This window comes from Scatophagus argus, chromosome 19 (assembly GCF_020382885.2).
Source record: "Scatophagus argus isolate fScaArg1 chromosome 19, fScaArg1.pri, whole genome shotgun sequence".
NCBI classification, from domain to species: domain Eukaryota; kingdom Metazoa; phylum Chordata; class Actinopteri; family Scatophagidae; genus Scatophagus; species Scatophagus argus.
In genome coordinates this window covers 15,972,362-16,226,770 of record NC_058511.1, presented here as the reverse complement: position 1 = coordinate 16,226,770, position 254,409 = coordinate 15,972,362, and the positions used below count along the sequence as shown (strand labels likewise).

Genomic DNA, 254,409 nt, shown 5'->3' with positions numbered 1-254,409 from the left:
CCTTCCTACCTGTAAATCTTTTCCCATTAAAAAAGAGGCCCAAGGCTTTGACCAGCAAAATGGAAACTACTGCAACGGCAAGTGCTTCCAAATGCAACAGCATACTTTTTTTTATTCAGTTACAACTTTCCCAGCTCCTCCCTGTGCTTTGATGCAAGTTCAACAAAACCTATTTCAGGTTTGAAAATCATAAGCACCAGTCTGTAAATGTTAGGAATCCCCTATTAAAAAGTAAGGTTCTTATACACCAGTAGTAAGGCAAACCTTATGTTTTTTCCTTCTCATGCCTCCACTTAAATGGTAAGACCAGAGGTGATCGCAGCCCACACATGCCAGCATACAAAGCCCGGCATTCATACATTCGTCCACCATCCTCAACGCCCACTGCTCTGACAGCATACAGAAAGCAGCAGCCAGCAGGATGGAGAGGAACCTTGAGCTGATATTTCATGGAAAGGAAAAACATGTATAGCACTGAATGAATAGTCCCCTCAACACACCCACAGTTTTTAGCATTGAATTCTGAAGGGGTAGTGTTTGAGGACAACACCTCAGTGTTTTGAGCTCAACCACTTTTAATTATCAAGAAAAGCAAAGGTGTAACCTTTACTACAGTATATGGAGGAAAAGGTAGTTTATACTGTAGAGAAGACTGTCCGTGGATCTTGGTATCATTTACTTATATCAGTTATTTATGTTGCAGTTTTTAGTTCCCATTTCCAGAGCTTAGAGGAGTGGGGAGCCACTTAAAGGATGTATATTCCATACATCAAATGTAAGGAGGAATCTGCTCTCTTACACAAAGCCCACTTTTAAACCATGACCTCTTCAGCTTCTCAATTGAGTGCTTTATCTCAAGTCACTCAGCTCAGAGAAGCTTGAAGGTGAAAACTCCTGCTAACTTTGTGCGATGAGCTATGCAGGAAATGCAACAACACTACAAGAGAATTTATATCAGAGCAAGCAGCGTGAGCTTCCTAAATTTTCTGACATAAACATAAATAACATGAAACGTGCCTCTTATTCAAAATGAAGGTAAATACAGAAAGCAGTCAGGATTAGTTACATCAATGACAATTTCACTTTCACTTTACACTGTGATGGTCAAATTTGAACTGTTGTACAGACAAGGAGTTAATCAGATGGAAAAAGAAAGTCATAGGATGGAGGGAGAGGCTCAAGACTGTGGTGGTCTTCTAGTGGTCACAGATCACCACATCTGACTTCATGAGCAAAACTGCACAGTCTTGCTGATGATGCTGACTTGGAACATCCAGACCTGTTCATGAATCATACTTCCGTTTGGTCAGAAATTAAATATAAAGTTTACTTTTATTTGGAAATCTATAAGAGGCTGGCATTGTCTTACAAAGTATTGCTGGTCATCTCTCTGTGCTTGGTGGCAAAGGGACTATTTGCAGAGCTAGTTGGCAAATTACTGCAGCTGCTGAGCTGACTGCTAACAACAGTCCAGAACGTTTTAGCCACAAGAGCTTTCCAGGCTTCTATTTTTCTGTGCTAGTGTTTTGTATTTATACATAATTTAATTGAATAAAAAAATGTGTTTAAAAGGGAGATAAAATTCTCCAAGCTAGCGAGCCTATTAGTGCAGTGTTCACACCTAGAAGCAGCAGCACAGCTAAAAAAGTTACAATAGCGTCCACCATTTTGGACTCCTCAGCTCTCTGTTTCCTCAAAGGGCCTCACTAACAAGGCTGTTTGCTGTTGTACACCAGTGCTAATTGATTGGCACATTTCAGTGATTATATTGGGATTAACTAATTTTGACATGAAATTCTGTCATTTTGAATGCTAACATAACCTTAAGACCCAAACTGGAAAAGTACCAGAATGTTTCTTCAATGAGTTTACTAGGAAATTTTTCCAGTCCAGAGCACTGTGTGTGTGTGTGTGTGTGTGTGGGAGCCCACCACCTTGACCTCAGCAACAAGCCAGAAATAGGCAGGGCTCACAGATCTGTGTACAAGATTTCCTTTTATCTCTGAGAACTGGCAGGCAGTGCGGTTTAACTTATCAAGGGCTGTTCTCAAGCCCTCCCATGACATCAGCACACACAGGACACGTTTCAAATATATTCATCTGATGAGGTTCAAGTAAAAGAATAATAATTGTAAATTGTACTTCAGATGATTTATTAAGGCAGTGCAATATTTCCCGTTTAGCTCCTATGCCTTCATTTGTCCACCATTCAGGCTGTTCCATTATCTTTATGCTTCACTGGATTGTGGGAAATATACACACTGAGTCAGCACCTCCTTCCACAGGCCTAATGTTATGGTAAAACATTCCTTTGACATTACCGTATTTCTTCTTTCTAATTTCACACCACGCTTTGGGAATCTCCCCTTTCGCCTTCAGCAGCACAGGGACCAGTGCCAGATCTTAATGTGTCTAAGGTGTATAAAACGGTGAGTGTGTTGGAGAAATGTTGCTTTACAAACATTTGGGAAACATATTTGTGTAACTAATTTATTACCAAAGATGAATTTTGAATAAATAATGAAAAGCATGGTTAACAGGTATGTGTATGGTGTACAGTACAACACAATTTTTTGTAAGTAGGCCTGGGTAAGTCTGAAATAAATATTTTTCTGCATATATATGTAGTATCAGTGACAGAAACTATTATGGTTCCAGAGGTCCAGTAGCCAAGCAAAGATTAGCAGCAGGTGGCCACCGACTAACTGCTAGGGGAACCGAAGGAATCCAGATCACTTGTTTATTTGACCTTGGCCTGCCATCAATTGCTCGTGGCCTACAGTGAGACTGTTTACAGAGAAATTTAATCTGTTAGTGAGCTTTATTGCCACCATCACTGTTTCTAAGACTCATTCTAGGTCATAAGAAAGCATGCAGTAAAGTTTGGAGAGAGAAATCACTGTATCTTCTGCTGTTCCTTAGCTGCCTATTAACTGCTAAAAAAAAAACAAAAAAAAAAAACAGTCAAGTCACCTTTTTTCTTTTATTTATATTTCCAAGGTCAAGAATGTTTGGACACTAACCCTGCAAAGGTCAGTGGCTGGTTGTTATTTTTTGATAAACTCTTAACATCACTCTTAACCATCATCCTTATCCATCACTTAGGGCCATTATAAACTACTGTAACAGCTGATGTAAATTATATAAGATTATTTTGCAAGTCATGGTCAGACACTTGGCATGAAGTGGTATAGTGTAGGTGGTATTTTGTACATGGTGGCAGCACAACAAGATGCAAATTCAAAGCTAACATTTACTTATCACCTTAAAATTGATATGGCAACGATGTAAGCAAGCAGTGGCAAATTTAAACATAACTTTAACAATTCAGTCAGAGTTGTATTTGTGTCCAGTTGATGAATTTAAGATCAATAGTTACTTTTAAGACTGAACCAAAACAATAAAGTCACAGGCTGTAAAATCAAAACAGAAAAGAGCTCTGTAGAGCTGAGGGGGGAACTGCCGAGTGTTAACACTTGGTTCATCAGTCACGCGCAGACTCACTCGATCCACTGTTTATAAGAATATGTAAACAGCTATAAGTTCTACATTCTGTTTTTTTACATGTATTTTAAAATCAATTACTTGATGCTGTTCATTTTTCACAAACCATATAGCAGCTAGCTGTCATCCCCGATGTCCACATCTGAATGTCACTACGGCTTGTGTCAAAAATTTGAAGTGTCCCTCTACCTGTTCGCATGCACACACCTGCAGACATGACCACAGAGAGCCAGCCATCACTAAGGACGCCTCATGCTGTTTGGTTTCTTTGTGGGTCACCATGTTATGTCTACATTTTGTCTTCATAACATGTCTGTGATGCTACAGCTGTGGGTAATTATAACCATCTCATGGACTTCAGAGTCTGAGTTTATCATAACTCTGTAGAGGCTAATTTTGAAACTGACTGTACTGTTTAACATCCATTTTCACTACAACACTCAGACTGTTTGTTATCATGCTGTCGTGAGGGGGTTGGGAGTTGGTCAAGGGAATTCCAGCTTGGTTTTCATCCAGTCCTTCTGCTGCTGTGAAGAGTTCCATTGACTCACATCATGGTCACAGCCAGGAAGTTGTGCAAGAGAATAAATGGAGACAGTGTCTCAGGTGATGGCTGAGCAAGATAAGACTGGTGGTAACAGTGAAGTAGGCTATGTTAGGGAAGGTAGATGTGAAAGAAACAAAGGGGAAACTATCACTAAATGAACCTCAGACATTTTAATTGAAATACAAAAGTGATCAGTTGCATTCATTTTTGTTTACTGTTCCTCTTTCAGTTAGCTGCTAATGGCTACTAGCTGACTTTTAAATCTCCTGTCCTGATTATGGATCACTTCTGCTGCCAGCTCAGAGCCTGAACAGCAATGACACCTCCATTGTGTCCTCATACCTATCATACAGAACAATGAATCGGAATAAAGTTACAACACTGCCACTTTGAACAGACAGTGGAAAAGGGTCCGATGCAATGCTTAGATAAGATATTTGCTTTAATTTCCATATTAAAACCTCCTATGATGGCTTTTGCTGGTCTGAATGACAGATAGTGTCAGACAGTGTGAAACTTAAACTTTAAAAGTTAAAGTGATAACACTTCTGTCTGGCCTTTAAAGTGTGTGACTGCAGCCTCAGTAGCTGCTTCTCCCTGCTGCGCTGAGAAGAGGAGTCCTGCTGGCTCTGCAGTCAGAAGCTGGAGGCTGTTGGCTGTGAAGGTCAGCAGCTACAGGGAAGGGCTGTCATGTACGTTCAGCCCTAGGACTAAAATGGAAGGAGACAGAAGTTAATTTACCACACACACCATTATTAACAGCCCCAACAAAGCATAGCTTCTGCAGAACTGAAGTAAAAGACCTCACAGAGACTCTAACACACACTTATATACATGCATCAAATAAATGTACACACTGCAACACGTTCCACACACTCTCCTCCTAGGCCTTTCGCCAATAAAATACCCCAGTAGTTGAAGTACACTCCCTGTAGTGCAGTTTAATCATTCCACACTTCCTCTGAGATGCCATGGAGACAGAAAGAAAAACAGCCATATTAATGTTTTTTTGGGCAGTGGTCACTTGATAGTTATGGCTGCTGTCAGGTGAAGACCTTCAATCACCAATAAGTCGCTTGTTCTGGTTCTAACAACAGTAGTGTTGACTTTCTAGCTGTGAGGTGCCAGATAGTTTGGCTTTATGGGATAAAATTCAAATAGAGTTTAAGTTAATTTTCACTGAAGTACCACAGAAATCATTATAATGGTCATTTTTCGGTGTAGGTAGCCTAATTGTCTGGCAACCTTTTGCTGCTGTCTGTTTGTTCTGATGTTTCCTGCCTCTCTGTGCACTAAATAAAGGCAAAAACAACAAAAATATGTTAAGAAAAAATGTTAATTTCTTGTCATTTAGTCTTATCATGATGAATTCATCAGTAAATGGTGTACAATTAGAAGTATTGAGTCTTGATGAGACTTCCTGGTGGTGTGTGGCAGCTTATTCAGAACTTAATTAAAGTTAAAGTTAACACTTATAGGTGTTTTATATCCAAACAAGCACGTTAAGTTGCAAAAATATAACCAGAATTCAAAGGTAGCTCCAAAAATATAACCAGGGTCCTCCTGTAGTTATTTTTGCCTGTAGTTATAGCTACTGATAGTTCACCCAGCTGTGGAGCTAGTAGCCCTATAAGGTGATTGCACTGCACCTGGAAGCTGGCCTCAGAACACAGGTGGAGTCAACACAGGCTCAGCTCAACAGACTTCCAGTGAACGCAGCTGGACACCAGACTGGGGTCAGGCACTGCCTCTGAGACTGCATCAAGTATAAATCCAGCTTTAGTTTAGCGCATTAGCTTGCTGACTTTTACTGATGATGCTTTGATTGATTTTATTAATAGCAGTAAGAGGATCTGCCGACATGAACTACCTTGTCTGAAAACCATGAACATTTATAAACATTTTTTCACCAATGCGTTAAGCAAATACTTGATGTCATATTATGATTTGTATTTGACCTGTTTGTGGCAGTAAATGAAAAGGAGAGGAAAAAGAGGAGCACCAATGCCACAACAGTACATGTTCTGGAGACCTTTATGTATGCAATGTAAAGCAATCCATCAAAAAGTACATAAAATGAAAATGTAAATATATATTGTTGAGATGAGATAATATTAACTGAGGTTAGGTTGCACCTTGTACAAAATATCTGCAGTGGTGTTTCATGTCTGTACACTCATCTGTCTCTCACATCATACCAGGTGTCTGAGCTTTCTGTAATGCTTCATTCTTAGCATGCACACCCGCACTTACTGTCGTGTCTGAAGGGCTGCTTCTGTCCTGACTGATTGCCTTTTTTTGAATTCAATTGCCTGGTGAAAACAGGCAGCAAGCGAAAATGAAATTATCAGCTTTTCAAAACAGAAGCAGCGAGGCAGACGTGATAAGCCTCTGTGATGTTTGCAGAACAAGCAGTGCTGTATTTTTGAAGATAATTCAAAGCAGACCTGGGCCAATCAGCTTTTGCCAATAACTCTGAGCATTTTTCTTGCTCTTCACGGACAACCCGATGGAAATGTTTGTCAGAACAATTATAGATTTTATCTGCTTGAATTATCACATTAATTTCAGTGCTTTCCAAAGACTTGCAAACATTTCAGGAATTTGTTGCACTGATATCTGGCTCCTAATTAGGAATGAACTATCTGCACTACCTAGCCTATAATTAAAAATAATATTATGTCTAAGAGCCTTTAAAAACGGCATGTATCTCTACTGAAACTCCAGCAATGTAGTTGAGGCACTATCTGAAGGAGGATCAGGAAACAGGCTCCCTCACGTTTGCCCTTTTCAACCTGCATGTGTGTGAGTGAGAATGGGCTGATGTTAGTTCAGGGTATCCATCCATTCATCCCTCATCCATTTATTCATCTATATCTGTCCTGTGTCAGCTTCCAGCAGCCTTCCCGCACTGAGCAGCACTGTCACAGTCTTTCATGCATGTCAGAGCTGTGGTATTTTATGTTCCCCTCTGCCCCCTGCAGGTCCTGCTGCTGTGATTTAGAGCAGGAGGAGAAAGAGGCAAGATCAGGGGGCCCTGGATGGAGGCCTTCCTCCATCCTTCCTGCTTTAAACAGTACCGCTGGGGAAACACCAGGTAAAATGCGAGATGTTGAGAGACACACATGAGGGATTTCACTGAAGAAAGTGGGGTCATCCATCCACACTTAACGTTCATGTCGAATGTTGTTCACTTTGTTGTGATGAAGCTTCAAATGTATATTTAGATTTAGAAAAAATTCAACAGAATTACACTCGTGAAAGTAAGAAGACTGAATGAAAAATTACTGGTAATTCTTTTGCTTGGTGACAGCACAAGAAGCTGTAAAAATACAATATTATTCAGGTTTTTAAATTTTAGCAAAATTTCCAGGAAATCCAAAAATGAAAATTCAGATGAATACATATTAGAAGTTGGTTTGACAAGATGAACAGCTGCTGTCAGTCAGATGTCATTAAACCACAACAGAAGAAGAGGGAGCAATCATATAATTAACAGAGTACAGTGAGGAGAACGCAGGAAACATGATGGAAATTTGTGAAGAAGTTTACAGTCATGTAATCCCTCCACACAGATTCCATGTTTCCATCTCTCCAGTGGACACTGACTAATAAGTCAGACGCTTCATGTATGTCATGGCTTGCTTGCACAGTCTGTTTCTGAAGTTAGCCATAGCCAGATTTCAGCATATCTCAACTCAATTTTCCAGCATTTCCACTAAATAATTAACTTTTTCATATTCATATTTGGCACACTGTTGTGTTCCAGCACGGATAAAAGCAGGCTTCCCCATTCTCTGTAGGAAGTCTCTATGGACTAGAATGGAACCTTCTTTCTCAAAGCTACTTGTTTGTAGTGCAGGGCTTTAGTGTTGGTGAAGGAATGCTAGGAAATACAAATACTGTGATGCAACACATGAGGAATGCAGCGGATCATCAGATCTCAGAGCGGCCCTTTAAAGCTGTGATAAATGTGAAGCACTTCTTCAAGGTGTAAGGTGATCAAAGGCGTGGCAGAGGTCTGGCCTTGGTTTATGAGAGTGTGGTGGTCAGCTGAAAGACCCCGGGATCAGAGGGGAGAATTCACTTTTCTACAAGCATACATCTGTGTTTGGCCCCTGTGAATGAGCTGAACTAATGCAGAATGGTCTGTTCAGACTTCTTCACCCAGTTCACAAGAATAAGGGAGGCTTATGATCGTCTAAAGGCTTTCTGTTATCACTGACACAGTTAATTGTTTTTCCTGTCCTCATATAATATCACTACTGTCCCAAAGGAACCTTCTTTATGAAAGAAGCCAACATTTCTAAGCAGGTTTGGCTTTGTGCTTTTGCCAGGAAATGATTTCGACTCAAGGAGGGTCAGCCAGACATGACAGTATGAACCCATATTTAATTTATAAAGCACAAGTCTGTCTACTGTTTTACATCTGCACTGCATCTGTATTTTCTCACAGAAACCAAATTTAGAAAATCAAATAAAACATGAAACAATACCTGATTTGTTTGTGTACCCCACGTTTGCAGGTTGACATGTTCCATTTAGCCACAGGCTATAGAAGCATGGTAATTCAAACCACATGGTGAACCTGAAACGAAATCGTTCGGTCCATGCATGAAAAGCAGTGTGAGTGGATATTGGCACACACAGTATGAGACAGATTTGGTTAATTGATGGAAATATGATTCCATCTAAAAATGAAATACAGACTCCTATCTGACAGAGGCGCTGTGAGGGGTCAGGGGGATCTGAGATTAAGTTTATTGTTGGGCAGATAACTAAAAGAGGCCTAGACAATAGAACTGCTTATATTGTGGATTCAAATTCCCAGAATTTACTGATGGACCACTGGAGAATACAATATTTTTAGAGGAGACATGATGAATAAAAGGAGGAGGGAAACAGACACAGAGGAATTTCTTGGTTTCTTTTGTTCTTTTGTGTTGCTCTTTTTTACTATTACACTTAATTCCAATTCTCTGCAACATTTTTAACTTCATCCAAAAAACCAAAAGTATTAGTAAAAAACCAAGTATTAAAACTTCTTCAAAACTATTTCTGTTCATTGCCATTGCCGCACAGACTAACACTGGTACAGTATATTTGATTTAGTGCATACACATTTGTGATGTCTCAGACACACTTAGCAGCAGAGCAAAACAAGTTTCTAACAAAACACTTATATTTTGGAATGACTGACATGTATAAAGATGGAAGATACGTCTTCTCTTTTCCCCATTGTATAAAAATGAAGCCCAAATATCACAGATACAAGGTCTGCCATTTTGTACTGGTGATGTCATTTGGAGCCAGAGGTTGCGCAGTAGTGACTGAGCAATGGAATTCCTGTTCATACACCCGCCTGCCCCAACTGCAAGCAGCACTCAGCTGTCAGTTGTTATGTTTCCACCCCTTTTTTATAGCATCAAATAACTAGTTAAAACCAAACTTAGCAGAAAAATAACAACCCCTGAACATACATCAGTGTGATAAGAACTACCTAAAAGGACAGAAACCATATTTGGGAAAAATGTATTTGACGTGTTCTTTGAATTTTTAGTTTGGCCCATGGCCCCTCTGCTAACATGGAGGCGGAGGACGTTATGACCTGTACTGCAGTCAGCCACAAAGGGGGCATTTGATTTGTTTTGGCTTCACTTTAGGGGAGCTCTCATTTCATCCATCATTAAATACAGTCAGCGATTGCAACATGTAATCTTTTCAAGTGGACATGGCAAGCATTTTGCACTTCTGCTTTCAACTAGCCATTTATTCTGGTTTCAGTAGAATCAAATTAGAACTCCCACAGCAACATTAGTATTTATTTGGTGTCATGTTTTTGTACACCTAAAAATCAAAGTTTAACATGTATTCTACTGTTAGCTGTGTTTTAATCTTCACCAACATGTAGAGAAAATGTCTTGGGCTTGTGCTGCTAACTCTTCCACTGTGTTCACACTTTGTCTGCCATTTGATGCTTGGCAGATTGTGTACTGAGGATTTGTAGAGTTTTTTCTCTGAGAACAGATTCCTGCTGCTACTGCTAGAAACTATACTGATAAGAGATTAAGAGTGAATCGAAACAATAATGTTGCAAATGGAAAATCCAACACCAAAAAAAAACTCTGTAGAACAGAGGGAAACTGCAGAGTCTGGTAATAATTCTCTGTGAGATCATCACTTTCACATAACATATAGTCATAGTTGATCTAAAAATATTGATGAATTCAGCTTTAACATACATTGATTGGTGCAGCATTAATACCTTTTAACACATAACAATAAAGTCCTGCAGTAATAAAAGCCATCGTTACTGACTCGCTGACTTTGTTATACATCCCCAAATTTCCTCTCCTCTCAGTTCACTGTTAATGTTTAGAAGTTCAGCACAGTTCACAGCTAAGGTTCAGCACCATTATTCCCTCACAGCCACTTGCAAAGAGGTTAACAGTAGCTGTAAATAGAGGGTAGATTTTGTGAAATGGGCCTTGGCAACAGCACCTAAAACACATGCTCAGTCTCAAGAAGAAAAGACCTTGTGCATCCCCTGGAGAAAATGTTAAGCCTATTTGCCAGAAGGGTCAAAGGTCAGCCCAGTGTGACCCCACCTTTTTGTTTGTTCAGTGGGTCGCCACCTGGACCTGTTTCTAATTATGGACGCTGACCTAAAATATGCTTTTGTTATAGCTACATGGGGAAGTCGTTTATTAAACAGGTGGGTGGGGTGGAAGTTGACAGGCCAGTTGGGTGTATTTGATAGTCAGTGCTGGGCTGGAGGAGAGTGTGTATGTATAAACTTGTGCGTAGAGGTTTTAATATCACTCATGTGGCTTCCGTTTAACTTTCAGTCTCCCGTTGTTTCTTAATCTGCTTCTCTATCTCTGTCTTTTAACTAGCTGTCTTTCTTTGTCTGTCTTTTTGTCTTTCTTTCTTCCTCTGTCTTTTTGTCTTACACCCCTGCTGCTCAGAGATTCCTCATCCTGGTCAGCTGTCTTTTGGTGGAATAGCAGAGAACAAAGATAAGTGTTGCAGACTCAGTGGGGAGGTGTCCGTCCGTTAGCCTTTCATCATTCTACTCGCTGTGCGTCTTTTAAAACGTCACAAACCTCTCGAATCACTCATCGGACATGGAAAAACACACTGAAGTCTTATTCTCCTGCTAACTGATTGGCTTCATTGATTAGCCTACAATACATATGTTGTTATCCCCTCACATTTAGAGTGAAAGGCGGATCGTTAAGGCACCAGGATTTTTAAAGACCAATTATATTGTTTGTTATGTTATTAAGGCTGGTCACTTGTTGGATGTTTCTGTCAACAATCGATGAAGAAGTTATGTTTAATGTGAGCAGAGTCACTCATATAGTAATGAGACAAAAGACAATTGTCGTCCGACTTTGCAGTTCTTCTCAGCTCTATGGATGGTTTTACAGTCATTCAGCTCATTGTTTTGGTTTTACGGCTTGTAACTTTATTGTTTTGGTTCTGCATTGTTTTCAGCTTTAAAGCCGCAATAAATCCACTGTACACCACCCTCCCACCACAAAACAGCAAACAAAGTCAGCGACCAGCTGAGTGAACATAGCATTACATTGTTTTAGCACCTCTGTTTAAAATTTAGCCCAGTTTTTGAGTTAGAATGTGGTCACAGCTTTGTTTCTTAAACCATATAATTTACAGCGCATCTGGAAAGTATTCACACCGCTCCACTTTGTTCACATTTTATCTCATTCCAAAATGGATTAAATTCATTTTCCCCCTCAAAATACTACACAAAATACCCCATAAAAACAAAGTGAAACTAGTCTGCTTGAAGTTTTTGCAAATTTATTAAAATTTAAAATGATCCTGTAAGCTTGGCACACTTATTTTTGGACAGTTTCTCCCACTCTTCAATGCAGAACCTCTCAAGCTCCATCAGGTTGGATGGGGAACGTTGGTGCAAAGCCATTTTCAAATCTCTCCAGAGATCTGAAAATCCCTTTGTTGTCCTGTTGGAAGATAAACCTTCACCCCAGTCTGAGGCCCAGTGCACTCTCTGTACATTGCTGCAGTCATCTTTCCCTCAACCCTTACTAGCCTCCCAGTTCCTGCTGCCTCAAAACATCCCCACAGTATGATGCTACCACCACCATGCTTCACAGTAGGAATGGTACTGGCCAGGTGTTGAGCAGTGCCTGGTTTCCTCCACACATGATGTTTGTGGATTATGGAGGCCACTGTGCTCTTTAGGACCTTTAATGCAACAGAAACCTTTCTGTACCCTTCCCCACATCTGTGCCTTGACACAATCCTGTCTTTGAGATCTACAGATAATTCTTTGACTTCATAGCTTAGTTTGTGCTCTGACATGCACTGTCAATTGTGAGGGCTTATATAGACTGGTGTGTGCCTTTCCAAATCATGCCCAATCAACTGAATTTACCACAGGTGGACTCAACTCAAGTTGTAGAAACCTCTGAAGGATGATCAGTGGAAACAGAAGGCACCTGAGCTCAGTTCTGAGTGTCATGGCAAAGAGTGTGAATACTTATGTGCATGTTACATTTTCTGTTTTTCTTTTTCAATAAATTTGCAAAAAATTAAAGCAAACTTGTTTCACTTTGTCATTATGAGGTATTTTGTGTAGCATTTTGAGGGAGAAGTTTAATTTAATCCATTTTGGAATGAGACTGTAACATAACAAAATGTGGAAAAAGCAAAGAAGTGTGAATACTTTCTGGATGCACTGTAAACCGCATAATTTCCAAGTTAGTGGAAGTTTGCTGTGGAACAGGCTGGAGTAGATTAAATATGGGCAACTCATGCTTCAATTAAGTAAACTGATTCAAGCAATATAAAAATGCAGGAAGCACTACTTTTGAATAAATTAACATTAATTAAAGTGCTGTTGATGCACAATACTGTCTTCAAAATGGGCAATGAAACCACAAATTTTAAGTCAATTAAAAGCTTTTTTACATTACAAATGGATATATTAGGGCTATCACAATTCAAGGGTTACAATTCAATATCGTGGTCGGTATTGTAGGCATGACAATGTATTGTTTCAAGGACTTAGTTTTTGTGCTAGCCATGTGTGCTTACTTCTTGCTGTCTCAGTTGATGCTGTTTTGTTGGAATGGAAATGTCAAAAGACTGCCATTCAGCTGTTTGAGGTTTACACACAACACCACTTTATGTGTTTTAACTATAAGCAATACAATGTTTTTGAAAATTGAAACAGTATCACAAAGCATAATATTGTAATATTCAAGTGTAACATTTTTTTCTTACACCTGTGGCACATATATTAGATATCATCACCGTGTTCTTTGGTACTCTGCACTAGGTGCCCCTCTGAACTCGATTGGCAGTGAGAGGCCACGTCCCACAGTGACAGTGAGGAAAGTGAAATTCAATTCAATTCAGTTTTATTTAATGTGCCAATTCATAACACGGTTATCTCAAGACACATTTACAGGTGTGTAAACAACACATTCAAAACAGGTCCCAGGGCAAAACCCCACACTGAGTAAGCATTTGGCAACAGCAGCAAGGAAAAACCAACTTTTAACAGGCAGAAACCTCGAGCAGAACCAGACTCAGTGTAGACGGCCTTCTGCTGTGACCGCCTGGGAGGGAGAGGAGGAGAGGAGAGACAGGGAGATGGAGAGAGAAAGGAGAGGGGGAGATAGAGAGAAAAAGGAGAGGGAAAGAGGAGAGACAGGGAGATGGAGAGAGACAGGAGAGGGGGGAGAGGAGAGACAGAAGCAGCCAGAGACTCCATATGCTGTCACTTGTGTGGTTTTAAGTCGTAAATACATACACCATATTTTGCTTATTTGAACTGACCAGCTCATTCCATCTGTTGTCTTCTTATCAGTTTCTCTTGTAAGAACATATTTTCACATGGTGCATTTTTACATACTTGGGTATAGAAGGAGAATACATCTGGTAAGGTATATAAGTATATCTGACCTGCTCTGCTCCTCTGGCCCACAAAGAGTATTATATTTGATGTATTTGTGAATGCATCATGTCTGAATCCGTATGGTGTCCATATGGATTTAATGTTTAAATGATGGTGCGGTACAAGGTAAGTGGGTCAGCTCTCTCATATGCTATGCTATCCACAACAATCTTAAATTGAAAACAGCTCTCCAACAGGGTGGCCATCAATCTTTTTATGTGGATGCAACTTTTAGCCACACCAAAGTGAAGACCAGTTAGTTTGATTTAATTTAGCAAGTCATGTTGGATTTGATTATTTTTACATTTCTCTTTAGATGGATCAAAAGCACTTGGATAATTAGATTTTTTTATATTCTATGATTAAACACACAAGGACAGCACAGCTAAAAATGGATACATTTAAACACAATTTGTTCTCAGCTACACATAATAAAATTTTGTGCCTCTGGCTGGAAACATTTTCATAGTTTTCATTGAATTCAAAACAGTCCATGATTAAGGTTGATACAAGATTAGGCATAAGACCAGAGGTAAACACAATCTTAATCCTTACGCCTCAGGAGCTTTATTCTCGCTGCACATTACAACACGTTGCTATATCACTGAACTGTAATATTCTCACACTGGTTTACGGTAGACAACACAACTATACTTACAGAGAAGTTTGTTACTGTATGGGTTGACTTCATTTGAGACAAATTCCAGCTTAAAATGTCCAGGATCTCTGTAATGACGCCATCATTGTGGGTAATCACTATGACATCCTGCAGTAGATGCTGTAACTGCAGTTCAGGTCATCTATAATGAAGTAAGCTATGGCTGGTGGTAAATGGAGACATCCATTTTACAGGCACAAGAGGGTGACAGAGCGCTGCAGTCAGAAGACTTCAGTTTAGTTCAGGAAGACAAGCGGATGCAGTACAAGACTGTTGTTGTTGTTGTTGCTTTTCACATTATGCAACAGTTAATTAAAGAAAAATAAACTGATATTTACCTCAAATGTACTCAGCTTAATGTTATGGTACCCCAAAGAGATCAACATTACATAAATAAATTATGAAATGATTGATTGAATTGTGTAAAATATATGAATGAATCAATAAATTGTGAAAAAATTCTCAAAACTGAGCTCACTATTTTATCATTCTTGTTTTGATACTAGCAGAGTTTTATTGGGATTTATTTAATTGTAGACATTTTAAGTTTTAGGACCTGTTTTCAAAAATCAATTTCACAGGGTACACTTTTATTTCATGTCACTTTTATTTTATAATCATGGTCTGTTTTCATGGGCCACCATATAAATTTTGTTTACTTGTTGACAGTAAAATAAAAAGTTATGTTTTCCAAGCACTGAAAACGAAGCAAACAAGATAATTCATTCCTTTTTTTTTCATTCTTCATGTCTCTCCTCCTCCACCAAGGCAGACGCATGTCACCTGTGTTAGTCACGCTGCAGGAATTTACCGTGAAACCTCTTCTTCCTCTCCACATGATCAGAATTTGCAGTAGCAACATTAGTCAGACTTCGGCGATAGCTGCCGATTATTCTGTTCAATAAAAACCACAAAATGAACGTTATCTTACTGTCGTAGTTTGCTTCACGATCAGACAGTCCCGGTCAGTGACGAGCAGTGTTCACAGAAAAGCATTAAATCAACATGTCTTTGAGGAATGCATCATCCTCGCTGACCCATACATCACGTCCATCACACAGGAGAGTCATAACTGTCATACCGCCCCCATCACGGGAAAGCTCATGTTTTACACCTCTGACCCCTGCTGCACAGGGACGTGTGTCTTCATATGCTCATGGACACAGATTCACACACACACACAGTCTTGTTTCCATCACTTACGTAGACATTACACAGACTTACATTCATTTCCTGGATGCGTAACCACCACCTAACCATAACAATAAACATTACTTTTCTAACTCTAACTCTTACCTCAACCAAACCTTAAAGCAAGTCTTCACCCTAATATTTAATGATTTATGCTGTGGGGACTCCACATAAGTATGGTGGGTCCTCACAATGTGACTGTGTAAACAGACTACAGGAATACATACACACACACACACACACACACACACACACACACATACTCTTTCTCTCTCTCTCTCTCTCTCTCTCTCACACACACACACACACACACACACATTAGAAAATATACCCAGACATCTCTCTGTTGACCTCAAGATCCTCTGCACTCAGATGATTTTGAGGGTACTGCTGGTTAGTAGACAAAGTGATAACTAAAGAAATGTGAGATATATTCAAACTGTGCAGGAAATCATCACCTTTGTAAAGGACAACTGGAACTACTTTATGATCTCATCTTAAAATGCTCAGCATTACAGTATGCACTGCACCTATAGATTATGCCTAAAGACACATGACAGGGATTGGCCAGAAGATGGCACTACCACTAGAGAAAGAGAGGAGAGAAATCATATCATTCTTCTCTCATACATCACAGACTGCAAGACATGAATTCCCCACTGAACAAGTGGGTTTTGTCTCAGTGAATTTTCTTGTTTATTTGAGGGTGGTACTGTCTATGTTTCAGTATCTTAACAGTGTCTATGTCATTTTAATAAATAGCTTTGCTGGGATGTTGGAATCAGATGAAAAAAATCGCAGCAGCTCATGGCTTACCATAATATAGTCACGTCCCTGTGCAGAAACATGTCGGACTGCACAGAGAGCAAGCTGAATTATGTTGCCCCATTAGCAGGCTTTGTTTCTTGGAAAAATAACCCTTAAAGTTTGAATATGAGACTGGCTTGCTTTTTACAGGAGACCAATAAAAGATTTTTATGGGGCTTCTGTTTTTTGCTGTTCGATTGGTGTTTGCATCTGTAAGGCAAACTTGTAGGTAAGGTATTTGTCCTGCATAATGAGCCTTCACTTCAAAACTTTATACACTATACACGCTATAAGTCATGAACTGAGTTAGTCAGTTGTACCTTATTTGTCTCAACACGTAAACAAACGTATTAGGTGTAAGACCAAGCATTTTGAGCATATTTGAGGGGAACATCGTCCATGACCTGTGAGCTGCCTCTTTAGATCAAGCATGCAAATGTACAAAATGTTTTCCACCATCATATCACACACACTGAAATGCAGAAACACTCTCTTCCTTGTGTTCGGTGATTTCTCCTCTCTGAACTTGACAGTTTCTTTTTCCCATGGTAACAGACTGTGCCAGACAGACTGTCCTTTGAAAAGAGTAACATGCAGAAGCTGAAGTCTGCACAGACAAAGGAGATTAAGACGACTTTATATTACTGGTGCAATGGCTGTGGCACTAGTTATTTATTTTTGACATGGTTCTTATGGATTCTGATCAAATTGTGCTAAATCTCCATGAGTTAAGCATAGTGATTATGTCCTTTGTCTTGTGACGGCAGTAGATGTAGCACAATGCAGACTGAATTTTGCAAGTGTAATGTACCTGCTTCGAGGTCTTCCAAAGTGAACAACTCAGGGTTGGTACTTGCTTTGTTTCCCCTTGATACCTTCCATGTCAAAATCAATGCTAGTAAAAGCCCTTCAACATCAATTAGATCACTCTGCAGAGTATTTTACCCATAATCTAATTGTCTTAGAGTGGCCACCTGCACGAACACAGACGTGTACACACTGAGTCCGTTCACTCACAGGTTCAAGAAACTTATTCACAATCTGTTTTGTACACACACACACACACACACACAAGTAGAGTGAGTAAGGCTTGTAGTTAGATGGAATGATCTCATCCTGAGACACTGAGAGATGATGTCAGACTTTAGATCAGGCCTGCCACTAAGCTACTGTAACTGTTTATGTTTTTATAGGCCACAAAGGCTCATAGTGCAGGAGAGTAGAGACAGTGTGTGTGTGTGTACACTTAAGTGCTTTAAGGATATGACTGTTCATTGAGCATGCTAAAGAGCATTGTAAGCGTTATCTGCATCTGCCATCATCCAGCTACAACATGCATCATATAAATATATTTCTTTTCCTCAGTTTTAGGCGTCTGCAGAGGGAATTTTAGATGCACTTGAGTTGTCCATTTCTCTTCTCCATCACTCTGCTCAACTACTTCCATATTCTGTAAAATGTTTGATTCTTCATCATCCATCTCCAGAGTTCTTCGTTTTTGTTGTTTTTGTTGTTTTTTGTTTTTTTGGCCCATCCCAAACTCTCCTATGGGTATTCCCAGTATAACTCCCCCCAGTTTCTCTTAGTCTTCCCTCAGTTTCCACCTCTCATCTTTACTCTCCCAGAATCACTGAAATAATCTGTTTGATCTTATTTCCTCCTCCTTATTTTCCTCATCCCCCCCCTTCCTCTCACTCTTCTTTTCTTCTTTTTTTCCCTTTCTCCCTGGTGATCTCATTTCCAGGATGTGGGCGATGTCTAATGTCACACGTCTTTACCGTCAGCAGTGGCTGGTGAGAGGAGAGGAGAGGAGAGGAGAGGAGAGGAGAGGAGAGGAGAGGAGAGGAGAGGAGAGGAGACAGCGACAACAGGACACACCCTGATGTGACCTCGTGCATATCCCTCTCCCTCCTCCAGTGTTGTAAGCTCTTTCATCTCTCGTGCCTGAGAGCTGTGTGGTGACATCATGTTAGTTGTGTGAGCTGAATGCTGGATCAAAGGGCGGCAGCAGCAGATGCATCAGTTTCAGTGTTTGTCCTCCAACCGTCTTTTTTCTCTTTCTTTTTTATATTTTAGCATTTTATATTGTTATTAGAATGTAATATATTTAGGAATAGGATTGGGATAGATGTTTAGTTCATGGTGGTGTTGCTATCATTATCAGCATCAAGAGTGATAGCAGTACTATCTGCTATCATACATCTACTAATGAAAGAAAAAAAACAGTGAGCATCAGCAGGGGTGTGCACAGATTCTCCAAGGGGCAGGGGCAAAAATGAAAAAGGCCACCTGTATCCATGATTAAGGTTGCATTAGGCTAGCTAAATAAAATGAGCAGCTTCCTTTCCTATGGCAACTTGTGATACCTGCAGACACAGGTTATTAAAAGTCACATTTCATTCGTTTCAGGACTTGCAGGCACAATGCTGAATTTTGTTTTAATGCTAAATATTAATCGAATTAGTCTAATGTTCATGCTTCTCTTTCAGCTCTGTTTTGGTTTCCACCAACTCCTAAAGGAAATATTAGGCTCATTGACAGCGCAAACCTTGAACCCTGAGCAGTATGCAGTCGTGTTTTTAGAGTTCGTTGAGGACCTCCTGCTGTGGTCCTGTTTGACACCAGCTGCTATTATTAACATTTAGTCACAGTTATACCAGCATATACCAGCATAGACATTATTATTATTACTACTACTAATATTATTATTGTTTTTAATTTTTCCAGTGTTATTATTACTGCTACTGTTGCTGTGACTACGCATCTCTGTCTGCTTCTGTGTGCCCTTTCTCTCTCTCTCTCTCTCTCTGAGTGCTCCATAAAGCCAAAACAATCAACTGTAAAACAATACAATGGTCTGTTGAGCCCAATGGACCTTAAGTCTGGTAAAAAGATGCCACACCAAGCGGCATCTTTTGTGTTCTAAGTAATTATGTAATCCATTGTCAGTGCACTGTAAAAATATTTCTAAAAGAAACACATATTCACCAAAACTTCAGACTTCTCGAACAACCCAATCATGATGATATGAGCAGTCTGGAGCAGCAGGAAACAGCCCAAAAGCCCCAAATTCACCATGTGTTAACTGTGGTGTGTGGTCTGCAGTGATGGTATTATTGTAACTTTGGGAATATGCACCAATTAGCACAAAGACAACTGGCACAATAAGGGCCTTGAAGTGGACCCTTTGTCAGATCTATCAATATGAATTTAGGCTTACACTATGAATATTCCTACATTCATTAGCATTCAATCAAATTATCACACAGCAAACCTAATATTCCAGAATTAGTGTACCCAATGTAGTCAGGATGTACACAATAACAAAATATATTGATAAATATGAATAGAAGGTTTTTAATTGAGGTACTACCATAAAAGTAGTAGGAGGAAAAGTAGCTGTGAAAAGTTACAGTACCAGTATTTATATTCCTAACTGCAGTAATAAATATACAATATGATGAATTGCATCCACTTCACACTGCAAAAGATTTTCAACTTGTTCTTGAATTTACAGTTAGGACCTAAATTATTTAGTGTCCTGCGTGTTTCTTAGCTGGCCCCCCTGCTGAGATGCACACACAGGCACACACACCCATATACACAGGCACACCTATACACAGACTACCAATCTAATCACTACTCCACTCAACTCTCCACTATACATAATACACACACACTCAAACACACATATAATCCCATTCTCCTGCACCATATCATGAAACACTGATTCTACCACACATCCTGCAGTACAACACAAAGAGCTGACGGCCCTCCCCCCCCATCGTTCCTCTAAACTCTCATTGGCTGGGAGACTTGGATGCTGGCAGTGTCTCAGACCAATAAGATGTCTTCAAGGTGATGTCATGGAGGCAGCATTGATGCTGTTGCTGATGCTGTTGCCCGGCGCCTGTATCTGTGCAGCCAGACGAGTGAAACCGACCGGTCCACCATCAGCAGCAGAGAAGACGGGGACAGAGGGGGGTAAGTCTGCATCTCAAAACACACAGCTGCACACATCTGTATTTCAAACGTGTCACTTTGGGTTCTCATGGTTTATCATATAAATGAAGAATGCCTCCGTGTGTGTGTGTTTGTGTGGGAGTGTATTGGCTGGGTGTAATGGGGTGAGGGTGAGGATAGTGATGATGCAGTGTTTCCTGCTGGCAGGAAAGGGAGGAAAAACGAGAACTCGGTGTACAACAAACTGTATGGTGTGTAACTCGTGTCATTTATTATTGATCCTCCACATGTGCAGATGCAGCTTTGTGCCTGCTATTATGAAGGAGAGAAAGAGAGAGGATGAGAGAGGAAAATGAGGGGGAGTGTACAGGGTTATGTTGCAAAAATGTATGTGTGTGTGTGCGTGTGAATGCGCAGAGTGTGTGGTAGACAGAGGAGGAAGAAAGGAAGACAGAGAAAGGTACGACAAAATGAAAAAACTGCAACAAATACTTTACAAACGTTCCTGTTTGTTCTATATTTTCGGCTTGTTTTTGAACCTGTAAACTATCTTGTCTTTTGCATGAATTTCACCTTTAGCTGTGCTATGTTCCAGGCTAACTATTGTGTGTGTGTATATACTGTGTTTAGTGCAGGTATTAGGTAAGAAAAGAAGGGAAAAGAACAGATTATAAAAGTCTGTAAAACCTGTAAAAACAAACCAATGAACCAACAAACCAGTCAAAATGGTGCACAAAAATGTCAGATATACATGGATGTGATGGGCTAAATTTGACAAATGTTGATGTTCTCTTGATGCATAGAGCAAACTGCACAGGACGTTTGGTGTAAAGTTGGACTTTGTCATACCTGCTCCTCCCATAACAAATCAACTGTGCATTAACTTTCAGAAAACTCAAAACGTGAGACAAATTTTAATGAGATGAGATGTTGTCTGTTTGTGGTAATTTCTACAAAAAACATGGGCAAAAATGACAATTTTTGGGTTAACATAATTTGTGAGCTTCAGAGGTGTTGATACACAGATTTTGTTACCTTTGGACAGAGCCTGATGAGTTCCTTCCCCCAGCTTTCAGTCAAACTAATCAGTTCATGTATCTTTATGTTTTTTGTGAAAACATGACAGTGATACGTTCTTTTCTGTTCATAAAGAAAAGCTAGAGTGATCTCAGTTCTCACAACTGACTCTCTACAAGAATACAAATAAGCAAATGTTGAACTTTTGCCAGAAGATTCAGCATTTAAAGAGTAGTAAATAAGCATGAGTATGGACGGTAAGACAAATCATTCATGATGCTTTTTATCATTTTAATATGGAAACTCACGCACTAACTCCCTGCTCTTAACAACATTATATATTATTATGTAACCATAAAGGGGAGATATTACCCTCAGCAGACATGGAGGATGGTGATTTTCTGGCACACAAAATTCTATGAAGATCATAAAATAGTGTAATTAAAAAAAAATCGCTATGATATAACTGTGAGCAAACTTCAGCATGACATGACCCAAATGTTCCCTGTGTGTACCAAGCACCCTCCTCTTCACACCGAATGAAGCACTCTTACTCCTGCAGGAAGCAGTGCATTGATCCTCAACCAGGGTGGTTTCATGAGAAGCTGCTGTGTGTGTGTGTGTGTGTGTGTGTGTGTGTGTGTGCATTCCATCACAGTAGCAAACAGTACATTGCATACAACTGCATATTTCAAAGTGTCTGTAGACTACATGAATGCTGCTTGTGTTTATATGTGCACCAGTGTGTGACCTTGTGCGTGTGCGTCCCAGTGGGAAGCGTGTCAGGTGAGTGTGTATGCTGCGTTGTAATGAGATGTCTCTCTTTCTCTGTTTGATAGGTTGTCTCATTAGTACATTTCTCTTTCTCCCTGGAGCTCACATCTCCTCAGGCATTTCTCATGCGGATATGTATATATATATATATATATATATATATATAGATAGATAGATAGATAGATCAGCTACTTACAAAGTCATGTAACATTTCCAGTAGTGAGCTTTTATTTTGTCAGGTGAGTAGCAGTTTTGCACTATGGATGGGGGGGGCGGCGGGCAGTTAGCTTAGCTTAGCATAAAGACTTGAAGTCGGGACAAATAATTGCTCTTTTCAAACAAATAAGTACCAACACATCTACAATTCACCAATTTATCCATTTAATTTCATGTCTGTTCAATCTGTGCAAAAGCAAAAATGCCAATTTGAGGTTTTTTGAGGAATTACATGCTGTAACATCTTGGAAAACAACAGCTAAGATCACTTACCAAAATGCCCAATTGTTCCGTTAGTTCAGCTGCTGCAGTCTTTAGCTGTCTGGATAGCACATTTAGTCCACTGACCTTGCAGCACAATAAATTGATCATGAGTGGGAATTTGTTGTACAACAGATAAAACGAACAATAAGCCCACAAAAAGTGTAATGTTTAATTTTTGTAAATGTAGTGCATTCTAACTTTGAGATTTAGGCAGGATGATTGCCATGCAGTATTCACCAGTATATGTCCCTGTATGACTGCTGCATGTGCTGCTTAGATGATCCTCTATGGAGAACCCGATCTTAGAAGATGAAAGGGAAGCAGTTTACAGCAGGCGAGACATTTGGACATTTCTGGCAGACATGTCCCATCACAGATGTCTAATTAAATTAGGCCCACATCAGACACCACTGGCATGTCTCACCCTGTAGTGGAGATCTGTTTGACAAAGTTTAAGTCTTTGTTTAGTCCCTAATGTTCAGCCTGTTTTCGTTAAATCCTGATTATTGTTGGTGTCCACATTAAGGGAGTTAAAGTAAAACTTAATTAGTGTGTGCATTCAGCTGTGAAAAGGTCAATGAAGTGTGCAGGGCACTTCTGGATTCTCACATGATAAAATTATCCAATTAGTTGACTACATGTATTAAAGTATTCAAGAGCTTTAGTCTTTCTTGATGTGATTAATCCTGAGCAGCAATAATGCAAAAAGTTCTGGCCATCTTTTATTAACTTCATCAAGTTGCATACTTATTCTCTATAATGGTAAAAGTCGTACACATTGAACTGTGTAGAAATAGGAAAATTTACCTACCTCTAACTATAAGCATCTATTTCACAAGCTCCCTTGCATTATTATTGAATGTTTTCAACACACAGCACAAGAGTGACCAGCATACAGCAGGTGTACATCAATTCAGTGTTAGTGAGATCATCAGACAGACAGGGGACAGGCAGAGAGACAGTGACAGCAGGTGGTGGAAGGTCTGGTGAGACAGTTTGTTACTTTGCTGCCTCTTAGCGTAATTCAGTTTGATTCAATTGCTGTATGAATTCAATGATGAATTCAATTGAATTATTCTTAAAATTCACTCCCTCCCCCATCCAATAGCACTGAGTATTATTTGATGTGATTAACAGACCACAGTTAGTATCACAGAGACATATTTGCTTTAATCTCATCTCATATTGTTTAACACTGTTTAAAGGTTTCACATTTTCAGCAGGTGGTGGAACAAGCCGGTGTCAGGGTTGATGTTTCGTTTACGCCTCTTCTTTTCTTGCGTCTTCTCAAAAACTTACGGCTGCTTCTCCCACTTGTGTCACGACTGCGACTCATTGCGGCAAAACAAAAATTCCCCCTTTGCTCAACATTTGTTTTGCTTCTTGTTACTTCACCTGGGTGTTGGAGCTTCACTGTGCAGAACTGTGCATGTAAAGAGTTTGACACTAGAGATCAGTTTTCATATTCATCATCTATAGGGAGAACTTCTCACCTAAAATCTGAGTTTAAGCTGTATCTGTATGAGTGGGATTTTGTGGCACTGAGGAAGTTTGATCCTATCATAGTCTACAAAATGCATTTTGCACAAGTGTGACAGAATGACAATGATATTTTTCATCCATTTGTTTTTACTGCCTGTAAATTCAATTAGTGCATTAAAAAAACTTGAGTAGAAGGACCAGCAACAAGAAAAAAGCTCAAATATTCCAAAAAAGTTTGTCTAGCCCACAGAAGCTCCATTGGTGGGACTAAAATTGCAGTAGACAAAAAATATCCACAAATGAGACAAATGTAAATGTCCTTTTTATCATGTCCTCTACATGATTTTCCACTGCTTTTGGTGCTCCTTTAATTACATCTTATTATAGCATCACCAACCGATTATCGAATGAACCAAATTACAGTCATCAGCATTTTTTTGGAAACCAAGTTAAAATTTGTGCTAATATTGAATGGAAACTTGGCTGAAGTAATAGACATCTTTTGTTTGTTGTAGTTAAAGTAAAGTTGTAAGTATTTGCATTTTCATGAATAAAAACAAGGAGGAGATGTAAGTTTAAGATGTTTTTACAATTTAATTTAACCTTTTTGTGGAAAAAAAACATATCACAAATTTGTGTTTTTATATTCCTTAAAACAAGAAACACAAGAAATCAGTATTCCAGGTGAAAAATGATCATTGGGAAAAGTTCTGTTCTGTATTTTATTGCTTTAACACAGAGCTGTCCTCTGATTGGTTGAACTAAACCTTAGTGGGAGGTGTTTATACAAGTGCTCTGCGGCTTGTTAATTCTCTCCTTAGCCACTGCCTCTCACAGCCATTATGTGACTGTTGAAGCTGCTTCAGTCAGTCCGTCCCCTCTGTCTCTGCATGTCTCTCCCTGACAGACTGAGAAGGATCTTCAGCATCCCTGGAGAGTTACATACGCAGTTAGAAGATGACTCTGGCAGGTAAATGCAGCCACAGCAGAAAGTCACACTCCTCACAGCTCCCCTTCCCTTTACTGTATCCACTGCTTAGGATTCAGTTGACAGAATAATAACAAATAGTGCAGTTTTATTAAATAAACCATGTATCTTGTCATCACTGTGACTGTTATCATAACACAACATGAGTGACTGTTCAGTGCAGCTGAAAAGGAGAATTACATCAGCAGCCCCTGAATGCTTGTTCATCATTTAGTTTGAGTCAACGCAATGTCAAACATCACAGCACAACTGAGGGAGTGTCTGTTTGTGTGTGTGTGTGTGTCTGTGTGTGTGTCCTCAGCCTACAAGGAGAAGGTCAAAGAGCTCCCCCTGGTGTCTCTATTCTGTGCCTGCCTGAACCCACAGACTGCAGACAAACCTACATACAAGGCAGAAGGTAACAATAAACCACTCACACACACATATTAACAATTACTCAGGGTGTAATATATGCAATATTACAGCCAATAGGCATTTAACTGTAGAGACATGTAGAAGAAATGAGTCATATATGATTATGATGATGATGATGATGTGCAACAATTTAATTCCATGTATTATCGATTCGTTGTAAATAAATAAACATAAACATGGCCACAGATGCAGTGGACCTGGGCTGGTGCGTCATCAAAGATGTGGAGGTGATCGAGCTAAACAAGCGGGCATCAGGCCAGGCCTTCGAGGTTATCCTCAAGCCCCCATCGTTTGACGGCGTGCCAGACCTCAACACCTCCATGCCGCAGCGCCGTGACCCATCACTGGAAGAGATCCAGAAGAAGCTGGAGGCTGCCGAAGAGAGACGGAAAGTGAGGGGACAAGGAGTGGGGGTCGAGTTTTTGTATCAACACAACACATCCAACTGGACAGGCCCTCCCCCTAAAACTGTAACCCTAATCCTGACTATTTGTAGCTCATTCAGGCATTGTCAAACATCTGACAACACTCTTTGTGGGCAGCATGATTTATCAACTCAGGAGAAAAAGGGAGGAAATGGATAAAAGGAAAGAGGGAGGGAGCTTTGGAGCTGATGGAAAAGAAGGGAGGAAACATGAGCAGAGGGAGGGCGGGAAGATGAAAAGAGGGACATGAAAGTCCAAGGGCAATCATGCAAGGACACACTCACAATGGCTCATATTCATCAAGCAAACAGGATGGTGGAGAGGGGGAAGAAGGGAAAGGTGAGAGGAGATAAATTATATAGCTGGCAACAGAGATAGTGTCTGCAGCAGAATGGCCAAAAGACATCTGCAACAACAGATGTTTCCATCAATAATTGTTTGTTTATTACGCGCTTTAAAGGCCCTGAAAACTATCTCAGTCATCTTCTTACTGCAAGTAACAGAGTTCTACACAAAAACTATTTTCTGCTAAAGTTCTTTCACATTAGAGAGTTTTTTTCCCCTTTGCACCATTTTCACTGATTTCAAGAAGGTTATGTTATGTACTTTAATGCAATAATCAGGATTTCAAAGCATTTAAATCAAATTGTGATGACAGCTGGTGTTGGCACAGTTCATCACTCTCACTCATTGGGCAGTTAGATCAGACTGGCACATACAGCTACTTTGCAAAATGCTAGGCCCCGCCTCTTTTTGGGGGAATGGAAAACCAAAGACTCCATATCAAAAACATCAAAGCACTGTGAATTTACAATTCAGTTCCAATTTTGACAAGTTTGTTTGCATTCTTTTCCTACTAAACAAAACTTTTGTATTATGGACATACGTGAGTGACAGTGAATACTCCTGTTTCTTATCTGTCACTAATTTCAATATGAAAGCTTTGGCCATTAATATGTTTCTAGATTCTAATTTCCTATTTAAATTACACAAGCCAAGCATCTTTGAAATCTGCCATTTGTTCACTCTTTTCAGTTTGATGCTTATATAGCAAAAATTATTGGATGGAAACAGGAAATAGATGATATTTCACTCATAATTCATATTCATTGTATTGTATTTATTGCATATTCCTGTTTCCTTGCCACAAGGACATCTTCAACTAATCATGACTCATAGTAGTATTTCATATTATCTGAAAACGAGACTCTTACCCCCACGGAGAAGGCGTGGAGATGGTTCCAGTGGTGGAAAGTGGAACCTTGAAAGTTATTCAAGGACTTAACATAAGCACATAACATAAGTTTTCTGTTTTCTGCTACCTCCTACTTCCACTTCACTACATTTCAGAGGTAAATAGTCACTTCAGATACTAGTCAATTTTAAGTTAAAGATATTACACAAAAGATAATAAAAAAAACTTTTTCAAATAAAAGCACACTCATAAAGATAAAGCTAATGGTTTGCAGCAGTTTTGAGTCTTACAAAAAGCAAGATTTATCCCTTTAAACATTTCACACAGTTTCTTTTCAATAAATGTTCAACCGACCAGTACTTTTACTTAAAGATGAATTTAAAATATTAATTTTGACTGTGTTTATATTTGTTGAGGGAAATCTTTAAGATATGAAGCCATGTTACCATCATTGCTGCATACGTTGTGTGGTAATTTGGCTGTGGAGAACGTTCAGCAGTATTGTAAATTACTTACTATTTCCTGAGGCGGCGGTCATAACGACTGCATCTCATACAAATGGCACACACCCAAAAGACAAGTAAACAAAAACATAACTTTACACGTACACACACACATACACAAACCGTTTCCCCTGTGCTTTTCAGAGAAGGAGCATTGGGTTTCATAGTAATAAAGACTGTACCCTTAACCCTACACACAACCCTCTGTTAATGGTGCATGTCAGGTGTTCAGCTACAGGTGTCCTCTACTGCATATTTTACCACTTTCTACCAAGATCTCAAAGATTGTAGCTCGTTTATTATATGCAGTTTAACAGAGGTAAAGACTGCCTGTTGGTTAACCTTAAGTGCTTTCTATCTCCCTCTAGTGTCAAGAGGCTGAGCTGCTGAAGCACCTGGCAGAGAAAAGGGAGCACGAGCGTGAGGTGATCCAGAAGGCCTTCGAAGAGAACAACAACTTCATCAAGCATGCCAAGGAAAAACTTGAGCAGAAGATGGAGGCCAACAAGGAGAACCGGGAGGCCCTGCTGGCTGCCATGCTGGAGAGGCTTCAGGAGAAGGTACTGTGCAGTAGATATGATTACACAAAAGATTTATAGAGCTTTTAAGGGACTTTTAAAGGAACTCTAAAGTGTTCTTAAACCGAGGGTCTCACACTTTAAGAAAAATCCATTCTAATGCATTTAAAACTATTATAAATCCAAAGCTTTTTATAAAACCTCTTACCAGCACATCTATAAACTTCACAAATTAAAAAGTTATATCTTGTTTATCCAATCTTTTACACAATTGTCAGTTTTACAAAAAAAAAAAAAAACCCAAAAAACAAGTGACAATTTGATGTTATGCATGTTCTATTTGTCAGGCAACCAGCAGAAACTCCAGGAGGTTCCTGGTTCCAGTCAAGAAATAGTCCAGCACATAAAACAGCAAATTGTCAAAATTGACCATCTTACAGCTGCAGCTACATATTTACTGTGCGGTAGTATCGATGAATGAGGCATTTTTCCTTTAACCAGCAGTGGTTTTATAAAGAACTCAAATATTTTTTTTTTCCGAGTGCAAATGAGGCAAGCCTTCATAAACTGGGCTTGCAATTCTATTTCAACATTGTTGAAAAGTTTGATCAAAAATCATGAATATTAGATGAGGTGGAAAAGAGTATGTATCAGAGCTGTATCATCCCCCTGTTCAAATCCTTGTGAACTGTTGCTGAGCTGTAGCCTTGTTCTGCTGGCATCTCCCTTGTTAAAACTAATATATTCATGAATATTAAAGACTCTGATGTTTGCCGTATCTCTGTGTTTGTTTGGCAGGACAAACATGCAGAAGAAGTGAGGAAGAACAAGGAGATGAAGGAGGAAGCATGTCGGTAGATGAAGAAGAGAGAGAGAAAGAGTAAGATGGGGAGTTTTTCGAGTCAATTAAAAAAGTAAATCAAAACAGTGCAGAAAAGAGAAAAAAAAGAACTCAAAAGCATTCAAACTAAGAGAAATTGCAAATTTTCATATTTGATGTTTGCTCTAATGATTATGAGCAACCTGTACAAAGTTTAGCCAGCTCTTGATGTTGAAATTCAATCTTGCTCTTTTTTTCTAAAGGAAAGTGTGTGTGTGTGGGAGGGGGGGTGGCAACAACAGGAAAATTCTTAGTTTTTAAAGCAACAGTGGTTGTCGGGAAATAAAGCTGCATCAGGGCAGGACGAGGTAAAAAATTAGAATCACAGCTCTCTCATTTTTTGGAGTTTTAGTAGCCTTAACTGAGCTGTGTTGTTCCTGCTATTGGTTGCATCAGAAATTGTCACTGAATTCTACCAATTGGGCAGCAACACAGTCAACTACACCAATTCTCTCCAGCTTAACTGTTACTATGGAGTAGGGAGTTGTAATCTAAATTGTTACCTCGGAAAACATGAAAGAGGGTTTGATGTGCTTGGAAGAAAGTGGACAAAGATGTACCTTAGGGGCCCTAGTCAGGCGCGAGCAATACAAGTTAAAGCTAACAGTTGCAACCTTCTCCTCGTCTTTGATTTACAGGACCAGACAATACACATAAACAAGATTCAAACCAACAAGATTCTGCTGTTTCCAAATTAAAAATAAAAACTGGTTTCCCTGAGTCCACAGCTCTCATGCTAATTCTTCGCTGCGCCGTTTTTGGGATTGTTCGGCCTATCTGGGGACGTCTGTGTGTGCTAAACTTTCTGAATATAAAATGAAGCATCAGCCTTTTGTTTCTACAGTGCTCTGGGGGAGTAAAAGAAAAAAAGCTTGAAACAGCAGGACGCTCTGCTGTATTCTGCCATTTTCAGGCTTTGTGTGAAACTTTAATTGTAGTGTAGTTGTAGATCAGTGACATGCATTTGAGTCGCTTAGATTTAGAGCACTGATTGCACTCTTATTTCATCAAGCACAACTCAAAAGCACATATGCATACATGAAGGATGGTGAATATATACCGTATAAACAACAATAACATCACAAGGGGCAAAGTCAGTGGGTGTCAAGTTAGAATTTGGACATTTTTGAAAGGATGAGTCTTGGGAGTGTCTGTCTAAGCAGCAGTCTCCCTTTGCTTTGGCATGTGTTGCTGTGCTCTGATTGTCAGTTTCTGATTTTCAAAGGAATTTAAACCTGAAAGAATAAAAAGAAAGATGAATTTTGCTTGCGTTGTTGAGTCATACTGACTTTATTGAAATGTCTCAAATATTTGCACTGTAACAGGAGAGTCGTAATGGGGTTTGTACTTGCTGTAACTGTGTGTCACTGTATATCTTCAAGGCTGGATTGATTGTATCTATTTGGCATGGTCAGTAAAAACAGCTTGACTGAACTCACAACTTTGCTCTTGTTTTCTCACTTCTCATAAGGCATAATTTCCACTGGGGATGGTTGCTGAGGATATGTTCAGTAACTCATAAGGAGAAACACATGATGCCTCTCTTCAGCAGTAGTAATAGAAAACAAGCTATAACCTTATTTTCATGGAAACAAGCTGCCCTCCAGGCTGGACAAATAACAGCAGTCTGTGTGTGTAATGCATAGGGGCACTCTACTAAGTGCAGTACTGAACGCTAAAGAAATATTCAAATTCACTCTTATACGGTGATTTTTTTTCAGTCTTATTTGCTGGTAATTTAATTAAATTCATAAAGTTTTTCACAGTACAATTACAAATCAAAGTTTATAGTAACATAAGAACAGGACCATTATAAGACATAAAAAAATAACCATCAAACATAGAAACATAAAAACATACACACCCCTATAAAATAATATCACCATAGTATATAAGAAGCGGAAGAAGATGGATGGATGGATGGTATATAAGAATATACTGTATATTTATAATAAAATCTCTTTCATCACTCAGTTGTCCTGAGAAAATACATACATTAACATGATAATAATAACTATTATAATAATAATAATAATGTACTATACACGCATTTACTATACATTTTCCTGGGTTGAAGCTGAATTAAGCAATTTTTCACCACTAGGGGGCAGAAAAAACCACAATAGCTCTTTGATCCTATGAGTGGATCAAGATATTATTTTATTTACTTTGTGACATTGGGACTATCTGCATGCTAACAGCTTAAGCTGGTGAGCTAATGGCTAACATGTTAGCATTCCAGGAACACGCTAACATTAACTAATATTCGCATTACACAGAGTTGTTTGATCCAGTGATGACGAAAAAGCATTGCTTAATACAAGTTTAATTTAAGAAGCGGTAAAAACAAACAGTACGCTGAAAAAGATGCTAACATCAGAATTCCCCTGTGTGTTACAGCTGTGGTATGACACTGGGTCTCACACAGGTGCAGCCCACTGTGATCACCTCCGTCCCCAGTCGGAAGTCATACTTTTTCCTTGCCTTCCTCCCTTTTTTGTTATTGCGCCTTTGCCTTTGGACTCTGGTATGGGATGGGAAAATTAGTAAGAACTGAACATACACAGATGATTATAGTAGAGTAAAGGTAATTACATTAATGTAGGCTTTAGTGGGTGTGACTGGAATGGGTGAAGAAACAAGCAAAATGCAACAAAAGTTCTCCGTTCTCAAAATCCTGGTTCCTCCTGGAAACCGCCGAACCCACTGGATCTCTGCCTCATTTTTAATTAGCAGGTATATGTAAAAAATGTGGAGCTAAAAACTAATCAAATCAATCAATCAAATCAACTCAAACAACTCCGTGCCTCTGCCTCTTCCACTGAATTTAACTGCCTTTGTTTCTGTAACTGACTCACAATTGGTTTAGACTGCGTGCTCTTGTTATGTCCCACCCTAGCAGTTTGTTTCAACAGGAAATGCATCAGATGAAGAGAGATAAATGCTCTCCAAGTTACTTAACATGTTCATTATACCTTGACGCAAGGTTGTCGCGCTGCTGCTTCTACCAGAAACAAACGCAGAGGCAAAAACTGCATTGTTAGCTGCTTAAGCCTGAACTGGCTCACCTGTGCAGGACCAGGATCTGGTATTTGATAGGTTCAGCCACAAGGGCTGCATCCTCTCCTCCCCCCTGCAGGCTCAGACAGCCGGAGGTCAGGCACTGAGCATTAGAAATCCGTGCAGGCAACCTAGATGCCTCATAGGATTCTCTTGGAAAGGGAGAGAGCGGGAAAACACATTTATAATCAGAATTCCATACTATAAAAGTTTGGTGAAAATTGCTGGGTTTCGCCATCTGTGGGGGCCCTCGTGCGTCAGCGATGCCTCACCTGTACATCCAAGGTGACAGAGACATGTTGGCGATGGCTGAGACAGATCTGCCGGTGATCTGAGGTTGCAACAAGGGATTCAGAATCAGTCTCACCGTCCTGCCTTTCATTTCTCTTCCCTTTTTCGACATCACAGAGACATCCGGGCTTTTCCTGGCGCCGTGCAACAGCGTGGCCAGGCCCAGCACCAGCAGAACTCCCAACACCTAAACAGGAGAACGCCAGGCAAACCAGAGGCAAATCCAAACAAACAAACAAATAACGAGAGAGAAATAAAATGAAGAGAAATCCAAAGGAGAACAAAAGAAAATGAGTCTTTTACTTTTAGCCCTTTTTGTCTCATTTTCCGGTTCATATTTGGCTGAAAGTATAGGAAAATGATGGGGCATGTAGAACAAAAGTACAAGCAAAAGTAAACTAAAATATATTTCATGCATGTGTATACTGTATACTAGCTGTAAAAAAAAATGTTCAGCCTGGAGTATCAGCAGATCCAATATTCAGCGCTTTTCGGATTATTGAAATCATTGCCTTTGTTGCAGATAAAATAAATGAATTAAAAAAATGTATTACTTTGGCTCTGATGCAGCATGCCATCTGCAAAGTAACAAGTAAGTGACAAAAGTTATCCAATGAATGGAGTGGAGTACAAAGTACAGTATATGCCACCAAATGTAGTGGAGTGAAGGTATAAAAACACAGTATTCCAGTAAATCAAATGAAAACTGTACAGCACTTGAGCAAATGTACTTAGTTGCATTTCATCACTGTTAACGTGCATAATGGTTTGTTGGTATTATTGTTTTGTTTTTTTTAACCCTCACATTCTGAGAAAATCTTTCACGTCTTTTATTTGCCTCTTAATTGCAAGACATACAAGAAGAAATCTGTAGTGAAAAATTCAAGCGATACATGTTGCATTAACATTTAATGACATCAATAAGAGTTTAAGTTAAGACTTACCAGCTGCATGATTGTTTCGTCTCACCCTCAGACTCTGAAGTGCTGCTCTGCTGTTATGGAAAGTCTACAGCCTGACTGTGTTTATATACAGGCACACTGTGTTTGTGTGTTGGTTGGCAAGATCTGCAGTATGTTTCCGCTATGACTGACACTGATTTTAAAGATACACACGGTGGCCTGTAAACAACATAACATTTGTCTTTTTGTTGTCAGCATTTCTTTCTTTGTCCACGCCCATTTACATCTACCTTTGTACGCATAGTTCTCATTTTCTTGGATGCTGTCATTACAACAAATGACAAAATACGTTTCAAACATACAAAAAGAAGAAAAAGATGTGGAAAAACCCCTCATACACTCAAATATGAAGGACAACTGCTCATGCTGACCTTTTGTACTTTCTCTCTTGTGTTTTCTGTAAAGCATTTCATTTTTTACGTGACCTAATCAGAATCACATGGAAAAACGCAATAGGCCCCTGTGTGATAGGTCAGGTGACGCCTTCATATGCATGAGCTGTCGAAAGGTGTGAAAAGCAGGACCCATTTCAGAAAGCAGAATAACATCTTTATATTATACTGTATATTCAAGCCACAGATGACAGATCCAAAGGAGTAGACTAATCATTGTGAACTGCCTCAAATTAGTTTCTTTTATTTATCTATTTATTTATTTTAATCCGAGTCATATAAAACAAGTTCCAAGCAACACCACCATCATGCTGCCATCCCACGCTAAATGTTAACCTACATTATAGGTCGAGGAAATGCCTGACCTGAAATTCTTGGGTTCCGGTTATAAATCAGCATACTCATCGAAGACAAGCTGTGCATTATATGAGTAAGGAGCCTTCAAACTGGCATACAGCAGTAGTGGATTTAGAGTAAAGAGAAATGGGTTTACAACAAATTCAAGCAGACTAACGTCATTAAGATTGTACCATAATCTGTTCCTCACAACCTGAATAGAATAGAATCTTAATGATGTTGAGTGACCAAGATGGCTGATCGTGAATTTAGACATTTGATGACTTGAGTTATAATGAAGTGGTGTTTAAATTGTCTGCAGCTCATAACAATCACAGTAATTCACAGCAGCCTCACTGTGAAATAAAAGGTAAAATATTTCAGTTTTGCACATTGCAGCCTATGGTGCCAATAGCCATGTATAAAACATTCACATAGGATCTGCAGGTCTCTGAACTGCCATTGTGAGGCTGATTTTTCAGCCCCAGAGGGTGCCACTACAGAGTACCTCCACACTTAACAATTTTAAAGGGTCATTCCACTGATTTTACACAGGATCAATTTACTCATCACAAGGGGTAGTACAATGTCTGTGAAAACATTTGCATTAGCCTTCAGTGGTTCTGAAAAGAGCTTTATAAAGTCTAAAAAATAACTTTGATCACAACTCTCAAGGGAGGTATGCCTCTCTAACCTACATTCACTAGCCACTAAGTTGCTAACTTTGTGTGCTGAGCAGGTACAGTGGGTTTATTAAAGCTCTGAGAGCAGCTGTCTCTACACTCTGGAAGTACAGAAAGATCGGCGACTGAAAAAGAGTAAGAATGCAAGGCGTAAAGCTAAAACACTGTGCAGAAATGCTCGACAGGCTTGGAGAAGCTACAGAGTTGGATGATGATTCTCTGTGGCTTGATGCTATGAGCGACCACTTTCACATTATTTGTTATTTGATCCATGTACAATATAGTAATATTGACTTGTGCAGCTTTAAAAAGGATGTCTTCAGCTGCAGCAGGCTTAGCATTCAGCAGGAATTGGCTAAATCGTTTGAACAAGGCCTGTTTTTAGTTTTTCTGTGAATTCATCATGAATTTAGCAGAGCTACATTAGTTAATTCCCTCCTTATATATCGTGTCTACATTCTTTTGCCAAATAGCACCTCCTATGTTCTCATTTATTCCCAGTGAAATGCTCCAAAAAGCCAGTTGATTTTAGGTCTCAGTCAGCTCTACAATCTGTTAGAATAACAGTGAGCAGCCTTATTTCCCAAAGGTGAAGTTTGACTCCCTACCAAGTGAATTATACCAATAGTCAGATGCAAGATCATTTATTTATACTGCTGTGAACTGTTCTCCAGTTTATTCCACTAAGTCACTTTCACACTCTCTTTCACTGTAACAGTGGAATATGAGTTAGAACATAGTGCAGGTGTATTTTTCCCTCTTGCCCAAGTTATACAACTTCTGCGAAACTGCAAAATGAAAGGAATTTTTGCATAAAGTGGGAGTTCAGGGACAGCATTTGACAATTTTATAGATTTTTTTTTGTCCTAATTAATAGCTGTGTGACATAGCAACCGTTTGGGTCAGACAGTTTCTGATTGGCCTATTTGCCTTTTTGTCAGGAGTTGAGATGTGAAATGCAATTTGAAGCTATGTCAGCAGCAAGTTAGCTTAGCTTAGCATAAAGACTGGAAACAAGGGAAAACAATCAACCTGCCTCTGCAGTTTTATAGGTGCTGACAGAGCTAGGCCAGTTAATTTCACATTTCAGTCTTTGTGCTAAGTTAAGCTAACCAACCTAAGACAACCAGCTGCTTCCTGCATATTACATGCACTGTGTGTGTATATATACAGTATATATATATTTGCAGAGCTTACTATCAATATTCTTATCAATGCAGGAAAGGAAATGTGTATTTTTGAAAAAAAATATAGCTTTAAGACAAAGGGAAAAAACAAACTGACCTAAAATACAAGCTTCTCAATCTTCCTGAAATTTAATACAAACGCCAACAAGTGATTACAACTAATCTGCCTGCTGTTTTTTCGGTGACAGGGTAATAGTAACAGGTTTTGAATTTTGTATTTATATAAAATAGTTTCTGTTAGCATCCTAGACCTGAGCTTTGAAAGAGAAAAACCAAGATTACACTTGGTCTCGGCTGAGGTGAAAGACACGGTGAACGCACAGGCTGCGGCCTTTGATTCTATATGTGATATGAGTCAGCCGTGGGTGTAGAGCGCCGACATCGTCTTGCGCCCTGGATGATGAGTTTCTAGCTCCTCATGTGGGGTTGCTCCCTTGGTCTTATCTTCACACTGATCAGAACCATCGTTAAGTTACATCATGGGGCTCAGTGTGGGAGCAAAGAACCACATGCTCTTATCACCTTAAGTTTATCCGACTCAGGGTAAGCTTGTTCATCCGTTTACTGGGGTAAAGAAATGTGAGAAGAAAGGTGAAAACTGAGCAGTGATTTTCTTACCAGTGAAGTGGTTTAAGAACTTTGTGGGACCTGCCGCCCACACACGGCAACATCCGCATTCATTTGGGGGTTTCTAATAAAATGCTTCTTGTTAACAGTGTTAGAGAAGCGGGAAGAGGTTTAACCATTTGAGAATTGCTCTTCTAGGAAATTGAAGTTTCCCAGCAGCACCCAGCATATTTTTCCTATCAAATTATGACAAAAATACATCAGCCTGCTTAACAAATTTTAAGCATCCCTTACGTAGATAGTGTAAATATGAAGTAAAGGGTATTGAGCAACAATGCACAGCAAGATCATTAATACAGAAAAAAAAAAAAGAATGCAGACAGGTTGACGCCAACCCCAATGCAAAGGAAAGTGTACGGCAGAGTCACTTCATTTAAGAACACAAGTCATTTCCCAAACATATTTTATTTTTTTTAATACATGGCTACAGTTAATTAACAATTTCAAAACTTGTCTTCAGCTATATACAAACTCAGAAAACAGAGGTGTTGGTAAGATGATGGTGATTTATGATGGCGTAGTAATGCACGGTTGGTTTCACTGCACAGGTGTGAACATGTGAACAGGGATGTGCATCAGTCTGCTGATACACAGTAATTAGGATATTATAAAGCAACATTACCATTAATAAACCTGTGAATCAAGGATTTAGACTTACTTTCACACCAAACTCCACCATAAGAGTGAACTGTTTCAGATAATTATTGGTGCTTTATGTGTGGGAACACAGTTTACAGGTCAGGGTCCACCTCCCCCCTTTTGAGTGCAACTCTAGACTGCATTTTAAGAAAACGAAAAAGCAGAAAATGCATGAATATAAATGTGGTTTCCAATATGTACATTAGAATATAACACCACTGCTTCTGTCAGAGTCCATATCATAATTACAAAATAAACGTCCCTCAGATGAGAAAGATGATGTCATCAGCAACCATGACTTGGTTGTCATCCTGCATGCGAGCCAAAGCAGATCGCACCTCAGGCTCTGTGAAGCGATTCTGGCGCTCTTTGTTGATGTCGTCCATCAGGGTCTTCATCTTGACTGACTGAGCATGAGCAGACTGGAAGACCGCGAACAGGGACGACTTGAACTCCTTCAGCCTGGTGGAGAAAACATGGGGAGATTTGATTACATTTCACAGCCCGTTGTAGCTTCTGTCAGGAGCTTACAGACATGACGTGTTTGTCAAAACATCTCTTGAAGTCTGAAGTCTTCTCTCAGGTAAAACAGTGAGCCGAGTTCCAACCCCTGCAATCTGTTCTAATGCATAGCGCTGATCATGAAAACCACTTTGCAGCTCTGACTGGAGCTGGTCCACTCCATCACTCACCTCTCTGCTGAGAGCTCCTCGTCTTCGGCCTGTGATGTGGCATCCATGGCCTCCTCCTCCTGTCGTGGCTTGGCTGGTTTTGGGGTGCCGGCTTGAACTAAAAATGAAATAAAGAGTAATGTGAGAACTCGGATACATACAGAGCACATCTGGGGACCTCCGTGCTCTCAAAACAATAGAGGTACAGGACTGTAAAGCCCCTGGAAATGGTTTCAAACCAGAAAATGAAGTTTGTTGAAGTACCATAGACTTTTTTTTTTTTGCTCCGTTAGTACACGTCTTGCTCATGTATTCATTACTTTCAGCACAGCTGGAAGAAGCAGTTAGATTAGAGGTCCAAGAAATGGTCCGTGGGAAACAAGTTTTCAACTGTGTCTGAAATGAGTCACGAGTCGATGTGAAAGCACACTACAGTGGCATAGGAGCGTAATAAAAGCGATGCTTACTCTCTGGCACGTCCTGCTCTTCACTGAAGTCATACGGGCTGTAGGGCTCGCTGCCTTGAGAGCCACGTCGCCCCCTGCAGGACAAACAGATTAGTCTTATTAATAACTGCCAATCAACAGAAATAAAGGCATTTTTGAACATCTTTATTTTACATTTACTTTCAATTGCAGTGACTCATTACTCTGTATCGTAGGAGAAGAAAGCGTGTATGGGGGTGTGTGCACGTGTTTCAGCACCTCTTCCTTGCTGTTCTCTGTGAACGCTGAGTGGACGAGTCCTCATCCTCTTCCTCCTCCGAACCAGAGTCGCGCTCCTTTCTGGAGCGTTTCTTCTCTTTCTCCAGAACCTACATAGGAAACCAAACACCCCAGACTCATTCACATGTTTCTCCAGAAGTCTTTGCTGCTATTTTACCACAGTCTTTGGGTAGGTGGGGGGAGGGGCAGACATCATTGTTCCATTATTCAGCAAACTGACCTTTTTAAAGTAGGCAAACTGGACGAGCTCCACGGCCACCTCTGAGTCCTCCAGCTCCACAGCTTTGCTCATTCGGGCCTTGGCATGTGCTGTGGACAGACGGATCAGAGTCTCCAGCGTACGGGCCGTCACTGGAGAGGTCTGAGGAGGAGAGGGAACGAGGTCAGGTAGCCCCAACACGAGGTAGTATCAGCTGTACATCAGCAAAACGTTTCTTCCCTCTAAAACTGAGAGATACATTTCTTTTTTTCTTTCAGGAGATATCTGCTGATCTGCAGTTTGATTACACATTTTTACATGTGAACAGCTCCTCCATTTGTCCATCGACTGAAATCATTAGCAGAGGACAATGTCAAACACAAAAGAGCACAGTGATGACGCTTGGGAGGCAGGAGGTTATAAATTTAATAGAAGAAGACTCCATCAGTGCTCTCGGCTTGAAAACCTGACGGACTGTCACGAGACTACCACAGTGACCAAGCCAAGAAACCGACCGCACTTAAATAGCGCTTTTCAGTAAGAGAGCGTGGGACATTTGAACAAAGCAGAACCAGTACTCGGTCTCAAGTCTGATCGGTACAGTGCATCTGGCTGCGTGTGCTCCCGCTCACCCTGGCGATATCAGCACCCATCTGCTCCTGGCTCCTCAGCCTCGAGTACTCTTCTGCAATGTGATTGGCTGCCTCCTCTGTCAGCACCGGTGTCACAGACTTGGCAATGTGGATGTACTTCCTCATGAACTCCTTACTTAGAATCTTATCCCTGATTCAGAGGAAACATCACTTTAGCCTTTAGTTATTCCCTCAAGCGAGTCATCCTGATGTGTTTGTGCTTTTCACAGACATTAATCAAAAGTGAAAGTTTGGTGTGTTCATACTGCACGCGTACTTCTTTCTCTTGCTTCCATGCAGCAGGTTGTTGTGTTTCTCATAGATCTGCAGCTCCTCATGCTCTTCTGCGATGGCATCTGGGTCTTCTGTGGCCAGGATGTCAACTGTCCCACCCAGAGTCATGGCTGAGAAACACAAAGGAAATGCCCAATTTTAGATGCATGTAAACACACTACCTTACTGCTACACTGAACACACTTTGCAGAAGTGCTGATGTGTGGTACCTGCTCCCTCCAGCTCACGGGGGTCACGGTAGCGGTGCATCCTGAGCACGTGGTCCGAGATCTCGCGGTCCTGCTCGGGGTCCATCTGATCCAAGACGATGAACAGGAGGTCAAAACGTGACAGCAGGGAGTCCTGGAGGCCGATGTTCTCCATGGGGGTTTTATACTGGTCGTACTGCAAAGGCAGAGAGGATTAAAAATGTAGAGATGGTCTGAGAGTTGAGCACATGTATAAGGTCAGATAAGTAAGGGTGAGATTAGTAGCTCACCCTGCCGTAGACGGGGTTGGCAGCCGCCAGCACAGAGCAGCGGGCGTTGAGGCGGGCGTGGATGCCAGCCTTGGCGATGGTGACGCGGCCCTGCTCCATCACCTCGTGGATGGCCGTGCGGTCCATGTCGGACATTTTGTCAAACTCGTCGATGCACACCACGCCGCGGTCAGCCAGCACCATGGCACCCGCCTCCAGGCGACGCTCACCTTGTAATTGAGCAAAAGGTGATGAGTACAACACAAAAACTGACAGCGTTAGCTACAATTAATGCCAGAAATGTGAGACTGATGCATGGAGTTCGTGCGTGTCGTACCGGTCTCCTGGTCTGTGGTGACAGCAGCAGTCAGACCCACACCAGAGGAGCCTCGCCCAGTGGTGGGGATGGCCCTGGGCGCTGTGTGGAGTACGTAACGCAGCAACTGGGACTTTGCTACAGACGGATCACCTGGTAAAGAGGAACACATGGTGAGATACTGCACATCAATGACTTCCTACCAAACAAGCTTTCTGAATGAGTACATTTAAAAAAGAAAAAAAAGAAAAGAAAATAAAAGACTAATACCGATGAGCAGGATGTTGATGTCTCCTCTGATGCGCGATCCATTTTCCAGCACCTTCTCCACGCCGCCCAGCAACATGCAAAGGATGGCCTTCTTGATGTACTCGTGGCCATGGATACTGGGAGCTAGAGAACGAGCCAGCTGATCAAACACATCCTAAGCAAAACACAGAAAAGAAGAGAAGTGACTTTCTCTTCAAGTTAAAATGAGAACATTTTCATAAGCTTGAACATGCATCAAGACTGAAGCCTCACTTTGGACCGAGTCCGGCTGAAGTTCCTGATTTTGGCTACATCATCTGCTGAGAAGTAGGGGGACACCTCCTTGCTCATCTGCTTGATGTGGCAGGCTATCATGATGGTTCTGAGTGGGGGGAAGGATAATCAGTAATAAAGAACTAGTGTGAACTCAGCAGCACCAGTACACACTTCATCCCATCTCACCGGAACGTGCCAGATGTGAATCCTCCCTTCTTCCCAGGCAGGCAGCGGTACGTTCCGATGACCTGCACTCGGTCTCCGGGTTTGACCATGTCCACCAGGTCATTGTCCAGGATGATGTCCACGGAGCGAGGCAGCTGACCAGCGGGGGCTTTCTCTGGCATCTCCTGCACCGTGATGGTCTGATGGTCCTTGTAGATGGAGAGGCCAAACTCTGTCTCCAGAGGGTTGTTCTCCTCATCCTGTTGAGACAGATGGGGAAGAAAGAAAAAGAGGTAATGAAGTGAGGACCATCACCGTTAATAGCATCACTATCTGAAATGAAACATCTGGGCTCTTCCTGTTACCTTGGTCGGGTAGATAGCACTGGAGGGGAAGGCATCCAGGGAGGTCATGTCAGTATATTTCCTTTCCATTGTCTTCTTGGTGGCTGGGCAGTAGTGGACACTGCGCACTACTTTAGGACGCACAAGAGAACCTGAGGAAAAATGAGAAGGGGTAAATGAACAACAAGTTGATGTTGTGCATTTTGAAAGCCTGCTTACATCAAGTACAAAGCAGTCAAACAGACAAGTCATGAAAAAGGCTCCAGAGGGGGAAAATAAACTCACACTTGGTGATGATGCCCTCTACACACACCATGCTGCCCAGCAGGCGAGAGGTCAGGGTTCGTGGTGTAACGTGTTTGGAGCCAAAGCTGCCCTCCAGACCAATGTAGAACTCCTCATACTGCTTGGCATAGGTGGCGTCCACCGAGGCCACCAGGTCCTTCAGTGCCCGCTGAAATGCCAGCAGCTCCTCAAAGGCACTGTTCATCAGCCTGGCAGAGGCAAGAAAACGTTTGGGTCATGGACATAATTATGGCTTTTATTTTCTGTTGTTATACAGGGGAATGTCAAGATACAAAAACAATGAAAGTCACAATCAGTTGGTTCCACTGGTCAAGACAAGTATTGAGGACAACATGCAACAAACCACTACTTACTTCAGGTATGACCTGTTACAGCTAAGTTTAAAGTCAACCTCCTGTAGCTGTATATTTTGTCTAAAAGCAGCTGTGATTTAATCTCTTAAATGTTACACTTAGTCACATATCAGACGGTTTCCCTGCACAGACATGTTGTTCCGTCCCTTACTTTGCAGCCCGGGCCTCGTTACGTCTCCTCAGGTCGTTGATGTTGACGATGAGTCGAGCTTTATTCTCGCTGATCATGTCCCGGACTTTGCTCTGATAAATCCCCTGGTCTTGCTGCAGAAAGTGAGCAGAAGTTCGATGCCATTTTATTTAACCCCAAACAGCTGGGTAATGATTTTACGGGGCTTCAGAAAGACAGATGCATCAGCTTACGCCAGACTAAACACAGTAAGATAAACAGACCTAACTGCTGCACCAAGCCTTATATTAACATGTGCCATTTGCAAACTAATGCAATCTAACTTGCAGTCTCGATATTCTTCGTAAACGAATCAAATGAAGGGCAGTTCTTTTGTTGCGACCGCATGGTTTGTCATTTCATCCCACAACAGACTGTTTAACCTGACAAAAATCAGACTTACATCGTCGTCCAGAAAGTCCAGGTAGTCCCTCTGAGCCTCTCTCATCTCCCGGTCATCTACGACGTCAGTTGCCATTATAAACGATTATCTATCACACTTTCAAAACTTAAAATATTCTGCAGAGCTCTGTATGGCGTGCACCCTACCGCCGTCAAACCACACAACTGGAGAGTTTTCGCGCCACTGCGCGAGGGGTAGAAGTAGAACGTAAGACGCGATTGGTCAACTCGGCACGTATACTCTCCATAGTCGGCGGGTAAACTTACAGCTGTCCAATAAAATCCACCGTGGCAGCACCTGACCCCGCCTCCTCCAAGAACTCGCGCGAAAATGCAGCAGGAAGGGGCGGGCTGTTATAAAGGAGGAAATGCCTTGCTTTATTGCTGTACCTTATTACATCGTATACAAAACATACATAAAGGCGCACTAAATACAGCAATAACGGCGTCCAAGGGTACAGACAGAGAGGGGACAAACCAGGCTATTTCTTCAACAGCCTTTAAGTCATAGCACCATCTTCATATGTTTCAGTATCAGTACTGCGAGGCATATAATTAGAAAAAAGCCTACAATACCCAGCAGCACCGACACTTCCCGATACGCAGTCTTTTAGTTTACGTAGTTCCCAATAGTTCCAAACCAGTCCGTATTTTCAACTTGTTTGAATGGCTTCAAACGGACCATCTGAAGGAGCGACGATATTTGCTGCCATTTTCGGCAAATATCAACGCATAATATGCGTGATTAATACGCTGGATAGAGACGTATTCTCTCCCTTTGTCACACAGTGGAGCAGTTAGAAAGAATCATTTTCCTCCGGAGTTAGATCTCACCTAACCAGTTCGTACAGGAGATTGCGATATAACAGTCACTTTACATGGGATGTTAGTTGTCCATCTATTACAGGCGTTTTATACATATTAGGTGATGATAAAGTTCCAAGCTTTTCCCATGTTAAATTGTATAGATTAATGCAGATGGACTCACAGGGTTCAGTATTGTCATTTAGGGTTTTATCTACTGTTGACCTGTTCACCAGGTAAAGACAGAGCATTAATGGTTTAGGGATACATACATGAGATACATGATGGGATCTGCAGTCATAACTGAGTGAGAGACAAAATTGTTTGACAATGACTGCATAACAATTTCTTTTTCGTTTGCAGTAACATTATATGCATAGAAACTTACTTTTGCATGTGATATAATAGTTATAGGAGTAAAATAAAAGTATAGATCTGTTTATGACAGTATAATTTTACGACAGCCACCTAAGGCCACTACAGCAAGAAGTTTTAATCACATTACTACTTAAAGATAAGAGCAACTTACCTTACTAAAGAATTTGTTAGCCTATTAATATTAGGCTAATAATATGATTAAATGGGCTTAACCTTGTGTGGTTTATTCTTTCCATATGAAATTGAATAAGATTTTGTTTACCTGCAAAGTAATGGAGGAAAACAGATGAGCTGCTCTAAGTAATCCATCAGTGTTTTTAACTTTTTATCAACCTCCAGTTATGTTGTTTTGTTATGATTAAGTATAAACGTAGAGAGGTTCTGGCACGATTTGGAGAGAGAGAGAGAGAGAGAGAGAGAGAGAGAGAGAGAGAGAGAGAGAGATATATAGATAGATAGAATTTGTTTGTGGGTATGTAATGACTGCAATTAAAACAGCAAGACCAGTGTTAGTAGTGAATCTGAATGCAGTGTATAGCACCAAACAGTAGATGGAGACATAGATGCAAAATCAAAAATGCATCTCCACCCCGTTATTTTGTTTGTTTTTTGTTGTTGTTGTTGTTCTTTGTTTTTTGGGGGGCGTTTTACCAAAATGAACTGCATAGTCATAATCCTTATGATCATTATAAACAATCTAGCCATTATAAAAAGGATTCATTTTTCTAAGTTTCTGTTGGGAAATTATTGGTAAACTGAAACATCATTTGAATATTTTGGCGTAAGGATATACAAATTTCTGTTATAAGAATACTGTTTGTAGATATTGATTTGAAAAAAAAGGAAAAAAATGCACTTAGGGGCGTTTCCGGTCATTTTAACCCCACCCACATTCTGCACGCTCCGGGCAGTCGGGTCAGCTGTGTTTCCCCCCGTATTTTCCTCCCTGAAACCTCCAAAATATCTCTGTTCCTCAGCATGTCATCGTTAAGCAGGTCTTCCCAGCTTCTGCAGGAGGACTGCCTGCAGTATATTTAGCCTGTGTTGTTCTGTGACTCCAGAGGAGCAACAGGTGTTATCGATACAAGCAGGTGAGGTGGTGTTTCATCTTCTTAGATACTAGCAGCAAAATCCCTCAGCTATATGCATGCAAGATGTTATTTCTGACAAGTCAAGGATGTTAATCATTTCTACGTTTTCTGCAAATTAAAATGTTTATCGTCGACTTTTTATTCTGTTTTGACAAATAGGTAGGATCGGATATGCGGAACGTGTTTTTTTTCCCCCGCATAGGACCGATTCTGCATGTATTCACTCTGTTTGACGTAAAATGAAGATGGATTAAAGGAAAAGCAGCGTTTTGTTTCTCGTTTCTTTACGTGCACATGTGACAGTTTTAATACACTCCACAGGTGAATACCTCACCTGGTTTTATATCAACTTTGTTCGAAACTAACCTGGAAGATTTAAATAGGCCAAAGGTGCAGGTGTTCAGGGTCAGAGGGTTCATGTTTTTGTGACAATAGAGGGGGAAATGGTCAGGGTGCACCGTCTGTGAGGGGATACAGTAGCTGTTTTCGCTCGCAGTGTTTGCTCAGATGGGTTGTTTGTCTTGTTGTCTCCATAGGTGCTCAATTTCTACCTGGTGACAAAGTAGTTTACATTCTTCTCTGTGTGTTCATAAGAGCGGAGTGTAGGTCACAGGTTTGGCTACATACCTGCTTCCCCACTGACATGATTCATATGGAGAAGAATGTCTTTCATGCATGCTGTCGTGCTGTGTGCACTTGTTTCATTAGTGTCTGAACTGTACAGTTTTAACTGTAATGTAGAGACTGCAGGTGAAAATTAGCTAAAATAGATGTCCTGCTGTATTAATGTTTACACTGAAATTTCACAGCATGTGCTGCTGGTTGGTTTTGTTAACGTTTTGTCCTCAGATTGCATTAAACTTACACTCATTCTTACATTCCCCGCTTCATATCTCTTATTCAAGGAGCAGACTGAGGCATTCTTTATGATCCAAGACAACACTTATTGGCATCACATCAATACACACTGTGGGTTCCTCTTATGTTATGAACCATTATAAGGTCTCACTTAAATAATCTTGAGGTTTTTAAATATTTATTCAAATACGTGTTGCCTTTTCTTCTATAAAATGAACTTCTGCAATAATTTACTGTGTTTTGTTTAAGTTTTGTCTCCCGCTGGGTGTTCTGTCCCGCAGTGTTCCTCTGTCTGTAGTCCACCTCCTCCTCCTCTCTTCCACCCATCAGCCAACAATGTCGGGTGACATTCTGCACCGGCTCAGCACTTTGACCCTAAGCATCAAGCACCTTGGCCGCCTTCCTCTGTTTTCAGACCTCATCTGTTCTTCCATTCCGTCACCCAGACCCACCGTCACGGCCTCCCAGGTCCCCATCCTATTCCGAGAGCCCTACATCCTGTCAGGCTACCGTCCCGTCCATCAGGACTGGCGTTGCTACCTCCTCAGCCTCTTCCAGAGACACAATGAAACTCTGAACGTGTGGACTCACCTGTTGGCAGGTCCTGTCCTGCTGCTCCGCTGGTGGGCAAACACAGGCACCCTGGGGTACACCCTGGATGCAGCCTCTCTACCTCTGAGCGTCTTCCTGGTGTCTTCCCTCACCTACCTGTTCTTCAGTGTGGCGGCTCACCTCTTTCAGTCTCACTCTGAGCATGCACACTACTTCGTCTTCTTCATGGACTATGTTGGTGTAGCTGTGTATCAGTATGGTTGCTCTCTTGGACATTACTTTTACACGTCAGAGCCTGCATGGAGAGAAAGTTACATCGGTCTGCTGTTTCTGCCTGGAGCTGCCTTCTTCGGGTGGCTCTCCTGTGCTGGTTGCTGTTTCGCTAAGTGCAGGTACCGAAGGCCCTATCCACTGCAGCGTAAAATCTGCCAACTGATTCCTACGACCCTAGCGTACCTGCTGGACATCAGCCCCGTAGCCCACCGCCTGTTGACCGTCTCCTGGACTCAAGAGCCATCGCTGCCCTTCCACGCCCTCCAGATTATCTCTTTCCTGCTGTCGGCCCTTTTCTTCTCCTGTCCCATCCCTGAGCGCTTCTTCCCAGGCCACTGTGACTTTGTGGGTCAGGGTCACCAGATCTTCCATCTGTTTTTGTCTCTGTGCACTGTGTTCCAGCTGGAGGCTCTGTTCCTGGACTATGCCAGGCGTAGGGATACAGTGGTGGAGGTATTTGGAGAGAGGCAGCTGTGGTGGGCTTGTGTATCCTTCCTGGCCTTATTCCTGCTTTGCATCCTGACAGCAGTCATCACAATGAGACACTTGAAAAGGCAACTGCAGAGTAAACAAGTGAGAGACAAGTGACAAGTGTGTGTCTGTGTGTCTATAAGAGAGAGAGGGTTGGGGGTAAATCTACCAAGTTGAATTAGTAATAGTAATAAAATAAAGCAATATTCATATGTTTTTGTTTAAAATAAATCCGTTCATCTGTGAAAAATGTGATTACTTACAGTATCTGACCAATAAAATAATGTGAAAGAGCATCTTGTCTGGTACAGTTAACAAATCGTCTGAAATCTCTGAGGGTTTAAATGCTTATTCTACAAAGCAATGGATGGCTCAGTAATGTTTTCCACAGTGAATCATCCTCCCATTTAATTGCAGCTGATGACAGAGTCTGTTCTAAGAAGAATGCTGATGAAGGATACTGGGCTGAAACATACCTAATAATGTTTGTTTTCTGCACAGTTCTGCACACACTACTGCTCCAAACCTGCTTCTCAAGTTTTACATTGGACATTCCTGTTTGCCACAAAAGCTCTCTGAGGCGAGCGGCAGTGTCAACGGGGAAAGACGGAGTGAAAGAGCAAATCTGGATTATGGTGTTCACCGCAGTGGACCGGCCAGATAGCGGGATTTGGGAGAACAAAGAGGCTAGTTTAATACTGAGGCAGGGGGATAGACTGCATGGAGGGAAGTTGGCAGAATGGTCCTCCACATGGGTAAAATCCTTCAGCAGGTCTAGTTACTGTGAAGTGTGTGTGTGTGCGGTGAGTTGGAAATGATGACAAGGGCAAAAGCCAACAGCTGTGTGGTTTTTGTTACTTTCTCTGCCTATATGACTTATATAACTCTCAAGCTCAAGTGAAGGGTTAACCCATTAATGGTTGTTCTATTTCCCCCACTATACTTTTGTTCCTAAACTGAAGGATATTGATTGGCAGAATGGGAGCAGATGAAAGAGTGGTTTATCTTAACATAATAATATTTAGTCAACTGCACATCAGCCAGATACCCAACAAGGCCAAGCACTGTGTAACAAATTGACATGGAAAGGATGTGATATCATAAACAGAATCTGGACTAAAGTGGAAACAAAATCCTTGGCAAATACTTAATATTTATAGCAGACTGAAATAAGTCAGGCATGTTTAGCCACTATGTTAACACATATATCTTGTCAACTCGGTTCACATGGAGGAAAGCTTTATCTGATGTGTGTGCCTCTGTGGTTTTGCTTGTTCTTTTTTTCGGTGACACACATTATGTTTCAGTCATGTAAAGCTGTTAGCCACACCCTTTGTCTCAAATATGCAAAATAAATTCCCTCAGGATGAGTTTCAGAACAGCTCATTATAAATGTGTTAGACAGAGCTCAGGCCACATACTAAGGGAATCGTTTCATATTGTGGGAAATGCTGAGAATTGAATGAGAAGGTTAATGCCACTCTTATATCAGCCTGTTAGCTTAGCATAAAAACCAAAAGCAGAAGGAAAAGGCTAGCCAACGTGCGCCTACCACCTTGAACTTGTTTAATCTGTGCAAAAAACAGAAATGTAATAACTAAATAGGGGTTACATGCAATTTCTTGGCCGACTGCAGTGATGTTCTGAGTCTTGTGTTGAGGTAGCCATGCAGCTAGTGTTAGATTGTATGGTGAGTTCAGAAAAAAGCAAAGCAAATTTTCACCTTGTGTTATTTATGTTAACTTTACTGCTATCTGTTTTTACAGTCTGTCTGATATGTGTTTTTATCAGTTATGCCATGGGCTGAACCCTTAGTTAGTGAACCCTGTGGAAGCATTTATAGATTCGTATAGCACAATAGGCCCACTGATCAGGCCCACTTTCCTGTGCGGGGCTGAACTCAGTGAGCATCAGGAAGCTTATTATTTTTTTCAATTTTCCAGCAAACAGAGATAATTTGTTAGGTGGGCCCATTCCTATATGAACAAATCGTGCTTTCGGGATTATGTTGCAAATATTTGAAATTGGCCATGATTCCTGCAGGCTTCCTTTCCCCCTGCTGCCCAAATGTGGCTATTGATTTTTCTTTGTGCCTCTGAGCAAATCTCATACAGATCTGAGAAAGGGAACAAATGAAATTTGAGAGTTATAGATTTGCTGTTCTGCAGGGCTTCAGAAGATGATTATGACAGAATGGGACTGTTAAACAAGTAATGGGTGTGGGTGTTCTCTGTGTCATCACTGACAAGGAAATGTGTGTGTGAGTGTGATTGTGTGTGTCAGGGTAAATCAGTGTTATTTCATAGCAGTTATGTTATCAAATGAATAGTTACATTTCGGAAATTAGACTTATTCACCTTTTTGCAGAGAGTTAGATTAGAAGATCCCATTTTTATATATGAGACTAAAGCCAAAGTAAAAAGACTCAAAGCCAGGGCAAACAGCTAGTTTAGCTAGTTTTGCTATCTAGCTTTTTTCAAATTTAATGGTTTTCATAAGGATTAAACAAAGGAGATATAACTTTATGTTGACTCTTTAATCAAGATACAAGTTCATTTTTTTGTCTGGTTACCTGTGGCTAAGCTAATGGTCTCCTGGCTAGCTTCATATTTAACAAAGAGAAATGAGGATAGTCTGTGATTCAACATATTTCCCAAAATATCTAATTATTCTTATTACATTCTCAACATGCCATTTTATAAATAAGCCTTTGCTTGAGTGAAAACCTTCACTAAAAATGTAAAGATGTTGTTTCTTTGGGAGAAAAGTATATGGGACATGTTTAATTACTAAAATACAGCATGAATGCAGAATTACATAAATGGCCTGCTGCTTTGTCACTTTGGAGTTATTCCTCTGACCAAGCAGTCACTGTGCAGGTGTGACTAGAAAAAATGCACACGAGTGACATTAACACACACTTTGTTTTCTGTGCCGTCCTGTGGTGCCCAGAATGCAGCATGGAGACATGCTGGTATTTCTTCTTGTTTTGGTTTTCCAGGTTGCTACATTAATTTTTATACATAACCATTCATCCTAGAACTCACCGCCACATGACTTGACCCCTGGCCTTTCACAGCAATCAGCTGAAGTGTTCTCACGTCCGTGTGCAAAACTCAAACGACACCTCTGACACTCAGCAGTTCATTTACACAGATCTGAGTCTGCATCCAAGCCCTGCTTTGCATTACAACAATGATCCTTTTTTTCTGTAATACTTTCCTTGTGAGTGTGATTTCAGTAGTTTCAGGCAATCAGGTTGCAGTACAGAGACCAAGAAGGAGAAACTAATTTGTATTACAACAGCTGTGTATTTTCTAGTGTAATTTACTGGTTATTTAGTGTGTGTCTACCTTCTAGCCAATAAGGAACTACAAATGTAAATATGACTGACTGGACCACAGAGTCCTATTGTTAGTGGAAATATAAACAGTGTGTTTGAGACAATGTGATAAATACTATAAAAGTCATAGTTCAGGAATACAACACAACAAAAATGACTGCATATTTAAAATGATTAAAGGCTGGAGTATGATATTGTCCTTGGCCTGTAATGAACTGTCAGTAATGTAAACTGCCATAATGGGTGTGTGTGTGTACCTAACCAGCTTTTCCCAGGCAGTTATCTACAGTACACACATAAATTAACATGAGTGGTTGATTCAGCTCTCAGGTCTCCCCCACAGAAGTATTTTCAATATGAGCTGATATATTTTTTATATATTTTTTTCTTCTTTTTTTTTGGCTACAACACACATTCCAACATTCCTGGAAGCCACAGGCATTCAGGTGTAATTCGACAATGATGACACACAAAAGACTGTTTATGAGCTTAAGTCACCACCTCCTTCATAACAGACAGGACAACAATGAGTCCCTCCCTAAGTTGCCTTCCTGCTATGAGCCACATAAAGTAAAGGCACCTGAATGACAGACAGCAGTTTTTCAGTGCTTCAGCAGAGTCGAGCAGCATAAGACGTAAGTTGTTAACCCTAAGCTTTTTTTTTGCTGGATTGTGTATTATTTTTTTTCAGGAAAATATATATTCACCTGCACTGGACTTTAACATGAGAGATGGAATGGAAAAATTGACTATAAATTTCACATATCCTTTTCTCGCAACCCACTTTAGTTACTGGTGAACAATGTGTGCCAACTCTTGACACTTTTGACGCGGTTTTGCCATTCTTTACAGAGCACTAGGACTATGGCTCCAGTTGGGATGGTTGACATGTTGGGTTGGTTTTCATCCCCAGAGGTGGGCATCATCTCCCTCATCGTCTTCCTCATTCTCAGCATCACTCTTGTTGGCCTTTGCGCCAGGTGTCACAGGTGAGGGAAACAAGATGTTGTGTATATGTCATATTTGTTATCATTCAGTATATTATAAAATATAACCTGCTTTTGACCATTTGCATTCATGAAAGCTGTCATTCGAAGGGAATTATAGGTACTAAGAACTGTGTCACTTAATGGATGAGTAATGGTGATCAACTGTGCCACCCATTATAAACAAGTCTTGGCCTGTTGCTGCTCACAGTACTTTGGCTGATTCATTTTCATGTCACCAGACTTGCAAGGCTTTAATTGCTATTTGTCACTTTTCAGAACCACAGAACAGAGACTTGTTAGACTTGATAGGTGGTTTTCGTAGAAGGGTGTTGCCTGTTTGAAGAGAAGGAGGCAGAGAAGTCTAATCATAAAACATCGTTTTAAGGCTGAGGTATTTGAGCCAACTGGGCTGGGCTTGGAGCATAAATCTTTGATAGCTTGTTGGTCACAATGAGATCTTTGTGCTTGTGTGTATAGGTTTATATGTAGGGTGTTTTCACACACATCTATGCACACACATGTGTGTTTGCACGCCCATGACTGTGGTTATCACACCAAACATACCAGTAATAGTGACAGGGAGAGGGACGGTGAGGTAAAACAATAGTCTTATCTTCTGCTGTCTGTATCTGTACATTCCAGGGCTTTTTTGTCACTCATCGGAATGAAACTAGAACGGGACTGTAGTGATAGATAGGATAGATGGGAATCATAGCCCAATACCTAAAAGACTGTTTGCATATTCAAAGGAGGGGTGCACACCTGTGCCATTGTGTGTTGATGACAACTAAAACAGATGTTGCAAGGAGTACTTCAATGAATCATACATGGAAGACTTTGAGGCTACAGTAGTTTGATTTGTGATCTTGCAAGTTCAACTGACAAGTGCTGAATACTGTGCATGTTTTAGTTAGTTTTCAATTGCTGAGAGAGCTGCATTATTGTAAATGTATATAAATTTATTGGATGTCCAGAACTGTTTTTAAGTCATTTCAGTTGGTCTAAATCAAGTCCCCACCTAGATAAGCCCTGGTCAAGTCAAATGTCTTGTCAAAGCAAGCTCAAGTTCAGTTTCAAATCACGTCAAAGAAAATTCAAGTTTAGAATCAAGTGTTTCTGTGGGAATTTTTGCCCACTCATGCAGTAGAGCATTTGTGAGGTCAGACACTGATGTTGGACAAAAAGGCTTCACTCACAATCTCTGTTCCAGTTCATCCCAAACCACAACTTTAAAAGCCTGAAAATAATTATATTTTGCTAATGACATGCTCACCTACCAAACCATGAGCAGCTGAATCAGAAATTTGTGGGCTCAGCTGAGTCTAATCAAGTCCAACTAAATTTAGATATAAACAGGGATTTACCGAACTGGCAGAACAGGAGATTGCTGAGGGCAGCATGATGACCATTAGAGACACGAAGCCATTTTGGAGGGAGAGCAGTGGATTGTGACCGAAGAGTCTGGTGTATCTGTGTGTGCATGAACCAGGATGTTAAAGACACTACAAACTCATAAAAGAGTCAGAGACAAAACAGGAGACAGCTGGATAAAATTGAAAAGGTCATAAATCAAATCTAAATGTAAATAGGACCTTATGCACCTTGGACCCTGTACACGCTGAATACACACCATTATGGGTTGCTGTCTTAACACTTTCTAGACTAATTTATCTAATGTAAGCCTAATTTTCCTTGTTGTCATCCTCAGGAACAGCGGCAACGCATATGATGTCAGTGGCACAATGGTATGAACTGCCTTACCTTCTTCCTCATTGTCTGTTTCCTTCTTGCTCTTGCACATTCCCTTTCCATCAGTCTGTCATTTAAGACCTCTCTCCATTCATGAAACATAACCTTAAATCTAAGATATCTAAATGTAACCTCTAGTATTTATTGCACTTCCAGTTAGGAGCAATACATGACTGATTAGGGCTCCGCAAACACTTTGCCTCCTTTAGTGGTAATTCTAGGATCCTAAACTGTAAAACAAGCCTGCAGTGCTTTGAAACTGAGCCCTGAAATTAAGTGTCATAACAGTGTAAGGACACACCAATGAAATTATTGAGATTGTTTTCTACCAAATAAAGGGAGTGAAAGGTATCCAACTGGCAGCCGGAAATAAAGACAGACATTTGGCAGAAACAGGTGCAGTCATACTTATACCAGCCGAACAAAATAGAAGAGCTTTTAAAAGTCAGCAACAAGTAAGAGATTTGATTTCAGATAATGTGTAAAGCTAACAGATCTGCATTGCGCTAATCAGCATTCAGAAATAATCAAAATTGTCGTTGACATGCTTGCTACCCGCAAATATCTGATGGAATTAAGATGTTAAAAATACAATGTAAAATGCTGTAATGCACTTGCACAATGTATTTGATGTTATTTTGTTATCTTTAAGACTCAGAGTGCAGTTTGAGTAAAGCACTGATTTATTCAGTTGACAGATAAAGTGAAGATGGACTCACAAGCAATAAGACAGAAAGGGCTAAAACAACAAGTCAGTTTCCAATTAATATCACAAGACACCAACTTAAAGCTACAAATTGTAGCACTGCACCTTCATGCAGGAAGCAGTGCTAGTGCCAACTCTTGAAGGGTTAAGGTAACATCCACAATAACACCACAGGTATGGAAGGAGGAAACTAACTGAAGCCACCCTGCAATGAAAAAACCCCAGTGTTGGTTATGCAAAGTTGTTTTGTTCAACTCCAGTTGCTGTTGCTTTCCTGAATTTTGGCCAACAGCCTCACTCTGAAAGTTTGATGGGGCATTACCACGTACCCTGCATAAAGCAAGCTCCAAAACATCTGACAAGCTTCTTTCATCATTTGCTTAAGTGTAATATAACATATCCCAACTTTAAACTCAAAAGCTTTTTGAGTTTTATACATTTTTCCAGTGGATCTAAAAGCAAAACTCTTATCAGATGGGGGACCCTGGTGCAGAATCTTATTAAATGGGGGTCCAGGGTCTCGTTTTTTCAGGTTAGGCATCTTTGACGTGAAATATTTTGACATAGAGTCATAAGGATAGGGCTGAAATATTTAAGGAAAATATCTTGTTGCAATATTTCTGATTGTGATTTTGATGGCAGATGAAGCATATTGATTAGCTTTGGGTTAGCTTTGGAGAGGTTGGTAGGTGGACTTTATTACCTTTGGCCAGAGCCAGGTTAGCCTTTTTCCTCCTGTCTTTATGCTAAGCTAAGCAGCTGCAGGCTGTAGCTTCATACTGACCGTGCGATATACTGTGTATACATTACATATTGTCCTTATATCCCTTTCTGCATTTCTCTATGACAGACTGATGGAGCAGGAGGAGCCAATGGGACTGCAGGCACAAAGTCAGGAGGAGCCACTGGTGAGTTCTCTGTAAATGAAAGCACATTTTCAATCAACCGTTTGCATGTCACTTACATTTTCTCATCTTAATTGCCAGACTCGACGACTGTAAGTTGGAGGAGCCACAATGACATGCCTGCTAGCACGCTAGAGAGAACTCGTGCGGTAACCAACTAAACAGCCAGTTACAGTCCTGAACACTAACCCCACAGACACACAACAAATACATCACAGAAAACAGTTCCCAATTTCTAAGGCAAGAAGCAAGAACAAGGACTTATCACGCTCAGCATCCCATTGCACAGAACCCCAGTTTTTCTCGGTTTACAATATTCCAAAAGGACAGATGGATGAAAAAGAAGGGAAGGGTAGGAGGGAAAGTTGGCCCTGTCCTCTGCCAGCCTGAGCTGCTATCTACACCTTGCCCTCCTGACAGGCTTCACTTATCTGGATAAAGGAAGAACCTTGTATGTCCTTTTATTTATCACATCTGAATTCTCGTGACAAGACATTTTCATCTAATTACTTTGTTTCATCTATAGCTATCAACTCATCTCAGTACATCACATTATGTTTTTCAAGAGTTTAGATACTGTGTGTTTCTACCATTCTTTTCTGTCATTACCTGCACAGGAATAATGCTGATCCTTAATTGTCATGAAGTAATAGGGTCATTATTTGTGGAAATAAGACATTGCTGTTAAGTTTTTCAAATGTATTTTTAGTGCTTTGAGCACCATTTAGTTATGTTATATTGGAAGAAAGGCAGACATCTCTACAGCAGATATCTCAGATATCAGATATCTATGGCAACTCATACCAAAACAATCTAGATGAATAAATCACACTACAAGAGGAAAACATGTGTTTTTGATTTTGGGTTGAACTGTACCTTTAATACATAGCACAAATTGGCATTTTTATTTTTCTGTTTTGGTACAAATTAAACTACTGACATCCAGTGTGTTCATTTGTCAGCATTAGAGGTGTTGGTAGGCAGATATTTTAACCCCTGATTACTCCTGGCTAGCCATTTCCAGTCTTTGTGCCAAGCTAAGCTAGCTGGCTGCTAGCTGTAGCTCAGAGTGATAAGCGTGATTGAGTGTACTTCCCAAAAGGTCACTATTCCTGAGATGTTCTTGCCAGCCATTTTCAAACTACAGAACATGGTTAGGTTTAATATTATCTGCCATTCATGCCTATGAAAGTAAATGAGCAGATTCTTGAAACTGGCTTGAATTTATGATTTTTCTCTTGAACCCAAAATTTCAAGAGTATGCTAGTTGACTTTCATACTGTACTGAATATAAATGTAAACCAAGGGCTGGAACAGTAACAAGAATGCCTCCAAATCTCTAAAATACAAGAGCAGGTTTAGTAAAAACAGTTTGCTAAAAATGTTAAGTATGTGTGATTTGTGATATGGGGGATAAAACGTGCAAAACAATTTAACTACAGTGTTCCCTTTGTTGGTATGCTGGATGGTATAATGGAAGAAGTGACTTTTGGATGTGTACTGTATGATCTGACTCTGATTAATTGTGATACGAGTGGATTTTTCCAACCTTTGGTTTGGCACTTTTCATTATCAATGAAGGGATCAACTTTCTATTTGTATTTGTTCTTTTGTTTTCCTGCATTTTTGTTTCAGTGTTTCTCAGTCTGCTGCTTGCACGCAAAAAGTCTATGCTGTAGAATTACTTTTATTATAAACATTTATGACATAAAATGATATTTGTTGGTCTGGTTGTTGTGGAATGAAAGCCAATTTAAAAGCCATTCTTCCACCCCATCCTTGATGATTGTGAGGATGTGGGAGTGGCACCTGGTGTGACTGAAAATTCAAAGTGAACCAAAGGTCACAAAACCTCAGCACAGGGTGGAGTTGTCATTCCTGCAGTGCTAGTTGTCATACCATTCATTGCATTATTAACCCACTGAACTATTCAAATAAAGCACGCCCAAGCGTCAGAGACATTATCTCTTTCACCACATGAAAGGCGCCGAAAGTCTTAGTATCAGCACTGTGGTCTGAACACAACAGCTTCTGCTTAACTTTAGATAATTTAGATCATTTCACACGAGAGAAATGTTTGTGTTTTTTGTCTGATTCTCACTGGTTTGAAATGGGTGGGAAAATATATCACATAGAGCAATGAAGATTCACTGGAATCAAAGCTAGAGGTTAGCTGGTCAGTCTAATCAAACCACACCTGAACATTCCTGCAGATAAGCTGAGATTTTGAGTGTTAAACCCAAAATTAAAAAAAATTATTAAGGACTTTCACCCCAAAACTTTAACTTTTATTACTTATTTCGTCATTAATATTTTATGTATGGCCAAATACAAAGATTTGAAATCAAGATTTAAGCTGTCTTGCCCAAAGAGGTTAAATTTCAAACAAACAAAACATACAAAAGTGTTTGGGGCCTTAAAAATGGATTTAGTGCAAAATGCTAATAAAATATCCTAACTATTCACCACTCAGTATCACCTTCATTAAATTAGCTGGTAGATGCACAGACATTTCTGTTTTCAGGAAATTTGGGAGTTCAGTAGTGAACCTTAACAAGTACACTGCTCAAAAAAATAAAGGGAACACTAAAATAACACATCCTAGATCTGAATGTATGAAATATTCTTATTAAATACTTTGTTCTTTACATAGTTGAATGCGCTCACAACAAAATCACACAAAAATTATCAATGGGAATCAAATTTATTAACCCATGGAGGTCTGGATGTAGTGTGTGGAAAAACACACTACAGGCTGATCCAACTTTGATGTAATGTCCTTAAAACAAGTCAAAATGAGGCTCTGTAGTGTGTGTGGCCTCCACGTGCCTGTATGACCTCCCTACAACACCTGGGCATGCTCCTGATGAGGTGGCGGATGGTCTCCTGAGGAATCTCCTCCCAGACCTGGACTAAAGCATCCGCCAACTCCTGGACAGTCTGTGGTGCAACGTGGCGTTGGTGGATGGAGCGAGACATGATGTCCCAGATGTGCTCAATTGGATTCAGGTCTGGGGAACGGGCGGGCCAGGCCATAGCATCATTGCCTTCGTCTTACAGGAACTGCTGACACACTCCAGTCACATGAGGCCTAGCATTGTCTTGCAATAGGAGGAACTCAGGGCCAACTGCACCAGCATATGGTCTCACAAGGAGTCTGAGGATCTCATCTCGGTACCTAATGGCAGTCAGGCTACCTCTGGCGAGCACATGGAGGGCTGTTACACCATTACTGATCCACTGCCAAACCGATCACGCTGGAGGATGTTGCAGGCAGCAGAACGTTCTCCACGGCGTCTCCAGACTCTGTCACATCTGTCACATGTGCTCAGTGTGAACCTGCTTTCATCTGTGAAGAGCACAGGGCGCCAGTGGCGAATTTGCCAATCTTGGTGTTCTCTGGCAAATGCCAAACGTCCTGCACGGTGTTGGGCTGTAAGCACAACCCCCACCTGTGGATGTCAGGCCCTCATACGACCCTCATGGAGTCTGTTTCTGACCGTTTGAGCAGACACATGCACATTTGTGACCTGCTGGAGGTCATTTTGCAGGGCTCTGGCAGTGCTCTTCCTGTTCCTCCTTGCACAAAGACGGAGGTAGCGGTCCTGCTGCTGGGTTGGTGCCCTCCTACGGCCTCCTCCACATCTCCTGATGTACTGGCCTGTCTCCTGGTAGCGCCTCCATGCTCTGGACACTACGCTGACAGACACAGCAAACCTTCTTGCCACAGCTTGCATTGATGTGCCATCCTGGATGAGCTGCACTACCTGAGCCACTTGTGTGGGTTGTAGACTCCGTCTCGTGCTACCACTAGAGCGAAAGCACCGCCAGCATTCAAAAGTGATCAAAACATCAGCCAGAAAGCATAGGAACTGAGAAGTGGTCTGTGGTCGCCACCTGCAGAACCACTTCTTTATTGGGGGTGTCTTGCTAATTGCCTATAATTTCCACCTGTTGTCTATTCAATTTGCACAACAGCATGTGAAATTGATTGTCAATCAGTGTTGCTTCCTAAGGGGACATTTCACAGAAGTGTGATTGACTTGGAGCTACATTGTGTTGTTTAAGCGTTCCCTTTATTTTTTTTTGAGCAGTGTATTTTTAGCCAACCTAGTGGCATGGCTCAAAGACTGGCGGTTTCAGTGAGACTGAAATATCTCAGCAACTGTTGGACGGATTGCTGTGAGTCTCGCTGACTTTGCTGAACCCCTGGTTTTTCCTCTGGCACCACCATGAGGTTGACAGAACTGTTTTTAGTGAAATGACACAGTAATTATAGGATGGATTGTCATGACATTTGGTACGCATGTTCAAGCTTTCCAGATAATAAATACAGCACTGATTTTGGTGAACCCCTGACCTTTCCTCTAGTGCCACCAAGAGGATGGCAAAGTGAAGTTAAAATCTAGTTTTGATGGAATTCTGGACGGATTGTCATGAAATTTGGTGCAAATGTCATGTCACCATCAGGATGAATTGTAATCACTTTGGCTATCATCTGACTTAATTTTTCATTAGTCCAATGACTAAATACATTCAGCACTAATGACATTCCTCTCAGCCTCAGCTGTACATGTCTCTTTGCTGCTAATTAGCAGACGTTAGCAAGCTAACTCAAAGGGTGAACATGGAAAAACATTTCACCTGCTGTGCATAAGCATGTTGGCATGTGTTGTTTTAGAGTGTAGGCTCCATTATTAATAATGGAGGATATTTTATTTTGTAATGACCTAAGTTTGAATTTCAGCCAATTTCCAGGGTCCACCCAAACTGTAGGCAACACAACTCACCTACATGTAAACTGGCTTCAGCATTTTTGCCCAGTTACCACTACCCTTAAAAACCCTTCGTATAAAAGATAATAGATGATGAATAAAATATACTGTCTCGGTTCTGTAAATGTTTACTTGGTGCATCCTACTATGTGAATTCATTATCTGTTCATGATATAAATATCGGTCTGTCTGTCTAACCAGTCGAGGCAGCTGCCAGAAGGCCTGTCAAGCTTACATGGTGTCATTAATGAATGAAATTTAAAGAGAAGGAATTCTGTCAGGTTTGGGAGTCAGATTGGGACTAGGATTGGGTTTCTCGCTCTCTTTTTCTCTGTCAGTGCTCAGACCCTAAAATCCCTGCTGACTGGATGTCTGGTGGAGAGGGTGCAGACAGCCGACACTAATCCGGTCTCACAAACACACACACACACACACACACATACTGAAAGCACACATGGAAGTCGTGTTTGATCTCTATGCGGGGAATTTATCATGTGATGTGGGGGGTTGATATGCTGTGTGCATGGTGTCAGCAGTTTTATTAGTTTTTAGATACTAAAAAGTGTTAATGGTTCTTGAAGGGGTCGCATCATTAATGTGTGTTTTCTTCAATAAAATTTAAACAGTTCTTTCTTTGTAACAGATGCACTAAATAACATATTTTAGCAATATCCCTCAATAAATATCACTATACTGATAAATTTATTGGCACCTCTCAGTGGATAGTGATGCTTCAGTGACCTCGTGGTAGTTTGTGGTACATTTTATCCTTTTATTTCATTATATCTATGATGTGTATTTTAATTTGCTTGCATTGATATTAGTGCAGAAGTTTTGTCACAATAATACCTAATCTGTCACTTCATTTTAGTGCAAAAAAAAAAAAAAAAATCAAATAAGGTGTTATTTATTAGGGACAGAATTGAAACCATCAAAAAAAATAAATAAAAATCCAACGGTCGTGTGAGATTGAACACACAGATTCGTGCTTGAGACAGACAAGCAGGCAGACGGAGTGAGGATGCTGCTGCTGCTCTGGTAACCCCTCACCTAGATCATCCCTTTGTGCACAGCGCGCTGCAAGGTTGGTATCTCAGCGCTCTGTCCAGCTGTCACCGCCTGCATTGGTTCCCCAAGCAGACGCACGTAGGCGCGTATCCGACCGACCAACCCCCTCTTCCCCCGGCAGACTGGAGAGCCGGCTAGCGGCGGGACAGCCAGGCAGCGACGATCCGTTGCTGCAGCCCCGACGGGACGAACGGGACAGAGGTCTATACCAACCGAGTAAGTGCAACTAAATGTGTTGTTTTTCTGAGCGGATTGCTTTTCGTGTTGCAGTGAGTACAGTGGAAATATTGTTTTCCTTCAGCGGTGTGAGCTGGGGGAGGGAGGGGGTGTTTCTCCCTGATCTCAATCTGCGTTGCCGGGTGGAGATCAGTGATGTATAGTTGACAAACTATGACTTCTAGTCGATCAATATCCTAAAACGTACCATAACCACCACCACGTTAACGTTTTATTTGTTGGGAAAGTGTAAATTCTTTCCTTTAAAGCTCTATCATCGTGTGCAACTTGCACTAAATTTGCGGCAGCCTACTTAGAAAAACTCCCACGGATTTACTGCCTTACGTGCGAGTGTGTGTGAGCTGTTATTTGTCTATAATTATGAGTTTAATTGCGTTTAACTCTACAGTGGGGGTGACGTTATATTTATTTATTTATTTATTTATGGTTAATTTTATCAACACTCTTTACACATACTTCATTTTAATGAAATGTTAATTGCTTTATTGCGTGTTATATGTCGAATTTTGACTTTTTTAGTGCGTTTTTCTTTTCCTTTGCGTTCAGTATCAGGTTATTTTCAGCAGTAGGCCTATTCCTTCTTCCAGCTCAGTCCCTCCCGGCGAAACTCGTGTCTGAACACGTTGTCAGAAAGGAGGTGTGTATCTGGAAACCAGAGCCTGGCCAATGAGCGGTGGCTCCCCACCTACACTGTGGCGCTTGTTTACTACTGAGGCTGGGCGCTGATTGGTGGAAAGATGGGGGAAAATCGGGCTTTGTGCTGCGTTTGGGTGCATAGAAAAGAATGGGAGAGTTAAATGTTTGTAGTCGGTGAGGCGATACACAACTTGACACTGGTACGCCAGACTTCCACGTCTATGCGAAAATCAGTGATGATAATAATAATAATAATAATAATGATAATAGATGCCTATGAAAAGTAACTGTTTGTATTTTCTGATATTGATCACCGGATACAGCCACAAATCATACAATATAAAGCATTACAGGCACTGACCGATTCTTTTTGTGCGTTGTTGTACTGTTAAGATATTGATTTGCAATCACGTGAAATTGATATAGGCCTCACTTTTAAGAATCTGAATACAGGAAATATGTGGCATTTTTGTCGCATGATTCTACAAGGTCATTTGTTTGTTTGTTTGTTCATAGCTCAGATTTGCTCTCCAGGAAACTCCAGTCTCTGAGTTTGACAACCTAAAAATCCCATAATGCTTGAACCATAGTAAATCATGGCTGGTTAATGATTTATTCAGCTCTTTTCCCGTGTGCCCTGAATGCGGCATTGCCCCCATTTTATGCACCCAAACGTCAGATTACGTCTCTGGAACGAGTTATCAGTCACTTACTTTATTGAAGTAGACAACAAAACTACAAGATTTTAGTTCAGCCACAATCTAAATCCACACAAGTGTGCGTTCACTTCAGATTCTGCAATCATTTTTGCTCTGCACTGGTAGGCAGAGAGATGCAGGATGGATGGAGCACGAGTGTTTGCCAACACTCACTAGTCGGCCTTCTGTTTAGAACATATTTGTGCATCAAAGAAAGCATAATATTTATCATTTGATGCCGTGGTTCATTATGAGCACTCGAAGAACCTTTAATCCAAATCTTTTAATTCTTGTAAGAAGGAAGCGGTTCAAAAAACTTTTTCTTAACTAAACTCTACTTACTCTTGTGGGGAATATTATATGATGTAAAGGTGATTAGAGTGTGTGGTTTAAAGTGGTAGTTCACCAGTTTTACACATGAAGTTCACTTTGCTTGTCAGGATGAGTACCTGTGGAGATGGTGTGGAGATTGAAGTTTGGGGGCGTAGGGGAGTGTTAAATGTACTGTTGACAGTGCATTATGGGAAATGCAGGATGCAGTGTTTCTGACACTAGACTCTTACTAGAGGCTCATAGTTGGGATACCCCAACCGCTGCTGCTTTGATTTTGATCATCCTGTTATTTTAATCTCTTTCTCGTGAGTTCCTTAACTTTATAGAAGTACAATACTAAATTGCTGCAACATTCCTTTAATAAGCATGTTTATGAATATTGCATTCATGTAGAAACAGTTTAAAATGCAGTCAGATATTGTGATTTGTTCAAATCTCATGCTGTCCCTCGTGTCTTGACTGCAGGGAAGTGTGACACTGTGCCGAGTCCCCTCACTGTGTGCAGCAGCACCATGGCAGCTATGGGACCTGGGGACAGAGCTGGAGCAGGGCCAGGGAGCACGGCTGTCTGCCCGATGGGACCAGAGGCCCGCGTCTCTACGACGACACAAAACAGCAACGAGCCAGACATTCAGCAGAGTCTGGTGAGTAGACGGAGAGGGACGAGACTGTCATCCAGGTTAATTTATAACGATAAATGTGCTATTTTTTTCATGTTATTTTGTTTTGTCAGCCACCCAACTCCTTATCTACCCTGTCATCATCTGTGTATTCATGAAGTTGTTCAGGCAGGTTGAGTAAACACAAATATAGCTGTCACAGGTCACGAGATGCAGTATTCACGCTTGCATCGCATTGTGGGTGCATTGTGATGGTGGTATGAACATTACAGTATGCAACAACTCATACCACCCAACGTTTAAAGTTTAATAAAGAGAAAGGATGAACTCCCTCATAATGGATTCTTATTTTTCTCCACTGAGGCTGGCACCCACATCCTTTTCACACTGTCATCCTGGCATGTCGTGCTGTCTGCAGGCAGGACGCCACAGATGGACAGGAAATATTCTCATAACTGCTTTATTCATGGTGCAAACGGGACTCAGTTTCAGGGTATCAAAGACTCATGTAAACAGCTTAACCCAAGTAGAACCTCAACAGAGTAAGGATTGCTCTGTCCATGACAGTTTCCAGTTATTTACTGACTGGAAATGTTGTATTTGTTGCATTCATTTGACTAGGAGATCATTATTCCATTGCTTCTGTCAAAAGGCGTATACACAGGGCTGTGTCCAGGCTGAGAAAGCATTTGTGAAGACTGGGCGCCAGAAGAGTCTGCTGCCAAGGGAGGCTGAGCGAGGCTGGAGTAACCTGCCTGGTCCCTTGCAAACTGTGGGACCCACAGTGCACCTCAGCAGTGGGTCCACTACTGGAGATGCACCATACAGGTAAAGGATAGTATAAGAGTACGTGGCAAGGCAGTAAGTCTAATATATATGCCCCCCTAACATTCAAATATGTTCAAAATGCTCCACCCCATAGATTGATATAAAGATATAAGTTTAAATAATGCTTTCCTATAAGAGGCAACCACGCATCACCTTGCAAAAAGACTTGGTCCCCTCGGTGTTGACTCCATGGGTACGACCTTGGTGTGTGACAGTGGATTTTTTTCTTTATGTTATCTCCAGTTTCCGCAGTCCAGAATCAGTGGAGATGGATGAGATCATGGCAGCCATGGTTCTGACCAGTCTTTCCTGCAGCCCCATGGTCCAGAATCCTCCACAAACAGATCCTGGACCAGGTCTGTCACGTTTCAAGAAAACACCTCACCAGTGTCCCTGCTACTTTCAATGCCACCTTGTGGTGATCTAATCACTCAAACCAACCTGGCAACCCAAAAGTTATTCTTAGAAATAGCTTATAACTAGATGCAACTTGTAAATCTTTTGTAAAAGAAGACTAATTTGTCAAAGGTGGTATGTATACGACAACAGGAGAAAGCGGGCGAAACAGGATGGGATGGGACACAGAAAGTGGCACAGAGTCAGAAAGTGGTACCTTATTTTAAGTTGACTGCGAGACTTGCAAAGCCCAAAATAACTATATGCATTTACATCTCTAAAGTATTGAGAAAAAAAAAGATCATTTGGTAGGATATAACGGACAAGAGCTTGTTTTTGAAAAATGACTTTGAATCTTCCAGCTGGCTCATCGTCACCGGCTGACATGGAGTGTGGTGGCGGCGAGCTCTCCGACAGCGGCAGCAGCGGCTACTGGAGCTGGGATCACGGCAATGTGAGTCCCGCTCCCTCGCCGTCCGTCACTGAGATGGACAGCAGCCCTGATGAAGGCTTACATATGGAACTGGAGCAGGGAGAGGAGCTTAATGCCAAAAAGCCAAAGGTACATGGATGTTCCTTTAAAAGTTTTCGTGCTAAAGGTTTAGCACTGCATGGTGGACATTGCTCTATAATCAGCTCTGTCTCTCTCTGTGAGTTTATCTGTGTGAATGTATACTCTCCGTTCCACACTCTGCCCTGTAACTTGAACTGTGTCGTGCTCTCTCTCTCTCACAGAGCTCTTTCAGAGGTGTCTACAAGTGTCTGTGGCCCAGCTGTGGCAAGGTGCTAACGTCTTCGGTGGGAATAAAAAGACATATTCGTGTGCTGCATCTGGGGTGAGTTGGAATACTTCTGATTTACATGTACAGTTAGTTGAATGTCAATGCTGTTGCTTATGAAATATCTGAGTTTAGATTTACAGATACCAAAATGAAATAAGCTTAGTTAAACACTACGCCAATGAAAGACAAAGTTCTCAAATGTTAAATGGAGCCATACAAGCCTTCATAAATAATCTAAAACAGACAAACTTGGATTGAACAGGAACTGCGTGCTTAAAAAACAAGTCAAAAAGAGCATTTTATTCTGTACCAAAAAAGTCATGAGGTTCTATCTATATACATTTTGTAAAATTCCTACTTGTTGTTGATGTAGTTTCTGGAATGTGAATTCACAAGGTGTACCTATTATTATAGATGTGAGAATATCAGGGAATTTTCAACAATTGGACATTGCCTGTTCTCAGCTTTGGAGACGCTCCTCCGTTATAGTCTGAGGTGGATTGAAAACCAGCCCTGTTGAACATTTCTGAGCTGAAAAACAACATTAAAAAAACAAGAGGGAATAAAATTTTCAGGTCATGGCAGAGCTCTGACTTTGTTATGGGAAGTGATGAAATGATTTTTGCCATTTTATATCTGGGCCACAGTGAGTGCTGCATTCTGTAACAGTCCAAACAAACAAGTCGCTCTTTTTCCTCTGTTTGTCCACTGGTCTGACTCTCCATCTGCCAAACACAACCACAAATACATTAACACACTCTTACCGCACACAGCAGTGGATCAGATCAGTCTCAGAGGGAAGAGGACTTCTACTACACCAAGATCTCCTGTGAGACTGTGGACACCAGCTCCGCTCCAGCTCCCTCCCAGCAGGTTCTGGCCCAGGCCTCGTCCTCTCATCTCAGCTGGGCTTCCTGTGGTTCTCCTCCTGCCTTGGGGCTCCAGATCCCCCCAGCTCACAGGCCCAGGTCCAACTCCAGCTCCGGGCCTGTCCCTAGCAGGCCCAGTCCACTCAGCCAGTCTGCCCCCAGCAGCTTCTGGCAGATCCACTCAGAGCATCTCTATCAGGTGGGTGCAGCAGTGTTCCTCTCAGCCTCTGGAGAGTTTTAGCCTTCTGACTGTGATCGCTGTCAAGTACTGGCTGGAAGTGTCTTTCACAGAATTGCGAAAGATTGCATTTTATAACATCTTGAAATGTGTCACATAATATGACAGTAGTAATACAGTAGGTTCCTCCCAGACCATAACTAGTAATATATTTTTATTATCACTTTCCTTTTTAATTTGACTGACCAGATGATTAATTGGTGCAGTGTAGGTGGATGTAGATGTGCTTAACTGACTATAAAACCTACAGTAACAGTCACACTGATAAAATAATTTAATTAGTTCCAATTTGAAAGGATATTTTATTTTTTGTGATTTGTATTGTTTAATGCTGTTTGCATTGCATTCTGAGAAGATGCTCAACATGTCTCTGTTATCATCATATGTTATTCGGAATCTGTATATCAGTGATTTGATGAAGTCACAAAATTATTTTGTTGGCACAAAATACCTGCCTTAGGTAGAATCTGGATCTGTCTAGGACCTGTCTTACCCGTAATTTCAGTAAATATTTGTTTGCTTCCCAGCAGATGGCTTCTCTGAAAGTAGGCAGCGTTTTGGGAGGTGAAATTGTTTCAGAGCAATGGAAGGAGACAGCATGGCCCTTGTTGGCATGAATTATTAAATGTCAGGCGTAGATTTTAATGTGTGAATACAGGATTTTACCTTTCAAACATCACAGTTTCCTTTAGCCCAAATCATATCAAATCATATTTCCCATTAAACCAGATTGTGAATGAAAACAGAAATTAATGTATCAAGATTATTTTTATTACCAAATATCTCAGTGCACATTATATTCATTTTACTGGAGGTCCTGTGCAGTGCTTTCATGCTACGTGGCTATGGTGTTGTTTCAGAGGTTCTCCTTTGCCAGCGCCCCCACACTGATAGCCCTCTAACGAGCCAATGAGCTACAACTTTGTTTATGCATCACAAAGCAGCACATTTCACTGGTGACCTGCATTTACCCTGTACCTCTGAGCCTGTAAATGAATGCTTTGTGACAGTGAGGGAGAAAGCCGTCGGCTTGCTCGCTCCCTCAAGGAGACTAGACTCACACCAGCCTGTAAAAGGCAGAAAAACACTACAAGAATTCTTCCAGTGTAGTTGTACAGCACTTAGGACTCGATGCATGCACATCCATGACCAATTTGAACTGACTCATCTTCAAACATTTTGAAAAATGTGCCTGTTAAATAAAAAAAACAAAAAAAAGAAATTATGACTCACATGGAATATTTTTCTCACAATGCAGATGTTATAAAATCTGTCCATTTTGTACCATATTTGTCTTATTTCCTCATGGACACAGAAATTTATAGGAGTCCTGCCTAAACGACAGCGTGGGTTGAATTGTGGGTCACTGCTGCTGGTAGGGCAGTGTTGACTGCATGTGTCATGGCTGCTGGTGGCTTGTGGCTTGAAATGCTTGACCATCAAACTCACCCTGGCACCTTTTTTTTTCTGAAGTAGACACATTCAGTATAACCCAAGTAGTGAATTAGTGAATACTCACCATTGTCAAGTTTTGTTTTGTGGATATTAGTGCATTTTTATTGATTTCTCCCTGTCTGCTTATGTCTACATTGTGGGCTGGGGTTGGTAGGAATGCAGTATAATGGGCTTTCACGGCCCAAGTTCACGGCCGCACTGGGAGAAGAAATAAGACCGAATCAGATAATTGGCCATAATATGTTGTGATCTGTTAATGCTGGTTACAGTTGAGGCAGTAGGCTTCTGTGCTAATTTGAGCTGTAAACTTTCAACATTAAAAATTTGAGTAAATGTGGATTTAGTCTCTTTTAAATAAATAGCTTTCTTGTTAAAATAAAAAAGCTTGTGTACATTTTGCTTATCTGATATCATTTTGCAATGTCATTTTTTAGCGCATCACCATATAGTCTGTCATGCAGAAAATGGAAACCTGGCAAGATAAAAGTGACCAGAACCCAGAATTCAGTTCTTCCTCAGCTCTACAAAGCATTTTTTGTGTTTCAGCTCATCTTTATTTATGGTCTGCAACATTACTCAAAAAAACCTCTAAAATCCCTTAAAAATCACTGTAAGCTCCCTGTCCAGCACCAAACAGAGGATAGACAGAGCTAACTACAAGCTTGTGAAAATAGTGAAGGATTTTTTGGTTTTTCTCAGAGTTGGTGGAGACCAAAACAGAGCTAAATATAAAGTGAATATTCAGCAAAATTCACCAGGCAGTCAGAAACATGATTCCAAATGATTGCTAACATTGCTCCAGGATGTGTAAGTTAGAGTCATCTGTTAGCAAACATGTTCACCATATTCAAGTTGCATATATTAGCTTGGCTCTGCTGTAACCATTGCTAAGAAAATAAGTTAAAGTAGATTTAAATGTTTGTAGTCCAGTACCAAAAATGAAACTTAGTAATCTTTCGTATGAAACAGGCTGTTAATCAGCTTAATATCCTTCATATATGATGAATCATGGGTTGTCTTCTCTCTCCTGCTCCTTCCAGGCCTGTAGCCCCGTCCAGGTATCTGTGGCCTCCAGAGGACCCAACTGCCAGGGTTGGACACCTTCCTCTTCCATCTCTGGCCAAAGTAACACTCCGGTGGGTCTGGGTTCTGTCTGTTTATTTACCTGCATCACAGCCTGACTGTGACTTAGTCTCTCTCACCTTTTAACATTAGAACCTGCTAAGGTAAAGAAGCTCTGATAAACTATTGGGTCACAAATTCTGTCCTGGCCAGGGAACAGTAGACCAGTTCTTTACCCTTTCATGGTTGATGGAGAGTTTATGGGAATTTGACCATCCAGTCTACACGTGTTTTCCCGACTTAAGGCTTGAAATCATGTCCTTCAGGAATCCTGTGGGGGTTACTGAGTAAGTATGGGGTATTGGTGCTGTTGTTCTGAGCCATCCTGTGGTTATATAACCGAAGAGAGAGTTGTGTTTGTATTCTTGACACAAAGTTAAACATGTTCTCAGTGGGTATTGGACTCCACCAAGGATGCCCCTTGTCGCTGGCTCTGTTTGGGATAGTCATGGACAGATCTCAGAGCACAGGCCAGAGTGAGGAGAAAGTCCAATTACTAATTGATCTATGTTCCAACTCTCACCTATGATCATCTCTGGGAAGGTGTGAATAGTGATCTAAAAAATAGGAGCCAGAATACTTGACTGGTGAGAGGGACGTCTGTTATACCCTGTTCAGTCTACTGCCACCATAACCCAATCCTGGATGGATGGATGTTGTACTTGTTGTACTTAGTCTGTGGTTGTGTCTCTTCAGATGGTGAAACCTCGCTGCCGGTCAGTCAGTGTTGGGGAACAGTGGCTCCAGCAGAGCAAGCTGCAGCCTATGAGTGCATCGCCTTCTCGCACCCACTGCTCCTTCAGGTGAGGCATAATATAGAAAACGTTTAGAGTTGCATCATAGCATTAACAATTGTTGTTATCATATATATTTTTAATTAGCATTTTTGTGTTCCTCAACCAATTGAAGTCTGAGAATATGCCAGTGTTACTCTTGGACACAAATTTCACACCTTTGGAAAACAAGACAACCTTCACTTTAGTTTCTCTATTTAGGTCTGTGTATCGAGACAATTCTTTTCATTATTTCCAAATATTTCTACAATTAATCCATCAATCATGTAAGTCAGCTGATGTGTAATGTCATGACATGTAATAACAGAAAATCATAACTTAATTTAGGAACCGCATCACGATTCCTAAATTAAAAGGTAATGTCATCATATTTCTTGTTTGGTCTCTCAAAAATCTGAAGATATTCAATTTGTTATTTCTTAAGACAGAGAAAAGCAGCAAATCCTCACAACTGAAAAGTGGGAAAAAGGGAATAATTGTCATTTTTGCTTGAAAATTGCTTTAAACTATTAGTAGATTGTCAAAACAGTGGCCTATTCCTTAGTTTTCACGTTCAGTGGTGAGATGATGCTGTTAAAATGTACATTGGACCTTGTGTGTAAAGACAGAACATTAACCTTTAAAAATAAAGCTGTCTTTATCTCTGTCTACGCATGTTTACTGCTTACTTTTTTGATTTCAGTACCTTTCTGCTGTCTTTTTCCTTTTTTATTGTCCACTTTGTTGATTGTTTTGCTGTCTGTAAAGTCAAATCTTGACCAGGAGGGATAAAATTGATTCAGTCACCTCTTCATTTGTTATCTATTTTCCCTCAGTCTCGTTTTTATAAAGACTGATATCAAGCATGTGAGGCAAATCCCTTTCCTGTCCTGCCCTCTTGCATGGCTTCTCATCCACATGATTTGTGTCTTTACATCTACAGGAAGGGTCGCGGGGAGGCCAAAAAATGTCGCAAAGTGTACGGAGTGGAGCGCAAGGATCAGTGGTGCACCGCCTGCCGCTGGAAAAAAGCCTGCCAACGCTTCCCCGACTAAAAACGGCTGCGGGATGGGAAGAGTGTGAGAGTCAAAGAGCTGGATGGATGAATGAGTGATAAAATAAACTTTTAGTAAAAGGAGGATAGAAATCAGGGCCTGAGAGCCATAACAAAAAAACAACTGTTCTTTTACTACATGTGTTTTTTACTTTAAAACTGTTTTGTTTCTTTCCTAAAGAAATGCAAATGGAATTTTCTGTATCTTTGTAACTTGATCCTGAAAGCTGAAGTCTGCGATGGTGCTAACTGTCTGACTGACTTTGACCATGTGATGTGCTAAGCCTACAATACTCTCCTACTTTATCCAAAGGTAATAGTACTGCCCCTGTAGCTCCACTGTATTAGATGGCTATTTGGCTGTTTTCTTTACTCCAATCCTCTCTTCCAGTGGTTATACAGTGGTTATGATGTACATTATATTGTGTGCTTTGAGTTATGTACGAGTATTTTATACCTTTTTTTATTGTCTTGTTCAGCCCGTGTATTTGGGCAGGTTATTTTTTTTCTTTCTTTTTTTGGAATTTTCATGTTTTTTGGCACTTTGTTGGAATATAAACTCACAAGAATAAGCTACATTTGGTTCAATTCAACCAAGTTCCTATTTCCTTCCTGCCCATGTGTTGGCATACAACCAGTGTTAATGGTTTTATCCGTGAAGCTATGGAGTCATGGCGATGGGATTAGCATTAGGGAAATGAGTTTGTAATAGCAATAAAAAAAGAGGAAATATATTGTCAAACACAAATTAAAAAGCACTGAGAATTTGAAACAGTTGTTGTTATCATTTTCCCCTCTGCATCACAGTCCACAAAAGAAATAGCAAACTATTTTATTGTATTTTTTTTCTATACACATTTTGTATGAAGACTCATAACAATGGTATAATGTTAGAAATGCGGTCTGAAAGGTACACTGTATTCACAAATTCCATTTTTTGTATTGAATTGACAGGGAAACGCACGCACACACACATGCACGTGCACAGTCACACCCACACGCTGCAATCACCCACACACTCAAATGCATACATTATTACATCTTGTAAAACACGTAAACACTATTAAGATGCAAAAGACTGGATGTGGCCTGCTAGTGGAGGAAAATATCTTGATGTCAAAACAAATGAACATATTTCCACAGCTGACATGCACAATCCATTTCGTCCCTCTGCTCTCAAATGGTACATTAAGATGGTGCTGTTCAGGGCTGGGGCTGGTGTCATTTACTCTCTCATCCTACAATGTGATACACACCCAATGGCCCTGCCAGTTTTCAGCTTCCTTCTCTGAAGTACAATTGGACTAAAGTGACAGGAGCAGCTCTGCAATAAGCTCTGGGTGGAGTAATGTTTGAGAACTGGCTGGGGATTTGTTTCTCTTTACCCCTGAGTTCTGTCTTAGCAAAGCTTTAAATTATTGCCTCATCATTACCGTAGTTGCAGGCTAAGTTAGGGACTGTACGAAAATTATTAGAGGGAAAATTATTTTATGTTACATTTTTGATATTTGGAAACCATGTGTTTGGAGAAAATATGGTGCTTAGATGTGCAGCACTCAGTTCATTCATTCAGTAACAGTAATTTCTTGAAAGTGTTTTGTGTAAAAATTGAGTGGCAGTAAAATTCAATATTGTCTTGTTTGTCAAACAATTGGAATTTAATCATTTTAATGTGCATAATTTTCACTATAGTAAAACAACTGGTATTCAGTATGCATTTTGCGGTTGAAATATTGGTATACCCAGTTATCTCCCTTGACTTTTCCTTTGTTTCACTTTTAATGGTGAAACGAGTTGCACTTGCAGAGGAGGGTGTTGCAATTTTTTTTCTAAGTTGGAAGGGGCCAAAGAAAATATTAATTAATATGTGGAGGGCTATAAGGATCAGTTCCCCTCCCTGATACTTTTTACACCATCCCTTAAAATGTTGGCAAATCTCATGAATCATAACTACTAATATTATGAGAAAGAGGGATAATAGACAGTTTTTTTTTCTTCTGATATTTTAGTTTGATTGTGAAAGACAGGGAAGTATAAGCCATAAATTACACATATTTGTCGTCTTTAATTTATGACTCCTCTTTACATGCAGAGAAAGGGAGCCAATTCAGAGAACAACATGTCATTCAGGGCATTGCATTAATCCCAAATCAGTATGCAAGGGTAACATGTTTTTTCTTCAACCACTAGAGGGCAGTTTTGTTCCACTGAAAGGACCCCATGAAGCTGCAGCTGACTTCCTCAAGAGGAACTCCCCGTTTGCAAGGTTTACACTGTTAACTGCACCTTAATGGTCAAAATTAGAATGCAATAGCAAGCAAAGAGACATTGTTTGTCAATAGAGTGAAATTATGGAAGCAAGGCTTTTTTGGAGGAGAGATGCAAAGTTTTGGTGAGTTTGAAAATTCAGAAAACCAATTTTACTTCCATTGTGTTTCATTAATTAAGTTATTTAGGCAGAAAATTAGATTTGTATACCAGTAATTAACATTTTGTGCTTCAGCACTCTGACAGCCTGATCATATTTACATCTGGCTGAACCATCTTAAAAGTTGCACAGTGCTGGACTGTGTCCACTTCCAATTCAATTCTACTACATGTTTCTGCTGTGACGTGGGAAGATTAGCAGTTATGGTCCAGTTGCGTGCAAACATTTGTATACGACCTGTTGAGTCCCACATCTACAAATGCCATTCATTTTAAAAGGGGGAAACCTATGGAGAGACACATAAGTTCTTTTTATGAGAGCTAGACATTAGTAACAGTTCTCATAAGACAAACTATTGAGTGCAAAACAATGGCTGAAGCCATCCACACATGCATGAAAGTCACGGCCTCGCATCTCATCTTGCAGTGAACCAGTTTTCCAGTCTCATTTGGCCTCTTTTCTTATATCAACACACAAAAATATATTCAATTGCACTTCTCTAATTCTTTTATTTCACAGAGTGGCATGTAAATATGCTTAATAAGAAGGACATCACGGGCAAAACATTCCTTGTTACTTAGAGACACAAAGAGGTGTGGCAAGATGGGGGGAATCTGTTCTTCTGATGATAATGGTGACGTCAAATTGGAGTGAGCTGCTGAAAACATGATTGGTTGAGGTAAGTGGGGCAGGATTCTGTGAGAGCAACAGAAATACATTACAGTTTGTTTTGCCTCCAAACCCGAGTTACAGGGATGTTGTTGAACCTGCCGCTGCGGCTGCTCCTCATGCCCAGGTACTGCCTGAGCAGCTGGTTCACCCGTTTTTGACTGTTCCATTTGCGGGCAGATTTCCGGACACCTATGAACCCACCATAGCGCTTTTGTAAGGGCCTCATGGGTGAGCCAATAAGCTTTCTGTATCCATGACGCCCCCTCTGAAAGCCACCAAAGCGTTTGGATAAGATGATGGCTTCTGAGGTGTCATGCTCATCCCCTTGTAGCTGGACATCACTCTCCATATTCCTCTCCTCCCTTGACTTTCTCTCTTCATCTGCTAGACTGAGATCCAGACCCCTCAAGCCCTCCCCCTCCTCAGAGGATTCCAGCAGTGATGAGTCATACTGGACGCTGCGCTGCTCAAAGGGTGTCTCATCCTGATCCCCCTCCTGGAAGCGCTCTGCGGCTGCAGACTGCAGCAGTTCACTGTCTGAGTTCAGATCAAGTGAGGTCAGCTCCATCTCCTCTCCTGCTCTCTTGAACAGAGTGCCTCCCTCAGAAAGTGCAGGATGGTGTGATAGCTTCACGGCACGTTTACAAACCTCCCATGTGAGTGAAGAGGAGACATGACCCTCACACTCCAACAAACACACCTGCAGAAGGACAAAAAAAGAGTAATGAGTTAGTGCTTGTTTGTGTTTACTTACTACTTACTATTTGGTGATGATGAGGTAGTTTCGGGGCATGACATGGTTAAAAAGAACTCAGTGTGAGCGAATGCCTCATTTGTCAAGAATCAATCAAACACCATTTGTGATTCTTCAGAAACATAAATCCAAACCAGAATCTCAAAATGATTCATAATACAGGAGACTGGATAGAGAGTACACAGGCTCCCGACAGTGAGATTTTGAAAGAATGTATATTCACATGCTGTTTCTGATTGGAAACTGAAATATCCCCACTGGCATCTTAATTGTATTGTTTTATACTTCATAGATTAAAAGATACTGCTTAATGGGCCATAGCAGTATCACAATATGTGATCAGTTAATTGTTCATCAGATTCAATCTCTAGTTCTTGTGATTTTCTCACTAAAATATTGATACTTAAAGTTGCATCAGTTGCATGTGTGGAGTCGCATTAACATTATCAACATTATTGTTCTCTCAGTTAAATGTAGATGCTTAAAACTACATTATCAGCCATTTATGGCCACTTGGGGGCATAATCTAACAACAACAAGCGTGTGGCATTATTGTTTGATATTACAGCTTTATAGAGTTGATATGGTTAACGTATTAGCAAGTTAGTCAGAGTTTTTACACAACCAGCAGACAGAGAAATGACAGCATTCATTCATGTCTTTTTTCTGTCCACCTGCTGAATAGAAGTTCATTATCTATCTATTCATTAACAACTTTTAGCTCTTGTTGGGTCTTTTTCACCAATTCTTGAAAATATACAAACTGGCTTTTTATTTGTTAAATGAGATGCTCATTTCACTTGGTGGTCCTTAGATTGTTTCTTCATTGGTGGTGGGCAGATAGCTTACAGTAAGTTTTTCAGAAGTTTTTTTTCTGAAAACAACTTCCCATTGTAGGTGGAAACGAGGTTGATGACTAAGAACTACTGAACAAAGTTTGAGGGGCCAGAAACCAAAACAATAAGCTGAAAGATGTTGAGGCTGAGGGGAAACTGACAGATGGTTATTAACTCTCAGTGGGTTTGTCATGACGAGCGACCCCTTTCACATGGGACACGGTGGTTATAGCTGTTTGTCATAGAAAAGTGCAGTGTACAGTATATATGCAGCTCATGGTCACTTTGTGTGTAGGCTGCCTTATCAGTAATCAGTTAATCAGTGAGAATAGGAGACGTTAAAAGCACTTTAAAACATTAGCAATAAAAAAAAATCATAGTATCATTTATTAAAATTATTGCTAAAGTAAAAAAAAAGATAATAGAATTGCTGTAGTTCCAGATGCGGAAATGTACTTATTCATATTAGTACATGCCACAGATCACACTAATAAACGATCTTTGCATCAACTTGAGTGCCTGTCCAAAAATATATTGCCCATGATCAGCATCTCATTTATGGCATACAGTCACACTTTTGGGGGTGCTATTTTCTGTACAAGCAGCACCAGGTGGAGGAAAAAGCAGTCTATTGACCTGGATAGTTTATGTGCTGAGCTAAGTTCAGTGGGCCTTGTTCCTGCTGTCTTCAGCGTATATAGAAAGTTATGTGCCAATATGAGATGTCCATCATTTGATAAATGTGACATCTACTTCTACAGAATGACTGACAGCACAAAATTGGGGGAAATTACAAATCAGTTTGAAGGACAGCAGGTTAATTATGTCCATTTTCTCCGATTGGCTCTTCAACCTCTGGTAATGATATTTTTTCTCTGAAAATGATATATATAGTGCTTTCCAGTTGAATTTTTTCATATATAGAATGACGCTGTCAGTGCTGACTCATTGACTCTTTACAGTTTTAATAACCCTCCTGTCTTATTATCGTCACACCTTCGAGTTTGGCTTCATGCCTGAACACTGCTGATAGAACCACAACTTTTACTAGTGGGAAGGTGAGGACATATGAAGAACATCTGAAGTGCAGTTGGTACCTGTTTTGTTTTTGTTTTTGTTTTGTTTTTTTTCTTTGTTTCTTTGGCAGAAACACTTCAACTGCAGCTCGGGATGTTATTTTAGGTTATCTGGAAATAATTTTGCCCCAATATTTAACTTCAATATCAGATCAAATATATGATTTATAGCCTTAATGGTAGAAAACCACAGTGCATTAGTTTTTCTTCAGAGTAAATATATTTGAAAATAGGCCCCAGCTGCCGTGCTACAGAGAGATTTATGCATACACATCTCTCCTTTCTACCCTTTCTTAAATTCCCCCTCGAGTTAAATTTCAGCTTGAGGTAAGAAGCAAATCCCATTTACTCGTCAAATCTCGCTGAAACGAGATAAATTGCATTGTTATCGGAAAACCTGCTCACATCAAAGGAATGGGAGAAGAGGGAGTTCCGCTGTGAATCTATCAACGGAAATTAATTATCCATCGTAAATGAAATGAGCACACCAGGGGATTCTCCACGTCAGATCAATGGAGCAATCTAAAGGAGTTTATGAGTGAGAGGAGATGTGTGTCTGTGTGTGCACGCACAGTCAAGTATTTATATACTGGTGAGGGCAACAGGCTAAGGGTTATGAGAGTCTTCCATAGAAAGATGCTTTAAAGCTTTATATTGTCATTAAAGGATTTTTTGGGGTTGGCACTCACATCAACCCTGGTTCAGTGTTGGTCGAGGACCTCCTCCAATCAGTGAACTAAAGTCATTAAAATGCAAAATTAATTATGATTGGCTTGATGTTAGCTTAAGGTGAAGAAACTCCCCCTTTACATGGGTGTATCTAGTGGGTGGCCAGAACAGGGGCGGTGAGGGTCACCCTTTAAATCTTAACTGGCCACCCTTTGCATGCTGTCATACTGTCAGTATGTTAATCCAGCTTGTAAAGTTGGCACAGCTAAAGCACAGCTAAAGCCTGGGCTTGAGGGGGGTTAAATATAATGTAGATATTTTCTACAGAGCTCCATTACATTTTGTATATTGCTTTGTTTATTTTGTATATAACAGGGTTACATCTTCTTCCTGTCACTTCTGCACTGGTTTGTGCTTCGACTTACTGTGTGTAATGACAATAAAGTTGAATCTAAAGTAGTCTCATTAGTCTCTAAGGTGTGTTTTGATAACAAACTGAACTATAGAATTCCCTTTCCACTGACCTCCGTAACATCAGCTCACTCCCACACTTTAAATCCCAACTCGAAACTCATCTGTTCAGGCTTTCCTATTCTCTGTGAGTGGGGGAGCCTGAACAGATGTCTGTACAGATGACACAGGTGGTTGATATTGCCACTACTGTCCATGTTTTTGTCTTTTATTTGTTTTTTATTGTATTTTATTATATTTTACTGTATTTTATTGTGGAGCTTTTATCTGTGCGGTAACCTCGAGTGTCAAGAAAGGCACCCATAAATAAAATGCATTATTCTTATTATTACTGTTATTATTATACAGACTTGTGCAAAGCCAAGTAGCTTCTATAGCAATAATACCTGCAGCACAGATAATCAGCACAAATTTAAACAAAAGCTGGCATTTACCTTCAAGACTGGCATAATGTGATTAATGCAGTCAGTGGAAAGGATATCATGAAAAACTTGATGTGTGTGTATGTCTAGGTGCATGTATGGATGCATTCAGAGTGTGTAGGTGTCTGCGCTAATAAATCAGTGGGCCCTGACATTATAACAAACACAGACGGCTTCACACACACTCTTTCAGTCTGGAGTGGGAAACAATGGAATTGCTCAGCGGATTCCATCTGTGGCTCAATGGGAAAGCGGCTAACACAATGAGGAACTGATAAAATGTGTCAGTCACCAGTGTAAGCCCCGGCTGATGATACTGAGCAGCGGTCAATTACAGAGTTCTATTACAACTCCCAAAAAGGTCCCAGCTGCCTTTCTCTGCATCATTATCAGTTAAATTAAGCATTCTCCTGCTATTCATGGATGGCCGCGGAGTGTTTTTACCCGCTGACGTATCTAACACTGTTTGGAAAGGAGACTGCGTGCTGCACTGAAGTTTTTGTTCGGATTCTCTCGATAAAGACGTTGGTATCTTTGTGTCGCATACTTGCCGCAAGCAAATGCAGTCTTTTCTTACACATGCAAATAATTTCTTTCCACTATGAGACGACGCCATTTTTGGCTATTACAAGGTTACAACTTTGCCAGCTGTTGAGCAACCTGGCAGATTCATTTAATGCTCTTTTGTCTCATTTTCTGTCATTACTGCATGGAATTAGTGTATTCATAATGGTGTGCGACTGCACTCCTAAACACACGTAGCGATTTCTTATATAATATACAAACATCCATAAAACATTACAGCTGTGAATGTCAATTAGAAGTTCAACTGCTTTGTGGATGCTCAGGGCTACTTATAAACTATTGGTTGATGGGGCTCACAACACCTATAGTAAACAATACTCCTAAGCAATCACCTGTAGTAAGAACTCATAATGTGTTATATCAGTCCATGCAGTATCATATGCATGGACTATTATAGCATTGTTGAAGTGTAGCATTATATGTGTTTATGAGTGTCATAAAGCTTTATGAATGCATTATAATACACTATGAATGTTGCCATAACACACTATCGATGTGGTCTTCATAGAGAGTGTTACAAAATGAATTCTATTAAATGAGAAAAATTTGACCGCTTTGAAAAATAATGTGTCACTGCATGAGAAACACGCTGATCACCCTGCTCTCCATATTAACTTCCATATACACATAAGGTTTAGCTACTTACATCCAATTAAATTACAAAATAAAAGTAACTAATCTGTCAGAGAATATATTATTTTTGATTAAAAAAAAAAAGTTCATATGGAGAATATAATATTCATTCTGTTTCTTTGCATCTTTTCACTTCTTTATTCAGCGCAGGTCAGCAAAGAATCAGTGGGAGAATGGCTTACAAGGAGCTGTTCATAAAAGAGGTTCACTGGGCAGTATGCACTCAAATCTGGGTTGTTATTTTTGATTGGCTCCTTTCAAAAAAGAATTTAGCTCTAGCTCAACTAATAGTCTGTAACCTACTGCTTTTCAAAAGTATCCTTTCCCACACTGTATATACACAGGCAAGCAAGGTGTACACAGCGTTATTAAACTGTACACAACACATTACACAAAGGCTTTTATCGTGATTGAAAATAACTCATTCAGAAAATCACAAGCACAAACACACCTCTATCAAGGTGTTGAAGGCTTGGTGCAGCTGTACTCACACTGACACACACACGACAGGGTTGACATGGCATTTAGTGGATGGTCTTATCAACACTGACTCACAATGATTAACAGTGATACACACACACACACACACACACTCACCATGGTGTTGAAGGCTTGCTGTAGCTCCTGCTGCTGCAGGAGCAGACCGCAGGCCATACACTCCCCCTGGCAGTCACTGCGACCAGGGGTGAAGAGACATGCCAGCAGCACCACCAGGTACCACAGAGGGATCTTCATTGCTCAGCACAGCTAGGCAGGCGGGGGGCAAACAGGGGCGCAGCAGGTAGAGGAGAAGTGTCTAAAACAAGGCTCAAAAGCTGGAGAAACAAGGAGATGAAGACTACAGGATCCCAGTCCAGCCTACAGGGAGGAAGCAGACAGAGTGACATGTACACTGCGTCAGTGCCAATTTATAGGGCTCATTAGCTGGATTTGGGCAGTCAGTCAAAGCGTTAGTGGTGGGAGAGTGTTCAGCCAGCGCCAAGAGATGGACATTGCGAGTGGGATGGACAGAGTGCACAATCTGAGGCAATAAATGAGAAAATGGGTATTTTCCAGTGGGCAGGAAACAACCACTGCAGGCTGGATGGGTGGATGATTGATGGAAATCACAGGCTGCAGCAGAAGTTGGAGGTTTGTATGAGTGGATCTGTACATGGAGAGATCAGGGTCATCATGTATCCAAAAAAGCCACATGGCAGAGGGATGGAACACATTTTGTTCAGTCAGATGGGAGATGAAGGGAGGGAGATCATGTGTGTCTGTGTCAGTGAAGACATACCAGTTCCAAATGAATAATATGCTTAAGGTGAAAAAATGTTTTTACGCCCAACATTAAAAGCAATATATCAAAGAAGATGTGTATGTAAACTGGTGCAGGATGACTGGAGGGGTGAATAAACTCCAGAGGATCCCGATGTCTCTGGCTCCAGCTACAAATATGTGAACCAGGTGCACCATGTTTGTTGCTTCATCTCCACACCCTGAAACCCATCTATCCTGTCACACACTAATATATCATCCAATAACACAAAGATAACAAAGAAAAAACACCCGATGGGAGCATCATAGATTGCTTCTGCCCACAGACTGCTGCCTCACCAGAAACATCAGGCCTCTGCAAGCTCATGAACCAGGTCTGCAGCTAGGATGAACTTCTCAGTTACAAGTGTTTTGTATTTTGATCAACAGGTGGTGGTAACACACAAAGATATGTTGAAAGGTGACAGCAAAGGCAACAAAAAAAGAAAACTGCAAGCTGTTAAACATGGCTGTAAACAGTATTGTATTAAAAATACTTGAGAAGTTAAGGCAACGAATTCAACAAATTTCAACAACTGACTGTATATAAAGACAGACGACATGAGAGCTCCCTAACAAGTGAAGCAAAAACATCAGGATTTCACCCTGGTGGCTGGCTGCAGTAAAGGTCATAAAGAAGATGTCAAATAAATGTTTCCCAAAGATGGTTCCTGTCATTTCAGGTCATCCTTATCACACCTTATCACTTATCACACACTTAAAATGAATGACGTGATATTATCATCTTTAAAGTTGATATGACAAACATGTCAGCAAACAGTTGCTAATTTACAAATCTGGCAGATACCGAGCAACATTATTATTCATTTGGAGTTGTCTGTATCCACCTGGTGAATGTAATGCACATATTCACTCTTTTAGTGGTTTAATGTCTCTTTAGAGGCTTCACTGTGTTCACCAGCTATTTGCTTACTTTGTCTCTGTGCTATGCAAGGCTATGAAAGAAAAAAAAACAGAAAAAAAAATCTAAAATTCTCCATATAGCTGAGGGTAATTCACAGTGGGTTTGTAACCATGATAGACATTTTATGCACGCATACATGAAAATTGATTAACTGCTAAGATAAAAAATATTGATTATAGATGCTTTCAAATGCTACGGTTGAATTTTCACGTAATATGTCTACAATTACCTTGTTCTTCAATGAGGTAACAGGCTCATACATGACCATTATCTTTAACTGGGGAGTAAAAGGGAAATCCAACCAAATTCATTTCATGAGCAGAAATGGTCTCTTGGCAAAGCTTCAGCCTGGTTTAGGATCTCTTTATTGCTCTTCTTGCTGTAAATGACTTTCAGAAGCTGCTGCTGCAAAAAAATGCTTTAGTTGTAATAAATCCCGGTGCCCTGGAGGTCAGCAACACATTATCTCTAACAAATGTTGTGGAAAGAACTGTGCCATTTGTTCCTAATTACAACAAATGAAACAGTTTGCTAAAAACAGTGTTCAGCTGGTCAGTCTTTCAGTCAGTTCACAGCTGCTCTGCTGAACATGAAAACATGAAATTTGCCTCACTTCAACCTACAGTATGTTTAAGAGAGTTTCCCATAATAATAATTGCTGAATATTTGGATTTAAATGGAGAAACTATATCAGGATTTTTGCTTTTATTTTCCCTTTGATAAGTGCCAAATTCTTTTACAACAAATTTTCAAAGAAATACATGACCCATAAAGTAATACGAGTCATTACACTGTGTATGCAGCCTGAGACCATATAATTATGTCTTTCTGTTGGGTAAGGCCTGCTGAACACTGTGTAAATTCAACTGAAGCAGTGCAAAAGCATTTGATTCCTTTTTGTCTGCAAGCATGTTAATGTAGTTGTGCAGTAGATGATTAATATATTAAAGAATGCTAATAATACAAGTACTAACTACTTGGGCATTACTGTATTCAAAATAATTATGATAATTGCAATTCAAAGTAGGCTTTGAAAATTTTGGTTTTCATTAAAAACAACAAGAAAAGAAAAATGAATACAGGATAAAAGATAGCAAGATTAAAAAAGAAATAAAGGCCTATTTTGAAAAGAGAAGAATTGCTGTATACAGTATTATGTAATGTTAAAAATGAAAACGCTCTGTGTCATGTTGACCCACACAAGCCTCCGTCTGGTGAAATGGAATCCACACTCAGAATGTTTTCATAGGTTCAATGACGAGGAGTGGCAGAAGTCACAGCCGGTGACAGCAACACAATCCCACAGTAAAGACATCATACTGATGAGAATGAATGAAGTCTTTGACAGTACACAGAGTGGTATTGATGGGCGCATTCAAGTAAAAAAATATATAAATAAGTAAAAACTAGCACACCGTGACCATTTACCACATTACCACTCGTAGTCAATAGCATGTGAAACAGGCCGTGTGTGACTGCAGTCCATTTACAACTATATAAATGGCTTTATGGGAAATCATTAGCGGGTCCTGTTTGTTTTCCTTGCTGAGATGTTTTGTGCAATGATCATTTGCTAGCCTGCTGACTAAGCCCATTTGATATTGTTATGTTCTCCTTTAAGTGGCCCTTACTAAGTAAGTTGAACAAATGAATAAACCAGCACAGTGGGAGTGATGGTGTGGGCTCTGGATACATTCCAAAATGTGGCTTTCACATATTAATAATATTGTACTCGTGTATTAATATGAACAGGCATGTGTGGTCCTTTTGAGCTTTTTGTCAATATTATTATTAATGAAAAGTGGTGCAGTGTCTGCAATAAGCCTAATAATTAGACAATGGATGTCCATTTGTTTGCCTTAACACATTCAGAGGTTTGTGTTAGAATATTGTGATTTAGGCTTATAGCTGAACAATATGGGGAGAGTGGATCAGGATATTGTCAGTGTGCTACAAACAACTAATATGTCAACATTAATCTTTAGAGTTTTTATTTAATAAGACAACAACAGTGTATGTTTCTTGGTTGATTAATGGCACTACAGCCAAAAGATGCATGTATAATATAAAACTTTCAAATGGGTTGCATTTGAGTGCAAACGTACTTTTACTTTAAAAGCTAGGAATCTTGGATTGGTTCATCCAAGAAATTCTGACGGTTTTTACCAATTTTCCATAATGACGTGTTGAATTTATTCATTCATTCAAACACCACCTGCTGATATTCCTCTCTTGAATGGAAGCCACTGTTGTTAGTGAAAAACAGTAGACAGGGATATTAAGTGTTATTTGGCTACAATGTCATCCATCTGTGATGTTTATAGTGGGTGTAATAGAGAGTTGATTGTAGCGATTAGTATTGGTCAGCTTGTTGACACAGGATGGGTTAAAGTGACTGCACTTGCTCGATGTTTATTTATTATGCACTCATGTCTGTTTGCACACCTTTTGTCCCCACACAGCGCAGCACACTTAACCCTTTACTACCCAATAATACATCCCATTAACAGGAGAATGCCCTGCTCTGACGTTGTGACTCTGAACATGCTTTATGTGGATTAATATTCCCATCAGGATGGCCACTTACAAGCTGTGTATTTCTAGGCTCCAGCTGCAATCATAGCTGAGGAATGATGATATATGATGATATGATGATATATATATATATATGAGAATGAATGCATCGAGCGCGTAGTGAATCCCTGCGTTTATAACAATGCAACTTTTGCTTAATGTTTTATACACATGCATGAGCAGTGAAGGCCTATCTCCAGATAAGCATATGCTATACTGAAGACCTTCAAATTAAGTCCAAATCATCAATGGACTATATGGGAGTTTTTGTTTGTTTGTTTTTTTTAAATTCTGTATACCTTTTACAACCAAAATATTTCCTTAAAGAGACACTTCACTTCCAAAAAGAACCGTATAACATCCTCAGTGGCTCACTAAACACAAAAAAAAACAACAACAAAACATCCCAATGATGTTATTGCAGCTTGGGCTCGACATCTAAGAAGGAAAGTCATCATTACAATCTAAAGATGTGAAGTGTAGGATTTAGCATTTAACAGGATATCTTGGCTTCCCCTGCATGTGAGTTTCTTTTTGCTCTGTATTTTGTAAGTCCCCCATTTTATGGGAGATGGAAGCTGGAGTGCACCTTTAACTGACCGATTTTTCCTCCCTAAAGAGCAGGGAAGATGTATTAACTTTGACAGTATCAAAGGTAGAAGTATTTAAGTCAACTGGTGAGTTTGGTTCTTGAAAATAAATTAAGACCACATAGCCATCACTGTAAATGTTTCTTATCTTTTACTCAGGACCCGGTGTGAGTCATGCTCAGTTCAGTCATGCTCAGTATGCCTGACAATGAAAATTAACATTGTGGCTCGAGGGATAGCAATATCAGTCTGCCATTTGGTCCACCACTTTGATCCAGACTGACATATTTCATATGTATAGCCACAGCTCCAAGATAATGGATCCTAATGACTTTGGTAATCCTCTAATTTATCCTCTAGTGCAACCTACCAGTTGATATTTGGAGTTTTAAATGAAATGTCTCAACAACCATTGGAGGGATTGTTATAAACTTAAGCAACCACATTTGGGGCTGAAAAATTACCAAAAGTACCAAAAACTGCAGTTCAATTTCCATAGATGCGTACACGTGTCATATAATGTTGTTTAATTCAAAGAAAGAAGACTTGACTAACACTCTAGGATCATAAGAAAGTTGAAAGGATCAGATAATGTTATAGGACTGCCAAAACATTAGTGTAGAAAAGTCATTAAGTAATACAAAATGCCTTTAAATGCCTATAAATTTTACTGGGAACATATACAACAAGAAAGGGTTATGTACCACTGGAGCAGTCAATAATTTAACTAAACATTTGTATTCATTAGTGCATGCATTACCAAATGGGCCTGTCATTGTTCCCAGGAGCTCCTGACGAGAAGGTGCCAGTAAGAGTCACAACTTTTCCATCTCAGTAACTTCAATCTTAACTGTGACGCTGTGAGCTATGAAGCTGCACACTCCTCTCTCTGCCCTATTTCAGTGATGACATAATTCTTGGTTTTGATATTGCCACTGGTCCATTTTAGCCACCCTTGCCTATAAATTTGCATACTATTTCATTATATATCCTGAATATTTCTTATCATTTGCATAATCTATCTGACAGAGTAGGCAGCTGACTGGGTGCATGTTGCCGATATATGATGTACTGTACATGGATAAAGCAGTGATCATTGGGAAAGGCTTTACCCCCAGAGCATCAAGACAGTGTAGTCCAAGAGTCTGAAAACCCATTACAGTACAGACGTTTCATTTGAAAAAAATCTAGCAACAACCTTGCCCTTCTAAATCAACGGTGGCATGAAAGCAAAAAGAAAATGGAATATAGCAAAGGGCCTGATGTCCTTCTCCATTTAGATGAGTCTTTCTATCTTGCACAAATGAATGCTTTTATCCATTTTTTTCCATAACAAATATACTGGTTTGTGGTTCCATTAGAGTTAACTAAGACCCTGAAAATATTATGTGTTTTCATGACAAAATGTTTTTTCCTTTGAGTTAAACAGGAAGTAGTCAGAGCATTAATAAAAGGACCGCTGGTCTCATGCATTTGGTTTTATTTTCTGAGTACATTTTTTTCCACTGAGCCTAAAATACTTAAGAGCAGGAAAATCTGGAGTAATGGGCAGACGCCTGTCCCTTAGGGGGCTGTATGCAAATTATTAGTGGGGTGGGTGATTCTCCCGATGCAACAATTTTCATTGAAAAACAAATCGATCCATACACATGCAAACTTCATGCAGAAGAGCATGGACTAGGATTTGAACCGGGAACCCTCTTACTGCGAGGCAACAGTGCTAACTGCTGCACCACCATGCCACCCTAAAAGCAAACCAAAAAGTTAAAACAGACATCGAAAGTGTATGTTTGTTTAATTTGTTTCATTTAGAGGTTGTTGTCGTTGCTGTATTAGGGCATTATTTTAATTTTTTCCTGCTTTTTTTGTATCACAATGTTCTTACATTTACCATAAATATCTCTTATATCAAGTCAAAGTGAGGATAATATATATATGACACAAAGGATAGTCTTAAAATTAAATATAGCAGGCATATTTTTGATCCACATGAATTCAATACTTTTTGTACAGTCCCTAAATAAAAACCTTTTAGTCAACAAGTGAATGAATGAGCAACCTGAACACTATGTACAAAGTTGCAAAATGAAGTGTATTAATAAAGCCAACAGAGGCGCAAATTAGCATTCGCAGCTTTAATGAAGGTTGGAGAGGGGGGCAAAGTGTCATGAATGTGAGTGGGGAGAAGAAAAGCTCTGTGCTCGTCTCTGACAAAGCTCTGACTCACTCCATCTCATCCATTAGTTGTCTGCATGAAGCTGAACAACACAAAGCAGTCTGCTAATGCATAGATAACCTAAAGGTCGCTCTCCCTCTGTTTCTTTCTTGCTCCTGCTTCACATCCACTTTGTGGTTCTTTTTGCCCTGTTTTCGCCTCAACATTCTCTTTCTCATCCACTCATCTCCGAGTGTTTCTCCATCTCCATTTCCCCATCTGTGAATTATGACTGAGATCTTTTATCTTCAATGACATATTGCAGAGGTTTCCAGTCTCTCCCAGTGGTGTGTAGATCTTAACTCCCTTTCATTAAGGCCAAGCTGGAACCAGAAGCCACCAAAAGATGGATGGCATGAAGATGTGGTCACTTTGTAGGAGGGAAAATGATTTAAATTCCTGCTCTACCTATTACATCTCACGGGCCATTAATGGTACTAAATTAATTCTTTATAACCTGAGGAGATTCATGAGTGTTTTATCACCTTACCCTCTGTAATCGCCTGTTGAAAATGTGTTGATCTGATATAATGAACCAGTAAAGTGCGGCTTAGTGTGTGAATGGAGAGAGGAGAAAGAGAAAGCCAGTCCTCATAATATTGATTCAAAATTCATACTTTTTTCAATCTGGTTCTGCTTTTGCTTGTCCAGATTTCAGACAGAAATCTCTGAAATTTCTCTCTCCATTCTAATACTGTGGAGGAAAGTTTGTTTGTGGAGCTCATAAGGAAGAAAAGCTTTTCAAGAAGTCAACAATGTCTCATAGACCACTCTCATTAGTGCTTATGAAGTACTTATGAAAACTGTTGACACCAAGGTCTGCAGATTATCCAGTGTAATGTTACATTGTTTCTTGGAAGTGATGCTGGTGAAAATTTAGAGACTGACATCTCAAAACCTGAGCAAATAAAATCATAACTATCAGCATGGCTACATGCACACCAGCAGTGAATGAAAAATATGTGACTTGAAACACAACATACATACGTAAATCAACATTTACCTGAGACTGTAATCCTTCCCTAACCTAACCTGAACCAAAGTACTTCCGTTGCCTAAAGCTAAGCACAGAGGACATTGCAAATTCTAGACTCTGGTGTATTACCCTTTGTATACTCACCGTCCAGCAACCACTTTGTTATGACTTGCGCATGGTACAAAAAGTACTTCCATTGCTCTAAAAATGTTGTCTGTAAATATAGTTCTGGCAGCAATTATATTTTCCAGCAAAACATAACCAGTGCAAACATAATGTATAGAAGGCAGACAGGGTTAGGATTTATAGGGACTAATTCTTTGATAAAAATAGTTCCAGTGAAAACTGTTTTGTGAATTATGATGAACAGGTGTTCTGCCAAGGCATGTTGCTGTTGAACTTCTGAATGAAGATGAGTCGGAAATCTCAGAAACTGACCAAGCAAAAACCAACACTGTCTGCATGGGTATATACCACGAGAATGTTGAGAAAAAAATGATAAAATTATAATTTTGGATGAACTGAACTGATTAATAGGAGTTAGCTAAAAACAATGTTCAAGGTGGTTCTTTTATGTGAGACTGCATTTGCATGCTGGAGGTATGATACGATTCTTCCTAAGACAACTGGGAAAACTCTTTGTGGAGGACTGCAGCATGTAGTTGAAAGCTAAGGAAAAAGTGGAATAAATGGATCTTTTGATAAGATTTATAGCTTTTCACCACATTACTGAAACACTTCTTTTAGTCTGTGACTATACAGTCATATAGGTGGTGACAACACAGCTGCCAGTTACATACAGAAATAAGAATTGAAACCACCTCTACTCCAATTTTTACTGCAGTTTTAACTCAAATCAGCATTACAGAGTGCTGTTAAATGCTTTAATGTTGAAGTGTCCATGCTAGATCTTAAACCATTCAGTCTGCTAAACCAGGCTTCCTGCAACATATTGGTGCTCATTGTGTGGTGACAGCAGGCAAACATCTTGGCATACTCATAGGTCACTGATTGCCTGCAATCAGTCTGTATTCAATTAACACAAATTTCAACCCTAACTAAATTATTTTGAGATTGTGTTTTGTTTTTTCTGTTTTGTTTTTTGTTGTTTTTTTTATTATTTTGCTTCCAAAATGTATGGGGAACACTTACTGTAATGCAAATAATCAAGGTGTAATTTCCACTGGGAATACCAAGAGCAGTAGAGTAGAGTTCATTTTCCAAAACTCTATTTTTGTCCTCCTCACTTTTATCGTTTCAGGCTAATTTTCAAACTAAAATCCCTCTGAACATTGCTCTCTGACTGCCAAAGTCCAGATATGAGAAACTCTCAGTTGCCTTCACTCATTATCACACACCAGTGGAGGAATATTACAAATTACATGTACCGGTACTTAAGTACACAGTATTGTACTTAAGTACAAATTTAAAGTACCATCACTTAAGTGGGTGTTTTCATCTCATGCTATTTTCTACTTGTACTCCTCCACATTTCAAAAGGGAAATATTGTGCTTCTTACTTCACTACTCTTACTTAACAAATGAAGATTTTTGTGCAGGTGAAACAATTCTTGAACATTTATTTGTGTTATTAACTACTCTGATAATCACTCCGGTCATCTTTAATGTAAACACATGGCTTCAGCTTCTCAAATATGAAGACTTTTAATTATCTCATTTCCTTTTCAACAAAGGAGGTTAGTGCTTTTAATCCATAATCCATAATGAAAAAATAAAAATATTTAGTTGCAATCCTATACAAAATAGCTGAAAAATGAGTTACTGCTCAATCAACCAAAACAGTAAAATCCTTCTTTCACATTAATGCAGATGAGATTAATAAATGAGATTCAATTGTTATTATATATATTATTATAACAGCCTTGAGACCTTTAACATTTTATACTTTAAATACATTTTCCTGATCATACTTGCATACTAACATTTTCAATGCTGGACCTTAATTTATAACAGAGTATTTTTACAGTCTGGTGCTAGTACCTTTACTTAAGTAAAGGATCTGAGTACTGCCACACATCAGGGCAATGAGCTTGATGCAGCGAGTGTTTGCAGACTCTCGTGCTCTTTACAGGCAGCCCTATCTTATTGGTGAAGGTTGTTGGGGTTACATAAAACCTGAGAGATATGCTTCTCGCTCCTCAGGGCTGAAAAAGTCAATGACTACATTGTTTTTCCTGTAATATTTTTAACTGCACTTAATATTGTCCTAAAAAGCCACTAATAGTAAGTAACAGTAACAGTATCAGTAACAGACCAAAGCAAAAAATCTGGCCAGTGAATAAGCGAATGTTTGGCATTTTTGCTTGAGAAATTTGAGTCATTGTTTGTTTATCAAAACCGATGCTCCCCTTTTATTATTTTGTCGCTCCACTGCCCCGCACCAATTCGAAACTCCTACAGGAGCCCAAAGGAAGGAACTGTATAATACCACTGAAATCTACATCAAATATGATCGCTGCTGTCCTCTCAATACACCAAAACCAAATAACTTTTCCAAAAACCTTCAGTTTGAGGAGGATTTGCATGCATGGACACAAGATCATCTCTCACACAGCAATGTAAATCCAGTCTGTGCGGCCACAGGGAAACAGTGTGTGACTCAGTGGAAAGAAGAGAGGACCAGGAGCAGGAGAAGGTGCACTTGCAGTTGTGCCCCTCAGTTGCAGGAAAGATCCTGAAATGACTAATCTGAGAGAATGCACTTAATCCCATTTGCCACAGCTGCACCAGATTTTGAGATGGTACCTATTACCTGCCTTGTTGGAGCATTCAAGTCTGGCTATTGTCACACAGAAACAGAATTGACAGATTATGAGGATCGTAAAGAAGAAGAGGTAAAGAGTTAAGGGCACTGAGGTCATGATCATGCTGCATATGCAGCTAAATTCAAGCATATAAAGAGATTTAAGATAATGTGCAATTAGATGCAGTAGAAACACTTTTTTATCTCTCTGATCGCTCAAATTTTCTATGTCTTATCAGAATTCCCGCTCCTGCCTTTAGAAAATCTTATCTTATGTAGACTGCAGAGCACACAAATTGAGTCAAAATATGATAAACTGCACCATTTTTCCCCCTGATATCCCGCATAGGCTATAACACTCACATACACAAAAGTGCAAATATTAAGTGGAGATATGATACTTTTTATCCCCTCCTTCCAAGGCACCATCAGATCAATTGAGCATATGATTAGTATTGTTTCCATCAGTTGTATTCGCAGGGTTTCTTTTAATTGCTCACACATTTGCGTCTAAGGGCAGATGCTCAACTGGGTGACATCTCCTCTGCAATCATTCTCAGCATCATATATGCCCTTCATAGGAAATCACACCAACAATCATCTCATTTAGTCCCCACGAAGCTGTGTTAATGGCCTCAAAATAATATTCTCTCAGTGCAGTTCAACTTGGATGATCGCACACTGAGAGAGAGCAGAGTGCAATGCAGACACGTCGGCTTTCACTTTGGCTGATAAACTGTCACACAGGCTGAAGCAGATGCAGGATTAGATGTGTGGGAGTCTGTGGGCGATGGGTGCTTTTAAAGAAAACAGCTGGACTCTGAGATTGCAGAGATGTGCATTCACATGAAACTTGAAACTTCATTCCTATTTCATCACTCCCCAAAGTTATAGAAAGAACGTGACTTGCAATAACAAAGGGGAATATACACAGGGGACCTGAAATCAAGCCAAAACATATGGAATAAAATGCATAAAGTTAACTAAAAATGTCAAAAAAAATATATCAGTTGTCAGCTAAATATCAGCTAAATCAGCTGCTAACTTTTAGATAACAAAGGTTTAAAAACAACAGGGACATTACGTCCTTAATAATGCATTCAGTCCTGTTGTGTTACTGACAGAATTCTGCAGAGTGTTAGGCAGCTGACATGGTGTCATCATTGATCTGGTTGCTGTTAAGCTGCGTTGACACCTGCAATAATCCATTGGACATGGAGCCGAAGGGAAGCAATCTAGCACAGCCAGATGAGCTCCCTAGTCTTATCAAGGTGAGGACAGCGAGGCTGGAAAAAGTGACTTCCTGAAAAAATACTTGCGCATGGGAGGGCAACAGATATGTTGATATGCTGTCAACTTTGCTGTTCTAATTCCTCATTACGTCGTTCTCTAATCGCAAGGAGGATTTGTGTACGTAAAACACTACGAGGGGTCTCCATGAATATTGACAGACTAAAAATCCTGTTACGAGTATAATCAGTTCAATCTTACCATAAGCAGAAGAAACCTTAAAAGGTTTATTTGCTGATTAGAGAGAAGATGTAATGCTCAAGATGTACTGGCAAAGCAGCCAATTTTTATACAAGATGAAAAAAAAAAAACAAACGGCAGATGAAATCGAGACATTCTTTGCCAAATACTTGATGCATGGCTGGATGAGAGCAATTTAAAATTTATAAGATGTGAAGCTGGATTTTCAAAAACTGAAATGAGTTTAACCATGTTGGGAGGCCTCTTGATCATTTGTAGATTATAGACTACTTTAAGTAGAAAAGGTCTTCAGACCAAGGTGCATGAGCACTAAAACATTTACTTTTTATGACAAGACATGTTCATTTCTTATATATACTTATATATATATATATATACATTTTTTTCAAAAAATTAAAACAAAGAAAAAAATACTCAACTAAAATTAGGTGACTCTGACCACTTGACTCATGTAACTACTTTAGTGCCGTTAGTCAGACATACCTCTAATTCAGTATATTTGACTTTGTCCTGTAAACGTGTTTCATTCTTCATAAAACATTTCTACAGTGTTGACTCATTTATCTGTGAATGGCACATTAACCACCCATTTTCTCCCCTGTCTGCGCAAGTATCGTCTTCACTGATAATGGGAAAAGATTATGCACATTCATTACCATTATCATTAAAATCATCATTATCGTACGCTTAGCATAATAACAGCGTTCAAGTGATTCACTTCTCCAGCTTTTCTCCTACTTGTACGGGTTAACACTGGAGCTGTTTCAAGATGAATAAAATAGCTTTAATCAATGTTTCTTTGAAGCTCCAATGTGATGTATTAAATCTGACATATAATATTCCATGATCAATCAAAAGGGCAAGCCATAAATAAGCTGCTTTTGCAGTGGCATTCACTGTCCTCCGCCAGTGCTGTTCTGATAAATTCAGGTTAAATATTCGGGGAAACTGAGGATTGGAGGAATGTTTCAAAAATGCATTTTTTTTATATTTGCTCTTTCTATATCGTCACAGTCTAAATATTAATATGATTCTTTCATTTATTTTGATATTATATTTAATTGTTATCTATTTAATATTAAAGTCAGGTACATCTTAGCCAAATGCAAAGTATATCTGAATGACTACCTGCTTTCTCAGCATGATCTGGGACTTTCTCTCTCTGTTAATTAAGTAGTAATCAGGTGCAACGTGGGTAACGCTGACGGTGACTGTGGTGTCTTTAAAGCCGTAGGGAGACAGAGTAATGGAAAAAAAAAAAAGATTAGCCCAGGTGAGGCAGGTTATTTACAGAATCACCTTCGAGGTCAAAATCCAAAATCAAGGAGCGAGAGAAGGAAAAAGCAGAAACGACAGAATAGAAATAAAAAGAAAAGTAATAAAAGAGGGAGAATACTAACAGTGATTGTCCTTAAGCAATAGTATTCCCCCAGGATCTATTAGCCAATGGTTTGTGCATACAATAGACAACAAGTCCTTTCCTAATTAACTGTTTTCTCATCTCTAAACAAGTGTCCTGTTTTCTTCTCTTCTTCATTTAACTGTACAATCTCTCCACACAGGTAGGCTTACACTCACATGAAACAAAGTCACATTTGAACACCTCCTTACCTGTGTCTGTGATGTGTAGATATTCTTCCTTCTGTGGCTGCAGGAGAGTTTGGTGGCTCAGCTCGTATCCTTAGGCTAAGGGTTTCAACAACTGATCGCATGCCTCCTCTGAGGCTTCTTATAATGGCACACCCCTTCCCTCCTGGCTCAACCCTCCAGTTCTCTCCCCCCTCCCTTCCCCTGTATATCACCATTCACATCACCATAGAGGATAGAGAGGGGTGGATTCCCCCATTCTGTTACGCACAAACCTCGGACAGACACACAAGCCGTGGCCCGCGCTGACGTAAGAGGCATTGCCTACGCCATCGGTTTCGTCTTCATTGAGCCAATTAATGGGGCTCTAAAAATATGCATCATCCTTGGTGAGATTGATCCAGAATTCCTATGTCTAAGGTGTCCACTAAACCCACAACCTCAACACCAAGCTACTGCCAAGGTCAGGGGAAACAATACCACTTTAAATAGGATGTTTACTCCAGAAATGCAAGTCAAATACAAGCTAGAAAAGCAGTGCCATGGAGATGATCATGGATCGATAAGGTTGTTTGTGCCGGGACAGAGAAAAAAACAAGCCTTTTCTTGTTGACAGTGATGGCACACCTAAATAGGAGACTTTATTCTACTTGTGAATGAAAGAATGAACAACGTAAAGCAGGGCAGTGAATGGACAAAGCCAGCACCCAGTCTGGGTCTGCAGACGAGAGGTTAATATGAGTCATGCAGGAGATTTGGGGTTGGGAAACAAGAGCTGCCCCAAGGTTCTGAGAGTTTCTGTGGCCTGTGGTCTGTAATACATGTTGAGTGTTCAGTTAAGGTGGTGTTGATGGTGTTAACCAGAAGAACAACAATGGAGGTGAAGCTAATAAGGAAGACAGAAACAAGTGGAAGAAATGAGGCTGACAAGGAGCAGGAGAAGCAGAATGAATATCACAATTATAAGACTTAAAGTCTACAGTCATGCAAGAAGCTCCGTCTACAATTGACATAAGACCAATGTATTTAACTGACAATGGGAAAAATGAATCTCTTTTTGAGATGAACTTACACAGATTTATCACCTGAATCTGGAACTCCCCTTGGCTTTATGGACCTTCAGAACGAGTTTCAGCTCAATGTTTAATTGTCTGGCCCACAACTTTACTGACACAGTGACTAGGTGGTGAACACAGTCTATCATTTAGCATGAAAAAGTTCCATCAGGAGTTTACTGGACATGAAAAACTGAGCTAAAAGTGGGTAAATATTAGACTTAGATTGATCAGATAACCAGAACCACAGTGCTAAGTGAGTAACAAATAACTTGATGTGCAAATAAGCAGCCATTTTCTGACCAATTCACTAGGTGATGATATGTCAGTGTTATGTTCACAACTTGTTCACAACTGCCCCAAAGTGGTTAAAATCAAATATTCCATGTTTAAGCCAAGGGTCAACCTTCAGAGCTGAAAATTGTGGGCAGTTGAAGCTGGCTCCAGAAATGACCTCATCGATGGTTTTCGTCTCTATAGCTAATATCCTTTACCCTTTAAATTATATTAACTCTTTAAGTTGTGTTTAGTTATGGGTGTGGCCGCTTTGAATGACAGCTAGCTGCTAGATGTCCAATAGCTTTCACCTCAGCTAATTTGAGTCACTGCACTTGACCTCTGAACCGCATTTGTATTGAGGATGCCTTTAGAAGAATTTTTCCTACAAATATCGTGATAATAATAATAATAATATTGTTAGGTTATTTTTACTAACTGGACCATTCAAGAAGTCTGTGCTCCACCTCTTTGCCCGTTTTTGGATTATCTGGGAGTCAGGACAGACAGGCAGTGCCCATTATGCTGACACCCGAAGCCACCAAATTGAGTTTCACAATGTCTTTTCAGAAACCTGCGACACCATAGAGTCTACGTCCATGTTTTATATTCTATGGGTTAAACACAATGGTGCTAATAGGTAAATACAAATATCAGAATGACATTCAACTGGAGTGATTAACATCCATCCTCTGGAGAACATGTATATCTGCACCAGTGTTCATACAATCTATCCAATAGCTGTCAAGACTTTTCTCTACAAATCATCTTGGCGCCACAGGAAAACTCAGAGGATCATTAAAGTCAGTAAGACTCATCCTCTGGGGACCATGAATGTGTAGAAAAAAATCATGGAAATTCCTTTAATAATTGCTGAAATATTTCAGTTTAAACCAAAGTTTTGGACCAACTGACCATATGACTGACTTCCTAGAGTCATACTGCAACTGTGGTGAATCAGCAGAAATAGATTGTTAGTGCATATAATCGAAATAACTAGGATTGTATCTGTTAAAAAAAAAAATAACAATACCCACAGCATAGACCTTTTCGCTGTGGGTGTTGCTGCGTTTTTGGTCTTGAAGTTACACCTCAAATTCAACTTCCTTCTCATCATGAGCTGACAGTAGCTTTAGCTCCCTGTGAAAGTGTGAATGCTGGCCCTGGACCTGTGTGAGGTCTGATAGTGATGGATGAATTGGGTACATAGACAGAACCCTCAGTGCTGCTGAGATAAGGAGCCCAGAAGAACAAGCAGCCGTTGAGAGGCCTGTCTGTCATTGATACCACAGGCTGTTATCCACAGGCTGTCCAGTGTCCACAAATGCTTCCTCTGGTGGCCAAGAGGCAGTGATTACCCTGATGACAGAGAAGGGCATGCTTAACTTGGCACCACATCAGTGCAGTTTTGGAATGGGTCATTTGTAATTTTTTTTTCTAGACATCAGAGTATGAAGCCAGTAAAATTCAGCTGACACCTGTTTTGAAAATAGAGGTTCTTCCCAGTTAATAAAAAGCTGTGAGGCTTTCATCACACACACTAGCCAGTGTGTTTTTTGCTGGGTTTTTTTCTCACGTACTCCCTGAAGCTCTGTCACAAGTTGCTCTTTTCATTGCCATTGTTCATGTTTTTGTCATTTGCCTGATTTGTAAACTGAACTCAAGTATGAATTTGAGGAACAAAATTATTATTTCCATGGATACGGTAATCTATTAAAAATACCCATTTCTGACACGGAGTAGAGCCCAGCCTGTTCCTTTGGTGAAAAAACTGTGTTGTCTAAAACTGAACCTTTCATCGTTTAGTAATTCTCCACAAGGATTAGAAGCACAAATAACCCTCTACAGAAATATATAATTGGTTTCCAGACAGCCCCATCACAACATTAAGGCTGCAGAGGGTTCATTTATTCTGTTGTGATATAATAAAAATGTATTGATTTGTATCAATGGAGACATGATAAAAAATCATTCTTATCAGCACTTTAATCAGTCATTCCTTTATCATGAATCAGAGAATGATGAATAAAATCCTTTAACAAGAAAGAAATAACACCTTTTATTTGGTATTGTTAGATGATTTATATACACCATTTTAAAAAATCTGAGAGAATGATAGCTGACATAAAAGCAAAAGTTGTTATGCAGTCAGTGTAAGTGTATTATCTGTCCCAAGACAGTTCCCTGTAATGAACTCTCCATTCTATTTTCTTTATAAAGAGACATAAGCTCTTGGCAATATTTCTCTAAATTTTCATTTACATAAATTTGCATATATAGTACATTCCACTTTACTGGTTTAATGGCTGTGACACCAAGTTGTACTTTTACTTCCAACATTAACAAGTAGATTTAGAAGATTTTTTTTAGAGCCTAAAGTGGTTGTAAGGATGAAAAAATGCTGACTGATGGCTGGTGGGCTCCCTGCCAAAAGAGTTTGGAGAACTCAGCTGTAACCACTACTGACCAGTATAGTTTGGCTTCTTCTTCCACTGTTCATTTCGATTTGAACTCCTCGCCTCCACTCAGTCTCATCCAGCTGAGGTGTTTTACCGTCCTCCTCCACAATTAAACTCAATGATGTGAAACCAGAAGGGGGGAGGGGGGATCTTTGCGAGGTTTATGGCGGCTCAGAGCTTTCACCTGTCAAGACATAATTGAGTGTTATTAACAGCAGGGCTGAAAAATTGAAGAATTACATTTCCAGCCCAAAAGTTGCCTTAATTTTGCATGGAAAAAGAATTACACCTCTGCTCAGAAAATATGCAGTGTCAACCTCCAGCAAACTTTAGGAGCGTAAGCCTTCGGTGAGACACGCAGCAGTTTTTCATGTGTTTGTATATATCGATCAAATTTCTTTTCATTGCCAGCTGCAGAGCCCAGTGGGCACCGCAAACCAGAAAAGCCCTGTATTTCCCATAACAACTGTAAAGATGCTGGGTTAACACAACAGAAACATGACGATGTTACTGATACAGAAAACCATTATTTGTTAAAGAGCGACTGCTGTGAAACTGAGTATGGGATGCTGAGAAGTTGTTTACTGATGACTTCTCTTTGTGTGTGAGGAGTGCAGGATAGACCTCAGGATTAATGCAAGGGTTTTGACCTCAATCAAGGAAATAATTACTGTTGCCCCTCCTCTTGGTGGGCTCCATAATTAGCAAGCAAACCCCCCACAGAAACACAATTAGTCTGAAAACAGAGGTGATTAAAACTATAATTCTTATTGGACTCGTTAACATCTTTTTGGGATGCCTGGAATACTTCATTGAATTTGTGGGGAAATTCAATTCTAGCTCCTTTGTGTGGTTCCCCCAAAATATTTCCTAATAAATTCTCCAGCCAGAATGCACTATACATTATGCCCAGTCTCTGCACCCAGATATCTGTCAAAGCAAATGAGATATGATAATAGAATAGAGGGCATTTGCTTCAAGATAAAAATAAGCCAAGTGTGACTGACTCCATCTTCCTCAAGTAATGAAGAGTATTCATGATTGGCATCACTGATAAAAGCTATGGATCACATAAGCGCGCGTGCACACACACACACACACACGCATATCAAAAGCACATATACTGCAAAGCTGCTCTTTTCTTTCACAGTGTGCTTCAGTGCAATGAATCACCATGTTTCCTATTATATTCTCTCAGAAGAACAAACCCGCACAAATACACTCACACACACACACCAGTGCTGTTATCTGTCATCACTGCTGTTGCCGCTTCAGTCGATACTGATGCAGCACCCACTCATTGTGTGTGTGTGTGTGTATAGGTGTGTGTTTTGTTCAGGAGGTCTTTTGTGATTAAATGGGACTGCAGCAATGAGGGAAGTTTGGTGTTTTTGCATTTTCAGTGCTTTTTAGTCAAAGGAAATGGCTCAATTACAAAACCGCTGAAGCTTATAATAGAGTACTGATTCAGATTCACCACTTTAGAGAGCATTCTCAGCACACAACATGTTTTATACAAAACACTTGTCAGAAGGCTGCTGAAAACTGAGGTCCACTGAAGCATACATTTTGGTCCAATGTGTGAACGTACCAAAACTGTCCAAAATGCTTCCAGCCAGATACTACTTTTTCCATAAAATGTTTCCATTTTACTATATGAGAAACTTAACTTGACTATTTGCAAGTACAGTGCATACAGAATTGTTTTGGTTTAACAATATAACAACTTCCATAGTGATTATGACACAAACGTTAACATAGACTAACTTCCTGATACACACATCTGACAAACTTTTCAGCGTGGGATTTGAGCCAATATGAGCTTTATTGACAGTTTTCATTACTTCTGAAATAAAGAAACCGTTTAATACCTTTAAAAACCATTAGCCCAGCTGACAGTACGTGACAATTCCTTAGCACTTGCAACCTGTTGTGGCTTGGACAATTCGAATTATAGTTCAGTCTACGACTCTGCTATCAACCAATCACAACACACAGCTGGATTTCCGTAGCCAATTACGATGCACGTACACACAGAGCGGGACGCTCCGAATTTAGACACGGAAGTCAGTTGCATTTGTTCAGTGCTACTAAGTCCATTTTCTGTGAATATGGTGCAGAGCGGCTTGTCATTGAGGTAGATTGCAGATTCAAGTGGAGTCATTGCTGGTAATGTAAGCCGAAGACTTGTTTGTAAGTCTGAAATCACAATAACAAGAGCTGGAGGTAAGTTCTGTGTTATTGTGTGTGTGTGTGTGTGTGTGTGTGTGTGTGTGTTCTTCCGTTTTAAACTACTACGGCTACAGACATCATCATGTTACATTTATTCGACTTCATAACTTCATACAGTCTGGAAGTCACTTTGAAAAGTTATGTTAATGTTTGCATAACGTTATTAGTTTTGTTCTATGTGTCGTTAACTTCAAACAGGAAAAAACTGGTAGAGGTGGGGACTAAGTAGCTGCTAACGTAAGCGCTAGCACGTAACGATAACGTCAACGTCACAGCAGTTAAGTCTAACGTTAGCTTTAAAAATCTCAGCTGAGTTTAATGAAGCATCGCTGCTTTATTTTTGGGGCTGCTGTTATAAAGTTACTCAGGCTTAAAAATCTGAGGGACAGTCTGGCTAAATGTAGCTAAACCTTTGCATAATGTTTACTAATTCTGTACTTCAACGTTTTTAAATCATGCTAACTTTAGTTATTTTATTTTGTTAGCCTCACATCAGGCTGCAGCTCCCGTGACAGATGGAAGAACTCTACACTTTGGAGAGGGAAGTAGGAAGAGGCAGCTATGGTGTGGTCTTTGAAGGCCATATGGCCAAAACAGGACAGAGGGTGGCTGTTAAGCGGCTTCCTTGCAGCAATCCTGAATGCATTGAACTCTACCTGCAAGAACTTTGGGCCATGAGATCCACAGCAAGGAACCACGTCAATGTTATTGCACTCCACAGCTGCCTCCTACAGACAGGACCAAGGAGCCTGAAGCCCCTAAAAGCAGGGAAACTGCCACTACGTTTAGTTGAGAGTGTGCTGAAGGGCAGTGTCAGTGCACCACAAAGTGAGGAGGGGAGTAACTCACAGTTTAAGACCCAGAGGAAGACTAACTCTGTCTCTAGACTTCAGGATAGGACCAACACCGTTCAGGTCAGGGCTAAGCTTCAGAACAAGACTGAATCAAATGCATCTGATTCTACAACTCCACAAAGGCCTCATAACAGAGCCAGGAAGAGACCGGCACAGGGGCAGGAGGAGCAGATGGGACACCTACGCTGCTTGGCCCTGTGGCTCGTGATGGAGTACTGCGATGGGGGCGACTTAAATCAGTACCTGCTCTCCAGGCCCCCGGACACACAACGTAACCACAGCGTGGTTCAACAGCTCTGTAGTGCTGTGGCCTTCCTACATAGCCTGGGTATCACCCACCGAGACCTGAAGCCTGATAATGTGCTAGTCTGTGTAACACCGAAGGGCCCTGTGGTGAAGGTAGGAAGATTGTTGTGACAGTGTTCACATCAGATCAAGTGGCATCATCCCAGAGTCGGTATACAACTTAAAAACTAACAGTGTTCAAATTTGACAGCGAGATGTTTATCACATGATAAGCCCATTTTTGTTTCTTTTTCTTCTCCAAATACCGTTTTGATAAGAGTACACATTAAGGCTGCTGAATGTCAAAAACTCAATCTCCCAGAGCCCAAAATGACATTTTCAGGTTGCTTCTTTTGTCCAGCCAACATTCCAAAACCGAAAGACTCTTCATTTACATCAACAACAACATTTACATTATTCATCATAAATGACAAAGAAAAGCACCAAATTCTTACATTTAAGAATCTGGAACAAATGAGCAAATGTTTGACACTTTTGTTTGACTGAATGACTGAAAGTATCAATTGATAATCAGTAGTTTGCAGTTATTTGAATTTCGATCAAGTTACCAATTGGCTCTAGTACACATAAAAATGATGCTCTTCTCTGTGTTGAGCAGTACATTTCTCAGATAATCATTTGGTCCTGCAAATATTCATATATGAGAAGCTGACATCAAAAAGGATTTCGGTGATTTAAGAAACTTTTACATAAGGCATTGGCCTAAAGAAAAATGTCTAAAGTCACACATTTGTAGAAAAATTTTATGCCAATTTAAAGCATACTGTTTTTTTTTTTATTTCCCAATAAATCTTCCTGTCCGTCCTCTAGGTGGCAGACTTTGGACTGAGCAAAATGAGTGATTGTGTGCTAGACGGTGATGTGACCAGGCAACACTTCTCCTCCACCTGTGGCTCTGACTTCTACATGGCTCCAGAGGTGTGGGGTGGACTGACCTACACAGCCCAGGCAGACATCTTCTCACTGGGTGTGATGTTCTGGGCTGTCCTGGAGAGAATCACCTTTGTGGAAGAAGGGACCACGCAGGAACAACTGGGTAAGTCTCCAGAGGAGCGTCAGTAGAGTACTCTAGAGAAAATAGCTGGTGCTTCCCTTCCTAAAAAAGAAAAAAAAAAAAAACCACAGACGATTAACCAAAGCACCAGGCCAGCTGGACTCGTGCAGTGCAGATACAGTCCAACGATACACGTTAATCTGCTGGTATGTGAACAAAGTCAGTGTCTTTGTGCATGTCAGGCAGCGTTGACATGTTGGACAACGCGTCGGCAAAGGCCTGCCGTGTTGAATCCTGCTCACACAAAGCCTGAGTGTGTGCGGTCAGGTGGGTTGATGACGCATCGCACTGAATCGAGTTTGACTGAATTAACTGGCACATATTAAAAAACGTCACATGCTATGTATCATGCATTCATCAACTGTGGATGGTCAGTCGTAAATCTAAATGGCTAAGAGATTAATGATTTATGGTATGCACATTTTGATATGGATTAGTGTAACTCTGTCTCTTATAATGCAAGCTGATGGGATGTAATTCAACTGTTGCTGGCAGCATGTGAGATATCGTTTTTTTTTTTTAATAATCTGGCATTGTTATTATTAGTTGTTTTATTACTATTTTTTTCTCCTCTTCTTCCTCACATTCAGTTCCTTACTCTTTGCTTTTAACAAGATAAGCCTACATTCATGATGATCAGTTACACTGTGATGGTAATGCAGAAATGCAGATGTGTGGGTATTCAGGGTTTTCCTGAGGTTTCTGGGGCGCTTTAGGTGTTGTGCTTGGGTTGGGCGGCGGGATCCTTTCCATCCTTGTTGCACTGTGTGCCAGAACAAATTAAATCACACAATAACATCATTTAAACAAGGCTTACAGTGAAGGGATTTGAACTGCGATTTTTTTTTTCATCCTCCCAAAGTCAGAGTGAAGCCAATAAGCGGTTGAAGGATTTTATCTTCATCTTACCCACAGAATTATCAGCTTCCTTCTTTATCAGTACTGTAACATTTGAAGAGTTCTTTTAAATGTTTTTTTTTTTAAAGATTAAATTCAGAACAGGATTCAAAATGATTTATACTGTACAACTCAGTATTGTTTCTAGAGCAGCAATAGTAAAACTTTCCAACAGCACATTTTCTGTGTAGATGCAGTAATATGTTTGTCTCAACCAGCAGCTACTTTTACAATAATTTGCCAAATGTAAAGATTTGTGGCAAACTAAGAAACAGTTATGCTACAAACGGGCAGTTTTCAATTTAGCTTTGTAACAATTCACTGTTAGCTCAGCAAGCGTGCTGTGGCTGTTTAAAACAACAAGTGTGGACAATGCAGGTGAAAATATACTACTTTTCATTATTTGTCTTTGTTGTAAATTTCTTGTAATTGTATACAACTTTGACGTAGTCACTTGGACCCATAAAGTCTGCAAAGCTGGTCATTTCAATATGAGCAAGTAGAAGCACTTTGTAAAGCATTCCAGTATAGCTCTGCAGAACTGCAGACGCATTTAGATTTTAATCTCTCTTTTTTTTTTTTTAATGTCCTATTTCCTGTCAGAAACCCCATGTGGCCACAGGATGAGAAAGCATCTTAATGGACACAGGACTCGGTTCTGCTCTGCACTGCACTGTCAGAGAGTAATGAAGTGGCTGTAATACAGATGTCTCATTTTATTCACCAAAAAAATGGGTCCGGCCAGAGCCGACCTGGAGGCAGGGGGATATGAGCCATTATCCCCAAGTTTAGTCCCCGAGAACCTCCCTGAGTCACTGATACTCCATTAGGCTGAATGAAATGGTTATGATTGGAGGGAGAGAGGAGTTCCAGTGGATTCAAATAAAAAAAAAAAGGCAAAATGGAATTTAGCAGCCCTGATCACAATCCTCTTTGTCAGTGAGAAAATGGGGAGAGGCAGCTGGAGGCTTTTCACAGAAAGAAAAAAAAAAAAAGGTCCATTATTTGACTTTATCCACTCTCAAGACTCACACTCACACAGTTACTTGACTGGGCAGGGGAGCGAGCATAGAGAATATACTCCGGGTCCTTGCTGAAGCCCAGTGCTGGAAGAGACACTGGCTTCTGCTGAGTCTGGTTAGACAGCAGGCCAGTCTTACACTTGACTGTTCACCTCAAGGGTTTAAGTCAGGTTTCGGTGTTAGTCATGAGTAAAAGACTTGATTTGCATGATAGATGTGCTACTAAGAGTCCTCCATTAAACTTCATCTAAAATCCGTAAAAAGCTTGTGATTAAGTTACCATTGATGCATTTTAATTACTTTTCATAGATAATCCTCATTTCATTTTTTGGGGTGGTTGTACATTTTAGGGATGCAATTTAGGATTTTTTTCTCATTTTTTCTTATTAATCTACTAATTTCATTCAATTCATCATTTGGTTTAGAAAATGTCAAATAAAGACAGAAGTTTTATCTTTATCTTTATCTTTAATTTATTTCTATCTTAATTATTCAGATCAGCAGCCAAAACCCCCAAGGATGAATTCCTTAATGGATTGAAAGGTAGAAGAGGAAGCTCATCTTGGTACTTCAACTTTGCCCCAACTTTGTATCACATACTATCACCTTTACAGTTTACGTACTGTTTGCAGCTTATTAACATCAGTCTGATTAGTATGATGTGACGGCAACATACGTGGGGTTAGAAAATTACTGGGTTTAGTAATTAAATTACAATGTTACAGCAGCAAACAGGACAGGAAATATCAACGGTGAGCTACTACAGAGTAAGTCACATTCTGTTCAGGTCAATGTGATGCCTTCACTTTCGATACAGGACGCTTAAGTGCATGTCCACTTGTAATCAGGCAAGTGTCCCTGTTATGGAAAATGTCAACATGCAGAACTCTTAAGTACACACTTTATACTGCTTTACAGCAGCGTTCAGTGCCAACGGTGTCCCACAAATCAGACCCGCCACATAAGACATGTCCGGTTTTGGCTTTAATGTAAATATAAATAGGTTAACTGTCTGACATTCATCAAGAAATGCACGTAAACTTTGTGTTTTTTTTGGTTTACATACAGTTTTGGCCAAATTGAAGATGTTTAGTACAAAATAATGAAAATGTCTCCTTTAAGTCGATGTTTATAATTGAGTAATGTCCCAAACTGTCAACATAATAATTACCACATTTAAGTGGGGTTCTCTCTTTCATTTATTTAAACAACACAGTGTATTGACTTTTATTTGTAGGATACAGCCTCAGCTTCATACTGAGTGTTGGATAGATAGATAGCTACTTTGTTGATCCCGAGGGAAATTCAAGAGTGTTGTGTTATTTATTGTTAGATTGTTATTGTTAGATAACAGTACAGTTGCATTTTAACAACAATGCATTCTGACTCAGGGTGTCCCAGTGTGTTCTCAAAATCTTCCACACGCTTTTGATCTTAAGTGCACTTGGGCTCTGTTAGCGATTACTAGAAATATGTCACACCAGTAGGCAGTCGACTGTTTGCAAATACATGTGTGACCCACAATCACTGAGATCAAGTGGCTCCCTGCAGTGTCAGTGCTGCTGCAGTCAGTCAGGAACCTTCCGCAGGATGACTCAGTTGTGTTTTCCCCTGTGTTTCCTCTTTAGGTGCCTATGTGTGTAAGGGTCGCTCAGGTTGGTTGATGCCACTGGGGGAAGCTTTGTGGGAGAACGCCGAGCTCCAGCTCTGCATCCCTATGAAGTTTAAGAGGGCGCCCCCGCTGCCACCCCCTCCCGGTCCAGCCATGTGCTCCCTGCTTTTAGACATGCTTGCCTCAAACCCGGATGCCCGTCCTCCGGCAGACCAGCTGGAGGCCAGAGTGCACTCTGCTCTGAAAGAGGACTCCCACTGACAGCAAGTGGGCTAAAGAGACCGTAATGGCTATAACCACTATTGCCAATACATGGATATACGAGTGTGGACCTCCTGACTGCAGTGCTCCCTACATGTGTAAGCAATAGCCACTTTAATGCCACAGGGAAGTGGGGAAAAGAAATATGTATGATTATCTGGGATTACAGGTGCTATTTTCGTCACAGAAACAGAAGCTCAGTTCATAAACTGTGTAGGAAACCACATCAAGGGAAAATGAATGATATGGGGGAGTCCATATAGAGATCTAGTGGGACTTACTCAGGCTGTATTATAATGTAAGCACCATGCTGTTGCCTAGACCTTGAATGCTTGACATAGAAAATCAATTTTAGTGTGTGTGTATATATGATTGAAATGAAATGCAGGGGCTCACTGCTGCTGCTTCCTGTTTAAGTCTGGAGTGTTCCTGGTGATTCCCTGTGTTCGTGGCTTTATTTTGGGTATTAATGTTTTACTTTTTACTTGTTGAAAAATGTAGCTAGAATTTTAATATTTTATGCTTATTATATTCTTCAAATATTTCCACCACAGATCAAGGGTAACATGGATCTGTCAGGTCACTGGGCCTTAAATATGTCTTAAATATGTAAAATGGCCCATAAATAGAAACATTTGGCCATAGTAATGCAATCCAGTGCAGTAGTCATGTAATAAATAAATAAATTAAAAAAAATAATAATGTCACCATTAAGTAAGTGTTGTATTGACTCTATCAGCCACAGGCATCTATTCAGTGCTGTGGTAATGATGTTGTAATTTGTGGTGTGTTTTTTTTTTCTCTCCAAATAAATGGACCACCACAAAGTACAGCTTCACATATGTACAACAGAGCTAATATACAAACAGCTAAATCATAAGCTTCTTAAACTAAAAAAATGTAAATATACTAGAATTTATTTCAGGGCTAACATTGTACAAGTTTGTATCTTCCTGCTTTTTGTGTATTTAAATTTTTAATACTTCTTCAGAGAAACTGCTCTATGACATATTTGCTTTTCACATGAAATATAACTTGACCTGAGAATGTATATTTGTTATTCTGAAAAAACAAAAAAAAAATGATTTGCTCAGGTCACCAGAGTCAGCAATGTTTTAGGATGTTGCTTCTTTTTTCTTTCTTTCTTTTTTTTTTTTTTAAGTTTAGAAGTTTTTGAAAGTTAAGTCAAACTTTTGTCACTGTGAGCATTTTTGTGATGTCTGCACTGAAAACTGAAAGATCTGGCAGCATGTGGCTCACAGTGACTAACGATCACTAATATACCATCCTCTCATGAACAGGAAATTAAAGCCAGGCATTAGGAATGTAGCTGATCATATCCATGCTGAGTCCACAGTATTTATTACGGGTCATCAGTCTTAGTCATTGACAATATATATTAGATGACTGACTTATTTCAGAAGTTCACATTCCTGGAAAAAAAATGGGTATGTATCATAACATGAACTGTGTCCAGAAACACTCTTTAAATTTAATAAAGATCAAATTGTAACATGACTGAATGTAAAATTCATTGCAGTTTTGCTGAAGTGGATCGTTATAATGATAAAAAAAAAAAAAAAAAGGCGACCATCCCGAGTGCAGCAGCGTGTGATGCAGACATCAGAGGGACAGGTGGAGATTTAAACTAGTCTCACCTAATCTCTCTCTGCTCCCAGCTTGGTGAGGCCATCTCTGACAGATCTGGGTCCTTTACTGGGGTGAGCGACTCCTCACGCTCTGCTGACCGGCCAATAGCTCGCTCACATGACCTTTGACCTCCCCACTTCTCAAGGGAGTTGAGAGAATTTGATTATACAGTTTTAGGGTTGGAACAAATATAGAGGGAAAATGTCTGTCCAAATCATGATTGGCATATTTGGGTATTGAGACATTTGGGAGATTACATAGGTTGAGAGTCCATAATGTAGTACTTGTATACCCACACACACATTTGTCAGTCCTGACCATGAGGTGATACTCTCTTAGCACAACTTCATTGTTTGGTCCTTAAGTGCATACATAAGTAGAAAACCCCTTGCCAGGCCATGACACGGTCTGGAATTGTCTTGTGTAGGCACTGATTTGGATATTTAGAATATGTTCATAAAAATCCACCTCTAAAGTTGTGTGAAATACATTACTAATTTAAAATCTACCACTGCGCTCTGTGAAACATCACTATTGACATTGGTGTATGCAGCTAGTTGGTGGTGGGAATGTTTAATGAGTGAGTAAAGTTAACAAGTGCTGGCAGTTTGTTAATCCGCAAAAACGCTTGTGAAGTGCGTGTTTAATAATGTATGGTTTCTGAATGACAAATATAATACATAGCTCAAGAGAGTGGCAGGCCGTAATTGTACTGGGTGTAGGCTCTGCACCAAAGCGTTTGACATTAGTAACATGGAGAAGTGTCTCTGGTCAGCTATGCTAAAGAGAAAAAGCCTCAAGACGACCAAAAGGCCGCTTAACAGTCTGCCAGTGGAAATGCCTTGTGGCAACAGTTTGTTGAAGGCCCTTTTCTGTTACAGCATGTCTGTGTCCCAGTGCACAAAGCAAAGTCCATAAAGACATGGTTGGACCTCCACCCCATCAAACACCTTTAGGATGAACTGGAATGGAGACTGCGAACCAGGTCTGTTGGTCCTACATCAGTGCCTGACCCATTCTGTTGCCACATCCAATAATCTACTAACATCAGAAGTAACGTGGACACTGAAGACAATGTACCTGTGTGCTAATACAGGTGAGCTTTTTAGAGCAGTGTTTCTTGAGAGTGGAATAGCAGCTAAATTGAATTGTGGGAAATTGAAAGGTGTGTATCTCTCCACATGGAATTGTATCCTACATCAAATTGTTTGCTGTCAGAGAGGTATCCATGCCATTCAGTGATGTTCAAGAAAAGCTCTCCAACTCAAAGGGATGGACCTGCACATCCTCACTTGGAATGGACAGAATGGTTTGGAATAAGAGTGTTGTGCCCTAGTTATGTCATTTCAGCAAGATGGAAAGGTCATGGAAATGCTTTGAAAATGCATTGGTAAAAATGTGAGAACCCTGTACGTGAAGCAATCATAACATTTAAAGTCCTAAAAGATTTATGTGTTGCCAACTTGATTTGCTAACTTTCCTGCTGATCCTCTTGTTCTCCTCTAGCTGAACTGTAGAATGCATTTTACGCAGAATGAGTGCCGTGGATCCGCTCCCCCATTTCTCACAATTGGATTCACATTTGGAAGGGATCAATTTACAGTCTGTATGGACAGGAGGAGTGATTACAGTGACTAGTAACTCTTTCAGTGTACATATGTGAGAACTGTATTGAGACAGACCTGACCATTTTTGATCTCATGACAGTGCTTAGTGTGACATGATGATTTCCCAAAAATTAAAAGGGACCATTCCCCTCAAAATCAAAAATATAAACTCAAACCTCTCTTGGCGTCCATTAATACATGCACATTTCCTTCTGTGCAGTGCTACAGTGTAGTTGGGTAGAAAGTTGTTCGTACATAAGATAAGATAATCCTTTATTAGTCCCATAACTGGGAAATTACATGAAACTGTTCACAGCAGGGTCTGTTGATTATCTTGTGTCAGGCTACATTTAAAGCCTGGTGGTAGCTACTTTGAGCTAAATGCTAACATGCTAATGCTCAGCAGATAGTGTATGTTGTGTCCATGTACACTGCTTAAGTTAAGTGTGCTAGTATCCTAACATTCCCTAATTTGCATTAAACACAAAGTACAGCTCAGACTGATGGGAATGTTACTAGAAGTAGTTGTGCATGCGTTTGGCACATTCAAATTTTGATTGGATGATGGTGCTAGCTGTCGGAGGATCAATAACGTCAGTTAGATCCATCCTTTGGGTATCATGAGTGTTTGCGTAAAATTTCATGGCAAGCCTTTAAAGTGTTATTGAGATAATCTGACTGACTTTGCTAAATGTTGACATAAGTAATTCCAAGCAGTGTTATAAACAAACACGATGAACTTAATCTTTGATACACGATTTGTGTACATTACACACTGGCCGTGATGCACAGGGTCCAGAACTAATATGGATATTATGAGCAATTATTTCATTGTAACACTACTATTTGGAGTCTGCACCTCTAGGAATATTAATATGTATGTATTTTTTTTACTGCATGTATAATTAATTACATAAAACTGGTGACTACTACTTCAAGTATCTATTCCAGTCTTTATAAACTTCTGCAAACTAGGGCTGATGATCCATTATTTACAACAATGGACTGAAATCAGATAATATATGCACTTGTGGAGGAGTAGAAAATGTGCAACATCAACACACCTACATCCTTTTTCTCTTATTCTACTCAGATAACTGTTGTAGACGGCTCCTGTAACCTTCAGTTCAGCAGTGTTTAACTGAACTTGCTACACTTCTGCTCATGTTGCACTGACGATTAGACCAGCCTCTGCCTCCTCTATGGCACAAATCAGCTCAGCACAGACTCAGCGAGTCCGAGCGGAGGGAAAAGTCCTTTCAGATTTCACAACTGATAGCAGGAGTGAGCGAGCGTGGAGAGAAAGCCTGAGTGTGTCCCATTACTCAATGCGTCAGAACTGCAACACCAACACACAGCACAGCGCAGTCACGACACAGGGGCGGCATCCAGGAAATTACGCATGGCCGTTCAGCTTCAATCGCCCCTTGCAGTTGGAATCTATATGAGACATAGGTCGCCACATGAGCCTTTGGCACTTTATTGCTAGCTATTTCTCAAATGACAAACCCTTTCCAGTAACAGTGTGGCTGAACGCAGCATTTGGTCAGTGTTCAATAGACAGGTAACTGATGGAGATGTAATTGGAAAGGCTGCATCAAATGAGCCAGTAAAACACTCTCATAGGGCAATTATCAGGGGTCTCCAGCTAGGGCTGGCACCCTTGACACCAGGGAATACATTACAGGAGCCACTCTTGAGATGTGACCTTTCTTTGAAGACTAAAACCTTTTTGCCTATTCTGTCATTTAGGTTTAATTACTGAAAAGTGTTGCAGAGATTTCTGCAGCAGCAAGAACTTCCCTCACAAAGCAGGACACAAATAGAAACAGAAATACACTTTATTCCTTGAGAACTCATCACGTGATGTATGCAACATCTGTAATTTACCAGAAAACATGAAGCCCAAGAATGCATGACAGAAAAACACGAAATAGGATTAACTGTGTGGTTTTAAAAAAGCAATTTATGTAACTAATATTCAATTTCCTGCCCTACAAATTAAAATCAAGCAATTACACAACAGCTGCCCAGCAAGGACACTTTCCACTGTTCATTCATCCACTGCCAACCATTAATGAACGCTTGACTCATAATGGGTTTTTCCATTTAATTGCAACATAAATATGATTAACTCAAACCGTGATGCTAAACTGGTTTCTCATCCCAGACGGACACACAAACATTATTTAGGGGATACCTCGATATTCAGACAACATTTGGGTAGAATTAAAAACGTATCCTTATCGGTCCTCGTCAGACTGGATGAGGCTGCTTGCTGAAACAGTTCACCGGCAAGGCACTGGTGGCACCCCATTTTTATTATAGTGAAAAACTAAAAATACCAACATGCTTTTGTTTGTTTGTTTATGTTTATGTTTAGGGAAAGTGGCAGACTAAAATTTTTTAAAAATAATTCTTTTATGCTAGCAGTACAGAAGAGTTTTATCTAAAAGCCTCATTCACAAGATGCTCTGGCCTCATCCCAAATAACTTTATTCCTTTCATCCTCTCGCACCGTCTCCTTATCTGCATAACGAGGAGCAGATGCAACAGCAATGCCCGGAGTGCAGATAAAAAGCAGGGACCGACAGAAAACCCCAACCATTATCTCCTCTGATGTTACAAACACAAAAAAGATTCTCCAAGCAAACTCCAGAAACTGTGTCCAGAGAACATTGTCCTGATAAATAAGATAAGGTGTGTGTGTGTGTGTGTGTGTGTAGCCACTGTGAAGATAAAAACATTATCCAGGTTCAGTCCATTCCAGGTCCATACAGGTTCTTCACCATATATGGTCCCTCCAACTCATAGCCCATCTTCCTGTAGTAGTTCCTTGTTCCTACGCCTGCAACACACACACACACACACACCAGAGAAGGTGCTCAGTGAAGGAGAAGGAGGGGAATAAAACAAACACTGGTGGAAAAACTCCTAACACTGCTGCTTTACATCTTGTTGATCCTTGTGGTGACTTCTTGTCACATGCAGTGATGATGATGTTAGCAGCCAATAGTAGCTGCCTATATAGACTGTCTGTATTTGTGTATACATCAGTTGATAAGTGGCAAGTAATTGTGTTTGTGTTTGAGTCACCACTACATAGTTTGTTCACCACAGAGCTCTGACAAGTTTATTTTTGCACTTGTAAATGACATAATGGTTCTTTAGTAACCAAATTTAAAGATGCCCTCCAGACTTGTACTAAGGCACATATAAACTTCTCTAATGTGTGTCTGAGATGGTTTTTGCTGGAAAAAAAATAGAATTACCACATTAAAACGCCACCTACTTCTTTTCCCTCCTTAGAAAATCCAGAATATATGAATATGAAAATAAAACACAGTTTTGACTGAAGGGGAACCTCAGGGGATCAATACCAAAAATGTTTATGCATTAGGCCTTATATTCTGACAGCACAATAACCAGTTGAAGTATTTCTTTTAAATGCAACTCCTTTACATTTATACAAATTATGACTGAAATATCATTATACTGATGTAATTACATGAAGTGCTCAACCAAACCTTTTTATTTTCATTTGCTTCACTATTATGCACTGACAAATGCATGAAAATAAAGTTTCCTAATGCTTAGTGCACACATGTGATACGATTCTGATGTGTGATTTTGTTTTGTGTCTCACCTGAGATAACAGCCAATTTGCTGGAGCCGTGTTCATCTCTGGCAATTCTCTCTGCCTCCTCCATCAGCATCATACCAAAGCCCTGAACAAGGAGAGAAGCGAGCAGATACACAGAGTTACTTTGTGAAGTTATTTTTTAAACACTCAAGAAACAATTAATCTCGTTCTTAAAACTTTTCTAGTGTTATGTGGGCCAAAGAAAATACAGGCCAGGAGTGATGTCACACAGAGTCAAAGAAAACCAATCAAATTCACAGCTGGAGAAGGAATCTGGGTATGGGTTTTGGGTATGTACTTTATATGTAGTGTCTGTGCATGTGCGTGTGAAAGATAACCACCTGATGCTGGAACTTGCTGGGATCTCGGCTGCTGACGGGAACGACGCTGCCATAAACGTGCAGCTCGCGGACAATGGACGTGCCTCCTTTCAGCTCTGGACGGAAGGACTGTGGGGAGCAACGACGCAGACGCAGCAGGCCAATCAGGATGTCCTGCTCTGGGTCTTCGTAGGACAGGAAGGTCTCCCAGCCTCCGTTAGCCACATAGTCCCTCCGCACCAGCTCCACCTGAGCACATGCCCATCTTTGTTAGTGAGTGGTTGTACAAAAAACACACACTATTTAGTAAATGATCCTATTAAGGTGAATGTACATCTCCACAACTCTGTCCGTTACCTGGTAAGGTCGGACTTTGTGGTGGATCTCCTGGATGCCCACTTCTCTGGTTCTCACATCTCGACACTGTACACGGAGAAACATCCAGATACCGGAACAGTTTAGTTTAGAACCTCAAAATGAAGAATCTAATGTTTCTATCAACTTAAAGGCTAAAACGAGCGTATATAAAGCTAAATTCCAGTACTTTTAATGGTTGCCATTTCTCAGCAATTGGTAAATACTTCTCAATGAAGTCATTTTCATTGTTAGCGGCAGAGTCCGCCAATCCTGCACTAGATACAAATTTCCATTTCCATTTGCATGCACAAGGATTCATAGAAAATGATGCAGCATGTAATCCAGTGTTATAGTTACTGTAATTTTATCAGTTTGAAATCTGTCAGGGAGTAACAGAGCAGTCAGGAGAAGCCGCACTGATTGGTGAAGACCCCCGAAAGCTTACTGTATTGAGTCAACCCAATCTACTGTGACTTGATGTTGTGTGGAAAAATACTTGCAGCAATACTTGTGCAGCACGAATTCAGACTGTGGTTGCTCATGGCATGGCAGATAAGTAACTGACTTTTGTTGTTAAAACCAATGACATGGACTACAGTACGGGGAGCTGACTTGTAGTCGTTCTTTTACAGTCAGTGATTAAAGCTTTGCAGGTTTGTTTGGCTGCACTGTAATGTAGCTGCTCAAGGAATCTTTGCCGCTCCAAGAATTCTGGGATCTGTAGTATTAAACTGTACTTGCTGTTACATCAATAACCCCGGGTGCTGCATTAGCGGGAGGCCAGTCTGAAAAAGTTCTGAAAAGAGTTGGGAAACTAGACTGAATAATTCAAACTCAGCACAAGATACAGTCTGGTGGAAATGAAGTGCAATATGGGGCACAAAATGCAACACATCTATGAGATGGCTGTCTGTGCTAAAAACAAAGGATCAGACTATAAAAAGAGATTTTGTAAGTTGTCATGAATGTTAATAATAAATGATGCAAGAAAAATGTACTGAGTAAACAGAAGGTTGTTCTCACAGCAGTGGAGGAATAAAGAGCAAAGTTGCCACTGATTTTAATGTGATGTTATTTCAGCCTGACGGTCAATAAACACCTTGATTGTTTCTAACTGGAGGCTTTTTACCCCATAGGTGTTTTCTGATGAACAGTCAGTCTGAGTCGTTTAATCCTGAGGCTTTTCTGATGGAAGTTAGTAAGGGGTCTTCTGCTCCATGTGTTGTCCTGGTGAACCTGGTGCACCCTGGCCTGGTGCTTTCAGGCTGCATGAACTCGTCTTCATTGACTTTCTTCATAAATTCTGTAAATGTTGGGAGGTGTGTGGAAGGGGCGGTTCTCCAATGCTACACTCCAACAGTTCTAAACTATACACAGCAGATTCTTTAACATGTCATCTTAATCTGTCTGAGCAATCTATGCAAATGATTCAGTCAGCATTTGCCTGTTGGCAGTTGTTGTTGGAATTGTACAGTACTCCTTTGGATCGCATCCCAGCTGGAAAAGTCTGTTAGCTTCCATGCTTGAAATAGGCTGACGTGGTGTTTTTTAATGTATTATGAGAGGCCTTTGAGTCTCACCTCAGTGCCCATATCCTTCATCCTGGCCAGTGCCAGCTCTCTGAGGTTTCCATGCTCTACTCCAGAGCTCACCAGCGGCATGGGGATGTCCCTGATGGGTGGTACACGAGCAGGAAGGAGGGAAAACACACATTATATATAAAAGAATGGAAAAATAGCTTTAAAATGGGATGGGATGCAACCACATGAATATAAATGTATAACTTGATCTATACATCCTAATTTAATTCAATTTAATTTGTTACATATTGGTGAATATTTCATATCGCATTCAGGACTTTTTGGCATCTGTTTTATTGAGATAGTGACAGCTGGAGAGAGAGACAAGATGACAAGCAGCAAAGGGCCCAGGTCTTTTTTTCAGATAACCTGCTGCTAATTGTATTTAATTGCATTTTAAAGCCTTCTTACGTGAAGAACTAAGTTAAAACCTTTAAATCATTTTGATGGCTTGGTCATATATAGGACATTTCTGTTGTAAGGCTTTCAATCTGTTCTAGATTTAGTGATTGAACAGGTTTAGTTTCCAAGCTTAAAGCTGCATCATAAGCGTTTTGACCACTAGATGGCAGCAAGACTGTCCGATGTTTTTCTCAGAATTCCTTTATTAATCCCTGGAGGGAAATTCTTGAAATCCCTGGAGGGAAATTCTTGAAACACAGCGCTCATCAGGCTTAGTAATTTTAACACTACCAGCAGCTGTTTGTGAGAGGCACAAACTGGAGCTCAGGTCATATGCCAACAAGAATGTGTTTTTGTGTGCAGTGTGGAGTTCCTCTTCAGAAGCTTTAATCTACTGTTACCTGTGTCCAACTATCACCACCGGAACCATTAACTGTCTCACCTCTGTACCCGGTAGACTCGTGTCCAGGGTGGTACCAGCGCCAGGATTCTGGCCACCAGGTCCACGAGGTCACTGGGCGTGTAGCTCTTGTACCGGCCGGTCTTCCACAGCTCGTACAGACCCGTGCCTCGTATCACCAGCGTTGGGTATAGTTTCAAACCATCAGGCCTGAATGCCGGATTCTCAAAAAACTCCTGTAAGAAACACACAGATCCATGTTAGACCTTCAAGTGAGAATCAGACTTCTCATTCGTCTTCTAAAATGCCATTTCTGACACTAATTTAACACATTTAAGTATTTCAGCATGAAGAGCAACACTGAATGAATTTATTCGATATTATCTGATTTACCATATTTTATGATGGACTGAAGGGTTATTTCACGCTTCCGTATCTGCAGTATTAAATCAGACTTTAATGCGATCAGATAGTTAGCTTCTGTAAACTGAGAAAAAGGTGGGAAAAGTATAAAAAGAAAGGGAATAAAAAGTGGTTTTAAAGAAATACCGGCTGAGTTTATTTCATTCATAAGGTATTTCTTATACGACCAGAACAGTGTCAGCAGTGACTCTATAAAAGCAGACATTCATTGAGATATCAAGGAGACAGCACAACAGTGCTCAAGTTATTCAATTGAAGGAAACATATTTTGGGGTCTGGTTTAGTGCAAGTGAAGGGAATCAGTGAGATTTCCAGTCAGCCCCCCCCCCAACCCGGCCCCATTTTGACTGTCATGATCCGAACCGTGAAGATCTGGAATTGAGGCACATTCTCCCAAACAGGCCGCATTATCAGTATCTCATAATCTTTCTCTCGTCACAGCTCAAAGTCACACGAGAACATGTCCCACATTGCCCTGCACTAAACCTAAAAGGGGGGTGGTGGAGATAGGGAGCCAATCTGACAAATAACAATGCTTCCATACCAAAAATAAGGGACTAGACAGTATTTTGCACCTGCAGCCATTTTGGATCACATATCAGAGCTCCTGGTGACTGGTGGAGAGGAACCCTATTAAGGATGCCTCCCCCGGGACAGGGAGCATCTGTACAGGAGAGATAAAGTGAGAGAGGATCTCAGGCTGGGAGGAAGTTGTAATCGAATTTCATTATCAGGACAACCACGATAGACACAAGAAGGATGCTGTTTTTCTACTGCAGCTCCTAAACTGGTCTGTCATCCAGGCTGACTGGGACATTATGCAACAGATTATGGATGAAAAAGATGGCAAACAGAAAAGAAAATCAAGAGATTCTTGTTTCCTTGAGCTGGCAACTAGTACCAACAAGCTCTGTACCAAGACAGACTGAATGGAATTATTGTTACCAATTTTTATGGAGGATGTTTTATATTTAGGTAAACATCCCTCTACTAAACCCTCAGCTGCTGTTTGCATCATTTTTGCAGCATTTGCTTCTCTTTGCCATCGTGCTGAAGACTGCAAGCAATCAAAATCTATGAGCTGGGATTTTCATTCCTGATGTTTTTACTGCTGAATCTAAAGAAGGTCGCAGGGCAGCTGGGGTCTTAGTGTGGGACGACTCACCACTAAATTAAACTTGCAGTAGTGGACTCTTTACATGCAAGTTCTCAAAGGGCAGTTTTAATGGGCAGTTAATGATGTTAGATGATTTTCCCTCCCTATAAAACAAAGTCAAATTTTTGAAATATTTAAAACTCTGCACTGTTTACCAGTGTTCATAACACAAACAAAACAAGAGACCACTCATAAAAACATTGCTCCATTGCTCTAGTAGTGGTGACCAATCCAAAAATCACTTTTAATTGAGGGACCTTGGACTTCACCATACACACTTGTTAAGAATATGTGGCCCCATAATTCTGAGGGCTAATAAAAAAACTCTACATTCATCACTATCTTATTTTTACCTTCTTTTCTAACATTTTCCACTATTTCAACTTGCTGTCTTTCTTTATAAATATCACCTGTCTTCCAAGTGCAGCAGTGAATTTTGTGGATCCCAGGAAAAATCCTGAGATGCGTAGTTTGCATCCTGCAGTGAAGATAGTTTAAGAACCTGCATGGTTTCCCCAGTCACTAACACGAAGCGAGCGTGACGTGGAAGATTAGATAAGATGATGAGGAGGAGCAAAGGGGAGCCGTGCACATGTTTGATCGTGTTAAAGTGTCAGTGTGATAAGAGAGGACAGGAGAGAGGAAGAAGAGGAGACGAGTGAGGATATTGATCAGATTGGAGAGGGGGGGGGCGGAAAGAAGAGAAAGCCTCAAGTGAAAAGTAAGTTATGACTGGAGAGAGAAGAAAGAGATAAAGTGAAAGATAATGAAGAGGAGAAAAAAGCATGAGGGAAAAGACAAAAAAGGAAACAGGAGAGAGAAAATATTGAGACTGCACACCGAGAGGAAACACTCAGCAAGAGACAAAGAAAGAAATTAAGTCTTTGCACAAGAGAAGTGACAGAGGAAGCGTTACAGGAAAGCAAAGAGCAGGATCTGAGTGAGAGCCAAATACTCATTTAATCGGCTTCCTCTCACTGTGCCGACCTGCCGCTGCCCTCCATATTACCATCAAACACACATTCACACCCAGAAGTGGTTCAGTAAACACACATAGAGGTAATGTAACAAATCTTCAGGAGGACACAGAATCTCTTCCACCACTTAACATCTTTTTCTGTGAAAATTGAAGCACTCAGGGTTGCTGTTGCTCATAAGATTAGAGCTTTCCTGAATGTTTTTATCACTACAAATTACATTTGTGTTTCCCCCAGCCAGTGCTCACAACAACACACGAAAATCATCAACAAAACAACAGCAAAATCTCTGTCGTTGTCCTCTCTTGATGATTAAACAAAATTGTGCATCACAGCTGACATCTGGTCAGCAGCACTGCAGACAGTATAAACTTCATTGGTGCGATCAGATGGAGAGAAAAACACACAGTTTTAGATTTCGTCGGCTTAGTGTAGACACACTCTTAACATTTTATCAGTCAGCCGCTCTGAAGAGAACAAAGTCGTTTCCACTTTATATCTGAAGGCTACTTCTTTTTTTGTTGCCTTTTCTTGATTAATTTGTAGCTCAGTACAGAGAAAAATCAAGCTTTTGAACTTTTCCACCTTTGTAGACAGCAGCTATTGTAATGCAAAAAATTGTGGAGCACCACACTGCCGGTAATCAGAAAAGACAATAAAAAATGCAGAAACAATTAAATTAATAGGCAAAGCAGAGAAAAAAGTTACTATTGCTGGTTTTGTGGCGATGAGTGACATACAGTATTTTGATAAGAGTCACAGGGATGCGACACCTGCACCAATGAGTAGCATGTGATTGTGTTTTTAATGACTTGATTTCCGTTTTATCGATGTAAAAATAAACCAAATGGGCCTCAAACTGAGTCTTCACTTACATCCTACAGTCAGCCTTCTCGGGAAGGAGCACTGCCTGCTCCTGCACATTCATATTATAACTGTGTTTCCAATCAGGGCTGTAAAATAAGCCTGCTGTTGAGAGACATCTGACAGGATTTTCTACTGAGTCACATCACAGTTGGGACCGTGAGTTGACTGTCACAGCTTTTCCATTTCTATTTTAAGATGCCACATGAAGGACTTACTTGTTATTATGCCACTGTGAGATAAACAGGGATGACGCACCCTGGTGCCAAGGAGAAGGAGACGTCACAGACAATAACTTAATGATCAACTTGGTGTATAACACATCTTGTATGACTGAATTTAGCTTATTTTTTTCTCTACCTGAAACTCAAAAGAATAGATCATTACCTACAGATGATATGTAAGGATTTTCATTATCATGTCATAAAATGAACCACTGCACCAGATCAGTGCAGCGAGGATATGGAATTACGCATTTGCGCCATTAAAAAATGCACACTTGCTTTACAACCTCGAGCGGAAAATCTGCAGATTCTGCAGTGATTGTTTCCAGTCCGATGGGCCTTTTTTTTTATCAGCTCCAAACCAAACATTTGATTGAGTTTGAGGGACATTCAAAAATACGCTTTGATGGGCGTCCTCCTTGAAATCTATTGGCTAAGCCACACAGTGCCTAGTTGCATTTCCGCTCGAGGCCTTAGTTGCATGTCATACGCTTCTCTCGCCATATTTTCTGACTGTATCTAAGCTATTAAACTGTCCAAGGACAGTGAAAACACCACTCAAAAAGAAAAATTGTGTAAAAAGAGCGTAGCCACAGACTCCAGACTGCATATCGATTAATACATGGTGTCCATCAAAAATAATTGATAAGTAATTATAAATATCACCCAGCACTAAATCCAGCAGCGCCAAATTACTCTGGAAGTATTACAGCTTAACATGATGCTGTACTCATAATGTAATATGGTTTACCCACAGTGAATGACACTACTAATAGTTATTGTTTTTAGAATCATAATAATATTGGGAACTAATATGGCATGCAAGAATTATTTCCAATTAAACACCATGCAGTTTTCTTTTTCCAAATTCAAATCAAGATATCACAGTCATTTTGTCACCTAATTGGGAACAGCTCCCCAGTGCAACATTAAACATAATCCAGTATTACAACAGCAAATTTTTACTAACCAACACTAAGGCAACTAGCTGTGTGGCCTTACAAAAAAAGAGACCTGAAAGAAGGTATACTTCCATTTAAATAACGTAAAAAGTTAAAAATAACAAATCATATCTGTGAATGCTTACAATGAATTGCTCCACGTCCCTCTCCATGCCCACATTAGGCAGATCTGGCATCATGTGGGCGACTACTTTGAAGCCGGCGTCCTTTGACAGGTGGAAAGACTCACATACAGCTCGCACTGTGTGTCCTCTGGAAGAAACACGCGTGTACAAATACACAAATACGCAGTTAAATTACAAAGCCTGAAGGTAAAGATATGAAACACTAATCTCTCCAGCACACAGCATCAGACCAGCTGATACCACACCACCTCCTAGCTACATCCGTCCCTTCATGCTCCACCCCCCTACCTACTGACCTGTTGGTGTCGCGGGCCACGTCTTCGTACACACTCTGGACTCCTATCTCCAGACGGGTGCAGCCGTAGCCCAGCATGTCACTGAGGTGTCGCTTCAGGCAGTAGTCGGGCCGTGTCTCAATGGTGATCCCCACACACTTGGTGTTACTGCGCTCAGAGTACCTGCAGGAGGAAACAGTTTCAGTCATCTGTTTGTCTTCACAGCTCATATCATTCCTTCTTTGATATAATACAGTGTTTTTAATTGGGCTATTTAGTGTTACCGACTGTGTTGCAGTGCTCTATTAGCTGGGATCATTTAGCAACATCAATTTACAAGCCGTGAATTTGCACGGCTCATTATCCAAACAGTTAACACTAACCTCACATTAAAGACATACTAATGCAACAAAGAAAACAAATGATAGCATAAGAAAACGTTAGTAGTAAAAAATATTAAATGAGATGTTAATGAGTGTTGACTTTCTGTCAAAAGCAAGTTAAACGCCTAAAAGATTCAGTCATTTATGAGTCCTGACTGATGTCAACGTTGTGTTTACAGCTTGTTGCTGTCAAAAGGGGCTCAGCACCTAACATCCAGTGAAGGGAAATATTAATGCTTCAGCATACCAAGACATTGGCAGTGCACAAAGCAAAGTCCATAAAGACATGATTGGATGAGTTTGGTGTGGAAGAACTTGACTTGCCCACACAGAGTCCTGACCTCAACCCCATCCAACACCATTGGGATGAACTGGAATGGACAGTGTTAGCCTTTCCTACGTCAGTGTCTGACCTCACAAATGCTCAGCTGCATGAATAGCGGAAGCTGTTATAGCTGCAAAGCTGTCTGTGTATTTAGAATGCAGTGTCATTCATGACCTGTTTGTGTAATAGTCAGATGGCCCAATTTTGACTGTATAGTGTACATTAATGCAGTTTTGAGCTTGCAACACTGATGTGGATAAGCCTAAAAATGGATAAATAAGGGTTCTGATCAGCCAGTCCAGTAATCAGTCCCCTCAGCATTGAGTCAGATGGACAATAGACAGGGTAAATTATATTTGAGTGATGTAAAATTCTGAACTGGTGTTCATATGTTTCTTTCATTTTACTGGAGAGTAAAGCACATGTACGAGGAGATTATGAGTCATTGTGTCAGTCATCAACAGACCCCCCCCCCCCCCCCACACACACACACAGTGTACATGTACAGATGCATATATACCTACCATTGAGCAAATAATGTCCGTACAAAACATATTTGTCCAATTCCTGAGCCGCATTATCGTATATTACATTCATGTAACTAACACTTTTATCCAAAGCTACTTATAGTGCATTCAGTGCAATGAGTGCATTCAACCATGAGGATACAAGCCATGCAAGTAAGAATCATGCAAATATATAAACTTCATCAAATATGCTCAACTGCTGCATATGCTACATTTATACATTAGAGCAGTCAGCAACTGCCAAGAAGGTCCTCCTGTCTTTACACTGCTTATATCAGCCTCCCTTCCTAATTCCCAAAATACTCAATTTGCATCAAGTATTAAATAATTGGGAAAGAAATTACATTGTATGATCATCAAACCTAACCTACTGATCCTCTGCCAACTCTGAAGCTTTGGAACTGATCACCAAACCAATTTGACCTGTCGTATGAGCAGTGCTCAAGGAAAAACCATTGTGTCCAGGAAGGCAGCAGGTCTGCTGGCTAAAGAAGCAAAGGAGAAGACACAATGCGATCCTTCGTTTTTCTTTAAATGTAATCTTAAGACAGATTCTGAACTTCAATTCGGTCCACCTCTGCTTCTAAACTTATTTGAGTCACTGATCAAAAATTGGAGAAAAATTGGAAAAAAAGAAAGAAAGAAAAAAGCCCACAATCGAGCAAACAGACTCATCTCATCCCAGCACACCAGCCAGCTGTCATTTTCTCCACTCCAGCTGCTCCAATGACCATTAGCTCTCCTCATGCTAGCTAATATTCCTTCTGATTCTGTATCTGCTGGCAATAAATGTCCATCTTTTACAGTCTGCTGGCTGATTTACACCAATTACATGAGTTTATGCTCCAGAGAGGATGATCAGCTTGTATGAGATGAATCAATAAAAAGTCTATTATCTCAGGCGATTATCTGGAGGTGTCTCGCTGCTGTGATATGATCAGGAGTGGAGTGAGCATGGTGAGAAACGGAGACGTGAGCATCATGCAGACACACTTTCTTCGAGATGCTAACGCACATCACAAGTATCTCACACACACACACACACACACACAGAGGTAGAGATGGGAGATGCCCCCAGTCAAACCAAGCGCCTCCTCCTTCACAAACTGAGCAGCTGCAGCCACAATTACCCCAATCACAGCATCTTTGCGAAGAATGCTGATAGCAGAGCAGGGCAAATTCAGGCAAACTCAGCCTACTCACACATATTGGAAGAGACACACACACTCACGCAAACTGGTCCTTATCAGAGGTAAGGGAATTAAATGGCCCTTCGCTGACAAACAAACCGCCTCAGCCCTGTGAAAATGCCATTACTCGGTCAAATCGTCTGGATGACGTCTTCAACTCTTCAACAGATGAGGATTTCTACTCTGTCTTCTCCAAGTCATCTGAAAGGCTGCTACTCATCCATAGTTAGCAGATGCGCAGGCCAATTTCATTCAAAGACAGCCTAACTGTGTGAGAAATCGATGGAAGTAACTGAGGAGGAATTATTGTGAGCTTCGTTCCCTCCTGAGTTCTGAGAGGGTTCATTCAACAGCTTTAATGTGTGCAGACAATCATGTGTTAGCTTCCTGTGGAATGTTTGGTGTTAAGTTGTGGTAAAGTCAGTGAAATAGCTTTTTGGTACTGAGTCAAGTTGTTTATCAAAGAAAAATACCAAATGTTCTCTGGTTCAAGCTTCTCCAATGTGAGAATTAACTACTTTCCTTTTTTCTACTGATTTTGAAAAGAAAAGATGATGAAAGTGACATATTTCGTCATTGGAGGGAACTCACTCCAATGAAATTCGTGCTCTGCATTTAACCCACCCAAGTGACGTGCACACACACACAGCAAACCCGGGGCAGTGGGCGACCGCGTGCAGCGCCCGGGGAGCAGTGGGGGTTAGGTACCTTGCTCAAGGGTACCTCAGCCATGCAAGCTCAGTCTCAGTGACAAAACAGGAAATTTAAAAAAGTGTCCTGTTGAGCTCAAGGATTTTTTTGCTTGTTTTTTAATTTTCTGAAAACATATTCATCCACTTAAATAAATGCATATGTGTAAACTAAAAGACTAATAGATTAATAACAAAAAAAAGCAGAAAGAAATAAAACTGCCATAGCTGCTATTTGAAGCTGATGTAAGTAAATCTGGATGATGCCAATGACTGTCTTACAGTACTGGCAGTGGGGAAAAACTGTCGAGCAGCAGAGGAAAGCTAAATGAATAAATATAGAGCAAATGTTACAAATAGTAGAATAGCTCCCTCTGGTGGAGACTATTTTTAAATATTCTAAGACATGGTGCTTGGTGGGGGCAATGATTAAAATGTAGCGTATGCATTTCACGTCGGGTTCAGGGTGGCTCAATATGTCCCAGAGAGCTGCCATTGTCCAGTGTCATGTCAGTAATAATAATAAGTGCTAACCCTAACCCTACATTTCATCTAAAACTGCAAATCCCCTCCTTCCACAAAGAACACAGCACTCTAATGTGATGTGTCATTGGCACAAGACAGCGGGGCAGACACAGGCTGAAGGCGAGTTACTGCGTACCTGACGGCCTCGGCCACGTTGTTGGACGTGTGTCCTGACAGGGCGTCGTGTAGGTTCCTGATGAAATAGTCTCGATACTCCTCAGGTAGAGACATGAAGGTCCCGCCCATCACAATGAACTCCACCTTGTCCACGCTGTGACCCAGCTGCTTCAGCTGTTCATCACACAGAATACACACACACAAAGTTTTCTAATCAGTAACAGTCTGATTTGGCCATATTGAGATATTCAGTCATTTTATTGGCAGAAGTGAAGCAAACTGAATAATGACATGTTCTCTACATTAACAGTTATTATCATTGATTATATCATGGAAAAAGCATTGCAATTATAACTTGAGCAGCAATTGCACAAAAACTGATTTCCAACCGCCAAAACTCTTGAAAAAGATGAGACTTGTGACTTGAGACTTGTGGCAAATTGAGATTCAGATAGCACAGATTTTTACATAAACTGTTGCTTTAATCAGTGCTCCATTAGACTAATGTGGCCATAAATTCAAATAATGACATAATTGGGGTCAGATCTCAGCAGGCGTGTAAAAACCATGACGCTCATTACTGTATACTAAATATAATATCACTGCACAGAAGCTGATTTGAAAGTTTCAGCAACGTCTTGTGAAAAACTGCACGGTTACTAAACAGAGGCAGGCGTGTCAAGACACTAGAATAGATCTATAGATCAATAGAATTGATCTTTGTGTGAAGGTAATACCAAGCCAAGCCTAAACTGAAGGTCTACTGAAAAGGCAAAACAATGAGCATCTACACTGCAGGGTTACACTGACCTGCTCCACCCGATGTCTGGTCTGAAGGTAAGGGTCATAACGTGCTCGGATTGCTCTCATGGACGTTGGCTATCAGAAAGAGAGAGAGGGATGAAGATGATTCAAAACCAGTGGAAAAAAAAAAAACATTAATAATTTTAAAATTTGTTTGGCTTTTTAATGATGTGAGAAATTACACCACTAACTGTAAAGTCTACAAACAAACAGAAAAGCAAGAGTCCCCTGACGACACAGTAAAAAGACAAATACAAACGCTGCTGGATCAAGTGTAAGTAATACATCAAAGTTATGGTTAACGTTGCATTAAGCAGGGTGAATGTACAGAGAGGTAAGCACATCTTAACATGGTCTAGTCCAGAAAACACGAATTTCAGTGGAGTATTGTGTGTCTGTCAACCAGCAGAATGGTGGCCTTGTTTGGGTACTCAGACTGAATGACAGTAGCTCACCTCATAGCCAGTGTAAGACTGTGTGGAGTACTCAAAGTCTGAGTCTGGTCCACCAGGACAGTAGCTGCCAGAAGAGAAGTTCATGTATAATTACATTACACAATAACTCAATAAACACATAAGAAAACTGTAACACATTAGCAATGAAATCTGAATTCGCTCCTGAAAGTTTCCAATTTAATGTTGCAGTTTCTGTGCTTTGACTTGTACATAAATTAACATAATCATATTTTGCTAACAGCTGCAATTAACAATATTCATGTCAGTCTTATAAAAGTGAAAAATTATCTGCAACAAAATGAAATCAACTTTAAAAAAAAAAACCAGCAACACTTACACACAGATATTTCCTGTAAAGCTGATGTGGGGGCATCGATGTGGTTTACACATCACAGCCACAACTGCAATCTGCCACAGAAACAGAAGCGTTGAACATATGAACTAATGAACTACTTGTCTATTCATTAGAGGTAAACAGGTAACAAGGTATCTCTGATGGGTGCAGTTTTCCTCCTTTCCTAAATACAGTATAATCTACTAAAAAACAATTTTGACAATCACCATCTCTTTCAGTATGCTTTCCTTCGTGTCTCTGCTTCAAATAAATCCAAAACAGAAAGAGAAGCTAAAGCTTCTATATAACCGCAATAAGAGAACATTGTCTTGCTTTTAGACATGTGGCTCAATCACTCGCTTAACATCCATTTTCATCCTGTCCTATTTTGTTTGTTCAGCAATCAACTTGAAGGAAAGTGTGAGGAAATGTGGTGAAGTTTAACTGCCAATAAATGAGCCAATCACACTTCATTGTACTGAAGAGAAATTTTTCATGTGACTGCAGTTTTTTTGTCTGGTGTGAACTACTATTAATACTGAGGTTACAGTCTTAGAGAGGTCAGCATTAAATTGCTGTCATTACGTCAAAGTGACAGACTTCAAGAGAGAGAGCCACGTACCCCGCTGGCAGTGCGAATGGGTTTGGCCTTCAGTTTGGGCACCAGAGCACGACGGTACTGTGGAGGAACAGCAGCAATGATGTCGACCAAGCGAGGCTGGGCTTCAAGTCCATATTTAGCTGAAGTCTTAGTCTTCACTCTTTTGAAAACAAATAAGATAAGAAGACAGGACTTGATTTTTAAAATCAATGAAAATAAAAGGTGAATTAAAGAATTCAAATGACTGGCTATTAATCTTACAGCTTGTGGAAAGGAACTGTTATTTGCACACCAATACACATTTTCAGATTCATAAAGAGAGGCTTTTGATGCTCATTTCAATATTTCTAAATGCAATGCAAGGAGTACCTGCACACTGGAATCACATCTATCTAATTCAATTAGCAACACACACACACACATATTATACGTATAAAACACACATTTCTGTGAAATGATTAGTGATTGGAGATAAGTATAATGTACAGATTACATTACCTCACATATATATACAGTATATATAAGGCAATATATACAAAGGTATACAATAAGTTTTCCTTCATACATCCTGTATGTACAGTAGCTGTAATGGCAGTCTTGTGGTATGTAGTTTGAACTTGAATGTCCACACTGGAGAAGACTTACTTGTTGAGATTAATGTCTTTGCCGTCTTCATGGGCCTCAACCAGCTGCTTGATGACATCGGCAATGGTCATCATCATGAGCTCAGCTCGGCTGAGATCACCTGGCAAATAAATCAGCATTCAGTACCGCGAGATGACTATTTTAAGAGTACATATATACTGAAACACAAAATGAAAACAAAGCCTGTTTTTTACAAACTCCAAGGAACGACTAAAGTCAATTTTAGGGAATATACTGAGAAACAAAACAATTCACACAATCCATCGTCCGTAACTTAATGAGTTAAAGCTCTAGCATGCAGTGTTTTCAAAAATAGACCAAATCAGAAATATAATTAAAAAGTCATACACAAAGTTATGTCGCTGTCATCATATAATAAGACGAATGCGGTTATTTAGCATTAGCAACAAGCTACACCTAGCCAGGGCAGTTCAGAAAGTCTTTTCGGATATTTTTAGCACTTTGTCACACACTCACTCTTCTTCTTTGGCTTCCCCATTTCTTCCTTTAGGCTCACGGTGAAATTTCTAAAAATTGGGTGTGTGTTTGAGGAATTACATCTGTTTTTTCAACCCCACAAGGCTGCCAGGAATAGTAAACAACTCCACGTTGCGTCCAAACACGGCTGCTGCCGTACGGCAATGGAGGCCGTCGTAAAGTGGCGTAAACGTGCCTTCCCCACCTGCGGCTTATCAAACTTGAGAACGCGTCCAAGGGTCGAACAGCGCTACATTTCTCACTCTTTTATATCAACTTATGTAGCTTTCATTGAGGATATTTGGTTAAACTGACATTACTGACTTTTCCATTTTCGAGAAAAAGCACAGACTTGTAGTGCATGTGGGTCCACACTGTGGCGCTGAAACCTCCCTTAAATCAGTTGTGCAAGTGTTGCGCGGAGCGCTACTGTGGAACTTGGAGAGCTCACTAAATCTCACAGCAAATCCCTTTAGCTGCCAGTTGACATGGCTTGACTGGTCTCTGTGGGAAGTTTCAGGAAATGCAACAGGTGGAAGAGCCGAGTGAATGAACTGTGTACTACTGTAAGTTTCTTTTAATCTTACGAATACAATTCAGGGTTAGACAGTACACTGTTCTGGGGTCAGTTACATTCATCAGCGGTCATTAGGAAAACATTTGACCTCTCTGTATGTTTGCTGTTCTCCAGCTCTCGTTAGCGTCCCAGGCTAACTGCTGCATATACTTGAAGAAGGTGTCTGTGGGCGTCGGACAGGGAAACAACTGCGCAGTTCTTCTCACGGTTCGTTCACTGCTCTTAACATAATAGTTTTTATTTTAGCTTGCAATGTCTTCATAGAAGTTTTTACACGCTGCTTGGAGCTGGGTTGAACCAATATGCGTGTTGTTGTTATAAGGAGCAGTCAGTAGCTTACTGTGTCACGCAATGCAACTGCGATGTTAAAATAAAGTATAATTAAACTAATACACAATAATGTATAATGTTAATAAATGGTCAAGTCATGTTTTTAGGCAGAAAAGATTGAGAGAGACAATAACTGTCTGGAAAGGGGCTCTTCTAGGCTGGTGTGTGGCTTTTTGGAATTTCTTTGATGAGACAGTTTTTGGGAAATAATCTAACGAATATACTTGTTACATTGTGGAGATAGGAAAATGGGGTGATGCTATGACACAGGAGGAGTGATGGGAACAGCTATGTGTTGAGAGAAAGAAAAGAAACAATGCATGTAGGGTAATATGAGCAATTGAGTAATATATGAATACCATCTCCATGTTGTTGTTCTTCGCTGCAGCAATAAAGTCTAATGTACACTGAGCTCTTAAAATAGTTGTCTTATTTATTGAATTGCACCAAAGAGCATATGTGATAGAAGATCTGAGCTGTTTGGCCCAAAGTAAGTTTTTTCAACTTCCACGGGATGTTTTGTGAGATATAATTTGAATGTGTCATCGACATAGTTTTGTCCATTCATTCATTTGCTACAGGTCAGGTGGCACCATGGATGACAACAGCCCCAATGTTTCCAATGTAAAGGTCGCTGTTCGCGTGCGACCAATGAACAGAAGAGGTGAGTACAATGTCACACAAATCTTGCGACAGACACTTGTAGCAGTTATGAGTGGGACCATAGAGCCACTCATTAGTCTGTTTTTCACAGGTCAAACAAAAGTTTTTTGTCTTTTTTTTTTTTTTTTTTTTTTACAACTAAAAGGTCTTGTCAACAGTGCAGCTCTCTCTCGGTTTGTGGAGCCAGGGTTAATTTGTAGTTTTCAAAAAACAATAGAGGCTGCATTCTTGTTTTACAGAGTTTGTTTACCCAGTCAGGCTCTGAAAAGGTCTATTTCACCCCCCTTTGGAAAGGTCTTGGCTGAAGTGCTGTGGGAGTGGAAAAGGGAAAATATGGACTGGGACAGTGACATCACATCCTGACAGAAAAGGCACTACAGTGACATGAGTGCCGGAATTTCAGTGACATTAACATCTGTCAGTAGCTGAGCAGGACTGAAGTGTCAGCTGACAAGTTTCCTTCAACTTACCTTTAATTTAATATATCGCCTTTAATACCTCTCAAAATAAACAGTGGAAAATATCACGACACGTGCCCTAATTCCTGCTCTGACAGGAAGTTTCAGTGCTGTCTTTGCCTTAAAAATGTGCTGTAGGTAGGAATGAGGAAGAGACAAAGGAACTTCATTTTTCCTTACTCTCTGCTCAGGGAGTAGTGAATTGGTTGTTTGCACGGGCGAGCCCTGGATGAATCACCACCAATAAAACCTTTTCCTGCCTCTCCATGTTGGGCTGTTTGTATTTTGATCATGAGGAACTGGCACACTGTGTGTGCCACCTGTTGTCCTGTGACAAGTGTTGTTTCAGTGACTGCTAAGGAAAGTTATGATGGCCAGCACGTACCTGCTCTGTAAACTATTTGAACAGTACATGACAATGATGAGGGAGCCCTTTTGCAAACGCTATTTTGCCCAGTTCACCTGTCAACCGTCCCGTACTACAGGGTAGAGGCTTATTTTTCATGCTATTGTTAAAACACATCCCTTTTCTCATTGACCTATGTTTCAATCCAGAAAGAGACCTAAAGACAAAATGTGTGGTGGAGATGGAGGGGAACCAGACAGTTCTGCATCCAGCTATCACCAGTATGAACAAAGGAGACCCCCGGTAAGCTGTAAAGAGTTTCACGAACATTATTACACTGTCATGAGTTTAACGCAAAACCATTCAACTTTTGAGAGCTCAGTTATTTTGTAGTTTTGTTAGTTTTATTTTATTCTTTTCCACTGTAGCAGGTGCTAACCTTTTTTTGGTCCTGGGCTACCCACAGTGAGGTCACTTTGGGTAGCTGCATTATTCACTTGGCTTTGTCTCTTATCCATAAAACATGTTTAGCAAAGCTTTGGGTTTGAGTAGCTGTGATATGAGCGAGAAGCCAGATCCAAGCAATGGCTCTGATTACTTCAGACTCGATTAGACAAAATAAAGATCACCCTCTGGTTCTGGTGAGGAAGGCATTTATGACTCATTAATGCTCTGTTTAAGACCCCAGACTCAAAATTTAGGAGACCCTGGGACATCACTTGGGACTTGAGCCTGCACTTGTTAGTCTTGACTTGAGACTTGACTTGACCTCATTCTTTACCTCTGAAATAGTAATTTGTCCAAATAATTTCAGTTCGCGATCTGGTTACTGTTTTTTTTTTTCCAGAGCTTTGACAATATCACACGGTTTTCATCAGTGGTTGTTTGAAGTTACCTCAAAATGCCTTTTTTACATTTTTGATTGCAATGACCATTACAGTTCCACAATTAACTACTTCAGCCATTAGCATCATGGAATTGTTATTATTTTGCACATAGAATGAAAATTATTATACAATAATCATATGTAAGAATAAAGTAATATCACTCCTCAGCCTTCCAGGAATTGGCAACACTGTACAGGTACATCTCAAAGTAGGATGGCACTGGAACTGGAACTGGATTAACAGGAAGTGAATCCATTTCTTTGCAGTGACACGTTAATGTTTTACCCCATAAAGTGTGTACACATTCATTACAGTTTGTCGAGTTCCACAAATTTAATTCCCTCAGGATTACTGGCAGATGACTTTATACAGACTCTAACCAGTCAGTCTGGTTAGCACCCAGTTCTGTTGACAGTGCTCAAATCGATCCTTCTCCCCACCCATTCGCCTTCTGTTACATCTTCCCATTCTCCCTCCTCCTTCTCTGTCCTTCATTCCACTCTTTACAAAGGGTGTGTCTGTTCTAGCTCAGCCCTGCTCAGGTAGTCCAGCTAGGATTTAAAGGAATATGAACAAAGGAGAGGACACAGTCAAGATTCAAGACTAAGAATATGAGTTACAGTTTATGCATCCAGTTAGTTTAGAAATTTGTCTTTGCATTAATATAATGATCTCAGAAATCCCATCAGAGCAGTGCATCAAAATGATAACAAATTAATGGCCTTTGTGGGTTGATTGAGTTAAGATGAAAATGTGCCAGTGGGCATGTGTCTGATGTCCATTTGCTGTTGTCATACCGGTCCAGTCCTCTTTCCTTCTTGCAGTCAGCCAGTGAGTCAGCAGCGTAGGTGGATGCTCCCTTGAGTGTTTGGGCCCTTCTCGGGTTACCTTGTTCGGTAAATATGCCTCAGGGCAATCCCCTCCAGACACTGGAGTATGAAACTCTCCCTTTGTAGAAGGAGAAAGTCTTATATTTCATGGTTATCCTATGCATATTTTGTGTCTGTGTGTTGTAGCGTGTCTCTTCTGCCCTGACATGCTTCAGCTGTGGTATGCTTCCCCTTTGGGGTTCAAGGTGAACAGGTTTTACAGGCTCAGTGCAACACAGATTAACACAGTGGGAGAAGTAAAGTGATTCTGAGCAGCAAGTATTTTTAACTGGAGAACATCAGTCTCTGTATAGAGGCACTCTTGGTTAGTTTCCTAGACTGTATTATGAGCAAAACCTGTGTTGGAGAAAGAGCATTCCCCAAGGTTACTGTTAAGTCAGCTCATTGCCTGACAGGTTTAACTGAACTGCAGCTTGAGCCTCAGAGGTTGTTATGTTACGGCACCCTCGGTAGCTGCAACCAGGAATACAGCAGGGGTTGTCAGACCCTCAAGATGGTAGAAATTAATGAACCTGTGGGTCTGCTTTCCTAAATGGAGCCCACGAATAGGGCCTTTAAAATTATAGTTTCATGGATCCCATTTTAGTGCTTATGCTATAAACAAACCTTAAATTGTTGCAGGAATATTTATCAGCCCCTGCAGAGTAATGCTTAGAAAAGAAGCTATTTTTCTTATCAGAATATGCCTTTGACAAGAAGCCCTCATTTTATCTGTTTATGGCATCACAAACATCCTGACTTTGAGAACTTGGGTGTGTACAGAATCTGTAATATGTGACCATCCACCCAGATGGTTGTGTATTATTCATAGTTAAAATCTGGAATATTCTAGTAGTGTAGGCATGTACATTGTTGGTCATGGATTTGCTGACCTACTGTCCTCCTCCCTCTCCTTTAGTGACTCCTTGGAGCTCCTGGCCTCTGCCAGTTATCTCAGGAATGTCCAGGACTTAATGTTGCTCTTTCATGGAACAGCCAAGTCTCACACAGGGAGGCCTTGTTTCATTACAGCCCCCCCGATGTGTGTGGCCATGACTAAATTTGCAGCGTTTTTCTTTACCCACAAATTGATATTTCTGCCTGAGTGAAGACTGTGTGTTTTGAGTTTTGTATGGTACGACACTTCAAAGAAGGCTTCCCTGGAGACTGGGTACCTCTGTTTAAGAATGACTGATTTTAACATATCAAATACAACAATCTGTGTTTCTCTGATTTTCACATTTTAGGTGACCAACTCAAACAGATTTACCAAAAAGATGGCATATTTTTGAAATTACAATTTCTGTCTTTTAAGTGGCTGTGTGGAAATGCTTTTGAAAATCCACACTGCTCCAAAACTTTGGCAAAATTGAGTGTTCATGCACATTTGTTAGTTGGCTGGCATTAATATTGAATACAGTATGTAGTCTCATGGCCCTCAGTGTGCAGCCACCACATACACATTTTCAACTTGAGGGATTCGAGAACTATCTTCATCCTGAATGCTCGATGGCCTCAGCTACAATCTGCAGAAAGGAGGTCAGTGAGTGGCTGAATGCATACTGAAAGGTGCTGTTTTCTGGCCACTTGGAGAAAGCGGAAACATAACGCTAAATACACCTCTGGCAAATTGTCTTGTTCTCAGTTTATATGGCAAACGTGTTAGCAAATAGTTTTGTGCCTATTTACAGAACCAGCAGACATAATGCAACACTTACGTTCATTTGAGTCCAATATTCACTCTCCTTTGAACTCTGTTTTTGGTCTTCACCAACTCTTTAAGGAAATATCTGGCTCTTTATCTGCTGCATAACCAGATATTTTCACAAGCCTGCTTAGCCAGTTGCTAACTTTGTCTCTCTTCATTTGGTAATATGGAAGAGAGGCAAACAAAAGGGTTTCTGTTTACTAAAAACAGGTGCCTGGAGCAGCAAAAAACAGCTTTAATGAGATAGTGGTGAGACTGAACCAAAATAGTAAAGTTGGGGGCCAGGAAGTCAAAACAATAAGCTTATAAATGCTAAAACGTTTTGTTCTTGAGGTGATAATTCCTTTTGGGTTAAGCACAAGAAGGATCCCTTCCTCATACAATTTTTTTTTAAAAAAAAACATCACTTACAACTATAACAGAATCTTGTTTTTACTGACACGGTGTCACTTAGTGCAGCTTCAGCCTGTGGTGTATGAAGAATACATTACAAAACTGATTCTTGTTTGTGGATTATTTCATCTGTGCTAGATGTGGGGCACTAATAACATTACTGTCCATTATAAACTTATCGTGTATCGGTAAAAAACATGTAAACCACCACATAATACGATTTTCATGTGTCCAGTGGAACCTAGGCCTTCAAGTTAAACCAGATCAGACTTTAACTTAATGTAAAATGAATGCTACTCTGGTGATGGAAGACACCATTAAGCATAGAACATGTTGTTGGCTGCACTGGGATGAAACTGAACCACAGTGACTGTGATTTGAAATACTCCGGTAAGAGATTTAAGCTCGGCCTGTGTCTCAGGGACTCTGGAAAGCTTTGAGATTCGTGCTGAAGGTCACATTCCCAACTTCATTCGCAATGAGCCAAAGAGGATTAGTCACCTTGACTGGGTTTAAAGCTTTGCGACGATTAAAACACCTTTGACTCCGCATCCTTGAAAATCTCGCTTCTTACTCTGCAGACTTTGACCTGGAGTCTTGTCAGGTTTCAGTATTTGCTAACGCTGCTGTTTTTGCACCACTGACACAGCACAGCATTATTCATTTTAATGAATCACTACTCATCTGGAGAGACAAACAGTGTCTGAGCAGACTTGAGCAGTGTTTAAGGACATTTTCAGCTAGATTATGGTCAGATAAATATGGAATTGTATCGGCAGATACTTGATATTAAAGGACTCCGACTGAGATCAGAGGGAAAATTGATAAGACATCGTTATTTTTGAGTTCTTTGCCTTTCGAACAAGAAAAGTCACTTCATACATCTGATTCTGTAACTGGTAAATGATTCAACCAGTTCTCCTCTCAGTTTGCTTCATTTACTTCAATATAAGGGGATGCCTTTAGGCAGAAAAGTACTGACGTTTAACTCATTTGTCTTATAGACATTTATTTTTCTTCTTATCCCGGAGCCATCTAACAACCAGCGAAAATTAGCTTGTGACCCCAAGGTTGAAGCTGCAGGTTAGAAAAACAGTCTTGTGACCAAAGGGTTGACAGGCTGAGAAATTGTTGGTGGGAAAAGTGAAGAAGTAACTCCTACCTAACTTTAACTGCTATGGATGTATCTGTGTAAGAGTGAAGTGAGAGATTTGCTGAGTTAGGACTGCTGTGTTTCCCCTGGAGTGTAAATCAATAGGCCTGTGATTGGAAGAGTGGCAGGAAGGTTTAAACTATGTTTTAACTTGATTAAGGTGTTCATGTTTATTTTAATACCAGTTGTTAACTGATATTCTTTTTTCCTTCTTTCTGTTTGCTCCCAGGAGTCAACCAAAGGTGAGTATTGAAATGAATTAAATTAGATTTTAAATTAAAGGTACAAAGTGTATTCGGTTTAAATCCACTCTCTTGTAATCCTGTGTGTTCTCTTCAGGTTTTTGCCTACGACTACTGCTTCTGGTCGATGGAAGAATCCCAAAAAGACAAGTTTGCAGGTTAGTATGTTGCTATAGTGTCACTGTGTTTTGGACTCTACTTGATTCTGTTTTTAGCATAGTGTAACTTGGTGGCTCATTTCTTAAACTTATCTCCCTGCAGAATGTTTGCTGATATTTAGATCTATTTATGGAGTCAGACTAAAGGAGAGTTGAGGATTCGAGATGATGAGTTTCACATTGTTTACCTCCAATTTGGTTCTGTGGTCTTAGTGTAAAAGTGTAGAACAAAACAATGTGAGGGCTGTAAATATTTCAGCAGCTTGTGTCAGATGTGAACCAAATACCCATCATGTCTATTCTGAGCTATGAGTCTTGCATAGGAAGAGACAGAACAGTGAGTTATGTCTGTACATGAAGAACCCCTAGAAGAGGGGTCTTTATTACTGAATTCAGGTGTCAAATGGAACTGTTTTTCAAGAGTTGGGCTTGGCCCCTTTCTTCCAGTGAAGGCAAATCTTAATGCCTCAGCATACCAAGACATCTTGGACAGTGCTGAGCATCCAGCTTTGTGGCAACAGTTTGGGGAAGGTCCTTTTCTATTCCAGCATGACTGTGCCCCAGTGCACAAAGCAAAGTCCATAAAGACATGGTTGGATGAGTTTGGTGGGGAAGAACTTGACTGACCCACACTGAGTCCTGACCTCAACCCCATCCAACACCGTTGGGATGAACTGGAACAGAGACTATGAGCCAGGCATTTTGGATCAGTGCCTGACCTCACAAATGCTTTGCTGCATGAATGGGCGAAAATTCCCACAGACACAATCCAAAATCTTGTGGAAAGCCTTCCCAGAGGATTGGAAGCTGCAAAGGGCAGTCCAACTCCATATTAATGACATTGTATTTCGAATGTGATGTCATTAAATTCCATGTTGGTCACGTATTCCAATACTTTTGTCCATATAATGTATCTTGAAAGTATAGTTTATATTGCAGACGGTAAGGTGTGTAAATGTGTCTTCTGATGTTTGTGCAGGGCAGGATGTAGTGTTTCAGTGCCTTGGGGAGAGTCTGCTGGACAATGCCTTCATGGGCTACAATGCCTGCATCTTTGCTTACGGACAGACAGGTGAGATTTAAAAACACAGTGAATCAAGAGTATAAAAAACAGACAGCAGCTCACATGGTAAATTCAGAATAACGTACATCTCCATATCACTCATTGATCAAGTGTCATGTTATTCTCACCACACTCCTGCTCTGTTTTTTCTCTTCAATAGAAATGTTTTTTAGCTTCCCTAGTCCTGATTAATGTAAAAGCGAAAGTTCATGGCAAAATCAAAAATACATTATCTTCCTCTTTCCTATAGTGCTTCCTTATAGTGCCATCAAGATATTTATATTATTTATATTATACTGTATTATCACAGCACAATGTTTACATGCCTCCCTGTCAAGAGCACAACCCATGAGTTGAAGCCCATGTCCTTCTATGCAGTGATACGGTACAATTCACTAGAAAGAAATATAGTTCCTAAATGAGGCAGCAGCAAAATGCTCACAGCAAGGCAATTTACATACAGCTGAGTGTATGATGTGACTTTCTTTTCTTGTTAGCTGACATTTGCCTCTGTGACGGCTGCTGAGTGAACAGCTGAACAGCTCCTCCTCACAGTGAACATGAGGAATGGTTGCATTCCATGCTGTGCCGTTGTGCTCATCGGCACGGCTTACTGCAGCTTTTAAATGGGACTGAGCTGATCAGTGACATCATTAGCTCACACCTTTGCTTTTCATGTATTGACAAGTCAAAATGCGGTGAGATAAGTCTCTTAATTCAAAGCTTATTGGAGGCAGCAGTGCTGAAAAGGTCAACAGAGGTGTGTTGTCAGGTGCCATATTCAAGATGTAAGCCATTACCTGTTAGGGCAAGTTCATTTTTAGAAAGATTACAAGTCAAAACATTTTCATTTCAGCTTCAGTCTAGGTTCCCACCACACTGAAAGTGAATTTTGCCTCTAATTTTGCTAACAGAAGTCCCAGTCTAAATAGTTTGTTTATGGGGCAACGTTTTGGCACCTCGTCATCCTGAGAGGCTGGAGATTATGGCGGCAGTGAGTAACCAATATCCCAGACTCGGCATGTTGGACTCTGTGCCATTTCACCAATTACTGCCCATTACATTCATTGTGTTGAGCCCAGACTCACTCCCAGGGCGTCACTTACCACACCGTTTTTGGCGTGCCTCATATAGACACTGTTGTGAGTTAAGGTGAGACACATCAGACTTTAATGTAGCCTCAATGGAAATGCATACACGTCAGTATGGGATGATCAGAGCAACTGCACAATGAGTTTACGAAGCCTGAGTGAGGTGGAAGTCGGGTTCAGTGGTGGGTCACACACGCAACTTTCATGTTAAGCACCTGTGAAAGCGTTTGTGTTTCAGCCACAGCTGCTACAGAGCCTCTTATGAGAGGCACAAGACTGAGTCAAAGCTTCGAGCTGAACTTGTTGTTGAATTACACTCATTTGGCCGAACATTTTAATCCAAAGTGACATTTGCTGTCTCCACATTCAGACACATCAGGATCAGTTCGAGCTTCAGCATCTTTCTAAAAGTTTCCACTTAATAGCCGAGCCCCTCCACCAGCTGTAGGTGGTAGAAATGATTCAAATGTAATAATTTCCCACCTGCTGACTTATATCATTTAAGATGACAAGACTGACGTTTGCCATTGCTTCATCCCATTAAACTTGGCTCCCCAAAGACGAGCATCTCCACTCTGTCTTTGCCAACACCTGTACCTTTATATCGGTTGTAATGTGTGCGTCCTCTGACTTTGGTTTGGATCACCTTTGCTCTCTCATGAACCCTGCGACCGTTCACTTGGAGACCCAAAATGTGAATCCCATTTTCAGACTGAAAACATGTCTTGACAGGCAGTTTGATTTGCTTTTTAATTGAAGATGTCTGCTAACTCATCAGACTGCCGGAGTGTTAATTTATCCTTACTGAATTTGCATGAAAGCTGAGGAGGATTGTGCTGCATTTTTTCTAATGCCTGCAGCATTAGCAGCATCTAAATCTGTACTAATTTACTGTATGTACTGTGTTTAGCTTTTTCATTTTATCTCTCATCATTTTCTGCCGCAGATCCAAACCACTGAAATCTATCATGTCTCTAGAGAGCAGCGTTTACATAAAGCATCAAATTTTCTGAAAATCCTTTTGATGTTTTCGTCTGTTATATTTTTTGCTGTTTATTATGTCAGATGGGGCCAATATGACCAGCTCATGAAGCATTTCGTACTGTGTCAGTGTTAGATTTGACCATTACAAATGAATCCTTCGTTCCTGATCCCTCTTTAACATTGCTTTCCTGCTTGGTATTTGGATTTGTAAACTCTAACTGTGCGTCTCCAGGCTCTGGGAAGTCGTACACCATGATGGGCTCAGCGGAGCAGCCTGGTCTGATCCCTCGGCTCTGCAGCTCCCTGTTCAACAGGACTGTGAAGGAGGCCCGGGAGGGAGAGAGCTTCACCGTGGAGGTCTCCTACATGGAGATTTACAACGAGAAGGTCCGAGACCTGCTCGACCCCAAAGGGTGAGGGACTTTTTGGTCTAGTTGACTTTAAAACAGGAAGTCACTTACAGTATAAATGCAGGACTCTGCATTCTTTAAGAAAATACCAGTAGGCTGAGATCCTATGCTGTAGACTGTATTGTAAACCAAAGACTTGAATAGAATTAATTAAGAATAGAACCAATCTAAATTACTATATTTGTTAGAAAGTAGATGCAAACAACTCCTCAAACACATATAATAAATTGCCAGTTCATCTAAGGTCTGATGACCTGTACTTAATCAGTCCAATCTAACCTTTTGCAGTCATGTGAGCCTTTACTTCAACATAGATCTTGATCTTAAGACTGGCTGTATTTTTTTTTTTTAATTTGTTAATTCTTGAATGGAGGCTGTTTATTGTGTCATGTTTGCGGTTGGAACGGACAGAATAGAAGTGAAGGACGTTCGATTGATTACTGTCTCCTCTGTACAGAAGTCGACAGACACTGAGAGTGAGAGAGCACAACGTTTTGGGGCCTTATGTTGACGGCCTGTCTCGCCTGGCGGTGGCCAGCTATAAGGTACTCATGCAGTGCTTCGCAAACTCTAATTCTAATTTCTGCTTCTTTGCTTTCATCACATTGTGTTGCCAAGGGAAACAAGTTATTTCATAAAGTACGGGTACAAGACGTGTGTTTGTTTGTGGCGTCTGTGCCTTTGACAGGACATAGAGTCTCTGATGTCGGAGGGGAATAAGTCTCGCACAGTGGCCGCCACAAATATGAATGAAGAGAGCAGCAGATCCCACGCTGTGTTCAACATCATCCTCACACACACACTCAAGGACCTACAGTCTGGGGTAAGACACTCTGAGCATCAACCAGTGTCACCTAACAGGATCATAAGTGTCATTTTACTTACTTAAATAATCTTTTCACATAAGATGATCCTCTACACTTGTATGAATGAAAGTGTGTTGCTCTTGCTTATTATTGTCGTGATCAATTGATTTACATGGCAGAAATTGGGATCATTTCAATACTTTTTTTGTTCTTACTTTCCGTCTTTTGCTTTCTGCAAAGATCTTTTTTGAATCTCATGTGGCCTTAAGTAAAGTTTCAGAAGAGTTGCGGAGGTTCAGTGAAGTTTAATGTCACTGTGCATATCTCCATGTGCTGGTGTGCGTGTGCTCCAGACGAGTGGAGAGAAGGTGAGCAAGCTGAGTCTGGTGGATCTGGCTGGCAGCGAGCGGGCGGCGAAGACTGGAGCGGCGGGGGAACGGCTGAAAGAAGGGAGCAACATCAACAAGTAGGTCAAGAGAAAATAAATACAGGGTGCAACACTTAAGTCTTCTAACCCTTGATGATCCAGTTTTTACTTCCAAGAACTAAATAACATGATACGCTGGCTGGGATTGCTTTTCTATCTTGATTTTTGATTCTTGATTTCATGGTCTTGCTATGGTCATTGCTTTTGGTCTTTCTGAAACCTTGTTCCTCTCAGTGGCTTACCTTTTTGCTGGACAGGAAGCTGTTTCCCTCACATACTACTGTCACAACATAAAGAACATTTCACATATTTACAGTACATCCTTCAGAGTTTGACTGAAATCTTTTCAGCTGTTTTCAGACTAAGATTGCCCTTGTGAATTTCTTTTTGTTATTTCTAGTCTTTTTGTTTTGTTCCATTCTGTCCCATAAACACTTCCTGCCCTCTTTTACTTTCTCTTTGATCCTCCCATATCCTCCCCTCTCTGCGCCCCTCCCTCCAGGTCTCTCAGCACTCTGGGTTTAGTTATCTCGGCCTTGGCTGACCAGGGAGCAGGGAAGAACAAGAACAAGTTTGTTCCCTACAGAGACTCTGTGCTCACCTGGCTGCTCAAGGTACAAGAAAACAACATACAGGACAATGATTTTCTGTGTATCTTCAGTTGCTTTTGCTTTGTTAAGCTTTGCAAGTTATTAAACAACAGGCTACTGGTACAATATGCATTTTCTTAAATCTAAAGAAGCTGGACTTTAAAGTGTCTGAGTAATTAATTTTCTGGCGTGCTTTCTTATTTATTAGTTTCAAGGCTCTGCTGGTTATTTTTCTTAGCTCTGCTTTGTTGCCAGCTTTGAGATTTTCATTTAATGCATTTAAATCAGTGTTTAATTTGGAAACCCTGATCCACAAACACAATGTGCTCATAAATCATGTGCTCTTCTGGTAATTGCAAATGAGCCAAAATAGGGGATTTTCTTTATTTTGCACACTGCATTCATCTCTGAGGTAAAAGCTGTGTTTCTACCCGCAGGACAGCCTGGGAGGGAACAGCCGAACAGCCATGGTCGCCACCATCAGCCCTGCTGCGGACAACTATGACGAAACGCTGTCCACCCTACGTTACGCCGACAGGGCCAAGAGCATCGTCAACCACGCCGTCGTCAACGAAGACCCCAACGCCAGGATCATCCGAGAGCTCCGAGAGGAAGTGGAGAAACTGAGGGAGCAGCTCACCGAAGCCGAGGTTCAGATCACTTCAGTCTGTACAGGTGTTAGGAATAACCTGGTAATTTGTGAAGAGTGTAATGCAGCTTCTGTCACTCTCAGTCTATGAAGGCCCCTGAGCTGAAGGAGCGGCTGGAGGAATCTGAAAAACTTATCCAAGAAATGACCGTCACCTGGGAGGAGAAACTCAGGAAGACTGAGGCTGTTGCACAGGTAACACACACCAATACTCTCTTCATCAGTTTCAGATCAATGATGAAAACAGTTCTTATTCTTGTTAAACAGAACTTTTTTTGTTGATTTCTTCCTGAAACAAGCACACTCAATAGATACATTTAGTCCTTGTCAATTGACTGAAACTCATTCACTGAGTTTAATTCAGTTTGAAAGATATTTTCACAGTATACCCATCTCCTTCTGTGTTTACCATTCGTTCCACAGCCAGCTAAAGGTTATAATAATCAGCAAATCAATCCAGGTAGTATGTATGTAAGTATGCATTCTGTTTCCTGTAGGAGCGCCAGAGGCAGCTGGAGAGTCTGGGCATTTCCCTGCAGTCTTCTGGAATCCGATTGGTGGACGACAAGTGTTTCCTGGTCAACCTTAACGCTGACCCTGCCCTCAACGAACTGTTGGTCTACTACCTGAAGGTAAAGGCCACACTCACGCAGTCCAGCGCTGTTTACCGTACCGCACACGCATGTTAAGTAGCAGAGCGTTTCTGTGACCACCCCTCCTCTGTGTGCAGGAACATACCCGCGTGGGCTCAGCCAAGTCGCAGGACATCCAGCTGTGCGGGATGGCCATCCAAGCTGAGCACTGCGTTATCGACATCACCGCGAACAACGGCGTCGTGCTCAGCCCTCACCGCAACGCGCGGTGTGTATTCAACCTGAACCAACAGTACTGACATACTGTGTGTTGGATAATCTTGAAAACTTGAAGGGGGTTTAGTTTAACGCTGTGTTAATGGATGATGTACCTTAACAATGGATCATATCATGTGAAAGAGGTCTCCCACATTCACTAACCCGCAGAGAGTGGTACCTCCAGTTCTGTTATGGTTCGGTCTCACAGTTCTGATACTTTTGCTGCTCTTTGCCTGCTGATAACTTGATTTTCTGTATCGGTACTTAAAACATACTTGGTAAAAAAGAGAAGTGTGTTCAGCAAACAGCAGCAAGCAGTTGTGGTTTGTGACTACAGTATCATCATTTCTCATCTCAACTGTTGTCTCACACTGTATTCATTTGTTTTTCCACCTGTAGAACATGTGTGAACGGTACTGCAATCACAAGTCCAGTCCAGCTTCATCACGGTGACCGAATCCTGTGGGGGAACAATCACTTCTTCAGGTTTGTTTCACCCGCAAAGTGTAGTGCACCTGTGTGCTGTTGGATCTTTCAACAGCATTTATTTGCATGTGATCTCTTCTTTGTGTTCTCTTCCTGTTTTCACAACTTCATCTTTCTTTCACTTGCTTTCTTGCATACATCCTTGCACAACCATCAATTGTTCTTGCGCACACACAGGATCAGCCTGCCGAAGCATATGGTCCCAGCGGGAGGTGAGGACGACAAGTCAGGTGCTGCAATGAAGACGTGTCTGAGCGCCGACCGGCTGGAGGTGGACTTTGATGACGTGTCGAGCGAGCTGAGCTTTGGCTATGAGTTTGCTCAAGCAGAAGTCATGATGAAAGGCATGGGCAACAACGGTGAGTCAGACTGAAATCATAAAGGTGCCCTTCAGCATGTTTTTAGGTTGGCAGTTGTGGTAAATAAAGTGACAGCACATTATTCAGTGTTTTTACATGGTTAACTACTTAGTAAGTGTTGCGCCATGTGTGAAATTCTCAAAAGCTATAAAAATGTATACAGACAGACACATTTTATATTAGATTGGACAGCAGGCTCCCATAGACTACTCGTTTGTAACATTTCCTAAAACATTAGTTATGAGAGTGGAAATCTGTAAACTTGTGTTTTTCTGACCCCCTTGCACCATGTGGGACGTGTCAAGTGTACAGCAAATAGTTCTGGCAACATTTTCACTTCATAATTTTCGTTTTATAAAAAAGAATAATGAAATAGACACCCTCTCTTCTTTCCTCCTTTTCCCTCCTCCTTCCATCCATCGTCCTCCACCTCAGACCCCTTGCAGTCTGTATTACAGACCCTGGAGAGGCAGCATGAGAAGGAGAAGCGCAGCGCACTGGAGCGACAGAGGCAGATGTACGAACTGGAGCTGCAGCAGCTCCGCCGGCAGTTGACTCCTGAGAAACCCTCCCTCCTCTTGGACCCGTCGGGCCTGCTGCCCGGCGCGGCACCTGCTGTAACGTCACCCAGCTCTCACAAACGCATGCGGCGCTGGAGCGAGGACAGGTGAGATGTGGCTCGATGAAACATCTACTAATCCCAGTTGGCTGTGAGAGAAAAAGATTTCATAGATGCTTTGTAAAGCTTGGTTGCGTGTGTTTGTGCGGTTCAGAGAAGCAATGATGACTCGCAGCCTGCGGCGTCTGAGAGAGCAGATAGTTCGGGCCAACCTGCTGGCACAGGAGGCAGGCTTCATAGCCGAGGAGCTTAACAAGAGGACAGAATACCTGGTTACTCTGCAGATACCTGCTGCCAACCTGGACGCCAACAGGAAGGTAGGCTGTGTGTGTGTGTGTGTGTGTTTGACAGACAGAAAAACATTTAAAAATACAGCTCATTACAGAAAACCAAACTTAATCAACAAAGCTTCCAAGGAACAAGATATCAAAGTACCAGACATGCTTGTGGGAAGCAAGTTTGACCTGCGTGCAGGCTGATTTTTGTACCAGTGGAAGTTTGTTGCTGTGATCCCCCCTAAAATGAAACAGTTTCTCTCTGTTTTGCCTAATTGGTACCATCAAAAGTATGCTGAATTTCCTATTAGCAGTTCATGTTTGCAGCACACCCATAGAGGTACTTCATGGATCACAACTATCACCGAATTACTGTGATACTGAAGAAAACCTGATGATTCTCAGGAAAGTCCTGGAGTTATAAAGAGCATCTTTTCCTTCTGGATTTTTAAGTGGTTTTATGGATGTTTATTATAATGAGGTCTTCAGCAAGTGTGGATAGGAAAGAAATCACACACTGTATCTAAAATGTATGTATCATGTCAGTGTGCTCAGCAGTTTTGACTCAGAGGTAGGAATTTTGATGCAAATTGCTGCAATCAGGCTCAAAGGCTTTTAAGGTACTTTAATTGCCTGCTCACAGCCACCGCAGCACCTCTGCTGCAGGGAAACTGATACAAACCACATTCTGCTGAGAACGAGGGAAAAGCACTTTGTTATTGAAGAAACTGCTCTGCTCCAAAGTACAGTTTGGAAAATGGATGGCAGTAATATAAATGCACCCCCTCCCTTCTTCCTAGCGAGATGTGGTGTTGAGTGAGCCGTCCATCCAAGTCCGTCGTAAAGGTAAAGGGAAGCAGATCTGGGCTCTGGAGAAGATGGAGAACAGGCTGGTGGACATGAGGGAGCTCTACCAGGAGTGGAAGGACTTTGATGAAGACAACTCTGTGAGTGAAGAGACTGTTTGGCACACAGACAGATATCAGATTACTGAATTACACTATAATCTGTAGAACATTTAGTGTTTATTCATTTACAATGATATGTCAGTTGATATTTGTCAGGATGTGTCTGCTTGCGTTTGTTTTTCACATTTTTATGTGATTTGTTCATCAACTTTCTGTGTGTCCCAGGTGATGCGATCCTATTTCAAGCGTGCCGACCCGTTCTTCGATGAACAGGAGAACCACAGTCTGATCGGTGTGGCCAACGTTTTCCTGGCCTTCCTCTTCTATGACGTCAAGCTGCAATACGCTGTTCCCATCATCAACCAGAAGGGAGAGGTAGGAGCACACTGGGTGCAGTGGACGAGTTTGTTCTCATTTTAGGTCTTGTGTCTGTTTATTTGCTCAAACTCGCCTGTTCTTTTGAACCAAGTTGCACATGTGGTTTTCAAAACCATTTTGAATGCATCACTTCGGAGACTAAAACAGCTGTGTGTGTGTGTGTGTCTCTCTCTCTCTCCACGCAGGTGGCTGGCCGGCTGCATGTGGAGGTGTGGCGGGGTACGGAGAGCTCCGAGGAGGAAAGCCCCGGACGGCCTGACTCTCGGCAGAACGTCACAGACGGAGATTCACAGGATCGTAAACTGGACTGTGTGGTGAGAACATGGAGCTTTCATCTGCTTATCACATTATTTAGCTAGAAATGAGCCAAATCCAGGAAGTTATTCAGAAAACCCCGTCGTGCTCATGTGAGTCATACACCTCCTCTCACTGACACAGAAGCCGGGATCCTACATGCAGTAGTTGTTCAGTATAAGTGAGTATAACTTCAGTATTGCCAGTGGGAGAACAGTTCCAGATTAATAATGGATCTGGCAGTCAGATTGTTGTCTTCGCTCTATTGTGAGTTTGTCCAGCTCACTGTACTGTGAAATGTCACTGGTTTAATTAACTCTGGGTCGGCTTTATATACCGGCAGTCTCTCGCTTCTCTTTCTCTAAAGATGAAATGACATAAAAACAAAGTCAGGAGGTCTTTGTTAGTACTTCTTATGTATTGACCAAAGTTTTTTTTTTTTTTTTACTTTTTCTTTTGGTGTAGAACTACTTTCTTTATTTTAGGAGAGAACCCAAATGAAGTTTACCAGAAAAAAAGCATTTCTGAAGCGACTTTGTTGGGCGCTTAAAATACACGAGTGCATTTCCTCCTCCCCTCTCTCTCTCTCTCTCTCTCTCTCTCTCTCTCTCTCTCTCTCTCTCTCTCTCTCTCTCTCTCAGGTGAAAATCCTTCAGGCCAGTGGTCTGCCTCGCCACCTGTCCAACTTTGTCTTCTGTCAATACCACTTCTGGGGGCAGCAGGAGAAGGTGTTCATCGCTCCAGAGGTGGGGTCATCCAGCTCGTCCTCTGCCTCCAAAGACCCTCAGTGCACTGTGGTCTTCGACAGCACCAAGGTAACGCACACGAAATGACAGAGCGACAGCCAAATAGCTGTCAGTATGAGAACAATCCGGTCCAACAATTCCTGTCTAACTTTCAGGAGTTGTCGGTGCCAGTGTCAGAGGACTTTGTGGAATTTCTGTCCGAAGGGGCGGTGGCCATCGAAGTGTATGGCCACAAGCAGGCCAACCACCGCCGGAACCTGGCGCTGTGGGACCTCGGAGTGATTCAAGCCAAGACCCGTTCCCTCAGAGAACGGTGCAGTGATGCAAACACACACGCACACTACCATGCAGTCATGAAAACTGGTGGATGTTTTGAGCTTTATACCACACTCACTAAAGTTACATTTTCTGAACAGTGAACAAATGAGGCCTCGTTAAGCTGAGAGGTGATCATAAATATCTGTCTCATGTAGGACTTGTGTGATAAGATATTAAGTATATGCCATAATTTAATTGTAGCAGTCCTCAGTATGTATGTGCCGTAATACTCCAAACTTAGCTATACAAATACAGTGAAGCATATTGATTTTCCTGTTTTGCAGATAAATGTACAAAAATGAACCTCATGACCACATGAGCTTAATGGTAGTAACTGATGAGAATAACGACTGCTCAAGTTGTATCCTCAACATGTTTCACTAAAAGGTTGCATGCCTCGCTTTAGATAAGTGTCATCTCATGCTGCCAGCGATGCTTGACGTTAATGTCTGTTTCACCTTCTAATCGTAAAACTGACTCATGGGTCAAGCCACAAAAAACATCAATACCAACCAAACATACCATGCGTCAGAACGTGTGAAGCTATGTAAAGCTCTGATCGGGTGTGTGTCCACGCTGGGCCTGCAGGTGGAGCGAGGTGACCCGTAGGCTTGAGTTATGGGTGCAGCTGATGGAGCTGAACGAGGCCGGAGAGTTCACCGCTGTAGAGGTTCTTCCTGCTAAAGACGTACGCACAGGAGGAATCTTCCAGCTCCGACAGGTATCATAGATCTTTGTTTGTTTGTAGATTTATTGTTTGCAGGTTATTCATTTGACTAGGAGTACTTCTCTGTCATAATGCTGATTACGTAATAGATAAATGACCCGGGATCGGAACAGATAATCAATATTCCTACTTGTCAATTCATATGCTGTCATATCAATCGGGAACACACTCAAAGTCCCTCTCTGTCCTCTCATGTAAATTTGTACCTCCAGGGTCAGTCCCGGCGCGTCCAGGTGGAGGTGCGGTCTGTCCCAGATTCAGGCACCATGCCCCTCATCGCCGCCTCCATCCTCTCTGTGTCCATCGGCGACATCAAGGTCCGACAGATGCGTCCCTTCAAAGGCAGTGAATCACAATGGGTGAGAAGGAAATCTTAGTTAAAAAAAGCATCCTCTGCCTTTCTGACTTAATTAGCTCTGTTTTTAGATTTTATCTGCTTTAACAGTCTCTTTCCCAATTAAAATTGCAGGGTGGGGACGAGGAAATGGACAGTTATCAAGTAAGTAGATGATCAGAGGTAAAGAGTTGTCGTAGATCATAATTGAGAGAAAAAATGTAGTGTTTCTCTTCTCTTAGGTAAACTGTGAAATCAAGACATGCGTCTCTGCATCTGATGTGTGTTTGTGTGCGTGTGTGTAGGAGGTAGACCTGGAGAGGATGAGGGAACAGTGGCTGGACACTCTCACTCAGAGGCAGGAGTATCTGGACCAGCAGCTCCAGAAAATAGTTTGCAAGCCAGGTACAGTCAGCAGACTTTTCTGAACATGTGGAAGCAGAAGTGAATGATAGCAGCAGTATTTCCCTTCCATCCATGTCATTTCCTCCCACTTCTCTGTGTATCTCAGCTTTGAAATGCCAACTGGTACTTCTTTCTGTCTTTCATACATTGTGTTGATTAAAATGTATTTCCCAGTGTATAATTTCACAAGACAAGTGCTGCTTTTCTTCATTCATTTGTCATCACCAAGTGGCAGTGATGTGCAGTTCAAGTCATCGTTAAATAAAGCCACAATGAAGCAAATGTAGCGCTTCCAGCAGCACAGCCTCATGGGTGAAAGTTATTTCTAATTGATAACAGTTTAGCTGACAGTGATCATACGTGTTGAGCTCCCGTCGTCTGTGGAGTAACATTGTTTGCATTGTTTCTATGTAACCCTCCTTTCACATCAGGAGAAGGTGTACCAGTGTGCGTTTGGTGCATTCATTGTGGTTATTACTTCTTTGTGTTTCCTCTTTTCGGCACGTGCATGTAGATAAGTCAGAGGACGACGTCGAAAGAGAGTCCCAGCTGCTGGAGTGCCGACTGACGCTCACCGAAGAACGTAACGCCGTTCTGGTGCCATCGGCTGGCAGCGGCATCCCAGGAGCTCCAGTGGAGAGGTGTTTGTTTGTGTGTGTGTGTGTGTGTTTTCTTTCTAGGAAAGGTTTTTCTTCCAGAGCACAGTGCTTCCTTTTTAACATTGTGGAGCTACCCTGTAAAAACCTGTTGATAGAAACCTAATCGTGCTGGAAAGTACTATCACAACCATCTTGATTTTAACTGTTGGAATTAAATACAGTTTTTAGATACTTGTACTTTATTTGCTTTGCTGCTTTGTACTTTATTTTTTTTCTTTTTTATTTCTTCCACACCAACACGTTTTAGAAAGTACTGTACTTTTTACTCTGTCACATTTAGGTGATGTACATCGTCACTAGTTACTACAGACAAAGCATTAACATGCAAAGTATGTAGGGAACTTGTCAGAAGAGGTACATGGTTGGGGATGTAAGTACCATAAATAGTAAATGAAGTAGTTCGAATTACCTCAACTTTGAATCAGTCCAGTCACGACAGGAATCACTTCACTTACGTTAACATTTAATATTTCCTGAAACTTATAGTATACTTATAATATATACTTATAGTATATTTTTACTCTGTAGTATTGTTTCTTTTACTTTAACAGAGGAAAATCAGGGTATTTTAGAAATTATAGCTCAAGTCAAGAAAACTGACACAGCTGGATCTTCTGTGTGATGACTGGAGGGAGTTGGTGTTTGGTCAGAGTGCTGAGTGACGATGCTCTTTGTCCGCAGGGTTCCTTTACCTGGAATGGAAACGCACGTCCCTGTCCTGTTCCTGGACCTCAGCGGTATGTCGTTTGTGTTTGTTTGTGTTGTGTTGTGTCTTCTGCTGTCTTAATAAATACTGAACCCGCCTTCTTTCTGTCTTTCTTTCTCTTTTCTCATGTTTTCTACCCCAGCTGATGATTTCCAGTCCAGTCTATCAGCTCAACTGGCCGGGGGCCTGGATGCGTTACTCAGTGGGGAGGACGACGACGACTTCTTTGACCTTCATATCGTTAAACACCACAATTCGGAGGTAAGGTGACGACTGATTTTCAGAATGCAGATTTGTGAGTTGTTCTCTGCATTTTCCCAAATGTACCCAGCTAAATGGCTGATGGAGGGAGTCTTTAGTCCATTTATTTTCTTCCAATGGTCCAGGTGAAGGTGGAGGCTTCCTGGGACTCAACAGTCCATGAGTGCCCCCAGCTGAGTCGTGTAACCTCCGCTGACCAGAGGGTGTACCTGACGATCATGACCGTGGTTCAGCTGAGCCACCCGGCCCACATGCAGCTGGTGCTCAGGAAACGCATCTGCGTCAACGTCACTGGGAGACAGGTGGGTGACCCGCAAGGTGTGATGGGTAGGAGCGAGCTGCTGATCGCGTTGACAACGAGATGAGATGAGCTGATTTGAGAACGTCTGGTTGTTTGGCAGGGTTTTGCTCAGAGCCTGCTGAAGAGGATGTCTCAGCGCAGCACCATCCCCGGATGTGGAGTCACCTTTGAAATCGTTTCTAACATCCCAGGGGTGAGTACTGGACCACAGAGTTATTTGTCAGAAAGAAAGCAAAATAAAACTCGTACTGAAATATGTCTACAGTACTGATATATGTCTGCAGCTGCATATTAACAAACAAAACAAAACAAAACAAAGAGCTCTACTGACACATGCAACACTTTAAAAGCTACATTACAAGCTGCTTGACCAGTAAACAAATTAGAAGGTGGTTCTTTTGTGAAAGGTGAATTTGGTCCAGCTTAACAATATAAGCTGAACAATATATCACTGTATTTACGATAAATATTATCAATATATATCAATATATCAAAAGTCAGCATACAATTTTTTTATAAGTCAGCATAATTTTTTTTTATACCTAAACTGTATAAAACAACCCTGCTTTGCTGCCCTAATTAATAAAAGCCATGCAACATGCAAAGCACCGTGGTGTGCTGGGTGATCATGTCAGGAAGTTGGTACGTATTTAACATGACCAGTCATGTCTACAGCAATGGATGGAGGCTGGCATTTAAACAGGCCACATGTAAAAATTTGCAGAGTGTCTAAGATGGTTTTTGCAGAAAAAAAGTACACAAAATAAAAACTTTGAAATACAAATGCAAGTTTAATTGGTAGACACAAGATGTCTCTTGCATTTCTATAAATTCATTCTCAGTGTATGTGCATTGGAGCTCTTAAGTTTCCACATCACACTTGTGCATGATAATTACTTGACTGGGATTGGTTTCCAAACTATTGACTACGATGTGCCGACTCATGCTTATAGTCAGATCTTCACTGAGTACAGAGATGAAGGGGAAAACAGCCTCAGAGTGTCAGACTACATCAGTCTGCACAGCGAAGCTCAAGATTCAACTGTGGGAACAAGAAGAAAAACACAGTCTTGACTGGAGAGGGACTTAAGATAGAGGGATGTTAGGATAGGATGGATGTTGCCACAGAAGTGAAAGTGGTGAAACTCATCCGAAGCAACATGTTTTATGCATACAGGCCTTTATCTTTCCTTTTTACTCAGCGTTGTTGAATATTTTATGCTGATTGGCTACATTCTGCGGCCTTTGTTTTCTAAATAAGCAGCCAGAGGAGGACTCTTGTCCTGCTTGTAGTACTGGTATATGCTGTTCTCTGCTGTAGTTGTTCATTTTAATGTAATTCCATTTCCACTACAGGACAGCTCATAGATTCTATCTGCAGCCGTTTCGTGTCAGCAGTGGAAGCTCGTAAAAGACGACGTAATAAAACATTCAGTGCTTTGTGAGGGATGCTAAATGTTATAGTCATGTGTTGGACACGATAATCTACAAAAGAAAGCCCAGTAGGGTGAATCAAGAGCTGGCACTAAGCACATTGTGTTGTGTCCCTCTGTTCCCACAGGACATCCACGGTCCAGAGGACAGGGAGATGTTGGCCAGGCTGGCTGCCAGCACTGACGACAACCAGTCAGCCGACAGCGAGGCAGCCATAGAGAAATACCTGCGCAGTGTCCTGGCTGTGGAGAACATCCTCACTCTGGACAGACTCAGACAGGTCGGGAAATCCGGTTCATGAATGGCTGAGATGTGAATCTCTGCATCATTTAGTTCACTTAGAATACCTAAATGTCTGAATGGTTTCTAGTTTAACAGCGTTCCATTGATTGATATTCATCACATTACATACTGATTATCTGCTTCACCGTATGAAATTTTGTAAAATGGCGCCCAGAGCCCGGAGCTTTTTATCCTGTCAAAAAAGGAACAAATTGAACAAGTTAATCTACGTAATTCAAAGCATCCAAATAAAGACACAATAAGAAATGCTTGATAAAATGTGTGTGTGTGTGTGTGTGTGTGTGTAGGAGGTGGCTCTGAGGGAACAACTGGCAGTCAGAGGGAAAGCTCCCAGACGCTGCCTGAGCTCTCCCAACGTCAACAGCCGGGTAAGAGAGTTCAAGTTTGGTTTTCTTTTTTTTATTTCTTGACCCAAACATTAATTGAATAGTTCTGAAATTTTGACAGAAGCTGGTTGTGGTCTTATCAGGTAGTCATATTAGCTCAAGCTACGGATCCTGTGGACAGCGGGACATCTCACTGGGGTCATGGGAGAGTCAATGAAAACAGTTTAAGCTGTGACAAAACACTTCAAACTATCCATCTTTATTCCAGTGCTGGACGGTCCTCTGAGATTTGTGTATAGCATAGAAATGGTTTGTTGATTAGAGCTGTCGTATTCAGAGTTACTAACATCCCTTTGCTTGAATCTAACCAAACTGAACTGAAGTGATGCGAGCTCACAGCTTCTTTTCTGCTTTCAACCACAACATAGATCAAATCATTTTGACTCTTTTTGTATTCCGGGGTTTAAGTCTTGTTGCTTTAAACTGTTCCTTCCTCCCTGTCGTTGACCTGTCTCACTACTGTTAACCTGTCTCACTAACATCCTGCCTCTAACTCTCTAACCCAGCTGTCCGCCAGCAGTCTGGAGCTCTTCTCCTCCACTCATAAGCTCAATGACTTAAAGGTGAGACACGTAATTCATGTCTGCTAACCTCCTCAGTTATATCCATTCATGTATCATGTCTTAGTCTTCTGCTGTAGGTTTTTGTCACTGTCTCCACAGTAGGACTTCACTGTTTTAAAACATGTACACTCATATGTAATGTGTGCTTGCACTTAAACACCCATATGAAAACGCAGTAGAGCAGGGCTAGATATATCACAGGGCAAACTTAGGAGGCTGCCAGGGGGTATGTGGAGAAGTTGAAGCTTCCCTAATTCACAGATTAAAAAAAAATTTAAATTTGATATTAAAAAAAAAAAAAAAATCAAAATATTGAGTCGGTTGAACACCTGAACATGTTGCACCTAAAAGAGTATGAAAAGCAGATAGCGAGCGGCTGAAATGAACAGCTGGAGTGTCGTTGCAGTTCTTTGTGGTCATCAGTAGAGGCTGCTTAAAGGTCAGAGATCGCTGAAGAGTTCCTTTAAGCCACATGTGTGTTGTCCTCTGTTTGTCTTCCCCTCCTGTGTGTCCAGGGCTGGGAGAGCCATCACGATCTTACTGTGGTCCCTCCTTCATCCAGACGCACACTGCCCGGCTCCCTAACTCAGAACCTGAACCCAGAGACAGGTATGACTGATACAATCTTTATCTTCTAATGGATTCTTTCTCTGGCTTTGATTTATCTGTCCCTGTTTTTTGCCTCTGATGTCATCAAATCAGTTTTTGCTTTAGGCTGTGGACAACTGCATCTGTCTTTTTACTCTGAATCTTAATTTGGCACGTCTTTCCTTGTCGCTAACACACCTCTCAATTTCCATCCTCCCTGCCTCAAAAACATGATCTTTTCCTTCCTTTCTCTATCCTCCTCCTCCGCTCATTTTCACCATCTCTGCTCCTCCTCTTCTTTTCTTCTTCTCTCCGTCTCCACCGTCAGTGCATTCAGGCTTTGCTGCGTCTTATCTCCCTCCAGTGAAGGCTGTACCCAGGCTGCTGCAGTCAGTGTTTCCTGGTGGGAAGGAAGATAGTAGAGACCAGACAGCTGTCCATCAGCAGGTACACTCATTCAGCCAGCTCACAGCGCTCTGGATTTAAGCTTGTATTCTGCTCGCTGTCTTATCAGGGATTTAAAGTTTGTATGCCTCACTGCAGTCTGAATCTGAATATCCCCTCTACTCATCAGCAGCTAGTCCTATTTCTTCTGTTGCCATGGAAACATGGCTTATGCAGATAGAAACACAAATAACAAATAGATAAAGTGTATAAATGCTGCAGCGCCCAAGATGAGTGGTTTTGAGAAGTTTGCAAAAGCAGAGGTGGTAAACTTCATCTTAAACAAGGATTTAAAAAAAAACTCATCATGTGCAAACATTTTCATTTATCTTACCTTCATCTGGGTGGTGTCAGAGGTTTGGTCTGGCTTCCTCCACCAGTCAATACTAGAAACATGGCATTACTATCATCTTTTAAACACTGCAAGCCAACTGAAATTTGTTATCCATAAAAGTGAAGACATCCAGGAGACTTGAGTGTACTGCATTGTATTTGAAAGGGTAAACCATTTGCAGCTTAGAAATAAATTTCTGGGGTTTTGAGACTCATTGGGGAAGAAAAGTCAGGAGTCTCTGCTATTTTGACCATTTTTCATTGAACATTGTCAGTCTGTCTTTTGGATCCTTCAAGTTTATGAAGTACCCCTTTAAGGCCACATTTGATGAACTGGTTTACAAGTTGCAGTGGATATATTAGTGTGTATATAAATATTCCTGTCTATCTGGAGTGTTTTGTCCAGATGTTCTAGTGAACAACTGTGACACAGTGAAGTATTCCAGGCTTTGTGTTAAGAACTGTTACTCTGAATCAAACCCAGTTTACTTGAGTACCTGGGTTAAGACAAATGCAGTTGGAGTCTCCAAAGTGATTGACATGCTGTATGATGTTTGAGACTCCACAAACAGCCCCCACAGAGACAGGAGCACACTGTGTGTGGAGGAGACTTAATTAGGAGCAGGTGAACATCGTCGCCCTGATGCCTCACCCCCGCTCCTTAACCGCCTCCTCATCCCACTGATCTTCAATCATGTGAAATCGAGACCCTGGAGTCTGCTGCTTTTCCTTGCAGCCAAACACTACAGCGACTGATTAGCACCTTGAGCCGCAGAGAGAAGCTAATCAGGGAAATCACGCGCCGTGGTGTTTGGTTGGAATGGAAACTCAAGCCTTGTGGGTGCATTGTTTGAGGCCATCGCCCTCATTAGTGCTTCGCTCCTAACTGCCTGCCACAGATGTTTAGAAAGGTCAAACACAAAAACAGAAGCCTCAAGTATGCAAATATTAGCAGGTTGTTGATGTAAATTGAATGAGTGACTGATTGTAGCCCTGATCTCAACACCTGGCTGAAACAAAAACAGTACAGTGGACTGATTTCATTTGAATTTACAAATCCCATTCACAAGGTTCTGAGTGTAAACACCCGTTATAAGGCCTGTGTGATGAGACTGGCGATGGTATATTTTTCTTATTGTTAACAAAACCAACCAGATATTAATCTGTTTCTTAATACTGTACAACTTCTGCATCATTTTGTCTGTGGCACTCATCCCCAAGCCCATTGGATGGATATCTGTGAAAATAGGTCACAAATATGTTTCATTTTATTGCCACATTGGCTCCAGACATGGCGAAGGGTATTCTTCAGTCTGTCATATTGGTCCAGGGCAGCCATGTTACACTGAAAAGATACTGACTTTTTATCTAATATCATCACAGGACGATTAATCCTAATAACTTTGGTTATCCCTTCACCTTTCCTGTATCTCCACTATGAAGTTGACATTTAGGGTTTTGAGTGAAATATCTTAAGAACTATTGGTTGGATCAACACAAACTAACACAAACACATACATCCATGTCCCCCTCAGGATGAACTGAAACACCTATGCTGATCCTGTAACTTTCCATTTAGAGCCATCATCAGGTTTTTATTTGATTAGTACTTTGGTTTATCACTGAAAACCTGCAAAGCTAATTACATTCCCATCAGCCTCAGCTGTGCTTTACTAATGTGTTAAACTAAGATTAGAACATGGTAACATGATACATGTTAAAAATCTGAATGTTGGCATTGTCATTGTGAACAGGTTAATATAAGACTATTTTAGAGGCTGGGTAACACAGCTGGAAACTTTATCAAGATCTGACTGAAAGTGTGTTGTAATGTGTTGAATGCTTTTTTTGTTTCTTTTAAAACTGGTTTTAATGAAAACACCCATCTGGAATCATCCATATAAAAATGATTCCAGATGAGGCAGCCATTCTTGTGCTCCTAACTTTTTGTGTTGACTTGCAGGTTTACTGTCCTGAGCCAGAGAGAGATAGGATAGATGTGTTTGACCTGCTCTCTGATGGTAGACACTTTGTCCACGTACGTTCTCAAAAGTCCAAAGAGACCCTAATCAACCCAGTCAGTTTTGATCAGCGAAGTTTGAAGAATGAAGTGTTAATTCCCTCAGAATGTGATGTCAGCCTTGGAAGAGAGTCAGACAATCATCCTGATTAATATCCTGTGACTGTCTGGGAATCACACGGTGGAACAATTATCCTAATTTATTAAACATCTTAAAATATCTCAAGATATAAGATGATGAGATTTTTTTTTTTTTTTTATTTCCCTCTTCAAAAAGAAATGTTAAGAAGCAAATCGCACACCATTTAATCAGCTGACAGATCATATTGAATATTAAAGAGGTAACCAGAATACTGAATATGGATAAATGATTATGGGTGCAATTATAATTATGGTGCAATTATCCTGATTGTTTTATCAGTTTATCATGATTATCTGTCTGAGCGATCTGATGCACAAATATTTTTATTGTGCATCTCATATCAACATCTTGACTCCAATACAGCAAATTATTTTGCCATATTGATCTACCAAGCAATCGCACGTTTGTACAGTCCTTGTGTATTGTAGCAGGCGACCAACTGGCCTAGTTAGTTGTACTAGTTCAGTATTCTGTGAGGCTGCCAGAGAAAGCAGTACAGTATGATGTTCAGTCAACAGTGTGTACCATCTTTTCAGAATCTTAGATTAACTTTTTCCCCACAGGCTTTGTTTCTGCCTTGCTGTCATAAAGAAGCCTGGGCTTTTTAATTCCCGCCCAGCAGCGACCCACTACTCCACGCTCTTTTTATAATGAACAGCTTTTGAAATTGACAGACTTAGATGAACATCTAATCTCTAGCTTGAACAAAACTGAAGTGACATCTTGAAATCTTCTTGACAGCTGTTCACCACTAATTTACAGATGTTCAGTTTTATTTAAAACTAAATGAACTTGTTTTAAATTCTCTTCTTGTTGCAGAGTTTGCCTCGCATCATGGTACAGTCAGCCAGTGTTGAAGAGGGTATGAGCAAACAGCAGCAGCCAGTAAGTTCTCCAACCTAAGGACATTAGAAACACTGAAAGGTGGAGTGAATAGAATATAATCATATTTTTACAATGCAGTATTCTGTGGGGAAACCTTGGGTTCAGGCAATCATGTGGATGTTCTTTGACACACACCACACATCGAAACATTGAAGACAAATAGCCCCGCCTCCACTCAGTTCAGGAATGTCTCAAAAACCGTAACCACGGCTGGTTGGGATCTGTGGAGTCTGTAGGCTGTTGTTTATTGTCTAAGTCTGTTAAAGTCTTTTTTTTTTTTTTTTTTTAATCTAAGTCTGGCAATTTTGAGGCAGTATGATGAACTCAGTTTAATATAGCAGAGAGGAATTTGAATGAGACCAATAAACCTGCTTAAAGATAAGCAGAAGTTTATTGCAAGGTACCAGTTAGAGTTAAGACCTAGCTTTGGAAACTGTCAGGATTTAGGATTCAGATTTTCGCTGTATTTTGACTCATGATTACCTTGTCATGGTTTGCCCCTAAGGTTCCGATTGAAGAAATCATTCCTCCTGACCTCCAAACAGAGAGCCCCAGAGTAGTGCCATTTCCACCACCAATCATCCAAGAGACGGAGGACTCCACCTCCAGCCCGGTGAGCGAAGCATCAAGTGGATACATCTCGACTAGCATATCTACAGCAACACTGTCAGATGTCTACACACTGAGCTGGGACCTGCCCCCATCAACCAGCGGCAGAGCTGAAGACTTGGAGGTGGTGCCATATGAAGAGGACAATAAAGTGACTAATCCTACATCTGTTCTTATGGACCAATCAGAGCCTCAAGTGTCATTGCTGGTTTTGGATGACAAGGTAGCTGAAGAGAGCACTGACTTGCCACCATCCAAACCAAACGATACTCAATCAGATTCAAATCAGAGTCAGCAAGAACCAAATCTGCGTCCATCAGTCGAGTTAAAGGAACAAGGAGAGCCTGATTTAGTCTCAGAAACAGACACACAATGCCAGACCAAACAAAAAGAAGACTCAGCAATTGACCCTATTAAAGCTGAACAACTAGACAATGTAGATCCACTTAAAACTTTGTTGTTAGAACAAGAGAATGAAACCAAAGGAACAGAATGTCCACCAACAGACGACTCAAAACCAGAAAACCCTGTAACAGGAGAACTCAAGATAGCTGCCACAGACAAGACAGAAGCTGAACTGTCACTAAGCTACAAAACACAACCGTCTGGACAACCAGGCCAGTCTGAAACTGTCATCCCTCTGCCGCCGCAGCCCAAACAAGAACAGTTAACCTGTGCTCAAAACCCAGCTCCAGTTGTGTCTGAAGTCTTGGTTTCAACTCCTGTCTCACCTGGACATTTGTCTCTTTCCGGTTCATCCAAGGAACAGGCCGCTTATGAGGCCACAAACATAAATAGCGCCACCATCCCAACATCTTCAACCACAGATTTTCAACAGGAGGCACCCAACAATGCATCTGCAGAAGCCACAACAGCTCCAGATCCTGGTCTGCCAAGTGTTCCGCCATCCAACCCAGATGCCTCAAACCCCTTCAAAATCCAGAAAGTGAAGTCTTCAGATCTGAAGTCCTTTCAGCGTATTCTGGGCAAGGAGGAGGAGCTTGGGCAGGTTGACCTGGACAGCAGCCTTAAGGCAGGACTTCACCTCTCTGTGCCGATGGAAAGCCTGGAAATTATCTCTGATTCTGAGGAGGGAGATGCTTCTGCTGATATAGTTCTGCCTGACTGGTTGAAAGAAGGGGAGTTTGTAACCGTGGGGACCAACAAGAGTGGCACTGTCCGTTATGTTGGACCCACAGATTTTGCAAAGGGTACCTGGGTTGGAGTGGAACTGGAGGTACCAGCAGGTGAGTAGAACACACCTAGTCCTACTGCAGTTTAATGCACTTGACCTTATTGCATTCTTCAAATACATTATGGTTTTATCGAACCATATTATCTTTCCTTTCAATGTCTTTCTTCAGGAAAGAACGACGGTTCAGTGGGTGGCAAGCACTACTTCCACTGTAATCCTGGTTACGGCGTGCTGGTAAGGCCAGACAGGGTGAGCCGAGGAGGTACTAAGCGCCGTCGACAGCAGCAACAGCAAAAGCGCCGTAGTGCCAACCTGTCCGGATCCAGCCCGAACCTGGCAGCACTTACCGCTCTGGCCAAAGGTGAAAGTGGCCGTAACAAAGGAGAGAACCGCAAGTCGTGGAACACTTGAGAGGGTCAGTATCTGGTAAATGGCTAATTGTTGGACACCCACTCAACTTACTCACTGATTATGGGGCAAGCGTTCAAAAAGAATTGACAGTATAGTGTTTTGTTTGGGCGGATCTACTACTGTACTACCACTGTATCTGCTCCATTACTGCAAGTTTAGTTTGACACAAGATGAGTCACTCCGTGCTTCTTCCTTCTCACCTCAGATGATTATCATCATTCTTCATCCATAATAGGACTGTATCCACATCTAAGGTACTTGTAATTGAAATCTACATAAAAATATAGAATGTTTTATCAGAAAATGTGAATGTAAATGCTGATAACCATTTGTCTATAATTTGATTTTAAATGGTAGGTATCTCATGCTTATGCAGCTGCATGTTTGGATAGACTTTGAAGTAAATTGCTTCTACCTATTGGTACTGTTTGATTGGATGCTGATATTTTATTCACGTGCCTTGAGATATTACAACTACTACTCAGCAAATGTGCCTTAGTGATATACCACCAAATTCTGTGCTGTTGGCAGGTTGAAAACCTTTCAGTCAGAGCTTATTTTAGCTCATGAATGTTAATTCCTGCCGTTTCAGAAAAAACTTGCACTTCTTTTTCTGAAAAACACTACTGAAATTTTGCAAGATTTTTTTATCGGCTTTGTCTCCAACCATGTATTTTAAGATTGATTGGAAGTAACTTTTAATTTAATGAGAGTTGATGTGTGTCAGTTTTTTCGAATATTTTCAGTTTTGAATTAAACCGTGTGTATGGAAACCTGCTGATTTGTACATGATGAGGATTTTTGAGGGACTGTGTTGGTGTGTAACGCATATAGTATTAATTTTTGTCAAGATATTTTATACTTGTGCTTTGAGGTAGATTTTTTTTTTTGGCTGCCTGACTTATTTATTTAAAGATGAAGATGTGATATTGGCAATGAAAAGCAAAATCAACTTTTTATATTGATAAATTTCATTCAACTGTTGTCAACCAATGTGACGAATCTCTGTACTGATATTTGTAACCAATAAGATGGTAAACCCAGAAAACGTGTCGTTGATATAGCTTTATTCTCTTGTACATTATATATATCATACTAAAATAAACACAAGTTAAAAAAATGAACAAAGAAACTGTACAAAAAAATGTATATATACTACATCTTAATTACAGAACAGTCTACTGTCCAAAAAAGGCACTAAATTCTGAAATGGGCAATACAGTAATTTTAAACATAACTAGATTTGAGATTGATACAACAGCATTCAGTCCTTTCAGTCTTTTTCTGAGCTATACTGGGATGAAGTGGATGGTGTTTTCACTGGGGACACAGAAGGACATGTAGACATGTTGACCCTGACACACCACAAGAGGACACCCCTTCAGAGTAAGCACTACCACTGGAGTACACACAACACTGGGTGGGGAGAGCCTTTTCAGGTTTCAATCTGTTGTTATTCAGATTAATCTTTTTCCAGTTTTCTCACTGAAAAGTACAAAATCTTCACTTCTTGAGCACCTGAGGGTTCTTTCTTCCATCCCACAGACAAGCTTCAATGCTCACATAAAATACTGCTGGATTAAAACCTATACTTGCTATTTGGGCCATGGCATCTCTCAAACACTAAGGCAGTTCTTATCAAAGTGCCTTACCGTGAGAGAATAATCTCTAAATGCACTCTTTCTTCCATGCGCAACTTATTTCACTATGTCTATCATACAATATTCTTTGTATACGGCGAAAACGTCACACCTAACCCCACAGAAAAAAATCCTTCAAATACAAAAACATTTGCCTTGCCTATTATTTTGACTAGTTTATTTTTTTTAATCAACATACACTCTGTGCTTGGCAACTGAGTAGTGAGTGAATTTTAACATTTTCATATCCAGTTTCAGTTTGAGGTATTAAAGGACTAGATCACCTCATAATTAAAGTGTTGGGTGTCAGTATCCAAACAAACAGTGAATTAGCACCATAATTTTTACATTTTAGAAAGTTCTTTGACAGTTCCAGATATGGAACACATTTTATATAACCACACAACTGAAACACAATTTATTGTGTTTCTAATAAGGAAACTTGGTATTGTATTGTTAGTATTTAATAATAAATAATGTAACTGTAGTTATTCTGAATTTATTTATCTAAGCCATTTTGTATGAATTATAAACTTGTGTTTGCAAGAGGCAGGTCAACATTAAAATGACAGATTTTTCAATGGAGTTTGGTGTGGCGTTATTTTAAGGAGGGAACAGCACATATTGGGGCTTTGATATGGTGTGTGTTTGAAGCAGCTGTATAGAAATGTATTTCACACCAGCCCCACTATATTATATTGGACGTTTGCCCTTTCAAAAGGAAGGCTCAGAGGAAGAAATTTTACAATTTAAGCTTAGACAAGAGCGATTCTTTTTGTTGTTTTTCTTTTTAAATAAGGTGCATCATCATTCATCTTTCACAAAATAGCTTACTACCCCAGACTCAAACAGGGGGAGACTGTTGTTCAGTCAAACAAGGGATGACACAAAGAATGAAAAAAATTATTTAAATGATAACACAAAAATAAGTCAGAAATTAAAAGCTTGATTAATTTAACAATAAAAGCATGTTTCATTTCAAAACTTCTTTTTTTACATTTCCATAAAAAAATGAGTATAAATACATTTTGTTTTTATCTGTCAACCCTTTCTTTTTGAAACACAGGTCCTAGTACTGAGTCACTGTACTTGCAGCTTCGTACATACAGAAGCAGTAGATTTAAATAGAGCTTTAATAGACTAGAGCCCAGGGCTGGGAGCTATTCTACAAGCAGGAACCCGATACCAGATTATCTGATATATCATTTAAGTCCATATCTGACTACTTCAAACATGAGGAACACACAAGATTTCTGTCTCAGAGTTCCTGCGTAACTGTTTAGTAGAATATCTTCCCAGTTCTCCAAAACCATCGCTAAGGCTGAGGTTCCTTCAAAGCAAAAGTTTGACATTTTGGAAAATATGCATTTTAGCTTTCTTGCTGAGAGTTAAGCCACATTTCCACCACATGAATTTTCCCCAGAGACGAGGAATCTTTTGGGTAGTTCAACACCCGCAGGGACCAGGGTCTAGTTCTAGTGACATTTTACCCTTGAAAAAGTCCCAAGCTTGGGAAAATGAATGAGTCCTTAAGGGTTTGCAGTGCTCAAAATTTTGGACTGGTTGAGTACTCACAGCATTTTACTTCAGCAACCATTTTTAAAAATCTGCAGCTGCAAACTAGTGCGTTTTTTGTTCATTATAATTTGGCCAAATCAAGCGTTAGAGTTACAGAAGAAAGCATACCACAGATGGACCAACATCGCTGTATAGTCACGTGTGAAAATGATGTAAAATGAGGTGTCACCTTTTCATTTGTCAGCTGTCTGATCTATGAAATTTAATCTTTGGACCATGGCCGAAACACAGGCAATCATGGGCTAAAGGTCTGGGTGGAAATGTGGCTCTAGATGAGAAGACTGATACCACTCTCACGTCTGTATGACAAATATGCTACAGAAAGGAGATTAGCTTAGCATCATGACTGGAAATGGGAAAATAGCTAGCCTGGCTCTGTCCGAAAAAACCCCCCAAAAAAACAAACAAATAAAAAAAACCCCCACAAATCTGCCAATCAACACTTCAACAGGTAGTAATTACCCCTTTGTCGCTTGCCATACAAAACTGTAAAAGTGTGATCTTAGAGATGTTTTTTTGACATTCTATGAGCTAGAAGTGAGGCTAGAAGTAAGTTAGGAGATAGTTAGCTTAGTTTAGCACAGATACTGGAAGCAGGAGCTATCCTGTCTCTGGCCAAAGGTCAAAACATCTTTCTAGCACCTCAAAAGATGACTAATTAACACATTATATCTCCCCTAAAAGCAAAAAAATACACAGGAAGTCACTGCACCAAAAAACATGCTTTCAGCACACAACCATCCATCAAATTGGCATTTTTAAACTTAAATGTTCGTATCGCTTTAATAAGAGCCTATAATATAATGGGTTGAGGAGAACAATTTAGAAGAGCAAGTAGGTAGATTTTTTTTTCTACCTTGGACAAAGCCATATTAGCTGTTTCCCTCCACTTGTCTTTGTGCTAAGCTAACTGTCTCTTGGCTCCAGCTTCATATTAATGCACAGACATGAGGGTGTAATCGATCTTCTAATCTAACTCTTGGCACAAATGTGAATAAGACTATTTCTCAAGAACTCCAAACTATTATTTTAACTTCCTTACCTTAAGGCCAAATTTGAAGATATCAGCCTAAGACTGAAAAAGCTTTATCACTTGACACTTAGTGAGCCCCCAGAAACAGGACCTATACCTTTAAGGAACACAGCACCTTTTCCTCTGCGTTTAACAAATGATCTACAGTCAAAGATGGTTTTGGAAAAGTTCCACCAGGGGCAAAAAAAAAAGTGGAAAATTGTATCCCATATCACCACTTTAAATGTCTTTGACTCCCTTCAGAGTGGTGCTTTTACTTTTGAGGCTATATAGATAAAATCAAAACAAAATCGCCTCAGATGTTGTGATATTCTAAACCTTTTCTAGTGTGGATTTAGTCTAATTTGATATCAGTGATATTAAAAAATCTTCTGAAAGCACATTCTTTAGGCTATAATAAAGAGGCAGCGTCACAGAACAAGTAGTAGAACAAGTAGTAAAAAGCAGCTTAGGGGTATTTTTATCATTATATATCTGGCTGCTAATACCCATCTTTACTAACACCAGCCTGCTGTAGTGTCAAGCCCACATATGACACCACACTGGCTCAAGAATCTTCGCTTGGCGTGAGACACGACCTAAGTACGCCAAAGGAGTTAGCAGAAATCACTTTGGATCAACGTGAACACCATTTTCAGATCAGTCTTAGCCTCTTAGCATTTTGCTCTGAGCAACTTTTCCTTTGGCATGGATGACATTTAAAACAAAGCACAATTCCTCCTATTAAATAGCTTAACTTTGATTATCACATTGACTCTAAACTGATTCTCATATCCTCGAGTATTTAACGATAGTGGCACTGGGAAGCTTAATACCAAGGCAAAAATGATTGTATATCCAGTTACCATTTGGGGCTAAAAACAGAAGTGACACGCAGGAGAACAAACTGCTGCTGTTGGATTTTGATTTGTATTAAAGGTTTCTTGTTAAAACAAACAAACAAAAAAACGTCAAAACCTGCTTTATACTACAAAAAAGCAAAACTCTAACTGTACGAAATTAAGGCTATTTTTTAGCTGACTTTTTTTTTGAGGACTTCATCCAACAGCAGCTCTACTGTAGGAAAACAAAAAGTCACTCAGCTGAGGAATGACAACACTAGAGGGTAGAAGACAGTGACTGGGCAGTTCCTTCTGTCAATATCATCCTTTTTTTAATGCTTCTGTGCCAGAGAGGGAGAGAAAGAAATTTTCACCATCCATCTTTCCCCAAACAATGGCCGGAGGCTGCTCTTCTGATGAATTGCACGATGAACAGTTTGAATTTTTGAGGGGTATGCAGGTAGGTAGGTAGCGCACCATGAGGTGAGTGTGACTGAGAACCATAAGAACCATATATTTATTATATATACAGTACACGCTATTTTTTTGAGGTTGACGCTGAGGTGAGATAGACTGAGGATCGGCTCAGACAACCAGGCTGGAGAGGGGAGGAGAGGGGGAATAAGGAAGAGGAGAGGAGAGAGAAGAGGTATCCTGTGAAGAGAATGTGTATTCGGGGTAAAGAGGGGAGTTCCCGGGACACACAATCCCAGATGAGGACCACCGTTCTGGGGGTTAACGGCCCCCTTTTTCTTCTTTCCGTGGAACATTTTCACAGAGATCAGAGGACATATAGTGACCCATTTCCGCCAGCTGTTTCAATATATTGGATAGGTTGGGGGATAATTAGTGTTTACATGGACTTTGTGGGAGGAGGGAAGCTGAGAGACAAGGAACAGTTGGCAGGGGGGTTACTGAGGGACAGATTCAGAAGATTTACTAAGTAGCATTATTTTTGTCTCTTTTGGTCGCCCACCCCCCAACCACAGACTCCCACCTGATCTATTTCTCTTTCTCTTTCCCTTCTCGACTCGGCCATTTCTCTCATCTGCTTCCTCCATCCAAGTTCCTGTGCAGTTCATTCGTCCTCCAGGGACTCCGTCTTGATGTCATTGGGGACCCCTCCGGTTCTGGAAAGGGCCAGGATGGTGTGGTTGACAGCAGCCATCTCCACGGCCAGAGAGATGGGGTCCTGGTGCTCGCTGTGCGCTGCACTGTCATCCTGAGACAGGGAGGGAAAGTGGGAATGAGCGCGGTCCTTAGGCGTAACAAGCGTTCATAATGTGAGAAAAAACAAATGGGAATTCTACTTCTGCAGACATGGCTCATTTTCTGTTTGTCCTGTATTCTCCTGATAAGTTTTTGCTATCATGCTCACTCACTGTTTGCTAAAAACCTCCCCCAATCGGCAATAGTCCAGTGACAGCTTAACAACCATAACTAGACATAGCAGGCACATCAAGATTTGGATCTTCGCCTCTAGAAGCAACGTCAGCCATCAAATCCACTCCTAAGTACATGCTGTCTGATTCCTGCATATTGGCAGCTATTTAAAGACTTGCAATCAGAGTGTAATTGTTATGAAGGGACCTTATTTAACCTCTGTCAAACCTGACTCTTTTAGGACTGCACTAGAGGGCAGTGCTCCCTGCAACCACCGGCACAAATAAATACAGCAGCATAACTGAATAGCTGCTGATCAGAACAGAAAGGCATGGCTGCAAACACTGAGATACTGCCTGCGTCTGTATGAGGATATACCTGTGTTGGAGAGGTGGGCTCCAGTCGGTAAAGGCCAAAAGGTCGGCTGAGAGGTCTCTTGTCAAAATAGGGCAAGTCACATGCCTGGAGGAGATACAATCAGCCGTTTAGCTTGGTACAATTAAGACACAAAAAGCTCAATTAGAGAAACAATTCATAATATTCTGTGAGATTTTCTTTCACACATCTAGTCCAGTGAATGGAATGGTTCAGTTTCAGTTTGCATGTTGTCATATAGCAAGTTAATCTAAAGGGTCTTAAACTGAAACACTTGATCTGTAGGTTTACTGTCTTGCTTTGAGGAAAAGGGACAAGAGAGCGAGCTTTTGTTAATTAATGTGCCTTGAGCGGGTTAGCATTTGGAAGTTTATGGTTACAGCTTTGAGCTGAAACTCTTCATAAAAATGAAAGAACATTATGTGCTTTCTAGGATCTATTCAGAGTTCATCTGGGAAAAAAAAAAGACAGCAGTTCAAATGTCTGTTTGTGCGAACTTGTGAACAGTAACGTGCCAGCGAGGCCACAGGGTTCAACTCCAAACAAGCTGCTGGTCTCAGTTATTACCACAACTTTAACTAAGCAGAGGAAGCTGACTGGCAACTGATGTATTGTTCAGCTGAAATAAAAGACATGCAAAATGCATGATCATACTGGCTATTGACTGGAATACTAGAATACTGTTTTCTGATTGAATGTTTGGCAAGAGGCTGAACCATAAAAAGAAGAAAAAACATAAATGAGTAAATAAAATCAAACACAGCAGAATAGGAAATGAAGCTGTGGCACAGGGAGAAGTGCCCTCTTTCTCTTTAATCAGACCAGTCGTTTACTGTGCTGTCTGGTACATAAATCTGGTTTTATGTGTCTTTTTGGATCCTTAATCTCTCCCTACCTGCTCTGAGAAATCGTTTCCATCGATGTCATCGCTGTTGGAGTGTCCCCCTGGACTCTGGACGTCTATCCCATGACTCTCCAGGATTGTGGCTTCTTGGAGGAAGAGGACGGATTATTAGATTTACGATGGATCACCAATACTGTACCTTGTTACATACTATAGTGATTCCCAGCCACTGGTATGTGGAGAGATGGTGAAGAAGCTGAGCTAATTTGAGGGGGAAAAAACACCCCAAAAAAACAAATAATAATAATAATAATAATAAATACTTACACTTTATGAGAGCAGGTTTACCTGTACAATCTATTGCAATGGTCACCAATAGTCTTACTACAAATTCTACCTTTATGAAATTTACAGTGATTGAGTTTTGGTGCTATTGTAGTCAATTAGAAGTTTACTACCAAGGTCCGCTGTTGTACCAAACAAAAAACATTGCCATCATAAAAGCAGACTTCATGGGAGAACTGTTGTATTGCATTGCTACAGACTGTACAAATGTAACTAATAAAATGACCGCTAAGTGTATATTGACACATTCAATGAGCTACAGCCGGTGACCTCTTCATGTTATAAATGACAACGATTGAAATAGATAGCAAAAAGGAGCGGATAAAAATTTTCAATAGATTGTTACAAGTAATGGACATAGCTAAAGCTAAAAGCAATGCCTAAATGACTGAAATAGTTAGGTGAAAGTGATGGGAGTAGAAGAATTTGGATGTTTCAACCACTAGGGATACGAGAACGAATGAAGACTTACCAAACCAACCTTGACAGCCTAAACCTAAAATAATTATTGTAAGAATGTGTACTTTTCTATAATTAAGCTTACAAATTAATTATGTCACTTGTGTCACTTGTTTTCTCTACGAACTCTTTTAGCTGGCAAGTAATGCAGCCTGTATCACACTGATGTTTAGGTTGATGTAAGAAGAGTCTTTCACACCACTTATGGGGATATCAGGGGATTGATTAACTGATCAACAATCATCTGCCTAATTATACTGATGGAATGAAATAATATTGAGCCATTCAATGCATCAACAAGTTCATAAGTGCTGTTACTAAATATGATGTAGTCATGTTGACACAAAGGGATTCGATTAAATGTGTAGTGATCAAAAGTGTCAGTGGATGCTTGTGGTCCACATTACCAATGTTAGCCCGTCTCTTGATCTCCTTGCGACGGTTGGCGAACCAGTTGTAAACTTTCAGAGAGGTAACCCTCTCCAGATCAGATAGCTTCTTCCCTGGAACAAATCACATGACCGCCTGATCACTCGCTGCACTTTGTGACACTTACACTCTCACCTTAATCTCTCCTCTATTGCAATGACTTGTTTAAATTATTTTTCTTCAGCCTGCTCTCACCTTCTTATTGCACCTTTTTTTTAAAAAAAAAAAAAAAAAAGTTTTTATTACAACTGTTTCATCACTGAAGGTGCTTAAATGTCTGCTGAAATAACCTGATCCTGTTGCATAAGCAGCAGATATCACACAGGTGTTTAGTTAAAGTTCAAAACACATTAGATGTAAGATGCCCTGATCACAAAAGAACCAAGAAATACTCACAGCTGACAAGCTGTAACAAGAAAGTTCTGCTAAATTATTACTCTATTATAAAATTGTTTTCGATAAACATATTGATTTATCAAGTCATAACGTTTTAAGCTTTGTATAAATGTACAAAGATGTCAACAAATCATAGAGGCTGTGTGGACAGGGACAGTTTTCATGGTAATAATATACATAGTTAGTATATATATACATATATATAATATATATTTACTACTATATATAGTTACTACCAGCAAATGAAGCCTTATAACAAAATGCTATGTTACAATATTTTTAATATTCATACAATGTGGTGCTCCTGGTTTCTGTGGTTTACCTGGTTTCTGAATAACAGCATTGCAGGCGTTTGCTATCTCCTCCCGTTTGGCCTCATCTGGGTACTGGTTGTCGTTGAAGTAGCTATAAATAGCAGAACAGTCACACTGATTAAATTAATTTCACTACACAAGGATGATGTCAATAGAGCACAGTTACTGCTGTTTGTTATGTATGTGGCACAACCAAGCCAATATTGAGACTCTACAACAAGATTTGTGGGCTCATTGCCCGGCCGCTGTCTTGGACAGGCTGTTATGTTTCCTCAACTCCATGTGGAAATAAGGGACAAGTTATGAGACAAACTGCCATTTATGATCTTTAATCTACTGCTTTTCTTTGCCTACTGCTACCCCACCCTCACCCACCCACCTCTCCATCACAGCCAGGCACTCTTTTCTCCAAGTGAAGCGACTTCCTCGACGCAGCCGGAAAGTTCCAGGGGCAGTGGTGATGGGCGGCGGGGTTTGCCTCCACTCCATCTCTTCCATCGGTAACGGAGCTGGCCGCATGTTTAGAGTGGCACCTTGGGAGAGGGGCGGGGAGCAGTCACTGCTTAACTACTGAAGGTTCAGACATGGGAGCATACAGTCTGTAGGAGTGTTTGTGGACTAGAGGTCCAATTGCACATATGTAATTGCTGTTCTGACAGATGAACAAAACAAAGCCCGCCTCTAGATGAAAATGTATATGAGAATGCGTGTCACCGTTTGCAAATCTCACAATACATTCTGATTATCAAGTCAGCTGAATAGCGCTGACAAAGACTGTGCAGCCTCATCGCAAATCATGAGCACAGCAGAAAAGAAAACCACACAATGGGTTCCATTTGCACTCAAACGAGCCACATTATAGCTAAAAGCTTAGCCATATTACAGGGTCAGAAGCTCACACGCAGCATCATCACCTAATCTGACTCAAACATTGTTAACAGTTTCAAACTGCGTCGCCCTGCCACAGTCCAGGTTATCGGAACCGCATGAATGGGGCATCGCTTTTCTCTGCAGCAGTGATGGAGGCGTGTGTGCGGGGCTGGGCTGAAATGGGCCGGGCTCAGTCTGGCCATAAATAGCATAGAGCAGTTTCCACTGCTGTCGGTGTTGGCAGGGCTCCACTGAGGAACATGCCGCAGAGGACAAGGCGTGGGATGCCTGCTGCCTGGCCATAGGTTGAAACAGAGCGCGCACACGTATCTGAAACCAGAGTGAGGCTCGTTGTTCTTGCTCTTAACTATTTAGAATGGAAAGTATGGATTTAAGAAAACAGACTCATTCTGACTATCTGTTTGTTCGTGTTTTGCAAAAGGAAGCAATCAACCTTTCAATCAACCTCCTAAACTTTCATACCAGGAATTCTGAATTCCCTACAATCTTATCCTTTGCTCAAATATGTCTGTATGTATAGCCGTGTGAGTCATTTTAATATCCACATTCAGACCTGAACCTGAATCTTGACACGCCTCAAGGACCTCAGACTTTAGACTTGAGAACATTAATGGACTTTGAGATGGCTAACTTTCACATTGCTATTGGAAGGATTGAGCAAGTTCTCGGTTTGTTAAAGGATGTCGACACTCATCCATTTAAATCTTCTTCCAGATGTTGGCTAAATAAAAATGTTATCCACTGTTTTATCTTCTGAAGCTCAAGGCAGACAATGAACGGTATTTTGGAAATTAAGCTTCTAAATGATTCACTGCTCCACACTGGTGAGAACAGGTGATTGTGGTAATTCTAATGCTAATACCAGCTGAGCAGGAGTGACAGAGAGCAGGCGGCTCTGTTCTGAAACCTGGAAATGGTAACTGTTGTGGAGTGCAGCTGTTGTGTTACTGCAGGGCAGAGTGGCATGGACATGTGTGCAAACAAACAAATGAGAGAGACACCTGTAACTATGGCAACAGCACACAACAAAGATGGCGATGTTCTCAAAATTCTTTGAAAACATGAGAACTGAAAATGCATGGCATGAGAATACAATGTTAGTGCTGACTAAAATCACCCAAAACCAAATGGCTGAAATTTGACTAAACCTAATACGCATTTTCATCAAAAGACTAAAACTAAATGAAAGTCAGAGACCGCTTCCGCTAATGTATGGTGTGTGTGGGTGTGTATATGTCTATCTATCTATATATCTATATATACTGTATATATGATTAGTGAGGCGTTAACGTTTCTGCTATCTTTCCATCAAATTTTAAAACTTTTCAGCTTCTCTACATTTGGTCAACAACAGCTCTGCACTAGTGTTCAAAGTGGGGAAAAAAATTGTTTCTATATGACCTTGATGACTACAATGATAATGCTGCCATTAACAGTCCATTCACTTTTAACCACAGTCCCTCAGCAAGCGTAACAAGGGCTGGGAGAGACTGAACTGTACCTGGTGTGGTTTTCTCCAGCGTGTACCAGCGGTAAAAGGCCCTCTTCTTCTGCTCACTCAGGTCAGAGCCGTGCTGCAGCAGCCAATGGGAGATCCTGCTCTGGCTGATGCCTGGAAAGCAGCCAGACATCGAATTACAACAGAGTGTTTTGCACCAAGCCCCGGTGCAATTTGTAGACAACCCTTGGAAGAATTCAAGAGACAGAGGGGAATACAAGAGGGAGAAAGTGTTTTCTCTCTCCTTAGCTCTGAATTTATTTCTTCCTTGACCACTTGTCTCTCACACAAGCCACGGAAATACTGCTGGGCACTTCCATTTGTCTCTGCTAGTTTTAGGTTGCTGAACTGGAAATTAAGATTTCGCTATTTTTGCGATTTTTACAGCATCTCTTATCTTTTTCTTCCAGATTTCAGTCTTCTGCATCACTGAACCAACATAGAAAACAGTCAGAGAGACTGGAAAGCTCCACCTATTCATTCATGACAGAAAAATGTACAAAAACATTTTACAGTTTGAGCAACTAAAACTATTGAAATAAAATGTGGAAAGATAATTCAATGAGTTCAAGTTTCCACAAACACGTTTTTAAAAATGACAGCAACACAGCAAACACAACAAATCCACAGCATGATTTCAGAATGTGTCCTGACCGGTAACTTGTGCCACCACTGCCTGAGAGATCCTCCTGTTCCCCAGGAACGCTTTTATCTCCTCCTTCACCATACTGCTGTCCCTCCTGCAAACACACACAGCACACACGAGAACACAGCAATACACCTTAATACACCGTTGACAGAAAAGAGAACAAAGCTGGTATTTTACACATAAAGCATTTAAAAAGAAACACAAAATTTTGATTTGGTATATATGACGAAGGCTAACTGACAGATAATTAACAAGGTATGTCGTGAAGGTAAAATGCTTGGATGGCTAACACATGGCCGGAATTTCGGTTTTTATGTTTACCATTTACATATGGGCTTCTGTCGTTGCGGCTGTGCCGCCTTAACAGCAGACTCAGACCAAGCGTTTAGTACATTGTACAAAAACCAACTCACATCAGATAAACAAATCTGTGTTTTTGTACTGTACCTACTCATGGAAAGCATACAAAACCAAGGCCCCATTTTAATCTCAGGTGCATTTTGACAGCATTATTGATGTATTTACATTTTTTTTGTTTTGTTTTGTTTTTGCTAAATCGCTCCCACACAAACAACACTGAATTTCAGAAGAACACAAAGGCAAAAATTGTATGAATTTAAATGAATTGAGCCACAGTCAACTAATCTATATCTTCAAAACGCATTTGGCGGACGTGTTTCCATTATCTCAGTCCTCGGCAGGGGGAGAAAAAAAATAAAACATGCACAGACTTGCAGGAATGAAGGGTGGTGAGTGAACATGTACAGTCACACAGTGTACCCACCCTGCTTTCTGGCTTTGAGCCCAATCCCCTCCCTTCTATATACACACACAATAACATACACATGTACGCACACACACACACTCCCACACACCAACAAGCTTGTGACTTAATTCTGAATCCTGGTACAAACTGTGATCACAAATACTGTGTACTTTTATTTTATTTGTTTTTTTAACTGGAAGTCATTTCCAGTGGGCGCCTCCCCCCACACAACTTTAACAGCAGTGGTGCTCAAACCATACAATCACAGCATCTTTTGAACCAGTCAGTATCCCAGACACAGTCAAAATGGAGAACGCATCAAAGTCCTTAGTTCTCCGTTAGCATATTTCTGAAATGAAAATGCGTCACGACTCTTGACATCCAGCATCAATATCCTCCACACCAACCTCTTGCGGCGCAGCTAAAATTAGAGCTCAAAAACGCTGCTTGTATCGACACCAGTGAATCAATGTAGCACAAGCTGCTGTACAAGACTGAGGAAGAGTGGGAAGTGGAGGAGGAGAGGGGTGATGAGCTGGATGCCAACTCTAAGGCCGAACCCCTGCAGAGACGGAAATGTGCACTTAAAAGAGAGAAAAATCAGAAGGGCACCGTGGGATTGTTGACAAGCTGAAGCCTTGTGTCACGCCCCCGCGGCCCCGCCGAGCGAGACGCTGGAGAGTCCTACAGACGGAGAGCACGAGGGCTTGACAGACTGAAACTACCACAGTAAAGGGCCTAAGCAGCTATTAAGCACGTGGCCCCAAATCAAATGCCATTTGATGTTACTATATGTCATTTTATGTAATGCTTCCTGAGGTGCACGACTGTAACGGCTTCTCTTCCTTCCCTCTGAGCAAATGTCATCTTAAACCCTGGAGGCTTTTCACACATCTGCAGCAGAAAACTTCCCATTTTATTCAACGCAGTCTTGTTGGCCGCAGACATGATCACAACAAGAATGTTTTTGTATCTGCCTCTGTTGTCTTCATACTCCATCAAAGGATGTACACCCTTATGTAGTACATAATGTACAACACATACGTGCTAACACCAACTGTCATGTGGTCCCACTGTCGTAAAAATAAATAAATAAATAAATAAAAAAAATAAATGGAAGCCAGTACACTGAAATGTCTATGCCAGCACTTCGCCCTCTCTGTTTCTTCATTTGTTCAACTGTGCCTCTTTAGTTGTCATGCATCTTGCTTACTGCCTGCACAATTCAAGAAGTGCTATAACTAGTGTTCTTGACTTATGCTTAAGAAAGTAAATTCTGCAGCTAAAATGATAGTTTGATTTATTGATTAGTCAATCAACAGAGAATTAGATCAATAGCTGTTGTTGGTTACAGCTTTTCAACTGTGAGTATTTACAATGATGGTAAGTTAGTAGTTTGACAAAAGAAGACTTCAAGATGCCTCGGACATTTACAGCACTTTCTATCATTTTATGGAGAAAAACAATTCATCAAAAAAAAAAAAAAAAAAAGAGCAGATTAATCAGTTGCACAGTAAGTTGTCCTCCTAGTGCCAAGATGTTGTGCCTCTTGCCTATGTTAAGGGCCAGCTCAGTAGTTATATACAGCTGTAGCTCCAACTTGTCAAAACGTAAGCACATCAGGGCTACATATCTTATATGGAGCCCACAAGAATGCTGGCCTTGAACTGGCTTTTGTCATCTTTCAGACACGACCTGTGCAAACCTGCTCTTCACTGGAAATGCCACAAGTATAATCATAAATGAACAATACTGCCAGATAATGTACCACATACCAGAAAAGTTAAGAGCAAGCCAAGTTTTTTTTTTATCTACAGTTTAACTACACTGTAACAACTCAAGGCAAGGTAGAACTGCAAGTTAAAAGCAATCTATCTCAAAGAAGTAACAACAAGTTTAACTATACAGACACCAGTGTAACCGATCACATAAAGATGGCATGGATTACACAAATGACCAGTTCATTTCTTTATATCACTGATAATACTGATTGGATTAAAAAAACAAACTTTTCGGCACAACCATTTTCAAACAGGCAAATCCTGGTGAACCTAATCCGTAGCCACAGACACAGTTCATTTACATCTTGATACGTTAACCAACTATTTTTCTTGCTGAGCACAAAACTTTTTGATCCAATCATGCAGCATAGCTGTTAAACGGACTTTGTGGTGAGAAATGTTTTACAAACTTCTCTTTCCAAGGTCAAGAATGAACTTCTAACCTCAACTCGTGGGCCAGAATGGACGAGAAGTCAACAATTCCATGACAAACTCCATGTGACGATGAAGATCATGTGACTAAAAGCTCTGGAAGGCCACCGTAGCAGAAGCCATCATGAATAAGAACCTTCAAGGCTGCTTTTACAGGCATCTTTAGTCCTCACTTAAGTGCTTTAATACATAAGAACATTTATGGGAAAACATAATTTTTACTGTAGATGTTCACATCCACAATCCCAGTCTTATAACACCGTACCCTAATTACTGTTAATATGCAATCCAGCTCTACAGGCTTCAAACTTAAGTTGAACAAACAAAGTGAAATGTTCTGCTACTGACCTCATCAGCTCCTCCACCTTATCATCAATGTCCAGGTCCTCCTCTGTAGCTTCAAACCCAAACGCTCGTGCTGCAGCCGCACTGTTTACTGGGTACCTCGGAGGAGACAGCTTCCCGTTGGGTGTGGCAGCTAGGCTATCCCGGCCATTCTGTGACAGAGCCACCAGTGACACCGGCGAGGGCAAGATGGCGGAAGGTGGCGGCGGCCCCGGAGGCGGGGAGGTGTCGTAGCTGTTGCTAGGAGACGGTGAGAGTCCCCCTCCACTCCCAAACTGCGTCTGTGTGGCGGTGGAGATTTTTGAGGTTGTGGAAGACGCGGCGGCTGCAGAGTGATCGCCGGTGCCGCCCTCGGCGCTGTTGTTGCCGTTGCATGACACAGAAGAGGTTGTGGTTGCCGAGGCAGTGTTGTTATTATTGAATGATGTAGTGGTATTAGAGGCAGAGTTGTTGATGGCCCCGCCTACTCCGTAGGAGGACGAGGAGGAGGAAGAGGAAGAGGTACGGCGGCCAAACTTGTCACCGTGCTCCCGGTCCAGCCGGTCCAGAGTGTCGAGTGCGTGCAGGATCTCCTGCTTGGTCATGCCAGTGCGACGCAGCCGTTGCAGTAGATCTATCTGCTCAATAGTGAAGCGCGGCTCCTCACTGAACTCAGACATCCTGCTGCTGAATGAGAGAAAAGACAGACAGGTTGTAAGACAGAGGAAGAAGAAGAGGAGGGGAAAGGAAACAGGAAATGCAGCGGGAAGTTAAGGAAGGGAAAGTACGTGGAGGTTCAAGATCTAGGAGGGAAACAGAAAGAGAGATGGAGAACAGAAGGAGCAATGAGGAAAGTCAGCCAGAAATGAGACAGGAGGAAATGAGAGAATTAAGTAGGAAGAGTGAAAAGGAGTGCAGTTGCAGATGGAGAGAAAAATGAGAATAATGGGAAAGGAGGAGTGAGGCAGAGAAAGGTAGTGGAGGAGCATCAGAAGGGTAAAGTGGGGGGGGGGGACCGCAAGAAGAAAATAAAGAGGCAGCAAGTAAGCAAGAAATGGAAGACAAGAGCGAGAGACAGAAGTGTGAAAGAAGAAGGGAGGGAGGGGCAGGGCATAAAAATCTGCTATTTTTGGGAACCAGCAGGCAACACACGCAGAGTGCCAGAGTCACCTTGACAGCTGATGCTATCTTAACATTCTGACTGCCGTTCTTTAAGAGCTACAATATATCCCCGGCTCTGCACACCACCCACGCTGTATGTTTTTCATAAGCAATTTGCTGTGCTCAAAATCAATGCAACTGGAATCACACTGCGGCAGATTTTCCATCTTCTGTGCCAGCCTGACCTATGCTGATATGATAAATGGTTTAAAAGGGGTCACTGGCATTTTTCTACATCTGTGTTGGTCTAAGATGTGCAGAGAAGAGAAAAAAAAACCCTAAATGACTTAAGAGTGTATGCAGTGTTTTGAAGTTATTATAGAGGAAACTAATACAGCTGTGGTGAATACAGGCCCTTAGAGGTCTGCAACAACCAAGCTTTAAAACGGAGAACAATTGAAAATGTTTCAGACACATACAGGGGAAAGTCACTTTCAGTAGGCAATGAAAAGCATTACTTCTGAGCTACAGGGCAGCATAGTAACACTGGTGAACATTAACTAGTTGCTTTAGTTATCATTAAGAATTCATAAGGAAGGCTACTAAAGCTGTGAATCATTATCAAGCACGGTTACACTGCAAAATGATGAGAATATCGCTGGTTTTAACAAGCAAGTGGATGCACTAACTACTACTTAGTCTGAGGCATTTTGTGTTCTTTTACAGGGACTCATTGTGCATTGCAAACATTTGAAATCACCACCAATCCTTGTCAAGTACAAGAGTTAACTATTCACTTTGGCTCAAGTTGGTTTAACTAGTTCAAACACACTGAGCAGAGGTTAGCACCTGCAGGGGAGCAAAGATTCAACCTAATGTAAATCAATGCCCTACACTGAAACTGAGTGTAAGCCAGGTAACACAGACTGGACAGGTGTGTAACCCGGAGGGAGACGGAGGAGAAAAGTTTGACTGATCTCACTACTACTAAGACAAGGAGGAAGTGGACTTGTCCTTGACAGATGGTTAAACAAACTTCATTTTGAACACACCTAACGGATTAACCTCGACGATCATTTAAGAAACAGTCCAAACAAGCTCAACAACTCTTCAAATGTGAGAAGGGGAAAAAAAGTGATTCGCAGAAGACAACGACATCGGAAAAATCACTTTAGCTTTTTAGTTATGCAAACAAAAACTTGAGCTTTCTTACCTAAACATAAGTTGCGTGCATCTGATACTCCCAAAGTAAACCAAACTCTTCTCTTTGGCGGTGAAGTTTTCTAAATTGTCCCGGTCCTAAATTTGACCACAGTTCGTGGTGTCTCTTTTTCATCCATGTGTTTTTGTTTTGCTGACTACGGGGCCTGCAGTGAGAGCGCAAATCTGTCGCTCGTTTCAACGCTGCAGGCGAGCCATTGGTGATGCCAGCTTTCACGCCCTTTGCCCAAAAGCTAACGTTAGCAAATGTTTCTGTGGCAGACGGACAATGCCCAATGTAACGGCAAATTACACAGCTCGTAGTCCTCTAACCCATTATGATTTCCATCGCTTGCAGTACTGCGGTCACTGAATTTATACTAACAACAGTCCACTGGCATCACAGAGGAAGGCTAACAACTTAACGTTAACTATATTGGCAGCACTGGTGCTGTGGAATGATTAGCATAACATGCTAGCCATGCCAAAGCTGATACTACCGTTAGCTGACGTTAGCCGTTGTGGCTGGCTAGCGAACGTTTGATATTAATAACATCACTTTCAGTGTTGTAGATAGCTAAGTACATGACTTACCTCGGTTCAAATCTTCCACTTAACCATTTAACTTTATAACTTGAGCAAAGACCCAATGTATCTTTCACTGCAGCCGAACAATAAAGCAATCTGAATACAGTGCCCTGTCCGACCCCTTTCCAAGGATTTCTAATCAGAGGCGAATTATTTGCCTCTCTGCTTTGTCTGTCTGACAACAGCCATATTGACAACTAACACCTCCGAGCAGCTCTGAGGGAACTGTAGTTTTACTGTTACAAAGGCCACTACCACGCGGCGGCGTTCAGCACACGAAAGACTACAAATCCCTGACACAAGAGCGAGGGGGAGCTGATAGCTCACTGATCTACAGTTGTCACAAAAGGCGATGCAGTTTTTAATGTGACCACAGCGGCTGCTCCCCTCAACCCCCTGCTGGGGAGCGCCGTGTGAGTGATGACTGGCTGCCTAAAGGCCACTACAACCTCTGGAAGTGAAAAAGATGAAAAACAAAAAGGACAATTCACCCCCCCAAAATCAAAAATACAGGTTCATCCCCTCTTACCTGCAGTGCTATTCCATCCACCTAAATATGATATTATGGTATGAGTTGCTGAGTTTTTGGAGATATTGGCTGCAGGGAAGTCTGCCTTAACAGAACTCTTCGCTTATGATTCTAAAAGCACCAAAAACATACATTTGAAAAACTAAACAGACATGTCTCCTCCCAAAACTAATGACCTGGTAACTTAAGTAAACCCACAGACCTTGTTTCATGGAGGAGCTATTTTATTTCCATATCACAGAGCAGAAGGAACAACCCAGCTGAGGAGGACACAGTTAATGTTTACATCCTGCCCCGTTCACAAGCATGAGCACCTTGTTCATCAGTCAAAGCATATTTCCTTTCCTTTCATGCAGTGATACAGTGTAATTTGCCGAAAAGAAAGTAGTTCTTACATGAATCTGTTCATAACAAGGTCTGTGGATCATCTCGATAGGCATTTATGTTGCCACATCTTCAAAAGCAGACTCATCTAAGTTTTATTTTCATAACAAGTCTAAGATTAAGTTTCAAACCTTGCAAACATACAAACCCATTTACATACTTTTAGTGCATAATGTTTTAGATGTGCAGGAGCTGAGCTGTTTACTCAGCTGGTTTAGGCAGAAGAAGGTCAGCAATAAGGAGAAATTAAAAGAGGCTTAATTCTGGAGGGGAAATGGATCCAGGTGGCCAACTTAGCATGCGCATCAATTTGAAATTTCGCCTGAAAAATACAGCCCATTTATGTCCACCATTAATATTTTTTGCTGTGCTGCTTCTGCTTCATTTCAGCCTACACCTGCTTTGCCTCCACAGAGTTGTTGCAGTTATACTCCTCATATCATTCTCTGTACACTCCAGAAAAGCAAGTTTGGTGACACTAAATGCAGCCCATTTTGTTTTTGAACTATACCATTGTATTTGGTCAGTTAAATTTGTTTAAGTCAAACAAATGGCTTGAAAAAAGAACTTGTTCAGTGTCAGATAAAATCCTATGGATGATCCAGAGATCACGCTGGGAAAATCAGTACAGGACAAAGCAAATAACAAGTGCTCTGCTCTTCCATAACAACTGTCAAAGTGCTCTTGAAGTAGACAGCTAGACCTAATTTGCCACAGTGAAGGTGTTAAGTAGTCAGAAGCTTTTTTGAAACATGTGTCGCTCAATGAATTTTAATGCTGTTAAAGCAGTTGTTTGTGACTTAACAGACATGAATAATGCATTATGGACATAGCACTCATATGAGGTTCTTATGGTGCAATATTTACAGCTGGTTATATGAGATATAGCTTTCACTTAGAATGTAGCACTGCAGACTTTGTAAAGAAGGTGTGAATGCTGCTGTGCAATTTCCATACTGGTGGTCATACTGCCCCCATGTGACAGCTATAGCAAATAAAAGTAATTTGAGGAAAGTAAATTAGTTGTGTTGTTCAGTATACTTTATTGCAAATTTGTTTTTTTGCTGCAATCACAACTGATAAACTCATAAAAACTTAAAAAAAGGAAAATCTCGTCCACAACCTCCAGATCAGGAATAATTAGAGTTTCTTTCTGTTTTTCCACATGGACAATGAACACTTCCTAATTTCCCCATCTGTTGATGTTATTTCCAGGTATCTCTTAGTGGGATAATAAAGTCATTTGTTTTTGTCTGAGAAAAAAAAAGCCTATGGTGCTATCACCACGATTTAAAAACGTTTAGTCCGATATGAGAACGCAAGATTATTGTTATTATTAGATTATTAAGGCTGAAAAGAGAAGATACAAATGAATATCACTGTGACTGTAAAGTTCTATTGGTTGTTGGACTGTAATTGCTTTTGTCTTGGTGCACTGTGCTACTGCACACCTATTTTCCCCCTAATGTCAAAGAGACATAAAAACACATAATACATGTGTTCATCATGTACACCCCAGTACACTTTTGTCTTTTCAAACGCAGGTGTACCTAATAAAATAAACCATTAGAATGCATTCACTGCAGCACCTCGGCATTATGTTCGCAGGCTCCCTGACAACTCACAACTGAACAGAACTGAGTCATTGTTAATTAATGTTATTAGTTACACCTGCACTTTTCCTGCTTTGACTTTTCAAAACTAATGCGCTCAGAAAAGTCTGTCTCTTCTGTGGAAATTAACCTGGAAATGTGCACCTGTGGCCATTATAGTATGCATTGGCTGTGTGTACTGCAGGCAGACGACTGAGATACTCTTTTGAACAGCAGATGGAGACTACAACCACATGTGTATGTGTGGCAAGTAGCTTACAACTGAAAACAAATATATATTGTTTAGGAGTGTTTCTAATTCAGTTTTAACCATCAAAATTGGTATATTGTTCCAGTTAACAGCAGTCTTCATGAATTTGTTCTGAGAGATACAGGCTACTGCAGTTATTCTGTGCAGTATTTTCACACAGGTCAATCCACAAATGTATTCCTTTGTCCTATTTTTGTAAATTTAGGATGAGACTAACAAAGAACAGGCTGCAATTACGAAAAAAAAAGCTTACCAGAACAATATAACTATTATAGATAATAAGCTAGGGCACTTTGTTTCATTCGAGTTCCCTTCGAAGTTCCCTAGCTACATTTTTCCAGAAATCTCGCAATGGCTATCGAGTGCAAACAAGAACTCAGTGCGCAGCTGCCCACTCAACATGTTTGATGCTTGGATAGTGGATACATCAGCATCCGGCAAAAACTAAAGCAGAGGACCAGGAATACTTTTCGTCTCGCCCGGTAGTTCTCAGCGTGTGTTTTCCCGTTCTACCCGGTGGGTGTCCATCTGAGTGTGCAGCTTGTGAAAGAAACCACAGAGAAACCGCTGTTGTTTAGCCAGCTGTTTTGGTCAGCGAGGTTAGCTGGCAGTGGCTAGCAGTCAGTCAGCTAACGTGAACTTAGCTAGCTTGGTGAAAGCAAACATCAGCCTCGGATTGTGTTGGTGCTAAAATGAAGCGAAATAATGCGAGTTTGGAGCACTCAGTGAGGATGAGACATGCCGGGTGTTCCAGTTTCGCACAATGAAGCTTTGGTATTAAAGGTTAACGCTAGCTTGGCTGACCGGGTCTGCTGTGATTTGACATAACGTTAAGGCCGAAGCTATAATGATAACGTCATCTGAAATGACACAAGAACATGTTCAAGCCTAGAATAACATTTAAAAACTCTTTACAGTGAAGTACGTGTGTGTGTATTCTAGTGTATGGTTAGTTTTGGTTCTTGCTACGTTAACTAGTCCGAATGAAAAGTTTAATAACAGTTTAAGTCGTGTGTCATTTGCGCATTATTACTTTCCTTAAACATATCTGAAACAGCATCTTATGGAAAAACAACATGAGGGCAGGTGGCCTTTCGAGTCAGAAATGTTGAAACTTTATTGTGTAAACCACTCCTATGTTCTGCTCTACTTCTGTGTATAGCTTCATTGTTCCAGAAAATGTTAGCTGACTTGAATCAGAGCCTGGTCCAGAAGAAGTTGCTCAACTCATTTATTTGAACACCTGCTCGTGGGAGCAGGAGTTATGTCAAGCAGCTCCATCTGTAAAAAGATCTTTAACACCATGTGCATATGGACTGGTTACCAAGCTCTGTCTCTGTAGTTTGTTGGAGAAGTGTTTCCCTCACAAGCATTACCAGCTAATCCTCTTCTTATAGCTCCTCAGCATCATATGAACACAGTAGCTCTTGAGCTAAATAGCTGTTTAGAAAGTAGAAAATGAAAGGCAAAGAGCACTGGGTCAGTAGGTTGGACTGAGGAAAGTTATCTGGCTTCAACACAGCCTTAGTGTTGAAACTGCTACACCGCTGGAGACTGTCCTCTGGTGAGGAGTGTTCTTCTGAAAGAACCCTTCTCAGCCCCATAGTCTTGGTTAACCCACAAGAAGCTTTCTGTTGTTTGTTTTAGTGTTTAGATTGTGACTGAGAGACGCATTCTGTCTGTGTATAATACATCTGTTTGGGCCTTAGGTTTTCCAGATAGTATTGCTTTCTTAAGCAGGAGATCAGTAAGCACTGTGCAAAAGAAAGAGTCTTGGTAATTTTACATATCCTCACCCCTAAATCAGTATGAAAGTAAAGAAAAATGTCATCATGGGTAATATCTGCCCTTGTGTCTCACCCAGTTCTCTCAATAAAAATGCTAGTGTGATGTCCTGCACAAGTCCTGACTCATTCCGTCTGTGACCCCAAGTGTTTGTTAGTGTTGAATTTTATTCCGACCTATCACAACGTTTTGTTGAGCCAGGTCTTGGAAAAAAAAAACGAAACCTAAAAGAAAGAAATGTCAGTTTCTGTTGATATAGAGCTTTGTGGGAAAAATATGTCACTTGCTGCAAAATGTTGCTTGAGTGATTTGTTAATGCCTTTCTCTTATCAAAGTTTCCTGGAGACTGCCAGGTGGGAGGTAAACACACTGCTATCAGAAACAAGGAAGCACAAACACAGAGTTCATCTGAAGAATTTACAGTAAGTATCTGCACCTTTCAAAGCAGTTCCCCAATCTAAAATGTAATATGCACAGATTACTCTAAACCATTTATTATGGTTTGTTTATTTTTTTCTTAACTTAGACTGAAAGTTCCAGAGTAGCATACAAAGTAAATTTTTTTTTTTTTTTAAATTTTACAGTCATGTCATCTACCTTGATTTTGAGAACTAGTTTTCCATCATTGTATACATTTATGCTGTCACTCCTGAAGCTGAGGGCTGACCTTTCTCTTTATGATCTTTATTGCATGCATAATTCATAATAATAATCGCCACCAGGGGGCAGTCCTGCTTTAATATTCTCCAGCATCAGCCTTGTAGTCGTACTGTGATGAGTCTTTCCTGTCTTGACATGTTTTTTATGTATATGAAAAGTATGTGGACTTTGCGACTCATAAAAAGTGAATCACCTAGGTTGTTTTATTTAAAGCATAAATGTAACAATGTTATTGGTGTGTGAGGCACTTACATCTTGTGGTACAGCATATAAAGCGTACGATATATAAATACAATAAAGAAAGGAACAAATGAACAACAAGAACAACAAACAAGAAGCTATTATTATTGTTGTAAACTAAGTAGACCCACTAGAGCTTTTCTATAGTGTCATGTCTATTCCATAAAACTTTTCTCTTCAAGCAACTTGTATGATGACTGACATCAAAAAATGCACAGAAACTCATTCTGTGTTGAATGAATTTAGCACTAACACTAAACCTCCACTGAGTTAACTTGTCAAGTCATTATTGCTGTCATTTTAGTGTTATTGCTTATATATTGCTGTTTTTATACCATATAAGGATCTGGAGTCTGTTATCGGGGTAGTTATCTCTTTAGTTTGCAGTTACAATTTACAGAGAAGCCGCAATCAAGAACAGAGCCAGGTCTAGCCTGCTGATTTGTACTGATAAATGTGTTCTGCTCCTTTTGAGTGTGCTGTGCTGAGCTGAATGCATTCATTTACTTTTAACTTAAACCTCTCAGCTCTTTTCACTTTCCTCCCTCACCGTCTCTATCAGTTTGTTATCTATACCCCCGCCATCCCTGCTTTTCTAAATGTCTCTGAATCCCTCCATCCTGGCCTCCCAGCCCTTATGAACAACTGGCCTGGACAGCTGGCTTTAACAGCTGCTTGCCATCTCATTTGGTCCAAGATTTTCCTCAGCGTTGTTTTTTCGTAAGCCAGTGGTTCTGTGTCTAAATCAGTTTTTATGCTATCTTTGTGTCGCCATTCAGTAAAAAGTTAAAACCTTCATATGGAATGTTTTGACAATGGAAACATTTTTGATCTATTTGCTCTTTAAGTCATAGTTTGTCTGCTACCACCAACAGAATATATTTTCCTTGGAAAATACTGTCATTTGTATCTTTGGATTTAACAAAATAGCTGTTTTCCACATCATCATCTGTTTTGGCATGAGTGTTCCTTTGTTTTCTTTTGCTCCATTTACCGCCATTATCTTCTCTGACTGTACCAGCATTCATCTCCATTGCCTCAGAATCACTCCCATGTGTCATCTGCACTATAATAGCCTGGTTGTCTGGTTGTCTTTTGTCCATTTGCTGATTAGTATGCTGTAATCTTTCCCAACTCTACTCGTTTGCATGCAGGTGAGCGAAATATTCCCTGAGCATTGGCAGTAAAGGAAAGTGAGATAATGCATGAACAGTCAGAAAAAATTGTATTCTTTATTTATTTATTTATTTATTTTTATTTTACAGTTGGAAATAGACGCAGTAAATTGTATACCTGTCTGAAAAGCTTAACCTGTCTGAACTGCATTTTTACTGTTGAAATAATCAGGATCATAGATGAATAAATTATTTCTACAATATCAGAACAAGTAAAAAGATACTGTATAACACATTTGGTTCCATTTCAGTCTAAAAACAATTTACTGACTATGTTAAGCCCACCACAACACAGAGTCCCTTTATAGAGTGGGATTGAGCTGTCAAATGACCTGCTCACCTGATTGACCTTTTGTACTGTAGATAATGTGCAGTTGTTGGGATTGTGATTAATCTGGCCTCCCTACAAGGTGTGTCCTGTGTTTCTTCTCCTCGGGGCAGCATGGGGGTAATTGGGCTGGGAGTTTGTTGCCACCAGAAGTATGACTGCACACTTGCTGTCTATAATTCAAACTGTTGCACTGTGTTCTTTGATGTCGAGCTGAAGGATGGAGACACTGGTAGATCTTGCGGACCCCCTGGCACCAGCATGCCTAATCTCCATCTGTCTTTGTACAGACTTCAAACTGTTACACAGTACGGATTATTTGTGTCTTTTGGTGCTGACAGGCCGGCTGGCTGGACTCGCTGAAGATTTCTGAGAGAGATGTTCTCCCAGCTCTGAAGAGACAAAGCCTTTCGGGGACATGGATTAGATTAGTCTGAGATAAATATTTTGCTTTCACTCAGGATGAAATTCAACCCAGGACTCAAATTTCAAAGTTTTATTCTTTCCATGAGAGAACAGTCTTAGCAGGCTGTGAGAAGACCATTCAGAAAGAGGATGTCAGCTTGTTTGGTGTTTGAGTCCGTAGGGTAAAAGTGCAGTAATAGATTTCTTGGCCACTTGGTTATAAACAGTGACATCTTTTTAAAATTGATATAGTGAACCTGGTAGCGAGCAGTTTTTCTACAGGATCTCTCTAACACTGGTTTCCTGTCATCATTTGATACATTGTCGTTATACATCATTAGATATTGATTATAGCTGCTTTAAATAATGTAAGCACAATGGGGGTTGCACATTAGGCTGTGTGCTTGTGTTTTAAATAACTGTTAAGTTGATAATTTAAATTGAATTTCTCAAGACTGTGTACAGGCTTTGGTTGCACGAGAAATTCACATATACATTGCCACTTAAATTATTGCGATATATTTGCCCTATTGTACAGATACATCAGTTGAAAATACCTCTTGAAGTGCAACTCATGCAATGTTACCAGCCTGTACCAACTTCTCAAATAAGACCATGTAGTTCACACTATCAGGTCCCTTGAATAGCTGTACTGGAGCTTTGGATCATAATTGAGATCCTGTCGGTTTCAGAATTTATGGTGAACTTGCTTTCAAAGTTTAAAGTTACACACAACGTATAGCTTGTGAAACAGAACCTGACTTTGCACTCCATTTGACTGTAATTTTAGATGCTCGCTTAAAAATTTGGTTCATGTAGGATAAAAATGTAGCCTGTAAATAATCATATGATACATCAGTTAAATGACCTCATAAGAAATAAGATATCATAACTCAAAAGTTTGTGGTGTTATAGTTCAAATCCAATACAGCTCATCCTGACATCTTTCAGTTATTAAATGAAGGATAAACATCTTACAACTAGATGCATTCTGCGTGCACTCTTGTCACAGCACAAATAAAGGAGTGACTTAGATTAAACAAAATAATGTATGTAGGTGAGTTTCACATTGTCTGTGAGGTAAAAATACATGTTTTGTTTCCAAGCTGAATCACCAGATGACTTTGTAAAATAGTTTTGACAGCAAACTTGTGATTCTGGATTTCCACTATGTGGACAAAAGTATTGGGGCGCCTGACAATTACATCAAAAGGGTCTTTAATGACATTACATTCTGAACACACAGACAGCTTTGCAGCTATAACAGCTTCCACTCTTCTGGGAAGGCTTTCCACAAGATTTTGGAGTGTTTCTGTGGGAATCTTTGTCCTTTCATGCGGTAGAGCATTTGTGAGGTCAGACGCTGACGTTGGACCAAAAGGTCTGACTCACAATCTCTGTTCCAGTTCATCCCAAAGGTGTTGGATGGGGTTGAGGTCAGGACTCTGTGTGGGCCAGTTAAGTTCTTCCACACTAAACTCATCCAACCATGTCTTTATACTTTGTGCACCAGTCATGCTGGAATAGAAGAGGGCCTTCCCCAAGCTGTTGCCACAGAGTTATAGCATTGTCCAAAATGTCTTGGTGTGCTAAAGCATTAAGATTTTCCTTCACTGGATGTAAGGGGCCGAGCCCAATGCCTGAAAAACAGCCCCATCCCAATGTTTTTTTCTATATATTGCATCTACCAACTTTCTCTGTTACACATGCAGAGTTTAATTCAGAGGAACTTTAGAGGAAATTCAGCATGCGGGCTCCAGCTGTTCCATCCATTATATATCTCCTTTGATCTGAATGATTTCACTCTGATCAGATAAAGAACCACAGGTTTTCTGTAGTCCTTGCTGTCTTTTCCAGTCCCCTTTTATCCATTAGAAATAACCTTTTAGCCACGTTATTGGCATGATTCAAATCATGGCAGTGTTGGTCTGCTGGTCACTCTGTCTGTTTGTCCCAGCTGAATTGTCTGAACAATAATTGGATATATTGCCATGAAATTTGGTGAAAACATTCCCAGTCCCCACGGGAGGAATCCTAATGATCCTTTACTTTCCTCTGCTTTGACCTGCAGGCTTACCTTAGAGCTTTTAGGTAAATATCTTGACAAATTTTAGATCTTTTGCCATGAAATTTGCCGCAGACATACCAGGTGCTCAGACATATTATAAAGTTTAGTGTAGTGACCTCCGCCCACCTGTTGTGTGAAATGTCTCAATAACTGTTCAATGGATTTCCATGAAATTTGTTGCACACATTCATATCTCTTTCAGGATACATTGCAATAACTATGGTGATCCCTTAACTTGCAATCTAGCTTCATCATCTGTGCAATTTTTTTAATTTGTCCAATATTTTTGTTTGTTACAAAATAGCTGCAAAAATAATGACATTCAGATCAGCAGTGGCTATACTTGTTTAACTGCTAATTAACAAAGGTTTGGTGAAGACACTGCTGTGCCTAAATACAACCTTACAGAGCTGTTAGCGTGACTGCAAAAGCTTCTTCCTGTCCCTCATATTTTTGTTAATCAGTTGTGATGACATATATCCAACAAGATATATTAAAAGCCAGGTGTGATTACGCCATTTCTTTGAGTGTAGCTGCACTTAAGTCTCGGGTGCATCTCTGACATGTGGATGATCTCGCCAGGCAAACTTCAGCCTCAGTAGACAGAGGCATGGATCCTATCATGGCATCTCGCATACCATCCATCACATCAACTCCTATCTCAGAATTTTTATGGACCTCGTAATTGAAAGCAGGCTGGCTGATAGGCTCTTTTCCTTTTAGGTCCCAGGCTTTAGATTAAAGAAATCAATAGGACCCCGTGTTCCTTAAAAAGCATATGTGAAATATTATAAGCTCCGGCCCCTAAACTCTGCTTTCAGCTATTTGACCTGGAGAGGGCCTTGTGTGGGAAGAAGTGCTCTGTGAAACAACCCCTGTCTCTGTCTGTCTTTTGCATCAGGCGGGCCCAGAGCCTTGCTATATCACTGCCTGCCCCACAGCTGTCACTGTTTGTATATTTGATATACTGACGGATGCCGAAAAGGAACAGGTGTTGCATATTAGTGCCACTATTTTATTCTACTGCCCCATGGAAAAAAAAAGTGAGTTGTCAGAGTTTATCATTGTAATATATTGCAATCTGACTTTTAAACTGAGCTTTGCTACAAAGCATTACGTTCAGTGTTTTCGAGGACGAGAGAGAGGCACGGAGAGGGAAAATACATTAATGTGGTTCAGGTGGACTGGCCCCAGCGACAGATCAGAAACACAGCAATGACTTTGAACGTTGACCTTTTATGTCTCGCTGTCTCCATGCAGTGGGTTCTGTTGGTCTTTATGGAGTTCGTAAGGATATCAACCACAGGTGAAAACTTTATCATATTTGGTTTTGACATTTATGTCCCATATGTTTGTCACAAATGGGTATGTTTCCCCAGCCCTATCTGGTTCTTTTTGAATGATTCCTGGACTTGGACATTGCGCATTGCAATGCTGAGCCAATTTGATGTTGCAGCAGTAAAATTCAGTAGACTGCACATAAATTTCAAATATAACATTGCTTTTTTCACTTCACCGGTCTTGGTTTGTGTGTGTGAGAAAGAGAGTGGATTGCTTCACTGCATCTTTCTTTGGTTGTTTAGCTCTTCAGACAAATTCCCACAGACAGGACTCTGGTTCCCCCCACAGAGAACAGCCTCATTAGGATTTGTTGCACCAACTGGAGAATGCTGACTGGCTGAAGGAGCAACAAGGCCTTCCCTCCTAGGGACATGTTCCTTGCTGCGACCTGACCCTGGAGCTCTGGGCCTTGTCGAATCGTATTTGGCTCATATGCCTCCAAGTCAGGGGCTCAGTTACCCCTGGACCAACCTTATCCTTCCTCACTGAGGGCTGAATGCAAAATGGAGCTTAAGGTTTTAATAAATGGACAGCTTGTTGAGGCAACATAGGGAGCTGATGTTGCTGTCACGAGGTCTTGAGTATGAATATCGCACCCCGTACTGTTGCTCTTAGGCTGCTAATGTAGTGAGTCAAGGCTACACAGTGTGCAGAAGTTCAAGTGGCACACTTTGGGTAAGCATATTGGAGGGATGCATACTATAGCAACATTAAGTAATGGTATGTAGTGTGACAAATTAGACTAAAACTAAACTTGTTTACAAAAAGTAAAAAAGTCTTTTAAAGCCTATCGACAGATTATGTTGTTGTTGATTATGTTTTGCAATACTGTTTGAATCCTCCAATTTTTGAGGAGGATTGAGTGCTTACTGTTACAGTTTTTATTTTCTTAATTTGTTTTGCTAACAAATCCTACATGCACCTTTTTATTTAATGTATTTTTGTACTAATGTAGATAGGCATTACTTCCTTTGCTCAGATTGCACAGAAGGTACTGCTATGATGCTGTGTGTTACTGGAACTGTGTGTTGCCTACTGTTTGTTGCCAGATTCTTGCCAATGCACAGTCTTGGATCTAACAGTGTTGTGCATGTATAACTGTTTAAGTGATGGTTAAATACACATAAGAGTATCCTGTGATAATTAAAGGAAAGAGGGTTCTAAGCCACATCTGACATTGTGCCTTTTGTGTAGATGTCAAACGTTCCATCATGATGTGCCTTTGTAACACAGGAGCAAAGCTATTCAATTACTCAGACATGCCACCCAGTCTACTTTACAGGGGGCGTTGTTTTTATCACTTCCTCTCTTACCCATCTCAGCTTAATGTAATGTCATTGTCAGTAGTGTTTGGCATTGCCGGTCAGCAATCTGACTAAAGGGGTGGATGGTAAATGAATTGACAGACTGTAGGTCTTGTGGGCAGTGTCACCTTCACCTTGAATTTCTAAATGAGAGAAAAGAAAAGACTGACGCAGAGGGTTGAATGAAAAAAGTTCAATGCATCTGATTTGAGTGTGAGAACAAAGGAACAAAGGTCTTGATTGTCCGTTTCAGCTCTGTTGAATCATTCCCATCTCTGCCAGCTCAGCCTTTCTGTCTCTTGACTTTTCCATGTCTGTCTCTCGCTTCGACTCCCACCACTGTCCTGTTTCTCACCAGATAGAGAGGATAAGGTCGTGGTACTCTGAAGTCTTGCTCTCCGTGAGCCTAGTGTTGAATGGTTAAAAGGACCTGCCCATGTGAGCCAAAGTTGAGTAATGCTGGACATATGGAATATGTAACTGGCCGCTGGGTCTCAGGGGCTCTCGGCACCCATAGCTTCTGATTTCCTTTGTCTTGGTCACATAGCTTAGTTCCTTTGTTAAAAAGAGTTAACTAGATTTTTTGTAACAGATCCTATTATGTTGTCTCTTTGATTTTATTGATCAACAAAATAATTTCCTGATGGTTTTGACTGCAGCTGCTATGTTTGGAGTAGACTGACCATCTTGTGCGCTCAGCCGCTGGTCAAGGAACAGAACTGACTGGCCTTTTAATTACACAGCTAGTAGACAAAATCATGGAATCCCATGTCAGTTCATGTATGAACAATCATTAATTGCAGAGATTTATTTTTTCTTGTATTAGTGGCTCACAAAGCATTGTGGATTGAAACTGCACAGTGGGGTGCACTTGGCAATGGTAACTGAATTCTGATAATTCTGTGGTTAGGAATATGCACCATGTATGTGGATTGGTTGGCAGTTGTGTAGGATTTAGGGCTGCAACCAGTATTTTTGAAATTATTTATTAATCTGGTAATTACACTATTTTCACCATTAATTGTTTAGTCCATAAAATGTCAAAAAATTGTGAAGAAACGTTCATCACAATTTCCCAGAGCCCAAAGTGACAGCTTCACATTCTCTTGTCCAATCAGCAGAATCCGAACAGAACTCAGAGATAAACTGGCTTGTGTTGTTGCAGCTCTAGTAGGGTTACAGCGTTGTTGGGTGTGGTTCGGTGTGGCATTATCATTGCTTTGCACTGCGATGGCTCTTTGCTCTGGCTCTGGAATAATTAGTCAGCATCATCCTGTTAATAAAGCTCACACCATGCACCATTGTCCTTCTGTGAGCTGATGGACAGGACAAGTCCTAATTCCCCTAATATCTTACACCAAATTGCAAAACACAGCTCAATCACAACTGACAAGCCGCTGACTGTGCCAGTTCACTTACATAGTAGATGCAGTTCACCTTGTGGCAAGTCACCAAGATCCTTAAACCAGTGCAGGTGAAGGAAAAGATAAATGTGTGTGACTAATCTGTCTATCATCTTGTGTTTCCACCCATACTGGCAAATAATGAAGGAAAAAATGTTTTGAAATTAGGAAGTCTCCTGATCCCTTTCAACCTGTTGGGCCTGTAGGCACTAGGAAATGGTGTTTTGGAAAACTGCAGAACTGGTATTTTTATTCTTCTGAAAGTCTTTCTGTTCTGAAAATGTCACTTCCCAACTGACCTGTTCTATGAAACTTTTGTCATTACTCCTCATGCAACGTCTGCATTATGTGACTGAACCCTTTGCTTTGAGCCCATAGGTTCAGTTTTCTGACACTATAGAGACCCATAATACCTGAGAATGAACCCTGCGACAGAGCTGTGAGGCAGCGTGGATGGAAATTTGGACCTTAATAATGGCGGATCAAACAGAGCAAACGTTTTTCCTCTTCTGGCTTCCTCCGTCATTGCCAAGACCATTGATGCATTCTACAAGTGGTTTGCCATGAGATTTTGATTTACTTCATGGTCCCCATGCTACTCCTCCAGAAACAATCATCTTCTGCTGGACTTTAGGCAACTGCTTCCTCCAGCTAGGAACACCAATTAGAAGGGACCTAACAGCTAGAGATTTTTTGTTATGTAAGTAATAATATGTTAAGTAAAATATATAAATTTATGTCACTATTAACTTTTACACAGTCTAGCACAGCATACAATTTAAAAACTTTAAAAAACTTAAATTAAATATTTTCTTAAATGCAACTAGTCCCTTCAGTTTCAGAGAGAGACATTGTTTTGTTGTTCGGCCATATTTACCTAGCAGCCCGTCACTGCAGATTTACAGTATATTTAACACACAAAGTGTATGATCAACAAATAAAATATGACACATTACTATAGATTCAACTATCCAGCAGTAAATACAGTCGTGAAAATGAGAAGAGGCTCTAAATAAATGTAATTAAAGTTTATTTTGTGAGCACATTAAAACCAAAGTACATTAATGAAACCAGAAATAAAACTGTTTCAGCTTAGCACAACATTTTGTTGATATTACATCTGTATTTTTACCCAAATGAAAGTTAGAATTCAGGACTTTTATTTTTATGAGATTATTTTCTCTGTGTGGTATCAATAGTTTTACTTAAACATAAGATCTTGTTCTACCAAGACGATAAGTGTCAATTAAAGAAAGGGTGAAATAAGGTGAAATAAGCGTACTTATATGAGCTTCATAAAAATCAAAACAAAACACAAAATCCACCCCTGATGATCTGATGAACGCACGGCTTGAGGAGGCACTCTGTATGTATCAATTGCTACATCTTATATGTAACTTTATACGTTTCACCCTTCCATGATATTTACCTCATTGAAATACAATGTAGCTGACGTACAATACAGTAAAATATTTTATGTTTGCAAAAGTCATGTGGAATAAATAGGGTCGCAGTGCAATTGCATCTTCCAAGTTGGCTGTGCTCTCAACACCATTACCATCATCATCATCATCATTACATTGTATGTAACAGCTTTAAGAGAAATTGTACAGATTTATTCCTTCTTCTGACACGTGACACTAACATCTCTCTCTGAGTCTGTCTTTCTCTTCTTCCTCTGCTGCATTCTCCTGAAAGGCGTCCAGGAATCTGAAACTTTAACTCAATAAGAGATAAATTGGAAAAATGTGAAAATGTAAGGCATCATTTGGCCTCTCTGGCCAGAGAAACATTTTGAGTGCATTTCGTACTCCCCTTTCTGACTAAACCGCCCTTTTCCCTCCTTCATTTTCTCTCTGTGTGTGCTGTAAATCGCCTCTGCCTTTCATTCTCTCTGCTTTCTTTGCCGTAGAAAAGTTAAGAGACTCTTCATGTGACTGACATAAACCACAGAGGGTTTGTCCGGGTGGGAAGGTGCTCCCAGGGAGGGGGCAAGTGAAGGAAGGGAGAAAGAGAGCAATCTTGGCCCTAGCCCAAGCCATTGACCCCGTGGAGTGTATTGTTTGGGTCACAATACAGAGGTGGATGGATAGGTACGGATGGAATGATAGATGGAGGAGGACTGCAGCAGAGGGTCAGCCTAATCCATTTCCTTTGTTTCACTTGATGAAGACCTTTGTGTAGCTTGGGCCCACACATAAATTGGACTAAAAGCCTGACTGTAGAGCTGCTGCCAAGATTTAACACGCCTCCCTCCCTGTCTTCATTTTTTTTCATCCCTCTCCACCTTCCTTCTTTTTTTCACTCCTCATTCTCTGCATCCTTTCTACAACCCTGCCTATTCACGTCATTCTTATCTCCGTCCTCTCTTGCATTGTCTTTTTTCCTGTCCTCCGAGAAGTACCAGAGATCTGCAGACAGGATTTCATTGGTTATTTAGTAATTTAATTCTGTTTAATTTTGGTAACAATGAGTTTCATGCCATGTTTCATTTGTTGTTGTTTTTTTTTGCCTGCTAGTGAAGAACCAGATATTTTTCGTCTTCTGTCAGCAAGTTTGCCTTCTTCCATTAAAACTGACAAAAACCATGTTCGCTGCACTTTAGGCACACCTGCATACAAACAATCACATATGGCACATATGGTACATGTCAACATTGCTGAACTACAGCAAAAAATTTTTCTTGTGTTTTCTTGGCAGGGTCTTTTGGTGTAGGGAATCCAGTAGATTGAATAGAAGCGGCACTTCAAAGCTGTTTTTTGCACAGTGTTTCAGTGTTTCACTCATTTTGTTTTTGAATCCTGCTATGAATAGAGTTAGCAGCGCCCTGAGTGGCTGACTGCGACCACGGCCAGTCTCGGGCTGGGAGCTGTGGGTGCTTAGGGTTCTGGCAAAGCTGGCTGCCTGGCCTCTGTGTTCACATACATTTACTAATGGCACACCTACATCCCCACTATATGGCCTCTGTGGTCTGCACTGCATGATAGTGATGGGTAGAGCCAGGATGTACAGAGCTGCTTTTAACACAGGCCTAAATTCCAGACACAACTGAACAGCTCTTGTTAGAGAGTTTTAAGCCCTCTGTTTTTTAATACTCTTCATTTCTTTCTTGTTTTTTTTCCTCTCATTCTATTCTATCTGGGGATGGGAGGAAATTAATGACAGTTTTAATCACTGGTCACTGGTTAATATATAATTTATTTTCTCTCTTAACTGATTATGTTCTTTGTCTCTTTGACCAGCAGACCAAAGAATTTCAGATTTAAGTTATAAAAGTAATAATAATGATAATATTTTAGAAGAGGCGGTTCGGTTAGGGAAATTTAATGCTTTGGCTTTTAGAAAAAGCAAAAATAAATAACAGATTAGCAAATTAACTGATGATTAATGTTCTAATTGACAAATTGCTCTGACTCACTAAATTTTAGTATAGTTTTTTCAATCACCGTCAAACTTTCCTGACAGTAGTTAAGCTCCAGTTGTTTTACTTGCCTTTGTCAGCTGCTCATGAGCTTCATTAGCACAAAATGCACAACAAATGTTTCTCATTCCATAGCAAAACAAGTTCACAATGTGAGTACAAATGAAATGCAAATAATAATAATAATATAAATGAAATATGAACATAGCTAATTTTTCCAGCCAATTTCTCCAGTATTAATAGTTAGTAGTACTAGTATCACATTGTTTGTTTCAAGTTAATTAAACCCATATTTCTCCACACGAAAAGGCCTTTATGTGCTTCTTCATTGAAGACTGGTTAGTTATTTGTCTTAAGAAACCCAGGCCTATTAGGACATGTGGCTTGGAGCCAGCAGTTTTCTCCCTGAAGGCACGAGAGCCCATACATGTACAGATGAATGCACACAACACTTGGCAAGTCTTACGTCACCCTGTAGGACTCCACTCTCGACTGTCCCTGGATGCCAGCACAGACACGAGCCCTCTCGCAGTATGTCCTCAGCTGTCAAGGCCAACTCAACAGCCATCGTGTTTGGCTGCGTGTGTGTGTGAATGGATGAGCTGTACAGCCTTTATGTATATGAACACATGTCCTATGTTCTTTCAGTGGTGTGTTTTTGTGTGTTCAAGATGAATCGTCGCAGTTAGATGACCTCCGACTGTTGCATTGTCTTTCTGATGACAGTGTCCACCATTGCCACCGTCAAAAAACAAGTAGTTTTATAATGCCTACTCTTGGCTGACTGATTAACTTTGCAATAACTGCCCTTTTGATAGCTGATCTAAAACCGTACAGTTAAGGTATTTGCAGTAGAAAAGATGTGTGCTTCTTTGCATTCTCATAACTTTCATTATCAGAACAAGCACTGAGGTGGAAAACAGAGAAAAATGTCCTGAGAAATCCTCTGCTTCATAGCTGTAACGCATTTTATATGTAATCATAGGCAAATTATTCTTTACTACAGTTTATAAGTAGTAGTATTATGTCACTGATGTTGGTTTATAATCCTACTGACAGATTTTATGTAGAAATACTGTTTGCTCTCTTACAAGTCAGAGTGCAGTTGGGTCTGGTTTGTGTCAGCTGTCAGCAATACTCTGGCAGGTCAGGCTTGAGCTGTGCCATCCCTTCAGTTACCGTAAGTACAACAGGTTTATAGACCTCTGGAGACTCTGAGCTACAATCAGGCCTCCTGCTTCATTTGGTGGACTAAATTGTGATTTGTGGATTTTTTTTTTTTTTTTTTGTCTCTGGGTTCAGTCCCATTCTCATTTACTGAATAACTGTGGTTCAGGTTAATGCTTTGATTGCCCCAGCATGTCATGGATTGGTGGATTTTTTTGGTGACGGCACTTTGCTCTGATTTACAACTCACAGCCCTTCTCCCATCTTTGCTGTCATTTTCAGGAGATGTTGTCTGGTGAGAGAAGCTTTGAAAACATGATAAATGGATAAGTGTTGATGTAGATTTCGGTGCAAAAGCAGACACCGCAAAATATACAGTTTTTACATTCATTATATGCACAATATACACATCTGTGTCTTGTTTGGGTGTGTAGTCTTCCAAGAATACTGAACTGTTAGTTAAAATTTATTTAATAGCTTAATAACAGGGAGTTATTTCTTCTGATTATCATGAATTCTTCAAGTAGTGACTTATTAATTTAAACCTGCTGTCCCACTCACTTCTCCTTCTCATACACCTCCATCACACCTTTCCTCCTCCCATCCTCTCTAATTAGAGAAACAGAACTAGCTTTGTTTTTGTCATAATCACTTGGGCCTAAACCACATTTCCAAAGTTTGGAGGTCACAACAGTTTCCCCTTTGGGGTTTGATTTTAAGTGGCACTGAGACTGCTACTGTAGCTAATCACAAGGATTTATAGAGTGCATCACAGAGGGGCCGGAGGACCAAGGAATGTTTGCTGGCACCCTGCTGCAGGTGTTACAAAACCTCTTTTCTTTCGTCCTGTCTCTTTTCCCCCTCCTCCATTATAGCTGCTGATGGAAGGCAGCTGGAAGACCTTGCTTGTTCTCCACTTGTTGGGTTAAAAGGGGGGTTTGTTGGCTGAACATAATGCTGGCAGCCCCCCCCACCCCCACCCTCCTCCTCCTGTCCGGTCCCTCCCCAGTCCGGAAAGTCCTCCACCTAAAGCTTTCATAATTACATTGATCTTGAGGGGACCTTTTACGACCTGTTGACGCATTCAGTCACATTTCAGCATGGCTCTTGTTAAGGTCTCCTGTGTTTTGCATATTCCAAGTTCATGTCCAGCCACTAGCACTTCTCGTGTTTCTGGTAATTGGGAGTTTTCACATGCTGTAAAGGATGGAGAATGTAGGGAAGGGAAGGAAGAAGAAGCAACAAGAGGGGGAGGGAATAGCATGGATGGACTGAGTGGGGTTGTTAGTCTATTGAGAGAGACTGTCAGAAACTCCAGAGGCATTCAGATTCAGATGTTGTAACACGCAGTCCCATCATACTCAGGTCTACTGTACATAATGTTGGAGGTGTATCACATTGCCTCAAAGGCTCTTTGACTTGTGTTTTGCACCATTGTCCATGGTGCCTCTCTGTTTTGTTTTCCAGGCAAAATACAGGAAGTCATTATTAGGCTCTGCCTTATCCAGGGGAACATATCTATTCCTTCGCACCCCTCCCTCCTCCTACCCTCTTTGAATTTCCACCCAATCACGTCTTTGGTCTGGTTTGAGTGAACGCAACAGCGGGCTAGTGCTAATGAGCTTGCTGTGATCTAAGAGAAAGTACCATCTATAGGCATTCACTCAGTCCTATGCCGATTGCCAAACACCTAATTTGGAAACAGGAGGGAGTGATACAAGAAAATAACAAAGTTTGTTGGTTTTGGCATTAAAAATTGTCCCAAGCAAGTTAAGATTATTTGCAGCACAAGAGTGTCAGTGCAAGAAGAAGTAGTCCCAAGATGGATGATGAAGATTAAATGAAAGTGAGGTGTGAGACAGGAGGATTGTTCATCTCTCCCTGACCTTCCCCATCCCTCTTTCCCCTCCTAATTCCCCCTCCTCTTCCCCATCCTCCTCTTCACTGAGTAACCTCTGACATGAGAGGTTAGCGTTCTGTTGCAGCAGGATGACCTTTGGTAATGAGAAGGCAGGTTAGTGGGCGACCTGGAAGCGCTTTGTCCGCCTCTCATGGGAACACAAACAGTAACAGTACTAAGGCACACAGGAACAGCTGCAGTGCTGCCGTGTTGTGTGCTGCCTGCTCTGATGCCCATTTGTCATTTTACGGGAAAACCAGAAATATAAACAAAAGATAAATCTCCTCAGGTGTCGGGCCACAGATTCGGTGTGATTCTGTGAAATAAAATTACCTTTACATAGAGTATTCGTGTTTATTCATGATTAATTTAACCATAATATCAAGTGACATTTACTTGTGGCCAAAGCCTAAAGCCAATGTCCTTGTTGTTTGAACTGACCCACCGCCCTGTTTCCAAAGAACCAGCTCTTTTGATCTTTGAAACACTGCGTCTACCTACGTGGCCTTCTCTTTTTCTTGTTAAGAAGTTTTATTAGCACTGGAGTGAAAGATCGACCCACAAAAGAATGAAGTGACAGATGTGTATGTGTCTGTTGCCTATGCATTGCCTGTGCATGTGGGTATTCATGTTTGTTTCATGTGTGCAAACATGGCACAAAGTATGCATAGGTAAGTTCAGTCAGGCGGCTTTTACAGTTTATAACAGGATTAAAACTGAGGCCTGAGTTGATTCTGATCATCACTTTTAACCTGACTACATCATCCTGCGATCACTTAATTTGTTAACTCCACATTACCATTGCCTGTTTTGGTCTTGCTGTTTCCTTTTGCGACTCTCTTGCTCTCTCTCTCTCTCCAAACGCCACTGCTTTCATCACTGCAGATCTCCCATGTTGATATCCCTATGTCATCTGATACTGGCGTCTTTTTTTTTGGTTGCCTTTTTGAAACCAACTGGCCCCGTATGAGCTCCTGTGTGACTCTCAGAAGCAATTTACATATCTGGCAGTAAATCGAACAGCTGAAAAAAGACATAAGTGGAGAGAAGAGTGGGTAGATGCTTCCTGGCTGGCATCCATGAAGTACAAAGATTACTAATTTGCTTGCACAGCCCATTCCATTTCTTTTTTTTTTCTTGACTTTAGAGTACTTGAGAGAAAGGGCATCCTTCAGTGCTCTTAAAAGTACACATGGTGTTTTACTAGCATGTAAATTCATGACATATCATTGACCCACCAGTGGAAAATATTGGGGAGGGCTAGAGAGAAAGGGAGAACAAGGACAGATGGCAAAGTGCCACAATAATTCTTGGCATTGATCCCTTATTGAACAAGCAAAGTTTTCTCAAGGCTGCTGGAGTTTGAGTTGATCCCATCTCAGAGAGAGTGTGCTCTGGTCTTTCACGCTATTCATTTTCTACTTGAAAGCTGTGCACTTTGGGGCCTCTTTGATCCTTTTCAGTTGGGAGAGATTTCCATTTTTGCAGAATGAGACAGTAAGCCTTTCGGAATCTTACAGGCACAAAATAATCTTTGAAATATAATAAAAGAGCAGGGATTAAGGTATTCAAAGATAGTTGGTGTCTTCAGCTGAATTTATCGTCTTGATAGGCAACGATTGGGCACACAAAACAAGCAAATGATGAGTGATGGGCTTTCATTAATGTTGAGTCTGATGAGGTCACCGGAACTGTTTCATGACTGATTGGACGTGTTTATGTGCACGAATGCTTCATGCCATTACACGTTTGCAACTTGCAATGAATAAATATCTGGGAAGTTAAGGTTATAGGTGAGTGAATGTCTAGGTATGACAGTGTACCAGCTGACATAGAAGCACCAGTATATAACTTGAATAAACCAGACTTCAGTGTTGTCTTGTCTGTCTGGAGATGGTTGTCCCGTGGAGGAAATGAGTCTGTGATACACAGGCATTGCTCAAATTCCTCCTCTTGTGTCATCGGCGCAAAAGCAAATAGCGGCTTAAGGGGAAAGGATTCTGCTACTGAATCAACAGATTGTGTCTTCGCTGGCTCAGAGGGAACATTTTCAGAATTGTGGAAAGGTAGGAATTTGGGGGGATAGTTCGTTTTACCCTAAGCCTGTTATTGTGAAACCAATGGCTTGAGTTTTTGATCAGCCCCTTCCATGGCCGGTTGAGGTGTACGAAGGAGGTTCTGTATTGGGAGAGAGAGTTGTGGACCTGAATTCCCAAAATTTGATTGACTCTTCTGTAAATGAGAGCAGACAGTGACTCTAGCCATTGGATTAATTGGTGCACACATGCTTGACCCGGGCCTGCCGGTGACCTGGAGTGGATAAGAATTATCTGTGAGATGGTTGTATGAGAATTAATTAGGGTCAATCTGTGTCTTCCTCAGACTAAATCAGCTTGGAGATGTGGGCATTTCCACTCTCCAACACACTACTGTTGCCTGTTTGTATTAAGCAAAATTGAAGTTGGAGAGCTAAAGACTCAGGAAAGAATCCATATTAGCACTTCATATTATTCTGAGCCTCATAATTAAATTTCTACTTTTGATTTTAATTTCTGAACTTATTTTCATCATATTTGTCCCTGTTTTTTACTTTTTGCCTCTTCCTTACTCTCAAACCTGAATGGTTTCTTCCTTCTTTTTTGCCCTTCTCTAAAGGCAACACAATAAAATAAACCCACACATCTATCTGTGAACATATTCTTGATTAAAAGGTCATTTTAGTACAGCTTGCAATACATACCTATTGTATGCCAAACATTTAGAAGATCTGAGCAATTGCCAAGGCAGCTGTCAGTAGCATGTTGTAGATAACATGTGTGCACATTGTTTTATTTTTCAAGTTTAAATAATTTAGTTGTCTACACTCAGACAAGTAGGAACTTTGAGCCGTTATTTTATGTGGAACTGGCCCCTCTGAACTGAGGTTGTTAACTCTAAATTGGTTAAAAATCCCTTTTCTCCTCATATGTCCATATTTCAACTCCCTCTGTGGCTACCACTCTCTTCATCTTGTCCCAATCGACGCACACCTTGGTAATTGGTGATATGGACCATATGTTGGCTTTGAATGGCCCTCTGTTCTGTAGAGCCATTAGACAGACTCAAGGACATATTATAACCTTGTTATTAGGCTACCTGTACCTTCCTGGCGTCACAGACTGGAAGATATAGTCTCCTAGTTCTTTCAAACCATCTTATCTCCTCTTCTCCTCACCTTGAAATCATCACCTGTAGCCTTTCCTGCAACTGCAAAATACTCCTCGCTCTACTATGTAAGCGTCGTTCTGTCAGTGTTTGTAATCTTCACCATTAGGTGACCTGCCCAGACCTTAATGAGGGACTGAGGGGTCCCAGCAATGATGTGACCTTTCAGCTGGAAGGTCATTGTGTTTATATGGAGGGGTATAGGAAGAAGACTTGTAGGTTTTAGTACGTGTGTGTGTGTTTGCGTTTGGGTTTTGCTGTTGTTGTTTGGTACTTGTGAATTGCACCCACTAGGCCAGGCCTATTCAGTTTCCTTTTTTAGGCCAGTTTTGGAAAAATTGCAAAGTACCAAGGGGTCAGGCAGTTGTACTTCCTTTTGTCTGACCTGTAAAGCTACGAATTTAAATGTGTTAAAAACAATGCCACTGAACATCCACACCTGCTGGAAAACCTCTTTCAAAGTTTGCCTGCCTAGTATGTAAATGTCTTAAAATTCTGTGAAACCCTTTCATCGCACACCGACCCATGAGCTTTTCTCCTGTCTACTTTTTTTTTAGATTTCATGATGGCATTTGATACTTCTAACATTAGCCTAAACTGCTGTTGGAATTTTGGTCACTGCCAACCACTGGCACTAAGTAATATTAGCTCTGTATCTGTCTCAATAGCGTGAGTACTGATGAATGGGCTGGACTGAGGTTGTTACAGAGCCGGATTTGGCCCACGGGCCATCAGTTGAACAAGTCTGCACTGGGCTCTGAGATTTCCAGGAGCACTGTTCATACACATTCTCAGTCTTTCTCCTTTCTACTCTGCCAATTAAAACAATTTCTCTTCCATCGGTTGTTTTGCAGACTAGTCTCTGTTGCTGGAAAGTGCTGGATTGTATATTTCCAAAGGATTTTCATGGCAAATTAGCAATATTATTTTCCCTTTTAAATACATGGACTGATTGTTGAAGACTTGCCTTTTGCATTCTTGCAGCTTCTCCAGTGGAAATGGCCACAGCCTTGGTCTTGATCCTAATTATGATCTGAATGTATCTTGAAGAAAATACCAGTGACTGAAGAATACTATTTTTGCATCTCTTTACAGATTTACCTGTTTGAGGAGGTTTGAGAGTCTAAACGCATGAATAGATGCAGAGCATTGTCCATTGTCATCCTACAGGTAAGACATGAGACACTGTGTACAAACGTCCGATATCTAATCTGTTCTAGTCTGCATCCCCCATGACAGTCCTGATTTTGATATTGCCATTAGATGCCAACAAGCCTTTGCTTAGTACAGGACAGACTAATGGACTGAGGTCAGTATCTCTTAATTAGTGTCCCTTGACCACAAGCAGCCTCATTACACAAAGAAAGCGTGCAAGAGATAGAGGAACCGAGGAGTAGAACAGGCCCGTTGGCTCTGTCTGGCGAGTCCAGACAAGCCTCCGGTAAAAGGTGAGGATGTTTGTTCTTCATCTTGCTACAACTGGGTCAGTGAGCAAGGTAAACGTGTTTACCTACAACTTACAGCTCACACTACCCTCACAGAGCTTCAAGATATATTCAGACTCCAGAAACAGATGGTTTGTATTAGGAAAACGTACGTTTGTCAACTACTCTTTAATGACAGCGAGTTATTATGTATTTTAATGCTATTTCGCCCATTCTAATGTGTGAATTGAGTGTAATTTCACTCTCAAAACATGCTTTTGAATGATTTGTGGTTATAGCAGTGTCTTATGAGGTACAACTGTTCACAAATTATCCCTACCAAGAGAGGTAATTTTAACAGTTTGGGGTGAACTATGTCCCTTTACCTCTTCCAATACGTGACTTCATTTTTAAGTATAAATCTAAACTCAGTGCTCAGGTAATCACAGCACAGACACACATACACACACCAAACAAACGAACCCAGTCACTCTTTACTTGGGTTTCCAAGAAACACACAAACACAAACACACACGCACACACACACACACACACACACATACTCACTCACAATCACTCACTCACAAAGACACATTTCTCGCTCACACTCACTCAATCTGTCTTTGTGGTTTGCTCTGCCCTGACCTGCTGAAAGCCTTTCAGGGCCATGTCTTTCAGCCAACAACTCTCTCTGTTCAGAGGCTCAGCAGGTTCAAGTTGGACGCCAGTCTGTCCTCCCTCCTCATTCTTTCACATTGACTGCCTTGTCATGTTAAAATGTAAGGAACACATACTGGAGCGCGTGTGCCCACCTATACATTAAATAGACTCATTCTGTGTATGTCAATGTGTTTGTGGTTTTGTTTCTGTCTGTGCACCTTTTCATGCATACATACATGCACATAAGGTTCAGCTGAGTAACGTGTGTGTGCCTGGATTCATTTATTATTGTGTGTGATCACTGTGTATGCATATAATCATGGGTGAATTTGTAGAGCCAGCTAGAAGGGAGCAGCTGTGGCAGCTTTGTTGCACGTACATCGTCTGTTGTTGATTGTGCTGGACTGAAGATTTTGAGGGTACCCAGCCCAGCTTGTCCTGCCTGCAGCTGCTTGTTCTCCCACTAATGGGCTTCACAGCCTTTGAAAAGCACTGACCTTAGTCAAAGGCTAACTTTGCTGAAACCAGGTCAAAAGGTGTGAATCTGCAAATAATAATAGTTCATTATTAAAACTTTTGGTGCTGAGCAGTTTTTGGCTGTGTTTAGTACATTTGAAATAAACTTGAATCATATTCCTCTGCACATGCTCTCCCCTTTGAGTGTCATCATTTCCTTCAGAAAATTGACGTCATAATCAAGTAGACCAGAACTGCAGTTGCTGGTGACGGTTGCATGAGTGGAGCTATTTGAGGTATTTGGTAAAACAGCTAAGAACAATGTGATCAACAAAGTGATAATAGTAGAATTATAAGGATTAACTTTGCTCACTGCAGTACAATGTAAACTGCTCTTTTTGAGTCACAGTGATTAATTCAGTGAGCTGTTTCAACATCCCACATTATGCTCTTCATCGGTTTAATACTGGGTGTTGTCTACAAATTATTGCAGTAAGATGTGATGGGGCACCAGCTAGGATAGACCAATTATTGGATCCAATATGTAGTATTTATTCAATCACCACTATCCATATGTTTTTTTCTTTTTTTTGCTGATAAAATACATTTATTTGTATTGTATAATATACAATTATTGCATTATAGACTCGTCTTTAACTTCAGCTCAGTGCTTTAACTGCTCATCGGGTTTGCGGCTGTTGATCATCAAACTGTAATTTATGTCTGGTGTTTCACTATGCTGCTTGTGCTCCTTCAGTGTTTCCAGTGTAAATTTGGTTCAACAATCATTGTAGCCTGCTGATCAATTCAGAATTCTTGCTCACAGGTCATACAATACATGGTCGCATGATGGGCTCTTGATTTTATTGATGGTTAGTGTTATATTGCTGTGATTTTGTAGGGTGGTTCTTACTTCAGATGAAACTGCCTACCTCAACTAGAATATGCAGAGTGGAACAGCAGACTTTTTCACGTAGTCATGTTACTCACTCACTATATACAGTACACACTGATTTTAGTCCAAACATCTCTCAAATGGATTCATTCAGTTGCTGAACAATGCATGTGCAGTTCATCTCTTTGAGTGATGATGCAGAAAATTTGAAAACTTCAAGTCAACATTGGAGTCTGTGTAACCATCTACTACCTCGATCTCAAGGGCTTATCACCCAAGGAGGTCCATGTGGACATAGTGGCAGCACTAGTTGAGGATGGTGCTTCTCACAGCATGGTGAAGAAGTGGACTGCTGAATTCAAAATGGCAGAGGAATCCTGGAAAATGACCCCTGTCCTGGAAAGGCGGTCAAGGTCACCGCACAGGAGACCAGTGACAAGATCCATGCCATGATCTTGACAGATCAATGATTAGCACAGCTTTACATTGCCACAGAGCTGGGTGTCTCTCAGGAACATGTCCATGCAGTTATCCCCAACAAACTCCAAATGATAAGGTGTCAGCCCACTGGGTCCTGAAACTCTGTGGGCCTGTTGAGAAGCAGATTTGGCACAACATATCAAGGGACAGTCTTGCCATTTTAAAGTGGACCTCAAGAGACTTCAGACTCCAGCAATTCTTAGCCATGGATTAGACTTGGGTCCAACACGTCTGAACAGAGATGAAAGAAAAATCAAAACAGCACCCAAGACTGCTACCGCTTCCCCTATATGAAGGAGGAGCCCAGTGGTCGCCATTTTGACAGTGATGGTGACATTTTTGCTGCTGTGGGCCACTTTCTCCTGGTCCAAGATGCCCGCTTCCTCAAAGAAGGGCTTCACGCCCATAGGATTAAGTGCGTAGATGTGCGAGTGTCCTGTGCATGTACTAGGATTAGGTTTAGCAAAATATCCTCTCTCCACTTTAAGCCACTCATCAGTCATTCCTTGCATCCTTCACATGTATTAAGTGACAACCAAAGGAAGGTGGTGGTGGTGGGGGGGGAGTAAAAAGCATTTATGAAGGATTTTGTGATTTATCCAAATGTTTCTTAGCTTCAAACAAGTCTTTTAGTAACCAGTCACTGATCCTCCCTCCCTGCTCTCAGTGAGCAGCTGTGTTGACTGTCTCGTGCATGGGAACCCATGATTACTAGGCTGACTGTACATTTGCGATGAGCCTGGCAGCCAACTCATTGTGCCTCTCCCTATAACACACAACAACACACACAGCCTGCTCAACTTTGATCGTTGAGAGTTGTAAATGACTGCCACACCATCATCCAAGGCCTCAGGTTATCCAGCGGGCTTTATTAGCCTAATGAGTGGTTTGGGGATGTTTATCTATACTACAGTATGTCTGTGTGACGACGCCTCTGGCAACCTTTTCATGTCCAACAACCTCATGTTGGCAGACATTTGCATGTTTTTTGCTTCATTAGAAGTTTCAGCTGCAATGGCTCGGGATGATGTCTTCATTAAAGTTTATGATTTGTTCATTTTAATAATCTGTTTTGTTTCTTGATGTGATAAGGAGGCATTAGGAAAACATCACTCCTTGATATAACAAGACACAGGTGTAGTGAGATGACATCAGTGCATAAACTCAGTTAGAGGTGGCTTTTCAGCCAAAATATGATTTAAGTCGAGCTTGATTTATGATTAAGCTTTCTTGGTGTAATGAAACCACATATTAATATCAAGGGACAACAAGTATGATGGAAACACTGCTAATGTTTGAACATTTTGGGATATTTGAATAAAATTTTAGGCTAGTAATCAGTAACAGATGCTTATAAAAATCTCAGACATGGTTTTTCACAGTTTTGATCTTGAAATGGACTCCAACCACTTAATTCCTGCCAACACATTCGTCCGGTCTCATGAGCGAATTCATGACCAAAAACACTGATGTAAATCACCAACATAAGAATTTTTCGGCCTCATCAGTGTTCCAGGCACCATAAGTGACATACATGGTTAACCTTTGGAACCGTGACCATACCCAAATTCCTGCCTATCACCAAACTATAGTCCATGCTACAATATACATAAAATAGCGCATAGAGTATTTGCTTCATGTTGTACAGTAAAATAAAAAATGTGAGACATAATGCAGCTGATTATTAGAGGAAAAATACAAAGTTTGATGAAGCAGATAATCAGTGTCTTTACTACAGATGCTCACATATGGCTAGTGGATATTGGACTCATACCAGATGTTGTATCCAGCCAAGTTGTTGCAGAGAGTTATTATGCGCAATAATGGTTATATAATACGCATTAATGCAGGCTTTCTTTTTTTGGCATGATATCAGTGCTTAGGGTGCAGGGGCAGATAAAGTCAACCTCTCCAAGCTCTGCGTTGCTCAGCTTAACACCTCAAAACCACTGCTGTACGCTGGTGTGGCTGTAGACTCTTAATGTTCTTGCAAGGCTTTAGATGGGGGAAATAAAAAAATCCAAAAGTGTTTTCTCCATATTCTTTTCTCTAATTTCTGCAAACAGGCTAGACAAAGAAGTTTGTCTAAATAAAATTTCTTGTAAGGTATGACATCTGATTTAAGTCAGGATATCTGATTACAGAATAAGTAACCAAGCCTAAAAATCTGATCAAACATTCAAAACCAACTTGGATAGTTAATTCATGAATTACTAATTTCAATTTGTTTTTCGGTGTTTTTAAAGGATTGTTCTACCTTTAAAAACATCATTATTTGATGTTTTTCCTTGTCATATGATAATAAACTCAGTATCTTTCAGAACAAAACAAGCAATTTGAATGTGCTAACTCTGACTTTGGGAGACGTTGAGAAATTTATAACATAATAATGGAGGATAATATAATAATAATGGCAGGGACTTTAATAAGGATGAGATAAAAAATGAGGTTAAAAATAGAGATATGATAGCAAAAATAAAGAGTGTGAATATATTTTGTCACTGAAACCACAAGCACAAATGTGAACACAAAGGTGCTCACCTCCTCTTCTAACAGTGAAACCTAAAACAAACATTTTCACACCAGTTTAGTATCAGCTGCATTGTATTTCCTCATAGATCCACTGTATGTACTTTTACCAGTATCATACATAATTCAGCTCGCAGTCTGAGAATCGTTTGCTTTGAATTCACCAACTCTATGTTCATTTCCAAGACTTTCCCAGATGGGAAACAGATCTTACGACAAGGGAACCAGAAAGGAAATGATAAATGAAGGAAAGGCACGGATGGAGCTTCAGATCAATGCAAATCCTGAGCTCTGTTTATTGTTGTAGGTGCTGGGGTTTTGTTAAAGAAAGACTGGACTTGATCACAGAAGCAAGAAGCCTGATAAATACATCTGTGTTTGACACCTGGCTGACCTGTTGGACATGCACTTGTGAGTGTTAACATGAAAGGTTATTTTTTCTGTAACAGATATCCAAATTCATGGATTTTTTTTCACCCTGTGCCTGAAAGTTGCTTTTTTTTTGCTTCTTCTTTCTTACTGGATTTCCTAAAGATCTCTACCAGCAGCAAGTCTTTTTTTTTCTTTTTCATTGTGTAAAGAATTGTAACTAAACAATTACTGTTGCTTTGACACAGACAATTTGTGTTTGGCCGCTCCTGGAAAGCACTGTTTTCTTCTGCCTCGGAAAAATGACTATTGAGTTTCCTTTGTTGAGAAGTGGGTAAGTAAGGAGTTGAAGCCTAGAGGGACATGTGTATTCATAACAGCAGCGCCTCTTTTCTTTTAGTCAGTATTGTCTGGTGTGGTGGATCCTCTTTGCTCTATTGTCTTGTGAGTTCCGCTGGTGGTCTGTCATGTAAACAGCTCTCAAAGGGGAACCTTCTCCACTCTTCTTTTCAAAAGCGCTCTATTTTTTTTACTCAGCCTGTGTCTCATTCTGTGGTCGTCTTCTTGACTGTCTGCCTGTCGCCGTCTCTTCTTACCCCCATCCCTTCTCTTTCTGTTTTTCCACCTCCACCATGCACCCACTCACCCAAGTGTCCTGGCTCTAACCATTACTGGCAGTGGATCTGTCCCTTTGCAGAGCCAATAGTGTATTGGGATTTTAAGTGCCAGTGGGGAAGGAAGGACCCTGCTGGCTTGTCAGTGTCTCTGACCCCTCTGTCACAATGGGTCCCATTCCCCTCCCACTCATTTCCCTGCCAAGCTGGGAAGAGTAAATATTTATCAGCCCCCACAACAATGGCCAGCTCAGAGGAGAAAGAGACTTTGACCAGAGCTCATGCAAGGCCTGTATGCAGGGCTGGTGTCAGATGGGGTGTGAAGATGGGCTGCAGGAAGATTAAGACGGAGCCTGTTAATATTGTGGAGAAGTACATTCTCCAAGTTAGTGGCTATATTGCTTCACCAAAACTGTCCTGTGTTCTGACACTGAAAATACTGAAAATAAGGCCTGTTAGTGGAAAGACAGACAAGTTTGTTTACACGTAAGACTGCACATTTAGTTCTTGGTTGAATGTCAAAGTAAAGAAAAAGAAGAGTCTTCAAAAACAAAGTTTATTGGGAAAAAGAATTGCATTATGATTTTAACCTCAAATCATATTTAGTATTTGAACTCTGTATCTTTTCAACCACACTATTGGTTTGGCTACAGGGATGGTGGTGTTGGTCGGTCGGTCACACTGGTCACACTGCTTTGTTGTAAACTCTTGATGTCATCTGTTGGTTTGTGGACTAGTGTTTGAAGTTTCTAGTTTTGCATTATGACTGTCGTCATCTTCTTTTTTATTTTTTTCTTTGGAGTCAGAAGTGACCATAATTGGACAACAGAGTGGAACTTGGGAGGATACTGATCGGATCTGATTGAGAACCCACTGGTGTAGCCAATCACAAGGAATCCATGTTATGAAGCATGTCCTGATTTATTGTCTGTTTAATGTAAATGGGACCATAATTTAATAATTTACAAACTGAACAAACTGAAGACTTGAAACTAGCGACTGAGACCATAAATTCATTAGGAAACTGTTTACTGAGGTGATAAATCAAGTGGGAAGTCAGCTCATTTTCTCATATGCTTACATGCTATCCAAATTCTTTTGAAACCAGTGGAGTAGCCTTCTGCTGGCCATTAGAAAAAGTGCAGGTTTAAGGCACTTCTACATTGACTTTACATTTGGCTCTGGTTGTATGGAAACAGGCAGCACTGAAGAGGGTTATTGTTCCTTGCATCAAATACTACCACTCTCTGAGCGACACTAACGGCCCATATACCTGGCATCTGGTCCTGAGGCTGGCAAGTAGAAAGACTGTACATTGCGCAGAGTGCATGTGTACAGATAGAAAGGAAAATAATAAGGGCTCACTAAAAGATCACAAAATGATATGAGCCATGTTTTCAAGCCATACCGTGAAGCATTTCAAAGTGTTTCATGTCACATTGCTTTCAGGAATGTGACAAGAAGAGTATAGCCCATCACGGCTCAGGGAACAGGAGAGTCACTGCAAACATTTGCAACTAAAAGCAATCTCTATCAGTGTGTTTAGGCAGCACTGTTGTTGCAGCTGTAGGAAGATGAAGTAGAAATACCTCAAATTCATCCAGCACAGAATGTCATGTAACATACGATTAAGGAAACACCTGCTTAAATGACTAACACAGTATATTACAAACAGGTGCTTCCTCACAGTTTGAGGGATAATTAGGCGGTTAAATATTCTTGATGGTCGTGTATAGAAATGCTGGATGGGTTCTGTTACTAAATGTCCGGGACAGTTTTTTTTTGTCCAACCCTCTGATGATCAAGTAGGAAATAAGACTAAAGTCATCTTGCCAGAATAGGTTGCAGTCCATAATCCCTTTCACACAATTTATTACAATAAATAAATAAATCTTTGTGCAAGAGGAGTTTGCAGCAGAGCTTTGCTGAGTGATGAGAGCAAACTGATGGAGGCTGACACTACTTGGACCAGAAGCTGACGTAATGCTGCACCACAGAATCCTGCCATTCTCTAATATGAGATATGAACCCATTGCCTCTCTTTTGGCTGCTGTCTGTTAACTCTTATCTGTAATGGTCCAGTTTCATAAGCACAATTCTTCTTTTTTTTTTTTTTAGTTAATGAAAATTTACAGCCCATGGACAAATAAAGTTGTTTATACAAAGGCAACGAGCATATCTAATCAAGGACATCAGCTTGTTGGCATGCTCCGTCTCTCTGTCGGTCTGTTGCCTGACTGCCAGAAAGACACATTTGACTTAGACTCTGTGGTTTTAAGACTGTCTTTGTTAAAAATGCATGATGAGTGGGCCCTTTTCAGCCGTAAGTAGAATTATTCCACTACTATTATACATTTATGGTAAGGCTGTAACTGTAAAACTCAGTCTTGTTTGTTTACTCACATCAACCAGCTTATTGATAGAATGTTGAGAAAATAAACTAATCCAAAAAAGCCACATATGAAAATAAAGACTCTAACATAGTCATTGATATTAAATGTGGCATGTTTTCAGAGACTGTCGAAAAGCCTTGGGTGCAGATATCAGGGACACTCAGTGGACTGGAGGTGTGTCTTCTATGCAAGAACATCTTGTTTGCAAGTTGTGCCTACATGCTGTACAATACAACAGGAAGAAGATGTGCCCTAAATCACATGATGAATGCAGCCACTTTTATTGAGTCGGTACAAGCACAGACTTGATAAATCAGGCAAAAACATGTGAGAATCCTTCTTCCCCACTGGCTTAAAAAAAGCTACAGGCAACTATGTAGAAGATTGTCCATATTCACTGTAATTTAGCATGAACTGGAAACTGCGGGCAGTTGTGACTGGAGTCCTGCTGTGATCGCTGCCCTATGTGGACCTTCTTTTTGGTTGCCATGTTGTTTGTGAAAGCACACAGCAATTTAAATTTCAGCCAACTTAAGACTTTGCAGAGCTGGATCCACACCAGTTCCAAAGCTGCAGATATCACTGGTGCACCTCTGCTCCTCCCATTATTATTCCTTTTGGGGGAGGCCCATTGACCCAGAGCATGATGTAATTCCATAAGCCTGTCACTAATAATTTCCCCCTCATTTTTAATGACGCCAAGATTAATGCCAGAACGAGACTGGGCCCCTGCCATATTCAGGGTGTGGAATTAACCCCCTCCCCCCGCCTGCTTTTACAGCAATTTTACTCTGTTTATAAATATTTATGTACATACACAGACAGCTAATAAAGTCAGCGTTGGCCAAAGAAAACGGGACAACTTTCCACTTATTTTCATTTTTTGAGCATTACTGTTCCTCCCTGCCGCCCTGCTTACCAGTGCCAAAAAACTGTACCCACCATTTGACTCATAATAATAATAACAACTTGTTTTTTCACATAAGAAAGAGAAGAAAAATTGCAAACAGACTTTTGATCCAGTGAGGTATGTGTGTACATGCCTGGCCAGTGGGGAGACAAACATGCTTTCATGTGTCCGCACTTAATGTCTACTGTGCAAGCGGTGGCATGGACAGAGAAGGGGCTGAGGGAAGCTGCACACACAGATACACTCCTGCACATGCCCGCACGTTTTCATGCAGCCTCAGCCATGTACACTGTGTCACACACACACACCTGTACACACACAGACACCTGTAGGCCCTTTCTTCCCTCGTGGTACTGTATCAGTTTTCCGTTTGATGTGAGTTTGTTTTTGGTGGTTGAGCCTCAGTGGCCGCGGAGGAGTCAGATGTTGCGTGAAGTGGATGAGCTGTCAGGAGGAGAAAGGGGTGCCATTATTGTTTCAGTATAGTTTGTTTGTTCTTAAAGATAGTCTCTTTGATGATCGGAAAGATTGCGTACAGCAAGTTTTGGGAACAACTCTCATTTTCTCTCATTATTTGTTTCCTCTTTTTACTTTTTTTTTTTACACACTTTTACTGTACTCCATGCACAGTATTACCATCAACTGTGTATGTGTGAGATAGACGGGAGTACTCGTATGGGATTATTTCCCGGGTCCATTTGTCAAAGCACACATTTATCATTGAACCTACTGGTGTCAGACCTGCTGCTTTCCCACCGCGTCTCTTTTACACTGTGCTGGTACTCGCTTTGACACTGAACACCTGACCGGACACCCACAGGCACACACACACACACACACACACACACACACACACACACACAGTCAGCCATTCACTCTTTGTATATAAAAATCATGCACACACACATTTACACACAATAACCAGCTTTCTGTGAGAACCAGACACAAAAGCTAAATTAATTCAGATTAATGACTCCGGCTGAGAGACAGTTTACAGTCCCAGCCCTGCATGTCGAGATGAATTCTTTACATCCATTTTTTTAAGTTGCTTTGTCATTTTCCCTTTTCTTCTTTGCCATGATTTACTTTGGGCTGTTACATCTTACTGCCTCCGGACCCAAAATGCACTACAGGCTTGTTTCTGTTCAGTCCCTGCAGTGTGTTTCAGTAATGAGACCAGATTCCACTGCACATATTTTTACCATTTGCATTGTGCTTAAATTATAATGAACCCAAACCATGAAGTTAGACAGCATCCTTCTGTTGCTTCTCAACCTGATTGGCTATTCTCTGAGCTGCCTGTGAAAATACTCTGTGGCATTTTGGTCTCCCTTACCCTACTTTCCTCTTGCACTTTTCATGTGGAGTTTGATCTTTTCTTTGTTTTAACTTTACTGCATTACTCACCTGCAATAACTTTAAAATCTTAAAAATGCCTTATAATTCATTTTTTGCTTGCCTTTACCTCACTGTCTCCCCTAAAAGAAATTGTTCAGTTTTGGTGGAAAGTAGCCCTTTGACCTGTGCTCACAGCCTGGCTCAGGCTTAACCAACTGGAGATGTTATCACAACACTTGGATAATAATTCCATTCAAAATCAATTGCTAATTGAATGAATAGATAAGAGGGGTCTATTTTCAGTCTTTTGCTCCCGTCTGCTACCAAACCATTGACCAAGCACTACGCTTAGCCTATTTTGAGAATAACAAGTAAAGGGGAGGCGGAGTGCTCCATTGTGTTGTTAGTGTTTCCAGCAGTGGAGAGCAGTTTCTTTGCTGCACCGTTAGCTCCAGGGAAAGCCTTCACTCTCCAGAGGAAACATATCAAGAACTGAGTAATTTTCCTCACCATACAGTTGGTTTAAGTTGATTTAATGCTGCTGTGTGTGTGGGTCAGCTGGTCTTGTTTGTTATTGCTGATGGCTACACCATTAACATTTATTTGTGGGTGCCGAAGATGATGTCGAAAGTTCACAATCTACCTCTCCTTTGTCTCTCATAGGCTATTATTGAGTCATTAAATCAAAACAGACTTGCAACCTCTGCCTTTGTGAAGATGAATTACAAGGATTGTGTCCAATAATCACACAATATGCATGATATATGCTGGCTGTGTTCACATCTGTACATATATGTGTCTGGTCAGCACGCATCACGTCACTTCCTTGAAGCCCCAAAACACTGCACACTTCTAGAGGCTCATAAGTGATGACTGCAAGAAATGAGTTTTGTATGAGTCTATACATTGAAATTCTGGCACGTTATACCTCTTAATAATGCAATTAAATGGTAATCAGTCATCAACATTGCTGCAATTACTTTTCAGTTATCTCACTAGCCACAACTGAGAGAGGAAAATGAGCGAGGGAATTAAAGGCAGAACATGTGAGACAGAGGGATGGATATGAGGAGATGTGTTGTGTGTGTGTGTGTGTGTGTGTGTGTGTGTGTGTGTGTGTGTGTGTGTGTGTGTGTACATGTGCACATGATGTGGAGTGGAGAGCAGCTGCAGAGGCCCTGGTTCCTGTCTCGCTGGTGCGCACGTCTCCGCACAAGTTCCTCCACACACACACTGAACGTTAAATACATACAGTTAGGATCATAAATATGTTGACAGTGATGTAGTTTTTATAATGTTGGCTATTTATGCCACCTCAGGATTTGAAATCAAATGATCAAGATGCAACTCCAGCTTTAATTTATGGGGTTGAACAAAAGTGTCATATGAAATATTTAGTAACTGCAAAAATATTTATACACAGTTCCCTGTTCTAAGTGGCTCAAATGTAACTGGACAAATGAGCATAATCATAACTAAAATGTTATAAAAAATGTCACATCATTGTGAACAGTAAGTGCCTGAAGTCTGGAGGACATGGATGTCACCACATGCTGGGTTTCCTCTTTTGTGATGCTTGTTTGTGGGTCTTTTTGCTAGCTACTTCTTTGCTCTAAAAAATACATATACGTATATTCACACTGCCTCCATCATGTTTTATAGCTGAAGTGGGATGCTTCGGCTCATGAGCCATTCCAAGGCTCTTCTGTAATTTTTCTTCCCATCGTTTGGGAACATGTTGATCTTAGTTTCATCTGATTGCTGTTCCAAAACTGGGCTGGCTAATCTGGCTTTTTTCATTCTTGAGGCTTATTGATGATTTGCACCTTGTGATGAACCTTCTCTGTTTTGCTCTCACGAAGTCTACTCTTGATGGTAGACTTGTTCTTTACTTGGCTGGGCTTTAACATGGAAATATTCCTCCCCCACTGTTGTCTGTTGTGAACGTCTAGGCCTTTTTTGTATTGCCGATCTCAATAGTGGGTTCTTTTGTGTTTTTGTTGCTTTTGCAGCCAAAAGATGGCCTGTTGCGCTTACATTGAAACTGCATGTTGTGGATTCACAATGGCACACTTATAATCACCTTTTGCTGCTTAACTGATAAAGAAGCAGCCCACACCTGTCCATGAAACAGTCAGCTGTCCAAGTACTTTGGTTTTTTGAAAGAGAGGGAGCAGCATCTTTAAGAGCTGTAATTTGTAAATTTGGATGTGACTACCTTAATCAAAGCTAAGTCTGCACTTTAAACTCAATCTTTTTGTGACTCTAAGTGTATATAAACAGCAAAAATAACAAAACTCGTGTCAGTGTCCAAATACCCTACATATGAACCTAAATGTACATGTCTCATGCACGTAAGAACCCTGTCACTTGTTTTCTGCCTCATGTCCCAGTGTCATGAACAGCATTACAACGTCATCCAGGGAAGAATATGAGGATTTAGCGTAACAATATAGTAAATTGTGTATAAATTACATTTGTCTATCTAACATACATGTAGATCAGCTATTTGGAGCCAGAAATCCTTTGCACTGAGTCTAACTCTAACTACCCCCCAACCCTTCGAGGGCCCTCCAAGAGCCCATTTGTCCTTCAGTGAGATGACACAGGATGAAATCACTCCATTTGGCACCAGCATCTTTGTTTCAGGCACCGTGGTGATGTGCCAAAGGCTATGTTCTCACAGCAGAGCATTCTGCCCAGTCCTCTATGAGAGGGACATGGCCATAAAAACTGAAGTATCTTCTTTGTAGCACAACAAATTGCAGTGTAGGACAGAGCGTGCCAAACTCAAGCTGGGCAGGAAACAATTTTTTCTTGTCTGTTATCCATGAGGGATATTGCTCTATTCAATTCTCTATTCTATTACAGTTTCACTAGCCAAGTACACCTCAGCTGAACAGGGTATGACTGGAAACTGATGGCTGTACTTGAGATGGCAAAACCTTTCAGCGTTTGATTGGTGGGAGTTGTAGGGTTTAACTCAAATTGGTAGATCCATTTGTTATTTGTTATATGAAAAACTGGCATTCATTTGTCCGATTGAATCTTCTCCCTCTTTTTTATTAGCATCAGTTAATGTACAAAACATTCAGATGGCCATTCAACTTAATAGCACATATGTAGCATTTTTTAAGTGGAGGTGCCTTGCCCAGCAGGTGACTGATCCATCGCAGCATACTTTTGCTTCACAGGAATTAATCAGAGCAGCACTTGGCAATGTTCAAAAAATTAGAGAAAACCTTCTGCTAACTAATCTACTGTGAGAAAACAGATTTGACAAAAGATTATCTAATGCTTTGTTTATTAAAAGCCTGAAACAGACTCAGAAACAGAAATTCTCTTGGTACACACAGTAGAAACAATGTAGCACAAACAGAAACAGATTTTTTGGCGCAGCTTGGGATTTGACATTTTGAGTCAGACTCATGTAACAATATGAGCTCTTACAGTTTTTAAGACACTTTTCTAAGTGTAGTATTAGCTCTTAACAGTATCCCACAAGTCTTTTAGTCATTTGTGGTGTTTTCAGCCGGGTGGAATAAGATACCAATAGCAACAAAACAGACAGTCAGTATTATAAATGTGTTTGTGGTGCCCTGTCTGATATTCTCCTGATCGGTCACAAATAAGAGTGATGTGCTGTATGAAAAATACTGCAGTGGATAAGATCTGAACACTCAATGGAAAACATTCCCACGCAAAACAGCGGAAAAGAACATGTGATGAACGTCCTGTGAAGTAAAGTTTAGTTCATATATTAAGCTCATTTGTTCGTGATAAGGTCTAGGCATGGACATCCTTGAAGAGAAGATGATGACTTGGATGGTGAAAGGGCTTTGAAGTAGCCTGGAAGTCAGAGAATCTCTTGTCTCCTTGTCTACAGTTCAGCTGCAGACTGCGGCGATACTGCGCCGACACTACAGTTTCAATATTTCTCGTATGTCTGGAGTTTATATTTGGAGAAAGAAAGGGAGAGTGTTTTATCTTATTTCCTCTCAGCCACTCCCGCCCTCATCTGTCCCCCTCACCATAATGCCCTTTCCATCCTTCTTTCTCACAGCTTGTTCCCGTAAACCTTCATTTTGTCCCTCCTCACCTCTCCACCTCTATCTCACTACTCCTGACTGCAAAAGGTTTATGGCAGCAGGATGTGATCTCATACCACCTCCAGCATTTTCAACCTCACAAAAAAATGTCATGATTTTTTTCCCCCTTTTTTCCTCCCTGAGGCTATCGAGTCCCTCACCCTCAGAGGCCACAGGAGAAATTTAACACACAGATGCGATCTTGCAAGTTTATAACAACAAGTTTTTCTCCAGACCCATTTCTGCTCTGGACACTAAATGGCAGACCATCATGCGCTCTGATATTCATGCCTTTGCCTGCTGCCTTCAAATGCCTCAAATGTTATTTTAATTCAAGTCCTCTAAATTTGTTGTGTACCTGCCTCTGTGTTCACCTGTGAGGTTTGTTTTAGAGGTGAAAATCGGGTACTCTTCAACCAGACATCATGCAACTGGTGTAAATGGTGTAAATGTTAATTCTAAGCCATGTAATTGCTAATAAACTGTAGGTTGATGCGCTGTTGATTTAACAAAAACATTACAAATGCTAATTAAATATCTGAATTGGTAGCCTGAAGCACTAACCGCACTGAAAAGTATTTATTGATAGACTTGGAACATCAAGCTGCATTTGGACCACATAAACATTACCGGGGAATTTGGGGAATATTCACTGTGCTCAACAGTAACTGACTCATTGGCATTTTAACCAGAAAATGGCAGGATGTGGTCTTTAAGAGACACCAACATTCTGCATTACAAAGCCCAGAGCCAAAATCATTTTAGCACACAGACATGAAACACATTTTCATATAATTCAGTAGATATATGTATAGTATCGTCACATTTTGAAGTTTTTTTTTTTTTTTTTTTACAACTGTCAGACTAATTGAGTAATTAAAACTGCTAATTCTTTTAATGATGCCAGTTTGCCAAAATTTAAACACAAACTCAAAACTAAAGCTCATAAGGAAACTATTCAGAAAGGTTGTTTACTCACAAATTGCAGCAGAAATGACGGGGACCATTTGCTTTCCTCAACAGAACAAATTATGCCATTGCAATCTTGTATATATACAAGATTGCAATGGCATAATTTGTTCTGTATATATGTATATATTTTGTTTTGTTTTGTTGTTTTTTTGTTATTTAGTGAATATGTGTATGTTGGCATAAAAAAATGGACACATTTGCCCAAAATTATACAGTATCCTGATTGTCCATACTGTGATTTTACTATGTTGGTGTTTTCTGTGCACACGCCACCTATTGCACGTCTGTTCGTCGTGGTTCGTCGTGGCAGAGAGTTCCCTTTTCTGTTTCTCTTCCTGAAGATTGTACCTTATTTTATCTTGTTAAATTCTTTTTTCAATCAAGGGTGAGGATAGATAGATAGATTGTGTCGTATGCTGCACAGATGTGCAAATTTGTGATTTGTGATATTGGGTTGTCAAAAGAAAACTTACTCGACTTGATTCCTGCTCCCTTGCCAGAGGTTGGGACGCGCGCACACACACACACACACACACACACACACACACACACACACGCATATAAAGTGTTTGTTGAACAGGGCTGGGGGTTGCTGAGTGTATAAAGGCTTCTGGCTTTGTGTATGTTTGGGCAGTTGCTCAAAGGCTGTTCTCCTTATGAGCAAGCGCTAACTTTGGTCTCCTCAAAGAGGAACTCTCTTCCATTAATTCTCACACACAAACATCTGTCCACCAAATTCCTCCTAAACAGCCCTTTGTGTGAATTGTCTCTCTTCTTTGCATGTCCATCCATCTGCCTCTTAGCCTTTGCTCCTTCTGACTTTCCCTCTTTCCTCAGTGACCAATTTCCCTGTTTGTGTCCGAGATCAAAAACCAGAACTCTGCTCAAACAAATCAAGATCTCTTTTTTCCCTGTCTGTTCTGCAGTTGGCAAACTTCTTCTGCTGTTCCCTCTCTTCTTGATAAGAACCGTACATTTGACTACCACCACTTCTTTACTTTCCCCTCCTGTCTTGGTTCATCCCTCTCCTCCCAACTTTTCTCCCTTTGAAAGACAACAGAAAGAAGAACTTTGATTGAACTGTGTCTTTTCCCACACTGGAAGTTGCACTGGAGAAAAGGGAAGAGGGAGAGTTGGAGTGGAGGGGCAAGAACAAGAGGGATGATCTGTGTCAAAGAACGACATAAAGGTCCTCTCAAGTCGCCGGCACCATGTAAAATCCTCAGGAAAACAGCCATAATTAGATGGCTGAGCCCTGTTTTGTGCCAAAAGTGTTCATGTTGTGATGTGATAAAGCAACAGCAGTGAAACAACAGGCCTCTGTTTCTAATTTTTAACTTCATCTGGTTCTTCTGCCAGATTATTGCAGCTGGCCACACTTAATGGCCAATATTAAGGACATTCCTGTCAGCCTCAGCTGAACTTTGAACATGCTAAATATAATGCCTGCTAAACATCAGTTGTTGGCATTGTCATTGTGAGCATGTTAGCATGCTGACGTTAGCATTTAGCTCAACCTGATAGCACACTAACATCTGTTCTTTAATTGTCTTCTGATCCCACAGACTGGGGCATCCTGACCGCCATGTTGGGACCTACTCCTCTCATGTAATTGAAAATAAAAATGGCAATAATGAAAACCAACATTAATAACTGATTTACAGAATTACTTACCGTGGAAACATGAACTGTGCATGTGAATAGTTCCATTAATTACGCATTCCTCTCTCACTGCTGGATACATTCTCACTATTATTAGCAATTCAGTTAACTTGTCACTTGCATTACAGTTTAATTTTTCTTTTTCTTTTTAATTAGATAATTTCAGCTTGGTTCTGGGCTGTTTGTAATCTTTTTACTCTGCATTGGTTTATTTTTTCAATTTGTTTTGGAATCTTCCCACATTAAAATCATTTCAACATCCACGAATCATCAAGTATCCTTGCCTTTGTGTTTTGCACCTGCCAACCATTGTGAGTCAAACACGTGCATGTGATGTCATTCACACCTTCGAGCTGCCAGTCAACACCTCGGAGAAGAATGTTGACTAGAAGTGCAGCTAAACCGCTCTGCCAATCTCTTATAGTTCGGGCCAAGCGTTTTCACTTTTTTTTCCCCTCACTCTTGTGTCCGACATTTTCTTTTATCTCTGTGTTGTGTGTGAAAGGAAATGATAAGAAACAGACAGATATGTCATCTGGATACAGCATGTCTCTGCACAACCACACCAACATGGCTGCTCCTCCATTCACTTCAGAGTGGCTTGACTCCTGTGCTCCAAATCTGTAGAGTGGATAATATCAGACATTTATGTTTAACATGTATGTCCTGTTTGTTGCAGGGCAGTTGTTAACCTTTACTGCCATACCAGGAGTATTATAAATCTGATCAGCAGAATGATGCCTGGGTCACATGAGCATTTAAAAAAGCAAAGGGTCAAAATCACTTTATTTCAGTGTCTTTCTATCACTGGATTTGCTTGTGGAGTCTAAATAGTTTTCACTGGTACTTTCACATAAAAAGTTTTCATGTTGGCCAATTGACAACCTCACCAGTGCTGACCTTTGGGGAAACCGAGAACCTCGGGGTTACTAACTACCAGGCTAACTACCGGCTAATATCAGGCTAAAGAGGGGAATGATAGCTAGGAGGCTAACATTACAGTTTACACTAACGTAAGAGGCACAGTAGCTAGTGTCAGCGAGGGAGCCACCGCCACCTAATGATGTCAGTTGTAGTTTGTGTAGGAAAGAGAACATGCATGTGTTGAAATGAGTAAAGCAGATTTAGGGAGTGCCCTTTCATTTAGCCCATTCACTAGGCCCTTCCGGTATCACAAAGCATCTTACAGTATATACCCTCATGAATCTTACATACAATAAACTATTTGATCAGATTTTACAGTATACAACAGAGGAGCAGAAATGAAATTCAACTATTTGAAAAGCCTCCTGTTCCCAAATTTGAGTGCAGGGTAAGTCGGACATTGGTTTTCAGTTGAGTTTTAGCCATTCCTCAGCCCCCTCGGGTCCTTATGGGCAGACGTCAGGGGGCTCAGCGCTAATCGGGTGGGAGATGTCCGTCTTCACCATCAAGGTGTCGAAGGGATAGGGTTACCCTGGTTTCCGCATCTCAGATCTAGAGAATCCAGGGAGCAATGTGAGCACTGCCGCCAGTATGCTTTTTTCCCCCTCAGTCTCTTATTCATTCAGTCAGTTCCAGTCACAGCCTTTTCTTTTTCTTTGTTCATTCAATTGTCAACATATACTCAAGCACTCTTGATTCAATTTTTATGCACTCTTTCAGTTCTCCCTTCTTTTTTCAAGGTCCCCCTGTTTCCTTTTCATTCTTATTAGCCAGACATTATCACATGCAGGAGTAGCTGCAATGCTCTGAGGGCTTCTAGGATTACCTGCTGCCTTCCTGCATTTATGTCGAAGCACATTACAATCCAGCATCTGAAGGCTCTGCTATTAGATCACTGTTAATGTGCTTTCAAATCACACAACGAGTTGGATCATGTTTAAACCTACAGGATGAAGCCTTTTGTGGAGTTTCTTTCTCTCCTGTTTTCTTCTCTTTTTCGCAGCTGTTTGAGGTTTTATGCCCTTCTCTCTGTGTTGGACAGAGAGAAAACAACAGTTTGCTGTTTGTGCTGCTTGTCTGCTATTTGTGCCACATTTGTTTTAGTTGACAAATCCATAATGAAAGGGAATGATAGTTATTCTAACCCTAAAATTTGGAATTAGCCTTGGAAAAATAATTTCAAAGGAAGTTTGAACTTGCGAGAACACGCCATGCAGAAGCTTTAAATGGCTTAGAAATATTAGAAATATCTTGTCCTCCTCTATCCTTCTCTCCCTCCTTTTTTACTTTTCCCCTTTGCTCTTCTTCTTCTTTTTTTTTTTTTTTTTTTTTTTTTTGTTGTCCGCTAAACCTGTCACTTTGATGAGTTGTGTGCAATCATCCCAGGGGCCGTTGGGCTTTCACCAGGGCCTCCGTCCTTCCTGGTACAGTGCAGCCTTTGATGTGGTTCTTTCTTTTTCTCCATGCGGGCAGACCTTGACTCTGGCTAGCTAAACCCAAACTCAGCTTCTTTAATGTATTTTAACACCACATATAAACTTAATGCTGATGGTGGAGGTAAGGCCGGTGCTGAAATCCCTTTGTCTCGTTATCTCAGTGGAATCTCAGTGGAAGTCGTCCTTGTCCTGAGCTGACCGGCCGCATTGCCGCCATCGGTGGGTTGGTGGTGGGTGGTGGTGTGTGGTGTAATAATTCACAGGCCGCTCCCTCACTGCTACACCCACTGGGAGCTGGCCCTGAGCCTCAGTAGCATGTTGTGGAGCATGTTTGGGTCGTGAAAACAGCAACAGCAAGATGTTTCTTTAGGCTGCTCTGGTGTGTTACTGATTCTTGAATAACGGTAGACATGAATCCAGAATTAGAATATATTTGTCAACAAGAACTTATGCCTAATGAGTGAGAAAAGGCCTCTCAAATTACATTGTACAGTAACATTAATTACTGAGAAGTAAGCACAATACAGTAGAATTATCTCTAAGCAATGTATTAGTACCAGGTTATTATTATTAGAGACAACTACAAAGCACTAAATGGCTTAGGCTTTGACTGGCCTCAGGGCCAGCTGTGAAAGAACGCCTCACTACTGCAGATGATTACAGCTTGCTATATGAACTGTGTCCTAATCCTGGTGGACAGCTGAAATTAAAGCCAGGTACAGCCCCCTGCCTTCCCAGCATTCCCTGTGATAAACCCTCTCCCCTGCTGAGAAGAATCATTTGTGTGTGCATCCAAAAGAGTCACCACTCCGTGAAGATTGTTTATTTCTCTTAGCAAATCGTTGATTTGACCATTGATGAAATTTAAAAATTAAAATCTATCTATAGCCATAGATAGATTTTAAAATCTATAGCTATCTATTTCACTTAAATATTTTCAGTACTTCAGAGCCAAACAAAGCTTGTAACAAAAACAACAACAACACAGAAACAGAATCATCTTTTTGAGGCCTCTGTTATTTATCTGCTTTAACGTGGATAAGGGAGGCATTTGTATTTTTCAAAATGAAAACACTAAGTTGAGGATGTATCGACTTGGATAGTTCCAGCCCTACTGAGGTCTGAATGAAACCACAGTAACCCAGAGCTTTTGTTGCCTTGGGTGGAGAGGCACAGTGAGGAAAGAGAGCATTTTAAAGTAGTTATTAAACTAAACCTAGAAGAGCGGCCAACACATCTAACAGTAATCTATAATTTAAATAAACAGAGTTAAGAATGGGTGTGGCCTTATTAAAGAATTATGCAGAATTTCAGATAATTAAAGACCGTTGTTAAAGCCTACTTTGGTCATTTAATTTAAAAAACTTAGTTTATACTATTAATGTCAACCTCTATTAAGTATTATTCTCTGTATTCTAGTGCTTCAGAAATGATGTTATCTTGAGACAAGGTAACTCAGAGTATTAGATTCTGAGGCAGGGGCTAACAACAATTTAGCTGTTTCTTTCAGCACTGGGTTCTTTTTTTGAGCAAAGAAAGTTTTGATTAGAGGGTAAAACCTACATATATACATATATATATTTTAAAATTTTTAAATCGTTGTCTTTCAACTGTAAACTGTTCTTTCCCTTTTGTTTCAAATGTAAACTAGGCTAGTGGCATATCTGTAACCTAGCCTATTTTTTGTAAAGGTCATTTTCAGCAGCAGGTGAAATTATTTAACTTTAACTGGAGTGCAAAGAATGGGCTGTGAAACTAAAGTGAATCCTCTCCACTGGTGCATTTAATGAAGTTAGCACACTTACGTCTGCTGATCTGAGAACGTAACACCCACCTGTAGATCTGATATTTTGGAAATAGTTGTATATAATAATTATAGAATAGTTTTGGCAGTGACACTTACGCAAGTGCATTGTGAATTGGTTGTTCACTCTGGCGAATGTTTTTCTTCACATAACTAACTACAGGATGTATTGTTGAGTTGTTATTATATCATATGTGTTCCCTATAACTTCATATGCCGCATTTCACCCTCGGCTCCTGTTTTGAAGTTCCCTTAAGTTTTGTGGTAACGCGCACGAGTGGTATCTTGTCGCGTGCCAGCGATGTGGCAGCGAGCGGGTTAAAGCCGACGGCTTGACCGTCCTATCAGTGCTCTACGGTGCAGTCCCAGCCCACCGCCTCCTGCCTCCGTCCCTCTGGAGAGAGCAGGGAACCGGGGCTTGTGTATGTGTGGTTGTTTGTCATTCTGGCAGGACACACTCCCATGAGAAACAACCCGCTCTCCTCAAGACTTGTTGTTTGCTTAAGAGCGCCTGCGGATATTTTAACCAGAACCGGAGGACTCTTTATTTTTCTTGGTGGTTACGAAGCTCCGCGTGCTGCAGATCCCACCGGCGATAACAAACACAAAACACGGTAGGATACGATGAATACTCGCAGCTCTTCGCACTGTTTTTTGTCTGCTGCTCTATTCATAAGTTCTTTCTGGACTTCTTGTGATCCTTTTACAACAGAAAGTCGGTGAGTTACAACCTCACGTGAGTCAGTCTGTTCGGAAGTAAAGAGAAAATGAAGGTTTGGGAGATGCGTGCAGTTTGGGTCCATTCGTCTCCGTCGTTGAGCGTCTGTTCAAGAGGTTTGGTTGAAAGCGCAGTAGACTGATGTCAAAACGACTTGATCTCTTTGTCTTTCACAAGTTTTCTGCATAGCAGTGGTGGCTACTCTGAAAAGGAGTGTTAATGATTGTTTGAAATGTAGGAAATGAGTAAAACGCTGAATTCATCAGTCTGCCACCCGAATCTCTCTCTGTATAGAGAAAGATATAGATCTATCTATCTATCTATATATATAGATATAGATCTATATATATAGATCTATATATATATATATATATATATATATATATATATATATATATATATAAAAGATTATTAACTGTCATAAACTTTTCTCTGCTGATCATTTTCTCACCCCCTATCTATTACAATCATCCAGTCCAAGCATAACCTATTTACTTTAGTTACCATGATGTGTGATCATTAAGATTTATGGCAGCCACTAAAAAGCAGCCAAAACAAATTTAAGTGAATTTATACATGTCTGAATCTAATGGAGGAATAAATTCATTAACATAAGTTTATTGTTTTACCTGTCATCCCGTTAAAGTAGTAGTGCCTTTTAATGTGCGTTAGTAAATTTTCAGCATCTCATACATGTGTCATGCTAATGATTGTGTTGGACACCTGTGTTGATGGAGTGATAAAAACGGCAGATTGACTAGCTGTGTACACCTAATTTACCTTGAGAATCAGCACTCTAGCCTTAAGCCAGCACCGTCAAATTGGTATGTTTAACAGCCCAGCTGTGAAAAAGTACCTTGAGGGGGTCAGATGTGTTCAGAATCCCTCTTCTGACAACCAGAAACCTGTCAAAGAGTATCAAAGTGTTCTGAAGCCACATGTAGTATCCAAGTATGTAGCAGAAACAACTCTGCCTGTTGCTAATGTTATTATTATTATTATTAGAGGCAATGTGGTTATTAACTGTCTCTTGACTGATTCCTGGTAATTACTGCCTATTAGCTTTAATTAAAGGGAGGCAGGATGCCTTGCCTTGTGTTGCGTAGCTGTCTGTCGCCCAAGGTTTCTCCATTTCTCTCACACCCCATAATCATGAACTTCACATGAAAGACGGCAGAAGAAGCACTTCGTCATCACCTGCGTTATTCCAAACCACTTGCCCTGGGAGTCATTATTTTGTTGGTTTTTTTGGTTGACTTTCTTTGCTGTTTGAAGGTTACACAGACTAAATAATTCTTCTTACCAAGAACTTGTGGGGTTTAAGGGAGGGGGGCGAGTAAAAGGCTGCTAGTTTGACCTGTTTGATTAAGTGGGAGTGATTCTTTGTTTTCAGGATATCTTATTTCGATGTTTCCTTTTCATAAAAGCCAGAACACTTTTTTCACATCATACCTTCTTGCCTACCTTCCAGATGTAGTACACTGGAGATAAATTGATGGATGAGGGCAAGAAATTAGAAATCCTAATACTGAATGCACTGCTCCTTTATTCCTCACTATGTTGCTGGCCTTACCTCTTTTTTTTCCTGTTACAGTTAGTACCATTTTACATTCTACTACAGTGCTAATGTATTTTGATTCAGTTATTCTGCCATCTCTGTGATCAAAAACACTGGCTTAACTTCCTTTTATAAATAGATGTTATGGGCGAAGCGTTTTCTGAGCTTTACTTCCAGTGCTTAATGGTGGGGCTTGGTCCAGCTGTCAGCTTTTATTTTGAAGAGAGACACAAGACCCTTCTTGTGTCCACACAGTCTGCCCCAGATGTCTCACCTGCCTGTCAGTGCCCTGGTATACACACACACACTGTCACGTGCACACACAAAACCGAGGCTGAATTCCTTAAGACCCAAACAGCAGAAAGCTGTGTGGTTACACATTACTCTGTATTCTATATTTTTTTCTTACTTGAGCTCATTCGTGTTTCCTTCTTGCCTCTTGAAGATATTGCAGGCTCTTGACAGCTGTGGGAGCCAGACTAATGACTTCATCTGGGTTTTCCTCACAGCTCTGCTATTCTGAGCTCTTCAAGCTCCGCAGTTATTCTTCCTCTCCTCCCCTTTTTTCGGCTCCCGTCCTCCCAGCCACCCCCCGACCCAACGGGGCTGTCATGCTCATGTTTCACCGCTCACTCATGTTGAGGTGTCACAGAGCGCATTGGTCACATACGCCGCATGTCTTTCGCTCAGCGTCGGACGGGTAAAAGCAGGCTTGTGTGATGTATCGCTTGGCGCTCAAACGCAAGCACATCCATTTTGCGGCGAAATATTTTTCTAGGGTCATGGCTCGGGTGAAATGAAAACCGGCGTGTGTGCTTAGCTTTCTTGAAGGGGAAAAGCAGGTAGTTCTGGTATAGATAATGTGGCCTAAACTTAAGAAAACAGTTGAAACACATAGTTATGTTCTTGCAGTTTTACAAATCAGGCCACAGTCATTTTGAAGGTGGCTTCAATGACTTTGAGTGTGTATTGTAATAGTACAAAGGAATCCTATTCCACGGGATACGAGTGCATTATTTAAGAAGTGCAATAATCAGTTTGGGTCTGCAGCATCTGAAACATGTTCCGCCTCATCAGTGTAGGGTTTATCTCTGGATGGCATCACAGATAGCAGAGTCTTGGCTCTGTCTTCATGCATCAAGATGGGAGTTTTTCATGTTGACAAGGTTGTTGTTAGCCCTCCATCTTAGAGCTCAAACACTTCGTTGTATAATCAAAAAACGATATCAGCAGTTTTGGGAGTCAGTTAATAGTTTTGTTAAATCAACCAAAAATGACAAATATTTTTATAATTTAAATGTAAGGAGTTCTTTGTCATGTGCATTTTTCAGTATTTTTGAAAAAGTTTTCATAAACTTTATAGTAACTATAAAGAATAAGCAAGAGATTAAATGATAAGGAAAGGAATCGTTGGATGCAGCGCTTCATCATGATGTCTCCTATTTGTGCTGATGATTTAACAGATAATCAGAAATTCAGACTGAGATTTTAATTATTTTGAAAATTGTCAACCTACCCAATATGCCGAGTTCTACAAAACTGTAAGTGTTGTGCTTTTTTCCCCTATTAAAATAGTCCCTGTTTGGAATCCAACCAAATAATAATATAGTTGTGAACCTGAAGCCACATGATTTAATTGGGGTTTTTTTTCCTAATAAATTTCCTAATGCTGAGCATATCACTTCTGCATTGCTTTTTCTTTAACACACAGGTTTTAGAAACACAAAATGAAAGAAAAAAACTCCACACACGTATTCCAGTCTTTTTCTCCCGTACACACACACACACACACACACACACACACACACACTAAAGTCTTATAGTATGTTTATTTCATTCTGGCTCATGTTATGTTTCTCTCCACCATAGGACTATAGTTTGGGCTTTACTCCAGCACCACAGCCCACCTCGACCCTGCATTACCTGTGAAACACAAATCATCCGCTTTTGAAGTGTGTCATGCATATCAAGGCACAAAGCCGCAGTCGCAGTTTTTTTTTCACTCTTTGCTGAAATGTCCCACAGAATCACATTTTCACATTGCGGTCTGCTGCGAGTGTTTTGTAATTCAAGCCGCAGCATATATAGGGGCTGAAACTGTAGCATAACGTGAACCTTCTGTTTTTTTCCTCACTCTGCTGGAAACAGTTTCTTTAGCCTCCTAATTCTGTAGTGTCTCCTGCTTTGTAATCTTTACAAACACTGAAGATTTAAAACAGGTCTTATCCAAGCTCAGTAAATCATATTGATCTAAAAAGGCTCTTGTTTAATGATGGGGCTGGTGTGACTCCAGTGAGATGACAGGAAATTAGTTCAGTTTGCCAAATATTTCACTGGTGATTCAGTTAATCATCAGAAAAACTCCTGCTAATCTCACTTTATTGGGCCAAGAGTCTGTTTAGTTTTCCTCTGTTTTGCAAGATAACCTTGGCATTTTTTCTGCCGTCTCCGCCTTGGTTTTCATTTATGCTTTCACCATTTACCTGTACAGATAAATGATTATGAACATGTTTTATTTATCTTTTTGCACTCAGATAGCCACGTCTGGCACAAAGATAAAATAAATAAAATGTGAGTTGTGATGATACGCCTCAGTTTGGACTTAACAGACATGTGAGTGTCAAGCACTCATTTATATGTCAACAAATAATAATTGAGAAGTAAAAATGTTTTTCATCTGTAATGTCATTAGGGCGCTTCCTCTGTTTGCCGAGCAACTGAATATATTTTTTGTAGTTTTCAGGTTTTCTCTTATTTTTCTCACTCACTTGGTTCCACTTTTTCTAAATGGAAACTGCTCTCCTACTCAACAGGGATCCTTGATGTGTTCGATTGAATCCGAACTGTTTATTTTACTTAGATACCAGATGAACAGATCACACATGCAAACACACAGCATCTTACCAATTTGGATGTAGTCCAGTCTCTCTCCCTCTCAGTGTCCTATCCAACTCCAGCAGGAAAGAGGATCAGTGCTTATTTGTGCAGACAACTAACAATAGTTGTATTATCAAACTTGCAGTAACATGTTGAAAGGAATTTTGCGACAGTTTAGGAAATATGCTTATCCACTTTCTTGGCGAGAGTCGGATGAGAGGATCAATATCATGTTTGTTGACTATGAAGCGCGAGCCAAGAGACGATTATCTTAGATTTGCATAAAGACCAGAAACAGCTAGCCTAACTCTGTCCAAAGGGAAATAAAATCCACCTAAAATCCACAGGGTTCTGCTTTTACACTATACAGTAATTTATAATAATTGAATAAATAAATGCAATAAATGAAAATGTCCATTACTGATGGACTCGAATCTAAAAATCATTGTCACTGCTGGAAAAAGAAAATAATTTGAAGAACTGTTTGTTTTAGTACTGTTTTAGACATACACTCATTTAACCTACTATACTTTGTGTGATCAAACAGATCCTGAACTTTCTCTTTTCTTCTGTCTTCTTGTTCCTCAGAGGAGTGACAGTGTCTTAGCCAGGCCCACAGGGAGAGGACCATGGCCCTGAGCGATGCAAGTAGTGACCCTCTGGTCCTCAGCAATGGAGGCCACCGTCCTCCCAGTGCCAACGGAAATACCCCTTCAAACACCAGCACACCAGTCAGCAACGGTCAGGACCCCCTCACGTCTGCCTCTAATGGTGACTGTCCTGTAGCAGAAGGGGACGAAGATGTCATAGTGAAGGACGCAGCGTGTATAGCTCAGCAGAAGCACATTGTCCAGCGTACGAGCATACTGAGCCAAAATGGCGGCGTAGTCAAACAAAACGGCTCCCTGAGGAACCTTCCCCCGCTTTCTGCCGCCTCTTCCTCCCCAGCCATCACAGACTCCCAGAGGCTGGCCAAACGCCACCTTCCCTCTACCCTCTCCCCATCCTCTTCATCCCCTCCTCTGCAGCCCCCGCCACTCTGCTGCCAGCACTGTCACTTCCACTCCACCCTGTGCTGTCCCTGTGGACAGCAGGAGTGCCCGCTCTTCCAGAACCCGGCCACAGGCCCAGGGCCCGTCTCCGTCCCACACCCTGCGACTGCTTCATCCTGTCCGTGCTGCCTTTCTGCTTGCACATACTCTCACCCCCATCCTCCTCACTCATCTTCCCCACTCTGTCTCCATCACCACCATCACCAGCGCTGGCAGGAGCACCTCCAGAACCAGACACCTGGAATCAGGTACGGGAGAGGGTTCTCAGGGTTCTCAGGGATCTATTCAATAGCATTACTCATGTCTGCTTGCCAAATATAGTATGCTTTGGCATAGCATTCTGGTATTTCCCTGCTCTGAAATGTTGAACTTATTTGGCTGAGGAAGAGTATGAGGCACCATTTTTATCTTAGTGCAGGTCCATAATTATGTGCTGTGTCTAAGTCTGCTTGTCTGCACCAAGCAACACAAAACCATCAAATCTGTTCCTTGACTGTGCGTTTGCTTGTATGTGTGTGTGAATGATGGGGTATTTATTGACCCCACTCTGGGCAACAGAGGGTCTCTCATAGGCCTCCAGGCCCCCATAACTCCTTCCCTGTGCCCCCATGCTTGGTAACATGTCACATCTATGTTTGGGGACCATGTTAGGCCTGGAATGCAGAAGAAGGTGGTAAGAACCATGCAGGAAGTTTATTTTACAGTTTTATCTGAATAGGCAAGAATAACGGTTACAGGGGTTACACCAGCATGTTGGAAGAATGACAACAAATGAAAGTTTGTCACTGTCACCGGAGTTTCAAACAGAGTAATCGCAGTCAATTGCATATACAGTCAATTGCATATACAGTACAGATTGATGTACAGATTACAATCCACTGACAGGGAAATTCTAGACTAATCATCAAACAGATAAATTTGAACAAAACAGTGAACTGTCCATATAAGAAAGGTCACAGTGAGCTGGCAGCCTTGTTCAGAATGAAGTTAATGCAACAAGCTTTACTGACATTCTGTAAAAATGTTGGAGGCATTCCTTGTAATAGTTGGAAGCCACACAGCAAACATTTTGTGACAGACCTGAATCGTCCCCTCAAGCCCAACCATTTCTTTGTTCCTCTATTGCATGTCTCCCAACTGCGAGAGTTAGTGGAGCTCTTTGTCTTAACCCTTTAAGCACTGCTGTTCCAATGACATTGAGGCTCGCACCTTGAAGATGAGTGTCTGAAAACAGGTGAAGCTGCTCTGTGTGTAGGGGGATGTGAAACAGATCTGCAATAGTCTGGTGGCCCTTATGTGTGTTCTGCTTTCTGGTGTGATTTTTACAATTTTGTATGGCTTGTTTTTGCTAGACCCTCCTGGCTGCTGGGATACAAACAACCAAAGTAAATTTTGCAAGTTTTTCCTCAGACTAAGTGAAACGTGCATGCAAGCACACTAAGTATACACACACATGGCGACCATGTCTTCAATGGAAGCAGAATGTTAGCATTGAACTCATTTTTTGGCAGACTCCTTTTTCTTTCCTCTAGTGATCCATATATAGAGAGTTGGTTCTTTCCCTTTTACACCAAAACCGCAGGCCTTCCACCACATTTGAAACTGGAACCGTTTAATGCCTTGTATGATCATTTGCATAATCCTATATTTGCCATCTCCTCTGAGAAGGGTAGGCAGGAGGTGAAAACTCTGTGCAAGTAATTATTTACCCATGTCAGCTTCTGTTTGAGGCAACAACTCGTTGTGGGTAATCTGATTTACATGTTATGTTATTTCTTACTTGTCAACATGGAATTTTCCTCACTTAGATGAAGCTGGATCTCTCCTCATAATTTTCATTAGAAGGAGGGATGTTATGGGTGGCTTTGGGGTTAGTGTAACCACAGCGGGAGGGCATAACTATACCTGATGTACGCAAACTAAAGCCTGGGTGGGCGCAGAGAGGCCAAACAGCATTGTGTTGAAGGCGTTTTGATGGATTCACCAGCTTCTGTGGGTTTATTTTCTCCTCGCTGCTCACTGCTAATTTTGTTTTTTTTTTTCCTTTCTCAGTTTTTCTCTCAGTCTATTAACACTCTTTCTTCATGTGTGTGTCTCTCTCTCTCTTTCTCTGTCTGTCCCTCCCTCCTCCGTCTCTTGTTCCACATCAGAATGGAGAGCAGATGTGGCGTAGGACATATGCGTCTCTACTGTTGAACCACTCTCTTATTTACCAAACAGGTCCCTCTTGTTCAGCGATGACGGGTTTGAATTACATGGCTGGGGTTTGGTCCAAGACAGCACCCCCACCCCTTGCCCGTACAGTTGTGTGTATGCATGTGTGTCAGATGGTGAGATTAGACATGGGAAACAATATACCTGTCTCAGTTATATAGTTTTGCCCTGAACCCAGATTTTAACAAAAACCCTCAGACCTTGTCTCCCTTGTTTCTTAAGTCCCTCAACCCCTACACCAAGAGCTGCTAGAGGTGTGTGGTAGTGAAATCGACCTTCCACACACACATACGGGCATAAACAGGATACTACACATTCGTAATACCCTTGATAATTTAAGGGTATGGAGTCAGAAAAGATGGTGTCAGATATCAGTTTGATCTGCCTCTGAGCTGTGATCTTCCGGATTAGCCGAGGGATTACATATGTGATCACAGCACAGTTAGGACACACACACACACACACACACACAAACACACACACAGATGAGTTGTAACATGAGCTCTTTGAGGAGACCTTTTTGTGTATGTTTCACAACAGGGGATTTTTTATGCCCCTGTTCTGGACTTCACAAAACATTAATCCATTTACCAAGATTAGACCGTACTTTGTTTCCTAATGTTTCTATTTTGAGAGCGGTCAAAAGCCTTTGGGTTTTCCTGTGTGTGAAATGAACCAGATCTTTGGAAAAGGCGAGGCACGACTCAGCAGTTTCTGTAGATTGGAAAAAGAAATACTCAGTCATCCATAGTTTATCTGTCCTTTTTTCTCTCTGGGTCTGTTAAAAGTATTAAGAAGATTTCTGTGTCTCCACTGTAAGATTATCTCTCAAACATTTTATGTGCATTATTTAAGATCGGATGGAAACAGTGTGTCCTTGGGATGTCAGCTGTTTGGCCTGGGTCAGCTCAGTGTGTGTCAGGTTTAAAGGCTTCAGGTGAAAGCCTTACAGCCACATTTCAGGGCACGTACTGAATCTGGTTTCCCCAGTACTGTGGCTGCCTCTTTGAGAAGTTATACCACGGAATGTGTGTTAGATTGAATTGTAGCTTGTATGTTTTCCTTTTTTGTACATTTGGGTATGTGTGTTAAAGCAAGGTGCTTGGTAAAATAACAAAAGTAATCATTAAACTATGATTGTAAGTTTTCTGTCACTACCTGTCACTACCCACTACGACCAAAGTCCTGAGCATGTAGTCCAGAGGTGTTAATGTGAAGTTAAACCATAGCTACAGTTTCAAAGACTTTGCTTGAGTTTTGAGTGCAAACTTAGGGTAGATGCAGTCCTGAATGAGGACTGTGTCAGGCAGGATGAGCATCATACAAATGATTTTGTAGCTTCAGGGCTCATGAGGTTCAGCTAAAGTCCCTCCACCTTCACCGATGACCCCCAACTCTCTCTCTCTCTCTCTCTCACACACACACACACACACACTCTCTCTCTCTCTCTCACTCTGCTCTCCTCGAGCTAAATGTTTCTGCCCTCTCCACAGATGCCTCTCGCAACAGCTTTTGTTGTTTATGGCAACCACAAGTTTGGTTTAGATTCATGCCTTGTCAGATAGCAAGAATTCCTGTCTCTCACTCCCTCCAACACTGTCTAAAGAAAGGTCAGCTTTTATTATCTTGAGTAAGTTTGAATTTTGTAGTATTTGTAGGTGCCAGGTGGTTTGGTTGCTATGACACATGGGAAAAACTGTATGAAAACATGACAAGTCCAAAGTGCATAGCAATTCATCTGGTGTCATTTTTTTTTTTTAATCAGTAGGATGTGTCTGAACATTTTTGGTGGACCATATGCTGCATGTCTACACAGTGCTGATCATGAGCAGTGCCTTTGCTGTCATGTCTTCACTGTTTTTAATCATATCCCAGATTTTCTCTAATTCTTTCTTTTTGTCTTCCCTCCTTTCTCCTTTCTTCCTCCAATCCTTTCCTCTCTGTCAAACAGCTTGCAAGCCTCAACCAGCAAGGCTTTGTCTGAAACTGATCTGTGTGCTCTGTATTTGAGGGTGTCAGCTTGACAGGGCTTTGCACATTATCAAGAATAACAACTGTTTGCAAGGCCTTTGGGTTGTCTGGACCAAATATGGCCTGCTGGTGCTTTTTAATGATCTATGTTGCTTCTCTTCAGAACAACATTTCCACTGTAGACCTGGATGGATACCTCATGTAAAAGCTTTGGATTAGCTTTTGTATATGTTTTCAGGGTTTTCTGGGGAAAATCTTCAGGTCAGCCAATAAGTTAGTCCATTATTTAACCCATTATGGGGAGACTGTTTCACCTTTCCCCAGTACAAATCAACATATTTTACAATAATTGCTGCCTGTGTAGAGGTTGCCTGTTGTTGAAGTGTAGAGTTTATAGTACTCTACACATACTGAACTTATCACAGAGAAGGAGAAAAACCTCAACCTTGTCTAAAAGATCACTTGTGATGATTTAGAGTGAACAGAGACACATGAATTATGAAAGATTAACACACAAGCATGCAGTTTTGGATGAATTCATGACTCTGTAGGTGTGAAGCTGCTATACTTTTTTTTTTCCACCTAATCTGAAAATCTTTGCGAAATGCTGTGCACACACAGACAAAGTCACACACCTTCACGTTGATTTTGAAGCCCCTCGGGCAGTGAAGCTTTGCTGTGTTGAACAGTGTTCTCACCTCATGCATACCTTTACACAGAACCAACAAGAAGCACGTCAAAAAGAGCTTTTCTTACCTTGGCGGGGAAACCGTTCATCACCTGCTTTGACACCTAAAAATACTTTTATACTTTGTGTAAGCATTTAGTCGAATACTCTGGAGCAAATTAGGAGTGCAGCGGGAGAATAAGCGCTGATATGTCTGTGACTGCTGAAGGATCACAGAAAAGAGAAAACGGCTAAGAGCAGTTATTTTATTTGATTAAGTGTTGAAAAATGGTGATCATAAGTGACCCGAAGGGGCCTTTTACCTTCATAGTTAATTTACAGTGAGAGACATTAGCAATCTGGGGTATTTAAAAGCCTACAACCTTCCTTTTTCTTTGCTTTTTTGATAAACATAACACATTTAGTTAAAAGCCTGTGTTACATGTTGTTAAACTCAAGTAAAACGAGAAGATTGCAAAAACAGAGTGTAGAGCTTGTGTGGAAGCTCTGTGATGGATGGGTGAGATTTACTAACATCCTGCATGTCTAATCCTCGCCGTACTATAGGAGAAGACATGGAGCCACAAGGTTACTCCAGGATAAATGTGTTGTATGGTGCCTCTTTGAACAAAACGAAGACATACATGCTTTAATGGTGTTTTTATACAGGGAACTAGGAAACTCAGGTGGTTGCTTTTCTTATCGCAGATTAAAACTGCTTATGATTTTTTTTTTTCTTGGTTGAGTGATTTCAATGCCATCTAGAAGTGTGTATCATTTCTCTACCTCTGCTCCATAATTGAAGTGTGCTCTGGAGCGACAGAGTGTTTCATAGTCTATCTGAGTTTTTGTACAAGAACTGATATTGAGCAGGATCAGCTCAGCTCACATTCTGACTTGTGTGGGAGCGAGTGAGAAGAATGTGGCACCATGTCAGAAACACTATTATGAGAGTAAGCACAACTAGACTAATTTCATTACTCAAACAATAGTCGGTGGGTTTTGAGTTTGTAAACCTGATTGTAAGTAATGACCTGTGCAATGAAGAGGAAGTCTTAACCTGGATATCTGTTTACTGAATATTCTCTGTACTCCACCGAAAACCCCCAAACTTTGGCCATTGCCCCCAGAAGATAAATTGTTGTCAGATGATAGCAGGTGGGTTCCAGCATTGACGGGTGTGAAGCAATCTTTGGATATTTAGCACGCTTTTCTGCCTTTTTTTTCGTTCCACTGTATCCTCTTTACATAACCCTCCTCTTCACGTCACATTTGTCATGACTCAAAGAGCTCTGCCGACTGCTTTTCTTCACCTCACTCTGTCCCCCTGCTTTCTATCTTTCCTGTAGCCATTTGCTTTTCTCTCTGTACCCCCTCTCAGTCTTGTAGTATAGTTCCTGAGTATGAAGCAAACCCGTAAAGATAGCCATCCCAGATGAAAGGCCCGTGCTGTCCCGTAAAGCCAGATCAAAGCCCGATGTTGTGAGCACGACGTTGTCATAACTTCTCATAAGCTGACTGAGCAGCTAGCCGGGTCTCAGCTGGATAAAGATGGTTTGCTGCTTCTGGCTGGTTAAGATTATCATAGTGCTTTGAAGGGGATAAACTACTTTGTGTGTCCAGACTGTGGCAAACTGTATTTGTGTTTGTCTGGCTTTATTTTCTTTGATCCATTTGGGGTGTACTTTGTAGACTAGCTAAATCAGTGCTTTACTGTGTGGTAATTAGTGGACATTATCAACAATATCAGATTTCAGTCCTACAGGCCTTCCATTTTCAGGCTGTGGGACTGCTGTGGGAAGCTCTGAGACACAGGTTTAAACAGAAACAATTACAGTACAAGAGTCTTTTAGTTGATTCCATAAATAACACTTTATTTGTAAAAACTTGATCCTCCGTCTGCTGTCTTTAAAGTAAAAAGCAACTGGTGTTAACAAGGCTTTGTACTTCTTCCAAATGAATTGACCAAAAACATCATCACCAGACTGAAATAAGCTACCAGCTGTACCACATATAAATCAGTTAGTGAGTGCAACAGCAGTAGAGTCAGTCAGTGAATTACTGGTTCTCTAAATGCTGGTGTGGGAATCCCCAAATGTTTTTAAGAGCATCTAAGACAGACAGACTGTTTTGTTTTTTTAATTTACTGTGTGGTTCATTTAGAGAAGTCTTTTATTTATTTGTTGATTATGCTGATAATTTTGCTACATTATGAAAACATACAGTAGAAAAAAAGTAGTATTTTCTGAGGTGACTGTGCTGAATATCTCGTAATGAAGGTCTAAAAACAGAAAAGAGTGCATAAAACATAAACAGAACAGTGAATATATTATATGCATAATGAATGATACCTTCTAACTACACAGAATTCTTTTTTTTTTTCATTAACGTTTAACTTGAGTTCACTTAAAAACGCTCACTGGAATGTACTAATGTATGCATTAGATAGCTATTTTCTGTTGCATTTCATGTTTTATATTTGTTAATTTGTTAATTGATGCTCCTTGGTTGAATATAGAGTACATGCATGTATCCAGTGCATTTATGTAATACGTTTTATGTCTTGTTCTTCACCCTCACATTTTTATTAATATTTGTTTGACCAGAATCAACCAATGCTGCCTTTTCAGATAAACAGCAAGTTTTTTATGAATCACCTTTTTCTATTTCCTCTCCTGCACTTTGTGAACCTCCACTTGGAATTTTCCAGACCCCTCCACCCCAGCATTCACCCATCCCATCGCGCACACACACACACACACACACTCGGTCTCTGTCTGAGGGAGTAGGGAGGACAGGTTTTGACTCAGCCATCATCATTTAGGCTTCTGGCCTGGGGGCCTCAACTGGGGCCAGGTTTCCTAAAAATCATGTTGGTCAAAGTAGCGTCTAATATCATCTTTGTTCCATTGCCTGCTAATGAGATGCAGTTGATCCTCCCTTAAACTGCGATTGACACCAGGTGTCTTTCACCAGACAAACCTGAGACGGTGGTGGGGGATAAGATCGCAAGATGAAGTTTAGCACACAATGAGGGGAAAAAAGATGGACAGAAAGAGTGCCTAAGAACGAGAAAGGAAAAAAAAATGGCAACCTCGGCGCTGACCTGTCCTCAGACGGCCCAGAGGCAGACACAAGGGAAAGTGCAGAGTGAAAAACTACCCTTCTGCAAAATAATTCTCATATTTTCTCTTTCTTTTAATACCTTTTGTACTGATAAATGAGCCCAGTAACAGCCAGAATGAGGCTACAGACAGTGTCTGTATGTTAATTATTTTTGTTTCCATTATTCCAAAGGAAACACTGTGTGATAATGAGGTTTGAGAGCTGACTTTAAGCTTTGAACTCATTTATGTTGGCTGCACAGAGTGGCGCCTTTTCTTCCCCTTTGGTACAAAGTTTAAGAAGGGGTTTCATCAGCTGTGTGGTTCATCATGATGTGTTTTTAAATGTATTTCTACCTGTTCCTCCCAGTATGATGAGTAGATAAACTGTCACTCAAATGAGAAATGTTGATCTGCCTAGACATGCATCCTTCTCTTTTAATGCGTGAAATTCTCGGTTTACGCAAACCTTTTTGTTAATGAGCTTAAGTGACTCCTTTCATTTCACTCTGAAAGGGGAATTTGCTGTGCAGGAGCAACTTCCAACCTCCCAGTCTAGAATAAATGCGCTTTGTATTGGGAAAGGTGGGGTTCTGTTTTGGGTTGAGCTAAATGTCTCTGTGGACTGCAGTTCATGTTCTTTGGTTTTGGTTTCTTTCACGTTTGATCACGATTTCCGTTCCGTGGTCGTTGTCTCTGTGTCGGTGGGATTTCTTTTAACAAGCTGTATTAACAGATGCCTGTGGGAGGACGTCGAAGGGTCTCAGCAGGTGGAAATCATTGGTTCCACCTCTGGAGGTCTTCTAGCACTGCTGTTCTCTGGCTGTACTCTGTTCTCTTGGCAGGTTCTGAATTCCAATTTTCTGGTCAGGCACATTCATTCATGTGGAACAGAGATCCCTGCTGGCACTCCCCACTATTTATAGACTGTTGTAGTAATCTAATAAATGGCTACAGTTTTAACATAGGATCCTATAGGACTTTTTCTTCATTTAAAATGACTTTTTCTACACTTAAAGAATTGTTTTTAGGATGTTTCTGTACCAGATGCTCTGGTCCCAGTAATTTTGGGAGCTTAAAGTCATGAAGATGAAGTGGGAATTGGCAATAATAAAGACGTCATATTGATTGACGACTTGTATCTATTGGCTAAAGTACTGAAATCCTACTTTTATGCCTGGAATTTGTGTGCACCCATATTTTACTTCCAATAGTTCAGTGGAATTGCAGGTGCAGCCGGAGAAGGCCTTGCCCACCAGTGGATACGTGCACAGGCAGACATGGAAACACTGTAACCATTTAACCATGTAACCATTTTTACTGCTTCAGAATATACTGTAGATAGAAGGGAGTTAGTCTATTAACTGATGAAGCGACTGGCAGACAATTAATAGGTGATCATAAGTTAAGTATGTTAAGGTTTTGGACTTGTGGTGGTGAAGATTTTGTCATCTCGCCCAATTGTAGATTTATAATAAAAATTGATGTGTGCGGAAAAACCTGCAGTAGTGAAACTCCTCGCAGATTCATCACAATTAATGATATTTTAAAAGTTGGCCGGGCAAACAAAGTGCTGATAAAGGGCTGAGTTTGATGTAGTTAAATAGTAATTAGTGTCTGAGGCTCCTTGACATACAAGTCAGTTTTCTGTTTTGATTCCCACAACTAATCATATTTTCATTGATGACACAACTCACACTATATGCATATAGAAACTATATGCACAGGTACACAAAGTTACACAACAGTGGGTCCACTTATTGTTTTCTGGCTCTCTGGTTTCTCCCATATAATAATGAGAGGAAAGCGTCCCCAGCTGACCTCTTTTTAAACTCTGTGTTTAAACAGCACAGGCCTGTTCCAGTGTTTATTGGAGGCCTGTTAGAAACATGATGCCCTGTGAATCACACTGTGTTACTGCTGAAACATCTAACTTCCCTTTAACTTACCATCTCTGCTTTCTCAGTGCAACGTTAGCCTTTAGATTTGGAGTGCTCCGATAATACTCTATTTTAAGATATTTTTTTTTGTTAATGCTTGTCACATTTTTAAGGTTATAGTGGTCTGGAGAAGTGTATTGAGAAAAACAGTGTTTGCTTTATAACACTTATTCTGACATTCATGTTGGAGATTTCTCTCCTGTATTGAGTTACAGATATAAAATGTTTACACTGATGGGTTTTATTACTTGTTTACAAAAATACTGCTCCATTAATTTCATCCTAATTCATTTTCAGGCCTTTTTGTTAGACAAAACCCTCTTGTCTTGTCATGTGCTACTTTAAAAGGACCCATTTGGACCTCACTGTCTGCATGTAAATATAAGCAAACACTTCATTTTCAAACATTAGAATTGTTTGTTGAACAGTTTCTACATCACAAACCATTAACACTGATGTATTTTTATTCCCTGAAGGATTGTTTGATATTTACAGTCTTGTTAATGTTATCCTAACATGCACTTAGGCATACTTTGGGGGGGTTTGTTAATGTGTCTCTCAGTGTAGCTGCAAACACTCTTTGCATAAATATCATAAATATACACACACAAGCTCACTTATGCACAGCGCAGTGTTTTTGTGCCTAACTGGTCCCATGATGTCATTTGAATGGGAGCGCTAGTCGCCTGGACCTATTTCATGGTTAGGTCAAGCCTCTAATTGTGTGCAGCGTTCCAGCGAGGCACTAATCAGGGCGAGGCGGGCGCAGCAGCATGACGGTTGACACTAATTGCTCCTGCTCCGACTTGAAGGCCTTGTTCATGAAATATTTACCCGGCTGTCTGATGGTTGTCCCCCCCCCCCCCACTCCCAATCTTTGAACCCTTGGTCTTCTGTACTATAACACACACACACATGCTACAGTTGCTCCTATACACTTGACGCTCCTCCACGCCATTTAGCATGCTCATTAGCCTACCTCTCTACCTAATATAATGTAAAACAAGTTTTGCATCGACACCTCTATGTTTTCTTCTTTGCCAGAATTCCACCAACTTGTAGGTTTCTAACGGTGTCAAAACTTTAACACAGGTTAAACACACACCAGTTCTTCTCTGATCACTGTACAGCATCTGGAAGCTCCTCGATTGGCCAGCGCACACACAAGTGCAGCGCTATGCATACTTTTGGAGACAGGCTATCCAGAAGTATCAACCATAATTCTCTTTTCTTCCTTTCATCTTGTCTCGTCCCTTTTCACAACATCAGGCAGGAGATGTTACAAACTCCTCTGCCTTTAGATGTGGCCAGCATTACTTAGTACACACAAGGGCATTTCAGACATACTTGGTCCTAAATCAGCCACCGCTGCACATTTCCCACAGCGCAGTCTTAATCACAACTTTCACCATTTCTCAGGACATCGTCGACTTTAATGAGGGACAATGCAAAATTGCACGGTATCAACAGTGTGTTCTGTAAGCAGACACACATACACACAACACTGCTTACTCTCACACTCAGTCTCCAACTGGTTCTCTGTTTTTCCCCCCTGTCAGCACAGTGCTGAGTGAGCGACCAGTGGCCTGTGTTTACCTTATTAATTAGCCCAGTGATCCAGAAACACTCTCCCTCTGGTAAATAGAATAACACGGAGAGGTCACCCAGGGCCAGGGGGAGAGGGAATGAAAATAAGAGCCGGGGAAAGAAAGAGTGAGTGAGCGGGTGAGGAGATAGAGGGTTAGATGTAGAGAGCCTCCGTGATCAGAGAGTCGGGGAGGAAACCCGACGCAGTGGGTTGTCATCCTACTGAATTTAAAGCCTCTGTGACCATCCGTCAACAGCACCTCTCACTGTTACTAACTGCCAACCACCCCACCACCCCTCTGTGGTGTTGTTTTTTTTTTTTTTTGACCCTCTTCATTTATCTTCAGGTCTAAAGGTGTGTTGCTTTATGGACTATAGATGGATTGAGCCCAGAATAAAATTTGTTCTTTATTCATTCTTCAGATTCATCTCTTAAAATTGCTACGAAAAGGTCATCTGAGTTTCATGAGGACCATATAAATTATTGCTGTTGACTTGATGGATTCTTGATCTATCTCATTATTGCTTCAAATTCTGGGGCCAAGTCGCCGACTCAGGTATGCTACTCATCTTTCCAATTGGCTGAAGTGGGTTCAGATTGAAGCGCTGCAGACCAAAATTCAAAACAGACCTTCAGTAGAAAAATAGATATGCCTGAAAGCGCTTTTATGAATCCACTCCAACTATTTCTAATAGCTTGTCTTCTCCATTTTTGGGCCATATCTGTGTCCTGAGGTCTGCAGATAGAGGCCATACAGGGAAAGCCATGAGACAGAGTGCAATGAAAAGAATTGCATTAGCAATGCAGAATTTTCCCTAGGCTACTAGTTCAAAGAAGAGAAGAAAGGAAATGTGGATTTCATTAGGCATTGCTGGTTTAAACCAGGTTAAAGGTCACTTTGTAAGTTGGAGGAAAAGTTGATTCCCTGTTTGTGTAGAGTTGTGTTTGGAGACTTTGCCACTTGACATCTGGCTGTCATATTAATGTGTCCAATGAAACATTTTACAACTTACAACTTTATTTACAATTTTCCTACAACCCGCCCCCGTGGAGTAAAATTCCTCTCCAATGGCTCTAGTTCATTTGTGCTTCCCATTTCCACCAATTATAACATACCGCAGATTTTACTTTGATGGCAGGTAAAAAATATGACAACAGCCACTTTGGCTGTTTAAAACGCACTACTGATGTCTTGAGTGCTTATAGCCTGATTGGCCGCAGCAAAAGGTGACCTCATTTCCTCTTCCTCTGTGACATTTTTTGGGTAAATTCAGGCCTTTTTTTGTAGTGGGGATGTGAATACAACCTGTGCTGCAGTGAGAAATGTACTCTTAGTGCTTTTAGTTAGGGCTATTAAAGAAGACCATTTATCTACACAAATGTCTCTTCTGCCAGAGCTTGTCTGAAAATGTCTGTCTAATCTGCGGAGTGTCCCATCGGCTGTCTCTGCCCTTTGTCTGCTTGGTTATTAATGCCATCGCAGTGAAGTGAAGATTCTCCTGTACTTTGTCAGCTTTGAAATGTCAGAAATTTTTCTAGCCAACCACCTGGCCCCGCCTAACTAATTTACATACTGAGATCTGCAGAGCAAGTGAGATAGTGAGACTGAATTTAATACCAGGTGTAAAGGGAAAGATTTTGACATCTTTTGGACCTACAGGACGTTTGCAGATATGAAGACATTATGGTATCTGCTGTCACTTTGTCACCCACCTCCCTTGTATTCTTTTCACATACACTAATTCTCAAATGCCCTTCAGCTCATATCATTTATCTTCTGCTGCCTCACTGTGATCACATGGCCATATCTGTTTCTCCCACTTCCTCCCCCTGCCCGGGATGTTTGCTGCTCTTGGAATACCGGACACTCCCCGGCACTTCCAGGAGGAGCTGTGGAGAAATCCAAATAGATCCTGAGTGTGTGTCGGTGTGTGGAGGTCAAATGCCTCAGTATTAGGAGGCTGCATTACAGGACACAGCATAAGAAAGCCTCACTAGTGTGTGTGTGTGTGTGTCTTTGTGTGTATGAAGCTGGTGTGGCATTATGCCTGTTAGAGCTGTTTACTGATTGTGCTGATCAGATCGAACAAACTTCTGTTATTGGCAGCGTTTGGAGCTTTAATTTGCTTCAAGCTGGCACCCCCTTCACATCTGGTTTGTGGTCAGACTGAAATCCTTTACAGTCAGTTTGAGCCAGGCAACAAATTTCTGTGTCGATCTGTACTGTTAATGTTTATATCTGGTGCATGTCTGTAGTTGTCTGTGTGTGGCACATGTAAATTAGAAACACCAGTACTGCATGCTGCCTGTCACATCTGAAAGAGATTTCAAAAAGAAGCAGAGAATTATGATAAGTTGACTGGAAAGTGGTTTTGACTGCCATGTCAGTTTTAATGTGTGCAGAAGTCCAGCACCAAAGGTGTGTGCTGCTGCTGGGGGAAAAAAAAAAAGACAAGAGATTATGAAGAAAAGATGTCCACTCTTGCTCAAAAAGACGGTTGCTTTGACTTGAAACTGTAAACCTGATTTATCTTCCTCTTTTTGTTTTTCAGTCCTGCAAGACCCTTTCGATTCCCCAAAAGGTAAGACCTGCCAAAAACAGTTTATACTGTGTTGATGATCTGGACTGCGAAACTCTCTCCTCCTCCTCCTTTATATCTGTTGTCCATCCATCACTGCTCCCATGGAGCCTTCATTCCTCAGTAGTGACTCATGAGAGTTATCGATGGGCGTCTTTCTCTGTACCTGGCCTCTGGATCTCTTCATCTTTCCATTACTCTGCTGTCTCAGATTTAATCCAAAATGCTGTTTAATAGAGAATTAAGGCTTTGTCAGGGAGCTTTCAGAAAGGTTTAGAGGCACACATGTTACAGTTTTTGCATAGGGATGGATACTCTGAGCATGCACAGCAAGATGCAAGACAGCTACGAACGCTGTAAGTCAAGAATTAACTCAAGAATTCATACACTAATTATGATAAACGTTCACTCAAATGCCAAACAGGATAAAATGATTTGATTGGCTAAGTGGGAATCTGCAAAATCCCAACACAATTTTTGATTTCTTTTTCATGTAGTGTAAAATGTCTCTTGAGCATTTGTGTTTCTCTGTATAATGTGATGCATACAGTATGGAATTAATTGTCTTTGCAAGCCCAAAAACTTTGACTAAAGCATTACAGGTCCTATAGTGATGTCAGCGTGTTCACTAACTTAATTTCCTTCTTTCTTTCCAGCTATGCTGAGCTGATAGCTGATTGGCCGGTGGTGGTGCTGGGTGTGTGCACAGTGCTCATTGTTGTGTGTGCTCTAGTGGGCATTCTGGTGCCTGACTTGCCTGATTTCTCAGACCCGCTGCTGGTGAGTACAAAGCCACGATGCTCCTCCTTCCCGAAAGAGACCCCAGTCCTTAGGATATGTGGTCTTTGAGGTCAACAGGGAGCCAGAAGTTGTTTAAAATTTTAAAATTGCATTTTTTCAAAGGGAAGTCAGATTTTATTAGACAGAGATTTTTTTTTTTTTTTTTTGCACTTCTGTTAGCTCTGCTCTTCTGTTAGCTCTCAAACAAACTTGAAACAGTGCAATGTAGTGCAATGCAGGATGTAAGGTTTGAGTTGAATATAGAGTGGCTTTGCACATCAACACCATCTACTTGGTTTACTTAGCATGTCTTTCTTTCTTCTCAATAGGGTTTTGAGCCACGGGGCACAGCCATTGGCCAGCGACTGGTCACATGGAACAACATGGTGAAGAACACAGGCTACAAAGCAACACTGGCCAACTACCCATTCAAATACGCTGATGAGCAGGCCAAAAAGTACTTGACACCCATCTTTTACACTATCCACATGTGCTAGTTTCTTACATTCCTTGTAACAGCATTCAAGACCCACACTATTTGAGTGTACAGGAAAAGTACAATTATTTGTTACATGACCTACACAGACATCATGAAATTCAAATACCTTTTGGCTACCACTGATGTAGCTTCTCATGCAAAATACTTCATTTCAAATGAACAGGGACTACAAACTAAAACAAAATGCCGTTGCTTATGGCTGCTAAAATGTAACCCAGTACCAGCTCACACAGTAATTATTATTTCTCTCACTGAGGGGATGATAGGGAGCCAGCTTTGGAGGGAGGAGGTAGGAGGAGAGGAGCTGAAGGATACTGTTGACAGACATGCTGAAAAGTCTGAATCCCCTCTTGAAAGAGAAGGGGGGCAAGGAAGAAATGTGTCCGTCCACAAGGTCACTCACTGTGTTTCATCAGTGGGAGTCTGTTCACTAATCAAGAGCAGGTCTTTGCGTGTTTGTCTTTCTGCCTGTCATTGCCTTCGTGCGTTTTCTCAAACCACTGCTTACATCTTATTTGTTTTTCCTATTTTCGTCAATTATAAACACACTTTTAATTATTGGTTTAGTTTACTACATTGACACCACAATCATGTCCGTTGTCTCTGATGAATGACATTGCAGTTAGGTCACACCGATCTGAATTACATTAAAATTTATAAAAAGATTGCAGCTCCACTTTGCTGATTAGGAAAATGGATCCTCTCAGCTGCAGCCTGTGTCTGTGGCCCTCTTTGTCTTCCTTTCTGACTTCTGACTCCCGTCTGTCTGCAGATGTACTTGTGTACTCATGTGGGCACGATGCAGAGCCCTCTGCTGCTGTCAGCAAGTTTCCCTGCCTCATCCCCTCCATCTGTCAACCCCTCAGTCTCTCTGACAGCCACCTGATTACTTGTTCCCTGCCAAAAGAAAAAACAAAATTGGCTCATTAAAGACTCATTAGGAAGCAGTATCGAATCACAAAAAAATGTTTGAAGATTGGTCATTTTTCAAGTTTGAAATGATTTTTTAAAAGTTCCTATTGTGACATAAAACATACTGTACATCTAAGTGTTGTAGACAGCAATGTTTGATTGTCTTACAGTCACCAAGAGCCCAGGTGGCCTGAGGACCATTTTGATAGAGACAAACGGCAAGCAGAGTGGGACTTCAGTAAAGAGTTTTTCTGTGATGTTCCAGGTGAGATATTTTTAAATACAGAAATTCCACAAAAGTAATCCCCACAAAACCCCCATAGGATCTTTGGCCTTTTTTATAATTTATAATTAGAAAACATGACAACATTTACTTTTTTGAAGAATGCATTTTGAGTGAAATGAAAAATACAAATTATGCAAGTGATTTGTTTATTAAAAATGCACTGTTTACCCAAATAAACAGAAGGTATCCCTGTACATCTTTTGCATAGCATTAATAAGAGTTTTGTCAAGCAGGTAGAAGTGTCTTTGTCTCCTAACTCCCAGTTTTTATTAATTCAGGAAAGATGGTTTACCTGTTTAAGCAATAAAACTCTTTCCTTTGTGCAGGCGACAGTTACTCTAGACTGGTGTTCACATCAGCTGAGGGGAAGAACCTTTGGAGTATTCAGGCCATCAAATCAATGTGCAACCTGGACAACACAAGGGTATGTGCATAGGACAGCACAATTCTGACTTCACACAGCTTTGTCTGTCTTTTTTAACTATTTCTTAACTATTTTCCTGTTTGCAGGTGCGTTCCCATCGTGACTACTGGAGCCTTTGTCAGCGCACTAACGATGCCTCATGTTGTCCCAGCTGGACACTTGGTAACTACATTGCCGTACTCACCAACAGGTCATCCTGCCAGAAGATCACAGAGCGTGATGTATCACACACGCTCAAGATTCTGCGCTCATGTGCCAAGTATTACCACAATGGCACTCTGGGACCTGACTGCTGGGACATGGCACTGCGACGGAAAGATCAGCTGAAGTGTGCCAGTGTGCCCCGGAAGTGCACCAAGTACAACGCTGTGTACCAGATCCTTCACTTCCTGGTGGACAAAGATTTCCTCAGTCCCAAAAGCCTGGAATATCCTCCACCTGTACTCAAATACAGCATGCTCTTTTCCCCCACGGAGAAAGGAGAGTCGATGATGAACATTTACTTGGACAATTTTGAGAACTGGAACTCATCAGACGGTATCACCACAGTCGCAGGGATTGAGTTTGGCATCAAACATGACCTCTTTCAGGACTACCTCCTCACAGACACAGTGTATCCTGCCATAGCTATAGTGATTGTCTTGCTGGTCATGTGTGTCTATACACGCTCAGTTTTCATTACTCTAATGACAATAATAGCCATCATCAGCTCACTGATTGTGTCCTACTTTCTTTATCGAATGGTCTTCAACTTTGAGTTCTTCCCCTTCATGAACCTCACGGCCCTCATCATCTTGGTGGGCATCGGTGCAGATGACGCTTTTGTCCTTTGCGATGTGTGGAACTACACCAAGTTTGATAAACCTCATGCTGAGCTGGCAGAGACCGTCAGTGTGACCCTGCAACATGCTGCCCTATCTATGTTTGTCACCAGCTTCACCACTGCTGCAGCTTTTTATGCCAATTACGTCAGCAACATTACCGCCATACGCTGTTTTGGTGTCTATGCGGGTACTGCCATATTGGTGAACTATATTCTCATGGTGACGTGGCTCCCAGCTGTGGTGGTGCTACACGAACGCTACCTACCTAATGTGTTCCCTTGCTCCAAGCCACCACACCAGGAAAGGGGCTACTGCACCCGCATCTTCTGGGCTGGTCTTTGTCAGAAGGCCAACAAATGCCTCTTTACGGTTTCTGAGGCATCAAGGATCTTCTTTGAGAAGGTGCTGCCTTGCATCGTCATCAAATTGCGCTACCTCTGGCTCTTCTGGTTCCTTGCCATTACGGTGGGGGGTGCCTATGTGGTTTGTGTCAACCCAAAGATGAAGCTCCCGTCTCTGGAGCTGGCAGAGTTTCAGGTGTTCCGTTCCTCACACCCGTTTGAGCGCTACGATGCTGAGTACAAGAAACTTTTCATGTTTGAGAGGGTGCACCATGGTGAGGAGCTCCACATGCCCATCACCATTATCTGGGGTGTGACACCTGTGGATAATGGGGACCCCCTGAACCCCAAAAACAAGGGAAAACTGATGCTGGATAGCAGTTTCAACATTGCCAGTCCAGCATCTCAGCTGTGGATCCTCAACTTCTGCCAGAAGCTCAGAAATCAGAGCTTTGTCTTTCAGTCAGAAGAGCAGGACTTCACCAGCTGCTTCATCGAGACATTCAAACAGGTCAGTACTGCACATGCACCAAGTATGTATTAAAATAGTGATGTGTATATCTATACAAGGACATCTTACTCAGTATGAAACAGAGTCAGAAACTGAATTTGACGTAATGGCAATAAAATAAAAATGTCTCCCTTATGTTAACAGTGGATGGAGAACCAGGACTGTGAGGAGGCTTCTGTCTACCCCTGCTGCAGTCAGTCCACCTTCCCCTACAAGCAGGACGTGTTTGAGTTGTGCATCAAGAGAGCCATCATGGAGTTGGATCGGAGTACTAACTACCATCTAGATAGCAAGACTCCTGGACCTCGATTTGACATCAATGACACCATCAGAGCTATAGTGTTAGAGTTCCAGAGTACCTACCTCTTCACACTGGCCTATGAGAAGATGTACCAGTTCTACCGTGAGGTAGGGTCCTGTCACATGTTAAATTATACACACCAGGATACCCTCTATATCTCTCCTTAAGCTGTACAAACTTTGTGTTTATTTGGTGTCATTTGATGTACACAAAACATGTTGTTTCTGCTTTAATTTTTCTGACACTAATGATTGTTGTTTTGTTGTAGGTGGATGCCTGGATCACTGAGGAGTTGCGGTACGCCCCAGCAGGCCTCAGTCATGGCTGGTTCATCAGCAACCTGGAGTTCTATGACCTGCAGGACAGCCTGTCAGGCGGCACTCTGGTTGCCATGGCGCTGTCAGTGGCTGTTGCTTTCAGTGTCATGCTCCTGACTACTTGGAACATCATCATCAGTCTGTATGCCATCTTGTCGATCGCCGGGACCATATTTGTCACAGTTGGCTCCTTGGTGCTTCTGGGCTGGGAACTAAATGTTTTAGAATCCGTTACCATCTCTGTTGCAGTGGGGCTGTCTGTTGACTTCGCTGTTCACTATGGGGTGGCCTACCGGCTCGCCCCAGAGCCTGACCGTGAAGGAAAGGTGATTTTCTCTCTCAGCCGTATGGGCTCTGCTATTGCTATGGCAGCACTGACTACCTTTGTTGCAGGGGCCATGATGATGCCCTCGACCGTATTAGCCTACACCCAGCTGGGCACATTCATGATGCTGATCATGTGCATCAGTTGGGCCTTTGCTACCTTTTTCTTTCAGTGTATGTGTCGCTGCCTGGGACCCCAGGGGACCTGTGGACAGATCCCTCTGCCCAAAAAGCTGCAGTGTCAGGTGTTCTCTGAGGTCACATCACCGGGCCCCTCATCTCAGGGGAAAAGCTCTGGCCTAGGGAAGTACCAGCTGGACAGCAGGGGTGGGGAGGTAGAGCATTATGAATTAGAGCCATTGGCATCCAGTCAGAAAACTGAGGATAAACCCAGAGAGGAGCAGGAGGTGTGTGCCCAGCTTTTTAATGGAATTCCTCCTCAGCACCACACCGCCCCTTATTCACACATCCATTATAAGAGTAAACCTGAGACTGGTAGAATCGGCCCTGAGAACGGGCTTGTAGCTGCACTGAGCACACCATCCAGGTGCCAGTACACTCAGAACACTAACTGCACGTGTGGGGACCCTCCTTCTCACCTGTCTCAGCAGTGGACCCCTCACTTGTGTGCTCAGCCTCCCCAGGACTCTTCGTCCTGCCCTCCCACCCCTCAGCTCTTCCCCTTCTCAGGAAACACCCTGAGCAAGCAAAATGCAGCCTTGTTAGCTACAAACTTGGACCCAGTCTACACACACAGGGAGTGTCGAATGCATTATGTCCACTGTCCCCCTGCCCATTTCCACCACTGCTCCCAGGGAAGAGCAGTGGCCCCCAGGCAAGGAGCTGCCTACAGCTGCCATCTCAGGAAGTACTGTGTCCACACTGCAAGCCTGCTGGCTGGTTCAGCCAGAGAGCAGAGACCCACGACCACAGCTTCAAACCAGGACACAGTCACTGGCTCACAGCCTTTGGCGCAAGAGGATGATTGCAGACATGAAATGAGGCCCACAAGCCCAAATATCAGTACTGAAGCCCCAACACAACCCCATGCTCAGTGCCCTTCCCCCTCACTGGACTCACCACACACAACCAGTCATGAAAGACAGAAGGCAAAGGACAGTGACCATTGTTGTGGTGATAACCATGTGTCCATTATAACCACAGATACAACAATGCAAATGGATTCTTGTTGTAAAATCCCTGGCAACCAGGAGAAGCTCGAAAGTGTTCCCGTCACACGGGAGGATAGTGTCAAAAAGTGCAAACGGAACTCCAAAAGACAGCGGGCGTCGTCCGCCTCTCCAAAGAAACTCTACTGTTTTAACAGGACGTTGAAAGTGAAGTGCAATTCAGCTTCAGAGTTTAGCGTGCCAAAAACTGAAACCAGTGTGCCTCCTATTGCAATAAACACCCATAACTCTTCTGAAAGCTTATGCTGATGATAAATTGATATTTTAATAGGAACTCAATTCATAACAAATGGCAAATGTCCATAAAAAGGAATGACACCTATGATGTACTGTATCTGTGCAATCAAACAAGGTTTGTGATGTGTTTGTTGACCAAGTGCCTCAACGTGTTTCATACAGCAGCCCGGAAATATATTCGGTTTACACGTTTCTTGTACTCACCAGATCTTAATGGGCCAGATTGTGTTTGATTTTACACTGAAACACACACTATTATTAAAGCTACACCGTTATGGAAAATTAATGGTCTTTTCAGAAAGACACCTCCAAGAAATTTTGCTAATTGAAGTGTTATACAGCAGACATTTGCACCGACATAAAATCGTACAGTATCTGTATTGTGACATTGTGTGTAATTATCAATATGTTGTCAGATATGATCACATCAACTGTAACAAAGATGTGCCACATTTTCCAAGATGATTAAAAGTTGTTGCCTGACACGTTTTGTATTTGTGGGAGCTAGTGTTAAATTTTCAGTGTGCTCTCGTGTTCAAGTCGCCACATGCCTCAGATGTACTGTATGATTAAAATGTCTTTTTTATCACTATTGACTGCTCTTCCAATCTTTTGTGTATATATATACACACACACACACACGCACTTGGACAGTAAAATGAGATGAGGCTCTGCTCAAAGTCGAGGGTATACCTTTAATCATACTCGTGCACCTGTTTTATTGTCTCATAACTGCTGACACCTTCGGTTCTATCAGCTACATCTGGCCTGAGGTCATTTATTAGATTTAAACTGAGCTGGGCTGCACTGCCTGCTCTTTATGCTTGGGTAGACTTGGTTTACACAAGAAGAATAATCAGATTTTATTAGTCCATCTAAGTCCCATCTATAGCAGTTCTAGTGAGTTCCTGAGTAACAAAACGTTTTCCAAACTGAGGTTTGGAAATGGGAACCGCATTAATAGATTTAGTTTAAAAAAAACAAAACAACAAACTTTGATGTTGTATGGCTCATTTCACGCAATACATCAATAGAAAAAAGTTCTCTAAACTTTTAGGCCCAGACAGTGTTAATTATAGGGAGACAACACTCTGGCACAAAGCACTAAGTCAGCATCTGAGCTGCCATCAGCAGTTTGCTTGTCAAACAAATATATATTTTGAATGAGTTACTCTTTTGCAATCTTTCCAGGGCAACACTGGAACAAAATCTGCTGACTGTTCTGCCTGCTTCCTATTGAAACAGGGTCCATTTAGGTTTGCATCTTAGCTTTCTCCAAACTATTAAATGAACATTAAAGGAGCACATAGGCTTTTTTCAGTCAACTTTAAAGCAGCTATAATTAATATATTTACAGTATACCTGACATGTATCTGAAAGATGACACGCTGATTTCCCTTCATCTCTTAAGAGATTTACAGTAACCTGTTGTTTTAGCTCAGTCTCAGAAACATTTTGAGCCACATGCAAGCCGTTTTCAGCTAAGGAGCTCTGATGAACAGTGTGTGGTATGTGCCCAGTGACAAACAACAAGCAGGCAAATTTAGCCCCTGTGCTGAAGTATAAACTCACTGTTTTTGCTTTTGTTCCCATTTTTCAAGAGTTGAAGTAAAAAAGCCAAGACTTTTGACTGCACACAGAAGGCTTATTTGTCTCACTTTTTTGACATCACCTGACAGGTGTAGCACATCAAAATGCTGATTGAACAGCATAATTATTGCACAGGTGTGCTTCGGGCTGGTCGCTCTAATAATTTACTTAAATTTGTGTTCATATTTTTGTTCAGTGAGAGGCAACTATTCCTCTCAGGAGTGGATCAAAACATAGAAGACCTAGAAGGACCAGTCCTACATTGTAGAGCTCCACTGTTCCTCACAGAGCGGTCTGTCTGAACTATTGACAGTTATAGACACAATGTCCCTTCCTTTTTCTCTGTGACCCCTTCAACCTCACACTACCTCCCTCTTTCTGCTACTTAATCCTTTCCAACCAAGTGCAGAAAACACCTGTTTACTCGGAGGTCAATTGGGAAAAGAAGCGGTCATCCTCTCTGATCGTCCTTCTGCTCCTTGTCTCTCCTCTTGTGTCGAATGCAAAGGCTGACCTGCTCTCAGATAGTGGATGTGAAGTTCCACAGTGGGGTAGAGCTGTCCTGTGTGGACAGTGGAAGCCATACTGAAGCATGAATCTGAAGTTAGTCAACTCTTATTGGCTCAACAATGGTCTTATTCACTCGTTGGATCAAAACTAAGTAAGCAGATACTCCAGAGACCCCAAAATTTCTCTGCTTTTCTTTTGATGTGGCGTTTCAGAGCCCATCTTTTTCTCACGATCTTCAAGGATTGCTTTGACGTTTTAACAATTTACTGTTTTATTTTTACGTCCCAATCACTTTTCACACTGTG

The 254,409-nt window shown here is 40.9% G+C and overlaps 11 protein-coding genes across 31 annotated transcripts; 6 read left to right on the top strand and 5 right to left on the bottom strand.

Annotated features, from left to right (window-relative positions):
- The first annotated feature begins 20,531 nt into the window (after positions 1–20,531).
- stmn4 (stathmin-like 4) lies at positions 20,532–30,732 on the top strand. 2 transcript variants are annotated; one of them, XM_046373737.1, is made up of 6 exons: positions 20,532–20,643; positions 25,283–25,345; positions 25,665–25,760; positions 25,964–26,169; positions 28,269–28,460; positions 29,217–30,732. In XM_046373737.1, the coding sequence occupies exons 2-6, from the start codon at positions 25,333–25,335 to the stop codon at positions 29,274–29,276; spliced, it is 567 nt and encodes a 188-aa protein (XP_046229693.1). In that variant the 5' UTR covers positions 20,532–20,643; positions 25,283–25,332; the 3' UTR covers positions 29,277–30,732. The 2 variants fall into 2 exon arrangements, with proteins under 2 accessions (XP_046229693.1, XP_046229691.1); XM_046373735.1 differs by lacking the exon at positions 20,532–20,643 and having other exon boundaries at positions 25,185–25,345.
- Positions 30,733–30,831: 99 nt separating this feature from the next.
- Positions 30,832–33,719, bottom strand: il17a/f3 (interleukin 17a/f3). The gene is made up of 4 exons (XM_046373738.1): positions 33,594–33,719; positions 32,631–32,836; positions 32,367–32,510; positions 30,832–31,822 (listed from the first exon to the last, which is right to left on the bottom strand). Exons 1-4 carry the CDS (start codon positions 33,600–33,602, stop codon positions 31,693–31,695), a joined length of 489 nt encoding a protein of 162 aa, XP_046229694.1. The 5' UTR covers positions 33,603–33,719; the 3' UTR covers positions 30,832–31,692.
- A 3,503-nt stretch (positions 33,720–37,222) lies between these two features.
- On the bottom strand, positions 37,223–43,235 carry mcm3 (minichromosome maintenance complex component 3). Its single transcript, XM_046373796.1, has 17 exons — positions 43,035–43,235; positions 42,614–42,726; positions 42,089–42,297; positions 41,825–41,955; positions 41,481–41,719; positions 41,292–41,400; positions 41,040–41,193; positions 40,791–40,922; positions 40,475–40,683; positions 40,206–40,380; positions 39,980–40,106; positions 39,703–39,853; positions 39,092–39,232; positions 38,851–38,960; positions 38,614–38,687; positions 38,168–38,264; positions 37,223–37,937 (listed from the first exon to the last, which is right to left on the bottom strand). The coding sequence occupies exons 1-17, from the start codon at positions 43,107–43,109 to the stop codon at positions 37,739–37,741; spliced, it is 2,445 nt and encodes an 814-aa protein (XP_046229752.1). The 5' UTR covers positions 43,110–43,235; the 3' UTR covers positions 37,223–37,738.
- A 1,876-nt stretch (positions 43,236–45,111) lies between these two features.
- Positions 45,112–47,754, top strand: paqr8 (progestin and adipoQ receptor family member VIII). Of its 3 annotated transcripts, XM_046373757.1 has the most exons (3): positions 45,112–45,306; positions 46,212–46,275; positions 46,446–47,754. In XM_046373757.1, the coding sequence occupies exon 3, from the start codon at positions 46,501–46,503 to the stop codon at positions 47,575–47,577; it is 1,077 nt and encodes a 358-aa protein (XP_046229713.1). In that variant the 5' UTR covers positions 45,112–45,306; positions 46,212–46,275; positions 46,446–46,500; the 3' UTR covers positions 47,578–47,754. The 3 variants fall into 3 exon arrangements, with proteins under 3 accessions (XP_046229713.1, XP_046229712.1, XP_046229714.1); XM_046373756.1 differs by lacking the exon at positions 46,212–46,275; XM_046373758.1 differs by lacking the exon at positions 46,212–46,275 and having other exon boundaries at positions 46,414–47,754.
- A 13,151-nt stretch (positions 47,755–60,905) lies between these two features.
- On the top strand, positions 60,906–71,808 carry znf395b (zinc finger protein 395b). Of its 3 annotated transcripts, XM_046373671.1 has the most exons (11): positions 60,906–61,011; positions 61,117–61,211; positions 63,365–63,543; positions 64,172–64,347; positions 64,591–64,703; positions 65,106–65,305; positions 65,479–65,579; positions 66,299–66,593; positions 69,128–69,223; positions 69,906–70,012; positions 70,926–71,808. In XM_046373671.1, exons 3-11 carry the CDS (start codon positions 63,412–63,414, stop codon positions 71,035–71,037), a joined length of 1,332 nt encoding a protein of 443 aa, XP_046229627.1. In that variant the 5' UTR covers positions 60,906–61,011; positions 61,117–61,211; positions 63,365–63,411; the 3' UTR covers positions 71,038–71,808. The 3 variants fall into 3 exon arrangements, with proteins under 3 accessions (XP_046229627.1, XP_046229628.1, XP_046229626.1); XM_046373672.1 differs by having other exon boundaries at positions 60,909–61,211; positions 66,302–66,593; XM_046373670.1 differs by having other exon boundaries at positions 60,912–61,211.
- Positions 71,809–71,928: 120 nt separating this feature from the next.
- Positions 71,929–80,530, bottom strand: pnocb (prepronociceptin b). Its single transcript, XM_046373673.1, has 2 exons — positions 80,180–80,530; positions 71,929–74,836 (listed from the first exon to the last, which is right to left on the bottom strand). Exons 1-2 carry the CDS (start codon positions 80,315–80,317, stop codon positions 74,183–74,185), a joined length of 792 nt encoding a protein of 263 aa, XP_046229629.1. The 5' UTR covers positions 80,318–80,530; the 3' UTR covers positions 71,929–74,182.
- A 19,288-nt stretch (positions 80,531–99,818) lies between these two features.
- si:ch211-63o20.7 (Serine/threonine-protein kinase pdik1l-B-like) lies at positions 99,819–107,549 on the top strand. Its single transcript, XM_046373182.1, has 4 exons — positions 99,819–100,019; positions 100,511–101,278; positions 101,996–102,221; positions 105,787–107,549. The coding sequence occupies exons 2-4, from the start codon at positions 100,541–100,543 to the stop codon at positions 106,029–106,031; spliced, it is 1,209 nt and encodes a 402-aa protein (XP_046229138.1). The 5' UTR covers positions 99,819–100,019; positions 100,511–100,540; the 3' UTR covers positions 106,032–107,549.
- On the bottom strand, positions 100,054–128,305 carry elp3 (elongator acetyltransferase complex subunit 3). 2 transcript variants are annotated; one of them, XR_006841649.1, is made up of 16 exons: positions 128,069–128,305; positions 127,592–127,691; positions 126,968–127,106; positions 126,349–126,419; positions 126,012–126,075; positions 125,563–125,631; positions 124,772–124,926; positions 121,018–121,179; positions 120,722–120,848; positions 116,033–116,226; positions 115,189–115,279; positions 113,609–113,674; positions 113,273–113,500; positions 112,935–113,016; positions 111,989–112,136; positions 100,054–100,070 (listed from the first exon to the last, which is right to left on the bottom strand). XR_006841649.1 is itself a non-coding variant. In XM_046373175.1 (15 exons), exons 1-15 carry the CDS (start codon positions 128,088–128,090, stop codon positions 112,045–112,047), a joined length of 1,662 nt encoding a protein of 553 aa, XP_046229131.1. In that variant the 5' UTR covers positions 128,091–128,305; the 3' UTR covers positions 111,112–112,044. The 2 variants fall into 2 exon arrangements, 1 of the variants encoding a protein (XP_046229131.1); XM_046373175.1 differs by lacking the exon at positions 100,054–100,070 and having other exon boundaries at positions 111,112–112,136.
- Positions 128,306–128,307: 2 nt separating this feature from the next.
- Positions 128,308–160,860, top strand: LOC124050525 (kinesin-like protein KIF13B). 7 transcript variants are annotated; one of them, XM_046373168.1, is made up of 44 exons: positions 128,308–128,634; positions 128,760–128,852; positions 129,557–129,639; positions 130,652–130,745; positions 135,682–135,694; positions 135,792–135,852; positions 136,832–136,924; positions 139,223–139,403; positions 139,861–139,945; positions 140,089–140,223; positions 140,560–140,672; positions 141,136–141,247; positions 141,661–141,873; positions 141,957–142,067; positions 142,370–142,504; positions 142,603–142,733; positions 143,123–143,209; positions 143,387–143,568; positions 144,004–144,235; positions 144,342–144,504; positions 145,263–145,409; positions 145,596–145,745; positions 145,934–146,062; positions 146,684–146,857; positions 146,944–147,101; positions 147,695–147,827; positions 148,046–148,192; positions 148,303–148,332; positions 148,473–148,572; positions 149,087–149,213; positions 149,913–149,968; positions 150,080–150,198; positions 150,324–150,500; positions 150,600–150,692; positions 152,061–152,213; positions 152,524–152,604; positions 153,129–153,185; positions 153,701–153,794; positions 154,102–154,220; positions 156,514–156,588; positions 157,532–157,597; positions 158,103–159,453; positions 159,571–159,816; positions 160,018–160,860. In XM_046373168.1, exons 3-43 carry the CDS (start codon positions 129,570–129,572, stop codon positions 159,810–159,812), a joined length of 6,189 nt encoding a protein of 2,062 aa, XP_046229124.1. In that variant the 5' UTR covers positions 128,308–128,634; positions 128,760–128,852; positions 129,557–129,569; the 3' UTR covers positions 159,813–159,816; positions 160,018–160,860. The 7 variants fall into 7 exon arrangements, with proteins under 7 accessions (XP_046229124.1, XP_046229125.1, XP_046229123.1 ...); XM_046373169.1 differs by having other exon boundaries at positions 139,858–139,945; positions 154,138–154,220; XM_046373167.1 differs by having other exon boundaries at positions 139,858–139,945.
- A 2-nt stretch (positions 160,861–160,862) lies between these two features.
- Positions 160,863–178,970, bottom strand: hmbox1b (homeobox containing 1 b). 5 transcript variants are annotated; one of them, XM_046373181.1, is made up of 10 exons: positions 178,666–178,970; positions 175,795–176,454; positions 172,473–172,558; positions 171,822–171,932; positions 169,809–169,962; positions 169,438–169,520; positions 168,698–168,793; positions 167,538–167,632; positions 166,646–166,729; positions 160,863–166,106 (listed from the first exon to the last, which is right to left on the bottom strand). In XM_046373181.1, the coding sequence occupies exons 2-10, from the start codon at positions 176,448–176,450 to the stop codon at positions 165,963–165,965; spliced, it is 1,509 nt and encodes a 502-aa protein (XP_046229137.1). In that variant the 5' UTR covers positions 176,451–176,454; positions 178,666–178,970; the 3' UTR covers positions 160,863–165,962. The 5 variants fall into 5 exon arrangements, with proteins under 5 accessions (XP_046229137.1, XP_046229136.1, XP_046229132.1 ...); XM_046373180.1 differs by having other exon boundaries at positions 175,795–176,457; positions 178,666–178,967; XM_046373176.1 differs by lacking the exon at positions 178,666–178,970 and adding an exon at positions 178,085–178,638 and having other exon boundaries at positions 175,795–176,457.
- A 2,331-nt stretch (positions 178,971–181,301) lies between these two features.
- disp1 (dispatched homolog 1 (Drosophila)) lies at positions 181,302–252,489 on the top strand. Of its 5 annotated transcripts, XM_046372373.1 has the most exons (13): positions 181,669–181,951; positions 183,556–183,642; positions 202,932–203,006; positions 208,588–208,691; positions 230,532–231,243; positions 245,032–245,061; positions 245,715–245,838; positions 246,168–246,295; positions 247,420–247,514; positions 247,862–247,959; positions 248,046–249,635; positions 249,780–250,043; positions 250,205–252,489. In XM_046372373.1, the coding sequence occupies exons 5-13, from the start codon at positions 230,573–230,575 to the stop codon at positions 252,014–252,016; spliced, it is 4,812 nt and encodes a 1,603-aa protein (XP_046228329.1). In that variant the 5' UTR covers positions 181,669–181,951; positions 183,556–183,642; positions 202,932–203,006; positions 208,588–208,691; positions 230,532–230,572; the 3' UTR covers positions 252,017–252,489. The 5 variants fall into 5 exon arrangements, with proteins under 5 accessions (XP_046228331.1, XP_046228329.1, XP_046228328.1 ...); XM_046372375.1 differs by lacking the exons at positions 181,669–181,951; positions 208,588–208,691 and adding an exon at positions 181,302–181,422; XM_046372372.1 differs by lacking the exon at positions 208,588–208,691.
- The last annotated feature ends 1,920 nt before the right edge of the window (positions 252,490–254,409 follow it).

Excerpts from the sequence above, each read along its gene's own strand:
- stmn4 (XM_046373737.1), top strand. Across the intron at positions 25,761-25,963 it reads ACCTACATACAAGGCAGAAG|ATGCAGTGGACCTGGGCTGG; the intron begins GTAACAATAAAC and ends ACATGGCCACAG. Across the intron at positions 28,461-29,216 it reads TGGAGAGGCTTCAGGAGAAG|GACAAACATGCAGAAGAAGT; the intron begins GTACTGTGCAGT and ends TTTGTTTGGCAG.
- il17a/f3 (XM_046373738.1), bottom strand. Across the intron at positions 32,511-32,630 it reads CTGTCACCTTGGATGTACAG|AGAATCCTATGAGGCATCTA; the intron begins GTGAGGCATCGC and ends TCCCTTTCCAAG. Across the intron at positions 31,823-32,366 it reads CAGATCCTGGTCCTGCACAG|AGTCCAAAGGCAAAGGCGCA; the intron begins GTGAGCCAGTTC and ends ATCCCATACCAG.
- mcm3 (XM_046373796.1), bottom strand. The coding sequence starts at position 43,109 with ATGGCAACTGACGTCGTAGATGACCGGGAGATGAGAGAGGCTCAGAGG. Across the intron at positions 40,107-40,205 it reads CCGTGAGCTGGAGGGAGCAG|CCATGACTCTGGGTGGGACA; the intron begins GTACCACACATC and ends TGTGTTTCTCAG. Across the intron at positions 38,265-38,613 it reads AGAGCAGGACGTGCCAGAGA|TTCAAGCCGGCACCCCAAAA; the intron begins GTAAGCATCGCT and ends TTTCATTTTTAG.
- paqr8 (XM_046373756.1), top strand. The coding sequence starts at position 46,501 with ATGTCGGGTGACATTCTGCACCGGCTCAGCACTTTGACCCTAAGCATC.
- znf395b (XM_046373671.1), top strand. The coding sequence starts at position 63,412 with ATGGCAGCTATGGGACCTGGGGACAGAGCTGGAGCAGGGCCAGGGAGC. Across the intron at positions 64,348-64,590 it reads ACTGGAGATGCACCATACAG|TTTCCGCAGTCCAGAATCAG; the intron begins GTAAAGGATAGT and ends TGTTATCTCCAG. Across the intron at positions 65,306-65,478 it reads TTAATGCCAAAAAGCCAAAG|AGCTCTTTCAGAGGTGTCTA; the intron begins GTACATGGATGT and ends TCTCTCTCACAG.
- pnocb (XM_046373673.1), bottom strand. The coding sequence starts at position 80,317 with ATGAAGATCCCTCTGTGGTACCTGGTGGTGCTGCTGGCATGTCTCTTC. Across the intron at positions 74,837-80,179 it reads AGCAAGCCTTCAACACCATG|GTGTGTTTGTTGGAGTGTGA; the intron begins GTGAGTGTGTGT and ends GTCCTTCTGCAG.
- si:ch211-63o20.7 (XM_046373182.1), top strand. The coding sequence starts at position 100,541 with ATGGAAGAACTCTACACTTTGGAGAGGGAAGTAGGAAGAGGCAGCTAT. Across the intron at positions 101,279-101,995 it reads CGAAGGGCCCTGTGGTGAAG|GTGGCAGACTTTGGACTGAG; the intron begins GTAGGAAGATTG and ends TCCGTCCTCTAG. Across the intron at positions 102,222-105,786 it reads GACCACGCAGGAACAACTGG|GTGCCTATGTGTGTAAGGGT; the intron begins GTAAGTCTCCAG and ends TTTCCTCTTTAG.
- elp3 (XM_046373175.1), bottom strand. The coding sequence starts at position 128,090 with ATGGGGAAGCCAAAGAAGAAGA. Across the intron at positions 124,927-125,562 it reads CCAGACATCGGGTGGAGCAG|CTGAAGCAGCTGGGTCACAG; the intron begins GTCAGTGTAACC and ends TGTGATGAACAG. Across the intron at positions 120,849-121,017 it reads GTGGCCCGCGACACCAACAG|AGGACACACAGTGCGAGCTG; the intron begins GTCAGTAGGTAG and ends TGTTTCTTCCAG.
- LOC124050525 (XM_046373167.1), top strand. The coding sequence starts at position 129,570 with ATGGATGACAACAGCCCCAATGTTTCCAATGTAAAGGTCGCTGTTCGC. Across the intron at positions 152,214-152,523 it reads CTCTGGACAGACTCAGACAG|GAGGTGGCTCTGAGGGAACA; the intron begins GTCGGGAAATCC and ends GTGTGTGTGTAG. Across the intron at positions 154,221-156,513 it reads AGACAGCTGTCCATCAGCAG|GTTTACTGTCCTGAGCCAGA; the intron begins GTACACTCATTC and ends GTTGACTTGCAG.
- hmbox1b (XM_046373176.1), bottom strand. Across the intron at positions 172,559-175,794 it reads AAGGTGGAGGAGCTGATGAG|GAGGGACAGCAGTATGGTGA; the intron begins GTCAGTAGCAGA and ends GTGTGTTTGCAG. Across the intron at positions 168,794-169,437 it reads TGCTGTTATTCAGAAACCAG|GGAAGAAGCTATCTGATCTG; the intron begins GTAAACCACAGA and ends GATTTGTTCCAG.
- disp1 (XM_046372375.1), top strand. The coding sequence starts at position 230,573 with ATGGCCCTGAGCGATGCAAGTAGTGACCCTCTGGTCCTCAGCAATGGA. Across the intron at positions 245,839-246,167 it reads ATTTCTCAGACCCGCTGCTG|GGTTTTGAGCCACGGGGCAC; the intron begins GTGAGTACAAAG and ends TCTTCTCAATAG. Across the intron at positions 249,636-249,779 it reads TCATCGAGACATTCAAACAG|TGGATGGAGAACCAGGACTG; the intron begins GTCAGTACTGCA and ends TTATGTTAACAG.